The sequence below is a fragment of the Drosophila subpulchrella genome, chromosome 4, assembly GCF_014743375.2.
Source record: "Drosophila subpulchrella strain 33 F10 #4 breed RU33 chromosome 4, RU_Dsub_v1.1 Primary Assembly, whole genome shotgun sequence".
Taxonomy (NCBI): domain Eukaryota; kingdom Metazoa; phylum Arthropoda; class Insecta; order Diptera; family Drosophilidae; genus Drosophila; species Drosophila subpulchrella.
The window spans coordinates 277,532-494,252 of NC_050608.1; the positions used below are offsets into that span (position 1 = coordinate 277,532).

The 216,721-nt window shown below is 35.3% G+C and overlaps 11 protein-coding genes across 58 annotated transcripts; 5 read left to right on the forward strand and 6 right to left on the reverse strand.

The window, feature by feature from the left end:
- The first annotated feature begins 1,562 nt into the window (after nucleotides 1-1,562).
- Nucleotides 1,563-4,196, forward strand: LOC119555701 (ATP synthase subunit beta, mitochondrial). Its single transcript, XM_037867402.1, has 3 exons — nucleotides 1,563-1,718; nucleotides 2,568-2,879; nucleotides 2,933-4,196. The coding sequence occupies exons 1-3, from the start codon at nucleotides 1,655-1,657 to the stop codon at nucleotides 4,072-4,074; spliced, it is 1,518 nt and encodes a 505-aa protein (XP_037723330.1). The 5' UTR covers nucleotides 1,563-1,654; the 3' UTR covers nucleotides 4,075-4,196.
- A 4,468-nt stretch (nucleotides 4,197-8,664) lies between these two features.
- Nucleotides 8,665-26,139, reverse strand: LOC119557231 (calcium/calmodulin-dependent protein kinase type II alpha chain). 12 transcript variants are annotated; one of them, XM_037869951.1, is made up of 17 exons: nucleotides 26,034-26,052; nucleotides 25,882-25,976; nucleotides 22,816-22,970; nucleotides 22,644-22,738; nucleotides 22,395-22,454; nucleotides 21,205-21,259; nucleotides 20,565-20,890; nucleotides 20,379-20,473; nucleotides 20,197-20,319; nucleotides 20,010-20,136; nucleotides 18,743-18,835; nucleotides 17,016-17,072; nucleotides 13,763-13,828; nucleotides 10,428-10,506; nucleotides 9,778-9,872; nucleotides 9,607-9,721; nucleotides 8,665-9,546 (listed from the first exon to the last, which is right to left on the reverse strand). In XM_037869951.1, the coding sequence occupies exons 3-17, from the start codon at nucleotides 22,878-22,880 to the stop codon at nucleotides 9,402-9,404; spliced, it is 1,596 nt and encodes a 531-aa protein (XP_037725879.1). In that variant the 5' UTR covers nucleotides 22,881-22,970; nucleotides 25,882-25,976; nucleotides 26,034-26,052; the 3' UTR covers nucleotides 8,665-9,401. The 12 variants fall into 12 exon arrangements, with proteins under 12 accessions (XP_037725879.1, XP_037726191.1, XP_037726120.1 ...); XM_037870263.1 differs by having other exon boundaries at nucleotides 10,428-10,503; nucleotides 17,016-17,069; nucleotides 25,882-26,139; XM_037870192.1 differs by having other exon boundaries at nucleotides 17,016-17,069; nucleotides 25,882-26,139.
- Nucleotides 26,140-34,359: 8,220 nt separating this feature from the next.
- On the reverse strand, nucleotides 34,360-49,584 carry LOC119562898 (zyxin). Of its 6 annotated transcripts, none has more exons than XM_037876063.1 (8): nucleotides 49,209-49,584; nucleotides 39,889-40,291; nucleotides 39,582-39,826; nucleotides 38,874-38,927; nucleotides 35,666-35,954; nucleotides 35,265-35,613; nucleotides 35,085-35,205; nucleotides 34,360-35,016 (listed from the first exon to the last, which is right to left on the reverse strand). In XM_037876063.1, exons 2-8 carry the CDS (start codon nucleotides 40,202-40,204, stop codon nucleotides 34,885-34,887), a joined length of 1,506 nt encoding a protein of 501 aa, XP_037731991.1. In that variant the 5' UTR covers nucleotides 40,205-40,291; nucleotides 49,209-49,584; the 3' UTR covers nucleotides 34,360-34,884. The 6 variants fall into 6 exon arrangements, with proteins under 6 accessions (XP_037731991.1, XP_037731955.1, XP_037731983.1 ...); XM_037876027.1 differs by lacking the exon at nucleotides 49,209-49,584 and adding an exon at nucleotides 42,843-43,199; XM_037876055.1 differs by lacking the exon at nucleotides 49,209-49,584 and adding an exon at nucleotides 42,804-42,985.
- Nucleotides 49,585-49,884: 300 nt separating this feature from the next.
- LOC119562869 (apolipophorins) lies at nucleotides 49,885-63,513 on the forward strand. Its single transcript, XM_037875987.1, has 8 exons — nucleotides 49,885-50,039; nucleotides 50,107-50,206; nucleotides 53,086-53,115; nucleotides 53,176-60,356; nucleotides 60,423-60,643; nucleotides 60,713-62,831; nucleotides 62,892-63,012; nucleotides 63,072-63,513. Exons 2-8 carry the CDS (start codon nucleotides 50,131-50,133, stop codon nucleotides 63,392-63,394), a joined length of 10,071 nt encoding a protein of 3,356 aa, XP_037731915.1. The 5' UTR covers nucleotides 49,885-50,039; nucleotides 50,107-50,130; the 3' UTR covers nucleotides 63,395-63,513.
- A 373-nt stretch (nucleotides 63,514-63,886) lies between these two features.
- LOC119562880 (inhibin beta chain) lies at nucleotides 63,887-78,445 on the reverse strand. 3 transcript variants are annotated; one of them, XM_037875998.1, is made up of 6 exons: nucleotides 78,320-78,445; nucleotides 73,560-74,729; nucleotides 69,735-70,688; nucleotides 65,836-66,092; nucleotides 65,136-65,775; nucleotides 63,887-65,071 (listed from the first exon to the last, which is right to left on the reverse strand). In XM_037875998.1, the coding sequence occupies exons 2-5, from the start codon at nucleotides 74,701-74,703 to the stop codon at nucleotides 65,137-65,139; spliced, it is 2,994 nt and encodes a 997-aa protein (XP_037731926.1). In that variant the 5' UTR covers nucleotides 74,704-74,729; nucleotides 78,320-78,445; the 3' UTR covers nucleotides 63,887-65,071; nucleotide 65,136. The 3 variants fall into 3 exon arrangements, with proteins under 3 accessions (XP_037731926.1, XP_037731934.1, XP_037731942.1); XM_037876006.1 differs by lacking the exon at nucleotides 69,735-70,688 and having other exon boundaries at nucleotides 63,889-65,071; XM_037876014.1 differs by lacking the exons at nucleotides 63,887-65,071; nucleotides 65,136-65,775; nucleotides 65,836-66,092 and having other exon boundaries at nucleotides 70,252-70,372; nucleotides 70,434-70,688.
- Nucleotides 78,446-85,522: 7,077 nt separating this feature from the next.
- On the forward strand, nucleotides 85,523-131,214 carry LOC119554677 (paired box protein Pax-5). 7 transcript variants are annotated; one of them, XM_037865716.1, is made up of 13 exons: nucleotides 85,523-85,828; nucleotides 90,905-91,281; nucleotides 95,158-95,298; nucleotides 95,366-95,404; nucleotides 111,948-112,113; nucleotides 114,618-114,815; nucleotides 117,949-118,415; nucleotides 120,984-121,069; nucleotides 122,238-122,490; nucleotides 122,646-122,744; nucleotides 125,437-125,922; nucleotides 128,062-128,169; nucleotides 129,376-131,211. In XM_037865716.1, exons 2-13 carry the CDS (start codon nucleotides 90,930-90,932, stop codon nucleotides 129,540-129,542), a joined length of 2,562 nt encoding a protein of 853 aa, XP_037721644.1. In that variant the 5' UTR covers nucleotides 85,523-85,828; nucleotides 90,905-90,929; the 3' UTR covers nucleotides 129,543-131,211. The 7 variants fall into 7 exon arrangements, with proteins under 7 accessions (XP_037721644.1, XP_037721962.1, XP_037721802.1 ...); XM_037866034.1 differs by lacking the exon at nucleotides 125,437-125,922 and having other exon boundaries at nucleotides 129,376-131,213; XM_037865874.1 differs by lacking the exon at nucleotides 90,905-91,281 and having other exon boundaries at nucleotides 129,376-131,212.
- A 5,566-nt stretch (nucleotides 131,215-136,780) lies between these two features.
- On the reverse strand, nucleotides 136,781-150,395 carry LOC119549357 (calsyntenin-1). Of its 3 annotated transcripts, XM_037857563.1 has the most exons (12): nucleotides 150,248-150,394; nucleotides 148,463-148,617; nucleotides 146,384-146,526; nucleotides 145,831-146,331; nucleotides 145,654-145,761; nucleotides 143,068-144,117; nucleotides 142,950-143,004; nucleotides 140,125-140,679; nucleotides 139,969-140,052; nucleotides 138,408-138,538; nucleotides 137,626-137,749; nucleotides 136,785-137,569 (listed from the first exon to the last, which is right to left on the reverse strand). In XM_037857563.1, exons 2-12 carry the CDS (start codon nucleotides 148,602-148,604, stop codon nucleotides 137,502-137,504), a joined length of 2,961 nt encoding a protein of 986 aa, XP_037713491.1. In that variant the 5' UTR covers nucleotides 148,605-148,617; nucleotides 150,248-150,394; the 3' UTR covers nucleotides 136,785-137,501. The 3 variants fall into 3 exon arrangements, with proteins under 3 accessions (XP_037713407.1, XP_037713491.1, XP_037713320.1); XM_037857479.1 differs by having other exon boundaries at nucleotides 136,781-137,569; nucleotides 142,950-144,117; nucleotides 150,135-150,248; XM_037857392.1 differs by having other exon boundaries at nucleotides 142,950-144,117; nucleotides 150,248-150,395.
- A 5,854-nt stretch (nucleotides 150,396-156,249) lies between these two features.
- LOC119550917 (glutamate receptor ionotropic, kainate 2) lies at nucleotides 156,250-169,955 on the forward strand. Of its 6 annotated transcripts, XM_037859956.1 has the most exons (15): nucleotides 156,250-156,378; nucleotides 156,431-156,563; nucleotides 156,628-157,041; nucleotides 158,151-158,317; nucleotides 159,677-159,730; nucleotides 160,539-160,703; nucleotides 160,763-160,921; nucleotides 162,830-163,033; nucleotides 165,334-165,537; nucleotides 165,628-165,732; nucleotides 165,846-166,103; nucleotides 166,239-166,736; nucleotides 167,672-167,869; nucleotides 169,169-169,559; nucleotides 169,613-169,955. In XM_037859956.1, the coding sequence occupies exons 1-15, from the start codon at nucleotides 156,376-156,378 to the stop codon at nucleotides 169,888-169,890; spliced, it is 3,231 nt and encodes a 1,076-aa protein (XP_037715884.1). In that variant the 5' UTR covers nucleotides 156,250-156,375; the 3' UTR covers nucleotides 169,891-169,955. The 6 variants fall into 6 exon arrangements, with proteins under 6 accessions (XP_037715884.1, XP_037716050.1, XP_037715964.1 ...); XM_037860122.1 differs by lacking the exon at nucleotides 165,846-166,103; XM_037860036.1 differs by lacking the exon at nucleotides 159,677-159,730.
- A 4,258-nt stretch (nucleotides 169,956-174,213) lies between these two features.
- Nucleotides 174,214-188,102, reverse strand: LOC119551223. 6 transcript variants are annotated; one of them, XM_037860746.1, is made up of 8 exons: nucleotides 188,084-188,102; nucleotides 187,562-187,657; nucleotides 184,090-184,209; nucleotides 182,332-182,576; nucleotides 182,149-182,265; nucleotides 179,431-179,832; nucleotides 178,946-179,363; nucleotides 174,214-177,083 (listed from the first exon to the last, which is right to left on the reverse strand). In XM_037860746.1, the coding sequence occupies exons 3-8, from the start codon at nucleotides 184,108-184,110 to the stop codon at nucleotides 176,814-176,816; spliced, it is 1,473 nt and encodes a 490-aa protein (XP_037716674.1). In that variant the 5' UTR covers nucleotides 184,111-184,209; nucleotides 187,562-187,657; nucleotides 188,084-188,102; the 3' UTR covers nucleotides 174,214-176,813. The 6 variants fall into 6 exon arrangements, with proteins under 6 accessions (XP_037716674.1, XP_037716752.1, XP_037716426.1 ...); XM_037860824.1 differs by lacking the exon at nucleotides 187,562-187,657 and adding an exon at nucleotides 187,870-187,894 and having other exon boundaries at nucleotides 187,992-188,097; XM_037860498.1 differs by lacking the exon at nucleotides 188,084-188,102 and adding an exon at nucleotides 187,308-187,448 and having other exon boundaries at nucleotides 187,562-187,814.
- Nucleotides 188,103-190,914: 2,812 nt separating this feature from the next.
- Nucleotides 190,915-205,015, forward strand: LOC119561360 (osmotic avoidance abnormal protein 3). Of its 11 annotated transcripts, none has more exons than XM_037876205.1 (7): nucleotides 190,915-191,055; nucleotides 191,926-192,150; nucleotides 193,664-194,272; nucleotides 194,338-195,158; nucleotides 198,320-198,521; nucleotides 202,682-202,823; nucleotides 202,956-205,015. In XM_037876205.1, exons 1-7 carry the CDS (start codon nucleotides 190,984-190,986, stop codon nucleotides 203,156-203,158), a joined length of 2,274 nt encoding a protein of 757 aa, XP_037732133.1. In that variant the 5' UTR covers nucleotides 190,915-190,983; the 3' UTR covers nucleotides 203,159-205,015. The 11 variants fall into 11 exon arrangements, with proteins under 11 accessions (XP_037732133.1, XP_037708099.1, XP_037707269.1 ...); XM_037852171.1 differs by having other exon boundaries at nucleotides 191,926-192,156; nucleotides 202,961-203,013; XM_037851341.1 differs by lacking the exon at nucleotides 202,682-202,823 and having other exon boundaries at nucleotides 191,926-192,156; nucleotides 202,961-204,929.
- A 40-nt stretch (nucleotides 205,016-205,055) lies between these two features.
- LOC119550706 (polycomb protein PHO) lies at nucleotides 205,056-213,778 on the reverse strand. Of its 2 annotated transcripts, XM_037860823.1 has the most exons (8): nucleotides 213,623-213,773; nucleotides 213,535-213,570; nucleotides 213,100-213,345; nucleotides 208,097-208,250; nucleotides 207,256-208,034; nucleotides 206,882-207,179; nucleotides 205,409-205,528; nucleotides 205,056-205,355 (listed from the first exon to the last, which is right to left on the reverse strand). In XM_037860823.1, exons 3-8 carry the CDS (start codon nucleotides 213,269-213,271, stop codon nucleotides 205,208-205,210), a joined length of 1,671 nt encoding a protein of 556 aa, XP_037716751.1. In that variant the 5' UTR covers nucleotides 213,272-213,345; nucleotides 213,535-213,570; nucleotides 213,623-213,773; the 3' UTR covers nucleotides 205,056-205,207. The 2 variants fall into 2 exon arrangements, with proteins under 2 accessions (XP_037716751.1, XP_037715923.1); XM_037859995.1 differs by having other exon boundaries at nucleotides 213,535-213,778.
- Nucleotides 213,779-216,721: the final 2,943 nt, after the last annotated feature.

A 216,721-nucleotide genomic window follows, 5' to 3' on the forward strand; every position in this document is an offset into this window, starting at 1 on the left:
TGCAATATACAAATGTTTTCGATAAACGTATGGCTCTCGTCAATACCTGTCATTTTTCTTCCATTTTTAATTTTTAAATTCCCCACCGCTTCTGCACGAACACCGCCAAAGATTACATTTCTTATTCTTTGGGCGGCGTTCTGGTATTTCCTTAGCTCATCTGAGTACCGCCCTGAAAAACAGACCCGACGAAAAGCTTTAGCCGCCTGTTTGCCTCTCGCTCACTCCTAGGGCTAGCTCGCGGTTTTCGTCGATGTGAGGTACTAGGCTTACGCACATAAATAGCCAGAACAACGTAAATGGCGTCACAGTGAAAAGTGAAAAAAAATATAAAGTAGATACGATGTAATATGTATATTTCCTTCTAAGTTTCGTCTTCTTTAAATGGATCCAATTGATTTGTTTGTTGCTTGTCATCAAACCCAGCTGACTAACAGCTACGTGCATGCGGCTGAACTGTGTAAGCTTCGGTCACAAAGAATAAGCTTTTTCAACTAGTGAAACTGTTTTTTCGAACTGAGTACTCGACTTAACTGTTGAACTGCTTTTTTGATAAGCAAAACAATAATTTTATTTGAAAGTGTTAAGTAAAACTCAATTCACTTTCATTCATAGTAAATTTACCAAGTAGCATAATTTGAATTGCTAAATTGTTGAAAGTTCAGCAGAAAACATTAGGTAATTCATGTCATGTTCCTAAAATTCTCCAATTCAGCAATTACCCGAAGCCTGTTAAGACTAGGGCTCAGTCCGGTTTTTATCATACGATACATTTAACTTTATGGTCTTTCACATTTAGAAACAATGGATTCCGTTTATGCTTTGATTAATTGCAACAATTGCTTGCCCCCGTATTAAGTCTAGTACTCAGATCGGCTAAGAGTTACAATAGCCGAAAAAATCTTATTCTTTGTAGTGAGACCGAAGTTTTCCACGTTCACCCGCAATGCATGTAGCATGGTCTTACTGTCAAGCAATTTAAAAAAGAAGTGTCTGGAAGTGCAAAAAGAATTTGAATTTAAAAATAAATGGAATGTTAAACGAATGTTTTTTTTTTGTAAATTAGTAGTTTAAAGCTTCCATTTCGTCCCACGGATGCTTCGCCATCTTCTCCGCGCCATCTGCAGTCCAGCTCCGAGTCCCAATAGGCATATTGGACCTTGAGTAAATGGGAGCCAAATTGGGAACGGGGTTAATTCGCCAAATGCTGCAAGCTTTTGGATCCTCCAGCTGTCCCTTAGCGGGCGGATGTCTATGTTCCCACTGTAATTCTCTAATGGATCTCCTCCAGCACTTCAACTATTCTGTGCACTTGCCTTGTTGTGGTATTGCTTCCTATCGGAGAAGTTCCACAATAATATGCAACAGCTTTTCGTCGATGTGAGAATCAAAACAAACAAAAGCTGACATGACCCTATAAATAGGGTCAACCAAGTGTAAACACTTTTGGTGTACTCGGGTCATTGGCTCACTCGATAGGCAGACCGACATAGTGCGAAAAGGCTTTAAGTTTCCGTAAAATACTAATATACTAAAACCCCTTTTTGTAAGCACAAACGCATCCGATATTTTGAATTTTTGGTTAACTCAGCTCTAGCTCTTCGGCACACACTCAGTACACATACTCCCACACTTCTCAGTTAGTCCGAGAAAAATGTTCGCGTTACGTGCTGCCTCCAAAGCCGATAAGAATTTGCTTCCATTTTTGGGGCAATTGTGTAAGTAGCATAAAATAATGAAAGTTTGTAGTCAGATCAATGCAAACTTGTATTAAATGAAGAAGTTTAGTACAAGATGTTTATAGAGTTGGATTAATTGAGCAGTTGTCGAACATAACCTATACGTGCGGAAAAATGTTACGAGTGAAGAAAAATTATTACATAACGATAATGATTTAAGGTTACTTAAGTGTTATAATACATTATAAGCACATATCGTCCAACGAAACAGCCCCATTAAAACTTTGTACATTTTAATGTTAAAAAATGTGACTTTCTGTTACGTATAAGATGAGTTTTTACGCCTTAGAAAAGATTTCGGGCTTGTTCAGTGGAGCCACTTTTATATATGTATTAAAAATTTTGTAACTGTTTTGTTATTTTGTAGTTCCATGTTAAACGATTATTCTGACGTGAAGTAGGTATATGTGGGCTCTAACCTCTATACATGGGTTTGGAAGAAATGAAAATCGATTTATACATTCGGCTTGCTTTAAAATAATATTAAGGTTGATTCCGCGATCAGATAAGTTCGTATTGCACAATAATAATGGCCATGAAGGTGTTCAAAATACAACTTTTCCGGCTTAGTAGGTTTATACCGGGGTGATCAAAATGTTAAACATTCGGTTAAGGGAGATTTATGTGTGCCCGGTTTTAATTTCGTTTCATAATCTTTTCTAATCGGTGGCCGTTGTTTCTAGTCAAAGTTTTAAATAATTTGTAGAAAAATAACCTTTTGCCATCTTTAAAAAGGCTAAAAGGATTTTTCGGTTTTCAGCGTCCGCCTCTCCTACATAAAACTACGAACTAAAAAGTGTACATATTACGATTTGGAATTCATTTCAGCTCGAGGCCATGCTGCCAAGGCTGCAAAGGCTGCGGCTGCCGCCAACGGAAAGATTGTCGCCGTAATTGGTGCTGTCGTCGACGTGCAGTTCGATGATAATTTGCCGCCAATCCTGAACGCCTTGGAAGTCGACAATCGCTCTCCTCGGCTCGTGCTCGAGGTGGCCCAGCACTTGGGAGAAAACACCGTACGCACCATTGCCATGGACGGTACTGAGGGCTTGGTTCGCGGACAGAAGGTTCTCGATACTGGGTATCCAATCCGTATTCCAGTCGGTGCTGAAACCCTGGGCCGCATTATCAATGTGATTGGTACGTAATTTAATTTCTGACTATAGAATAATTTTAACAACTTCTTTGAACAGGCGAGCCCATCGATGAGCGTGGACCAATTGAAACCGACAAGACCGCTGCTATTCACGCTGAGGCTCCTGAATTCGTTGAGATGTCCGTTGAGCAGGAGATTCTTGTCACTGGAATCAAAGTCGTTGATCTTTTGGCTCCTTATGCCAAAGGCGGTAAAATTGGGTTGTTTGGCGGTGCCGGCGTGGGTAAAACTGTGTTGATCATGGAGCTGATTAACAACGTAGCTAAGGCCCATGGTGGATACTCAGTATTTGCGGGAGTCGGCGAACGCACCCGCGAGGGAAACGATTTGTACAATGAGATGATTGAGGGTGGTGTCATTTCACTGAAGGACAAGACCTCCAAGGTGGCCCTGGTCTACGGCCAGATGAACGAGCCTCCAGGTGCCCGTGCCCGTGTTGCTCTTACTGGACTGACTGTTGCCGAGTACTTCCGTGATCAAGAGGGACAGGATGTGTTGCTGTTCATCGACAACATTTTCCGGTTCACTCAAGCTGGGTCAGAGGTGTCCGCATTGTTGGGCCGTATTCCCTCCGCCGTCGGTTACCAACCAACTTTAGCCACTGACATGGGTTCTATGCAGGAACGTATTACCACCACCAAAAAGGGATCTATTACTTCTGTCCAGGCTATCTATGTGCCCGCTGATGATTTGACTGATCCTGCTCCAGCCACTACTTTCGCTCACTTGGACGCCACCACTGTGCTGTCGCGTGCGATTGCCGAACTGGGTATTTACCCTGCTGTGGATCCCCTGGATTCCACATCTCGAATTATGGACCCCAACATCATTGGACAGGAACATTACAACGTTGCTCGTGGTGTGCAGAAAATCCTACAGGATTACAAATCCCTTCAGGATATCATTGCCATTCTGGGTATGGATGAGTTGTCTGAGGAAGATAAGCTCACAGTTGCTCGCGCTCGGAAGATTCAGCGTTTCTTGTCGCAGCCATTCCAAGTTGCTGAAGTCTTCACTGGGCATGCTGGTAAACTCGTGCCCCTGGAACAAACCATTAAGGGCTTCTCATCGATTCTGGCTGGGGATTACGACCATTTGCCTGAAGTTGCTTTTTACATGGTCGGCCCAATCGAAGAGGTAGTCGAGAAGGCTGACCGTCTGGCAAAGGAAGCTGCATAAACAACTAATGGCGTAATCTTCAAAGTCGTATTACCATAATAATTGAATTATGCATTAAATTGTAATCAACTTTGTAACAACAAATTGGAATTCAATACACGTGAAGAACTCAATAAAACATATTTAATTAATTAATTAATTAACCATAAAAAAGTTAAAGACCCTATCTTAATCTTATCTTAACTTATATTTATGTATAAGTACTAAGATATATAAGGAAACGGCTTGACATAAAAATCTAAAAATAACAGAAATTCGAAAAAAATTAGGCGTTTGCTACGTATAAATTGGTACAATAAGCTGCATCAAAATTCTATTGGTTTTTTTTTCTTTTGCCATTTCTCTGCTATAAATTTTGACTTGGCTTCAAAATGTGCTCTAAAACCTCTACCTTTATGGTAATGTGGATCCTAGGAATGTTTTGAATTTAGTTTAAGTAGCAAAGGTAAAAGCAAGTTAAAAGTTTAGGATTATGTAACGATCTACTTCAAAGTTTCCGCAGGCGACGTTTCAGGCGGCCTTGCTAGTCAAATAAAAAACAAGGAAGAACGCTATAGTCGAGTACCTCGACTATCAGATACCCGTTACTCAGCTAAAAGGACCGAAGGGAAATTGAGATATGTAAGCAGCAAAGCGAGATTGAAATGCGCCACCTACCCTTGATCTCAATATATAGTTATGTGGGCGGTAGGGAGATTTAAGCGTTATAGGCGTTAGAGTGGGCGTGGCAAACTTTTGTTTGGGTCAATCGATAGGTATCAAAACTGTAGGGGCGTTGCACCCTGCTGAAACAAACTAGCGCTGCGTAAGAAGCTAAGGAATCTGCACGCCAAATCTCAATAGCCTAGCTCTCAAAGTTTCCGAGATCTCAGCGTTCATCCGGACAGACAGACGGACATTGCTAGATCGACTCGGCTAGTGATCCTGATCAAGATTATATACACTTTATGGGGTCGGAAACGCTTCCTTCTGCCTGTTACATCATTTCAGGCGAATCTAGTATACCCTTTTACTCTACGAGTAACGGGTATAAATATGAATGCGGACGGGCGTAGGACGAACCGTACCGGGAGTGCACTTCAAGCTGGTCTAATGCGCCAGAAAAGCCACTTTTCAAAACTTTCGCAAAAGTCTTCTTTTTGTTGCAGGTAGTAATAAGACGGACAACTGTATCTTACCCTCAAAATGTTACAAATCAGACCATTAGTTAATACTAGGATATCTCGGAAACCATAGAAGTAAGAAAGTTGGTATTCGGAATACAGAGTCCTAGGGAGTCCTACGCAGGGCTCGTTTGTTAGAGTCCAGTGTCACGCCTACATGGCTGGGTTTTTTTATATAATAGCAAAACCCACAGCAAGATCGCTATTTTCGAGTGCCTCTTCTATCATATACCCGATACTCGGCTATGGGGATCGCAAAGGAGATTGAGATTTGGCAGCAGCAAAGGCATTTTCGAGCGATTTCAGAGCGCTGCTAAGAAGCGGAGATCTCTTTATTCGGTCATAACTTTTAAGGTCCTATACAAAATCTCTAAAAATGGGGGCGACGGACAGTTTATGGGCGTTAAAGTAGGAGTGACAAACTTTTTTTCAGGTCAATCGTGCTTAACCCCAACTTTTTAGCTTTTTAGGCCAAACGAAAAGTAAAACCATATCGGATCATAGTGGGCACCTAGGCCCTCTATGAAATGTTGGCTATGAAATTGGCTGATCTTACGGTATGGGCTGGGCACTGACACGCTTACATTTTTCCTGCTTTTTAGTATATATCTTGAGATATAGTCTGAAACGAATCCTTCACCCTTTTACACACTTTCCGTCGAAAACAACATACCCTCTTACTCTACAAATAAAGTGTAAAATTAAGGATGTTGATGTCATTTGAGGTTTTGTCACTATTTTTATACTCGTTACTCGTAGAGTAAAAGGGTATACTAGATTCGTCGGAAAGTATGTAACAGGCAGAAGGATGCGTTTCCGACCCCATAAAGTGTATATATTCTTGATCAGGATCACTAGCCGAGTCGATCTAGCCATGTCCGTCTGTCTGTCAGTCCGTCTGTCCGTATGAACGCTGAGATCTCGGAAACTATAAGAGCTACAATACTGGGATTAGGCATGCAGATTCCTGAGATTCCTGCGCAGCGCAAGTTGGTTTTATCATAGTGCCACGCCCACTCTAACGCCCACAAGCCGCCCAAAACTGTGGCTCCTACAGTTTTGATGCTAGAATAAAAGTTTTAACTGAAAAGTATTGCTCTCATCAATACCTATCGATTGACCCAAAAAAAGTTTGCCAGGCCCACTTTAACGCCCACAAACTTCAAAAAATCGTACGTAACGTGGATATCTCGGAAACTATCAAAGATAGAGAATTTGGGAGCTCAGATTTAGATTTCGTAGCGTTGTAAGCAGCGCAAATTTGTTACGCGAATATGCCACGATCACAAGCCGCCCAAGCCTGTGGCGCCCACTATTTTCATGCTAGATAAAAAATTTTAACTGAAATGTATTGGTCTCGTCAATACCTATCGATTGACCCAAAAAAAATTTGCCACGCCCACTCTAACGCCCATAACGCTTAAGTCTGTCTACCGCCGGTAGGTGGCGCATTTCAATCTCGCTTTGCTGCTTGCGTATCTCAATATCCCTTTGGTCCCTTTAGCTGAGTAACGGGTATCTGATAGCCGAGGTACTCGACTATAGCGTTCTTCCTTGTTGCTTCTAATTTCGTTAAAAACATTCTACGATTATTTCGGAAAACAGAATCAAAAGAGGCAATTGTTTTAAAACCATTTTTGCTGTATCACGATGTTCGTACTTAAAAGTCGTCGTGTTCTATTTTTACTCTCAAACAAATAAAAACTTGAACCTTGAATTAAATTTCGTTAAAAATGAAGTCGCATTTTTAGGTGAAAGTAGTTAAGAAACGGTTATAAACGTCTCCTATTCTATTTAATACAAAGGCCACATGGTTAATGTGAATGTTTATTATCATTTTTATTAAGTATTTATTTGTATTTATTAAATCATATATATGGAATAATTTATTTTATATTTGGAATTTTTAAATTGTGTTAATGGACTTTGCATTATGGGCTAAAATTTGCATTGTTTTTTAATTTCCTTAAAGTATAAGAGACATCCACTAATGAAAATAAGTTTTAAAGGCAATTGCATTCCATGTTTCTTTTATTTTATTTTTTGGATTTGAAAAACATAATTCAGTTTATGAATTAGATATTATTCTAAGAACGTTTACTTTAAGAGCAACAGCTTTTTGATCAATTTAATGTGCCCAAATTCTTTAATATAGTTTGTTTTCATAGTATAAGTATTAAATATTATTTCAGAAGACATTTAGGTCCAAAAAAGGGAATTTTAGCAACGGCATTTGAATTGATAACCATGTGAATAAGTCCCATTCCTAGATTGACTTATAGTATTAGACAATTTGAAATAATAGTCAATACATCCCAAGCACTCATAAATATTTAAAGCTAGAGGCGTGGATTGCATTTAAAGTAAAACTTCTTTGAGGCGGACCATTAATCCAAATATTGTTGTAAACTTTTATCAGAAAATTGTTTTTGGCTTTTAAGTAAAAAAGTGTGTGCAGTTTTTGGAAATGCCTTTAAATCCAAATTTGTGTATACATACATTTATGATCAGGAAACAGTTGTAATCATTTTACAATGATACAGTCTCATAAATACAATATACATATGCTCGCATTTATGCTTATAACAACGTATTTGGAGTTATACACAAAAAGATCTATTAAGTAAAGGGACTTAACCTAATACACATTTTATTTATATTTGAATTCGAAAGTAAGGGGAATTGTTGCATGCGGGGGTTCCACAGAAATCACTTCAGCGCTAATTCGTGTAAAATTTATATTGATTAACATAAGAAAATTACGATGAATGACCGCTCTGCGAATTCTGTGCCCCCCCTGAACAAATTATTTATGGCTTTCATCGAGAGTTGATAAATATTAGATTTCTTTATAAATATTGTATAGCAAAGGAGTTTAATATTGAAATTTGATCATTAATTTTCAATAAAATAGGAAGAAAATAAAAGAATAATTTGTATTTAACTGTAATGTTGCGTTTTTTTCTTTGCACATATGTCGGTATCTAACTAGATAGGTCCCAAGGACCATTTAAAATAACGTTAAAGGTTCTTTGTAAGACAATTCAATTTATCTTTATGACAAGGTTGCACAAAAATAATTTTATATTATAACAATAACATATACATATACCAAAAGCGGCACAACAGTCCCACTCGAGCGGAAACATATTTAAAAATATTAAGTAATTATTTAATCGGCCGTAAGAGATACATAATTAAATACCTCCATAAATGTGACGTATGTAAGTCGAATTACCGGTATTTTGGGAACCAGATGTCTGCATTTCTGTATGTTGTCTGTACAGTCACTTCTATTTTTAGGACACCTTTATATTCTGTTATATGCCATGCGACCAGAAAGGCAACATAAATAAACATACATATGTAGATTTAAGTCATCTAGTGAGTTTGAAGTAATCGCATATTATTATTTAATTCGGCTTAATTTTATATTTCAGTTAGCTAATTTATTTGGTTTTTCATGTACTTATTTTTTCAAAATTTATAATGCTACATTGAGTTACCTAATGCTTTACAGTTTTATAAATCGTTAATGCTAACTTGAGTAATTTGTATTCGCCTGAATTCACACATTTTAATAAGCTATGCATGTGTGTATATATTTGAAGAACGAGAATAAGCGGACTGCACAAACAAATGATTATTTGTATCCTAGTAAGTGATACATGCGTTTTAAATTGTTTGCATTACTTTTAGAAGATTACGTAAAGTGGTTGGAATTATTTTCTTTCTTATTCCAATAGATACAAAGTTATTCATTTTATTTTAAGATTGATATCAATTTAAGTTAAATGATAAGCTTGTTTCTTTCCTTGACACCATTCAAATTTACAATCTTATGATTGGTACAGCGATATTTACTTTAAATATTCCATGTACCAATATTATGTTGAATTTTTTATATTTGTGTTGTTTGCTCTTTTAATTTATAAAGTGACCATATTTCTAGGGGATATCTGAAATGCGATACATGCTTTTAATTTTACAGTATATTTTAACATAGAATAACATGGGACACAAAACACTTGAATACAAATAAATAAAATAATAAAATTCGCACTAACAACTTTATTCGCAAATACTATTGCGTCCTCTAATTATAAATATAGCACTTTTATTCATGTGCATAATGACAGTTCATATTCCATTGACTAACGCCCACTACTTTTGGGGTATAAAATCGAATGTAGTAGCTCCGCTTATTTTGGCAGATGCACTTCGATGAAAGTGAACATTTTGCCATTTGTTGTCGCGTTTGTGCCATACGCGCGTTTCCTCAGACTGATGGGTGTGTGCATGTCCTTGCCTATATATAAAAAACCATTTTAATTTTAAGGTGTTGGGGTTATCTTTGTCAAGTACTTACTTATCAATGTACTGTGTAAGTCTGACATAGGCAATGCACGCGGCCTCTTCACCCAATAAGTGCACGTGAGGATTTAATATGGTTGTGTTTATAGCTTTGCAATTCTTACCAAGAACTAAAATGGTAATTTAATAATTTTTTGTCTTTCGAATATAATTTTATTCAACTCACCATTTTCAAAGTAAAATTTATGAAAATCAATTCCTTCGACAAGATTACCCAAAGCTTCTGGCTCGAAGGCAGTTAAATGGGGATCACATATTTTGCTGAAGAATACAAATAATTTTTTATTGAACACATTTTTAAATTAACATTTTTGATCAGATTATGTATACATTGTATGTACATTGCTTATGTTGTGTGGATAGCATTATTATTTTTTGTTTTTTATAGACATCAGCAATGTTTTGTAGCCTTTGTCTTACTTCACCACAAACTTAATTTAATTTTTTATACATCATTTAGTTTAAGCTATAGGTTAGGTTTATTTAAAAAAAATATTAAATCTTATGCGTTTTGAGGAGGCGGGGAAGAACGTAGCACTAATAAAGGCACGCCTAACATTATGTTTCTTAATCAGGATTGAACAGCTTACAAAAAAAAAGACAACCTCAATAACTTCAAAAATAACTTGAACTTTTTTTTAAACTTTAAAAATAACTGAAATGGAAGTAGCTCAAGGCCACAGTAGCTATAGCTGCAAAAAAACATAGGTTATAGGTAAATTGCAGTTGCCTTTTAACCTGAGAATAAATAAATAAGCTTAAATAGTAAAGTTTTTTGAGACAATGGGAAATGTTTATGTAATATTTTAAACTTACGTGTATCCATCAAAGTCGCCACTGTTAATCGCTTCAATTAACTGTTCAGTGATCTTTATTATTTCTTGTCGTCTAGCTGCTTTGTTGATAGACAATTTTGTATTTAGGTTATTTAGGGTTTAATTGTTTAGTTGATTGTGCTAAAACTAGGTTTATCTCCGTCTCATATTTATCTACCCATGAATGCAATAACACCCTGATTCTTTATAAGGTAATACACAGGGATTCCACAGAAATCTCTTCAGTTGTGTAAAATTTAAATTGATGTCTATACATTAGGGTGGATTTTTTAAGGCAAAATGAGCTCACCATCTTAAATAGTAGTTTTATGTACAAAAAATTTTATTTGGAAGTTTATGCGGTGCGCAAAGGCTGAAACTTTCTGTTTAAATTACTCATACAACACATACAAATGATTCTTCCTTTCCTTAATTTGTCTACTTTTTTGTTCTGATCGAGTAAGGGAAATAAAGAGTAGCTAATTTCATGAGTTAAATCAGTTCGAAGTAGACTAGTCCGTAGCTCTTATGTTTTTAAACCCATAAGGATCGTGTTCGGTCCCCGAGCAATCCTTTTTTTTTATTGTCTATTGTGGTATTCACATTGCAATAGCAAATATATCTTATAATTTTTAGGATCAAAGCATAAATCAATTTTAATGTACGAGTTGTAATCTATTGAATAATGGCATAGGTTATTACAAGAAAACTGTCAAAGTTAAGTATCAAGTCTACGGCATCTAGACGAGTATAAAATATGCCTAAAAGCTTTAAATGTCATTTCACACCGTCTAAAACTTATTTTTTTCTTTTGTATCTTATTCCTTAAGAATACCAAAGGAATATATTTACTGGGGTGACAGTATGACATTATAAATTTCATACAAAAAAAAGTCCGCCCTAATGTATGTAAGAATATTAGTACCATTCAGAGCTCTGCGATTCCTGTGACACCCCGATATTAATATATTCCTAACGTAGCATACTAAATTCTAGCCATCAAACAATAAAGATCCTTGAAACATGCGAAGTACATTTCATTAAAGACCTTAATTATTGTATTTAATCACAATTTCTATGATTCTTTTTAAAATTTTATTTATTTACCCAAAAAATAATATTTTCGATCAAAACTGAACTCGGATTTTTTGTAATGCATTATTTTAATAGATACCAATTATACCTTATTATGTTAATCAAACATTTTCAAGAGGTTTTCATATATTTTTTAAAAATATATTTCGTTACTATACGTTTTTGATCAACATATGAAGAAAGAAAGATCATTCTTGGTTTGTAAAACTGAATAAATAAATGTATGATTTGCCGTATGTATGATTTGATTTATTGTTAGTCATTTGTTACCGGTTGTTTTTGGCTTATGAGCTTTTTAGTTTATTTATTGTAAAATGTGACGCTTTCTAATTGGTTTGGAAATCCTGGTACATTTGTTACAGACAGTTTTGTAGGTTCCGGACTTTTATCTTTTTGTTTATAATTTGAATGCTTTTAAAATAAGATGTTTTCAAAAGTCTTTGGTTTTTAGACTAGACTTTTTTCTTCTTTGGGGTCTTTGTAAAATATACTTCCAGAAATGTTTGTCCTAGAATGTTTATATTTAATTGGCATATATGGTATGTTTAGATTGACTATTGTAAGAAAATATATTTTTAAAAAATTTATAAAAATCGTCTTACGAATTGAAAAGTGGTTTTCCTTGGTTTAATTTCAATCCCTTCAAATAATGCATCACCGAAAAAGCTTTCGACGTTCATACACATTTTGATCCAAGACTTATCACACAAAAAATAATCTTAAATTTTTTATCGATATGTTTTCTTTCACCTATAAATTACATTTTTTAAGTGATTAAGTAAAAATCAACAAAATAAATTTTATTTTGTCATTTTTATTTTTTTACTCAAATTGATTAATATTATTTACGGTCCCTGCATTTTCTTATTTTTATCGAGTCGAGGGATGAAGGATAAAGCTGAAAATACCCTTGCAGACCTATACATATACATATGTTTGGTATGAGAACAAAGCGGCCAGAGCTTGTTAGAAATTAAGCTTTATAGCAATTGGAGCTTATTGTAGTAAACCACATTCCAAAATTTTGTTTTACTTGTAAATCATCAACTGGTTTTGATTTCAGAATGCCAGAACATTAAATTGGAACTTTTAAGCAATAAGGATCGATTTTTTGAGTCCCTGGCAAAGTCCCTAATAGCTATCTGCCCAAACAAGATAATGACCATATAAAGTTGTCGTAAATGCAAATCGGTTTTCTCGAATTTACCTGAACGAGTAACACTGACAGAGTGCTGTTAATAACACAATTGAGCTGCTAAGCGCCTTTACAGAGCTTGCTTTGAGTGTTGCATAAGCTTTTTAGGTTTTGTTTATGTCTGAGATTATAAAATTGCATCTTTATAAGTATGATTCCCTCTCAAAGTTACCCTCACATTGGCGGTTGAAAAAACAAAATTCCTTAGCAGGGACTTTATCTGTTCGATAAATGTTAGCCGGAACTCGAGAAATTGGCACATTTAGGTACCTTCTGAAGAAGGTTGCACCTAGCACTCTCATCGGGTTTGGTAAGAAGCGTTTTCTGTAAGACCTCCGTATACCTCCGGTATTCTAATAATTGCAAGTATGTAAACATTATTTTTCACCTTCGTAGTTATTTTGTTTCTTTTGGCCATTTAAAATTTCCCTCTTTTATTTTCTATTCAATTTTTCTTTTATATCGAAAAGTTCAATGTAATTGGTATCCATACCGACAACCATTACCAATATTGACACATTTTAAGATAAACGTGCTTGCATGTCAGGCTAACTTAAAAAACGTCTGCCTTATCCTCATTTCTTATAGGACAAAACATTTAAGTACTATTTGGAGTTCGCCTTGGTTTATAATAGAAAAGTGTTAACGGAAAAGTCTGAGGGAACAAAATATATAGGACATAAGCGTCGTTTTTGCAGTAAAATTAATTGAAAATTATTGTGTTTCTAGTAATGATATTCAATACTCATCAGCAAAGTGCAAAAGGCATTATAAGTATAAAGGACATTGCATATAATTGGAACATGGTCAGCATGCACTTATACAAGCAAACGATTATGAATTTCTAATTGACAAATATATATTTTTTGTGTATTTATGGATCTGGAAAGGGCTTCTGAATTAAAATCAGCTCTAAAATTTGTGGGTTTGTTGCCTGTCTTCTATAGAAGAAGGCATACAAGTTGAGACCACCTCAAAATGTGAATTTTACATTTAAAGTCATTTTAGACTTGGAACTCGAAACATTTTTTGGTATACATACATACCTGACGAGCACTGCGAGTTTCCTGTATTTTGCTGGCAAGTTTTTGCAGGACACAGTATCCTTATATCTAAAACGCACATTTAGTTTTGTATAAAAATCAATGTTTTATACAAATTGTAAGTGTTTTTAGTAAAATCATCACAAGAGAAGAATTTTTTGTAAAGAAAATAATGAAAATTATTCCCAAGTGGTTAGGAATATGGAATGAATTGTAGTCTACGGAGTGGGCGAAAATGAGTATGCACTTTAAAACCCTGCTTAGAATAACCATGGATGTAAAAAATATGCATATAATTTTAGATCGAAATACATTCTTTAATAAGGCGTCTCTTACTAGTACTAGTTACCTTGTTAACTACTTGAAAGATAAATATGCCTCCAGTTGGCGTCACTACTGACAGTGACAGTACTGACTAAGGGTCATTCGGTCAAATGAATTTCAATTATTATCCAAACGCAAGCTAAGGGAGAGGACCCCTGAAGGGGGTTGATCTTTTCAAATCGTATTTTCAGACTTTGAAATCCAAAACGCGGTTACACCCGATAACATTTAAAACGTTGCACACTAAAAAATACAGTCCACATTAAAGATACTCTTAAAATAAGAAAAGGCTGAGTCGGTCTATACATGTTTGTTTGTTTATTCGTAAACTATAAGAGCTAGTTTGTTATTCCGATTTAATAAGTTAATAATTTACTTTGGTTAGCTGAGTAACAGTTACATGATAGTCGAGGCACACGATTGTTACGTTCCCCCTTGTTATTTTCTCAATCTCTCTAATGAGCTGCATGTGATCGCTTTTTGAAGGCTAACTGGCCTAGCGCTTAGAGTGCTTACGTTATAAGCTTGCGGTCGTGGGTTCGATCTCCGGAGAAGAATGCATGAGTTATTCGTAATTATCCTTGTGATAAAATATTCATTGTCAATCTATAAAGTTAAATAAGTTTAAAAAAATATTTAAAAAAATTTTAAATCAAGAGAGGACGCTATAGTTGGATGCCTTGACTATCAGATACCCGTTACCAAAGATAATATAGACTACAAGATGAGTAACCACCATACAACGGAATACACTGCAAGATTTTTAGTGTGGATTATCGATCTCCTTAGTGAGCGCTGTCCGTGTAAGATTCTTCGGTTGTGTTAGTGTACAATTTCGTTTGCTCTGCTGCCAAAAAGGGTCAACGTCGCATTTGACTAACGCGCAGTAACAAAACGATGTGGGCCAGTCGCTCTTTCAGATATATTTTTAATGTGTGTAAAATACATATCAAGGTTTTTGAAAAAGTTTTAATAACAATAAAAGCAAGAGCACATTATGCAATTTATAACAAATCGATGCGTAACGTGTACTCGAGAAAGCTATTTTTCATCGTGGTTTGATGAATATGATGAATGCTTTTCAAGGTTCTTCGGCTTCCTGCGCAGCGCAAGTTTGTTTCAGCAGGGTGCAACGCCCCCTCTAACGCCGCTCAGCGCCCAAATTTTTTAATATTTTGTAAAAATGTAAATGAGAGTTTGTTCTTATTATCAATACCCGTCTAAATGCCAAAAGTTAATGAAATCGGACCGTTCATTAAAAGGTTATAACCAAATAAAAATCAATATTTTACAAATAGAATCGAGATTGCTTGTAGCAAATCAGCTGTTTTCACGAATACGCCTCCAATGGCGCTAGGGGGCGCCAGCAACAAGCAAGCAAATCTCCATCCCTCTCGCACTCTCTTTAGCTAAGTAACGGGTATCTAACAGTCGAGGGCATCGACTATTGCGATTTTTCTTGTTTTGAAGTTGGTTAGCTGAGTAAGGGGTATCTGACGGTCGAGGCACTGGACTATAGCGTTCTTTTTTATTATTTTTAAGGCCATATAAAATATTTTCATATTTTTAAAAAGGTTATAAGTTAAGAATAAACGTTCTTCAATTAAGAAAAATGCTTTTAAGTCAAGACCAGTTTTTCTTGACTTAAAAACATTTTGTCCTAATTAAAAAACATTCGTTCTTAACACATTTTAATGATATTAATTTTAATGTTTTCTCAATTTCAGAATCTCAGTGTCATGTGGACACATCTACATTGGCTTTAAGTGTACGCGTTCTGTAATTATTTAAAAAATGTTCTTCCTAGTTCTTTGTTTTATAAAATTGCAAAGTTCACCCTGTTGTAAAAATTTTCTTTGTGGAAAAGGATTAGCGAAAAAACATGTTACAAACGAATCCGCTTCGAAATAGGATAAGTATACAATAAATTTTACGTTTTATTCTATAAACTTGTTTGACTGCCAAAGCCCAGGTACGGATTATATGAATGTCGCCAACAGAAGCAGCACAGGGGTGGCTCGCGGGATTGAAAAGGCCTTTTCCTCCGATGCTCTGTTCACACACGCAGTATAGAACACCAGTGGACACTCACACTTCGACACGTTTCGCCGAGAAACGCACAACACACATACGAGTTCCGACAAATTATTGTAAAATCGGTTTTTGGTCACGACTACTGACGACACACATACATATATATTGATGTTTTACTCTATCAAAAAAAAGAAATGACCACAAAATAAAAACCCTATAATGCGATGATTCCTTCAACAACGATTCCATAAATCAAAACTCAGCCATGGTGCATAATATTTTAATATATCGACAGTAAGGATTCGAGTTTAAGATAATATAATGTTCTTAAAAGAACATATTATAAACATCAGGATTTCATTAAAATGTAGTCCGTTCATCTGAATTTTTAGGATTATGTATTTAACACTTTTTTGGTACATTTTCGGTTTTGAGACTAATCGTCAATCAATACAGTTAAATAAATATTATTAAAAAGGTACTTTGTTTGCATTATAGTTTTAATCCAAATGCAGGAGATTCAAAGCTGAAATGAAAAAAAAGACTCTTGGCAATCGACAAAAATCTTTTGAACATAAAATATTTGTTTTGTGAATAACCAGAAGCGCTCGTACATGCTAACAGTTTTCAATGTCGATGCCAATGCTGGCAAGAATACACAGTACTACACATAATTTACATACGCAATGTAACCTATACTAAATTGTTCAGTGAATAAAATTTTTAAAATCATATTAACATAGCGCTGTACACTTAAGTACTTTATTATTGACTTATTGGAAAATGGACGGATGATGATGAAATGAAGGTGCGTTATATCTATTTGATGTTTCTTTTACAAATATGAAAAGATAATTGTATATGTTACAGAAACTCAAAAATGCAGAATAAGATTTACCTTCTGGCTCTTTTGATATGACTGTGGTACTGCGATCAACGATTCCTTTTTTATCTTCTAGGGAAAACAAAAAAATTTTATATTTAAAATTGCAAGTGTACCAATATGTCCCTTATGGTAATTCTGGTAAGGTAATGAGTGGTGTTTGTGTGGAGAAAGCTTTCATTTGTCCGGATTCTCTTCCAACCAACGTTGGTTAGTTCAAGTCAAGTTAAGTGTTAAGAAGTACAATTGGTATTTATAATGTGTTGCTTATTTACAGTATTTAAGATTTTTGTAAAAAAAAGTTTATGTACTTATGTTGATATAAAAGACGGAATTTAAGAAGCAGCATTGACTTATAAGGTTAAAAGTCTAGGACTCACTGCAATAAGAAAGTCTGACAAAAGAATATTTGCAATTATACAAATTGAAAATTATGTGACCGAAATGCTTATAAGGATTGTTATTATATTCAGGGTTGTACTGGGCTGAAGTTCAAAGCTTTGAAATCTAAAACAATGTTGTTACCTCTTGTAAATATATATATATATATAATGTCATAAAACACATGACATTTAAGTGTCTTAATTTTTGTCAATAACTTAAAAACACAAAATGCCTTAAGTCGGAATTTAAAAAAAAAATTGAATAATTATAAGTGCCTAACAGTAGTTTTACAAATAAGATCTAAGAAATACGTGGTTTAATTTTTAAGGTAGGATAATATTTTCAGAAGTGAGTGAACAATTTATGAATAAAATAAGGCACATTATAATGAAAAAAATGGTACCTACAAAAATGTGCTTTAGTATTTTTTTATTAAAAAATGTTTAATCGTTTTTTTCAAATTTTTTTACGAAAATTAAATAAAGTTAAATTTAGAGGATTGAGTTTAAGCGCCATTCAGTCTGCCACCATCGTATGAATCGTATGAATAAAATCGTGCAAAAATAGTTATTTAAACAAGCTTCTAACGATAGTTATATAAATAAAATAATGAATCCATCCATCTATGTAAAGCTATTTATGTAAAATTTGGCCCAGCTTTCTATAATCCTGAGCAAGTTAAATACATCTTATCAAAATGTCAGCCTGCAAGGGTAATTAAAACTTCATTCTTGGTCGATTAATAGCTAAGTTATGATGGCATTTAAATATATTCACAACATATATATTTATGAAAATATTTAAAATTAAGGGTTGACTTCTAAAAAGAATTTACAAAACATGCACTCACAAAAAACTGTATACGTCAAAAAGGACAGGGCCAGCTTCTTTGGGAACATATAAAGGCATTACGAATTTCGGAAGCCCAAAAATTACAGAATATTTTAAGTTCCATTTTGGCTAAAGATATGTACATTGTTTTTGTAGTACGTAACATTTGGAATACTTTAGGTAAACCTTCTTTGAACTTCAAATCTTGTCACTTATGATAAACTCTCTGGTAAGGTCCGATTCCTTCCTTCCGATCAAGTAAAAAATAACAATATCGTATTCAATATAAAATATGCCAAATTTAATTATGAAGTTTAGAAAAATATCTATGTGCTTTTACGGTTTTATTTGCTTTGTTTTATTTACTTATTAAAAAAGCTTCACCTAGCACTGTGTATTGGTGCAAAGCTCTAGCGGTTGATTGTGATTCCTGACATACCTAGCTAATTCACTAGTGTTCGCAACAACTTGGCATTTTTAGTTTTCTATAAATGAATGTGAAATGAATTTTTAATTATAATATTTACCTTTAATGTCATCGTCTTCAAGGGTAGTGCTAGAAGAATCGGTAGATTCCTTAACTTGAGATCCGTCACCCTTTTTGGTAATCATACTTCTGCCTGTAAAATACACGTACATTTTCATTACAATTTGTCATCACTTTAGGTGCCAGTCGTTCATACTAAATCATTTTAACATAAAAATTTCAGGCGTTCTCTCGTACTCACATTAGTTGTGCGTTTTTCAATAAAATTTAAATTTCGTTACGTGTTTTTGTTTTTAAAGTTTTGGTTATTGTTTGTCCTCGGAATGTTTTTATACCCTTGCAGAGGGTATATTGATTTCAGTCAGAAGTTTGCAACGCAGTGAAGGAGACGTTTCCGACCCCATAAAGTATATATATTCTTGATCAGCATGACTAGACGAGTCGATATAGCCATGTCCGTCTGTCCGTCTGTCCGTCCGTCCGTCCGTTTCTACGCAAACTAGTCTCTCAGTTTTAAAGCTATCGGGCTGAAACTTTCCCAAAAGTCTTATATCTTTTGCAGGTAGTATATAAGTCGGAACCAGCCGGATCGGACAACTATATCTTATAGCTCCCATAGGAATAATCGGACAAATAAATGAAAAAAAATTATATCTTTGGTGTTTTTTAGCATATAACCTCCTAAGCTTGGAAATAACCATTTTTAAATAATTTTGAATTTTGAATTAAATTTTATCGAAATCGGACGACTATATCATATAGCTGCCATAGGAACGATCGGAAAATTTGTGGAAAAATAATATGAAAAAAATTATAGCTTCGGTGTTTTTCAACATATAACCTCTAACGCTTGGAAATAACATTTTTTATTTAGTTCTGAATTTCGAATTAAATTTTATCAAAATCGGACGACTATGTCATATAGCTGCCATAGGAACGATCGGAAAATTGGTAGGAAAATAATATGAAACAAATTATAGCTTCGGTGTTTTTTGACATATTATCTTATACTATTGGGAATATCATTTTTTGTGTTTTTAAATTTAATAATTATAGCTGCAAGGGTATATAAGCTTCGGCTTGCCGAAGCTAACTTCCTTTCTTGTTTTGTCTGTGTTTCGTTTCACTACAACTCAATTTTATTTTGGCCAAATTAAAATTAAAAAAAAAAATCAAAATATTACCAAAATATACTACTACAAAAAAAATTTGTTGCCCCTTTTCCCCAAATGCCTATGAAGACAAATAAATAAGATGATGAATCTAGTATACCCTTTTACTCTCGAGTAACGGGTATAATTACTTACTGGAAAAATTTCTGGTAGCCAACATGGTCGTAAGTATGGCTCCCTTTAGCTTACGACGCGCATTAAACTTCTTGAGACAGTCTACGGTTTCTTGTCGATGCACAACGGAAGCCACGCGTTCTCGTTGCTGTAAATACCAATGTACATTTATTTGTGAATCATTTTAAGTCGTTTTGTCTGTACTTACGCAAATCCATGGGTGCTTTAAAGCCTCGGCGGCGGTTATTCGTTTATTTGGATTTACTGTGAGCATTTGATTGATAAGATTTTTTGCTTCTGGGGTCACCGTATCCCATTCTGGAGACGGATACTTAAATAAAATAACATTTAAGGAATATAAGCACAAATAATATGTTCTAGATTCCATACATCATAAGCTCCTGCTTTAATCTGCGAGTACAGTCGGTGCTGATCTTCGTCCCAGAATGGTGGGTAACCAACAAGAAGTATGTAAAGAATAACTCCTGTGAAAAACAATTAATAATTTGTTGCTGAATTATGCAATATGGCCATAGATTTTCATGCACGTGAATAAGAAGAACAATAATTGCTTACCACATGCCCATATATCTACCGATTTGCCATAGGGCTCCTTTTTCAATACCTCTGGCGACAGATATCCTGGAGTGCCAGCAAATCCAAACCAAGCCTGATGATCGCCTTGAACTTCAATGGCTAGACCAAAGTCAGCGAGTTTCACTGCTGCACCCTTTGCCTTACTAGCTAATAGTAAATTCTCTGGTTTCAGATCTCGATGCACCACACCATTTTGGTGGCAGTGATTGACCGATTCCAATATTTGTTGAATACAATGTGATGCATCAGCCTCTGAATAAAATTCGCGTGCAACAATATCTTCGAAAAGTTCACCACCAGTTACACTGCAAATGTATGTATGCATAGTCAAATTTTGTGGGTGTGTTGTCTTAATTTAAATTTAGTTTATATTTCGAGTAACAATAGCGGTAACAAACTCTTTACTATAATAAAGTGTTCATATTTCGCTGAAAAAATGTTGTTCATACATATGTATGAACGATCGGAGGGAAAAGGATGAAGTATGAATCTCAATAAACAATAGTCAAGTCATTGCAATATGTATAAGCGTTTGTTAGAAATTCATATTTTTTAAAGATTTTTGGAAGTAGACAACGGGAATATTTTGGAAAGTATTTATATGCAGTTTGTTGCTTACAGATCAAAAACAAGGTAGTGATAGTTCTCCTCCTGTATACTGTCATGCAATCGCACTGAAATAATAGAAAAGTTAAAATTAATTATTTTAAACTGTACATTTCTGCTGCATACTTAGTAGATCAAATAATAGTTCAAGAGGTAACATCGATTGCAGGTCTTTTAAGTGCGATTGTTTAATTTTCAAACATTTAAATCAATAACTTAGTGATACCATCGTGTATTTCTGTTTTCTTATGGTAGAGTTATCAGTAATAAAACAGTTTTTTTTTCTTACACAATTATGGTAGTCGGAAACCCCCGTACCCGTTCAGAGGGCTCAAAAATTACACTTTTTTAACAATTTGAAAAATTTACACAACACAATTGTTTTTGCATCAATAACACAATAACCGTGATTTCCGACTTCTTAAAGGACGATACGTTTACGCAGATCAAGTTTATAGCGCTATAATTAAGTGCCTCCCACTACTTTGTTTTAAATAAAATAAAATTCAAAATTCACCACACATGCCGGAATCTAATCTACAATCTACAAGCTTAATCCCAACTGTCTCCCAACAGGGAGACAGAGGGACATGGCTGATCTAGAATATATCTACTTTATAGGTTCGGAATCCCTTCCTTCGACCTGTTACATACTTTCCGACGAATCTAATATACCCGTTTAATCTACAAGTAGCGGGTAAAAAAATATAGAGGATGGATAAATCGGTACAAGCCACTGTCAATACAAATTTATTAAGCTTAAAAATTAAAAAAGTTACTGAACGTCCTTATGTACCTTTATACCCGCTTTTTATGTACCTTTATGACTCTAACGTTTAAACACATTTAAAAAAACCCAATTTTAAGGCCCTATTAAAACCTATATTTTTATTTTTCGTTTTACTTTTAAACTGCAAAAAATGATGCTTCGCTTTACGGAAATCGCAACTTTTTTTTTGTTTAAAATTAGTATACCTAAATTTTGAGTAATAGCTAACGGTATTATTTATTTGATTGTTCTTAACCTGCTCCGCCCAGTTTTTGTAGACATAAATGGTCTATTATTGACATCTAAGCTAAGGAGATATTAAAAATGTTAGGTGTTATATTGATGAAAATAACATACAAATTTTTGACAAGCCCCACAATCTCTGCAACTAATTATAAGAAATAATATGTATTCAAATTGTGCACTTAACATACCTATGTTGGGATGGTGTAGTTTTCTGCAGATCCTTGCTTCACGTTCCAATTTTTGAAAGTCTGAATTAAATATAATAAAAAACAAATTTTGCGTTATATATAAGTACTTTGAAAGGTAAAGGGAATAGATATTACCAAAAGCTAACAAGGAATTTAATTGTTTTGTTGTATGGATAATTCACGAGTCTTTTTTTGTTAAGAGGTGCTTTTGTTTGACAAACATAGATTGCGTCGGCCTTTGCTCCTTACCTCTTGCAGTTAACTTTTTTGTATTTATAATTTTTGCAGCAAATTCAAATCCAGTTGACTTTTGGACGCATCTTTTAACTATTGAAAATGCCCCTCTGAAATATAATATAATTATTGTAACATAATCTGTTAGTTATAACCATTTTAATTACAATGGCTTTGTTTAACTTACTTTCCCAGTTCTTCTTTGATGTCGTAGTTGTCCGAAAAACGCGTACAGGCTGCTGGTGCAGCCATCGCGATGGCACACTTAAGAAAATCTATTGCGACTATAAATCTTCAACAAGTCCCTAGAAGTGCCTTCTCAGGTGTTCTAAGGGTTGTTCTCTAAATATTTAAAAAATATAAGAATATACGTTATAATGTTTAAGAAAAACAGGTAATGGGTTTATGTTTGAAAGGTTTAGGTTGAAAAGGGTGGTCTACAGGCCCTGAACCTAGAACCATATGTTTTTAAAAGCATACGTATTTTACAGAAACGTTATAGACCAATAGATCCTATTCATATTACTTTTTCCTTAATTTTTCGAGCGTGCGATTAAAAAACCAATTAATTCTAAATTCTAAAATCTTAAAAAAATGGTATAGGGAGTATAAAATGGTATAGGGAGAAGAAAATAAAATCGAAATTTTATACAATACTAAAGTTTTGTCCCTGCCATTTATTTCATATACCATATGTTCCTATCAATCGTGGTGTTACAAAATTAAAAAGAAATATACCAGACTATAGGATATATATTTTCGATCCGGTCTGTAACGACTTTAATACTACCAACCATAAAAAAGTCTTTTCAAAATTGTTCATTCAGATAGTTTTACGACTGGGTCTAACTTGCTTAGAAACTGATAGACGTAGCTAGGTCGATTCGACTGTTGATGATGAACAAAAATCTATGTACTTTGAGACCGCAATCGTCTCCTTTACAAAGTTGCATTCTTCTGACTGAAATTATAATACACTCTGCAAGGTATATACCCTTATATTTAAATTGGTTTAACAAGAGTTTCCAACTTCTTCGGTGCTACAACTACAACTTTATTTCTACTACGTACTGGTGACCTTGCTTTTTCAGTTGCACGCTGGAGACTCCCGCCATCCAATCACGACCAAAATTTTTCTCTGGTCAACATGCCGATGTGGTGGTCGGTTCAATCCTGGCTGCGACCTTAGGTTAATCCTTAGCTCGGTGGCCGACCGGCGATCAGGTTCAGCGACCAGCTTTCTTTTAGGACTCGTCGGGCAGATCAGGAATTAGTTAATTTACTTTTCGTTGGGATACATTAAGATACAGGCAGTAGGAAGCCTTGTTGATGGCGAAACTCGTCCGAAAGCGACCTACTTTTTTGGTGGCAAGTCCCGGCCTATGAACCAAAATGTAAGCAGCACTTACAGCACTTAGCTTTCTTGAATAATTAGATAAGTAATTAGGTAAGTAACTTAACATACAAAATATAAAATAATCTCCAGTTATTGCAATGAATATATTCATTCGGTTTGGTCACACTTTGCACTAATTTTCTTCCCCAGCTCGTAGCGGCGTTTTGAGAAACGCCAAAATTGACTAACGCAATTGCAAAAATATACACCCACATAGATTACTATTGATTTACTGGTTTTTATAAGTCAAGAGAATGAAAATTATGTTTATGTTCGAGATAGGGCCGGTTTCTGGAGTACCGGCTAACATTTCTTGGACAGATAAAGTGCCTGCTAAGGACATTTGGTTTTTTCTCGTGAGAGCTAACTTTGACAGGGACCAGACTTCCTTGTTAAGTCTTTTTCGGCTCGAAACATGTTCAAGGTTCTTGTTGAGCAACACTTTCTTTAAAGTTTAGTCGTTCGATAAATTAACATTATATTGAAAGGATGAATCTCCTTGTCCAAACGATTTAAGTTCAGTATACTGTTCGCAGATAAATAAGCAACTAGAGCTTTAACAGATATCGGCCCTTAGTTGAATAAATAATAATCTCAAATTTTAAAATTGATTTCGATGAATGTTTATTTGAAAAGGGCGTGCCACAGGACATGGCAAATCAGGAGTTCACCTTGAGTTGAACAAAAACCTTACTCGAAAAATTTTTTTTTTCGTTTTTATGTTTATAAAAAATAAAGTTATTTCAAATAAAGATGTATCATTTTAGGGGGTTTTAATTTTTATGTACTTATTATTGTGGGTGCTACTTCTAAGACACCGCCTATTTAAGGTTTCTTTTGAGTTATGCAGATCTAATTACTTACTTACACACACTGATTTTTTAGTTTCAGCGGTCTTTTAATTTTATTGATCTTTTTCAACAAGTTAAAAGTATGTTAAACATAAAACTATTTTTGACATCAAATTCTACAAATTATGTTTTGTTAGAATTTTAAATCAACTTTAAATTTAAACGTTTTTGATTTAAGCACTGATTTTGAGCGACAGGTGTTTTTGGTTAATTTTGGTTCCTTCCTAAATCAGAAATTCATCCTTAAGAGAATGTATCTGGGGCACAGTACTATCATGTACTTGTACGTAAGTATGTATCCTTTGCAGGTTTCATATACTGGAGCTTTTTTGATTGAGCTTAATGGTAAAACGCCCCTTCCCGTTTAACAAGGATATTCCAGGGCATTAGGTAGAACTTGTTGCAAATAATCCAGTTGTATAAAATCGTATAAACCGTCCAAAATCTATCTGAAGGAACTTTTAAAGCTTTATTATTTTAACCGTCTTTTTGTCCGAGAGACAACGTGACTAGTGGGAGTAACACAATTAGTTACTTATAGCATTGTGATAAAATCAATACCTTTAACTTAAGTTAAATGAAATTTTAAAAAAGATGTCTTAAAGAAATATCAAACGTGTATGCAGACTTTGTAACGCATGAATACTACATACATACATATGCACAAAAATGGATACATGCAATCGTTAAAAACCCTATTCAACTTGTGGCGAGACGAATAAAATTACTTATTATCTTAAATACAACATGGTGCACCCTTTGTACGCATAAAAAATGTTTTTAAATATTTGTAAGGTTGTGCAAACTTATATATATACAGAAAATATGAACATACTTTGGATCGAAAATATGTACGTTGGTGTATATTTTTGAATCTGTGTTGACCCAGAATTGTATCAGGAGAATAATACACCGTTATAGATATGTATGTATTTATATAAATATATGTATATATAAGTATGCACAATGTACATACATATATAGAATTATTTTATCAATTGGATACCTATATACTTGATGTATACGTCAGACGTGTGCACTAAAATCAATGTTTTCAACGTCTCTGCAACTCAAGCGATGTGTCTAAATCTTTGACAGTATCTTTTGGAATGACAATACGGTAAAATAATGTTCCGAAATGCACACAGAAATATCTACATGTGTATATATATTTTTAAGCGAACTGGGAGAACACGACGCGTTAGATTCAGATACCGAAAATTTAAAAACGTCTGTTTGCTTGAAAATCGAATTCAATACTGACTAACAAGATTTTGCGGTCGCGTTTTATTCGATGAAGTGCCAAAACGAAAAGCTTTTTGCCGACTTTTCCTCAGACTGTCGTTCAATTGAAAACTTATGCCTACGAAGGCCTTATTCAGGAGTATGCGCACTATAATGAATATGTATCAGTATCCCGAACTACAGTTTGACAATAATTGTGTGCTGCTGGAAACTCGCTACTCGACATTTAAATCTCTTTCCAAAGCAATGTCTTAAAAGAAAGTAGAAACGATTTTTGTGTAAGGGGTGGAAACAGCAATTACAATTTCGAAAAACTGTTGATATGTGTCAGCCACTGATTGAAGTTATCCAATTTATTCAAAAATTCGTGTACTAAACAAAACGTTATACAATTGAATTTAATTTATAGTCTTTATTTTCCACACATTGATATCTTTCCAGATTACAATAAAAAATTTGATTTGGGTATTTCTATACAAATAAATCGAAGGATTTATTAATTTTTGATGAGCTATTTCACACAAATCCAATTTTTAGAAAATGTAGCACTGAATGGTTTAATGCCAGAGTTGCATAATTGGTTTTTAATTAAGAGTGTTAGAAATTAATTGTAAAAAAATTAAATGTAAGTAAATTATCCACGTTTTATTGACCTAACCATTTTACAAATATTAATGTTGTCTGGTTGAAAATTCAACTAATTACGGTTTGTTATATTTATAACAAATTTAAATCTAGAAGGAGGATTCCGCGTTTTAAATGCAATCTTAAAAAAAAAACGTTGTCTTTTATTAGTTGGTCTGTTTAAGCTCGGGTAGAGTTATAGAGTTCAGCCTAGAACGCACATCGACGAAAACCGCGATCTAACCATAGAAGTGAGCGAAAGGCACATAGGCAGCTATCGCTTTTCTTCGAGCTAAGGAAATTCCAGAAAAACTACCAGATTGCGCGACTACCGCGCTAAAAAACAGAACCAACGAAAAACGTTAGCCGCGTATTTGCCTTTCGCTCACTCCTATGGCTAGCTCGCGGTTTTCGCCGACGTGAGTACTAGGCTTTAATCCACAGGAAGCAATACCATAACAGGGCAAATACGATCTTAGACGAGCCCTCCATTGGGGAATCGCTGAACTCCACGATTACCAGCTACTTGACAGCTAAAGCGGAGCTGGAGGACGCGCTGGCTTCTGTAGGGAGAAGGAAAAAGGCCGCCCGCTAAGGGACAGATTGTGGAGCCATTATCAACCATTGCCAGGATTCTGGGCGACTTTCTGCAGCATCAGAGGAACAACCTCGATCACAATCCGGCTCCCACTCACTCAAGGCCCATGTTGGCATATTGCGAATCGAAGCTGGACTGCAGATGGCGCGAAGAAGATGTGCGAAGAATCCGTGACAAGAAATTGGAAATTGGAGGAAATTGGACCTTTTAGGGTTTCCAGGTGATCTTCTTAGGTGGATTTTAAGTTATTTGAATGATAGGACTCAAAGGGTCATTTTTAAAAACTCTTTGTCATCCCTAATCCGAGTTACTTCCGGTGTACCACAAGGAAGTCATCTTGGTCCGCTCCTGTTTACATTATTTATAAATGACCTTCCATTAGTCTTAAAGAAGTCACGGGTTCTTATGTACGCAGATGACGTTAAGTTGTGCCTGCAATATAATGACCCCGCACAAAGCTTAGCTTTACAATCGGATCTAAATGCATTTCAAACATGGTGCATGGATAATGAATTGAATTTAAATGGTTCTAAGTGTAAACTAATGACCTTTTTTCGTGTCAGCCCCCACTACTCAACGTATACTTTGAGTGGTTGTGCGTTAGATAGGATAACGCATGCTGACGACCTTGGAGTCTACATGGATCCTAGACTTAAATTTTCCGATCACATTACTACTATGGTAAATAAAGCCAGGGGCGTGCTTGCATTTATCAAAAGGTGGTCGAAGGAATTCGATGATCCCTATGTCACAAAGACCTTGTTTATTTCATTAGTCCGACCAATTCTTGAGTACTGCGCTCCTGTTTGGAGTCCCCAATATGGGGTGCATATAGACCGGATTGAGTCTGTGCAAAAAAACTTCTTAATATTTGCCTTACGGAGACTTAACTGGGATACAAGCCTAATACTACCATCCTACTCTAGTAGACTACTTCTAATTAACTTACCATCGTTAGCTAACCGTAGAACTATGCTTGGTATTACGTTTATTAGAAATCTTATTCATGGTGATGTAGAGAGTCCCGAGTTACTGGGTCGCCTGCATTTTAATGTGCCAAATAGATTCACTAGAAACTATATTCCTTTAGTATTAAATCACTGTATCTCTAATTACGCAATGCATGAACCTTTTAGAGTACTTTGCAATGATTATAATAGACTATATCATCTAATATCTACTACTGACTCACTTCCTATCTTTAAATCAATAATACTATCCTCCCTAGTAACTAATTAGTTTTACTTGATGTATTTTGTCTATTCGTGTATTGACCTGTATTTAGTTGTCTATTGTTACATTGTCCTTTTCTTTGTCCGCGATTATGTTTACTCGCCCAAAACGGTGATGGGCTCCGCGCGTAACAAGCTTTGCTTGGTGTCGTAGGGCCACTTGTTTGTACTGACCATAGTGCATCAACGTCCAAGAGAAAAAAAAAAAAAAAAAAAAAAAAGGGAAAAAAACTCTTTAACTATTAATTAACATAAATAAGAACATTCCATTTCTTTATGTACAGCAGATTCTACTTTTTTAAACCGTAAACAAAACAAACCAAGCTGCTTGACAATAAGACCATAGTACAAGCATTACGGGTGAACTTTGGAAACGTCGGTCAAACTGCAAACAATAAGATTTTTCAACAAGTGAAACTCTTAGCCGATCTGAGTAGTAGGCTTTTGGTATGAAATCGGTATTATAAAGGTGGGGAAAGGTAGAGTCTTAGTTGTGTTTTTTTGGTACTTGTTTGGTATATTGTATTTTGTATTTTTTCAGAAGCTTAATAGCACAAACCAAAATGCAGTCTAACGGAAAAATAGGAAAATAGTAAAACACTCATGTGAATATTTCTGTATCAAATATTGGCTCGGATAAAAACGAGTAATATCCGAATCCTATTGACATATTTCTGCACTTTTAGCCATTCGTAAGGTATTTTCAGTATATTTGGTATTATTTTTCATTTGAGTAGGGATTGGTTTTTTTAATTTAATTTAATTTATTTTTTTGTTTATTTTAAGGAAATGAAGAACAATTATGCTGTAAAAAAACCGTTTATATATGCTTTTTTGTTTAATAATTGATGGTGTTTGTTTTTATTCGTGCCAATTTTGAGCTAAACGAACACACACGCCAAGCCATTAGACTGGAGTTATGGAGCTAGCCCAGTAAAAACAGGTTTGAAATACGTATAATTTTTGTTGCGATTTTTTTAAAGTATACATACTTTGTTCTTAGGCGCATAAGGTGATGATTGTTTCCAGTTAAACTAACTACCCATCTATAGTATCTGAGTTTTTTCATTTTTAATTCCCGTTACTTGTAGAGCAAAAAGGGTATCTTAGTTTAGTCGGAAAGTATGTAACGGGTAGGAATACTAGCCGATCTAGTCATGAGAGTCTGTCTGTATGTCTGTCCGTTTGTATAAACGCTTAGATCCCTGAAACTGGAACTAGAGCTTGCAGTTCCTTCGGGTTCCGCCACAGCGCAAAGTTTGTTTCATCAGAGGGCCACGAAATCATGCTGTTAGCCTAGTACTCAGATCGGCTAAGAGTTTCACTAGTCGAAAAATCTTGTTCTTTGTAGTGTGACCGAAGTTTTCAAAGATCACCCGCCATGCATGTGGCATGGTCTTACTGTCAAGCAGCTGGGCTTGTCAAACGGAAAACAAATCAATTGGAGCAATTTAAAAAAGAAGAGTCTGCTGGTGCACAAAGAATTTAATGTAAAAATAAATGCAATTTCAACGAAAGTTGATGCTTCGCCATCTTTCCCGCGCCATCTGTAGTCCAGCTCCGAGCTGGCCAATAATGGCTAGTGATGGTTCCTCCAGTTGCCCCTTAGCGGGCGACCTTATTTCCTTCTCCTTATAGAAGCCGGCGCATCCTCTATCTACGCTCCATCACCAGCTGCCAAGTAGCTGGTGAAGGAGGAGTGCTCAATGGAGAGCTCGTCGGAGATCGAGCGATGTCCCATGTTCCTTCCCACTGGGATTCTTTAGTGGATCCCCTCCAGCGCTTCAACTATTCTGCGGATTTGCCCCGTTGTGGTATTGCTTCCTGTCGGTAAAGTCCCACAATAATGGGCAACAGCTTGGATTAGGCGTCCTTTTTTATCTGCACTGATTTTTAGACGTTTTTGGTGTTTTTCTTCCATTTTTATACCCGTTACTCGTAGAGTAAAAGGGTATACTAGATTCGTCGGAAAGTATGTAACAGGCAGAAGGAAGCGTTTCCGACCCCATAAAGTATATATATTCTTGATCAGGATCACTAGCCGAGTCGATCTAGCCATGTCCGTCTGTCTCTTAGAGTGCCACGCCCACTCTAACGCCCACAAACTGTGGCTTCTACAGTTTTGATGCTAGAGTAAAAATTTAAACTGAAATGAATTGTTCTCATCAATACCTATCGATTGACCCAAAAAAAGTTTGCCACGCCCACTTTAACGCCCACAAACTTCAAAAAATCGTTAGTATGAACGCGGATATCTCGGAAACTATCAAAGATAGAGTATTGGGATTTCAGATTTAGATTCCGTAGCCTTGCACGCAGCGCAAGTTTGTTATGCGAATATGCCACGCCCACTCTAACGCCCAAGCCTGTGGCGCCCACAATTTTTATACTAGATAAAAAATTTTAAGTGAAATGTATTGGTCTCGCCAATACCTATCGATTGATCCAAAAAAAATGTTGCCACGCCCACTCTAACGCCCACAAACCGCCCAAACCTGTGGCGCCCACAATTTTCATGCTAGATACAAAATTTTAACTGAACTTTATTGGTCTCGTCAAAACCTATCGATTGACCCGAAAAAAAAATTGCCACGCCCATAACGCTTAAATCTGTCTACCGCTGATAGGTGGCGCATTTCAATCTCGCTGCTGCTTGCATATATCCATTTCCCTTTGGTCCCTTTAGCTGAGTAAGGGGTATCTGATAGTCGAGGTACTCGACTATAGCGTTCTTCCTTGTTAATTTTTAGTCCCCCAACGCTTCTGCACGAAACACCGCCAAGATTAAATTTCTTATTCTTTGGGCCGCGGCTAACGGCGATCATCGAAAATTCAATCGCGAAATCTGGTATTTCCTTAGCTCATCTGAGTACCGCGCTGATAAACAGACCCGACGAAAAGCTTTAGCCGCCTGTTTGCCTCTCGCTCACTCCTATGGCTAGCTCGCGGTTTTCGTCGATGTGAGTACTAGGCTGTTAAGCTTAAAGATAGTACTCAGATCGACTAAAAGTTTCACTAGTCGAAAAATCTTATTCTTTTTAGTGTAAACGAAGTTTTCAAAGTTCACCAGCAGTGCTTGTACCATGGTCTTACTGTCAAGCAGCTGTGTTTGTTTTGTTGACGATTTAAAAAAGACGAATCTGATGGTGGACAAGGAAATAAAAATAAATGGAATGCTTAAAGAATGTTATTATTTATGTTATTATTAGTATAAGGCTTCCTTCTCGTGTCGCGGATTCTTCTCCATCTTCCCCGCGCCATCCGCACCCCAGCTAGTCCCACAATAATGGGCAACGGCTTGGATTAGGCATCCTGTTTCATCTGCACTAACCTCCTACTCCATTTTTGGGGTTTTCCTTCCATTTTTAATTTTTTGTTTCCACGCCGCTTCTACACAAACACAAAGTTTAAATTTTGTATTCTTTGGGCCGCGGCCACCGGCGTTCACAGGAATTCACATTTTTTCTGGTATTTCCATAGCTAATCTGAGTACTGCGGAAAAAAAAACAGACCCGACGAAAAGCGTTGGCCCCCTGTTTGCCTCCCGCTCCCTCCTACAGTTGGCTCGCGGTTTTCGACGATGTGAGTACTAGACTATAGTGAGGCGAAGTTTGTTCGGTGCGACACTGAGCTTTTCTTTTTGATAGTGAAAATTTAAACACTACGAAAACGTACACAATGATGACAGGGAACAATCGACAATGGAAGGCGCAGAAGCAAACGGCTTGGTTCGATTAGGCAGAACAGCTGTTATCAGATGGTAGATAGTGGATGTGCTCTGTGGAAATCGGAGTTTCACATTTAAAAACGGGAGGAGCAGAAGCAACAGGTTTGGTTTGATTAGCCACAGGTATTCAGATCAGCTGTTTTCGGATATTAGATGGTGGCTGTGCCCTGTGGGAATTGGAGTTTCACATTTGTCAAAAATCCCAGCCGTTTCGAACGGATGGACTCTATGGAAAGGAGGTATTAATTGCAGATTGTGGTAAAAAGAGTTTTACAAAATAAAATGGGTATAATGCTCCCAAGCGATTGATGGAAAATTATATTAGTGTTGGACCCCTCGATCTTCAATACTCAATTAACATTTTTTTGCGTGTTTTGTGCTTTTATACGCCTGAACATATCCTAAAAATATAAAAAAATTTGTTGAAAAATTATTATGGGCTCCAATTTAAAATTTACATTTACAAAAAAACAAGAACGCTATAGTCGACGTCCGGAACCTTTTGATACCCATTACTCAGCCATAGGAAGTGCGAGGGAGATGGAGATACGCATGCAGAAAATCAGCTGTTTCCGAGGTTTCACCCTTTATTTGCGTATGATAAATGGAACAATTTTTGGTATGTAGATGGTGATTATCGATACCCGTCTACCTGCTAAAAGTTAAAATTAACAAGAGAAAGCGCTATAATCGATGGCCGCGACTGTTAGAAACCCCTTACTCAGTGTAAGAGAGTGCGAGAGGGATGGAAATATGTTTAAAGCAACTCTGATTATACACTAACACACCTATCGTATAGCGCAATCCTATCTTCTCCTTCTATAGCACTACCTAGCATATAGCGCCCCCAACTGCTTGGTGGTGTATTAGTGAAAACAGCTGATTTGATGCACGAGGCGTGCAATCTCGAATAAGTTGCTTTTGCAAATTGATTATTATTTGGTTATAACTTATCAATGACTGGTCCTTTATCAATAATATTCGTGTACATGGGTGTTGATATAAAGAACAAAACCTCATTTAAATTTTTACAAAATTTGAATAATGTGGGCGCTAGACGGGTTTTAGTGTTATAGTCGTTTGTGGGCGTGGCACCATGCGCTGCGCAGGAAGCCCAAGGATCTTTTTGCCGAGTCCCAACATTCTAACTGTTACAGTTTCCGAGATCTCAACGTTTATAAGAACAGACGGACGGACGGACATGGTTAGATCGACTCAGATAGTGATCCCGATCAAAAATATATATACTGTATGGAATCGAAAACGATTCCTTCTACCTGTTACATACTTTCTGACGAATCTAGTATACCCTTTTAATTTACGACTAACGGGTATAAAAAGCTTGGTGCACTCTTGGGAACAGTCCCTTTTATGCTTGCAAAACTCTTATTTAAGAGGTTACTTGCATAAGTTTTGTGATAGTGCTATTAAAAATTTGTTTGGCTTCCTAATTCAGATATGTTTTAATTAAATTTCGTTCATTTTTTTCGCTCTATTTTTTCATTAGGGAGCACCATACTATTATTGTATTTTTACTCTTTAGCGACGCACAATGGCACCATTTAACTTTTTTGGTAGTAATAGTCGCTTTTCAACACTCTCCTGGTGCACTTCGTCATTACGTCTACTGCCGACCATATCGGCATATATATATATATATTTTCGTATACATTTTGGTATAACTTTGAACGGATTTTCTCCGATTTTAACAAATAAGGTGTCATTCGACGGGTATTTTTAGTTCGAATAAAACTAGTTTTTTACTTATACTTTACTTACTTACTTTTAAATGGCCACATTGGGATCACTAGCCGAGTCAATTTAGCTATGTCCGTCTGTCCGTAGCAAGAGTTCAGTTTTAACATGACTCCCGCGAAGCACTAGCTTGTTTTAAAATGACGCTAAGCTCTAAGTGGGACTGGATTAAATGAACCTACATGCTATTCGAGTTGGTATATTTAACTTTTTTGGTAATACAAATTTTTTGAAAATAATTATTAAACATTTTTTTTACATGTTTAAAAGTTGTTTATATCAGATTTGTATTTTTTGTTTAAATTTTTACAAGTTTTCGTTGTTGCTGTGGAGCGGTCTTTTTAACTTTTAATTTTATTTTCGATATTTTTAAATTTCTAGCGAAATATAAAGTTTAGAATAGAGTCGTAGTCGACATGTAAAGTCCTTTCAAATTTTCTATCGTTTATTTTTGACCTTTTTTTGTAGAAATGTGCAAGTTTAGACAAAAAATGAAATAAAAGTTTGTACATGTTATAAGATCCGGAAACATTGACTACTAATAACATTAGTTAGAAAATTAAAAATAAACTATTTAGCGTCATTCCCCCTATTGCTGAAATTTTTTGTTGGATTTTGAACAATTCCGCAATTTTCAGGTAATGGAACGTCCAGATTATTTGATGTGCGGTTAATAATAGGTAATTATTTAGTTATGGGTTGCATTGGTCAATACTCTACAATTGTATCTTTACGAAGTTTCCACTCTAGTAGCCTACTGCTTTTCGGAAAATATTAAATATTAAAAACGATATTTTCATCAACTCTATAGTACGATGGTAACTCTATTTAATGATCCGATGTCATGCGCTTTGTTAAAGCCTGAACACGTTGGGCATTGCAGCTCTTACAAAGAACGTGATCATCTAGGGGATAACATCCACGGCCTTCAGCTTCAGATGACAGTAATAGCCCACAGTCCTATTATATTTATAAAAAAATTAGTCACTATCCTTTTTTTTTGGTAAAAAATAATGCAGTTAAGTTACCTCGCACTTATAGCACTCGAGGTGAAAGCTTCGATCTAAGGCGACCACTCTGACAGTTTCTTCCTGTCCGGGATCTGGCATAATTGGTTGTTTGCAGACACAACAGCGGGGAGCAAATTTTCTTTGTATTTAAATTATTGAATCAAAAAGTCATATGTACCACTAAATAAAATTACTTACTTATGAAAATCTGTAATACAATAGTTTTGATTAGTAGCATCAACTGTAAATAATAACCCATCTAAGCTTATTCCACAGACAACACATGTAAAACATTGCGGATGGTATGGCTTTCCGGTAGCTCTAAGAATTCTCTCCAAAATGGGCTTCATGCAAACCGAACATTTTTCCAGTGTTTGTAAATAATCATATTCACAATATGGTTTGCCGTCTAATGCGTAGAATGGTTTTCCCTGTAAGTTTATTTGGCAGTCTGTGCAAGTAAAGCATGATATATGGTATATTTGATCCATTGCTGTGCACCCACTACTCTCTCCAAGTACACGTGAATTGCATTTAACGCATCTACCTATTAACAGAAAACATTGTTTTATTGAAAATTATGTGATATTTTAACTTACCGTAGTTTTCAAACTCTTGTATTGGATCGGGGGCTACTGAGTTACCGAGTCCCTCCTCATTATTTTTATGAATAGTATGGTCAATATAACATTTACTTCGATCGTTATCATTCGTGTATAACGACTGGCTTGCTTCAATTGAATTCGAAATATTTATGTCACAGGAACTGCTTGAAATATTGTTATCATTGACGTATGAACCATACAGGTTACATCTTTCCCGATGCAACATGTCTCCAGAAGGACGAGGGTTTATAGGCTCATATATTGAATCATAAGTAGAGGAACTCTGTAATAATTAATAAAAATTATTTTTTAATCAATCAATTGTTGTTGTAGATTTTGTAGTACATAGGATTTTAAAATACCCTTTCAGCGACAGAAGTTTCCTCTTTTCCGAATTTAGCTATTTATAACTGTTTATACTGGTATAACTGTTTTCCTCTAAGCGGGATTTTCCAAAAGTCGTAGAACTAAACTGTTTAATACTATTCAATATTTTCAAAACCTTATAACAAAGTTTAGGCACAAACTAACAAACAAAAGAATATTTATACCCGTTACTCGTAGAGTAAAAGGGTATACTAGATTCGTCGGAAAGTATGTAACAGGCAGAAGGAAGCGTTTCCGACCCCATAAAGTATATATATTCTTGATCAGGATCACTAGCCGAGTCGATCTACCCATGTCCGTCTGTCCTTATGAACGCTGAGATCTCGGAAACTATAAGAGCTACAATACTGGGATTAGGCATGCAGATTCCTGAGATTCCTGCGCAGCGCAAGTTTGTTTCAGTAGAGTGCCACGCCCACTCTAACGCCCACAAACCGCCCAAAACTGTGGCTCCTACAGTTTTGATGCTAGAATAAAATTTTTAGCTGAAATGTATTGTTCTCATCAATACCTATCGATTGCCACGACCACTTTAACGCCCACAAACTGCCCACAAACTTCGAAAAATCGTAAGTATGAACGTGGATATCTCGGAAACTATCAAAGATAGAGAATCGGGATCTCAGATTTAGATTCCGTAGCTTTGTACGCAGCAAAATGTTGTCACGCGAATATGCCACGCCCACTATAACGCCCACAAACCGCCCAAACCTGTGGCGCCCACAATTTTTATGCTAGATAAAAAATTTTAACTGACTAACTTGGTCTCGTCAATACCTATCGATTGATCCAAAAAAAATTTGCCACGCCTACCATAACGCCCACAATGCTTAAATCTGTCTACCGCCGGTAGGTGGCGCATTTTAATCTCGCTTTGCTGCTTGCATATCTCCATTTCCCTTTTGTCCCTTTAGCTGAGTAACGGGTATCTGATAGTCGAGGTACTCGACTATAGCGTTCTTCCTTGTTTTATTTTGAAAAGTCCCCCAGAATCTAGTTTTTGGTATAAGTTTTGAACGGATTTTCTCCGATTTTTACAAGTTTTTTACTTTTATACTTTCAGCGCTTTTTACACCTTTTAAATGATGTATCAGTCGCTATGATCGGAATATCACTGCAGATTTTCAATTCTGCGGCCTTATATAGTCACTTTTGCACACATCAAACAAAAATAAAAGTAACTGCAAAAAGAATATTTCAAAAACGATTTTCCTTATATTTTTTAAGATTTTTGAAGGTGACAAGTGAAAAAAGAAAAATATGGCTCAAATGCACGTTTCTAAACATTTTTAAAAATTCAGAAAAAAAAATCAAAACGATTTTTGAAAAATTCTTTTTGCAGTTACTATTATTTTTGTTTGAAGAAACTTTTTGCATCAAAAAATTTAAGTTTTCAAGTCGAGGAAAAAAGTTTAAAAAGTAGATGTTTACACAAATTCGCCCTTTTCAATTAGTACTGAACGGGTTAAGAAATGTATTGTATTACTCAACCTGAATTAAAATTACCATTCCATTGATGCCAAAGTTTACAAGAAGTAAGTTCAAACTATGAGTATATTTAACTTTTGTTTTGTCAAAATACTTATGCCGATCAGTGTCGCTTGGAAATAACATTTTTTAATTAGTTCTTAATTTTTATTTAATTTTATCTAAGTCGGACGACTATATCATATAGCTGCCATAAGAACGTTTGGAAAATTGGTGAGAAAATAATATGAAACAATTTATAGCTTCGGTGTTTCTTGACATATTTTATACTATTGGGAATATCATTTTTTGTATTTTATAATTTAATAATTATAACTGCAAGGGTATACAACTTAACTTCCTTTCTTATTGGTATAACTTTTGAACGGATTCTCTCCGATTTTAACAAACAAGGTGTCATTCGACGGGTATTTTCAGTTCAAATAAAACTAGTTTTTTACTTATACTTTTAGCGCTCCATTTAAGTCGATTTAGCTATGTCCGTCTGTCCGTAGCAAGAGTTCAGTTTTAACATGACTCCCGCGAAGCACCAGCTTTTTTTTTAAATTGTGACACGCCTACTCTAACGCCCATAACGCTAAACTCTGAGTGGGAAATGATTGAATGAACGAATCTACATGCTATTCGAATTTGTATATTTGTTTTCAAAAAAGGTTTTCGATTTTTATTAAACGTGATTCTTGTTGATCAACGTTTTGTTTTATAGCTTTGTCATCGGATTGTTTTATTGTGTTAATAATTTTCTTCCTAAACAGCCGTTTTGGTATGTGACAATCAAAGCTGCAAAGAATTAACCATTTTCGGGTACACTGGATAATTAACTTGTATCTGTTTTGATTTAGTCGTTTTGGTTGAGTGAATCGAAATAACCGGTGAGAGAATGCCGTTGTCCCATGAATGATCGTTTGTGATAGTTCTTATACGTGTATGTGATCGTTTGTGATAGTTCTTATACGTGTATGTGATCGTTCGGTCTGAAAACAGAATACGCGTTTAAGATAGTTTGTATGGTTTGAATAATCGGTTTACCACGCAGATGGAGTTCATCGTTTATGCTATCTTTTGTGCCATGGATATTTATGCGAAACTTATTAGCAATCACAATACTCGTGAACGATTCAGCGCTTCGAAACGATAATTTACTGTATCTATAATCGAAGCTAAAAATCTCATATTATCCCATACATTAAACTTTATAAGGTCGAAAATATCTATTTTAATGATACATTATACATTTATTTTGAAATTGGTCAATGGAGTAACGTGTACCTATTAGTCGAGACACTAGACTGTAGCGTCCCTCCTAGTTATATTTATATATATATACCTGTGATAGCCCACCGTAGCAATACAAGTTTGGATTCGTTTTGGGCTGCAGATTCTGAAATATCAGTTAAAAGGGATTTAGGTTTAAGATATTTCAATGGTCATAATAATGCAGAAAGATTAAGATATTTGTACTTTAATCGAGATAGTGTTATAAAAATTATAATTGTCTGTAACTAATTTAAAGTTGTTAAAAACGTTTGAATACTATTGACTTAAAAATTATTTTTTATTTCTACAATTTAATTTTTATAGAATATGGAGTATGTCGCCATAGGGTTAACTAGTTTTGACTCGATTAATAACCTTTTTTGATTTTCAAAATTAACATCGGGACATTGTCAGTACCTTAGATACTTACCTTGCTGGCGTTTTGTAGTATTTTTTCATGTCCTAGGAAAATCAAGAAATACCTATTACCTTTTCCAACACTGAAGACTATATAATCTAAACGAAAATTGGCGGTTTTTTGCTTTATACCTCGCGCGTTGATTTTGATAATAGATGTAGTATAAACCAGCTCGAACTATAAGTTTTCATTTTGTATGTGCTTATATGAGTATTAAGACAATTGTGAAAGTTTCACATCTGCAGCTTTAAACTGAGCTCACACACAATATAAAAAAAAGAGTACAACTTGCTAAAAAATAAAACAAATCGCCGACACACTGTTATATAGCTAAAATTATAAAATACAAAATTTGTTCACCTTCATTATAGCACCATGTTGCAGCTCATATTGGTTTGCGTACATTTGTAATGAAGGATTTAATTTCTGTTTATTTTGCGAAGGACCTGTTGGCTTGTTAAAAGCAGTGGAGGCTCGCCGAAGCTCGCTATATGAAGAGCTCACTGCGCTCTCTGGGCTCGGCGGTGGCGGCACATCATCCTCTACTTCGTTCTCTAATAATAAATTTGTGCAGACGGACAGCATCTTATGTGACGGGCCCAAAACTTTGAAATCAACGTCATTCAATTATTTATTAAGTACATATATTTATTTAATGATAACTTACCAGCTTCATGAACATTTGAGTAGGTATTTGCAGAAATACCTGTCTCCTTTGTTACAAGTTCATTTTTTTTTGTATTTATATTGCCATATATTAAGCTTTTGCTATACGTGTTTGACAAAGGCTCCGCGAAACTGTTGGCAGATTGTGGTGGTTTAACTTGCCCTCCTAAAAGACCTTTTTTTTCCATTTGAAGTTTGTGGTAAGCCAGGGCTTCCAATTGCTGTTCTAGTATTGCCGGATTGTCCAATGTCGTTTTTCTGTTAATTGGAATTTCGCCATTTCCGCTATCAGAATTGTTAATTTTTCTAAAAGGCATGGGTCCACTTATTGTTTTGTCGATTCCAATTAGAGGTTTAGAGTATAGCGGTTCCCGCGAACAAGAAACCTGCTTACTTGATGGAACCTGTTATAAAGACATATACATATGTATACAGCCACATTTCATAAGTAAAATAGAAAAGTACTAATAATTAAATAAAATAATATGAATTTTAAATTTTCAGATAATAAAATCTGTAAAACGGAAAGAAAAATTAACGTCTTATAAAATAAATATGTTAAGTAACCAAATCAGTTGATAATCTTTTATTAGATATCTCGTACAACACTAAAATGCCTTTCATAAATAATTTTTGTGAGTTACTTATTATAGTAACTAAATTTTAAAGAGAAACAAGAGACAAGGTTATAGTCGATGCCATCGACTATTAAATACTTAGTCAGCTATAGAAAGTGCGAGGGAGATTGAGATACGCAACAAAGCGGCTGTTCACAATTGCACACCACGCAACGGCGCCACCTAAGCAAATATTATTGATCAGGATTACTAGCCGAATTGATGTACATATCGATGTCCGTCTGCCTGTCCTTATAAATGCTGAGATCTCGGAAGCTCTAAAAGCTAGCGAGTTGGGATTAGGCAAGAAGGGTGCCACTCCACGTGTCCAGCTTTTAAGCTAGGAAAAAAAATTGATCTAAAATGTATTGCTCTCTGCATTTCCTATCGATTGAATAAAAACAAGTGTTGCCACTGCCACTCGAACGGTCACAAGCCGCACAAAATCATCCGCAGGAGCGGTTATTAAAGGTATAATGTTTGGTTTAGGCATGTAGATTCTAGAGGTTCTTATACAGCGCAAGTGTATTTCAACACTCTAACGCCCTCAGACCGCCCAAAACTGCGGCGCCTACATTTTCCAAGATTACAATTTAAATTACATTACCTATCGGCAAGCCGAAAATTGTTAGAATCGGACCATTAGTTAATAAGTAATGTTCTTATGTCCGTATGTATGAACGTTCTTGGACGTTACACATAATCGTTTTTTATGCATTTTCCCTTAGTATATCGTACTATATATAAGCTTTCACAAAAAATCATACCGGACGAACTTTTAGAGCAAAAGATTTTCCCGAAAATGGTTTTGCGGTGGGTCGATCGTTTTAAATTGTATTATAAATGTAATAATCTTGTCGCTGAACCAAGAATTTGTATATCCTTGCAGAGGGTATAATAATTTCGGAAAAAAGTTTGCAACGCAGTGAAGGAGACGTTTCCGACCCCATAAAGTATAAATATTCTTGATCAGCATCATCAATCAAGTTGATCTAGCCAACACCGGTTGTCCGTTTCTACGCAAACTAATATCTAAGTTTTAAAGCTATCTGGGTGAAACCTTTAAGTCGGAACGAGCCATAGGAATGATCAAAGAATTATTTTTTAACGGGAAAAAATTATAATTTCAGTGTTTCTTGACATATTAACTTCTACTCTTGGGAATGTCATTCTTATAATATTTCAGAACTTCAAGTAATCGAACGATCGGATAATTAATGTCAAAATAATAGCTCTGTACATACAATGCATCCACGGGAACGACCTCCAAGGGTATAGAAACTTCGGCATGCCGAAGATAGCTTCCTTTCTTGTTTTTGTGAAAATATTCATTTTTTAGAGCTAAACCGGATCCGGATTCGGCATACCAAAGATAACTTCCTTTCTTGTCTTTTATGAAAATTTTTATTTTTTAGAGCTAAGTCATAAGTTGTCTAGAACACACTGCAAGTTAAAAAATTTTTAAAAGATCGGTTAATAGACATATGCTTTTCAAATTTTGTAGCCAATTTACACTGAAGGTGCGCAGATCAATGAGGTGCTTACCGGCATTTCTAAAGAGCTGAACCAATTATTTTCAAACTTGGCACGCGTGCCAAACTTTACTGTTGACACACGTAGCATCTTAAACTTCAAGTCATTTTTACTCAGTGTTCTTAATTAAAATTAATATTTAACAAACATTATTTGGATAAAGTGAATATTTAACTCACAAGTTCGTTTGACTTCACTGATGCAAACTAATGTTTTTTAATTAAAAAACAAAAAATAAGCTGATTTTGCGCGAACCAAATTTTTTTTTTTTTTTTGCTAATTCCGCTTTGGTCAATTATCCTAAGTTCAAGATGCTAAGTGTGTCAACAGTAAAGTTCTGCACCTTACATACCTATGTACATATATATAGACTTGGCTCTTGATGGTGAACAAAAACGTACATATGTACATATGTATGTATGTATGTACATATTTTTAGGGTCGGAAATCTTTTTAATGCTTTGGTCACTTCTGACTGAAATTCAAATATCTGCAAGGAGAGATAAATGATAATCCTTATAGGCACCGCTCAGGTGTTTATAAACCAGCATGGTTCGACTTTAAGAAGAGAATAAAAGCTAAGCGGGATTTGCAAGCAACCTGTGTATAGTATACAAGTTACCTTTTAAAAAGGGTTGAGCCTAATTTTGGATCATGACATTTTCTGTCCTAAAATTACTTTGAATGACTAGGGCAACACCACAAAGCTTATTTTAAAAAGCAGATGGACAAACTTATTTTTTGTTTGCTTCCGGGTTTTTATTACCTTTGGGTCTCGTAGCTATCACATAAAGTCAAAAGGTACCTGAGGCAATTCATTATAGTTCTTCGATGGCTTGGGAGGTCCGTCCATCCTCGTACAAGTTTCTCTTTGCTTTTGGCGTATTTTGTTAACTAACTCCGCAACGTTAACATGTCCAATGGATGCAGACGAAGGGGTACTTGAAGGCTCGTCGTTTAAAAAGGACAGCTCCTTAAGTTGCTGGTCCAAGGACTCCATTGCAAATTGAGTGAAAACTGGATTATTGTGTGTATGTACTTTCCCTAAACGGGTTTTTTGGTATCAATCATTAATGAACCTAAGCAGTTTAGCTATTTTGTTATAATCGGGTTGTTTTAAACTTTATTTCTAATAGATGTATTTAACAAAGTGACATGTATTGATTTTATTTTAATAAAGACCTAAGATATCGATATATTTTTCCTTATAGCACACTCACACTATTTACATTTTAAGTTTCGCTTATTTTCGGAAAGCCTAGCTTCCACTATTTATCAGAACTGGTCTGAGAAGCAGCAATTTTGCCTTCCATATTTTAGCATAAAGCCTAGTACTCACATCGACGAAAACCGCGAGCTAACCATAGGAGTGAGCGAGAGGCAAACACGCGGCTAACGATTTTCGTCGGGTCTGTTTTTCAGCGCGGTATTCAGAGGAGCTAAGGAAATACCAGAAAAAATACCAAATTTAGCAAGAGACTTTTGATGAACGCCGTTAGCCGCGGCCTAAAGAATAAGAAATTTGATCTTTGGCGGTGCTCGTACAAAGGCGATGTGGAAACTAAAAATTAAAAATGGAAGAAAATCCCAAAAGGAGGTCAGTACAGATGAAAAGGGACGCCTAATCCAATCTGTTGCCCATTATTGTGAGACTGACAGGAAGCAATACCACAACGGGGCAAATCCGCAGAATAGTTGAAGTGCTGGAGGAGATCCACTAGAGAATCCCAGTGGGAAGGAACATGGGACATCGCTCGATCTCCGACGGGCTCCCCATTGAGGACTCCACCTCCACCAGCTACTTGACAGCTAAAGCGGAGATGGAAGACGCGCCGGCTTCTACAGGGAGGAGAAAATAAGGTCGCCCGCTAAGGAACAGCTGGAGGAGCCATCACCAGCCATTATTGGCCAGCCTATTGGGAGCTGATCTACAGATGGCGCGGGAAAGATGGCGAAGCTCCGTGTGACCAGGGGGAAGCCTTAAACTTCTAATTAACATAAATAATAACATTCGTTGAATATTTCATTTATTTTTATTTTAATTTCTTTGTGCACCAGCAGACTCTTCTTTTTTAAATTGCTCCAATTGATTTGTTTTCCGTTTGGCAACAAGCTCAGCTGCTTGACAGAAAGACCATGCCACATGCATTGCGGGTAAACTTTGAGAACTTCGGTCACTTTAAAAAGAATAAGATTTTTCGACTAGAATCACTAAAGCGAAGCAAGCCGTATGCGAAGGGGGAGGACGGGAAAATTCAGTGGCTCCGAAAAAAGTGAAAAACAACGCAAAACTAAATTTGTTTCTCTTCAGAAAGATTTGGCATTTCATCATGGAAAGATATACAATCTAAAGAAGAGTCAAAATAATTAAATTATTATTCTTGTAATGGCGCCATTGCAGAACAAATGCATTTACCTCCCAAAAAATCCCGAAACGCATGAGTCAAAAATGACCTATGCTATTACAAAACTATAATTAAAAACACTGAATCGATTTGCGTGTGCAGTGTCATTTTCTGCTGAAGCGAATTATGTCGACTTTTTCTGTCTCCATCTAGCAAGTGTATTGGATACAAAAGTCGCTGAAGCGGAATTTGGTCACCGACACAGGCCGATAAATTGGGCCAACTTAGTGTAAATACTTTTTTGGAGTAGTCGGGTTATAGGCTCATTCGCTAGATAACCAGACATAGTGTGACAAGGCTATTAGCCTTGGTATCAGAAATTAGCTAATATGGTTTTCACACATCAGCATAGTAAGGTAAGGACAAGGAGGAGATGATATGACACCCAGTGCGCACTTGCCCAGCGAACAACCTAAAATATTTTTTACTTCCAGGAAGTTGTACGCTTCTGAGCTTCGCAGCCATACACGGCTACTTCGTTACTTGTTGACCAAAAGGGTATTCAAAATTCGTCGAAAAGTATGTAACAGGCAGAAGGAAGCTTTTCCGACCCTATAAAGTATACATATGTACTCTTTTCGATCTAGCCATGGTCGTCTGTACGTATAAACTCTGTGATCTCGACAACTAGAAAAGCTACAAAGTTTGCATTAAGCACGCAGATTCCATGGATTCCTGCGCAGCGCAGTTGGTTTCAGCAAAGTGTCACGCCCACTCTGACGCTTACAAAATTCCATAGCTTTAAAGTCTGTCTGGCGCCCACATATTTGCAGATTTTTTTTCAGTGTAAACTGAAACAGATTTTGTTGATCAATACCTATCTAATCTCTGATAGGAATTTTTATCGAAATGCCCTGGAATTTTATTTTATTTGAAAGAGTAACGGGTATCTGATAGTCGAGGCACTCAACTATAGCGTTTCTTCTTGTTCTGCTTAAAGTGCATTGTTACTTTAGCACATTTACTTGTTATACCCTTGCAGAAGGTACTATAGTTTTGGTCAGAAGTTTGTATTGGAGTTAAGAAGACGTGTCCGACCCAACACCTAACACATCTTGGAATGTTAGTTTAATAATTGTGGGTGAAATTGACATTACACCTAGGATAAAGTTTGTTGGATCAACGGCCGCGTTCAGCAGAACAACATTATACGAGTAAATATGGCTTCGCAATACAGCTTTAATTTTGATTACCTAAATTAATGAAAACACAAGCAAATATTAAAACATCAAACTTAATTTTTCACGACTAAGGTACGAATAAACAACGGCAAAATTCCAGCAATCTTGATATCAAATTATATTTTTAGAAAACTAAACTAATTGTAAAAATTTTAAGATATTGTTCCACTTTTATTTACTACTGTGTATGTATACCGAAAACGAAATATAACGGTCTAAGTATTATTTTGACATAAATTATCCGATCGTGCCTATAGCAGCTATATGATGAAGTCGTCCAATTTGATTTAAATGTTATTATTTTGACATTAATTATCCGATCGTTCCTATAGCAGCTATATAATGAAGTCGTCCAATTTGATTTAAATGTTATTATTTTGACATTAATAATCCGATCGTTCCTATAGCAGCTATATGATGAAGTCGTCCGATTTGATTTAAATGTTATTCGAATTCTGAAATATTAATAGAACGATATTCTCAAGAGTATAAGTTAGTATGTCAAAAAACAACAAGATTATATATTTTTTAAATGTAAAACTATTTTTGATCATTCCTATGGGAGCTATGGGATATAGTTGTCCGATATTTCTAAAATATTCGAAATTCTGAAATATTAATAGAATGATAATCCCAAGAGTAGATCCCGATTCGGATCGTTGAAACTTCGGATTGAAATCATAATACCCTCTGCAAGGGTATAAAAATAACGAAGTTTTAGTTATTTTTCCATTAATAATAGGATCGCTATATGATATAGACGTCCGATTTAAAAAAATTTAATTAGTATATGGGCATATCCGCCAAATGGGCAACCAGGACCGAAACAAAAAAATCTTCATAAATCTTCTTTTTTTTTTTGCGTATTTTCATAAATAAATGGCTATACTTTCATAATAGTGGGAAACTATAGAATATTTCATTTGTATTGTTGAAAAAATTTTCCTGAAAACTGAAAAAATTTACTTTTTTCATTTTAAGCTACTTGTAAAGGCATTTTTATGTTTAATTATTTGGCAAGGGAAACATATGATTTGCTTGCACTTTTCCACCAAATCTTTTTATTCCAATCTATTAAAAAGATAAATATCCAAAGAGGGCGAGTAAATGTTCAATTGACAGTAATAAAACAACATGGAAAATCGTACGTTCGCGACCGGTTCTTTTTTCAATAAAATAAATACAAATGAAGATATTTCCTTGGGAACAGACTCGATAGAAAGCTACATGAATTTATTTTAAAAGTAAAGTTATTGCTTTTGAATAATCCCTTCCCAATTCGACTTCTACTTAGCGTACGTTCGCGACCGCATGTTTTTTGCCAATATTATGGAAATGATAGCTAAATAAACCCCATCATTTGCACTAATCAACGAGCTAACAAAATGCTATCGAAAAGCAAAAAAAAATTCAGAAAACGTTTATTTTCTTTTTTTTTGCACTAAATGCGTACGAACGTACGTTCGCGACCCCTGGAAATGCCCATATCTGAAATTAAAAAAAAATTCTTTATACTGGAGACGAAAATATAACATTCGTAATTCTGAAATATTAAGTAGTAGTTTAAAATTCTGAAGTATTTAAATAAAAAACAGCCGAGCTATAATTTTTTTAACAAATTCTTTTTCCGATTATTCCTATGGAAGCCATAGGATATAGTTGTCCGATATCTTTAAAATTTTATTCAAAATTCTGAAATATTTAAAGAATAATATTCCCAAGAGCAGAAGTTAATATTTCAAAATTTTTTTTTTAAATCAAAAGTTGCTCTGCCAAATTGTACTTGGAGTCTTTGGTTGGTCCAAAACTATTAGCTTATAACCGCTGCACACAATCTATGTTTGTGCAATGCCCAGTTCAAGCAATCATTTTATGAAATAGGCTCATATGGTTTTATAAATTCCAATTTCCATTCGTGAAATGGTGAGGCGCAACTCTGGTAACGTTAAAGGGGTATTTTTATTTGATCCATACTTATCTAAAAATTGGTTGTTGCTGTAACTTAAGAATTGAAGAAGATAAGTGGCAGCGAACTAACTTTAAGGATTAATGGCGGGATCACTACTATATTTTTGACCGAAGCTGTTTTTCTATGACTGTGGCCTCTTTCGTTTGTATCTCCCTTAAAAAATCAAACAAAATTTTAAGTATCGGGTTCGAAAGATAAAGAGTGGCGCTCAACAAACCAACCGGTCCGTTCGCCTGTAATTGCGGTTAAAATATAGCAAAACACCTTTATTTCCAACTTTGACCTCCATTTTCTCAGATAATTTTCGTTAACACATCTAAAAATGTGAAATTTAAAGCGATTAAGATCTATAATCATTTATCGAGGTCAATTTTGGATGTTAATTGTGTAATTTTTCGTCACAAAATTTGGGATCAGCACTTTTTGTGTTTCAGAAACAATTTTATTTACGTTTTTGGGGCACGGCTTCAAATGTATTTTTCTAATGTTTCATTTGAAATATTTTCAGATGTGTTTCAAAAGAACGATTATAACAACATTTTAAAGATATTGTGGACCAAGAGGGAAATCGAAGCACGCCCACCCGAGGTTACAAAAAAACCCTTATCAAACGCGTTCTTGGAAATTGATTCAAGATAATAAAAACAAGAAAAGAAATTAGCTTCGGCAAACCGAAAATAATATTCCTTTGCAGCTTTGACCACATCATGAAATTATAATTATAAGTACATATATAACAGAAACCGTGTATTCGGAAGACTTGTATATACATAAATATACCTATAGTTATTATAACAGCTATTTGATAAAGTTGTCCCATTTTTACATAAACAAGAAAGAATGTTAGCTTCGGCCAACCGTACCAGTACCCTTGCAGTTATAAAAAAATGGTCAATGGAAATTACATAAGGATTGTTGCTAGCTTCAGTGATTTAAAAAAAAAACGAGTTAATTACGGTAATACTAATTAAATATTATATCTCGAGTTGTATGAAGATTTCTGTGGCGGATCCTGGACTTGCTTGTTGAAGGAGGGGGGATATTCAAAATATACTTTTTGAATACCAGAATGCTATTCATTTTTCATTAGAGAGGAAAGATTTATACATCAAGTTCCCCCGTGCATCCGCGCTTAAAGGATTTCTTCCAATAAATATAATTCGCTTTTTTTTTATTTTGAAATTTGTTTTCATATCCTTCTTATGGCAGCTATATAATCGAGTAGTCAGATCAGGTCTAGTAATACTGATCAAGAATAGGGTCGACAACGTATCCTCCAACACGTTGCAAACTTCTGACTGAAATCATAACATCATATAGAAATAACCCCTGACTTAATGTCCCGTCCCTTTAAATGGAATGCTATTACTTATTTAGAGCATCCCTAGGCATATACATAAACGTGACGAGTGACATTGTTTAGATGTATGTACTTTAAGGGTCGAAGATCCCTCTAATGATGTATTTAATCTGTACAATACTAGGCGTACCAATCGAGTGGAGTATAGTTTTATTAAATCGTTAGAATCGAAAGTCGATTTGCTTGGAGTAATATTCTACGAAATATCAGACCATCTCCTACCGTTACAGATGCAGCTTTCCTGATATTTACTTACCTAGAACAAAAGACCATTATAGAAGTAACATTTTTTCGAACTGTAATTTTTTCTGCCCGGCCTTACAGCCAGTCATTTTGCGTGCTTATCGAGCAGCGTTTTGCTTTCAGGCAACTTTTAATTAGAGATTAAAGTTTCTTATCAGGCGTTAACTGCAATTCACGAACGAACATTCATATAATGATCTTTAAAAAATATCATTAATATGTATTTTTAAATAATAAACGTTATTCAACTTTGCGACCACTTCTTTTCGGTTTGTTTAAAGTTTGAGTAAAGATCTTTCTTCTGGTTCAAATGTAAATGTTTGTACATATTTACACTTCTTAATGAAATATAAAGTCTTTCCTAGCATGTTTAGGAACTCTTTATATATGTTATAAGGCAACCCGTAGAGAGATCAAATAACTAAGAGTAGGTAAAAGTTACTGAGCTGGGGTCGAGTGTGTCGAAGTCCGATTATTGTGAGATAATATAAAGTACTCGGCTTCAGCCTGAGCACCCTTCCCTAGTGATAAAGAAATGTTCTGTCGTACAAATCGCTCACTAGTATGCTCAAGTTTTCCTTTGTTAGTATGCGTGTATTTATTTAGAAGGCATACACTCATATGCATGTCTATACTTAAATAATATGTACCACAACTATGTACTACATGAGCAGATGTGGGTTCTCGATTTATTCGAGGTATTTAAAGTGAGTGTTTTCACGTAATCCGGCTTAATTTGTAGTCAGCGGTCATCGTATTCGTATCGGTTTAATTCGCGGTCGGTCTATGTATTTCTCATTTTAAGAAGTATAAACAAAGTGAAGTTATATCTGTGCTGTTTAAGGTAAAAATATATATTTTTGCTTTATAAAAAAAGTAGACTTTCAAACTGTGCTGTTTACTTTCCCCAGGCTTTCCCCAAGGGGCCAAGCGTGATGGCGAGGATAAAAAACAAATGCCTATTGGTTGGAATCCTCCTGACTGTGTTATTAACAATACCAGCAAAGGGCGGTAAGTGTTAAAAAAATAAAAAGAATGGAAAAGTTTAATCATTACGCTACAAAATTATAGAATCCTGAGCTTTCAATTTTTATTGAGCAAATATGAAGAACAAAAAAGTAAGCAGCAACAAGTGCTGGCTTATCAAGAATTTAAAAATCATTTTCTAGAATTTCTTCCTTTAGATAATATGAGAAATATTGTTGCCTTCGCCGACCCGAAGTTTTTGTACCTTCGCCAAAAAGTTTTTTGTCTTGATCAGCTGAACAAGGCAGTTATCCAGTTTTTGCAAAAATAACTTGTCTTAATGAAAGTTATTAGATATTAGCTCCAACTCTCATGCGGCTCTTATAGTGCGGTTTGAGACATTTAAGGAATACCTGAAGATATTTTTCTGGAAATTTTTGCATTTTGAATACCATTCCACAATATCTATAGCTTTCTTATTTTTGATCAAATTCTTTTCTTCGGTATATAGAAGTATTTTGTTATTTTAGAACTACTACTAAATCGTATAGCTGTTATAGGAAGTATCGCAACATTAAAGTCAAAATATTACAAAAATAGTTATTTCTCGGTTTCGACAAAACACATGCGCCAATAAATTTAAATGTAGCAGAATCTTCATATTTCGGTGATTATTTTTTAATTTTGTAAAAATCGGAAAGATATGTATTTACATTACTCCAACAGGAACGACCTGCAATGGTATACAAACTTCGGCTTACCGAATTTAGCTTCTTATCTTGCTTTCAGGTTATTTAACTGAGTTTTCATTTTAGAATTTTATGATCCGATTCGATCTACACATCTTGTCATTAGACTGGATTATAAAAGTAAATAAATAAATAAAGTAAATCAGCTATGTGTACTGGGAGCTCTCAGGCAGTGGGAGGTAGATAGAGATATACAAGTAGAAAATCGCCTGTTCCCAAAAATGCACACTTTATTTGCTTATAACTTTTTAATAAATTGCCCGAATTATAATTGCAGGATAATCAAAACAAAATCTTATTAGCATTTGTATACAACAAATTTAAAAGTGAGGGTGCTAAGCGGCCAAAACCAAACTTTCTAGCTTTTATAGTTTCCTAGATTTCAGCGTTCATACGGGCGGTCAGACAGACAGATATGGCTAGATCGAGTTGTATAGTGATGTTGATCGATAATATATTTACTTTATGGGGTCGGAAACGTCCCATCTATTGCTTTGCAAACTTTTGACTTAAATCATTATACCCTCTCAGAGCTGTACAAATGAAATAGTTTTGTTGGGACTTTAATTCTGATGCCACTATTATTATTTTTTTGTCCAAGAAACAAAACAACAAAAAATATAAAAATGTCCTAAATGGTTTTCTACTATGTTAATTGCTGAATACAATTCAATGACCGAAAAAAAAAACAAAATACTTGAAAAGGTTTTTAAAATAGTGAATTTTAATTTTGATGTGATGATTTTACTTTGCTTAAAAATTAAAATATTTAATAGTCTGCGATACGAATTCACCCTCGGCGCATTGTAATAATCCTGATAAAGTATGAAAATGAAATGATAATGGGCAATTTTTCAAAAGTTGGGGGATCTCAAGGGCTATAATGTTTAACGGGTATGTTTTACTGTCTAGTTTCTGAAAAAAAAATAATAAAAACTCTAAGAAGAAATTCTTTGTAGCTATAATTTTCTAGGGATTTTAGCACGACCTATGACAGGGTAAAGTAAATTTAAATTTCTATTGTTTTGTAAAATGTCCATTGTTCTACCAGTTTTTGAAAAATTTGTTTGATGAGAATGTTTTGGAAAGTGTATTTTTTGGTCAAATGTATATCATATAAGTTGATATCAAAACTTGTGTATGTTGAAGTACAATCGTCAACAAAGGTTTTTAACTCAAGCGACTTAATACAATATAAATTATTGCAGGGCCGAACACACAAAAAGTATGGTAAAGCAAAAAACACCTTTTTGGTTCAAATTAGAAAATGGCATAAAAACCATGTAAATTGCATACCATTTGAATGCCGCTATATATACCAACTTTTTATCAACGCGATGTTAAGAGATAAATAGAAATTCTTTTTTATTTCCGACTTAGGTAAAGAAATCAGTCATTACTAAAAAAACTCTATGTTATTTTTCTTACTTTATAAATAAACGGAAGAGCCAAGGAAGAGCTGATCAAAAGTGAAGTTTAAGTTATTTACCAGTTACTCGTAGAGTAAATGAATAAAATGTATTTTTAGGGCAATATGTTACAGGCAAAACTATGCTGTCCATGCTTATAAAGATTATCTATTCTTGATCAAGATCACTAGCCGAGTCTATCAATTTAGCCATATCTTTCCGTATTAAATATGAAAGCTACAAAGTTGAGGTAAAACAGATAATAAAGCTTTCCGCGCAGCGTTTGTTTCATCGGAGTGCTATGACTAACTCTAACGCCCAAAACGCTAAATCTACCTGTCTGGCGTCCACATTTTTCAATACTTTGTAAAAGTGAAAATGGGGTTTTGTTTTGATTACACATTGCAACGCGGAATAGTTTACAGAAATGTGGGTTTCAAAATATGAAAGAACCCGAATGCGAGGAACCTGTTATAAATGCTTAAAAGGGTCCTACTGTTCTATCTACGCTCACTACGCTTGCCTTAATTGAAATCTCATCATTGATTGATTTGCTTATAGCAGTGAAATAATTTTTTGGCGATGAAAACTTTCCACATGCTAGCGATCAAATTGAATTTTGTTTTGCATTTTTTTTCGAAGCAACGTCCTGATGCTGTGAATGCGCTCTGTGTAATCGATTATTTATTTTATTTATGTAGCCTAACCGTATATTTAAATATTTTTCAAAATTTTGAACTAATTGTATGTTTGTTTTTAATTATAGAACCCACTTGCAATATAGGATGTCCGAAATGTAAGTCACACCAACTAAAACAAATGTATTAGGATACTAACATTTCTTATCTTCTCATAGCGGATAATGAATTATTGAAATATATACCTGGAAATTCCTATGACTACTCCTTCGACAGTATTTTAACCATTGGACTGAGTAGCGGGGTTTTCAGTGAATCCGATGATACCAGTCTCAAAGTATCCGGGTCAGCAAAAATTTTTTCGAAAGGAAACTGTGGGTATACTTTACAGCTAAGTTCCGTAAAGGTGTCCAATACAAAAGAGTCCGTAGAGAAAAGGATTTTGAACAACATCCAGAAACCAGTGCAGTTCACGCTGGTTAGTGGACTCTTGGAGCCACAAATTTGTTCAGATTCCAGCGACTTGGATTACTCGCTGAATATTAAGCGGGCAGTTATATCATTATTGCAATCGGGAACAAAAGTGGAACCCGAAGTTGATGTTTTCGGTCAGTGCCCCACGCATACTTCGACATCAAAAGTAGGCAATGCGAACATAATAACGAAGGTTCGCAACTTAAACAATTGTGCACACAGGGAGCAGATAAACAGTGGTCTGGTGTCCGGGGAAGTGAACGAGAAAGCTGGTATCACGTCCAGCCTACTATTGCAGGCGAATTATATAAAGGAGTCAAAGATTGTAAACAGTCTTCTTGAAAGTGTTCAGCTGACAGAAACATACAAGTTCATTGGGTCTACCAAGGGAAATTCCGAAATCAGTGCAAAGGTAGTCACAACATTAAAACTAAAAAATCCTAGCGGGACGAAAGCTAACTCGCCATCTACTGGCTCCAATGTTAGAAGCGTGATTTTCCAACGACCAGAAACCTACACATCGAAAAATATAAACGCGTTAAAAACGATACTATCCGATCTTGTGGATTCGACTGGCGATTATGTGAAAAAAGAAAGCGCTAAAAAGTTCGTAGAGTTTATTAGGTTGCTTCGTCAATCTGATAGTGAGACTTTATTAGAACTGGCTGCATATCCACATCCGAACAAAGTCTTGGCCCGCAAGGTATACTTGGATGGATTGTTTCGCACCAGTACCGCAGAGTCTGCCAGAGTTATACTAAAACAGCTTCCTAAGTTTGATGATAAGGAAAAATTACTAGCGATACTGTCTTTAAACTTGGTTAAAAGTGTGGACAAAGAGACACTCAATCAAGCGGCTGCTCAGCTGTTACCGAATGCGCCTAAGGAATTGTATCTATCTGTGGGTAGCTTAGTTGCTAAATTTTGTTTAGGAAGAAATTGCCAAGGACCTGAAATCGAAGCAATATCTAAAAAGTTTATAGATGGCCTGAAACGATGTAAGCCAAATACTAAAAAGGAAGAAGAACGCATTGTGTATATTTTAAAGGGAATAGGAAATGCCAAAAGCTTAAGTGACAATACTGCTGCTGCCCTTAGTGAGTGCGCCTCCACGGGCCGCTCCAATCGAATTCGTGTAGCTGCTTTGAAAGCATTTTCAAGCATTGAATGCAATGGAGCGCTGCAAACTAAGGCTTTGGAACTACTCAAGAACCGCAACGAGGACTCAGAGTTACGCATTGAAGCCTATTTGTCCGCAATTTCATGTCCCAACGCAGAGGTGGCCAACCAGGTTTCAGAAATAGTCAATTCCGAAACAGTTAACCAGGTAGGAGGATTTATTTCATCAAACTTAAAAGCCATTCGCGACTCGACAGACGCCAGCCGTGAGCAGCAAAGGTACCATTTAGGAAACATTCGAGTGACTAAGAAGTTTCCTGCGGATTACAGACGATACAGTTTCAACAATGAGGTTTCCTACAAACTGGAATCCCTTGGCCTTGGAGCCAGTTCTGACTACCAATTAATTTATTCGCAACATGGATTCTTACCCCGATCATCTCGTATTAATGTTACAACAGAAATTTTTGGAACTAACTTCAACGTATTTGAAGCAAGCGTACGTCAAGAAAACTTTGAGGATGTGTTGGAATATTATCTAGGACCGAAGGGGTTGCTAAACAAAGATTTCAATGAAATTGTTAAGATCATTGAAGTTGGAAACAACGCAAATACTGGAGCTGGTGGTCGAGCCCGACGCTCAATTGCCGACGATGTTGCTAAGACATCGAAGAAGTATAAAACTTACGGCAGCAAAAATGTGCAAGATCTCAATTTGGATATATCATTGAAACTCTTTGGTTCGGAGTTGGCGTTCTTAAGCCTTGGTGACAACATACCAAGTACTTTGGATGACATCATAAATTATTTCTCAAATTCTTTTGAAAAGGCAAAGCAAGAACTATCTTCGTTTGAAAAGCAACTGTCCAGTCACCACTTGTTCCTTGATACAGATCTCGCTTATCCAACTAGCATTGGAGTACCTCTGGAAATCGTAGCTCAAGGCTTTGCAGCTACCAAAATCGATCTTGCTGTTAACCTTGACATCAATGCAGTTCTGGAACAGAACTGGCAGAAGGCAAAATATAGATTAAAGGTTGTTCCGAGTGTGGATGTAAGTGTCAACCTTCAGGTAGGTTTCAATTCCCAAGTACTATCCACTGGCCTCCGAGTGGTATCAACTGCGCATTCCGCGACCGGAAACGATATAACCGTAGCCGTTATCAAGGATGGAGAAGGTTTTAACGTTGACGTCGAACTTCCACGCGAAAAACTGGAGCTTGTTGATGTTAAAATTGACACCGAACTATATGTAGCCGAACAAGACAAACAAAAAGCGGTTGCCCTTAAGGGCAACAAGAAAAATAAAAATGCCCAACCTAGGGAGATATGCTTTAACCAAGCTGAAGTTGTCGGCCTAAACATATGCATTGAGAGTTCAACAAGCTTGAGCGACTTTCAAGCAGGAAGCGGTAATGATGCTGAAAAAGGAATTGCTATATCGGACCAATTTCATTTATCTAAGCCATTCAGTTTTGCCATTTACTTGACGGCGGAACGCAAATTTACATTCAAAGGGGTTCACACAAATGAGCCTTCCGGCCAGAAGTGGAAATTGGACTACTCCACTCCTGGTTCCAAAGTATCTCATGATGCAAGTGTAGTTTTCGAGCTTGGATCTAAGCCTAGGACTTATGGTAGATTATCCTTCGACAATTCTCAATACCACTTTGGAGTTGAAGCTGGAATAAACAACGACAACAGCGAATTGGTAATATATGGCCAGTACGAACAAGATAAGGACATTAAAAAAAGTAAAATCGGCCTTAGCAAGCACGGAAATGAATATAAGCCTTTAATTGAAATTCAAGACAATAATGGCATCTCAAACAGCATAAATGGGTATCGCGCTGACGGAAAAATCGTAGTTAAAAAAACCAGCGATAAGATAACAAGATACAATTTTGAAAACTTCCAAGTGTCGAATGCGAATAACGACCGCATAATTGTAAATGGATGGTCGGATGTTGGCCAAAGTTCATTTAACTCCGAGCTTCGTATCGCTTCAGATCAGAAGTCGTTCTTAATAAAGGGAAATTTTGAACTGGAGAACGGTCAGTATGCGGCAGGTTTATTTATAAACGATGAACGAACACCCGAACATGTTTATGGAAGTTCGGTACAATTGACAATAGCAGATCAGTCCTATGCTCTTAAAGCTATTGGCAAAGCTGCTACTTGGTCCATTAATAGCGATGCCGGCTTTGATTTCCAAAGAGATGATGAATCCAGCTCTTTACGTGCAGGTTCTCTTGTGCAAAATGTGGAAGTCCATCATAAAAATAAGCGAGTTGGAGCAGCAAAGGTAAAGTCCACTTTTGATGTAAATAAATTGGATCTCGACGTGGAAATTTCACGTGAGGAAAAAGTCGGTTCACTTAACGTCAAATACAAAAGCAATCAGCGAAACGTACAAGACTATTCTCTGGAGGTGAGTGGAAAGCTCAATAAGCATTCTATCGATGTTGTATCCAAATGCGATTTTAATGGAAACGCTTATGTTGTCGACAACAGTATTACAACCAGTTGGGGAACTTTACTATCTGCGAAGGGTGAACTAGGACAACGATACTCGGTCCAAGACATCAAAATTGACCTTCAGGGCACCGTTCAAGTAAGTGGAAAAGACAAATCTTATCAATGGGTTCTCAAAGTACTTGGCACACCTGACAAAACCAGCAGTGAGTTTAAGATTATCCGTGACACAGCAGAGCTTGTCAAACTAACCGGTGAGTCCCAACACCCTCAAGACAAAATATCCGCGGCGAAGCTTAATCTTATTGTCAAGAATCAATTAACTGCTAAGGGCGAGTTTCGCGTAGCTAAAAATGGTAAGGGTGACTTGACTGCCACATTTGAGACTCTAAAGACTGAACCGAAGCACAAACTAGAAATTGAATCCAAATTCCATATACAAGCTCCTAAGTATGATGTTGACACTACCCTATCGCTTGATGGAGAAAAGAAATTGCATTTGAAGTCTGAAAACACCATAGATAAGTTGAAGTTTTCCACTAAAAATATTGGGGAATCAAACGACAAAAAAGTTATTTTCGAGGCCAACGGTAGCGTTAAAGGAGAATTGCGAACAAATGGCGAAGTTCAAGGTGCATTTACATTGACAACTCCCGATGGGCGAGTCATTGACGGTAATATTAACCGTAAGTCTTCAACAAATGCAAAAACGGGTGTGGTGCAAGGAAACATGGATGCACAGATTAGTGATACACCATCTGGCAGCAATAAAAAACGATCAATTACACTAAAGGGAAAGCTTGATCGGCTTAATCCAAAAACAAAAGAATTTTCTGCAAGCAATACTTTAGTATACACGGCATTGGATGGAGAAAAGTCTGAGCTAAGCTTTCAAATTAAGCAGCAACCTCACGGCGAAGCTAAAGACTTGGACTTAAGCCTTAAGGCTAATGGAAATCCACTCCTCCAACCCATTGAGGTTGCCATTGTCATAGGGGAGTACAGTGCACAGCATGCTGTGATAAGTATCACAAGTAAATATGGGGAGCTCTTCTCAGTTAAAGCAAATGGAAATTACAATAACAAGCAAGGCATCTTGCCGGCTACATATGACCTTCAAGCTAACATCGAAATCCCAAAGTCCAGCTTAAAGTTCGTGGATATTAAAAGTAATGGAAAACTGTTAAGACCATCAACGGTCAATAACAATGCTGCTTATACTCTTGAATTTTTCGTGGATTCCAAAACCGGTCAGGGTCAATTCGCTCGTGTCAACACACTGTGGAACGGTACGCCAAATGGAGGAAATTTGGATTTTGAAGCTCAAACCAATAACATGGAGTCTCCATTAAAGTTCAATGGAAAATATCAGCGGGAGCAAAATGGCAGTTTGAAGGATGGTGACCTTAGCGGCAAGCAAAAGTACATAGTTAATGCACAATACGGAAATCAATACGTGAAGACGGATACATCCCTTTCTTATGGTGCCGAGGAAGTAGATATAACATATGTGCTGGATTCCAGCTTCGAATCTGCAAAGGATATTAGCCTTAATATCCGCACTCAAAAATCTGTTGATGACTCGACGTATGTAGTCACTGTACAAGCCAAACAGGCGGAAAAGTCATACATTTGGGATACTAAATTGTATCGTTCGACCCACAAAAAGGGTGTTGATATTCGTTTGAATTTGTTAAAGGAAAAGCCCATTATTATCACGAGCATCTTCGAAATATTGGGAGAGCGAAAAGGAAAGGTAGCTTTTGAAGTACAAAACTTGGCCGAATTGGACATTAAAATAAACAGTGAAGCATCTTACGTCAGCATTGACGATTTTTATGTAGTTGGTAGCTGGAGCTCTAAGAAATTAAAGCTGGATGGTTACGAACTTGAAGCACGAGCACAGGGTAAGAACATAAAAATTCAACTAAAGAATGTGAATGGCGTAATATTCCTAGGCACAGCCACATATGCTCTTAAAAAAGAACAAAATAAGGATATTATCGATGGCCAAGGCCAAGTGCAGTATCAAGGAAAATCACATAGTGGAAATTTTAAGTTGACCCATCAACTTTTTGATGTTACTACGGATAAGGAGGTTGGGTTCTCGTACACTTTTAATGGTAATTTTGGAACCAAAAACGGCCTATCCACAATTAAGATTACAAACAAGGAATTCAACACGAAGTTTTCCATTTGCGAAGAAAAGAGACAGTGCACAAACATTCAAGTGCAATCCCTAGTAAGCATAGATGAACAAAAACTGGATGCCGTGGAACACTCAACCCTTGTTTTGGTTGATCTGCGTGAACTTGGTTATCCATATGAGTTTGAGCTAAAGTCCCAAAATATACGCCAAGGATTTAAGTACCAGTACCATCTAGATAGCTTTATTATAACCGGAAATAATTTTAAATACCAACTGACTGCAAACGTTCAGCCTGCGTCAATTACTATTAAATTAACGCTTCCAAAACGACAAATTTTGTTAGAGACCGCGCAAAAAACACCTGCGGATGGAAATATTTTTGGTCACTATGAGCAATCAGTTTCATTCTTTATTGATAAGCTGCAAAGACCCGATGATGTTGTTCGTGTTCTTGCTATTCTTGACGTCTCGGGCATCGAGCACGTTGCCCTAAACGCCAATGGTCAAGTTAAGCTCGAGCATCCAACTATTCGGCCATTGAGTATTTCTGGAAGACTTAATGGTAACGTAGATCAACAAATCGCAAGTGCTGAAATAGTTTTTGATGTTTTTCGACTGCCGGAACAAAAGGTTGTTGGAAACAGCGAATGGCGCAATTCCCCATCCAAAAATGGTTTCAACATTGCATCTACTACAACTGTCAAATCTGCTGGCCTTCAGTTCTTATACCAAATAACCACCAATGCGGCAGTAGATAAGGAAGCCCAAGAGTACAATTTTGGTCTGGAAATCAATGATAACGGTTCCATCGATATTAAGGCAAAATCGATTTTAAGTAAGGAAAATCTAGAAATCTCTTTGAGTGAATCAAATAAGCAGATTGTTCGAATAGTCGGCGACTTTAATAGTCAAAAAAGATATGCAAAATTCAATACGAAAGTCCAAGTTATTGATAAGAATCCAATTGAATTTTCAAGTGAGATTCAACCTACATCTGCTAAGATTTCACTAAAGCGTCAAGACTTCATTGATGGCAATGCTGAAATCAAGTTGGGCAAGGAACTAAAATTCGATGTTTCTGGTAGCGGCAAGCAATTATTCAACGGACGCGTGGCTTTAGATGCAACCAATTTCTTGCAAACAAACTATGTTTTCAATGATGATAACGTGAATGCCTTTCTGGTAAGAAAAAATAAATAGATATTTTGTTTTCTAAATAATGTTATATATATTTTTTCATTTTGCCAGCTCGACGCTGACACGGAAGTAAATAAAGACACGGAATATATTGCTAAGAACATCAAGGCACGATTCGAAAAACTACAACAAGCCACCGATAAAAATATTAAATTAGCAAAGGAAGCCCTTCCAGATTTCTCAAAACTGCAGGGCAAATTGGTCGAAAATACAAAGAGCCTTATTCAAGAGCTTGAGGCAGATCCCTCAATCGCACCGATTATTGATGGAGTGTAAGTAATTGAATAAGTGTAACCTTTATACATAAACATAAATATGTCCTTTCCATTTAATTTTTTTAGAAGAACTTCATTTGTGAAAATATCGGCTATAATTGATGACTTAGGCAAGGTATTATTGGAAACATTCGAAAAAGCCCAAAAGACACTTGTTGAAACTTATGAGAAATTGCAAGCTCTTTGGAAGGACTCGCTCCTCAAAGCGTGGGAAGATATTATCTTAACTGTAAACAATCTAGTTGGTACACTACATAAGGAATTGATCAGGGTCTACACAAAGACAATTAAAAGCCTTCTTTCCGTGCTCGATAAGTATGGCCCAGCACTGAAAAACTATGGCAAGGCCGTCGCTGAAACTCTGAAACCAATCAACGATGCAGTTCAAGAAATAGTAAAGCTCTTGGTTCGCGCGGCTGAAGGTGCAATCGACGAACTTAAAGAGTATGCCGCAAACTTGCCGTCATTTGAAAGCATACGTAATGAGATTGATGACAAAGTTAAAAGTCTGAAGCTCATTGAAAAAGCTACAGAGCTTGTAAACAGTCTATTTGATCAGTTAAGTATTTTACCGCAAACTCCGGAGACCACTGAGTTCCTTCAAAAACTACAAGATTACTTAAGCGCAAAGCTAAAGCAACAACAAATTAATGATGAAAAGTCGCTTGAAGAGCTTGGAAAGCTTTTAATTAAGGCCGTACGCTCAATTTGGGTCTCGATTAAAAGCACTGCTCCAGGATCATCTGCTCATGCTATTGATTTCCAATCATGGTTTGGTTCCCTGACACATTCTTTAGATTCCTTGTCTACACTCCCAACCATACTTTCATTCAGATCAAGTTTTTTGAACTATTTGTTGAATGAGAATTGGGACGCTCTGTTTAACAAAAATGTACTTAAGTCGTGGATATTCTTTAATGACTTTGAGCTACGAGGCCATGTCGTCGATGGTCAGCACATATTCACTTTCGACGGTCAGAATTTCGCGTACCCTGGAAACTGCAAATATATCCTGGCTCAAGACAGTGTGGACAATAATTTCACAATTATCGGCCAGCTTGCAAATGGAAAGCTTAAGGGCATCACGCTCGTAGATCGGGATGGTAACTTTGCTGAAGTAGCCGACAATTTGGCACTGAAGATAAATGGAAACCTTGTTGAGTACCCACAACAATTGTCTGGTCTTCACGCATGGCGCCGATTCTATACCGTTCATTTGCATTCTGAGTACGGAGTAAGCATTGTTTGCACCACGGATCTAAAGGTTTGTCATTTAAATATAAATGGCTTCTACACAAGTAAAACGCGGGGACTTCTGGGCAACGGCAATGCAGAGCCATACGACGACTTTCTGCGAATTGATGGTACTTTAGCAGCAGACTCGGCCGCCTTGGGCAACGATTACGGAGTTGGTAAATGTACAGCAGTTGCACTTGACAAGGACCAAGTGGAGAGCCCGAAAAGAGAGGAAATATGTAGTGAGATATTTGGATTTGAATCACCACTTGCCTTCAACTTTATGACGGTTGACTCCAGACCTTACCGCCAGGCATGTGATAATGCCGTTGCTAAAATAGCCGAAAAGGATAAGGAGGCTGCTGCATGTACGTTTGCTCTGGCCTACGGTTCCGCTGTCAAACAGATTAACAAGTGGGTGCTATTGCCACCGCGTTGCATCAAGTGCGGTGGACCTGTGGGGCAGAGGGACCTTGGAGACGAGTTCACTGTCAAGCTGCCAAACAACAAGGCGGACGTGGTATTTGTCGTCGATATCAATGTAACACCAGTAGTCCTTTCCAATCTAATAGCGCCTGCAATCAATGAAATTCGAGAGTCGCTGAAAAGCCGTGGTTTCACAGATGTCCAAGTCGGAGTTGTTGTATTTGACGAATCCAAGCGATATCCCGCTCTACTCACAAGTGAAAATGGCAAAATTAACTACAAGGGAAACCTGGCCGATGTTAAGCTCAATGGAGTAAAGAACTTCTGTGACGATTGCGTCGAGCAAATTATCACTGAAAAACGAATCTTGGATATTTACAACTCATTAAAGGAAATAGTAAAGGGCATTGCACCTCAGGCCGATGAAAAGGCGTTCCAATTGGCATTAGACTATCCATTCCGTGCTGGTGCGGCAAAGAGCATTATCGGTGTGCGAAGCGATTCTTTGGAATATAAAAACTGGGTAAGCGCAGCTTTTCGGGCTTAATAATTTTTCGAAATCTTATGAATTCCTATTATTTAGTGGAAATTTGTTCGAGCTCAATTGACTGGATCTGTTACCAAGTTTGACGGTGCGCTTCTCCATCTTATTGCACCAGTGAAGGCGCTCACACTAGAAGGAGTGCCGGCTGAAAAACTAATTGGTAGGAATTTAAATCTATGTCAATCTATGTGAGTCATAAAATACATTTGATTTTTACAGGCTTCAACTCTCGTTTGGTGGCTACCCTTGATGGAAAGGATCAAAAGAAGCGAACCAAACTGCAATTCGATAATGACATGGGTATTGACTTCGTCCTTAATAACGGTGGTTGGGTGTTTGCAACGCAAAACTTCGACAAGCTAAAGGCAGCGGATCAAAAGAAAATGTTGAACCAGATTACGTCATCGCTGGCAGATACACTCTTTAAGACCGAAATTGTCAGTGAATGTCGCTGTCTGCCGATTCATGGATTGCACGGCCAACACAAGTGCGTCATCAAGTCCTCGACATTTGTTGCAACCAAGAAGCCCAAAGCTGCCTAAAATGATTTCAAGTTCTAGATTGAATCCTTTATTCATTAATCGAAATATCTATTACCTAAAATATAAGTGAACAAAATACATTAATAAAAACGTAACCACGAAAAATTTTAATATAAAAACAAAGCAAGGAAGAACGCTATAGTCGAGGGACTCGACTATCAGATACCCGTTAGTCAGCTAAAGGGAGATGAAGATCAAACAAAAACACCTCTTAACGAGGTAAGGGGTCGTAACGATCGCACCTTTCACATACAAAAGATTTGATACACAATTTTGTGACGAAAAATGATTGTACATCCGACTAAATAAATACACTTTCTAAATGTTTTCATTTTGCCCGCTTCATCAAAATATTAAAGCTCCTCGCATACAAAGGTATATTCTATTGTAGCGTGCCGAATGAAAGCATTTTAGAAAGTGTATTTATTTAGTCGGATGTACAATCATTTTTCGTCACAAAATTGTATATCAGAACTTTTGTATGTTGAAGGTGCGATCGTCACGACCCCTTACCTCGTTAAATGTTGTTTTTGTTAGATATCAGAAGTTTTTGTTTTAAACATAAATTATTAAATGGTGGCTCTATTAACTTTTGCTATAATACTCATACTCGTAAGAGCTATTGCACTAGCACGGTTACTGTATGCCGCACTATACTTTAGAATAGAAACCGTTTTTAGGAAATTAAATAAAATATGTGTAGTTAGACATCGGAAATTCAAAGAACATAATTTTTTTAGTTTTAATACTTTATTTAGTAAAAAGACTCGATGACAAACATCCAAATGTTTTCCTTTTAATTAAAAAGTATGTTATAATATTCTTTTCTCATCAATTTAATTTAGCATAGTTGTGGGCATTCAAGGTAAGCTTTAAATGTTTTTCATACTGAACTCAAACGGATTTCACTTATTATCGCTCAATATCTTCCAAACGGTAATTCTTATGAAAAAAAGTTGTATAGATTTAAAGTTGAGGAATCTCAAGGGCTGTATAGATTAAAACTTAAAAAAAAATCTTTCGAACCAATTTTGAGAAAATAGACAAAAAGTTGTTAGCAAATTATATTACCTTTTCAGCGACATAAAGCACGTGTCTGTAGCATTAGTTGTTTAGAAACTATAAGCCTTAAATCTAGTGTTTTTATACCCTTGCAGAGCGTATTATGATTTCAATCAGAAGTTTGCAACGCAGTGAAGGAGATGTGTTCTTGATCAGCATCACTTCTGACTGAAATCATTATACACTCTGCAAGGGTATAAAAGTGACCAATTTTTGGCATAAACAAATGACGGTTATAAGCTGAAAAAACAAATGTTTATTAGTACATGGTAGAAATATTTGGTGAATATATATTTGAGGAATTGTAAATTTATTAAAAGCGGGTTTTTACCATATTCAAAGATATTTTAGTTGTAGTTGCATGATTCTTATAGTTTTAGATTTAATTTAGGCACTTTCACAATTTAGGGTAAATATATAAATATTGTCATCATGTAAAATAAAACACAATTGAGGCTAATCTATGTCAATAACACATCATTTTCATCTCGAGTCAATAAAATGTAATTACTTATATTAAAAAACTCTCTTTTTGACATTGAAGATAACCGAGGACATTTATGACTATGTCTACCGGACGGAAAATGGAAAATGTCAAGGCATATATCGAGATAGCTGTGAAGAAAATCAATTTTAAAATTATTAATTGAAGTATGATATGAAAATTAATATTACTTACGCTAAGGGCAACCGCACTCATCAACAACCATTTTTGGTAAGTCTCTTTTTATGATTCCATCATCACCATAATATATCAATGACATACTAGAGAATTTTATTGGAGCGCAACAGGGTCTCATTCCATTTAAGAGGCCCATTTTCCGATACTCTTCTATAAAATGGGCATGGAATGTTTGGAACGTATCTGGTGTCCTGAACGACCCCGTGCAATCGCCCCTGCAATAGTTCGCAAAATATCCCCTGGGTGCAATAATCCAATCATCCCAACCAAGTGCCTTGAAGGATACATAAAAGGACTCCTTGCAGCATTGACCACTTAAGGCACCGCCACAATCCACGGCACGTCTCCTAACTCGTCTTGTCCTCGCTGATTCTGTATGAAGTACGAGAAATGGTCGATTGGGATATGGGCTTAAATTGTCTGATTCTGATGAGTTGTCTCTTAGCTTCGATGTTTGAAAAAGGTGTAATGAGTATCGACCACTGCAGCCAGTGCAATCAATCAACAGACGCAGTTTTTCGTTACTGCCAAGCCCATACCACTCTCGGATCGTTTCGGTTAAATCGAATTTTTGCCATCCCAAATGCTTGGTGTCGACTTCAAAAGAAGCCCGGAACAGAATAGCTTTGTCTATTCCCTAATAATAAAATTCGTAAGGAAATTGTAAAATCACAGAATATTATCGATTTAATATTACCTTCTCTGTAATATTTATCGCTGTTGATAATTGAAAAACCCAGATTTTTATTCTGTGGTGAGGTTTATTTGCCCGCCATTTTCGTTTAGTATTTAGCAAATGTTTTTCCTGCAAATGTTTTGCTCTTTCGATCCAGAAACTGTGTGGCTTGTCTATCCGTATATGAATCTGAGCGCTGCGAATGGAGAGTTTTTGGTTTGGAACACGGCGATTTTGGGGCGAAAATTCAAGGATTCGATATTGTCGATATTGGGTTCCTTAAAATAAAAGTGTTATGTCAATTAAATATTATTAATAGATGGAAAAATTTAAGCCTTAAGGTCGGATTACAAATAATAGTTAGGCTAAGTTCGCATAAAGTTGAATAAAAGTGAATTGGCACACACATGGTTTTGCACGTAAAGCTTGTAAAATTACCAGGTCGACAAAATCTCGACGATTTTTGTAGTAATTTTACAAGTCATATTTTTTCGAAACCGTACATTTTCTATCACGAGCCACTCTAGGGAATATCGTCATTAAGGTAATCAAATATTAAAATCTCATTCTGTAGTTTTGCAACGCAGTAACGTATAGATATTATATAATTTTTATCCGTTTCTATGCAAACTAGTCGCTTCCCTGCAGTTCCATGTCACAAATTAGGCCAATGACATTCACGTGTCATCAATATGTCGACTTCAACTTCGCCCGGTCCGACGCTCTTATTCGTCTATCGTGTCAAAACTGACCTTCCCTCTCATTCATTTTCTCTCGATGAGGTATGGAATAATCTGATCTGAGCTTAGGACTTTCCCATGTAAATTCAATTAACAATTTTAATAAAATGTATGCACCTTTCCTTAATGATGACTGATGCCTGGTACTAACCCTCCCTGCAGTTTCACCGTTTAGCCACGAACGCAAGGACGGCGGAGCCGAACGCAGCGGCGGGAAAATGCTTTATTAGTGCTTAAAAAGCGCTTACTGCAGGGCAACGGTCGGCACGGAATACAATAACATTTTGTCTTATATTTGTGTAAACAATTTTCACGGGTCAGTGACGACTACTAATGTATACTGTTTGTGTAGCGACAAAGAAAAAGCAGAGCTATGCCCTAAGCCGTCTTAGTGGGGAGTTGTCGTCCGCTGCCTTAAAGCTATTTGCTGAAACTTTCCAAAAATCATATTTTTGGGCAGGTAGTACGATTGTTGTCCGGATCGGATGATGAAAGTTTCGTATAGAGTGCTTTCGTATATAGCCGCTATAGGAATAAGCAAAAATTAATAAAAACGAAAACGGAAGGAATTACCCAGATTTGTTTCTTTTCTTTCTTTCTTTTATTTTGACAGTTTCTTTTATTTTGACAAAGGAAATCTAAAAACGATTATTTAGGACAGTTTTGTTACAGGGTTCAGAAACAACTCTTTAAGCCCTGTCTAAATTTAGGAACAAAACTCTCAATTTTAGAATGTTTTCTTCTTAAATTGTGTTCTTGAAATAAGAAGATATTTTCTTAAAGCCAAAACAAACGTTCTTAAAGATTTTAAAAGCTGTTCTTAACTTAAAATTAATTTCGAAATTTGTATTATTACTTTAGGAGAGAGACCTGCTGCAAATATAATTATTTTTACAACCTCTCTAACAAAATTTACATGCCCGCTTTTGCCTCTTTCGTATTAGAAGGCCATCTGTCCTAGCTTTTAATGAATTCGACCTTGCGGTAGTGATTTCAATATCCGCAGAAGCCAAAATGAGTTTTTCAAAATTATCCCTTTGTGTAATTATTGAAAATTTAAAGTAGAACAAAAGAAAAGGACAAATGCATTTGCATTGGGATGTGTGAAAACATATCATATATGGGCAAATCCGCCAAGTGGTCAACCAAGACCGAAACAAAAAATCTTCATAATCATCGTATTTTTGCGTATTTTCACAAATAAATGGCCATATTTTCATAATACAGTGGAACCATAGCATATTTCATTTGTTGAAGAAATATCCCTGAAAACGGAAAAACTTAAACTTTTAAAGGAATTTTTATAATTCATTATTTCGCAAGGAAAACATATGATTTTTTTTTTTCAAAATGGGTTCATGTAGCTTTCTATTGAATCTGTTCCCAAGGAAATATCTCCTTTTGTTTTTATACCCTTGCAGAGGATTATGACTTCAGTCAGAAGTATGCAACGCATAAGGTATATATATTCTTGATCAGTATCACTAGACGAGTCGATCTAGCCGTGTCCGTCCGTTTCTACACAAATAGTCTCTCAGTTTTAAGGCTATCGGTCTGAAACTTTCCCAAAAGTCAGCTTTCTTTAGCAGGTAGTATATAAGTCGGAATCAGCCGGATCGAACAACTATATCTTACAGCTCCCATAGGAATATTCGGAAAAAACATTTTTTTAAAATTATTTCTTTCGTGTTTTTTAACATATAAACTCCTACGCTTGGAAATAACATTTTTTAATTAGTTCTGAATTTCGAATTTAATTTTATCAAAATCGGACGACTATATCATATAGCTGCCATAGGAACGATCGGAAAACTGGTTTAAAAATAATATGATACAAATTAAAGGTTCGGTGCTTTTTAACATATAACCTCCTACGCTTGGAAATAACATTTTTTAATTAGTTTTCAATTTCGAATTTAATTTTATCAAAATCGGACGACTATATCATATAGCTGCCATAGGAACGATCGGAAAATTGGTGGAAAAATAATGTGAAACAAATTATAGCTTCGGTGGCTTTTGACATATTATCTTATACTATTGGGAATATAATGTTTTGTATTTTTCAGAGTTTCGAATTAAATTTAATAATTATAACTGCAAGGGTATACAAACTTCGGCTTGCCGAAGATAACTTATTTTCTTGTTTAACATATAACCTCCTACGCTTGGAAATAGTTAGTTCTGAATTTCGAATTTAATTGGAACGATCGGAAAATTGGTGGGATAATAATATGAAACATATTATAGCTTCGGTGTTCTTTGACATAATTTCTTATACTATTGGAAATATCTTTTTTTGTATTTTTAAGAATTTCGAATTAAATTTAATAATTATAACTGCAAGGGTATACAAACTTCGGCTTGCCGAAGTTAACTTCCTTTCTTGTTTTTATTTGCACTAAGTGCGTACGAACATACGTCCGCGACCCGTGCAAATGCCCATATACTACTATGGTTAGGTTGAAAGCATTTGATTTACAGACTAAAACAATAAAATCTTCTGCAAGGAAGCAGAAAGCCAATATAACCATTTTATTTTCTAGGGGAGATACCTTTCCATTTTTTATAGGTCTACAAAAAAATATTTCCAAAAATCGGGAGGTTGTGGTTTCATAATGAGTTTTATTTTTATACAAAAAATAAAATAAATTTTTTTTTTAATTTTTATCGCTCAAGAAAAATGTTATTTTTTCAATTTTTATTATAAAACTAAAAAATAACCAAATTGTTATTTTAAAAGTTATTACTACCTAATTTAAGCAGGCTTTACATGGTCAGTAGTACCGCTACCGTCCGCTAGGTCAACATTAATAGATATGCCCTGGAATTTTATTTAATTTAAAAGATTTAGCAGAAAAACGGGTCCTTCAAAACAGTTTCCATTTAAAACATTTTACTTTATCTTTTGCTAATACTATAAGTTTAATAGTTTGACGTGATTTTATACTTTAAAAGCATTTTCTTTTTAGTTTCGTAGAATAAAAAAAACCTGGGGCCTATTATAGTTTTTTTAATTCATACGATTACCGCTTAGCATATCCTGTTAATATGAAAGTCTTCAGGTCGGTTTTGAGATATCTTGGCTGTCAGTTGAAAAAAGCGTAGTTTCCAGAAAAGGGGTTTGAAATTGATTTTGATCTTTTTTCCGTAGAACCTTTCCAACAGAAATCGACTTACCTTCTTCTGCAAATGTAATTATTTCCTGAGTATTTCCAAAGAAGTCTTCACGATCAATATTTTCCTGGTCATGAACAACCGATTCGTAATGCCGCTTCGGTTTTTCTTCATCAATGTTTTGGACCATTGGGTGATATTCAATGCTTGAGCTACTTTCATCGTACTGGCTTTTCTCATCAGCCTGAACACTGTAATCGCTAAAATATTCATAAGCATTGCGCCTGATCTCACCATTTATGCCACTATTGGCGCTACTATCACTACTACGATTTATATCTATTAGATATGTAGATTTTCTGTACGCATTCGCATTTATCTGTCTGCCGTTGAAGCCATCAACATTATTGGCGTCTCCACTTTTCAACATCTGAGTAACACTGCCATGGTGGCTTTCATGTTGTGTTGTAGATTTAGACGCAACACGAGAATTTATTTTTAATTGACGTTTTTCTGTCCTTCTCTTCAAAAATAAGTTTTTCCCATCGACTTTTGGTATTTGTTGCCTTTTTCGGCCTGCAGACCGATTTCTCAAAACTTGTTTATATACATTCCCTTTACTTATGTTGAAGTTGTAATCGAACGGTGATCGAAATTGATGTTGAATACTAGGAAAGGTCCTTCCGCCCCGGCCACTGAACCTATGTATTTCGGGTAGGGTTAACGTCCGTGGTCTGGAGTTCTGTTGATTAAAATCATTACCACTGCTCTCGAATGCATTGTTGATCCGTCCACCATCTGCACGGTATAATGTTTCCCAAATAAATTGCTTAGGTAGGGGATGAGATACATTGGGTTTGTGGCTAAGACCAAGTTTCGTCAAAATTTGCCGTTTTATCGACTCCAAGCGAACTTGGTCGCTCGGTGCAATGTTGTTATGCGGTTGACTAGTTTTTTTGTTGAAGTAATTGTTGGTATGGTAATTGTTGTAGATGTTGTAGTCTGTGTGTGGATTATCTGTGTAAATGTGATAATTGTAAAGTGTTATGTAAGTTAAATTGTAATATTTGTTTTTTGTTTTCTATGGGGTGTATTCGTATTTGTAATTTAGTATAAAGAAATGTATATACACTAGTCGGCATATGATTTTCCACGAAACAAAAGTTAAACATACTCTTACTTTGAACTTACTTTGTGTACAATTTTGCACCAATGGAATGGCCATTTAAATTCCGTTCGAATGATACGAGACTTTTCTTAACCCATTTAGAATTTATTGAAAATGTCGAATTTTTGAAAGATCTCCTTTTTCATCTTTCTCTTTGATAATATTTTGTATGGTATTTGAATTATTACACCGCGCAGATCGGTGATCGAGCCCACGAAACGACATGCTGCAAATATAATTATTTTCACAACCCCTCTAAAGAAATTTATGTGCCCGCATTTGCCATTTTCTTTTTAGAAGGCTAGCTGGCCCAGCGTTAAGAAAATGTAGTTCAATCTCCGGGAAGCCAAAATTAGTTTTTATACCCGTTACTCGTAGAGTTTCAGCAGAGTGCCACGCCCACTCTAACGCCCACAAACCGGCCACAAACTTCAAAAAATCGTTTATATGAACGCGGTTATCTCGAAAACTATTAAAGATAGAGAATTGGATTTAGATTCCGTAGCCTTGTACGCAGCGCAAGTTTGTTACGCGAATATGCCACGCCCACAAACCGCCCAAGTCTTTGGCGCCCACAATTTTCACGCTAGGTAACAATTTTTAACTGAAATGTATTAGTCTCGTCAATACCTAACGATTGGCCCCAAAAAAAGTTTGCCACGCCCACTCTAACAGCCATAACGCCTAAATCTGTCTACCGCCCACATAACCATATATTGAGATCGCGGGGGAAGTGGCGCATTTCAATCTCGCTTAGCTGCTTACATGGCGTACCGCAGCACTTTCCATTTTTATACCCTAGCAGAGGGTTAATGATTTCAGTAAGAAGTTTCCATCGCAGTGAAGGAGACGTTTCCGGCCCCATAAAGTATATATATATTCTTGATCAGCATTACTAGAAGAGTCGATCTAGCCATTTCCGTTTGTCCGTCTGTCCGTTTCTACACAAATTACTCTCTTCCTCGCTATCGGGATGAAACCTTCCCAAAAGTAGTATGTAAGTCGGAACGAGACGGATCGGACAACGATATCCTATAGCTCCGATAGGAATGACCAAAAAATGATTTTTAAATAATGTCAAACAATGTCGGCACGCGGAAGTTTCTATTCCCTTGCAGGTCGTTCCCGTGGGAGCATTGTGTGTACAGAGCTTTCCGATTTTTAGAAAACTAAAAACTAATTACATAAATTTTAAGATAATGTTCCATTTTAATTTATTACTAAGTATGTTTACCAAAAACGAAATATAACGATCTATGTTTTATTTGGACATTAGTTGTCCGATCGTTCCTATGACAGCTTTATCATATAGTCGTATAGTCGCCCGATTAGTTTTAAACTTTATTCGAAATTCTGAAACAATATAAGAATGATATTCCCATGAGTAGAGGTTAATATGTCAAAAACACCAAAGTTAATATTTTATTTACATTTTTTCAAAAATAGTTTTTTGATTATTTCCATGGGTGCTAATCGATATAGTCGTTCGATCCGGCGCCCTCCGACTTATATACTACCTGCAATAGAAGTTTACGTAGAAACGGACAGACGGACATGGCTAGATCGACTTGTCTTGTGATGGTGATCAAGTATATATAATATTATATAATATTTCAGTATTTCGAATTAAACTTTATTTTAAATCGGACGACTATATCATATTTGCTTTACGGTCGGATTTACCACAGTTGTGGGAGTAGGGTGGGAGTGTCGTGGTGTGAAGCAGTTGCAGCCTCAGGAGTAGGACATTTGTTCTTCTTCGAGGGTATTATGGATCGTTTTTAATATAAGACCATATTAGAACATAACTTGAAAGCATCTTTGAATAAAGTATGCTTAGGAACGCGCTGAATCTTCCAACAGGATAATTATCTAAAGCATAAGGCGCATGTCGGGAAGGATTGGCTGCTGTATTATGCACCACCACAAAGCTGGACTTAGGGTGCACGTTTGGGAAATTACAGTGGTCGGCATAAGTATTTTGACAAAACAAAAGTTAAATATACTCATAATTTTAACTTACTTTTTGTAAACTTTGGCATCAATGGAAAGGTAATTTAAATGCCGTTTGAATGGTACAATACATTTATTAACCCATTCAGTACTTATTGAAAAAGACGAATTTGAACATTCCATTTATTTGTATTTCTGTGTGCATCAGCAGATTGGTATTTTTAAAATCCATAAATTTTTCATTGCCAATAAAACAAACCCAGTTGCTTGTACTTCGGTCACACTACAAGTACTAGGTTTATGGAATAAATGGTATGTACAATTTTGTCAGGACCGTTTTTAAGTTTTTTGTTTATAACTTAAACGTTTTAAGTTAAATAAAAATGGTATTTGGGTTGTTGTATAATAATAACATTTGAAATAAGACTGAATAGAAGTTGGTAAAGTCCCAAAAAAGGGGTTCGTATGTAGACCTTAGTCCGTCACTGTAAGAAATTCGAATTCAATCGAAGGATCGAACAATTAAAGTCATAATAATACATAAATCGTTTTCGCTATACATATTCTCTAGTAAATTGAAATGGAATATTATCTTAATATTTCTAAAATTATTTTTTAGTTGTCTAAAAATCTGAAAACTCCTTACATACATTGATCCCATAGGAAGAACCAGAAATGGTATATAAACTTTAGTTAGAAGATAGCTTCCCCTCTTGTTTTAGGTCAATTGGATCAATTCAAACATGCGTTTTAAGAAAAATGTTTACCTTTATCGTTGTAAATGTTGAGTTTGCCTTCTTCATGACACAATGTGCATCCCTTATGAGTCTCCAGATTAGAAGCAAAGTAGTTCCCGCTGCTGATCCCATTGCAGTTTATTAGTTTGACTTCAAACCAAACGAGTCCAATAAGAAGCCAAATAAGATTGGCCTTGTTTCGTTTAATCTTTGAGCAGTTCCGAATTGAACTTTGTGTTAGCGACCAAGGTGATATTATTTCCTTCAGAGGTGACACTAAAACGCTTTTTTCTGACCGACCTAGCAGCCTTACTTCTGGCACTGTGTCATAATCTACTCTATAATTTGTCTCTGAAGCTTGGCATGTAGCGTCGCTAAGGCCTTGTTGAAAGACGCTCTCTTTAGTTTGCATCCGTTGATCAGTCCGAAGGTGTTTTTGTGGATTGCGTTGCACTTGTTGCCGTTTATCTCTAACCGCATTTCTGTTCCTGCGTCGCCTGCGCCTGCGTCGACGACGTCTTCTTCGTTGCCGTTTGCGATTGCGACTGCTGCAAAGCATTCTACACAGGTTGTTGGACTTCACCTGCTGATCATTATTTATCTCGTACGAAGTGTAGCCATAAAGTAGCTTCAGCTTTAAGTCCGAATTGCTGCTGGGAGTTTCGTTTGGCGTCGTAGGAATCGAGACGTGGACTGCTCTACTGCTGGTCCTGTTTACATCTGAGACACCAGGCTGGCCAAGTACCGAGAAGATGTCCAGGAGAATGCAGCTTGTTAGGAGAGTGGTTGCCCAGCGCGCAAGCACTAAAATGGCGCCCACAAGCTTCGACACGCCTGAAATTTCGGGGTCAGGAACTTTCTTGCGCGTTACAGCCGGTTGGAGAAATGATTTTCCGGAGCCATTGCTTATGCAGCAGTTAAAGCTAAAGCAGCAGCAACACTTAACGACGACAACACAGCAACCCTGACGACAGCAGAGGCATTGGCAATTGAAAAAGCATCTGTTGCTTTTAAAAGGCGTCTCCGACTGCGCTTGATGGGGGTCGAAAGCAAACCTCATCTTTGATATTTGGCAAGGGGTATTACTGGCAGTGGCCCTCAGAGTAGATGTAAGAGTAATGGCAGTTTTATAGTCTTGGTATCCAACTTCCGATCCATTGCAAATCTTGTTCATTGGGGCTGTGTATATTCATTTTATTCCTGTAAAAAAATAAACATAAATTTAGTGGTTTCAAAGTTAAGTTTCGCATTCATTATGATGAAGTTTTACTTAAGACATGCGTCCCTTAATAGATTGAATTTTATTTATCAAATTCTTATAAGTTGTTTGAAAAAAAAACAGTTTTATATTATTCGTGTGATTTTCCGTTTACCATTGATTTGGATCTTATTACGGTCTTATTTGGTCCTTATTACGAAAAAATAGTCAAGGCTGGCGCAAATACCGTTTTCATGGGAAATATTCAATATTTATACCATGCAAAAAAATAATGAGTATCGCTCAGTTAGGAGGTCGAACGGGAAAATCCGATGGCCAAAGCGCTTACGGGACTCTGTTCCATTAACTGCAAAGGTATGTGAACTTAAACATGCCGAAGCTAGCTTCCTTTCTTGTTGCTAGGTAATATAATGGTTTTAATATTAACATAAAATAAAACACTATGGTCAAGTGCCTCGACTATCACATTCCCGTTACTCAGCTATCGAATTAAACTTATTTATTAATGCTAACCTTTATGGACGTCGATGGAAATTAAAAAAATGTTTTAAAATAGCATTAACATTCGGAAGAAAAAGAAGCTAACTTCGGCAAGCCGAAGTTTATATACCCTTGCAGGACGTTCCCGTGGGAGCATTGTATGTAAAGAGCTTTCCGATTTTTAGAAAAATAAAAATTAATTACAGAAATATTAACACAATGTTCCATTTTAATTTACTGCTGTATATGTTTACCGAAAACGAAATATAGCGGACCGACTTTGTATTACTTTAACATTAATTATCCGATCGTTCCTATGGCAGCTATTTAATAAAGTCGAAAATTTTATTCGAAATTCTGATCTATTATAAGAATGATATCCCCAAGAGTAGAAGATAGTGTGTCAAAAACACCAAAAATATATTTATAATTTATTTATTTATTTATACAGCTGTCCGATCCATCTCGTTCCGACTTATATACTACCTGCAATAGCAATAAGACTTTTGGGAAGGTTTCATTCCGATGGCTTTACAACTGAGAGTTTGCGTAGAAAGGAACAGACAGACGGACGGACGGACAGACGGACAGATGGACATGGCTGAATCGATTCGTCTAGAGATGCTAATCAACAATTTATATATACACTTCATGGGATCGAAACGTCTCCTTCATTGCGTTACAAACTTCTGACTGAAATGACATTATACCCTCATGGGAATATCATTTTTTGTATTTTTTAGAATTTTAAATTAAGTTTAATAATTTAACTGCAAGGGTAGACAAACTTCGGCTTGCCGAAGGTAACTTTCTTTCTTGTTAGTCAGAAGTTTTCAACGCAGTGAAGGAAACGTTTCCGACCCCATAAAGTATATATATTCTTGATCAGCATCACTAGACGAGTCGATCTAGCCATGTCCGTCTGTCCGTCCGTTTATACGCAAACTGGTCTCTGAGTTTCGGAGCTATCGGGCTGAAACTTTCCCAAAAGTCTTCTTTCTTTTGCAGGTAGTATATAAGTCGGAACTAGCCGGGTCGGACAACTATATATTACAGCTCCTATAGGAATAATCGGAAAAAAATTTTTTAAATGATTTCTATAATATAGCTATATCATATAGCTGCTATAGGAACGATCCGAAAATTGGTGGAAATATAACATGTAACAAGTTATAGCTTCGTTGTTTTTTGACATATCTTATACTATTGGGAATATCATTTTTTGTACTTTTTAGAATTTCGAATTGAATTTAATAATTATAACTACAAGGGTATACAAACTTCGGCTTGCCGAAGTTATTTTCCTTTCTTGTTATACTCTTGCAGAGGGTACATTGATTTCAGTCAGAAGTTTGCAACGCAGTGAAGGAGACGTTTCCGACCCCATAAAGTATATCTATTCTTGAGCAGCATGACTAGACGAGTCGATCTGGCCATGTCCGTGTGTCCGTCTGGCCGTCTGTCCGTCTGTCCGTCCGTTTCTACGCAAATTAGTCTCTCAGTTTTAAAGCTATCGGGCTGAAACTTTCCCAAAAGTCTTATATCTTTTGCAGGTAGTATATAAGTCGGAACCAGCCGGATCGGACTACTATATCTTATAGCTCCCATAGGAATAATCGGAAAAAAAATTTTAAAAAATTATATCTTTGGTGCTTTTTGGCATAACACCTCCTATGCTTGGAAATAACATTTTTTAATTAGTTTTGAATTTTGAATTAAATTTGATCGAAATCGGACGACTATGTCATATAGCTGCCATAGGAACGATCGGAAAATTGGTGGAAAAATTATATGAAACAAATTATAGCTTCGGTGTTTTTCAACATATAACCCCCAACGCTTGGAAATAACATTTTTTAATTAGTTCTGAATTTCGAATTTAATTTTATCAAAATCGGAAGACTATATAATATAGCTGCCATAGGAACGATCGGAAAATTGGTAGGAAAATAATATGTTACAAATTATAGCTTCGGTGTTTTTTAACATGTAACCTCCTACGCTTGGAAATAACATTTTTTAATTAGTTCTGAATTTCGAATTTAATTTTATCAAAATCGGACGACTATATCATATAGCTGCCATAGGAACGATCGGAAAATTGGTAGGAAAATAATATGAAACAAATTATAGATTCGCTGTTTTTTGACATATTATCTTATACTATTGGGAATATCATTTTTTGTGTTTTTAAATTTAATAATTATAGCTTCAAGGGTATATAAGCTTCGGCTTGCCGAAGCTAACTTCTTTTCTTGTTTTTTGGTTGTCTTTGACAAAGCATGTAAAACAAGGCATCCTCTTTGTTATTTAAAGTTTTTAAAAGAAACTATTCCCAAAATCATTGTTGTTTTCTATATGATATACTGCCTGCAATAGAAAGACTATTTTTGGAAAAGTTACGGTTTGATGCTACTCTTTTAATGTTGACCAAGAATATAATTAAAGTCAGGAATGTTTCATCCGACTTGTAATGTATTTTTACACACTCTTTGAACACTACGGAACCTGGTTTAAAAACAGGTTGAGTTTCTATATTATTCTACGATTTTCTTAGCACCAGTTACTAACTGTTAAGCGTATAGTCAAATAAAACATCATTTTACGTCTAGGATGCGCTGAAAATATTCTTTTTACAAACACGATTGTGTGGGAAAGCCCTATGTAACTTAAAGCTTATCAAGAATAAGACAGCTAAAAGTCTAAATTAAAATTATTTGCTTTCAATTTTATGGCGTACATCGCTACCAATCGTCATATGGCAGAGGGCGTACTTAGGCTGACAGACCACACTCTAAGGATCCCGAAAACACCCACACTTATGCAGACATGTCTGCCCCAACTAAAGAACGCAAGGCGACACTCAGTCAGCCGCAGTCGAGACGAGACGACGCCAGACTGGTCACATACAAGTACGGCAACGGAAGGGGGAGATATCAAATATCATGTGTTGTACTGCAAAACTAATACGTATGAACTACATAGTTACATGCCCACTTTGATTATGTGTTTAGTATGTTTTACAAAATGTATCATTTTTGTATTTTTTAAATATCTTTAAAATTATTGAAAATTGTCATTATTTAATTACTGTTAAATTCTTCGAGACGACTATTAATAAACACTGTCTATTACAACTTGAGGATTGTTCACATTTTTAAAAATGTATTTTGATTTTGATTTAGCAAGGAAAGAACTGACGGACGACGGTCTGAATGACATTGCATACTTTATGAGACATGCCATACCACTTGAAGCTTTTGAAAGCTTTTTTAGTAGCGTTGCCCCCTTTCTAAAAAGTGTAAAGTTGGGTACGACGAGGAAATATCGATGCTTTTGACACCATCGATAGGAATGGTCACGACAATGAAATAAGTTCAAAGCGAGGCGCGAAAATATATATATTCATCGGGATTTTGCTTATATTATTTTATTGTTTTTACGTCAATCTAGTAGTTCTGAAAAAAACCGTAAAAAGACTAGTAAAGAAATACTTTCTATAAACTCGGCGAGATATGGGATAAAAGTAGTTAAAAATGGCAACCGGCTTCTTTCGTCCTTTTGTGCTCAATTCCTCAACCTTAAAGCCTTGTACTCACATCGACGAAAACCGGGAGCTAACCTTAGGAGAGGCAAATAGGGGGCTAACGCTTTCTGTCGGGTCCGCTTTATGAGCTAAGGAAATACCAGAAAAAATACCAGCTTTCTTGAGTGAATTCCGATAAACGTCATTATCCGACGCGCAAAGAATAAGACATTTAAAATATCGGTGCGTTCGGTCTGGAAACAAAAAGTTAAAATTATAAGGGAAAAAGCAAAGCGCCTGCACGAGGTAGAAAAGGACGGCTTATCCAAGCTGTGGCCCAGTATTGTGGGACTTGACCCACAGGAAGCAATACCACAAAAAAATAAATCCGCAGCTAACCATAGGACTGAACGAGAGGACGCTTTTCACCGGGTCTGTTTTTCAGCGCGGTACTCAGATGAGCTAAGGAAATACCAGAAAAAATACCGGATTTAGCGAGAGAATTCCGATGAGCGCCGTTAGCTGCGGCCCAAAGAATAGGAAACATAATCTTTGGCGGTGTTCGTGCAAAGGCGATGTGGAAACTAAAAATTAAAAATGGAAGGAAACCCCTAAGATCGACTGCAGGAGGTCATTACAGATGAAATAGGACGCCCAATTCAAGCTGTTGCCCTTTTTTGTGGGATATCACCGACAGGAAGCAATACCACAACAGGGGCAAATCCGCAGAATAGTTGAAGTGCTGGAGGAGATCCACAAGAGAATCCCAGTGGGAAGGAACATGCCGAGTGGGACTTCGCTCTCTACATGGACATCCAGCCGGGCGTGTCCTTGCAAAGAAAGTAAGTTCTGGCCAAAAGAATTTGGTTGCGTTGTACTAATAGAAGTATCTTTTTAGCAGAACCACCGGTAATACGATCTCCGACGACCTCTCCATTAAGACTCCGTACACCACCACCACCAGCTACTTGGCAGCTTAAGCGGAGCTTACTGTACGACTTTGATATATGTATCCTTTTTTCTTAATAGCTAGTTATAGAAGCGACCTATAAACCGACCCTATAAAGTATACATATTCTTGATCAGGATCCCGAGCCGATCTAGCCATGTCCGTCTGTCTCCCCGTCCGTATGAACGCTGATCTCTGAAACTTCAAAAGCTAGAGCGTTGGGACTTGACATGCATATTCTTGGGTTTCCTGTGCAGCGCAAGGCTAAGTGGCGCTATAGGAAAAAAAGATAGGTGGCGCTACTGGCTAGGTATGCTAGTGAAAAAAGCAGAGTTGCTTTAAGCATATCTCCATCCCTTTCGCATTCTTCTTAAGTTAAGTAAGGGTATCTAATAGTGGCCATCGACTATAGCGTTTTCTTTTGCTTTTCAACAACTTCAAAAATAGTTGTTCGATTTTTTCGTTGTAACATGAAAATTTACTTACCATTAGCACCCAACACCGAGCCTCTACAATTTTTCTACAGAATTCAAATATTGATTTACGGGCGTCGGAGTGGGCGTGCCCAAACTTGCGCTGTGCAGGAATCCCAAGAATCTGCATGCTTTCCCAACTTTCAAGCTTTTATAAATAAATTCCTACAACATAAAAAACACCGCTTAACTCTAACGGGTATAAAAACGAACTCACTTCCGGCATGTCATATATCTCTTTTGTTAAAAGTTTATTCACCAAAGATTGGTAGTTGACTGTCCCTACACTCAGGGAAAAACACCGTGCTAAAAACAAGTACAAACAGCCTTGATTTAAGAAAAATTGCATGCTTAACATTTAAGAACGTTCGTGCTCAGAAAATTCTCATATTGAGCACTTTTTGGATTTTTAATGTCTGCCAACTCTAAAAATTCCCAACTGTTTATTCTGAAAGTACTCGGTATAAATACATAAATACATAAATTAGACAGTGTTAATGCCCGTGAGCGACAAGTCGTGAGTAAACTTATAATATTAATATTATTTATATATATCTCGTTTATTTCGTTTCAGTTTCCTTAAATCATCAGTTTCGTCCTTAAATCATGCCTGCAACTTTCTTACTTTATTATTAAATCGATCTTGTTTTTAGTCCAAATATGACTTAATTTAAGAATTATTCATACTTGATTGAAGACCGAAAGGTTCTTAAATCTAGTATTTTCGGTCTTGAAAATTCGTGCTCGAAAGTAGTATTTTGTTCTCGCGTTCTGTATTTTCCATGCTTGGCGAAGTTTTGACACCGAAAATACTAGGTTCAAGCACGAAATACTTGATTTTTTTTCTTAGTGTATATACGGATAGTCCACATCTGCAGATCTCTCCCCAGTTTTGGGAGAGAAACAAGAAAGGAAGTAAGCATCGGCCAGCTAAAATGTATATGCTATATACTCATATATCGTGCAACTAAAATAATAGGTATATAACCAAATCCAAAGAGACTTTTGCGTAGAAACGGACACTCGGCCAAAGTGACGCTGATCCAAAATACATAAACTTTATAGGCTTAGAAATATTATCTTTCCTGCGTTGCATTATTTGAAAGGGTATTAAAAGTTAAGAAAAAGTCGTAAGAACATGTCGTATTTTGACTACATGCGTATATTCTGGATCAGGAAGACTTGCTGTCTGTCCGCATAAGCGTCTAAATCTCCAAACTTTCTTAACAGAATTGTAATACTCTCTGCAAGAGTATACCAGTAAATATAGTTAGTAGTATAAATGAGCAGTACATAACATAACAGAAACAACAATGGCAGTTCCAGTACCTAAAGTTAGCAGTCAACAACAACCAAAAGAAACGGCGGAAAAGCTGTCTCGGTTGGCTTGCAGACCGTGAAAAGCCACGAGCCACGATTGAAATACCGAATTTCATACCAAAAACATATGAATACCGATTGTTCATATCAAGAGCTATCAAGCGCAGTTCTACAAATACATACTTATGTACACATAACTATGTGCTCAAATAATACATACATTCAGACATGCATATGTACGTACAAACTTTTGCTTCCAGTTTCTTATGTCTACTAAACGACAACCTCGTATAGGGAAAGCTAGTAAATAAAAGAATAAAGATAATATATCTAGATTTTTAAATTTGTATTTAAATTTATGAATGTGCATTCGAATCATAGCTTTTGAGATCATTGAACTTTTTGCGAGTGTGTTCATGTCAGTTTTAGTATTTACATTAACGCACATTTTAACCACATTACATACAAAAGACGAACGGAAAAATTAACAAAGAACCTGATCGGAGGGTAGGTTTTTATTTCCAGCACGACCACCACGGTCTAACAGGTGTTCCATTTATTAAGCGCGGGCATCGTCAGTGTCACGGAATTTCCTTCGTTCAGGGAAAAGGTAAGGGATGAACATTATAAAATGTACATACGTTTGTGCACTACCTAATTATAAAACAGTTCTCTGATCAAAATAGATTTACTTTTTATATATTTTTTTCGATTGCATATATCTAAATAACTATATATCTAACTTATTTGGTAATACTCTAGTTTACGGTCCACACGCCCAAATTTCGAAAAAAAATTACCCAGACGGACCGCGAATTCTTAAGAATTTACATGAAGAAATAAAGGCGCATTCTGCCATGGTTCTCTTATGTTCCGTGTTTTGCTATAAAAATAATGTATCCTTTTCTACGATTATGAGTGTTTTTCTTGTCAAAATAATAAGCATTCTAAAAAATTGGACAAATAGTTGTCTTTATAGCAGGACAGTCCTCACACTTCGAGATCGATGACCATAAACTAGAGTATTGCCATTTATATACACTGGTCGGCATAAGTGTTTTGACAAAACAAAAGTTAAATATAATCATAATTTGAACTTACTTCTTGTAAGCTTTGGCATCAATGGAAAGGTAATTTAAATGCCTTTTGAATGATACAATACTTTTCTTAACCCATACTTATTAAAAAGGACGAAATTGTGTAAACATCTACTTTTAAATCTGTTTTCCTCGAAAAAAAATTTGTATGAAAAAAAGGAAAATATGGCTCTAATCATTTTTAAAAAGTCGTATTATTTCTTTATAAAAACAACCGTATTTGAAAAATACGTCAGTGCAAACCTTTATCAAAATTCTGAAACCTGAAAATTGCTATACCCCAGAGTTATTTTCTTGTTAACAACCATTTTTTTTGAGACACCTGCGTAGAAACGAACAGACAAACGTACATGGCTAGATCTATTCGTCTAATAATTCTGATCTAAAATATTTTTACTTTATAGGGTCGGTAATGCCTGCTATCCAAAATTCTGCCTGAAATCACAAACCCCCTGCAAGGTTACAAAAATAGCCCAGATACAATTTGAAATTTAATTAAAAAAGCTTATGATGGGTATTTTGAGTTCTTATTATGTTATGCACAAAACAATAAAAAAGAAGAAGGCCTTCTTGCCAGTTTTCCAAGTTTCTAGTTTATTAGACTAGCAGCAGCAAGCTCTTGATTTTGAGACGGTCGAGTGAATTCTCTTCTCCCTTCCGTGTAGCTTGCAACGGTAGTCGAAGATTGCTCGGCACGCGCCGTTTTCGCTTTAATAGCTGTATACCAGCAACCGGAGTTAGATCGACTAATAGTGATACCAACATAGCTTTTTCTTAGTCTTTTCTATGCCTGCCAAATCTGAAAAATTCGTGCATGCGGTATTACCAAAGAAAGTACAAAACATTGTATATTTTATAGAAGGTTCGACTGTACTTCTAATAATGACGACCTTCATATGGTTTTACTACAAACGTGCATTCGTGTATATATACTTATAATTTTCTACATATGTACTTGGTCGCTGTTGTCAACCTGTAGAATGCCGGTCACTCAATGTTAAAACCAAACTCGATCGAATAAGCAAAAAGGGGGTTGATTATTCTCGTAAACAGACTTAGCTTCCGTTCAACACAATTTACTCAAATGTTACACATAATTTTGTATGGAATATTTGGAGTTCTTTATTATTTTTGCGAACCTTTATCTTTTAAGCCTTGCGTTCTTATTTTATACACTTATTGTTACAACTTATTGTTACAAAACAACATTTTAAAAATATCTTTTAAATATTTATATTTGTGTACAATGTGTGCGCCAAGCTTGGAAATTGGTAAGGGCGTTTGGAAATACCGAAAGGACGAGATCTTGAAACGTGCTTTGGCGATCGAGCTAGGCCTTACAGCCAAAAAGATCTCTACTTGCCAAACATATGTATATCTTAACAAGAAAGGAAGTTAACTTCGGCAAGCCGAAGTTTGTATACCCTTGCAGTTGTAATTATTAAATTTAAAAATACGAAAAAATTATATTCCCAATAGTATAAGATAATATGTCAAAAAACACCGAAGCTATATTTTGTTTCATATTATTTTCCCACCAATTTTCCGATTGTTCCTATGGCAGCTATATGATAAAGTCGTCCGATTTTGATAAAATTAAATTCGAAATTCAGAACTAATTAAAAAATGTTATTTTCACGCTTAGGAGGTTATATTTTAAGAAACACCAAAGATATAATTTGTATACCCTGGCCGAGGGTATATTGATTTGAGTCAGAAGTTTGCAACGCAGTGAAGGAGCCGTTTCCGACCCTATAAAGTATATATATTCTTGATCAGCATGACTAGACGAGTCGATCTAGCCATGTCCGTCTGTCCGTCCGTTTCTTCGCAAACTAGTCTCTTAGTTTTGAATAAACCACAATACTATTTACCCTTGTACAAAATCCGAGGATTGACTTCATGTATAGACTTTTTAGTTAGAGAGAAGTTTTGGCAAGATCAAGGCCATTATGTCTTAGAAAACCTTAAACACGAGGGCGCCAGACGGGTTTTAGCAGAATGGGCGTCACATCAGGATAAATACTTGCGCTGCGCATGAAGACTCTGTATGCTTAATCCCAACTTTCGTACAGTTTCCGAGATCAACACTGACAGACGAACATGTTTAGATCGAATCGGCTAGTAATCCTTATCAATAATAAATCTAGTTTATAAGGTCGGATATGCTTCCTTCTACCGGTTATATATTTTTCAACGAATACAATACACACCGAACGGCTGTAAGAACATCAAAGTACAAGTATTTTTGATAAAAATCGAGAACATAAGCTAGCTTACTTTTGCAAGCCAAAGTTTATATAAGTTGACTAAAATAGTGTTGTAATTTAAAGTTTAAACGTTTAGGTTTTTCCAGTTTGCGCCATCGAGGCTAGATTTTTGTTTTTGGCTACTTATGTACATTGTACATACGTGAAAAGGAGAAAGGTTTGCCTGGTTTTTAAGTTGCTTATTTACTCAAGAGTACACAAGCATTATATTGGTTGTCGGAGTGCGCTCATAATCATTAATACATTGACACGTACACATATGTTTAAAACAAAGCGTAAATTACTATTAAAAACACTCTAACATTTTGAGCATGAAGACCGTACAAAGCGAAAACGGGAATAGTCTCTCATACCTTCTATTTCACTGACCCAACGCTGAATCATTTCTTTTCTCTCTCCATCACACATTCGGTGCGGTGATCATATTTCAAGCCCAGCTTTTGCGTCCGACCAAAACGCTAGGTCCCCCGATTAGTCGAATGCCAGTTTGAGCGCAAATGGAACCGACCAACCGTATAGCCGTCTTGGGCCAAGTTTTGAGCGCGACTCAAACAATATATAACCATAAACACACTCAAAAAAGTGGTCGCTTGAGTTTGAGCGATGTAAAAACGGCTTCCGCCGTCCATTGCCGTTCAACAATTTAGTTTCGCTCGAGATCTCTTGGCGTACGCTTCAAGATCCACCTGAAACTCGCGGTGTTTCGTGGACTCATAGCCAACAGGTGGAACACGCTGTCTTTTTAACCTGCCAAGAATCGTTAGAACGTTAAACTTATATAGACGTGACGATTATTTATAATTTAAGTGATACTAAGTGTGTACCTATCAAAACTAAAAGTGTGATTTTAAATTCGAATTTCACAGAGTTTAATACCTACAAAGTGTCGTTCTATAGATTAGATTATAACACATTACATGCTTTAAGACGTTTAAAAATACGAAGCACCAACATAAAAAGATTTAGTAAGTTTACTTGCTTATAGTTTAAGCTTAAACTTCTTATGGTTTGAATTATCATTAAAGAAAAGTTGTTTGAATAATATTTTACATATCACTTTATTCGTCCGGTTTTTGCTCTTACCCGTTTTCCATGGTTTCTATGCTGGATCGAACTCAAATATCTTATTTTTACCCACGCTCCTGACCTTGAGCTGCTTATTTTCTCTGTTTTCATAGACTGCCTTAGCTAAGTTTTCTGACTCGCCATTATTCGGCTGGAGTGTGTGAAAATGCGGCTATTTTTCCCACTTTTAATTTTGTTGAATTGAATGTAGTATGAAAGTGAGTTGGTATTGAAAAGAACAAAGTGTATAAACCCGAATGACCTCGAAGCAGGATCGCTATGCCCGGCCGTGACTTTTGTTTTATGGTACCAAAGATATCACGATTTCTAGTACTTAAAAATTTATAGTTCATCTATCTGCTTAACACTTAAGCACTTTATGCGCCGATTATTTAAAAATAATTTAATCGTATTTTTATAAAAACATTTTGATTCTATGAATAAAAGTTAATATTTATATATATACAAGTATTTATATATATATATGTAATTCGAAATCCTTTTCATCTAAACTAATACAACATAAAGAAGAAAATGTTCTTACGAGACTTTTTTCGTATCTTATATTAGTGCAGAAGATTTATACAAAACTCAGGGGTATAACTTTCATTCTTTCATCCCTGTGCCAACACTTCCACTTTATTTTCCCGCGCTTCTGTAAACCCACCAGCAAAAAACATAAGAAATGAAATAAAAAGGGTCGACTGTGGTGGTAAGATGTGAACAGTTGAGCCAAAACCTTCGTTTTAAAAGACAAGTTCATTGTGTTAGCAACATGGGAAGAATTAACCGATAAATATATGAAGAAGTCGGACTTAAAGACGAATGCTTTTCCTCCTACAATATGTGTGCGTATTGAAAATTTGTTTATGAGTACTTACGTATGCAAAGTACAAGAAAAGAATTGATGGCACACTTGCAAAAAATAAACCGAAGATGAAGAGACATATTCGGCTATGGGGTCCCAATTTCTATTAAACGAATAAAAGTGTAAAGAAAAAACAGATGGCCTAGACAATGCACCATACCCTTAGCTGGCTCCTTCGACTACAGTGACCCTTAGGGGAGTGATAGTCCCAAAAAGGTCAATTAACAACAGGTGAATGAGTGCTAGCAAACACGTTTGCGCGGGTTCAGCCTTCATCTGGCGTGTAGCCAGTGCACCTTGCAGGGCAGGCGACTGGCTACGACGACGAACCACAATTAAATGAGCGGGAAAAGCAATTGCCTTCTGTTGCGCATTTTAAAGCCTTACAGAAATGTATGTTGATTGCCTGTAGATAACTAAAGGAAACAAATATAATAAGGGAGCCCGGCATGACAAATTTAGTTCTTTAGACCACATCTAAAATTCTCACTCTTAAGCCCAAGATGTTTTATCCCCGATATACATCTTAAGCCAATACGATCTGTGTGTTTGTATGAAACCTACTGACAAGTTTGCACAAGACTTGTTAAACCCTTGCAGAGGATAAGTTTGCAACGTAGTGAAGGAGACTTTTCCGACCATCAACATACAAAAGTTCTGATATCAATTTTTGTGACAAAAATGTATTAGGCGATCAACCAAATAAATTCACTTGCTGAATTTTTCTCATGATTGATATTTAGTATATCTGCCCTTTTATACCCTTGCAGAGGGTATTATTATTTCAGTCAGAATTTTGCAACGCAGTGAAGGAGACGTTTCCGACCCCATAAAGTATATATATTCTTGATCAGCATGACTAGGCGAGTCGATCTAGCCATGTCCGTCTGTCCGTCCGTTTCTAAGCAAACTAGTCTCTCAGTTTTAAAGCTATCTGGCTGAATCTTTCCCAAAAGTCTTATTTCTTTTGCAGGTAGTATAGTATATAAGTCGGAACCGGATAGGACATCAATCAAAAAAAAAATTTTTTTAAATGATATCTTTGGTGTTTTTAACATATAACCTCCTACGCTTGGAAATAACATTTTAAAATTAGTTTTGAATTTCGTTTTTAATTTCATCAAAATCGAACGACTATATCATATAGCTGCCATAGGAACATCGGAAAATTGGGGGAAAAATAATATGAAACAAATCATAGTTTCGGTGTTTTTTGACATATTATCTTATACTATTGGGAATTTTTGTATTTTTTAGAATTTCGGACGACTCTAACATATATGTTAGCTATGACTCTAGCTGCCAAAGAAACAGCCAGAGAATTAATGAAATAATTCTTTTTGAAAAAATTGTGCCTTGTTGATTTTGATCGTATTATCTTTTACTCTGGGATACAGAATATTTTAACTTTTCAGCATTACGAATTTAATTTTACACAAATATCACTGAAGCTAGCAACAATCCTTAATAATTTAACATGGTGTTACTAACATTCATTATTTCTTATAACTGCAAGGGTATACAAACTTCGGCTTGCCGAAGTTAACTTCCTTTCTTGTTTTTCATATATTGCCTATGTACCTTAAATTGATCTAAAAGCTTTAAATTTGTATGCCATTGTAAATTTGTTCATGAATTGTTCCAGTACTAGAAGACTAGTTCATGTTGAGGATACTCGAGGCATAGCCATCTAAAGAAAAAATGCTTTTCGATTTTTTGAGCCCTAGATTAACTTTTTCAAAATTTTTTTGGCATTTTAGTTTCTTTTGTCTATACCTACATAAACGCAAAATAACAAGAAAGGAAGTTAACTTCGGCAAGCCGATGTTTGTATACCCTTGCAGTTATAATCATTAAATTTTAAAATACAAAAAATGATATTCCCAATAGTATAAGATAAAATGTCAAAAAAACACCGAAGCTAGAATTTGTTTCATATTATTTTCCCACCAATTTTCCGATTGTTCCTATGGCAGCTATATGATTAAGTCGTCCAATTTTGATAAAATTAAATTCGAAATTCAGAACTAATTAAAAAATGTTATTTCCAAGCGTAGGAGGTTACATGTTAAAAAACACCGAAGCTATAATTTGTAACATATTATTTTCCTACCAATTTTCCGATCGTTCCTATGGCAGCTATATTATATAGTCTTCCGATTTTGATAAAATTTAATTCGAAATTCAGAACTAATTAAAAAATGTTATTTCCAAGCGTTGGAGGTTATATGTTGAAAAACACCGAAGCTATAATTTTTTTCATATTATTTTTCCACAAATTTTCCGATCGTTCCTATGGCAGCTATATGATAAAGTCGTCCGATTTCGATAAAATTTAATTCGAAATTCAAAACTACTTAATGTTAATGTTAAAAAATGTTATCTCCACGCTTAGGAGGTTATATGTTAAAAAACACCAAAGATATAATTAAAACAAATTTTTTTCCCGATTATTCCTATGGGAGCTATAAGATATAGTTTTCCGTTCCGGCTGGTTCCGACTTATATACGACCTGCAAAAGAAATACGACTTTTGGGAAAGTTTCAGCCCGATAGCTTAAATAAGCTGCCATAGGAACGATCGGAAAATTGGTAGAAAATAATATGAAACAAATTATAGCTTCGGTGTTTTTTAACATATAACCTCCTACGCTTGGAAATAACATTTTTTAATTAGTTCAGAATTTCGAATTTAATTTTATCAAAATCGGACGACTATATCATATAGCTGCCATAGGAACGATCGGAAAATTGGTTGGAAAATAATATGAAACAAATTATAGCTTCGGTGTTTTTGACATATTATCTTATACTATTGGGAATATCATTTTTTGTATTTTTAAATTTAATAGTTATAGCTGCAAGGGTATTCAAACTTCGGCTTGCCGAAGTTAACTTCCTTTCTTGTTTTTATACCCGTTACTCGTAGAGTAAAAGGGTATACTAGATTCGTCGGAAAGTATGTAACAGGCAGAAGGAAGCGTTTCCGACCCCATAAAGTATATATATTCTTGATCAGGATCACCAGCCGAGTCGATCTAGCCATGTCCGTCTGTCCGTCTGTCCGTCTGTCCGTCTGTCTGTCCGGATGAACGCTGAGATCTTGGAAACTATGAGAGCTAGGCTATTGAGATTTGGCGAGCAGATTCCTGAGCTTCTTACGCAGCGCAAGTTTGTTTCAGTAGAGTGCCACGCCCACTCTAACGCCCACAAGCCGCCCAAAACTGTGGCTTCTACAGTTTTGATGCTAGAGTAAAAATTTAAACTGAAATGAATTGTTCTTAGCAATACCTATCGATTGACCCAAAAAAAAGTTTGCCACGCCCACTTGGACGCCCACAAACCGCCCACAAACTTCAAAAAATCGTAAATATGAACGCGGATATCTCGGAAACTATCAAAGATAGAGTATTGGGATTTCAGATTTAGATTCCATAGCTTTGTACGCAGCGCAGGTTTGTTATGCGAATATGCCACGCCCACTCTACCGCCCACAAACCGCCCAAGCCTGTGGCGCTCAAAATTTTTATGCTAGATAAAAAATTTTAACTGAAATGTATTGGTCTCGTCAATACCTATCGATTGATCCAAAAAAAATTTGCCACGCCTACCCTAACGCCCACAATGCTTAAATCTGTCTTCCGCCGGTAGGTGGCGCATTTAAATCTCGCTTTGCTGCTTGCATATCTCCATTTACCTTTGGTCCCTTTAGCTGAGTAACGGGTATCTGATAGTCGAGGTACTCGACTATAGCGTTCTTCCTTGTTTTTTATATATTGCCTATGTACCTTTTTGGCAAATATAAGCCATATTTATTTTATAACTTTAAGTCGTCCAAAACGGGATCTAAGCCAGAGAAACCTAAATGTACTTTGTCTTATTTCCAAACCAAAAAAATGTTTCTCAGTGTGATTTATGGTCATTTCAATTCTAAACTGTCTTCTCTTGTACTAAACAAGTTATTATATTCCACAATTCGGGATCGCATAGTTTTACGCGCATTCGAATGAACGAGAAGAGTTAATTAGTACACTTTAGATTAACGAATTTAACTTCTAACCCCATATATTTAAAAATTAAAAAACTTTAAATTGTTTTTGATTTCCAGTTCCTTTAATATTTTTTGAAGCCTGATGCTCATAATGGATATGCAGACATCATCACATCTTAGCCATGGGCTCGGGACACTCTCACATCAGCTTCAACACCGTAATATACACCAGCCGCAGATTCTTCACAGTACCCAAGAACAAACACTGAATACAAGTACAGGCCAGCATGAGCACGATCACCAGCATTTGCAACACCATCACCTATCACATCAACAGCATCAGGCCGTTTCACCGACATTACACACTTTGCAGAGCACGCCGACAGGTGATAGCCTGAGCACTGCTATCAACCCTAATCAAAATCAGCATGATCATCAACATCATGCCGGTAGTAACGTCTTTACCTCATCACATATGGAAGATAAGTCAAAAGGTAACCAGAGTGTTAATACATTTTATTGACATTATTATGAAAAAAAAATATTAGCTTATGTAAACGACACAAACACCAACTTTGACATTTATTGACATTTTCATGCTTAGAACTGACCTTAAATAAAGTTTTTTTTTAGATAATGACAAATAAAATAAGTCAATTGATATATTCACGTTTACATTAACGAGTAATGGAGTTAAACAAAAGATTACATTTTCATTCTATTAAAATTTTCTTGAGAAAAATGTTGACCGTCGGAGAAGAGGATGTTAATCCAAGTTACAAACGTCCGAATCTAAAGAACAATAGCATTTGCTGACAGAAGAGATGGGGAATAGTTAAGCAAGCTCACAAGAGCAATGCACTTGGGACGCGATTGCAAACCTTTATTTCCCCTACCAGGATTTTGGCAGAAATCGATTCTTCTTGTATTCATGTTCGAGTTGTACGAATGCTTTAGAAACCAGAAATTAAATGAAAGGTGTTTGCTCCAAGTCACGGAATTTTAGGTATAAGGAAATTTTATATGTCTTCACATTGGAATGTTCCACGATCTTTATCATAGAATTCCTAAATAGGCATCATTTATACTGTTGGTCCATGCACTACAAAAAAATGCAAGAATTTATAACACATAGGTATGTTTGAGTATACAAGAAAATCAATATTATTGCTAAGACCCAAAGTAATTTAGTTAGACAGAAAACATAGTTTGAAAAATATACCTTAGCTATTAAAACAGATATTTTTTGCAAAATGTTATATTATTTTTTGTTATGGTGCTTGGTGCCCACAGCTTTGAGTTTCAATTTGAAATTAGATTTATTTGTCATTATCAATACCTACTATTAAACCTACCTACTACTACTACCTACCTACTATTTAAACCTTAAAAAATCGGACCGCAATAAAAATGAAACTAGTAATGATCTGAAATTCGCAGCTATCTGAAGATTGGTAATTTCTGCTCAAGAATAAGGTTTAATTTATCCGATAATTCTATTTAATAAAAGAATCATGTTTCTTTGGTCAGTAAAATCTGAATTGTGATCCCCATCAATTGAACAATGTAAACTTGAACAATGAAGTAGTTACTGTCACAACAACAAAATACTTATACACAACTTACTATTAGTATTGTACTCGTAGTACAAGGGGGTATTAGTCGGAAATATAATAGGCAGAAGGAACCGTTACCGGCCCTATAAAGAATATATATTCTTGATCAGCCATGTCCTTCTGTTTGGCTGTCCATATAAACGCTGAGCTTTCGGAAACTATAATATAGTTTATAAGTTATAGTTCGATTCATCGGAGTGCCTCTGTCTGAGTGAATCTGTCTGACTGGCGACCGCATTTTTCAATATTTTGAAAAAACGTGCAAACATGCTAAGAATATATCTAATTGGACCGTTCCTTGAAAAGTCATAAGTAAATAAACTCGGGATCAGTCGCTTGTTGCTTAAATATCTTCTTAGACTCCTGCATAAATACATTTATAAGGCCTTTTGAATCATTCGGCCTAAAAAGGTTTACACGTTTTGCTGTACACCTAATGCTGTAAGGTGCTATGATTTTTATTGAACACCTTTTTGTTAGTATTCCTAGTGTACTCAGTGTGTTAAATAAAATAACGACACTTTATACCCTTGCAGAGGGTATATTGATTTCAGTCAGAAGTTTGCAACGCAGTGAAGGAGACGTTTCCGACCCCATAAAGTGTATATATTCTTGATCAGCATGACTAGACGAGTCGATCTAGCCATGTCCGTCTGTCCGTCTGTCCGTCCGTTTCTACGCAAACTAGTCTCTCAGTTTTAAAGCTATCGGGCTGAAACTTTCCCAAAAGTCTTATATCTTTTGCAGGTAGCATATAAGTCGGGACCAGCCGGATCGGACAACTATATCTTATAGCTCCCATAGGAATAATCGGACAAAAAAATGAAAAAAAATTATACCTTTGGTGTTTTTTAGCATATAACCTCCTTAGCTTGGAAATAACATTTTTTAATTAATTCTGAATTTCGAATTTAATTTTATCAAAATCGGACGACTATGTCATATAGCTGCCATAGGAACGCTCGGAAAATTGGTAGGCAAATAATATGAAACAAATTATAGCTTCGGTGTTTTTTAACATATAACCTTCTTCGCTTGGAAATAACATTTTTTAATTAGTTCTGAATTTCGAATTTAATTTTATCAAAATCGGAAGACTATATCATATAGCTGCCATAGGAACGATCGGAAAATTGGTAGGAAAATAATATGAAACAAATTATAGCTTCTGTGTTTTTTGACATATTATCTTATACTATTAAAAATATAATTTTTTGTGTTTTTAAATTAAATAACTATAGCTGCAAGGGTATATAAACATCGGCTTGCCGAAGCTAACTTTTTTTCTTGTTTGATGTATAAAAATGCTTGTGGATAAAGATCTCCCAAAAATCCTGCGTCTAATAATGACCGCCATGATTTTTTTGACTGTAACCCAGAAGGTACATCCTATATAAATGGAATGTCCATATTCTGACATACAGGCTAAGCTAAGCTTAGAATTTTCGGTGCCATTTTGAGATTAACAAGACAGAACGCCATCGACTACCAAATACCCGTTAATCAGCTAAAAAGAGTGCGAGAGGGATAGAGATATGGTTGCCTGAAGCTAACGCCACCTAGCGCTACCTAGCGCCAACTAGCCCATAACACCAATTAGCCCTTAGTGCCTCTAGCAGCTTGGTGTCTTATTAAAATTAAATTATTATTAAAACAGCTGATTTACTGCATGAGGTGTACAATTTCGATTGAATTTGAAAAATATTGACTATTACTTTTAATAAATTTTTGGATTGTAGATGCGTATTGATAATAAGAACAAAACCTCATTTAAATTATTCAAAAATATTAAGAAATGTGGATTCTTCCGATTTTAAATGACCCTTGTGGTTTTAGAATCTCTTTAGTCCTATGTCTGCTAATAGTTAGTATCGATAATGGCTCTTCAAAAAAGAAGCTAATAGTTAAGATACTTCAACTTGTATCCATCTATGTCACAATGCATATAACACGGTAAATAATCATTAATTAAATTAACTAAATTCATTTTTACTGCCCAAAGATAAATGCTATACTCGATGGCCTCGACCATCAGATATTCGTTACTCAGCTAAAGGGAGCGCGAGAGGGATAGAGATATGCATGAAGCAAATCGGCTGTTTCACAAACACGCCACCTAGTGCGTATATTCTGCACCTGATAATGTGCATGCCAAATTTCATATTTATCCGATCGACCCTTTGGCAGCTGTATGGTTAAGCTGTCCGATTTGTTTTTAATTTTATTCGAAATTCTGAAATATCAAAAGAGAGGTATTCCCATAAGTAGAAGTTAATATGTCAAGAAACATTAAAGGTCTTATATTTGTACATTGTTTCAAATAATATTTTTGATCATTCCTATGGAAGCAATAGGATATATTTCTCTGATCCGGCTCGTTCCGACTTATGTATATGCTACATGCAATAAAGACTTTTGGAAAGGTTTCATCCCAATAGTTTTAAAACTGAGAGACTAGTAGAAACGGACAGACGCACGGATAGACGGTCATGGCTAGATCGACTCGTCTAGTGATTAATCAATGATCGAGAATATAATTACTTTAATTACTCTTCACATTTTCACATTATCTTAACATTTCTGTAATTATTTTTTAGTTTTTTTAAAATCGAAGAGCTTTGTATAGTATATGCAATGCTCCCATGGTAACGGCCTGCAAGGGTATAGAAACTTCGGCTTGCCGAATTTCGCTAAAACAATGTTATTGGTTATTTTTGTAAATAAATTTTATATATATTTTTTTTTGCACTGTAGTGAACAAATTTGACGAATATTCTAACAGAATATTGGGCACCATTTCGGATACCAATACGCCACCATCTGCTAACAATTTCATGTCACAGGCCCAAGGCGTCGAATGGATGTCAGCAATGAATGATGTTCAAAACGGGGCAGGTACCATATTTATATGCGTATTACATTGAGTCTATATTTAAGTGCGAAATATTTTAAACTTTTTCAGAAGACTCACACAGTTCTCAGGGCAGTATTTCTGGTGATGGTAAGTGAAATAAGCGATTTTATAGTTTTTCATATTTAATTTGTAGTAACGAGTATCGTGAGACCGACTAGTACACATACCCATCTCCCACGTAAACGTAGCTATCCACACCGATTATTGCTTCAGTAATATTCTCTCACAAAGCTAAGTGACCGCCATCCGATCAATTTTCTGTGGCTTTGTTGGAATTGTCTCAAATATCTTCGTGCCTAATTGAAAAAATGTACGTTGACCACAATGCTGTTTCCTGACTATGACAGAGTTCTTTTTGTTTCTTGTATTTATTCGGTTTGGTCAATGGAGATAGTCATTGGACACTGGACGCTGTTCCACTCACTCAGGTGACGATCGAACAACCTCAAGTTCTGATTCACATTGAGATTGAGGCTCCACCATACACAATGCGGTGTAAAATTACATAGTCGCACCAGACTTTTTAAGAAGTTGTCGGGATAGCAACTCAGTTCCGATTCCATAACCACATTTATAAGGGAATACCAATTACATCGTCATTATAAATTAAACCAAATAAAGACAGAAACTACGAATCAAATCATTTTCCGGTTTCATAGGTACTTACTTCCGGTTTTTAAATGACATTTTACTATTATTTCGGTCAGAAATTCGCTACGTTGTGAAGGAGATATATAAATTCTTGGTTCTAATGGTTGATTTGAACAGACGTTCCCATCTGTTCCTCTGTCCACTTCTACACAAACAAGTCTGTAAGCTTTAAAGCCATTACAACATTTGTAAAAGTCTTCTTCCTATTGTAGTCAGCAATAAAGTAAAATCAAACCAATTGCACGACGATGTTAAATAGATGTCATAGGAATAATAAGAAAAGCAAGAAAGAAGGCTATAGTCGAATACCTCGACTATTAGATACCCGTTACTCAGCTAAATTGACCAAAGGGAAATATGCAAGCAGCAAAGCGAGATTGAAATGCGCCACCTACCGGAGGTAGACAGATTTAAGCGTTATGGGCGTTAGAGTGGGCGTGGCGAAATTTTTTTTGACCAATCGATAGGTATTGACAGACCAATACATTTCAGTTAAAATTTTTTATTTAGCATGTAAATTGTGGGCGCCATAGGCTTGGGCGGTTTGTGGGCGTTAGAGTGGGCGTGGCATATTTGCGTAACAAACTTGCCCTGCGTACAAGGCTACGGAATCTAAATCTGAGATCCCAATTCTCTATCCTTGATAGTTTCCGAGATATCCACGTTCATATTTACGATTTTTTTATGTTTGTGGGCGGTTTGTGGGCTAAAGTGGGCGTGGAAAAATTGTTTTTGGATCAATCGATAGGTATTGCCGAGAGCAATACATTTCAGTTACAACTTTTTCTCTAGCATCAAAACTGTAGGAGCCACAGTTTTGTGCGGTTTGTGGGCGTTAGAGTAGGCGTGGCACTCTGCTGAAACAAACTTGCGCTGCGTAAGAAGCTCAGGAATCTGCACGCCAAATCTCAATAGCCTAGCTCTTATAGTTTCCAAGATCTCAGCGTTCATCCGGACAGACGGACAAACGGACATGGCTAGATCGACTCGGCTAGTGATCCTAATCAAGAATATATATTCCTTATGGTTCCTTCTGCCTGATACATACTTTCCGACGAATCTAGTATACCCTTTTACTCTACGAGAAACGGGTATAACAAGGAAGAACGCTTTAGTCGAGTACCTCGACTATCAGATACCCATTACTCAGCTAAAGGGACAAAATGGAAATGGAGATTTGCAAGCAGCAAAGCGAGACTGAAATGCGCCACCTACCCCTGATCTCAATATATGGTTATGTGAACGGTAGACAGATTTAAGCGTTATGGGCGTTAGAGTGGGCGTGGTAAACTTTTTTTTTGGGTCAATCGATAGGTATTGACGAGACTAATACATTTCAGTTAAAATTTTTTTTCTGGCATACAATTTGTGGGCGCCACAGGTTTGGGCGGTTTGTGGGCGTTAGAGTGGGCGTGGCATATTCGCGTTGTAAACTTGCGCTACGCTTAAGGCTACGGAATCTAAATCTGAAATAGTTTCCAAGATCACAGCGCTCACACGGACAGACAGACAATGGACATGGCTAGATCGATTTTAGTGAGAAATGTGTCACTCAATAAAGTAGACATTCCTATAATGTTTATATATTCTTTATCAGCATCGCCCGTCTCTTCTCTCTCAGAAATAAGATTTCCCTAAAAGTCCTCTTTTGCAGGTACACCCAGAAAAAAAGACGGGAAAAGCAAGAACACTTTTCACGATTTGAAATTTTGATACCCTTTACTCATGGAGAAAGAGGATATATTGTTTTCTGGGAAAAGTATGTAACATGTATGTTTCTACCCTGCTTAGTACATGTGTTCATGATCAGGATTGCTAGCCGAGTCGATATAGCCATATTCGTCTGTCCGTGTGAACGCTGTGATCTCGGAAACTAAAGAGCTAGAGGGTTTAGACCTTGTATTTAGATTCCTTATTATGAAGCTAGAATAAAAATTTGTTCAGAAATGCATTGGTTTCGTAAACACAAATTCTTTGACCTAAAAGTTTGCGACGCATACTCTAACGCCCACAAACCGTTGCTGGCTTCGGGTTACCGAACTTATATTTCTTTCCTGTTCTTGCTAGATTACTTAAATGTTATAATCCTACTTGTACTTGTACTTGGGACTTATATATAGAAAAATAAATATTCGTAAATGTAATTATACAATTCCCAAAACATAAGTTAAAATTTGCTTGAATGTGAGTGGTCGGGAGGGTTGGTTTAATGTACCCAAACAAAAGACAAAGAAAAGCTTCCATACAAGCCAGTTGAATACACAACTGGGAATTAAATGTGACCCAATCTGATAGAAGATGCCCTTTTTCATAAAAGTAACAGCTGTGTTTCTTTTTCGGTTAGTCAAATGATGACTGCTGATGGGAAGACTTTTTTTTGCTTTCGTCTTATATAATATCATTTATATACAGATATTTATATGTTTAGAATTTCTTCTAAATAAACCGATTATCTACATTCGCTTTCCCAAGTTAATTTACTTTAATTTTTAATCACTTAATTAATTTAGAAAGTATTTCATTAATGTAATAGTTATTTCAAATATTTGTAATTTAATTAATTAATAGTGTTTAATTTTACTTATAAACATGAAATCAAGTAAATTTTGACCACCCAGAGTTGAGATACCCTTGCAGTAACTTTGGTAACTTTGGCTTGCCTTGCAGGTCGTATAAAGAGCTGTCCGATTTTAAGAAAAAGAAAAGATAATAACAGAAATATATAGATAACGCTCCATTTTTATTTACTATATGTGCATGTTTACCGATAACAAAATATAAAAGTCTTTGTGTTATTTTTTACATTAATTTTCAGAATCTTCCGATGGCAGTTATATGATATTGTAGTCCGATTTTTATTAAATTGATTTCATAATATATATAATATTAATAATATTATTTTTAATATAAACAAGGAAGATCGCTTTAGTCGCACCTATATATTGTAGTCCACCAAATTTTTAGAATTTTTTTTTAAATTCTGAAATATTAATAAAATGATATTCCCAAGAGTAGAAGTTAATATGTCAAAAAACACCGAAGTGATAATTTATTTTACATGTTTAAAAAAATATTTCTTTCCTACGAGAGGTATTGGATATAGTTGGCTCGTTCCGACTCACATACTACCGGCAACAGAAATATGACTTTTGGGAAGGCTTCATCTCGAAAGATTTAGAACTCAGGGACTAGTTCGCGTAAAAGCTGTCAGGCGGACATGCCAAAATCAACTCGTTTAGTGATGCAGATCAAGAATACTGTATACGTACTTTATGAGGTCGGTAGGGTCTCCTTTACTGCGTAACAAACTTGTGACTGAAATCATTATACTCCTGCAAGCGCATAAAAAACTTTTTCTCGAATGAAGTTAAGAAATATTTCTTTACAGTCTATGTTTATGTTTATATGTTTAAATATGCATATTGACGCATTTAATGAGCTACTTCTGCTATAACAAGAAAGAACTCTATAGTCGATGCCATCGACTGTCAGATACCCGTTACTCAGCTAAATGTACTGGGAGAAGCTCAGGAATCTACATGCCAAATCCCACTTATCAAAATCATACAGCTCAAAACAGGCATATTGAATTTCGGCCTACCGAATGTACAAAACTTAAAAAGTGCATTTATTTAGTAGATTGTATAAGACATTTTCGTCACAAAAGTTGATATCAGAACTTTTGTTTGTTGAAGGTGCGATCGTCACCTGATTTTTACCTCGTTAAGAGGTGTTTTTGTTTGATATCAAGAGTTTTTGTTTTAAACATCAATTATTGAATTACATCGTCTACTTCCCAAAAGCCGTAGAATTAAAGTTTCTTATATGGAACCGTTTATAACAATTAAAATACAAATACACATACAAAATTCAATGTTGTCCAAATTTCAACCGAAATCATTTTTCAGAAAAAAAAGCTAACAGTTCGAAATAATAAAAAGTTTCAAAAAATTTTTAAACAATCGTATTAATACAAATCATTTTACCAACGACTTATGGCACAAGCAAGTAGCTTTAGAAATTCACAAGTTATGGGCGTACGAAACTGAGCTATTTATAGCTGTTTTCCCGCCAAGCTAGCGAGTTTTTCCAAAAGGACTTAATATTCCTACATATATTAAGCTGTTTAACATCATCTTCAATTTTCGGGATCCTAAAATAAGGTATAAATTTTGAACGGAACATCGACTTTTAGCAAATGAGGTGTCGTTCGACGCGTATTTAAAGTGAGAATACAACTAGACTAATGAACTTGTGGACTTATTACTAACGTCCCCAACAGATTAAAATTTCTAAATTTTTACATATACACTTTCAACGCTCTATCTCCCAAACCAATTGATTTTTTATAGTATTGGTATGCAATCCTTTTAGTCTTTGTAATACTTTTCTATTAAAGTATTACTCGATACGATCGGACTATCACAGAAGATTTTCATTTATTCGTGTATGGCGACTACTATGCCTTCGCACACTCTTTTAAAATCCGTTTAAATGATACAAGACATTCCTTTTTTTTTGAATTTTTTTCATATTTTAAATCTTATAAAAGATTGCGGTTGCTGCAACGGCAAAAAGTATGCAATCTCTTTTTAAAAGAACATTTTACAATTTCTTGTTTGTTGAATGCCGACCTGTCTGTAAAGAAATCGTATAGATGGCGCAAACGCTTGAATAAAGAAGTCGACTGACCCATTGTATTGGCAGCAACTGTTAAAAAGTTGTGTATATTTGTTAATTAGTTAATTCTGTTACAACCAAATTGTTACATGAACTTATAAATGTAATGTCTTCCTATTTTCAAAAAATTGCCCGTCTGGCATCTCTATAAGCCTAGAATTATTAAATCAAATCAAATTCAATAAATAAAAATTCAAGAAATCATTCAACTTTTTAGTAACATTTCGGATTTTATAGACGGATATTCTATACAGATTCGAGAAAAAGATCCCAAAACGTTTCCAAACATATCTAAGTACGTTTTTTTTCATATACACTTTTTGATTTAAAAATACTTTTAAGAAGAGAGGACGCCACTGCTCCAACTAGTGTCGAATCCTTTATTTCCAAATAACTTTTAAGTGGACCATTCAATTGCAACATCGTTTAATATGTCGATGTAGAACAAAACACTAAAACAAACACTTTTCTAAACTTTCACAAAATTTTCAAAAATGTGGGCGCTAGACAGGCTTTAGCGTTGTGGGCGTTTGCGGGCTTTAGAGTGGGCGTGGTACCCTACTCAGAATCGCTTCCATGTACCTGTTACACACTTTCCGACGAATCTAGTAGACCCTTTTACTCTGCGAGTAATGGGTATGGCCCATTTCTAGCATATTTGTTGTACCCATTACTCATAGAGTAACAAATCTTAAGCTTTAACAAGGCTACAACCGAGTGCCTCGACTATCAAATTACCAATTTTTTGTATATGTTTGAGCACCCATCACTGCTCAAAATCATCACGGAGATAATATGCAAACGATTTTTTATGTCCAAATAGCCAGCTTTTTTTTTTAACAAAATCGCTGATGTTAAAACATTTTATGATTCACCGTCAAATACCCGGTAAACCGTACTGCAGTGTAATCCGTACGGCAGCCTATCCCAGTTTGTGTGCCAGCAAAGCACGATTGGAGTGGGCTAGAGGCAACAATTTTTGAGGCCTAATAACCTTAACTTCTTAATGAATTCTTGAAAAACTGTCCGAATAATATGTACAAGGCATTTAAATTATCATTAAAAATCATACATACAAGTGTGTGGGCACATTGTGACTTTTTCGACTTGCTTACGAAGGGAGTCGATACTAGAATTTGCAGCTTTAATACTTACTTAGATCTTAACGTTCATACGGACATACGGACATGCCTAGGTGGACTAGACTACTAGGCCTGATCAAGAATATATTCATATACTTCGTAGGGTCGGAAACGCTTCTGTGTACTGTTAAATACTTTTAAAGAAATTGAACAAGCATTGTTGTTAAAACTTATATGGACTTCATTGGTACTGCATGTCAAATTTTAATTTAGATTACGGCGTTTACACGGACAGAAATGCTTTCTTCTACTTGGTTTAACCTTTTCAACGAATACAATACACCCTCTTACTCTTCGACTAACGGATATTACATATTCTTGGCTATGATCGATAAATTTTGGTACATAAAGTGTATTACTTTACTGAATGTAGAGGACCATGAATTGTTTTCATGTGCGAGAATATATTAAATAGTAGTTTAGTAGTAGATAGATAACGTCCGCTCTTTACCTACAGTCACGCTGTATAAAATAGTAGACTTAATTGTACCCGTTACTCGTAGAGTAAAAGGGTATACTAGATTCGTCGGCAAGTATGTAACAGGTAGAAGGAAGCGTTTCCGTATATACATATATTATTTAACAGGATTACTAGCCGAGTCGATCTGGCCATGTCCGTCTGTCCGTGTGAACGCTGAGATCTCAGAAACTATGAGAGCAAGAATGTTGGGACTTGGCATGCAGATTCATGGTCCTCCTGTGCAGCGCAAGTTTGTTTGGTAATACTCTAGTTCACAGTCCTCACCCCCAAAATTCGCGAAAAAATTATCCTCGACGGACCGCGAATTCTTAAGAATTTACATGAAGAAATAAAGGCGCGGTCTGCCATGGTTCTCTTGTAATAGAATTTCAAAGTTACGTGTTTTGCTATAAAAATAAAGTAGCCTTTTTTTATGATTTTGAGTATTTTGCTATAAAAAAAACATGGGGGCTTTTTATCCCTTGTCAAAATAATAAGCATTCTATATAATGTGACAAAAATCTGTAATTGTTTTTGTAGGAGGCCTCACAGCCGCGAATTAAATATCCTCGATAGACCGCGATTCCTTAAGAATTCGATGACCAACTTTTTAAAGCGAGTTTGAAGAAATCGCGGTTGTTGACTTACAGGAGCCAACATAGTAGTCCACGGACCGCGACATATGAAACAGTCGTGGTTGCAGACAAATTTAATCTAAATCTGTAAAGCATTAAATAATACACTATTTAATTTGTATTGTTTTTTTTTTATTTAATCATTACAATTTTTCCGCACCTCCGTATCATATCGGGAATCAAAGAATTGAACTAATTACTTGCTGGATCCTAAATAAATAAATATTTATGAGAATATATTTGATGTATGTTTTAAAGACAACAAAAAATTCGTAAAAGTAAAAATTAATAAAAATCGTCCATACAAATTAGGCATAAATTTAAAAAAAAATCGCTGCGTTTTTTTTAAAATTTTATGCCTAATTTTTACATACATCAAATCATTTTATCTTTGGATTTTATAAATTTGCCATCTCTGTCAAGATGCCGTAAATTAATGTGGTGTGGGAATTGTGTTTCTTCAGTAAGGAAACTCCCGAAAGTAACGTTGCACGACTCGCACAGAGACATTTTGTGGTTGCAGTACAAAAATTGAAAAGCCTACATGATTTTTATAAAAAATCATTTAAAGGCCAATAAATTTTTTATAGCAAGTCGAAATTCGATTACAAGAGAACCATTGAAGACCGCGCCTTATTTCTTCATGTAAATTCTTAAGAATTCGCGAGGATAATTTTTTCGCGAATTTTGGGGGTGAGGACCGTAAACTAGAGTATTACCGTTTGTTTCAGCAGGGTGCCACGCCTCCTTTAACGCCCACAAACAAGCATGACAATAGAACCCGTCTAATTTAAAAATGTTTGCGTTTTTAATGTTTTGTTAAAATTTAAATGAGATATTGTTCTTATTATCAATAACCTTCTGCATGCCAAATATTTAAAACTGGACCAGTCTTAAAAAAGTTATAACCAAATATTAATCAATATCTTGCCACTCATAGAGATGGCACACCACATGCAGTGAATCAGCTAATACGCCATGAAGACGCTAGGGGCGCTATAGGCAAGGCGTGTTAGTGAAAAAAGCAGAGTTGCCTTAAGCATGTCTCCATCCCTCTCGCACTCCTTTTAGCTGACTAACGGGTATCTAATAGTCGAGGCCATAGCGTTCTCTTGTTTTATAATACTTTCGAACATGAAATCATTTATTAAATTTCAATGGGCAAGTGCCGACGTGCTTGTGCGAAGCGACGGCAGCCGAGTCATTCAAGTGTGTGAAAGAGATGTCGAAATATGCAGAGGCAACACTTAGTGTGGTGGGCAGGAAGGCGTGCTGTGATTGGTGCCTGGCTTTCTTTGTGGCTATTGGTGGATCGCGAGGCCGCCCGCCTACTCCACTCCATTCTGAAATGCGTGAACTTTGAAGGCCCTTTTTAGAATAGTCCAAGACGAACTCGCAGCACATGTACAAGTTAAAATATGCTTTGAATGTTGTTCAAAATTTGAAGCGGTATATTATTTAATGTTTAAAAAGTCTGACCATGAATCATGTTTCTAACCATGGAAGCCAAGATGGTTTAAAGCTGTGCACGGCACACATGGCGATAAGTCTGCTGATTCGGTTGCTTGGCCCCTTGCTGGCTGCCATTAGCTGCAAAAACCAAACAAAAACCAAACAACTGCCTAAAAATAAACACCTTTGGCAATCCATCCACCCAAATACTGTCGCAGGGCTGAGCAATCGGATTGGCCACCACAAGAGCAGCCTCCCAATATTGTCGTTTGCGGCGATGCTATGCCTTTGCCTGTCCCTCGGCTTCGGGCTGTCTTTATTGGCTGGTTGCAGTAAGATGGGAACGGCTGCCCGGAGTCAACGCCAACCGTTACGGGTGGGCGGTGCGGTGGCGTTGTAAGCGTAAAAAGGACCAAGTATTTCCAAGGACATGCAAACGCCCGCGCCATCCCACACTGAGTAGAGATAGGGATAAGCAAAAATAGTAGAAGTAGATAAGAATAAGGAAACCGTGCGCAGAATCTCTGCGGCTGGCAGCAAACAGTCCGGAAAAAATGGTTAGCAATATTTTACGGTACACAAAACGAAAGAGAAAACACACTTTTAAATAAAAGAAGAAAAAGTAATGTCAACGGTTGAAAAGGAATCCCGGGCCAACTGAACAAGCCACAGCAACGCGAGTGTTCGGTCTACTTTACTTATGCAAAGGAGTACCCAACGAAAACCAAACTTCATCTCCAGCTGCCAGCCGATGGCCAGTGCTTTCCCAAACCGTCAATCAGAACTTCGTTGTTGCAATCGGAGGACTTCTAGAGCTGTATCGGCATCGATTACAGGTTCGGTTTACCGTTACGGTTTGCGGTTGCGGTGCGATACGTATGTCACGCTTACAGTTAAAGCTTTTCCGGTATCCAAATTTTGATAAAATGGTGATCAAAGTGAAAATAATATAGTGATTGTGTCCAAATTCTGATTTTGTTTCAACAAAAGGAAATATAATACAACTACTTCATCGATACCTAAACTGCTGTAAAATGGACCTATCTACAGCCTATCGCTACAACCAGAATATGATGGAATATTATACATGTAATACTCTATTCTTTATGCATTTTATGCATTTATTTTATAAACTACACGTGCTTATGCTTTTACCTTTGAGTCAAAGCCTTTGACAGCACATAATAGTTGATTATAAATAACAAGCGACAACAACAAATATCCTAATAATAACTCTTTAAACTGAAATAAAACCGTATAAAAAACAGTAGACGATTATTTGATACCCGTTACACACCTAAAGAGAGTGCGAGGAAGATGGAAATATGCATGCAACAAATCGGCTGTTTCCGAGATCGCACACAATATTTGCTTATAACTTTTTGATGAATGTTTCGATTTCAACAATTTTTGGAATGTAGATAGATATAGATCAACATTACAAGATATTACAAAATGTGGGAGCTAAACAGGTTTTGGCATTATGGGCGCTTGTGAGCGTTTGAGTGGGCGTGGTATCCTGAACAAATAAAGTTGCGCTGCGCAATTGTGATTTGATTATAAATACTCATCTACACTCGTGGAAAACCACCATCCTAAAATCAAGTACAAGCAACCTTGATTTAAGAACTATTTCATGCTGGAAAAGTTCTCACATTGAGCGAACTCTAGATTTAAATATCTAATAATTCCCATTTGTTTACTCTGAAAGGGCTCGGTATATAAGGCGCATAAATTACACAGTGTTAATGCCCGTGAGCGGCAAGTCGTAAGTTAACTTAAAATATTAATATTATTTAGACATATTTCGTTTATTTCACTTTCAAATATTTATTTCTCTTACTACTTACTAATTAAAGCCCAACTTAAATTTACAGTAAACGTATACTGATGTAAGAATTATTCGTCCTGAAATCATGCCTGTAACTTTCTTACTATATATTAAAATCGTTCTTGTTATACCCGTTACTCGTAGAGTAAAAGGGTATACTAGATTCGTCGGTATACTAGTACGTTACAGGCAGAAGGAAGCGTTTCCGACCCCATAAAGTATATATATTCTTGATCAGGATCACTAGCCGAGTCGATCTAGCCATGTCCGTCTGTCCGTCTGTTCGGATGAACGCTGAGATCTCGGAAACTATAAGGAGCTAGGCTATTGAGATTAGGCGTGCAGATTCCTGAGCTTTTTACGCAGCGCAAGTTTGTTTCAACAGAGTGCCACGCCCACTCTAACGCCCACTGTGGCTCCTACAGTTTTGATGCTAGAATAAAAATTTTAACTGAAATGTATTGTCCTTATCAATACCCAAAAAAAAGTTTGCCACGCCCACTTGAACGCCCACAAACCGCTCACAAACTTCAAAAAATCGTAAATATGAACGCGGATATCTCGGAAACTATAAAAGATAGAGAATTGAGATTTCAGATTTAGATTCCGTAGTCTTAAGCGCAGCGCAACGCGAATATGCCTCGCCTACTCTAGCGCCCACAAGCCGCCCAAACCTGTGACGCCCACAATTTTCATGCTAGATAAAAAAATTTAGCTGAAATGTATTGGTCTCGTAAATACCTATAGATTGATCCAAAAAAAATTTCACACGCCCACTCTAACGCCCATAATTAAATCTGTCTACCGCCGGTAGGTGGCGCATTTCAATCTCACTTTGCTGCTTGCATACCTCCATTTCCCTTTGGTCCCTTTAGCTGAGTAACGGGTATCTGATAGTCGAGGTACTCGACTATAGCGTTCTTCCTTATTTTTAGTACAAATATGACTAGATTTAAGAAGCTTGGAGAAGTTTTGACACCGAAAATATTTGATTCAAGCACGAAACACTGGATTTTTTTCTGAGTGTACATGCCAACAATTTAAATCAGACCATTTATTAAAAAGTTAAAGCCTAATAAACTGCCATTTCGAAAGCAGCCAATTTGCTGCATGCATATCTCCATCTCCCTAGCACTACGTGAAGCTAAGTAAAGGGTATCTAGTAGTCCAGGCCCTCGACTATAGCGTTCCTTCCAGAATCGGACCATCACAACACATTTTCAATTTTATGGTTACATATAGTAGTCGTCTTTGCACGCTCTTTTTGTGCACTTCGTCACCTCGTGTTCTACGGTCCACAGTGATATTGCTTAGGACCTTGATTTATCGGGCTTCTCTATATTACCGAGTAAGTTGATACAATAACGTTTTACACATTCTTCTGATATTGAGAATAATAGGTTCATTATTAAATGACAATTGAGGCACCAACAATGGTCCTTTGTTCATAGTTTTACTGCAGCAGATATCCTGCTGAGTGCTTCCAGAAGCATGGGTCAAAGCCAAGTAAATGTGTAAAAACACTTCAACATTTTCAGCTGCTATTTTTTCTACCTAACTTAAATTGTAAATATATTTCCTTTGATACAATGAATTACCAAGAGTTAATGCTAAGATCGAGTGCCTTGACTATCATGAATCCGGTACTCAGCTGAAAGGAGTTCAAGGAGATAGGGTTGTGCAAGTGACCGTGTAACTTTTTAATTTGAACAACTTTGGACATTAATGTACATGTCATGGTGCACTTTTTTATTTTTTATTAAATGCGAAAACAAAAAACTTTTATTTTAAAGCTTAGGTATTTTTTGTTCTGATCGAATAAGGTAAATAAAGAGTACAATATTTGAAGAGATAAATCAGTTAGAAGTTGCCTATTCCGTAGAGCGTCTGTCTCTGAACCCAAAAGGACCAAGTACGGTCCCGGAGCAATCGATTTTATTGTCTACTCCTTTAATATAAGGTGTACAGGATTCTTAAATGAATTTTGTGGTACTCGCTTTGAAAAAGTAGTTGTATTTTATAGCCTAAACAACTCGCATATAAAAGTTATAGTCCATTATATAATAGTTTCGGCTATTACAAGCAAACTGTCAAAAAGTAAAATCATGTCAAGGCATCTAGACATCTATAAAATATACCTAAAAGTGAGAGTATGACCCTAACAATTTCATAGAAAAATGTCCGGCTTAATGTACTTAGATTGGTAATGATCATCAAAAAAGAACATTTAGAGTGATCGTGGCACTTCGATATGGAGATCTCAGCGTTCATGTGGACAGACGGACGAACATTGCCAAATCGAGTCTGCTAGTGATCAAGAATTTGTATACTTTATAGGGTTGGATAAGCTTCCCTTCACCAGTTACAATTAGGAGTTTGGTCATCACTGTGAACGGAAGTCCTCGTGGTGATGAAGCACATCAGGAGAGTGTACGAATGCGACTACTATATATAGACGAATAAATGAAAATCTACTGTGATTGTCCGTTACGAGTGATACTCGAAAGGTATCGCAAAAACTAAACGGATTGCATACAAAGATCAATTGGTTTGGGAAAAAGGGCGGTGAAAGTGTAAAAGTGAAATTTAGAAAATTGGATCTGTTGGGTCCGTTGGAGATAAATTCACAAGTAAGTCATAAGTCTAGTTATATTCTTACGTTAAATACGCGTCAAGTGACACCTCATTTGTTAAAATCCGATGTTCCGTTCAAAAGCTATACGCATAACAAGATTTTGGCGCATTTTTTGCATGATTATATACACTGGTCGGCATATGTATTTTGACAAAACAAAAGTTAAATATTCTCATAATTTGAATTTACTTCTTGTAAACTTTTGGCATCAATGGAAAGGTAATTTAAATGCCGTTTGAATGATACAATACATTTCTTAACCCATTCAGTATTTATTGAAAGGGATGAATTTGTGTAAATCTACTTTAAAATTTTTTTTTTTAAACTTTTTTCCTCGACTTGAAAACTTAAATGTTTTAATGCAAAAAGTTTCTTCAAACATAAATAATAGTAACTGCAAAAAGAATTTTTCAAAAATCATTTTGCTTATATTTTTTATGATTTTTAGAAAATGTTTAAATACATGAATTTTTTTGACGACATTATCACCTTCAAAAAATCATAAAAAATATAAGCAAAATGATTTTTGAAAAATTATTTTTGCAGTAACTATTATTTTTGTTTGAAGAAACTTTTTGCATCAAAAAATTTAAGTTTTTAAGTCGATTCGTCCTTTTCAATAAGTACTGAATGGGTTAAGAAATGTATTGTATCATTCAAACGGCATTTAAATTACCTTTACCTTTACAAGAAGTAAGTTCATATTATGAATATATTTAACTTTTGTTTTGTCAAAATACTTGTGCCGACCACTGTATGTATACACTGATAAGAAACTGATTAAATTGTGTATTAATCATAACCTTAAACGCTCCCAAGCGATTAATGGCAAATTCTGTTAGTGTTGGACCCCTGGATCATGAAAATGTCACTTACATTTTTTTGATGACACAGTTTTTCAAAGATTTATCAAAGTTCAAATGTTAAATTCCTGTATTTTTAAGTTGTTTACATTAAGTATACAAATACATCTTTGTTGATTTTTTTTACCAATTTTTACGGTGAATATCTCAATACATGTGACCATAAAAACCATCATATGACATATAGAAAATTATGAAATACGTATGACGTATATATAAATTGTGCCAGATAATGTATCATGGATATATGCGTAACAAAACAGCAGTGGACCGTGTGAGTATTTCAAGAGGAGCCAAATCTAACGGACAATTGTCCTGTTTCTTTGGCCGAATAGGTTATGTGGCTACTATTCCTCTTGAGGAACATAGGCGAGTCAATTTTGAATGGTACACAACCATACGGCAATGCGAGCTCTCACACTTCTTGTGAATTTAAAAAATTGTATTATGACTAAATTTAATCCCACTCTTTTTTAAAGTAATGTTTTTATAAATATCTATGTTGGTTTTCATATACCTACTGTTTTTAGCTTTTTGTACTCATTAAAATCAGAAATGATACATTCGGAGTAAAAGCGAGCAATTAGCACAGCAAATTCAAATTAGTGAAATAATTGAGAATACCGATGTGATGTATGCAAATGAAGTGTGGCAAGTGTTCTTTCCTCTTTCGCAGCATGTTTGTCATTAGTTATTTTGTCTTCAATGTGTATACGATGCGCGGTCTCTTTGTGGTTGATTAGTATCAACAGACGAATGAATAAAATAGTATGCCAATTGTATGCATGTTTAATAAAAGAAGAAACAAAAAATTCTACGGCGTGTCCCCTTCCAAAATATGTACCCGCAAAATTAAGAGTCTGATACGATTGTTTATCCAGAATCTTAACATTTTATACCCTATATTCGTAAAGTTAAAGGGTGTATTGTATAAGTCGGAACAGGTAGAAGAAAGTGTTTAGGACCCTATAAAGTATCAAATAAAAACACCACTTAATGGGTAAGGGGTCGTGACGATGTCACCTTCAACTAACAAGAGTTCTAAATTATTTCTTTCACTTTCTTAAACGTTTTTATTCGGCCCGCTTTAGCAAAGTATTTATCAATCAATATATATATTTTCATTGGGAAGGCAAAGACGATTTGGTTACTGTCTGCCTTTCTTAATTATATACAAAATTTTTCTAGAAATTTAAAAAAAATATGTGTAGTTATACATTGGAAATTCAACACACATTTTTTATGGGACAAACATTTTTAATTTGGGAATGCCTTCAAAATCTTTTGGAAATACTTTTGAATGGAGCATCGGATTTTAACTAATGAGTACTCTTTCGATGTGTATTTTCATTAAAAAAATCTATGCTAATTACTTTGGACATTTATTACCACCAGCTTCAACAGCTTAAATTTTCTTAAGCTTCGCTTTTACATTTTCAAGACCTTTCTGCGCGACGCAGGGTGCCACGCCCAATCTAACCCCCACTCTAACGCCCATAACTCTGCAACCTGTCTAGCGCAAACATTTTTGAAGATTTTGTAAAAATGTAAGTTAGAACAAGAAAAACGCTATAGTCGATGGCCTCGACAATAAGACACCCGTTACTCAGGTTACGGGAGTGCGAGAAGATTGGATATATGCTTAAAGCAACTCTGCTTTTTTTTAACTAACACACCTAGCCAGACCCCACCCGGCGGCACCTATCTTCTTCTTTTATAGCGCCCCAGCGGCTTTGTGGCGTATTAGTGAAAGCAGCTATTTTGCTTGTGTGTTGTGCAATTTTGATTGAATTGCAAAATATTAATTATTATTTGAATAAAATTTGTTTATGACTGGCCAATAATTTTTGGCATGTAGATGGGCATTGATAATAAGAACAAACTTTCATTTAAATTTATACAAAATATTAAAAAAAGTGGGCGCTAGACGGTTTTTAGTGTTCTAGTTGTTTCTAAGCGTTAGAGTAGGCGTGGCACTGCTGAATCAAACTTGCGCTGCGCAAGAAGCCCAAGAACCCGCGTGTCAAGTCCCAACATTCTAGTTCTTATAGTTTCCGAGATCCTGATCAAGAATATATATACTTTATGGGGTCGGAAACGCCCACGTTATTTAACAATTTGTAAAAATTTAAATAAGAGTTATATACATGCCAAGGGAGGAGAAAATCTGAGGAGAAAAAATTGACTCAAGATTTGTCCCAACACACCCATCTTCCCTAATTTCAAATAAATCTAAATTTTTAAGTTAAAATAATGATATATAATTATATTTCTTAAATAGGTCATGGAGGCGTTAATCAACTAGGAGGCGTATTTGTTAACGGGCGGCCACTACCCGATGTCGTTCGTCAGCGTATTGTGGAGCTCGCGCACAATGGTGTCCGCCCATGTGACATATCACGTCAGTTACGCGTGAGCCATGGTTGTGTGTCTAAGATACTATCAAGGTAATTAAGCAATAAAAAGAACCGATTTTTAATAGCATATAACTTATAGAGGCATCAAAATATAGGGGAGCCTTAGGCATTGTGGCGAGAAAGATATTTGCCCCCAGATATGTCATAAAAGGGTATACTAGATTCGTCGGAAAAAATGTAACGGGTACAATAGGTATTAGGTTTGACCCCATAAAGTTTATCTATTCTTGATAACCAACACTAGCCGAGTCGATCTAGCCATGTCCGTCTGTCAATAAAAGCTACACTATTGGTATTAAACATTCATATACAAGAGATTCCAGCGCACTTTGTCTCAGCAAAGTGCGGACTTGACTAGATCGACTCGGCTAGCAATGCTGATCCAGAATACATATACTTTATGTCAGTCGGAGATGCTTCCTTCTACTTGTTACATACTTTTCCCCGAATATTGTATTCTTTTAATCTACGAGTAACGTGTATAACAAAGAAGAGAGCTATATTCGAGTGCCTAGACTATCAGAAGATACCAGTTACTCAGTTATAGGGAGAAAAAGAGAGATGAAGACGTACAAGCAGCAAAGCGAGATTGTAATTTAAGCGTTATGGGCGTTTGTTGGCGTCAGATCGGGCTTGCCAAACTTTTTTTAAGCCAATCGATGGGTATTGACGAGAAAAATACAGAGTGGGCGTGGTAAACTTTTTTTATTGACGAGACAAATGCATTTCAGTTAAAATGTTTTTTCTAGCATGCAAATTGTGGGCGCCAAAGTTTCGAGCGGTATGTGGCCGTTTGAGTGGGCGCGGCATATTCGCGTAACAAACTTGCCTACCGTACAAAGCTAAGGAATCTAAATCTGAAGTCCCTTTGTTCTATCTTTGATAGTTTCCGAGATATCAGTGCTTAAACTTTTTTTAAGTTTGTGGGCATTAGAGTGGGTGTGGCAACATTTTTCTTAGGTTGATCCATTGGTATTGACGGGAGAAATACCTTTCTGTTAAAATGCTGATCAAAAATATATGTACTTTATGGGGTCGGAGACGATTCCTTCTACCCGTTACACACTTTTCCCCTACAAGTTACGGGTATAATAACGTTGTTCCATATTCTTTAAACTATCGTATTTAGACAAAATCCGTGTAAAAAACCGTGCAGAGTATTATAAAATATCTTTTCAACGACTTGTAGCACAGTCCTGTAGCTTTGGTGGTTCAAAAGCTACAGCCTTTTAAAATTTATGCAGCTGTTTTCGCGCTTACTAATGGGTTTTTCCAAAAGTGGTAAAACTAAAGTTTCTTATATGCAGCTATCTGACACCATATAAAATTTCCAGGACGCTAAAACAAAGTTTTGGCACAAACACACAAACTGAAGAGCAATAACATTCTCGCACACTCTCTTGGTGCGCTTAGTCACTACGTGGACTGTCGTGCAGAGTGGTAGTAGTCCGATTTGTATCAAATTTTATTCGCAATTCTGAAGTATTAAAAAAACAGCTATATACCGGAGTAGAAGAGAAGAAAAATAACAAAGCTTTAAATATATACCCATTAATTATCCGATTGTTCCTATGGCAGCTATATAGACTATATGATATAGCTCGATTTTTTATTTTAACTCGAAGTTCTGAAAAAGTACAAATAATAAAATTTCTAAGAGTAGAAGATAATATGTCCAAAAACACAGAAGTCGAAGGCCTCAACTATCAGATACCCCTTACTCAGCTAAAGGATGCAAATCGAGATTTTAAAGCGCCACCTAACCGCGATTTCAATGTATGGTAATATGGGCAGCAATCAGATTGAAGGGTTGTGGGCGTTTTGGGCGGTTTGTGGGCGTGGCATATTCGCCTAACAAACTTGCGCTGCGTACGATAAGAAATCTGTATCTGAAATTTAAACCCTCTAGCTCTAGTTTCCGAGATGTCAGCGTTCACACGGACAAACGGACATGGCTAGATCGACTCGGCTAGTTATTCTAATCTAGAATATATTTACGACTCCTTCTCCCTGTAACATAATTTTCCCCCAACACAATATTCTTTTTTACTCTACGAGTATCGACTACAAAAACTGTTTTTCATTAATTTTCCGGTTGTTTCTTGGGGAGCTATATATAGTTAATATGGTTGTCCGATCGGGCTCGTTCCGACTTATATACTACCTGCAATAAAAACGACTTTTGGGAAGTATTCATTCCGATAGTTGTATACAACTGAGGGACTAGTTCGCGTACAAACGGATAGACAAACATGAATAGATCGACTCGTCTAGTGATGCTGATCCAGAAGTTATACACATTATGGGATCGGAAACGTCTCCTTCACTGCGTTGCAAATTTCTGAAAGAAATTATTAGGTACAAGTGTATATACATATAACCCCGTAAGGTTAAGAGGCCAGTGCTAGAAGAAGTGTTCAGTAATGTTTGTGGCGTCAATAAAATTACGGCATCCGGAAAATTATTTATTTAAAATTTAAACCATATCGTTTGATTTTGTTTAGTTAATAAAATATCCCATGCTTTATTTTCAGATATTACGAGACTGGTAGTTTTAAGGCCGGTGTTATTGGTGGCTCCAAGCCAAAAGTGGCCACCCCGCCGGTAGTAGATGCAATTGCCAACTATAAGCGTGAAAACCCCACGATGTTTGCTTGGGAGATACGAGATCGGCTTTTGGCAGAAGCTATATGCTCCCAGGATAATGTTCCCAGTGTTTCTTCGATAAACCGGTAAGAGCGACATTTCAAAAATTGTAGTCACCATTACGCTTGAAACGTAAGCGCGGATTAGAACGGATATACGCACATCCGTTATGCGCTACGTTAGTATTCCGAAGTTTGTTTGCTGTCATGCTGTTAACATCCGTGTCCGTTTCCTTCAAGCGAAATTCGGATAGAACCCAACATCATGCTGTACTCTGACTTCATATTTTGCCGAACCTTTCATCTAATAAAAATATCTAAGTAGTTTTTAGCGTTCATAATTGTGGCACAATGCTTGACACACGACCACAACAAAAGCCACTTTCCTCTCGAGCATCCGGTGTGGCTTTATTGCCGACAACATCATCGTAGAGTCTTGGCCATGCCACGTGGCACTTCCGACGTCAACACTGCCCCACATTGCTTTTATATACGCACTTCCTTTTTGACCATAATTTATGTTGGTACCGCTCAAAGATGCCGCCGAAAAGAAACTGCAAAAACCTCAAAATTATCGTCTAGTAAATATTAGCTGTACCCTGTAATATACATATTTTCCGTTTGCACAACACATGTAATGTTTAAGTACTAAAGGCTTGTCAAAAACTTTAATCATTATGTTTATACCCGTTATGTCCGTCTGTCTGCCTGTCTGTCCGTTCGTATGAACGCTGAGATCTCGGGACCTAAAAAATACTAGAAAATTTGGATTTGTCATGCAGGTCCTTGAGGTTCTGAGACAACGCTAGTTGGCTTCAGCAGGGTGCCACGCCCACTCCAATGCCCACAAACGGCCATACGCCCACGGTAAAACCTGTCTAGCGCCAACATTTTTGAAGATTTTGTAAAAGTGCTAATGGAATTTTGTTTTGGTTATGAATATCTAAATGTCGGAAAGTATGTTACAGGTAGAAGGAAGCCTTTCCGACCCCATAAAGTATTTATATTCTTGTTCAGAATCGCTAGCCTAGTCGATCTAGCCGTGTCCGTCTGTCCGTATGAACGCTGATTCTCGGAAACTAAAAGAGCTATAATGTTGGGACCTGGCATGCAGGTTCTTGGGCTTCTTGCGCAGCGCATGTTTGCTTCAGCAGTGCCCACTCTAACCCCCGCAAACGACTATAACACTAAAACCCGTCTAGCGCTCATATGTTTAAGTATTTAGTAAAAATTAGATCTTGTTCTTATTATAATAACTAAAGTTACTTAAATTGATCTGTTTAACGTCATTTTTATATTTGCAAGACCTTAACATTGAGTGTGGATACGCGCAAAAAAGATCAATGCTCGGGCAACGTTAGTTGTACTGATAAATGTGTCCCTTTTTGTTGATTAATAACTTTCAAATGTGAAATTTTACAACAATGTGTTGTATGTTAAAAGTTTAAGAATCTCAATGGCTAAACAGTCTAAAGCTTAAACTAAAATTGTAAGAGCCGGTTTGAAGAATTAAATAAAGCTTTAAAAAATTGGAATAAAAACTTTTGCGCATAATTTTTAAATTATGGTATTTAGACAAATCATGTTAGGAAGGCGTACACAGTTTTTCAAAATTCCTTTCCAACGACATATAGCACAAGACTTTTGAGCGGAACATCGAATTTTAATTTTTAACGAGGTGCCATCCGACGCGCATTGTCAGCAGGAACCCAAAAAGTCTAATGAAATGGCCCACGCACCGTTTTTGCTCAAGTTTTTTTATAAAAACTTCTTTTAGTTAAACACGCGGACGAGAAAATGGTTCTTAATGTTCTTTCTTGAAACTCTATCAACTAATCAAATGTCATGTCAGAAAATGAGTTGAACGCAAAGGAGTTTAGATAAAAATAGTGTGATTGAAGTAAGCAAATGACAAGGGCATTATGAAAATAGTAATCGTCTCGCTGGCAGATATATGTTTGCATGCAAATTATCAATAGTTAATGGCGTGTATAACCATCAGAAAGGTTCAAATGTCGTACCGCACTTGTTTGGTACTCTTAACTATACCGATCACAGCGTGGTTGCAGCTAAAAAAATTAAATTAGAATTGGAGTTCTCAACCGCACCCGACACGTGCTACCATTCTTAATCAATTCGATTCGTGTTTCTACTAGGTCCCGGAATACTTTACGAATGCCAAAACTGACATGTGACCGATGATAATGCAAAAGTCGCGGCGAGCAGGGTAATTCATGGTATAATCAGCAAGAACATTTCATAATGCGACAATGTGTGATGTGATGGCACTTGAGCGATGATTAGGGTGGTGGTGATTCAATCGGATCAAAATCGCCCGTACGAGGGCGGTAGGAATCCCCATGTACTGATTCCCAGGAGACTGACACTTAATAAAGTGACTTTCATAGCACTCAACCAATTTTAGTTTTCAGCCCTCGCCTGAAACACATTCAAATGTATCTACACATTTATACAAAAGAACATGCAGCGGGTAGTACTTGCCTCGCATCCCAAACATATGTCTCAATTGTGTGCACTGTCCAAATATCCAATTGCTCATCCCGTCTCCAAACTGGTACTCAAAAAAATCAGAGACTGTTGTCATCAGGGCATGATTTGGGGGGAATTGACTTCTGGCCCTGCAACCCTCTGAAGCATATGGTGTTCCTACCAATCTTAAAAGCAACCTGTCAAATGTACTTACATAATGCATTTGGGGACTCCAGGTAGTTAAATAATTCCTCAAAGGCGCATTAGGTCGCCTCAATGTGTAATTTGTAATGTAAATGATATAGCATTGCAGCTAAAACGAAATGCAATTTTAAGTCAATCTACTTGATATAGCTTTCAGGACTCGGTAAAATTGTGTTACTAAATCTCCGACTGTCTCAGGGACGGTTACATTGAAAACCAATCAAAAGATAGTTCGGTGTTACATAATCTACAGATTTTTGTATGTGTTTGATTGGTTTCACGTCGTCTACTTATTTTTAGAACGGTTTCAGTGAGTCCTCTGAATATTTCTTATGTATGTCGATTAAATGTACTACAATTTTGACGACTTTCAATTAGTTAATTCGCTTAAAATAATTACTATCAAGCTTATAAGTTTCCGTCAATCTGTAAAGATTTTAAAGTAGTTAATTCGATTAAAATAATTACGAACGAGCATATAAGTTCCCGTCAACTTGTAATGATTTTTCACATTTTTAAATTTCAGCATTGTAAGGAACAAGGCCGCCGAGAAGGCGAAACACGTACATCATCACCAACAGCATCATGTGCCACAGGGCCTCGGTGGCGGCCACATGGCCACAGAAAGTCTCGATAGCAGCACAGGAACGAACGGCGAACCGCAGCCCCCGGGTGGTGGAACCAGCAATAGCAGCGCTAATTCGGCAAACACAAACGCTTCTGCGGCGGCGATTGCGACGCACGCATCAATACCGACGTCAGGCCCTGATACTGTCCAAGTTTCAGTCGGCCAAATCAATGCGAACAGCAGTGACACGAGCAATGGGAATATCAACTCAACGACTGAACAACGAACGACTGGATATAGCATTAATGGAATTTTAGGAATACAGCATGGACACCATTCTCACAACAATAATAACAACAGTAGCGTCAACAACAACAATAATACAGATCCCACCAATTGTAAACGTAAAAGAATCGAAGCTCATGGTAAGTTTCCTTCGAATCATCGCACTTTTCAAACACAAACTTAATAAGGACACAGGCCAAAATAAATATGTTGCTTATTAGGTCTAAGACTGGTTTTTGATCGCCGTTGCGAATTTTCGCAAAAATGAATTTTTAAAATGCTTTATACATGGACACTGTGAAGCTGTGCGCCTGTTGAAAACGGAGAATTTACATAACTTACTCCTTACTTATTTATTATTCGTCAAGTCCCAGTCGGTTCATTTACATATCAGAACGCAAGGCCAGGCACAGAATATTTTGCTTGGACGCAAACATTATTGCGTGCAAAGGCGAAAAGTCTTGTGGTATCATTAATTCAGATGTCTGGTACCGCATGTCGGGCAGAGCAATTAGATACTATCTTAATTGATTGTGGGGGATGCTGATGTACAGCTTCACCAATATCTTAGATGGATTTTTGATAATAATGCCAAGCTGTCCAAATTATCTATTTCTCAGGAAGTCCCTGTCGGTTTCAATAAATATTCGTTAATGCATAACATTAGCAAGCAATCGCACCCTAGATGAAGAGATTATGAGTCAATGGTACTACACCCAACTGTCTGAGTTTTTACTTTATTTTTTAGAGTTAGATACAATTACCCATGCTATCAGATCATAACAGGACTCCAAAGTCGTGTCATTGAAAGGGTAATAAAAAGTCACATAAAAATCACATTCCACTCATTGCCGATTTTTCTAAAGCGCTCTAAAATTGCTATTTCGGTCGCTTTGGGAATTAACTGCTGTTCACTTGTGGCCAATTTGTTCACATAAAGCAGATCGATGCAGGAAAAGTACCATGAAGTGTGACAAAGGGTTGGTTTCCAAGTGACCTATGTGTGGCCATATGTCAAATTTGATTCAGCATCAACTTCTAAAAGAGCAAAAATAATTTAATTTAAATTTATGATACAAATATAATAATATATTTAATTTACAGTTTTAGCCGATCCTAACACGAAAAATAGAAAATACCGTATGCGGTAAAAAAAAGTAAAATAGAAAATTCCTTATGGGGTCAAAAACGCTTCCTTAAAGTTTGATTCACGTTAAGATGACCGCTTTAGAATTGGAAGACACCTGGAAAACTCGCAAAAAATCACATTATGCTCACATTAGAAACTTAGTCGTAGACAAATGAGAACAAATAAAGGTTTTGAGTGCATGGATTTTCGGTCTTTTTACTGCCTTCTAGTGCTTTTCAGCATGTGAATAAGGGTTAGTAGTTCGACTCCCCCACGTGACAAATTTATCTTTTTTTTTTAAATCTAAAATTTTTTTAAATACAACTTTGGTCTTACAAATTATTTAGAAAAGTTAGAAAAATATTCTTAAAAATGATTCTTCAAAATAATTTAATTTGCCAAACACTACATATACTGAAATTGTCTGAATATAACGGATTTTTAGTTATAGCAAAGAGTTTTTTTTAAAACCACTTTTTGACTATTTTCTCAAAATTGGTTCAAATGATTTTTTTTAAATTTTAATCTCATAGCCCTTGATATTCCTCTATTTTTGATGTATAACACTTTTTGTCATAAAAGTTACGGAGTAGAGAATATTGAGCGATAAAAAATACAACCCCTTTCATTGGGGGTAAGATTGTACATTCGACTAAATAAATCCACTTTCTAAAATGTTCTCATTCGGCACGATGCAATAAAATATACCTTTGATGCGAAAAGCTTAAATATTTTGTAGAAGCGGGCAGAATGAGAACATTTATGTATTTATTTAGTCAAATGTACAAGCATTATTAGTCACAAAAGCCGATATCAGAACTTTTGTATGTTGATGGTGCGTGATCGCCACGACCCCTAACCTCGTTAAGTGGTGTTTTTGGTTGATTTATTATAATTTGGTTAAAACTTTTTTAAGACTGGTCAATAATTTTTTAAATGATATTAAGAACAAACTCTCATTTAAATTTTTTCAAAATAGTAAAAATAGTGGGCGCTAGACAGGTTTTAGTGTTACAGTCGTTTGTGGGCGTTAGAGTGGGCGTGGCGTGCTGAATCAAACTTGCGCCGCGCAGGAAGCACAAGAATCTGTATGCGAAGTCGCAAAATTCTAAGTCTTAAGTTTCCGAGATCTCAGCGTTCATACGGACAGACGGACATGGCAAGTGATGCTGATCAATAACATATATACTTTATGGGGTCGGAAACGCTTCCTTCTACCTGTTACATACTTTCCAAAGAACATGGTATATCCTCTTACTCTACGAGTATCGGGTATAAAAATAAATGGCCGTCTTTACTTAAAAGTTATGAAGTTTATTAGAAATGCCTATTAAACTTGAAGGTCAGATTAAAAACCTATTATAATAATAGAAAAGAATGAAACGTCAAAAATAAGTTAAAAGGGTGTCGGTCTACTTATATTTACATTACCACCAACGCCAAAGTGACTACTAACTCACAAACGCACTTAGGCGGCACGTGACAAACTTGAACGTTACAAAATGCAATGGAAATATTTTGTACAAGCAGGAATATAAATATAATTAGCTGATTAATGTTTAACCAATTTACTTTTTAGATGAGAACCGTGACACAAATATACATTCCGAAGACGACGGCAAACGGCAGCGTATGGGATACAGTGGCGAACAACTTTATCCAAATGTAAGTGTGTAATTTAATTTATGATAGTGGCTCTGAACTACGTGCCTGGCGTTTTTTGTGGCACCCCGTTAAGCTGCTATTTTATTATTACAAAATGTGTTAGATTTTGTTATAAGTCTGTTAAGGACATCGATACTTTATTTTTCTATACGAAGAAGAAAGGATTGCGTCGTTTTGCCTTATTACTACGTCGACTTACATAGTTGCACAATCGCTTCATCGCGTTTTAGGGTTTTGATTAGCTTGATACTATCTATTGTACTGTAATTGATATATATATCGAGTTTATTACCAGATTTCGATTTGAAGAAAAGCTTATAGTTAGGGTTTTTTTGTTGGAAACAAGTGTTTATCTTACTTTTATAATGGATTAGATAGGATTTCAGCACTAATTAAAATTTTTTCGTGTTGTACAAATCTGCAGTGATGGTCCGATCATACCGAGTAATACACCTTTTAAAAGGTATTGCAAAAACAAAAGACAGCTTATCAAGAATTTAATTATTTAAATTATAAGTCAAAATTTATAAAATTTGAGCTATTGGGCCCGGTTGGGACAAATGGCCCAGGGTATTAGCCAAGTTTAATTCTTACTGAGAATACGCGTCAAATGACACCTCATTTGTTAAAATCCAGTGCTATGTTCAAAAGTTTTTCCAAGAACAAGACTTTGGGGACTGCATTTAATCACTGTAAACGTACAGCGGCGCCATTCAATTTTTCGTTTGGTTATAAATCGTATGTGGTAATCCAACATTTAATAGATGATTTTTAAGCCTCCAAAATGAGAAACACGGAAAACGCCTCACAGAATCATAAGCATCAAATCGATTTTAACCAAACGAAACAATGAATTTTTAACAATACTATTTTTTTATGTTTTAATTCAATGTATTTTTCATAAAATTTCTTTCGGTACTCCTGAGGTTCTTCGAAAAGTCCTTCAATTGGCAAATATTTGTATTGGATCTTGCTTAATCCCAACGTTTTAGCTTTTATAGTTTTATAGGGGCATGGTTGATCGTCTCGTCTAGTGATGCTGACTAAAAATATAAGGTCGGATACGTACCCTTCACTGTGTTAAAAGCCGACTTAAATCATGCCTGATTCTTTATATAATTAAAGTACCAAAATAAAGTCAAAAATATATAACTTCTTGTTTTCCAAGATATGGTCAGGGAAGTGGTGTATCAAGGATGAGCACAAGCTGCTTGCCGAGCTAGGCAATTTGACAACAGGCACCGGAAACTGCGCAGCATCATATTATGAGGCTCCAAACGGATTTACTTCAAACTCGATATCTGGATCTGGCCCGGGCCCGACACCGTCTAGCAGTGATACGTCTATGTTGTACGATAGTATTTCAACGATTTCGCAAACTCAAAGCTCACTTTATACACCGACAATAGGGCCATCAATTGGTAAGTCACCCGTCCAATTATAAAATAAGGTGTTTGTATTCTTAATTTTTTTTTGTAACTTTTATTTGTTATAATTTAATAACCTTCCTTTAAATATAGTATATCTATTTATTTTCCTTTAAATTTATTTTCCTTTGTAAACTTAACCGATGTAGGAGGCAGTTCGCTTACACCTCTAGTCCCTATAAGCATGCATGAAATGAAGCTTAGTGCGAATTCAGTGCAGGAACAGACAATCGCTCCTTTTTACACAGGTAAGGAAAGACAGATAGTTATACCGACTATTTAAGGATAAGCACACAACCCCAATTTTTTTCTAAAGATTCGAAAATTGTTAATTGTTTTAATTTATTTTCTTTGGAAACTTTGATTATTTGTCGCCGATATCTTATACTCCCTTATGTTCAAATAAACTGTTATTGTCTTTCAAGAAGCGGTTTAGTATTGGGTGTACTTAAAAAAATTAAAGCCATTAACCTAATTATGGCCACTTTAAATTTGTAATAATACCCGTTACTTGTAGAGTAAAAGTTTACGAGTACACTACATTTGTCAAAAAGTATGTAAAAGATAGATGGAAGCTTCTCAGACCCTATAGGATAGCCGAGTCAAACTAGCCATGTCCGTCCGTCCGTATGAACGCCAAGATCTCGAAAACTACAAAAACTAGAATGTTGGGACTTGGCATCAAGATTCTTGAGGCTCTTGCGCAGCGCAAGTAACACTAAACCTTTTTCTCGAGCACCCACATTTTTGAAGATGTTGTAAAAGTGTAAATTTGATTTTGTCTAGCTTATCAATATCCATCGTCACGCCAAAAATTTGTCAAATTTAGAAGTCTACTATCGTCCCGAGCGACTCCTTGGAACTGCCCTTATATTCTTGATCAGGATCACTAGCCAAGCCGAACCAGCCATATCCGTCCGTATGATAGCTGAGATCTTAAAAACTATAAGAGCTAGAAAGTTGGGATTAGCCACAAAGATTAAAGAGTCTTTGAATGACTGGACCGATTTTAATAACTTTTGACATGTAGATGGGTATTGGTAATAAAAACAAAATTTTATTTAAATTTTTTCAAAATTCAGAAGGGTTAGACGGGTAGTGTTATGGTCGTTAGAGTGGGCGTGGCACCCTGCTGAAATTAACTTGCGCTGCTCAGGAAGTCCTAAAATCTGCATGCCAAGTCCCAACATTCTAGTTCTTGTAGTTTCCGAGATCTCAGCGTTCATACGGACAGACGGACATGACTAGATCCAATCGGCTAGTGATCCTGATTAGGAATATATATACTTTATGGGGTCAGAAACGCTTTCTTCTACCTGTTACATACTTTCCGACGAATCTAGTATAACCTTTTACTCTACGAGTAATGGGTACGCAATACAAATTGCGGTGATATGTATGTTTTAATATAAGTTTAAAGCTTTTTGGCTTGGTTGACTTTATAGGGTCGGAAACGTTTTTTTCTACCTGTTACATACTTGCCGATATAAAATTTTACCACACCTGTGGTTCTGAAATTGTTGTTTACATATTCCATAAACGAATCAATAAGTAGCAATTTTTTACTCTTAGAGTAAAGGGTATCGTGTGTTCGTTGAAAAGTATTAAACAGGTAGAAGAATATTTTGTATTGATGCGTGCCCGACGGAATTTCCTTCTTCTGGCGGTATTAACGGTATGATTAATTTAAGAAAATCACTATTTTTATTCGCCAATTTGTTATTTATTTTCATACTGGTCAAACAACTATAACACGCTTTACACAAATATTTTGTAACAAGTTCATTTACAGGGGTGGTCAAAAGTATTTTCACAAAACAAAAGTTAAATATACTCATAATTTGAACTTACTTTTTGTTAACTTTGGCCTCAATGGAAAGGTAACTTAAATGATACAATACATTTCTTAACTCATTCAGTACTTATTGAAAAGGACGATTTTGTGTAAACATCTACTTTTTAAACTTTTTTCCTCGATTTGAAAACTTATATTTTTTGATGCAAAAAGTTTCTTTAAAAAAAAAAAATAATAGTAACTGCAAAAAGAATTTTTCAAAAATCATTTTGCTTATATTTTTTTTGATTTTTTGAAAATGTTTAGAAACATGAATTTTAGCCATATGTTTCTTTTTTTCATAAAAATTTTTTTCAACATTGTCACCTTAAAAAAGTCATAAAAAATATAAGCAAAATGATTTTTGAATGTATTGTATCATTCAAACGGCATTTAAATTACCTTTCCATTGATGCCAAAGTTAACAAGAAGTAAGTTCAAATTATGAGTATATTTAACTTTTGTTTTGTGAAAATACTTTTGACCACCCCTGTATGTAAAAAAATAACAAAAATATTTAAAGTCACACTAAAGATAAAAAATCTTATCTGTGGGAACACCGTTCAAAAATCAGGAATATTTTGTATCCTTTATGCTTACGCGATTGTTTTTTAAAATTTGTATCCCACTTTGTGTCAGGCTGTGTTATAAATATTCATAAACATATCAAAAAATTTTGAATTCATCATCATGTTCACTCCTTCATAAAGGAATTGACCCTAGGTAGCGGCAGGGTGCAATCTCAAAAACAATAGTGTGGTTGCTTGAAAATCTACCTTGTACTTTCTTTAACAGAGTAATGGATATCTGATCGCTTTTCTATACCGTTCTAACGTGTATGATTTAAATTGTTAAAGCTAAAAAATAAAAAGCATCAACATTTCCTAGCAATAATATGTTTACTGCAAATAATAAAAAAATTACAAATGAAACAAAAGGGGTACCTGATTACCACGAAAACTTAATACCCTTTAATCGCAGTTATTTTGAATTCCTCGGATGACACCATATTTTTAAACCAATTAATTGGTGGTAGTGGGAGTTTAATAAATGAGCATATAGAAATTAGCGATATCTTTTAATTTTTTTGCATATATATGTATTAGCTCTAGCATTTGACGGGAACTACTCATCAATCTCTAGCCTGGAAAATGGCACCTCATCAGTCGGACAAGTAAACATTGATGTTCCAGAAAGCTCCGATCCGGCTAACCCTTGCACGATGAGTACAAGGATTGTGCAAGACCACTCGGAAGGTAATAGTAACCATGTTAAGGAGCCGCAGACGAACAGTGATGGGGGCAGAGAGGAAAACAATAAGGAGTCTGACAAACACAATCCCAATTCGGAATCCAGTGATCATATTTCTTTGCCACACCTACATCATATGGCAGAAGATCAATTGATCAGAGGAAACAGACGCCCTCATTTAGGCACCATCACGCACCCTTCTTCTCTAATACTCCTGCAGCCGTCAACCTCATCACTTAGTGGCCACGACGATCGGTTAGACATTGAACCAAATCTACGTAATAATGTAGGCCTTTATTCAACACCTACAGTGCTACCAAGTTTTAATCACTACTCCGCAGGCAAGTTGAAAATATTTGTGAGCAACGCAAATGAGAAAAGTATTCCATGACTTTCTAATACCTGCACTATTATCTTTTGCACTAAGCCGGTGATGGGTACTAAAATCAATATAATCGAAAAAGATAAAAATTACATTGCCGTAAATACATGTATGATATTTACGTCCCCGGTTGAGACTGAACCAATAAGAATCATGTTCGGCGTCGAAAGCCCAGTACCTAAAGTTAAGCTTCAGAACGGGCCCAAAGTCGATTGTCACAAAAGTTTTTTTCGAGCCGAATGTGGTTGGTGTTCTAAAGTACATCTATATAAATTCCAAGCAACTTTGGTTGGCAGAGACTAGTGTGAAATACCAATGCTTTACTTTTCGAGTTGATGAAACAAATGAATTAATTTGTAACACAGATATGATAATAACTCACTGCTGTTCAAAAAAAGATTAAATGATTCAAATATTTAAAAATAAATAAATTCAAAAGAATTGCGAGGGGACATATTTGAAAAAGGCAGTAAACAACAAGAGAAAACACTATAGTCGACGCCATCGCCTATCAGATAACCGTTACTCAGCTAAAGTTAGCTCGAATGCTCAACACACAGAAGCGCACCCTAGCGTTTATTCCTACTTCATTAACACGCCACCTAGCTTTCATTCCTATATAGGAGGCGTGTTAATAAAATGTCTTAAATAGCTGATTTGCTGCATGAATATATCTCCATTCCTGTCGCACTCTACTGCTTATTATTTTTTATTGTTTATTGTTAATAAATGGTCCGATTTTAAAAATGGAGTGTAGCTATTGATAATACCCATTAAAATTAATATTATTATTAATAATTTGCGAGCGTTAGAGTGCCTCCTGAAATTTACTTGCGGTGCAGTTCTCAACATTCATACGGACGGACAGACTGTCATCGTGATCAAGAATATATATGCTTTATGGGGTCAGAAACGCTTTCTTCTACCTGTTTTACACGTACCGACGAATATAATTTACCTTTTTACTCTACGGTGATGGGTATACAAATTTTGATAACACCTTTCTGAATAAATTTTGCTTACGCCACTGCGTCATGAGAAATTATATCGAAATTAGTTTAAAGTCAGTTTTGTTAATAGTCAATTGTTTTCCCTCCGTATTATAATCAAAGCAAACAACAATGGGGTCAATCCAGTTTAATCAGTTTTTTGGCTATTAGTGGCTATAAAAATGGCAACGTTTTTGCAGGAACAGCTAATGTTTCGTGTTTACTTGAATTATGCAAAAACCATGCAACCTCAATCTTTAAAAAAAATAATATGATTAGTAATTTAATTTCATAGGACCATTTACAGACTATCGGGAGTGCCACAGAAATCGCAGATCGCTAAATGGGGGTAGTTTCTAATGTGCATCAATACAAAATGTACACAACGTAGCGTTGAAGTTTTTGTGGCACCATTGTTTATGTAAGTCTATACAAGTCTTCCCTATATATAAATAGATGACTTTTGCAGTTGTGTCATTTGACTTCTTTCGAGGTGAATCAAATCTTTGGAATCGCTTAGGACAATGAGTCTCCATCACAAAAGCAAAGACCAAAAAATAGTTGCCTTCGTTTCTTAATATTGCTAGTTAAACCAGGAATAATAGTTTTGTATCCAAAAGAATTCAAATTTCTTCAAGCTATAATAACTATTTAAAACCTAATTAATAACTAAAAATTAGTTACAAATTACATTTTGTGACTAGAGCTTCGACTTAATTTATATTGTTAGCATCAGCACTAGGAAGGTAATTGATAATTTGTTCACAAATATGTTTACTTACTCGAATGTATTTTAATTTTTCTCCGGAACATTTAATACTAAATGTTTTGTGTGTTGAGTTTCGCTAGCTATTTTACATAGTTCAGAGGTTAAGTCGTTAAATTAGACCAGATTATCTAGTTACAATTATTTGTATATTTTTATAATTCTTATTAAATTATTATTTTTGGTGCCTACGAATAGTAAATATGTATGCATAAGTTTGTATTTTACATGGATATATTTTTTATTTTATTTACCTACGGTACTTTACATTTTTTAATCTATTCTCGTATTTAGCTTGACTTACAGTTAACAGTAACATTTTAACATTTTTCTTCAATTGCAGGCTGTAGCTCAGTTGTGCCCAGTACAGATTACGCCTACAACCCCGCCTATACACAATATGGTGGCGCATACGGATCCTATGGCTATGGGGCTGGCGGCGGCTTGATAAGTAAGTAGCAAATATTAACTTGTTAAGTAAGTAATACAAATTGTTTTTTCTTAAATAAAGTACAATATGCAACTCCCTTGCTTTTATAATTGTTAGATTCCTAAAATCCAGCCACGTGTTTTGTGGTAAACATTATTTGCGTTAACAAAGATATCTGAAAACAAAAGAAACGCTATAGTCGACGGCTCCGACTATCAGACACCCGTTACTTAGCTAGCAAAAAGCGCAACCTATCGTTCATTCCTATCGGCTTTATACGATTTTTCACTAACACGACACATAACGTGAAACGTAGGAAGCCCAGTGAAATTTCGTAAGCCCCCGATTTTCTGTAAGAATATATATATGTATATATATCTCGCATTTTGAGCCGGCTAACTATTTATTACTTTTTGGTTATAACTTGCAAATGCATGGTCCGATTTGAATAATTGTTGGCATGTGGATGGGTATTGATAATAGTAACCAAATCGCATTTAGACTGGTTTTAGTGTTATGGTCGTTTGTAGGCGTTAGAGTGGGGGTGACACCCTAGTGAAACAAACTTGCCCTGCGCAGGAAGCCCAAGAATCTGCATGCCAAGTCCCAACATTCTAGCTCTTATAGTTTATACGGGCAGAGGGTCATACCTAGATCGACTCGGCTAGTGATCCTGATCAAGAATATATATACCTTATTGGGTCGAAAACGTCGAAAAAAAAACGGTACCTGTAACATACTTTCCGACGAATCTCGTATACCATCTTGCTCTACAAGTAACGTGTATAAATATAAACGATACTACGCATTTTTAAGTAAAAGAAATCCGCTGGTAACGTAGAAATGTTCAAAATGTTGCAGAATTATATTCCTTTTAAACGCAGTATCGTTTGTATTTGTCAGTAGGAATTTGTTGGCTTTAAACCAATCTCATGATTATCTTAAAAGTTATGACTAACTAAGCTAAACAGTTTTTGGCATAGTTCATGGTAAAGCTACTTTCCGGTAGGTGGCTTGGCGCTGGCATCGGTACGTGTGTGCCGCGTAAATAGAAATGCCCTGAAATGCCTCCCTGGCAATTATTAAAAAGCCTGTATAACCGAATGTATCTGAACAAATTGCTTGTGAAAATCTTGCTCTCTTTGAAACTAAACACTCCACTACTAGTTTTACCTGAAATTTCCCGAGTTTCCTAAAGTTGGCTTTAAATGTGCATAATTATTTCAGATTCATCATACTACTACGAGAGCGGACAACCTCAGTCGACATTAACGCCAGACCTGGTCAGGTCCCCTTTAGCTGCAACTCGGGCAAACTCCCTAGCATCCGCTGCTTCGCCAGGAAGTGGAAGTGCGTGCACAAAATCAGAATCCTCAGACATTTTTCTTGTTTAATGCTGGTTCTTAGGCACTAGGAGCATAATTTACTGACTAAATTAAATTATATCAACATTTGAAGTACTATGATTTCTTGTTTAAGAGGTATACTTCTTTTTGTTATTGCATTTAAAGTCTGTTTATGTAAATATCCACCTTATACCACCAACTTAAAAACAAAGAAAATCAATTAATGCAAGTCAAAAACAAACCAGTTTTATGCATGTAAGCAAGTTTAAGTGGGAAGAATCTCTCATTTTTCCCAACAATTTGCAATTATATTTAAAAATGTAACTAGAAAATTTTCAAAACTAATTATCCTGCGTTCTTTGCTCTCCGTGTAATAAAGGGATTTTGCAATAAGTACATAAGTACATTTAAACATGCTTACGTACGTATGTAGAACAAAATCTCGAACAGCTAGAATGATATAAAGTGTTTATTTATCGGGGGGGTGACAGATACCGCGGAGCTCTGAATGGGGGTGGGTTTCTTATGTGCATCAATACAAATTCTACGCCGAGCGATTTCTGTGGCACCCCCGCATTAAAGGATTTTGTATATAACAAAAATTTTTATACAAACATGCATTTATGGATCAATTTAAGTTAAAACTTTAGGAGGCTTACAAAAATATCGAAAGAAGTGAAGTATTTGAAATATTACAAAAATAGTATACTACTCTCATACATACGAAACCAAAATGTCCATTAAGGCGATATTCAACCAAAAACATTGAAACAAAAGTTTTTAAAACTTTTAAAATATTTATTTCCATTAACTTTTCATTATTCATAATTTTTCAATAATAATTAATGTAAAAATGTATATAATTAAATGATTCTTATAAAATATTATCAGGCTACATAATGCACTAAGATTTTAAGTTCAAAAGAATGTGCACAACAATAAAATGTTGCACATTTCTTAAAATGTTGTGTAGAGTTAATAAATACCACAAAATTTATACAGCGCGCACTAAGCCACGGACTGTATTAAATTAGTTTACAAATAATTTATAACCTAGCCCGAGTTGAAACTAATCACAACTTGTTGGCAAACCCATATTTTATTTGTAGGCAAATTTGAGTAAGAATATTATATAATTTGTGTTAGTATTAGTATTGCAATGTTTTATCGACTTAGCGAACTTCATGAAATACTTTTCCCTTCAAATAGATAAATAAATTACACAGGCCAACAGAAATTTTCGTGCATCCCTAATCGGACTAAAATTATTACAAGCAATTATAAATTTTGTGGGAAAACAAAATGTAATTTTAATATGAACCATAATATAAAAAAGTTTGGACTCAAACTTCTTCAACATTTACAAATTAATTTTTGAAGGAAAATAAAATTGCCTTGTGGCCTACATAGCATACCAAAGTGCGAGTGTAATCCAAGCACAAAGCCTAATTCTCTTGGCCTTTGTAATATACATATCTAACATTAAATATTTTTAATATTTTTGTGTAACAGAATGCCCAAAAATTAATGATAATATGAAGTGTTATTTTTATTTGATACTGGTATTAAAATGCATATATTCTGATCTAAAATACTCTAGTAGATTTCGAAACCAAAATTTCAATTGAATCGTTGAGCTATGTATTTAGGCTAAAACTAGTTTTAAGTTACCGCTTAGTATAAGAAAGCACAAACCAAATTTAAATATATATAGAAATAAATATCTGTGTATCTAAATAAATGATAAAAAACAAGTTTTACTTTAATTTAAAATGTTGTGTTGTTTTTTTTTATCTAAAAGCCAATCTTGCTGCCACAGAAATCTTTTGTGGTTGGTTCCAAATCTTCGAAAAAAACGCATAAGCATCTAATAAGAGTGAGCGAGATGCATTACTGGCTGTAACGTCCGTTTGTAGAATAATTTTATATCTTAAAAACAAACCAGAGATATCGCTATAGTCGACGTCCACGACTACCAGATACGCGTTACTTAACTAAAAGAGGAGATTTGCAAGCAGCAAAGCAGCACACCCCGCAATTGCGCTAAAATGCGAAGAGTTCGTCATTTGACAATAACTTCCTAATGAATGGTCCGATTTAAACAATTTTGGCCACGAAGATAATGCCTAGTACTCACATCGACGAAAACCGCGAGCTAACCATAGGAGTGAGCGAGAGGCAAACTGGCGGCTAAAGCTTTTCGTCGGGTCTGTTTTTCAGCGCGGTACTCAGATAAGCTAAGGAAATACCTGAAAAAATACCAGATTTCGCGAGTGAATTTGCGATGAACGCCGTTAGCCGCGGCCCAAAGAATAAGAAATTTAATCTTTGACGGTGTTCGTGCAGAAGCAGTGGGGGATTTAAAAATTAAAAATGGAAGAAAAACACCAAAAACGGCTAAAGGAGGTCAGTGCAGATGAAAAAGGACGCCTAATCCAAGCTGTTGCCCATTATTGTGGGACTTGACCGAGAGGAAGCAATACCACAACAGGAGCAAATCCGCAGAATAGTTGAAGTGCTGGAGGAGATCCACTAGAGAATCCCAGTGGGAAGGAACATGGTGAGTTGGACTTCGCTATCTACATGGACATCCTGCCGGGTGTGTCCTCGCAAAGAAACAAAGATCTGGCTAAAAAAATTTGGTTGCATTGCACAAATAGAAGTATCTTTTTAGCAAAACCACCAGTAATGTGATCTCCGACGACCTCTCCATTAGGACTCCGTACACCACCACCACCAGCTACTTGGCAGCTTAAGCGGAGCTGGAGGACCCGCTGGCTTCTATAGGGGGGAGGAAAATAGGGCGCCCGCTAAGTAACAGTTTGAGAAGCCATAAGCAACAACCACTGCCAGGATGCTAGGCGACTTCCTGCAGCATCAGCGGATCAACCCCGTTCCCAATTCGGCTCCCACTTTCTCATGGTCCAATATGCCTATTGGGACTCGGAGCTGGACTCCGGTGGCGCGGGAAGGATGGCGAAGCACCCGTGGAACGAGAAAGATGCTTTAAACTACTAATTTACATAAATAAAAACTTTCGTTGAACATTCCATTTATTTTAATTTTAATTTCTTTGTGTACCAGCAGATTCCTCCTTTTTCTCCCATTGATTTGATTTCAGTTTGGCAACAAACCCAGCTGCTTGACAGTAAGACCATGCCACATGCATCGCGGGTGAACTTTGAAAACTTCGGTCACACTACAAAGAATACGATTTTTCGACTACTGAAACTCTTCCTGTCGGTCAAGTTTCACAAAAATGGGCAACAGCTTGGATTAGGCGTCCTTTTTCATCTGCACTGACCACCTCTAGCCGTGTTTGGTGTTTTTTTTTCCATTTTTAATATTTAAAGCCCCCACCGCTTCTGAACGAACACCGTCAAAGATTAAATTTCTTTTTCTTTGGGCCGCAGCTAACGGTGTTCATCGAAAATTCACTCCCGAAATCTGGTATTTTTTCTGGTATTTCCTAAGCTTATCTGAGTACCGCGCTGAAAAACGGACCTCACTCCTATGGCTAGCTCGCGGTTTTCGTCGATGTGAGTACTAGGCTTAAACGGAAAACAAATCAATTGGAGCAATTTAAAAAAGACGAGTCTGCTGGTGCACAAAGAAATTAAAATAAAAATAAATTACATTTTCAACGAATGTTTTATTTATGTAAATTAGAAGTTTAAGGCTTCCTTCTCGTCCCACGGATGCTTCGTAATCTTTCCGCGCCATCTGTAGTCCAGCTCCTAGCTGGCCAATAATGGCTGGTGATGGCTCCTCCAGCTGACCCTTAGCGGGCGACCTTATTTTCTCCTTCCTATAGAAGCCGGCGCGTCCTCCATCTCCAAGTAGCTGGTGGAGGTGGAGTCCTTAATGGAGAGCCTGTCGGAGATCGAGCGAAGTCCCATGTTCCTTCCCACTGGGATTCTCTAGTGGATCTCCTCCAGCGCTTCAACTATTCTGCGTATTTGACCCGTTGTGGTATTGCTTCCAGTCGGTCAAGTCCCACAATAATGGGCAACAGCTTGGATTAGGCGTCCTATTTCATCTGCACTGACATCCTGCTTTTACAAAGAATAAGATTTTTCGACTAGTGAAACTCTTAGCCGATCTGAGTACTAGGCCTTAGTCCTTTCCGTTCTTACTTTAAGAACATTTTATTTATTCCGCCAACGGAATACCTTTACTGGCTACTTATGCAATTCAAAAAACTTATCTTACCTACTAAAATTTAGAAAATAATTGACTAACCTATGCTTACAAATTGATTTTTTTGAGAAGTAGTCAGTGCATATCAATTGAAAGTGCGTTAGACTCATATAAAGCCCTATAGAGGGGCTTATTTTGGGAATAATTTGTCCGCCGCAGCTCGAGAAAAAAGGGATAAAAATTCCGAAGTTGTCCAGACGGAGAGTGAAATCCAACTTTCGGGAGTAGTTCCGGACAGTCGATACTACCATTCACCGAATCAGAGATGGAGCAAATGGCGAGGATACTTCTACGATGCGCAAGGGATGGTAGGTGAACAAGCCTAGATTCCTGGTGATATGAAGGGACAGGGTTTAACAACGTTAGGGGCAACAAAGCGAATTTCAGAAATTGTTTCTGTAGTCGTTCTATTCTATTTACATGAGTGGTAGTGAAGGGATTCCAAATAAGAGCTGCATATTCTAGTTTAGATCGGACAAATGCAAAATAAGCCGCAAGTCTGGTGTTTTGAAATTATTGGGTTTTCGAATTGAACTGATTTAAGAACCACGTGCTAAATATAAACTATTTTGTTCTTGTTTTGAGAACAATTTTGATTTAACCAAAATTTATTAACAGACTCAACTGGATTACATCACAATCGTTCTCATTTTAAGAACATTTCAACTCAAATAAAAACGTTAGAATTCTCTCTGTGTATGACAGAAAGGTGTTACAATTGCTTCAAAGCGTAAAAATGGTTAAACATTTTGAAAATTCCCGTGGCGTCACTGTTGATCCATAAACGTCCCTATTATTGTGCAGAGGGTATAAGTTAAATTTTCACTTTTAAGAGCACTTTGTAGATACCTTTCGTTTCATAAAAGTGTTTTTACACTTTATCGAATTGGCAAACAATTCGATTACTCTAAAATAGCATTTAGCTTCAGCAAGCCGAATTTATTATACCCTCGCAGGACTAAAAAATAATTACAGAAATATTAAAAAATTGTTTCATTTTAATGTTTACCGAAAACTAAATATAACGGTTTTGTATTATTTTGACATTAATTATCCGAACGTTCCTATTACAGCTATCTGATAAAGTAGTCTGATTTGTATACCCTTGCAGAGGGTAAGCTGAGATGGACTTGGCGCAGAGTCCACCTCAAAATCAGCCCCAGGCAATTGCAGAAGTCAGGACAACTGTTTAAAATTCTGATACCACTGTGGCGCAAAAGGCCACCAAGCGAGGAGCAGCAAAGCAATGGCTTGCTGCCTGCTCTGTAAGCACAAAAAATAGAAAGACTGCGACCACCCAACAAAGCCTACACAACTGAAGGCCTATACAAGGGTTCAAAGGTATATGAAGTTACTTTAAATAAACCTGAGCCACTGTGAGATTGCCCAAAATGTCATTGAGCAAAACGCATCATAGACGAGCAATACAGGAATAACATTTACCGGGACTTGGCATACAGATTCTTGGGATTCCTGCGCAGAGCAAGTTTGTTTCAGCAGGGTGCCACGCCCACACTAACGCCCTCAAACGACTGTAACTTGAAAAAAAAACTCAAGGACTTAAGTGAGGTTTTATTCTTATTATCAATGCCCATCTAAATGAAGAAAATTATTTAAATGTAACACTAAAACCCTTCTAGCGCTCACCTTTTTTAATATTTTGTACAAATTTAAATGAGGTTTTATTCTTATTATCAATGCCCATCTAAGTGACGAAAATTATTGAAATCGGACCTGTCATTAAAAGGTTGTAGCCAAATAATTATTATTTTTAAATTCAATCGAGATTGCACACCACATCTAGCAAATCCGCTGTTTTCACTACGGAGCTATTTGCTAGGTGTGTTAGTAAAAAAAAAACATGAACTGCTTGAGGCAAATCTCCATCCCTCTCGCACTCCCTTAACTTCGGTAACGGGTATCAAATAGTCGAGGCCATCGACTATAGCGATTTCTTTTGTTTTAGTTTCATAACTTAATGACAAAATGGCAGGAGAAAAGCAAAGAAATTTATTTGCGTTATTTTCATTCAGCTGTATTCACTATTACACTATTCATCTCTACAACAAAACGTTTTTGCTGAAGAATTATCTTCCCGCTTAAAAAGTTTTCTTCTTTTAAAGTATATTTGGATCCTTATATTTTAGGATTCAAATGCATTATTCAACTGTAATATAAAAGAAATGATTAGGCTCTTCGATATTAGCTATATGATATAGTCGTCCGAATTTTTAAAAATTGAATTTGAAAGACGGACAGAGAAGGACGGACTGACAGAAGGACAAGGACAAGGCTAGATAGACTCGTATAGTGATGTTGATCAAGAATGTGTATTCTTTGTTTTGTTTTTACTTACGCATTTTTCAGTAAAAACCAAAAAAGGAAGTTTGAGCTTAACAGACGTTTGGCATCCTTTTCAAGATGTGTTAACACTAATTGCTACATTACCCACTACATTTGAAATTCCAAGTTCAAAATTTTATTTAACTTATAACAACACACAAAAAACGAATAGGGCTTTGGGTAAAGAGATACAGAATATAAGGCAAGAATACAAGTAGAAAGTAACAAAAGGTCATTGCTAGATCGACTCGTCTAGTCGCGTTGATCAAGAATAATTAATTTTATGAGTCGCCAAAAAGACAAGAAAAATATTTAAAAATAACCATAATTAAAATATTTAGGTGTATATTTTAACACCTTTGCCCAGAGCGTTTAAATGCTGTTCAGATGTTCGTACAGAAGGAAACGCATCCTTAGCATCACCAATAACGTGACCCTTTCGCTCCGTATGTATCGGAAAAAATCTATTTAAATCGAAACGAAAATTGGTTGTATTTATGAGAAAAATGACAAATATAACGTTTTGCCTATTTTCAATGTGAATCATATCATTTTTAAGTATTTTATAAAGTTTCGTAGACAATACATCCTTCCATTGAAAACAACGACAAAAAAGCACATTTTTTGTGTTTGTACGGATAACGAACAATTAGTAAATCCAAATTATCCTTTCCTGTTACTAAATTTTAAATTCGCCCGCAACCGTCTTTACTAAAGCGTATACAGGTTAATAAAATGTTAAATTAATTTAAATGAACAAAAAAAGAGAATGTTTAATAGTACATTTTCAAGTTCACAAATTTAGAGCTTATATGGTCGATTTAAAAATAAAATGTTTACATATTTCGATATGTCTCTTAATCTAAGTTTTAATTTTATTAAATAATAAATCAACAACAACTTCTGCTTTATTAAATAACTCAAATGATTTGGCTATTTCGATTCCGTTTGGAACATTCCGTAATTAATTTGTAAGCTTAAAATATGGGGACGGAGAAACCTCCTTCTATGCATTAGCGACAGAATGCTGTTGAAGTTTGTTAGACAATGTGCATGTTACATTCTTAAGTGAAGGTTGACAAACAATAAATTACGGTAGGTCTTATTTGTATATATATGTATGTCTATATGCTTTTATTATGGATCTAGCGACGCTGGTTATATAATAATTGTACTATACCTTAGCTATAACTTGTGTCCGCGCTAATTTTACATGTTCATGCAAATGTGTATTGCGCACGTCCACTGACTTAGTTTTTACAATCATAAAATTGCAACATAAACATTTTTCGCAAAATCATATATAAATGCGCGTCCTTACAATTATGTGTGCATGCATATATGCCGACTGTCATTTGAACTGATTTAACTGTTGGATAATTCTTGGTTTAGTAGTTTATATTTTAAAAGCACATTTACATATTTTAGTTCCAGTTTTGAGAAAAATTCATGGCATTACGCGATTCATTGTTGGAATATATTGGTGTTATCCCATTCAAGTTGATTGATGTGAGCAAAACCGTCTTTTAAAGCTGAATAAAATAAAGTATTACAAAAAATAACTATAAATTATGAATAAGTACTTTACCATCTTCGTCTTCAGAGTCCGAGTTTTCTGATTCGGAACTATCCTCTGATACAGCATCTGTTTGCATTGGATTTATAGTTATAGTCAAAGCTGAGTCATCCCAAACTAAGCCATCATCAACAATCTACAAATTAAAAATGAATATTGATCGTTAATTGCGTTTTAGATAAAACCTTTTAATATAATGGCGATCCCCATAAACAAGTTGGGATCAATTAAAATAATGTATTCGTTGGAAATAGTTTTTACGGTTCAAATATTCGCCAGCTATATGACATACAGTTTATGCGTGTTTTTACATTTTAAATAATACTTTGCTTAACCTTGTCAGATTGGTGACGCTAGCACTGTGACTCTGAGATACCCGCTATCGCCTTAACAAAGAAACATCGATGTTTACAATTTTATCTATTTCAAATTTTTCATTTTAATTTTTATCTATTGGATGTGACTTTGGGTGCCAATAGTTTATGACAAATTAAGTAAAATTAAATTTACTTGGACGGTATGTGGGCGTGATACAAAATAAACATGCGATGCGCAGAATTCTCTAGAATCAACTAACTTCTACAGTTTCCGAAATCTGAGCGTTCATACGGACGGACAGACGGACATGGCTGCAGCTAGATATTCCCTTAAAAATAAATCATTACCACATACCAAACAGGACCCTCTACATTGCTAAATAATTTTTAATTAATTTTAATTATAAGAGAGCGTATCTATTAAACGTTATTAAAGAAGCTAAATGTATTAATTATATTGTTTATATATATACTTACTTTTGGACATGGTTGGTGGCGATCAGTATACTTTTGGTTATTCTTTAAACGTGCAATCGAAACCCCACAAAGCAAAACGGCCAAAAAAACACTTACAAGAATTATAAGCATTGTAAGGTGTGAGCCTTCAGCTGAAAAATATTTCAGTACAGTCAAACAAACGTTAATTTGATCATTATTTTCATTCCATATATGAGTGATTCTTTGTGAAACGTATCGAGATTTTCTATATGATCTCAAAAAGATTTCATATTTTTATCACGGTAAATTAACATTTATATAGGATTTTAAAAAATAAAAAAAATTATTCCATTTGACAGAAGCAAAGATATGGCGATGCCTTTTTTGTTAAGTTGATATAAATATTTAAATTACATGGTGTAAAAAAAAAATCTCCCTTACTATTATTTTTGCCAACTTTTCAGATAAAAATAACTCCTATAACAGTTTCCGAGCAACTTAAGTCCAAACATAAAATAAAAAATCGCGGTTTTCTGCAAATCGGCATTTTTAATTTTTCTATTTTTTTTATATTTTTATAAAAAACAAGGAAGAACGCTATAGTCGAGTACCTCGACTATCAGATACCCGTTACTCAGCTAAAGGGACCAAAGGAAAATGGAGATATGCAAGCAGCAAATGCGCCACCTACCGGCGGTAGACAGATTTAAGCGTTGTGGGCGTTAGAGTGGGCGTGGCAAAGTTTTTTTTTAAATCAATCGATAGGTATTGACGAGACCAATACATTTCAGTTTAAATTTTTTATCTACCATGAAAATTGTGGGCGCCACAGACTTGGGCGGTTTGTGGGCGTTGGAGTGGGCGTGGCATATTCGCATAATAAACTTGCGCTGCGCTCAAGCCTACGGAATCTAAATCTGAAATCTCGTTTCTCTTTCTTTGATATTTTCCGAGATATCCGCGTTCATATTTACGATTTTTTGAAGTTTGTGGGCGGTTTGTGGGCGGTTTGTGGGCGGTTTGTGGGCGTTAAAGTGGGCGTGGCAAACTTTTTTTAGGTCAGTCGGTAGGTATTGATGAGAACAATACATTTCAGTTAAAATTTTTGTTCTAGCATCAAAACTGTAGGAGCCACAGTTTTGGGCGGTTTGTGGGCGTTAGAGTGGGCGTGGCACTCTTTTGAAACAAACTTGCGCTGCGCAGGAATCTCAGGAATCTGCATGCCTAATCCCAGTATTGTAGCTCTTATAGTTTCCAAGATCTCAGCGTTCATACGGACAGACGGACAGACGGACAGACGGACATGGCTAGATCGACTCGGCTAGTGATCCTGATCAAGAATATATATACTTTATGGGGTCGGAAACGCTTCCTTCTGCCTGTTACATACTTTCCGACGAATCTTGTATACCCTTTTACTCTACGAGTAACGGGTATAAAAAGCATCGCCATATCTTTGCTTCTGTCAAATGGATTAATTTTTAAGTCCTATATAAATGGCATAATATCGTGATAAAAATATGAAATCGTTTTGAGACCATAAAGAAAAGAATCACTCATTTAATGGTATATAATATATTTCACTATCATTTCAGTTTACCTTTGTGTACGAAAGAATGAATGTGAGACTTCGGTTCTTGCACTTCATTTGTGTGTAACTGGGAGTATGAATACACCTTAGAATCTGAATTTGAAACAAATGAATATTAAATATAACTTTTGTATTTTTCATATCCTGTACGTATTGAAAACTCACCAGTTGCCTGATTGTCATTGTCACTCATCGATCCAGTATTTAGATGATAAGTTGTTTCAGTGTTGGTATTGCCAATAACATTTATGTTGGATAAAGAAGACGAAGGTGGTAGATTGGTAGATTTAAACAATGTCTGTTTAGGATGCAGTACAGTAAGTGTGAGTGTATATTCAGCGCTTTTGTACTGAGAGCTTAGCTGAGCACAAGAAAGCTTAAATACTCGATTTAGATAATAAGCAGGTTTCTTATTACTGTAGACAAGGGATCGTAACACATTCAAATAATTGTAAATGGTATCCTTTCCAATCATTTCGACTCCATCCTTATTTATATTTGTCTTTATATCCATGCTAGATGATAATGACTCATCTCCATCTATTTGAATGTCTTCATGATCTGGGTTCAAAGAGGGAAACACAACAACGCTGCAGGAGTCGAGAAAATTTTTTCCTTCCATTTTTCCACTTTTTTTAGACAGCGAGTCAATGTATATTTTGTCCAAAATGTGTACTCCTAATTTGATTTCCTGATATGATACTAACTTATTTGACGTACCTGGAGAAAATACATTTGAAAATATTTTAACTATTATTATATTATTATAATTATTGTATTTTAACTTAATAACTAGTATATTGCACAGAAAAAATAATTCAATATGTGACCATTTGGATTCAAAAAATAAAAAGATTTAATTCAAGCTTAAAAAAGGTCTCTAAGTATGGACACTTTAAGAAGTCAATAAAACTCACCCCAAAAGTACTCCAAACTTGTTAACTTGGGAGTCGGACTCAGAACTTACACAAAGTGGGTATTTTAATGAACAGATTTATACAATTTTTTTTAACTTTTTTATTTGGACATTTTTTTAAAACTTAGAAACCTACGTGGGTTTCCCCTTTCCAAATAATTTTTGGCACAATATTAATTTTTTATTAAAATAAAAAAAAAACATAAGATAGAGCGCAGTAGTCGAGTGCCTTGACTATAGATTTGTGGGCGTGGCACTCCGATAAAACCAACATGCGCTGCGAATCTTGTAGTTTCCGAGATCTCAGCATGAACAGACGGACATGGCTAGGTCGACTCGACTAGTGATCCTGATCAAGAATACGGAAACGCTTCCTTCTAACTGTTACATACTGTTCGAAGAATCTAATATACCCATTTACTCTATAAAAACCAAAAAAAAACTTATATGGTGAAAAATCGTACACGGCTGTCACAGCTTAAGTTGTCAATTAAATAACATTAAAAGGAAAAAAATTTTAAATTTGGTTCAGTGGCAAAAATCTTAGAAAGTCGACTGTTGTAACTTACAGACCGTCTTAAACTCAAAAATTATTTTAAAATTCAATCCGTGGAATACTATAAATTTTATTTTATATATTAATTGCGACATGTTTATTGCAGCGGCCGGCAGCGCCCTATTAAGTGAGCATAGGGACATTGTTCTGCCCATCCGCTGCTCGCTCACGTATAACGTAGATGTTCGTGTGATTTCGGGATGGGTCTTCGGGTCTTTTTATACCCTTGCAGAGGGTATATTGATTTCAGTCAGAAGTTTGCAACGCAGTGAAGGAGACGTTTCCGACCCCATAAAGTATATATATTCTTGATCAGCATAACTAGACGAGTCGATCTAGCCATGTCCGTCTGTCCGTCTGTCCGTCCGTTTCTACACAAACTAGTCTCTCAGTTTTAAAGCTATCGGGCTGAAACTTTCCCAAAAGTCGTATATCTTTTGCAGGTAGTATATAAGTCGGAACCAGCCGGATCGGACAACTATATCTTATAGCTCCCATAGGAATAATCGGACAAAAAAATGAAAAAAAAATTATATCTTTGGTGTTTTTTAGCATATAACCTCCTAAGCTTGGAAATAACATTTTTTAATTAATTTTGAATTAAATTTTGTCGAAATCGGACGACTATGTCATATAGCTGCTATAGGAACGATCGGAAAATTGGTAGGAAAATAATATGAAACAAATTATAGCTTCGGTGTTTTTTAACATATAACCTCCTACGCTTGGAAATAACATTTTTTAATTAGTTCTGAATTTCGAATTTAATTTTATCAAAATCGGCCGACTATATCATATAGCTGCCAAGGAAGGATCGGAAAATAATATGAAACAAATTATAGCTTCGGTGTTTTTTGACATATTATCTTATACTATTGGGAATATCATTTTTTGTGTTTTTAAATTTAATAATTATAGCTGCAAGGGTATATAAGCTTCGGCTTTCCGAAGCTAACTTCCTTTCTTGTTTTTTCTCAGATTCAGTGCAAAGCAGAGAAACGTCACGCTTCAGCGCGCTGCTCGCCAACTTCGAGTTTTTTACACTCACACTAATACAAGGCAAGCTTGTGATGGTATGTGTGTGCCGACCGCTGGTTTATAGCTATATTTATAGAGGTATTCACAATTACCCATAAAAGCAAAAAAAAATTCATTAATCTTAATAAAAACCCATATAATTAACTAATACCATTTTATATTTTTCTTATCCTTACCTTTTTATAATGATTATAGTCTATAGGATATAGCAGTAAAACTCTTAGTATTTTCATAAACTTATGCATTTGTAAATATTTAAAAACACCTTGATTGTTTTTTTTAAATACGATTGGGAAAGTTTACGTTGATAGTTCTTAGAATCGATTAAAATACCAATATTTACTAAGTCTTCTAATTTTCAATGGGCAAATTGTGCTCCAGTTCTTACTCAAAAACATTCAAATCCAATTTTGGGAGCTTACCAACTCCAATTAAATTTTTTCTGCGAGGAGTTTTATATGACAATTGCGATAAACTTACCAGATATTGTTATTTTTATGGAATCCGACTGTAGATCTTGATCAGAGGGCTCGAGCTGTAAGATTGATTTGAATTTTTTAATGGTGTCTGTCAAAGAGGCATTTATGTTTTCATTTACCGATGCCGATCCGACATCAATATCGATGCCGAGTGGAGCTATCGGTTCGTTAACCATAATATAAGTCTCAATTGGCGGCAAACGAACGGAACTTTCATTTCTACATGCCAGAGCTGTACGCACTTCAATGTTACGACGCCCAAATGTAGGGTTTTGTTTAATATTGATATACTGTATCTTACGCATCAATTGTTCAATATCGTGTTTAGTCTTTGCTTCAATATATATTTCGTTCATTTGAGTGTTTGCTTGAATCTGAGCGCTTAGGGAGTCCGTTTTTTTATTTTTTATTGACAATTGCTTAGGGGATAATAAGTGCTCAGCACACGTGGTTCCACATTTAATGTCTTCAGTTGTCAATACCCCATTGAGAGTGACTTTAACTTCAGAAATATCTCCATTAAAGCCATGTTTCAACCTATTTTCCAAACTTTGATAACAGGCACCGATAGCTAAAGATGTATTTACTCCATGAGCAGCGTGTAAAGGCCAATCGTCAATTACCTCCGGGTTGCTATGACGATCCTCAATAGAATTTTCGAAACGTACGCCATCGATGAATAAATCAACCTTGGCGGGGTCTTCAACATTAAGAACATAGTGATGCCATTCGTTGTCGCAAACCTCAGGTATTTTCCAACGCCATTCAGCAGGACTAAAGATATTAAGATCACCTTCGTTAAAGTTTTTTCTTAATAAAAGAATAAGACGACAATTGCGAACAAACAATGCCATATGATGGCGGTTCATTTTGTGGTCGTCAGCACTGCAGACAATATGTTCCTTAACATGTTTATTAGCCACACCTTGACTATTATGTCTAAACATGCTAAGAATGCTAAAAGGACGCGTTGAGAAATCGTAATGGTCGATAACAGTGTCAGGAACCACTACTCCAGTGGACCCATCGAAGTGAAATATAGGTTCTACACCTTCGTCGTAGCTCAATTCTTTGGTCCATTCTGCCCCATGCGGCAAAAGGTCTTTCATTTTTTGGCTTGAAGTGCAATTTGATATGTCCCGATCGCATCCAAATGAGATGTGTTTTGTCTAAAAATATATAATACATATATGTATCTATAAAGGTCGAACAGATAAATATAAATACAGAATCAAATATTTAAAAAAAAGACAAAAGTAGTGTAGACTCGGAAGGGTTAAACGCTCTAAAAATTATTGTATTATAATTAATTACGTTTAACTGAATCTTTTTTAACCTCCAATTTTTCACGTTAGTTAGTAAACCGATCGAAATTATTATTTCCGATCGAAACCAGTTATGCACCGATCGAAAGGTGCTGTGATTTTTATACCCTTGCAGAGGGTATATTGATTTCAGTCAGAAGTTTGCAACGCAATGAAGGAGACGTTTCCGACCCTATAAAGTATATATATTCTTGATCAGCATGACAAGACGAGTCGATCTAGCCATGTCCGTCTGTCCGTCCGATTCTACGCAAACTAGTCTCAGTTTTAAAGCTATCGGGCTGAAACTAAGTCGGAACCAGCCGGATCGGACTATATCTTATAGCTTCCATAGGAATAATCGGAAAAAAAAATTTTAAAAAATTATATCTTTGGTGTTTTTTAGCATATAACCTCCTAAGCTTGGAAATAACATTTTTTAATTAGTTTTGAATTAAATTTTATCGAAATCGGACGACTATATCATATAGCTGCCATAGGAACGATCGGAAAATTGGTGGAAAAATAATATGAAACAAGTTATAGCTTCGGTGTTTTTCAACATAAAACCTCCAACGCTTGGAAATAACATTTTTTAATTAGTTCTGAATTTCGAATTTAATTTTATCAAAATCGGACGACTATATCATATAGCTGCCATAGGAACGATCGGAAAATTGGTAGGAAAATAATATGAAACAAATTATAGCTTCGGTGTCTTTTAACATATAACCTCCTACGCTTGGAAATAACATTTTTTAATTAGTTCTGAATTTCGAATTTAATTTTATCAAAATCGGCCGACTATATCATATAGCTGCCATAAGAACGATCGGAAAAATGGTAGGAAAATAATATGAAACAAATTATAGCTTCGCTGTTTTTTGACATATTATCTTATACTATTGGGAATATCATTTTTTGTGTTTTTAAATTTAATAATTATAGCTGCAAGAGTATATAAGCTTCGGCTTGCCGAAGCTAACTTCCTTTCTTGTTTTAATTTCTTTCCGATTATTCCGAAACTTCTGACTGAAATCATAATACCCTCTGCAAGGGTATAAAAATATATAACATATATGTTATTTTATATATAATTTATATAATAATATATATATATAATATATATATTTTTATACACGTTACATATAGAATAACATACTACCTGCAGTACAAATTTGACTTAGGGGAAAGTTAAGTATATCCCGACAGCTTTAAAACTGAGAGACAAGTTTATATATTCTTTATAGAGTCGGAAACGTTTCCTTCACAGCGTTGCAAACATATGAATCTAATCAAAGGGCACTCTGCAAGTGTATAGAAATGTATAAATGTATCCCTGAAGACATTAGTTAAATTTTTCGCAAGGAAAACTATTGTAAAAAATATAGTTAGGCTTACCTTAAGAGCTATTGACGCATGAATACTCAGGTCTTCATTCTTGCAAGAAATATCACACAAGTCCAAGCGGGCATTGGGAAACAATTGAAGGCTCTCAGTGCTACCGGACTGAACACGACGATTACATAAAAACAATAACTTTTATTTTATAATTTATTACGTTTCTGATATACATACCGTATAATCAATTCGTTCTGGCATGCCTAAAAACTTCGTCTCACACACGCGTCGAACTTTGATGCTAACCATTATTGCGGCAGATTCTTTCATTGCACAATCGTAGGCAACAACAGATAGTATGTGGTTATGTGATGCTTTATGGGAAAGTGGTTCAGTGTTTTTGATTGAGCCCTCGTTATCTATTGAGAATGGTTCGTCATTGTTAAGTATCTCATATTTGCAAACATCCCCAAAAAGTGGAGTACAGTCCTTATCAGAAGCTTCGACTCTTAAGATCTCGTTGTAAAGTCGACCTTCGTCTACTTCTGTTACGTAAGACGGTTCCAAAAATGTTGGTGCATATTCATTTATGTCGATAACAGTAATATGAACATTAGCTGTATTTGAAGGTGTTCCATCGCAATATACTGCAACAATTTCAAAATGATAGCTCTTGCGTTTTTCGCAATTCAACGTCCGGCGTGCTTTTAAAATTCCCAGGTTATTAGCCAGTTCAATCTAAAATATTACTTGTTAGTTATTTAGACAGTATGCAAAAACGAAAACTTACCTCAAATGGAATCTCATGATATGGCTTTTTGAGTATATGAAAGTTACAAATTTTTTCTTCATCCACTTTAATTAATGGAGTTATTTCCACTAGGGTTTCGTTTTCTCGAATCAACCCATGATAAGACTTTTCTAATATGACCTCTATAATAGAAAAACAGGAAATTAAATACAGTCCTATATAACTTAATAATAAAACAAGAGAAATCGTTATTGTCGAGTGCCTCGACTATTATATACCTGTTACTCAGCTAACCCATTTAACAAATTTACTCATAATTATATACAGACTTTGTTGAAACAAACTTGCGCTGCGCAAGGATCTCAAGAACCCTCATGCTAAATCCTGTTTTTTTGGCGTGCCCAATTTTTTTAATCGATATATATTGCCGAAACCAATAAAATCAAGTTTAAGAACTGTTTTTGATTCTTACTACAAGAGATCTTTAATCAGATTTATTTGTGATTTTTGTTCAAAAAGTCAAAGAAAAAATTTATTAATTTTTATTTGAATGTGTACTTGTGTACAGTATATGAACAGTTTATTTTTAGTTAAACATTATTTAAATTTAGTCTCAAACACGGAAGATCACTATCAGATACCCGTTACTCCGCTAAAGGGAGCAAAAGGGAGATTGTTATGCGTCACCTACCCGTGATCTGAATGTGCGGGCGTTTGTTGGCGTTAGCTCAATTGATAGGTATTGACAACACAGATACATTCCACTTAAAATAACAAAAAATAAAAACTGTGGACGCCACAAAATAAGGAACCTTAATCTGAAATCTCAACCCTCTAGATCTTCTAGTTTTCGAGATCACAGAGTTCACACGGACAGACGGACTCGGCTAGTGATGCTGATCAAGAATATGTATATATACACCATGGGGTCGGCGACGCTTCCCTACCTCGACGAGTAACGGGTAGAAAAATGCCTCCCTTGCCGCACAATAAGGCGCCTCCCATATTGTGAAAAATATTTTTGTTTAGAGAAAAGGCAGAAATAAATGTACGTATGAAAATAGCATGGTAAAGGAAATATGATAGAGTCTAGTGACCTTCAAGCCGAAGTGTTCTTATAATGGTTAAATATAAAATGTTTTTACCAAAAGATACATAAAATCATAAAAATCTGTTGTGTTTGTATATATATTGTATTATTTTCTATCCGGCTGATTAAAATAGCTCAATTGACTATTATACAGGGGTCTAAACTTAAAACGATTAAGCTGGACTCTTGTAGAATTAACATTGATGCAAATAAGAAACCTACCCCAAATCAGAGCTAAGCGATTTATACGACTCCCAAGACAGATAAGAAACCAACGGGTTCATAATAATTACATTGTCACTATTCCGTCTAGAAGATGGCTTCATCCGGATGACGAAGAGCCCAAATAAATCTCTGACTTGCTTTGGGTTGACTGTAACTTAGTACCAAAAAAAACTATTTATACAGGAGTGCTCCGGATTTCACTTTACTTTTCTGTTGTCAGAAAAAACTGTAGTTCTTGAAAAGTTTTGGTTATCATTTCGTCATTGAAATGTTTCTTTTCCCATTGTATCTTCCTACTCAGACAGCTGTTTGCGTATGTGACGAAATGCCACTAATGGCTACTGTGATGGTGGAAAATTAATGTTAATGAACCAAAGAGCTTTCCATATTTTTTATACTACTAAGAACGCTTTAAGCTTCTTACTTTTCATAACGCAAAGAAAATGTTGTCGTTTTCAAAACGAAGCACCAATTTTTGCGTAAGAGGGCCGTTGTCCAGTCGATTTAACCATGTCCGTCGGTCCGTGCGATCGCTGTGATCCTAAAAACTAACGAGGCACCTGATTTAGCGCAAGGTTGCTATCCCTATTTATCCCAGCCACTCTAACGCCCACAAATTTCGATAGGAACTTTATAAGTATTTTTTGAGGAAATTTAGTTTGCTTTTCTTAATGAAACATTATTTATATTTGTTATCTTACAATAAAAGTGTAAATTATGGAAAACAAATATTGTCCCACAACACTAATATTGCTCAAACCGTTTAGGCGCTTAGTTATTATAAGGTATTCGTTTTACAATACCTTTTTGTGTTAAATATTCATCATCACTTTCACTTGACGTTACAACTCCAGCAGCCAAATGTGCAGACAATATCACTGCAAGGTAAATGCAGCCTAGGTATTTGTGTACAGTCATGATTATAGGTGAAAAACAAAGGCCCATTACTTAGGATTTTCTGAAAAAGAAAATGGTTTTTAAAATTGCAGTTTAAAACAAGTATGAAATTAGTTTCTAAGGAAACAGATTCCCAACCCAGCAACGCAATTTAATATAATTTGATTAATTTTAAAATCAAATCCTTTCAATATACTTAAAAAGTATTTTTGTAAAGTAAAGGCGAAGAAAACCACTTACCAAAACGCTAAGAAAAAATGTTCCGAACGACATGTCCTGAACAAAAAAGTTTTAAACAAAATTTTTAAAAATATTTCCCTTTTTAAGATATTGTAAAAAATAAAAATGGTGCAAAATTAAGGTTAAAATACATTATAGAGCTTAGGAACAGTAAAGCCCATTATCAAAATCCAATTTTTTTTTTTTTTTTTTTTTAATTTTTAAAAGTGTACGAACGTTTCGACGACTCCCTGGAATTGCCCATATGTATTCTTGATCAGCAAGAGAAAAATATAAAACAAATTAAAGCTTCATTCTTTTTATCATATTCTCTTCTACTCTGGGGCATCATTCTTCCTTAATGTTTCTGAGCTTCGAATAAAAAAATTATCTGCCCTAGACAAAATCAAAAAATTAATAAGAAATTACATGACAACATTACAAAAATTATAATTATTAATAATAATTAATAATTATAATTATACACTCTGGTGACTAGAATTTTTTAAGATTTATGTATTTCTAATTTAAATTTAAAAAAATGAGAAATACATCACATCTTTGAAATTATTATTTTATTTATACACAAATTTTCCGTATGCGTATAATATAAGTATGATTTTAAAAGTGTGATATGGTTTTAGCTGCAAGGATATATACACTTTAGCTTTCTTTCTCGATAAGTATTGAATGAAAATTATGAATTTCGTCGGCAGAAATTTCTTAACTTCATATTTTAGGAAATCGCGCTACATCAAGGATAGTTTTTTGACATTTGTACCCAACAATCGTTACTTTGACTGCACACTACACATGTTAGGCGTTAAAAATAAAGTACTGTACATACATATGTACATGTATTTAGAAAAAGTCAAGTGCTTTTGTAGCTATGTCCTGAACTAAATAAAATTTGTGTTCTTTAAATTAATGATAAATTTAATTATCTATCAAAACGGTAATTGTGTTATCAACGCTTTATTTATTGAAAATAAGTTTGATGTAGATTAAACTGCGAATAGTTAAAGGGTTGGTAAAATAATCTGTGATCGATTCTTAAAGCCCTAATGGGTTCAATTGTCATCATTATTGGAAAATATAAATAATTATAATGCTCTTATAAACTCTGAGCCTTACAATTTTAGTTAAACTGCTTGCTGGGTTACAAAAATGTGTTCATACGTACATATTTGCATATGTATGTATGTGTTTGTAAAAATCTTTCTTGTATGTGCTTGTATCTATGAGATACACATTCTGTAATGGATTTACACAATTTTTCAATTCCTATGATTGTGAATAGTGAATCGCGGATTGTTTGGTCTGTGTAATATAATATCTAAAACTATAAAGAACATTTACATCAGCGGATAAACTATTTTTTTTAACCGTCAAGTCCTTCATTAAATTCGATTGGTACACTGAACCCGCCGTACATTCAAATCGATATTTTGTTTCATTGTGTAGATTCTTACTTCTTGTCAGTAAAAGGGAACTTCACAAACCAATTTTTAGTTTAAATAGAGTTTTTCTGAATATATTGGTAATGTTTATCCGACATTTTAAGATACTTGTGTAGAAAAGACTAACACTTTAAATGGACTAAAAAATACCAAATACAGGGCTGCAAAATCAAACTTTAACATTTCGGACTTCTGTATGAGCTAAGGTAGTTGATAAAAATGCCACATAAGAATTAAACTGTTTTAAAATACCGTACACCCAAAAAAATCAAATTAATAAATTAAGAATTATTTTCGGAATTAAAATTCCACTCCGATATATCCGTATTCAGACTATACCACCTCACGTAAGTGTTCGTAGGACAGACGCATGGCAATTCCTATGAGCAAAAATGCATCGCATCTGGTACTCACATCGAAGAAAACCGCGAGCTAACTGGAGTGAGCTAACGCTTTTGGTCAGGTCTGTTTTTCAGCGCGGTACATAGATATGCTAAGGAAATACCAGAAAAAATACCATATTTTGTGAGAGAATTCCGATGAACTCCGTTAGCCGCGGCGCAGAGAATAAGAAATTTAAACTTCCGGTGTGTTCGTGTAGAAGCGGTGTGGAAACAAAAAATAAAAAATGGAAGGAAAGCCCCAAGAACGTGTGCAGGAGGTCAGTGCAGATAAACAAAACACGCCTGCTGTTGCCCATTATTGTGGGACTTGACCTACAGAAAGCATAACCGGAACAGAACAGGCCAAATCCGCAGAATAGTGGATGTGCTGGAGATAATCCAATCGTGAAGACAATTGAGAAGAAAAGTAAGTTCCGGTCAAAAGAATTTTTTTACATTGAACTAATATAAGTATCTTTTACGCAGAACCACTAGTAATACGATCTCTGACGAGCTGTCCGTTGGGTAATCGCTGGATTCCATCATCACCAGCTTCTTGGTAGCTAAAGGGAAGCTGGGGGACACGTTGGCTTCTATGGAAAGGAGGTAAAAAGGACGCTAGGAAAACTTACCAGCCATTGCCAGAATGCTGGGCGACTTTTTGCAGCATCAGCGGAACAACCAGGTTTCCAATCTGGCTCCCACTCCCTCAAGGCCCAAGTTGGCATATTGTGAATCGGAGCTGGACAGCAGATGGGGAGGGGAAGATTGCGAAGCTTCCGCGATACGAGAAGCCTTAACTAACTAATAATATAAATAAAAGCATTCTTTGAATTTATTTCCATTTCTTTGTGCACCAATAGATTCGTCTTTTTTAAATTGCTAACATTTTCGCTTGTCAACAAAGCAAACCTAGCTGCATGACAGTAAGACCATGCTACATGCATTGCGGGTGAACTTTTCAAATTTTGCTCATTCATTAAAGCTGCTTAATTTTTAATTTAATTTTTTGACATTTACTGTGGTTAGTTAATGATTTAAACGTTAATTTGAAAGTAACTTTAAGCTATACGTTTCTCCTTCCGTGCTCTAATTAATAAGACGAACCATGTGATGTCATAACAGTATGAGCCAGTCCCTCGCACAAACAAAGTTACTACTTGTTTGGTATGATTTGCATCTGAGGCCTAAAAATAAGAACCTTTCATTTCGTTACTTTGGCGAAAATCGTGCGACAGATATAGTTAAGAGCGAGAGGCAAATAGGCGGCTCTCCGCCAAGGCCTTTTTTACCGCTGTACTTAAGGTAGCTAAGGAAATACCAAAAAAAATACCATATTTCCTCAGTGAACTTCGATAAGCACTCGTTAGCTGCTTAAATAATAAAACACGTAATATTTCACTATTGGTGCAGAAGATGTATCAGAAAAAATAATATAAATGGAGGGAAAACTCAAAGACCACGCAAAAAAACCTTTGGGAGTTCAGGGCGATGTTAAAGTACGCCTAATCCAAGGAGCCAGTATTGTGGGACCTGACCCACAAACATCATTTTGAAACCAAGTACAAGTATCACAACAGGGCAAAGCAGCAGAAAAGTTAAGTAGTAGGAGATCCACTGAAGAAGCCCGTTGGAAAGGAGCATGCCGGGTGGGACTTCGTTTCCTACATGGATTTCCTACCAGACGTGCCGTTGCAAAGAAAGTATTACCCTCTCAACCCAGAGAACCATCCACCATATACATAGAGTAAGAAACTATGTAAAGCAACCGTTTTCTCTGCCCGAACCTCTGCGCAACCTCTGCTGAGAGGCTATTAGAAGTCAAATTCGAAGCTAACTTCGATTTCTCAACACACCCAACAAGTGCGAAGCAACAGCAATAGTGGTGAGGTTACAAAAACAAAACAGTGAGTGAGAGCGGTGAAGATATATAATTTCTCATAAAACTCACAGCGGGATAGAAGTACAAGGTGACATCGAAGATTTTAGATACTAGGGAAATTATTCTTACTCTATGGCATCTACCAACAGTTGATCGGATGGTCCATAAGGTTTTGCCGTCCCTAAAATTTCCCAGTTAGTCCACTATCTAAAATTTTAATTTTAAGGACTTAAACGGGCACGTTTGTGCGATACGTAGCGATGTTTGCTGCAACTCTGAATTTTCCTTCTTGACAGTAAAATTGAAACATTCACTACGAAAGCAACATTGACAGGGAACATTTGAAAATGGAAGGCGCAAAAGCAACAGGTCTTTAGATCAGCTGTTATCGGATGTTAGATGGTGGATGTGCTCTGTGGGAATCGGAGTTTCACATTTGTCAAAAATACCAACCGTTTCCAATGAAGGGACTCTATGAAAAGAGGGTATAAGCGAATTTGGTTACGTTCTTGTAATAAAAGTATATTTTTAGCAGAACTGCTAATAATGTGTAACACTTGCCAGCTAAAGATAAGGTAATGGTTGCGCTGACAGAAGGTGTACATGTATTACTACGGAAGTTGATCCCCACTGAAGGAACCATCACCAGCCTTTGTCAGGTTGCTGGGCGAGTTCCTGCAGCACTAGCAGAACAACTTCCGTTTTTTTACCCTCATGATCCATGTTGGCAGATTGGAAATCAGCGAACAGCTAATCGGCAGAAGCAAGCCGTATTCGTGCAAATTCAGTTGCTCTGAAAAAATTCAAAACAACTCAAAACTAAATTAAATTGGAACGTCAGCATGTGGAATGTTTTCAGCACCAAATAAATACATATTTCATTGCTATTTGTAAATTGATCAAGGATGATATTTCCACGCAGGCAAGCGTAGCGAAAATTAAATAGGGAGTATTGTGGACCAGTAGTGACGCATATGGTTGCTCTATATAGTTTATTACTCTATGGCGCCGGCAGGCCTTCTCGTATAACTGCCGCTGCAATTTGTAGGGAGTTATTCAATCCCTCACACCCCTTCAGCGACTTTTTCTTTCATAAGAAATACACGGAAACAAGAGGGGAAAAGTCCCTTCATCACGTTTCAGCGGAAAATGAAACCACACATTCAAATCGATTCAGTAATTCAGTATTTTTTACGAGTCTAGCTGATCTTGCTACTTGGCGATTCGCGATTTCTCGAGAAGGAAATGCAAAAGCGATTTTAAGCATCTGTGTACAGCGCCTATAACGGTCTTCTTCGGGTTCGTTATTCACCGCGGTACTCAGATGAGCTGATGAAATACCAGAAATATACCAGATTTAGTGAGTGAATTCCGATGACCGCCGTTAGCGGTGTTCCAAAAACCACGAGACAAACGCATGCAGGAGTTTAGTGCAAAATAAAAAGTACGCCTATTTTAAGATATTGAGGGTCCCCCAGTTTTATGGGGCTTGACCCACAGGAAACTTTACCACAGCAGGGCAAATAAGCAGAAGTGCTGGAGGTGATCCAATGGAGAGCACATTGAAAAGAAATATATCGTGTGAGACTTAGCTCCCTACATGGATTTCCTGCCGGACGTGTCCTCGCAAAGACAATAGGTTGTCCAAAAGTATTTTCCTAGACTATACTACTATACTATACTACTACTGTAAGTCAACAAACCCAGCTGACTGACAGTAAGCCCATGCTACAAGGAATACGATTTTCCGACTAGTGGAACTCTTATATGATATTCACACAGATGAGGTTTTCGCTTCAGCGACCAAATGGGTGTTCCTGACCTAGTGGCTTATCTTCGTTAATTTAGGTCCTGCAGTTTGTAATCAGTAATAGCTATATCCTTCAACTAATTTGTTCAAAATTTTGGTTTTCGATTTGCCGAATAATTTGACCATTAAAGGACAATAGCAATCCGCCTATCCAATGGAATGGCTTGCGTCTCTTTCTCTACCGAGTTATAGTCTGTTCAGACAACAACGCTTCTGCAACGCCTCTTCCGTAGGTACACGTGTTAGAAAGGGACGGAAAATGTATCTACAAAAAAGTTTATGTGTGTCTCACTATACAAAGAAACATGTCGGTTCTTATAATTTTTTTATGATCTCAGGTGATCTCTTAAATTGGTGTTTTTTAAATTCCTTGGGGGTCTCACAAATATAATTCAGTTCTATAATGCAACGATTGTCTTTGTGTATGTATAATACATTTTTGTCACAAAAGTTGATATCAGAACTATTGTTGGTTGAAGGTGACATCGTTAATAGATTTTTACTTCGCTAAGAGGTGTTATTGCTTTTTATACCCTTGCAGAGGGTATGTTGATTTCAGTCAGAAGTTTGCAACGCAGTGAAGGAGACGTTTCCGACCCCATAAAGTATATAAATTCTTGATCAGCATGACTAGACGAGTCGATCTAGCCATGTCCGTCCGTTTCTACGCAAACTAGTCTCTCAGTTTTAAAGATATCGGGCTGAAACTTTCCCAAAAGTCTTATGTCTTTTGCAGGTAGTATATAAGTCGGAACCAGCCGAATCGGACAACTATATCTTACAGCTCCAATAGGAATAATCGGAAAAAAAATTTAAAATAATTATATCTTTGGTGTTTTTTGGCATACAACCTCCTAAGCTTGGAAATAACATTTTTTAATTAGTTTTGAATTTCGAATTAAATTTTATCGAAATCGGACGACTTATCATATAGCTGCCATAGGAACGATCGGAAAATTGGTAGGAAAATAATATGAAACAAATTATAGCTTCGGTGTTTTTTGACATATTATCTTATACTATTGGGAATATCTTTTTTTGTGTTTTTAAATTTAATAATTATAGCTGCAAGGGTATATAAGCTTCGGCTTGCCGAAGCTAACTCCCTTTCTTGTTTAATTTGACATTAATTATCCGATCGTTCCTATGACAGCTATATGATTAACTCGTCGGAATTGTTTTAAATTTTATTCAAATTTCTGAAACTTAAGAGAATGATATCGCCAAGAGTTGAAGTTAATATGTAAAAATCGACTGAACTTAACATTTTAATAGGTTAAAAAAAATGGGAGCTATAGGATTTAGTTGTTTGATCCGGCTCGTTCCGACTACCTGCAATAGAAATAAGACTTTTGGGAAGGTTTTATCCTGACAGCTTTAAAACTGAGAGACTAGTTTGTGTGTTTTAGTGATGCTGATCAAGAATATATATGTATACTTTATGGGGTCGGAAACGTCTCCTTCACTGCGCTGCAAGTCTCTGACTGAAATCATTATACCCTCTGCAAGGGTATAAAAATATCGGCAAACAACATAAGCATATCAGTGCATGTATAACTTAATTTAAAATTTATAAATAATAATGTTTAATAATATTTTGTTTTTAAATGAAACGAAAGCGTTTGGAATATTTTTTTAGTATGGTTTCTATATCTTATCAAAATCCTAAACATTTTACTGCGGGAAATAACAGGTATTTGGCCAAAATTGAGCTTTCTGTCCCAGAATGTGTTGTGTAAAAGTAATCTTTGACACTTTCATGACTGGCACAATAAATCCAGTCAGCTTGCCAGTAGTAACATAATTAAAAATTTGACTAAATAAAGTTTTCGTTTATAAGTGTATACACATAATTATACACATATAAGAGTACGCACTTTTTTGGCTTCTTAAAGCTTTAAGCTCAAAATGTTGGGGTTGGTTTTTGCTGTTTTTTCAGTGGTGGTTTTGCCTTTACCTGTAAATGTTTACATTTCTTGTGTTAGACACTAATGTTTTTTTCCAAACATTAAGAATTTATGACTAAGATTTACGGAATGATAGCTAGCAAATTTCATATTGAATAATGGTAAGTCATTCCACAAACCCTTTATTTTAATATAATATTTGTACACTATTAGATACGAAAAAAACGGGATACTATAGTAAAGAAAAACATAATAGACCGAAGCAGCCTTAACAGGATATGTTTCTCATACATGATATTTTCAATGCTTATAATTGCGAACGCCCTCCCTCCCGTGATACGCGTAGGTAAGCATAATGTAATTTTGAAATCATCGAGAAATACTTTTATTTACTATTGATGTTTATATAGGTGCCATATTTACCGAAGATGAACGTGAAAGCAGTATCGAATCGGCGTTTAAATACGCCATTTACCGGATCAACAAGGAAAAAAACCTTCTGCCCAATACACAACTTGTATACGATATTGAGTATGTGCCCCGAGATGACTCGTTTCGCACCACTAAAAAGGTTTGCCGCCAGTTGGAAGCAGGTGTTCAAGCAATCTTTGGTCCAACAGATGCTCTTCTTGCTGGTCATGTTCAATCCATATGCGAAGCTTATGATATACCCCACATTGAAGTTCGAATTGATCTTGAATATAGTTCAAAAGAATTTTCAATCAATTTGTATCCGTCACACACTCTCTTAACTCTAGCATACAGAGATATCATGATGTACTTGAACTGGACGAAGGTGGCAATTATTTATGAAGAAGATTATGGTAATTATCATTTACATACATTTTTAAAGGCCTTGTAATTCTCTGTCTGAAAACAGTATGAACGATTCAATAATTAAAATAATATTTTAAGTATAATGTAATTACACTACAATTACAAATAGTTTAACACTGTGGACGCCAATTTAAGTACTGACGAAGCGCAACAAGATAGTGTGCGAGGCGACTGCTATATATTTGACTCGATCATAACGAGTAATACACGAATCGAAAATTGTTGCCAAAACTAGAGGATTCATTTTTAAGTCCTTATTGTTTTGGGAGAAAGAGCGGTGAAAATGTAATAGTAAAATTTCAAATGTATGCTGTTGGGGCTTGTTGGGATAAATGCCCCAGGCTATTAGCCTAGATTTATATTTACTAAAAAATCGCTTCGCTTTGTTAAAATCCGATGCTCCGTTCAAAAGTTAGGACAAAAACAAGATTTTGAGGGTCTTTTCAAAATTTAGTAGTGACGAAGCGCACCAGGAGAGTGAGCGTTTGCTTGTTTTCTTCAGCCGAGTGCCACGCACAAGACTTCCTTGTCCCTTAATTGAACATCTGAATAATGCGATCTAATTAAAATGAATTTAAATGTAATTAAAAATGTATGTATTTTAAATTCTATATTTTCATAAGCTAAAACTCATTGGAAAAGTTATGAATTTCACAAGTGATTTCACTTGGGACGTGTCACTCGCCAGTGATTTCATAAGTGAAAACTCATTGGAAATATTCGAGATTCATAAGTGATTTCACGTGGGACGTGTCGTCGGCACGTGACAGGCCATACGACAAATGAGTATAAGGAACAAGTGAAATCCCGTGGGACTTCGAAAAATTTTCATTTGAATTTTCACTTGTGAAAAAGTGATTTCACAAGTGAAACTTTTTTTTGGAACGGAAGGGAAAAGACAAAATGTAATTGTATTTCGTGCTGACCGCTGCTTTAAGGGGAATGGTGAAATAAGTATATTGACTTGTTGGTAAATTTGATTAGGTGCTCAATCTGATCTTTTTGCATGGGTTATCGATTATCTCATTATTTTGTACACTTAGATTAGACTGAATCTAAATCACTAAAAAATTAATTTTTTTACTTTCCCTTTTAGGACTATTTAATTTGATGCACTCATCTACTGAGACGAAAGCGGAAATGTATATAAGGCAAGCAAGTCCCGACTCTTATCGTCAAGTCTTACGCGCTATTCGCCAAAAGGAAATTTACAAAATAATAGTGGATACAAATCCATCCAACATTAAAACGTTTTTTAGATCCGTAAGAAGACTTTTTCACTTAAATTATCATATAAACATTGTAATTACTCTTTTATATCAAAAACACTTAACGAAAATATTTTTAAATTTCGATAAATCGTCACTTTGTAATTGTTCTTAGTGTACAGAAAAACAATAAGATAGTTTTTATACTCGTTACTCGTAGAGTAAACAGGCTGAAGGAGGCGTTTCCGACCCCATAAAGTATATATATTCTTGATCAGGATCACTAGCCGAGTCGATCTAGCCATGTCCGTCTGTCCGTCTGTCTGTCTGGATGAACGCTGAGATCTGGGAAACTATGAGAGCTAGGCTATTGAGACTTGGAGTGCAGATTCCTGAGCTCTTACGCAGCGCAAGTTTGTTTCAGTAGAGTGATACGCCCACTCTAACGCCCACAAACCGCCCAAACCTGTGGCGCCCACAATTTTCATGATAAACTGAAATGTGTTAGTCTCGTCAATACCTATCGATTGATCCAAAAAAAAGTTGCCACGCCCACTCTAACGCCCATAACGCTTAAGTCTGTCTACCGCCGGTAGGTGGCGCATTTCAATCTCGCTTTGCTGCTTGCATATCTCCATTTCCCTTTGGTCCCTTTAGCTGAGTAACGGGTATCTGAAGTCGACGTACTCGACTATAGCGTTCTTCCTTGTTTTAATATAATTTGTATACCCTTTCAGAGGATATTACGGTTTTAGTCAGAAGTATGCAACGTAATGAACGATGATTCCGACTCTTTAAAGTATATATATTCCTGATCAGCATTGCTAGACGACTGGTGAATCTAGCCATGTTCCTCTCTCTAGCTATCCGACCGTCTGTCTGCTTTAACGCAAGCTAGTCTCTTAGTTTAATTTTTTTTTTAGTTTATTTTTTTTATTGCAGGTAATATATATGTCAGAACGGGCCGGATTGAACAACTATATCCTATATATCCCATAGGATCGGGAAAAAAAGATTTCGAATTTTTAATAAAATTGTTTTTAATCGGAACACTAATACTATATTCCGCCATAGGAACGGTCGAAAAAATAACAAGAAAATGATACGATAAAAATATAGCTTTGCTGTTTTTAATCATATTCTATTCTACTCTGGAACTTATAATTATTTTACGATTTCAGAATTATGTATTAATCGGAATTATGTATTAATCACATAACTGTTCTAGGAACTATTATTATATTTATATGGTAATATTTCGAATGCACGACTCTGTTATATACATATAAATTTAATTGCACGTATATTAACTTTGGCTTGCCGAAGTTAGCTTTGCTTCTTGTTTTAATAGGGCAGAAACGACAACTTAAAAAAAATATAGTTCTACAAATTTATTTAAACAATATATTTTTAGATTTTACAACTGCAAATGAATGATCACCGATACCACTATATGTTTACGACATTCGTAAGTATATAATATAAATATAACAGTGGTCACCATAGTTCCAAAATTACTTCGAATAGTTATTTGTCTTCATACCCTTGCAGAGGGTACTATGATTTCAGACAGAAGTTTGCAACGCAGAAGGAGACGTTTCCGACCCCATATTTTCTTGATTAGCATCACGAGTCGATCTAGCCATGTCCGTCAGGCCGTCTGTCCGTCCGTTTCTACGCAAACTATTCTCTCAGTTTTAAAGCTATCGGCTTGAAACTTTCCCTTCTTTCCTTTCCTTTCTTTTGCAGGTAGTATATAAGTCGGAACCAACCTGATCGGACAACTATATCTTATAGCTCCCATAGGAATAATCGGAAAAAAAATTTTAAAAAATTATATCTTTGGTGTTTTTTAACATATAACCTCCTACGCTTGGAAATTTAGTTCTGAATTTTGAATTTAATTTTATAAAAATCGGACGACTATATCATATAGCTGCCATAGAAACGATCGGAAAATTGGTGGGAATTCGGTGTCTTTTGACATATTATCTTATACTGTTGGGAATATCATTTTTAAAATTTTTAAGAATTTCGAATTTAATTTAAAAATTATAACTTCAGGGGGATACAAACTTGGGCTTGCCGAAGATAACTTCCTTTCTTGTTTTATGTTTATTTATTCTCTCTTAACAATTGTGTTAAACATAGAAATCTCATTCCGTATTCTTATTGTTTCATACTGGACAGCCATTTCGTATATGTTGTACAAAAATTATAATTAGAAGGTTTAATTTTAGTTTAATTTTGTAATAATAATTTTATAATTCCAACAGGACTTGGAAACATATGATTTAGAGGATTTTAGATATAACAGCGTAAATATAACTGCATTTCGATTGGTGGATGTTAATAGCAAAAGATATCTAGAAGTAATAGATCAAATGCAGAAATTACAACACAATGGATTACAAAGTATAAATGGAATTCCTTACATACAGGTAAAATAAAAAAGACAGTTCCTGAATCAATTTGTATAATATTTTTCTATCAATTTTAGACAGAGTCCGCTTTAATGTTTGATTCGGTATACGCTTTTGCCTCTGGGTTACACTTTTTAAATTTAGATAGTCGTCCAAATTTTTCTGTCAAAAACCTCTCTTGCACCTCCGACCAAACCTGGGATGATGGGATTTCATTGTATAACCAAATAAATGCTGTAAGTATTCAAGTATTATTTGTTTTAAGTTAAAAAAATGTAATATAGTTATAAGTAAAAGCTGAACATAATTAAAAACCAGGTCGCTGCCTATTAAAGTCTAATTTTTACGAAGGCGGCCTCATTATATGTATATGTTATAAACTATCTTACCGCGTCGCCACTTTGTGCGGGCTTAAGAAACTGCTAAACAGGTTTTAAAAAGGGGAACACTATAATAAATTCTGTTGATGCTGGCCCTGTTATCCCTTGCCCCGTTTCTTCACTGCCCTTGCCTTTGCTCCTTTCCGTAGAAGCCCCTGGGTGCATTATTATTTTTTTATAGCAAATCGTTATTAAAGTGTTATATTATATTACGCAAGGCGGCACAATTCTGTATTTTTCTTGTCTCACGAGTAATCACTTCAAAATTTGAAATCACATCTGAGTTTAGAGAAAACCGTGGTTAAAAATCGACCTTTAACCATTTTTAAGGCTTAATTACAAATAGTCCCTCCATAGCCTTCCTTGGTCAAATTGACTTGAGCAGAAAGATTTGTAGCTATAAAAAATATGACTTTACTATTTGTATATCTATTTGTTTTAGCAGCAATCCTGTCGGCTTTTGCCCAATCGTATAAGAAGGCTACACTCAGAAAAATAAATTACCTAAAATGGCCTACAATTTAAGTCCATGAATGGCCTAAAATGTAGGTTTTCAAGGCCTAAAAATTTTAGGTCCCTATAGCCTAAAATTTGACCAATTTTTGGCCTAGATTTTAGGCAATCGGATGCCTAAAACTAGTATATATACTACAAAAATAACTTGTTGCATTTGCATTTTGCCACGAAACAAAATCATATGGACTTGGCTCAGGGGGACAAGTGGTGCGTCCCGACAACTTCTTATTCTCGGGATTCGAAGTTCGATTCCTGACAAAAACACATTTTATTAAAGTAAATCTGACATATGATTCAAAACCATATTAGATTTAAAATCGCTAAATACATATTTAATTTATTTATATACTTTTATTTAATATGTTTCCTAAAAACTTTTGGCTTACTTTTGCCCTAACGAGTATCCGAACCGGTGTCCTCTTATATCAGAGGCACACGCCTTACGCATTGGACCATCGCACCATGTAACGCATGAGAGTGTAAGTTCAAGTTACAAGTAACGCATCGGACTCTCGCGCGAAATATACAATATTATAATGGTGATAAATTAAAATAAATAAATGTTATTAATATTATGAGTAAACATTTAACTTTTTTTTTAATATCCCATTTTTAGGGCATATATGGCCTAAAATGTTCAATTTTTTAATAATACGGCTCAGTTCATTTTTCTTAAAATAGTACCTTAAATAATTGATTAAATAATTATAAGCAATACAATTAATTTTTGGTTAGGTCCAATATCAATATATAACAGACATATTAAGTATAAAAGGATTTCCACTGTCAAATATTTTTCGGCATAATGCAATAATTATAACGCCCACGACGAGCTAAAATATTAGGCCATTTGTTACCAAAAAAGTAGGACAAAAAGTCAAAAAATATAAATTTTTGGGTAGTACATGACCTAAAAATGAACTTTTAGTCCATTTTCGGCGGCTTGTGTGCGTTACAGTGGGCGTGGCACATTAGCGTAACAAACGTGGAATGTAAAGTCCCAACTAGATATCAGCGGCCATATGGACGATATTTTTAAAAAACCCACATTGTTTGGCGGTTCTTTTTTTATTTTGCTGCGTAAAACTTTGGAAGCTGTATAGGGACACTGGGCATATCCGTTGTTAGATTTAGATCCCTTATGGACTGTTGCGTAAAAATTTGGGTCTGGGCGTATCCCCCTTAATTTTTCGTCCCAAATTATAAAATCTTTACATATTACTACAAATTTTAAATTTCGTTTTTCAGGCTATTACAGACGGGTTAACTGGAAATATAAATTTTGTGGAAGGTCGCCGGGACAAATTTAAACTTGATATTCTAAAATTGAAGCAAGAAAAAATTCAAAAGGTGGGATACTGGCAGCCCGAGAGCGGTGTTAACATCTCGGACCCAACGGCTTTCTACGATTCCAATATCGCAAATATAACATTGGTCGTTATGACAAGACAGGTGGGTTGAAAAATATAATTAGTTGTTAAAAATGCATTTGAGACTAACCTTATTTTAGGTATTTTTTGAAAATCGATTAGTTCAAAGATAAATTGTCGACAGAAGCGCCTTTGATTTGGAATTCACAAGATCCAAGCAAATTGAATTCCTATATATTTGTACATATATATACATATATATGTATATGTACAGGTTTTGACTAGAACTTGATTTCAACGAAACCGTTCGATTTAGATTTAGGTGTTTCGGTAATCAATCGAATTACTTTTTCCAATAATTCCATGAAATAGTAATAAAAGTATGTGCATAAAAATTATTTAAAAAAGAGTAGTGAGTAGTAGTGTGTAGTACAGTCAGGTGCTATTTATACCCGTTACTCGAGGAGTATAAGGGCAGGTAGGAGGAAGTGTTTTCGACCACATAAAGATTCTTGGGCTTCCTACGCAAGTTCGTTTCAGCAGGGTGCTAAGCACTAAAACCCATCCGACTGAATACACACACTTTCTAATATGTTTTCGTATTTAAGCTTCTTGCATACAAAGGTATATTCTATTGTAGCGTGCCGAATAAAAACTTTTTTTTTTTTATTTAGTCGGATGTACAATCATTTTTCGTCACAAAATTGTATATCAGAAGTTTTGTATGTTGAAGGTGCGATCGTCACGACCCCTTACCTCGTTAAGAGGTGCTTTTGTGTGACATCAGAAGTTTTTGCTTTAAACATCAATTATAAAATCAGAGTTTTATTCACTTTTTCTGTAATACGCATACTCGTATGAGCTATAATAATAGCATTAAAATTAATTATATATTTCCGTTGGTAAGGCCAAGTCGTTACTTGGTTACTTAGTAACTTTGTAACTGTATGCCGTACTAGGGCATACTACTTAAGCTTAGAAAACGTTTTTCTAGGAACTTAAATAAAGTCGGTGTAGTTAGACATCGGAAATTCAACGTATTACATTTTTTATAGTATTCATAATTAATTTATTTTAACTATTTGTTGTTTTTCATTTTCGATAGCAAACTTCTAAATATCTAATAATATTTTTTTATACCCTTGCAGAGGGTATATTGATTTCAGTCAGAAGTTTGCAACGCAGTGGAGGAGACGTTTCCGACCCCATAAAGTGTATATATTCTTGATCATCATGACTAGACGAGTCGATCTAGCCATGTCCGTCTGTCCGTCTGTCCGTCTGTCCGTCCGTTTCTACGCAAACTAGTCTCTCAGTTTTAAAGCTATCGGGCTGAAACTTTCCCAAAAGTCTTATATCTTTTGCAGGTAGTATATAAGTCGGAACCAGCCGAATCGGACAACTATATCTTATAGCTCCCATAGGAATAATCGGGCGAAAAAATTAAAAAAAATTATATCTTTGGTGTTTTTTAGCATATAACCTCCTAAGCTTGGAAATAACATTTTTTAATTAGTTTTGAGTTTTGAATTAAATTTTATCGAAATCGGACGACTATATCATATAGCTGCCATAGGAACGATCGGAAAATTTGTGGAAAAATAATATGAAACAAATTGTAGCTTCGGTGTTTTTCAACATTTAACCTCCAACGCTTGGAAATAACATTTTTTAATTAGTTCTGAATTTCGAATTTAATTTTATCAAAATCGGACGACTATATCATATAGCTGCCATAGGAACGACCGGAAAATTGGTAGGAAAATAATATGAAACAAACTATAGCTTCGGTGTTTTTTAACATATAACCTCCTACGCTTGGAAATAACATTTTTTAATTAGTTCTGAATTTCGAATTTAATTTTATCAAAATCGGACGACTATATCATATAGCTGCTATAGGAACGATCGGAAAATTGGTAGGAAAATAATATGAAACAAATTATAGCTTCGGTGTTTTTTGACATATTATCTTATACTATTGGGAATATCATTTTTTGTGTTTTTAAATTTAATAATTATAGCTGCAAGGGTATATAAGCTTCGGCTTGCCGAAGCTAACTTCCTTTCTTGTTTTTTCATAAAGTTTAATGTTTTGACGTAGGCGTTGTAGGCGTTAGAGTGGACGTATGTAGCCAGGTTTGGGCGGTTTGTGTGCGTTAGACGGGACTTTGCGGATACAAATTTGTGCTGTGCAGGAAACTCGAAATCTGCATGTTTAATCCCAACATTTCAGCTTTTGTAGTTCAAGCAGATGAACGGGAGTTTTTAAAGCACATTTTTATTATAACGGTTCAAAGAGGGTCAAAACAGACAATTTTTGAATGATGAAATATTTTATCTGTTCAAATTTTGTAAGTCTTTACTGTTGTATTTTTTTAGGAGCGCCCATATGTTATGGTTAAAGAAGACACAAATCTTACCGGAAATATAAGGTTTGAAGGATTTTGTATTGATCTTCTTAAAGCGATCGCTCAACAAGTTGGGTTTCAATACAAAATTGAATTAGTTCCCGATAATATGTATGGAGTTTACATACCAGAGACTAATTCATGGAATGGAATTGTGCAAGAGTTAATGGAACGGGCAAGTATATACCTTAAAATTCAAATCTTCTTACACTGCTCTTAATAAGGGCCTTAATTATTTTTTATTGTCAATAAATAAATACTTCAGCGCGCTGATCTTGCTGTAGCCTCAATGACAATTAACTATGCTCGGGAGAGTGTTATTGACTTTACAAAACCATTTATGAATTTGGGCATTGGTATACTTTTTAAGGTAAACCTATAAACTTTTCAATACAACTAATTAAGTTTTTTATATGTGTAGTTGAGCAAAACAGTAGATTACAATTTTTAAATTCCCTTCACATATGTGGCCAAATTTAATAGGTACCAACAAGTCAACCCACACGACTGTTCTCCTTTATGAATCCTTTGGCAATCGAGATATGGCTTTATGTGCTAGCTGCTTATATATTAGTATCTTTCGCGCTCTTTGTGATGGCTCGATTTTCTCCATATGAGTGGAAAAACCCCCACCCATGCTACAAGGAAACGGATATAGTGGAAAATCAGTTTTCCATATCAAACAGTTTTTGGTTTATAACAGGAACATTCCTACGCCAAGGATCTGGACTTAATCCAAAGGTATACATAAACCCAATCATATATTATAGGTTTTAAAATATTAAGGTTAATTTATATGTATGTATATTTTTTGCGAGTATTCTAGCTTGATCGAAATTTGAAATGATAATTGTATTAATTGTTGGTGTATTTCAGATTTCAGATCGAGCTCAAACGAAATTTTTTTCGTTTCTTTCTCCTCTTGCTTTTGAAATTTGGTTTTATATTGCATTTGGATATGTTTTTGTATCAATCTGCATATGGATTGTCGCTCGATTATCACCGATAGAATGGGTAAATTCAAAGCCACCATGTTCTATGGCTTGTGACCATATACTGCGCGAAATTCAAAAAGAAAATTGCTACGACGAACAATTGGAATTAACACAGAAAAAAAGATTATCAGAACATGACGAAGAAGTATATTTAAATTCAGCACACAAAATAAGCAAACCCAATGAATTTGTTGAACGTGATGATACTTTATGTGGACGTGGAACATTACCGTTACCACTATCTAATGAAGCTGATGAAGATGTCCCGGATGAAAATACAGTGGATTTAGTTCGAATACAAAACAATTTCACCTTAAAAAATAGTTTTTGGTTTGCCATTGGCGCTCTTATGCAGCAAGGCTCTGACTTATATCCTAGGGTACGACAAACGATATATTCTTAAAAATGAGTGCGAAAAAATTATGAAATCCAAAATTTTAAGGAAATAACAAGAAAATATTATAGCCTGGATATTATAGTCTTAGAAATGTACATTTGGATTTGTAACTTACTCTAGTGGTATATGTTTTTATTACCCATGCAAGTTTGACTGTATATAAGTATACAGGTAAATGTTTTGGAATTAAGCTGTTATAATCCAAAGTAAAGTGAGGTGTGGTGCTCCCAGTGGCCATTGCCCGTCATGAACTTATTTGTGTTATTGTCAATTTGTTAGTATTTTTTTTTAGAAATTATACAGCAGTTAGCTATTTTGCTCATATCATAACTTAGATATTTTGGTTTACAATAAGTATAAAAATTATATAAGCAACTTACCAAAATTGATAGGTAAATTTTATAGTGCAAATCATATAGTGTCCTCGACACCAACACGTTTCTGGCGTTATTTGTTATTATTTTTTATGTTGTAAACCAATTTTTAAATTATAAATGTATATCCCATTTATTAAAAAAGGGAAATAAGTCAAAAATAATCTCGATTTTGAGTTAAAGACGCAGAAATGATCTATGTGGAATAATCTATGTAGTTCAAAATGTATTCCGACTTTGACCGCTTTGGTGGCAGCTTAAGCTGAAACAACAGCGACTCGAGATGAAAACACTTATGCTTTCATCTCGAATCGCTGTTGTTTCAGATATGTCACTTTTCAAGTAAATGAGCGATAGGTCGATTCTAAAGCAGCTTCATAATATAGTCTATAATATTATTAAGCCCCAAGTTTTTTTAATTTTCAGAAAATAATATTACATCTCTTCCTTAAATGTGGTTCGAATATCTAAAAATTATTTTTCTTGAATATTTTACGTAGTGGTTACATTTAATTCCAAAACCAATTTTGCTTTTCCTTTTAGGCTACCTCGACTCGGATTGTTGGTGGATGCTGGTTCTTTTTTTGCCTTATAATTATATCCTCGTACACTGCCAACTTAGCTGCATTTTTAACAGTTGAACGGATGATTTCACCTATAGAAAGCGCTTCTGACTTGGCAGAGCAAACAGAAATATCATATGGAACTTTAGAAGGTGGATCAACAATGACATTTTTTAGGGTAATTATTTTGAAGAGCATTTTAAGTATAAACAGCTTCAACCGCTTTAATAGTGCCTTGACTATCTTACTTGTGAACTCTGCCAATCAATTAATAATCAAGAGAGAAAGCTGTGGTCGGTGCCCTCGACTATCATATATACTCATCATTATCGTTATATATTGCGTAGCTAAAGTTAGTGCGAGGGTTCCTAAGATTGTACACCACACCAAACACGCCACCTACCGTCGATTTCTTTATTTGCCTATAATGGTCCGATTTCAAAAATTTTTGGCATGTACGTTGTACTTATAATCAAAACAAAATCCCTTTTTCAAAATCTTTAAAAATGTGCGCGCTAGAGAGGTTTTTGTGTTATGTGACTTGGTAAAGTAATAGTATAGGAAACCTGCTGAGTCTCGACGGACGGACAGATGGAAATGGCTAGTTCGATTCGGCTAGTGATCCTGATTAAGAATATAAAGACACCGCAGCGCACACCATCGCCAGAAAAAATACTTAGGAGCGACGAATAAATATTGCTGAAGCTAGCAAAAGTCTTTAAAAACTTCAAAATTGTTGTACTCAGGTGTGCCCCAGAGAATTCGGAAAGTAACTTTCAAAAACAACAACAACACATAACTATATATTGAGATCACGGGAAGGTGGCGCATTTCAATCTCGCTTTGCTGCTTGCATATCTCCATTTCCCTTTGGTCCCTTTAGCTGAGTGACGGGTATCTGATAGTCGAGGTACTCAACTATAGCGTTCTTCCTTGTTTCAAAAATAGTTTGTTGATAATTTCCATGGGAGCTATACGGTAGCTGTCCGAGCAGGCTCGTCCCGACTTATATACTGCATATACCTGCAATAGAAATAAGACCTTTGGGAAGGTTTTATCCCGGTAACTTAAAAACTGAGACTAGTTTACGTAGAAGCGGACAGACGGATATGGCTAGATCGACTCGTCTAGTGATGCTGATCAAGAATATATATACATTATGGTGTCGGAAACGTCTTTTTCTACACGTTAAATACTTTCAGATGAATCTAGTATAAAAAGTTTTTTTGGTACCAGAACATATATTTAGCTCACACGCAGACATAGTTTTTCGCGTTCGGTTCACACGTTTTTTGAACAATGCGAACTGTTTAGAAACAAATAAAATCGGTTTTTTTGTTGAGCAAATACCTATGTATGTGTACCCTTCGGAAACCAAGTAAACAGTTCATATATGACTATTAGCTCAATGGGTCTTAAAGGGCCTTTCAAGGTCTGCTAGCACACCTATATTTTTATAACTTTATTTTTATTTTAGGATTCTAAAATTGGTATATATCAAAAAATGTGGCGTTATATGGAGAATCGGAAAGCAGCCGTATTTGTTAAAACGTACGAAGATGGAATTAAGCGTGTAATGGAAGGAAGCTACGCATTTTTAATGGAATCTACCATGCTCGACTATGCAGTTCAACGTGATTGTAATCTAACCCAAATAGGTGGCTTGCTGGATTCCAAGGGTTACGGCATCGCCACACCCAAAGGATCTCCTTGGAGAGATAAAATTTCACTTGCCATTTTGGAGCTACAAGAAAAAGGTATTATTCAAATATTATATGATAAATGGTGGAAAAATACGGGTGACGTTTGCAACAGAGATGATAAGAGCAAGGAGTCCAAGGCCAATGCACTGGGAGTAGAAAATATTGGTAAGATTTGTTAAGATTTTTAATATAAAAGTGTGTTCAATGTGGTATTTTAGGTGGAGTATTTGTTGTCCTTCTCTGTGGACTTGCTCTTGCCGTTGTCGTGGCTATATTTGAGTTTTGCTGGAACTCCAGAAAAAATTTGAATACCGAAAATCAATCTCTGTGCTCAGAAATGGCACAAGAACTTCGTTTTGCAATGCACTGCCACGGATCAAAATCAAAGCATAGACCACGAAAACGGAATTGCTTAAAATGCTCATCTGGACCAACATACGTACCGAGTAATATGAGTATGCCAAATGTCGGCGTTCACTATAATTATTTTAATTAATTTGGATTCTGCTGACACATGTTAATTGAAATAAATAGTGAAATTGAATTATTTTTTTATTTGTACATTTTAAAATAAAATTAAACTTAAGTATTAAATCGTAATTTGATACATTTTAAAACTTCCTTACGAGTTTGAGATTCGTCATATTTCTCTTTCAGAATTTTGTTCTAGTGACTGTTAGGGGCTGTCCAAATATAACGGTACTACGATACTACATATTTGTTACTACGTATTTGTACTCCTGTGGAAAATAATTTTTTTGGATTACAAGGTATGCGTTAAACATCAGAAAAACTATAATTACGTAATACATATATAGACAGCCCCTTATGGATCTGTACAGTCATGCTGTAAACAGCTCCAGCAAACGTTTTTCGGCAGCGGCAGCTTTTGCGATTTCCGACCCAATAACGACGAGGCGACCTTATTTCCTCCTCCCTATAGAAGCCGGCGCATCCTCTATCTCCGCTACTTAGCAGCTGGTGAAGGAGGAGTCCTCAATGGAGAGCTCGTCGGAGATCGAGCGATGTCCCATGTTCCTTTCCACTGAGATTCTCTTCAACTATTCTGCGAACTTGCCCGTTGTGGTATTGCTTTCTGTCGGTCAAGTCCCACAATAATGGGCAACACTATGGATTAGGCGTCCTTTTTCATCTGCACTGACCTCCTTAAGCCGTTTTGGGTTTTTTTCTTCCATTTTTATACCCGTTACTCGTAGAGTAAAAGGGTATACTAGATTCGTCGGAAAGTATGTAACAGGCAGAAGGAAGCGTTTCCGACCCCATAAAGTATATATATTCTTGATCAGGATCACTAGCCGAGTCGATCTAGCCATGTCCGTCTGTCCGTCTGTCCGTCTGTCCGTCTGTCCGTCTGTCTGTCCGTCCGGATGAACGCTGAGATCTCGGAAACTATAAGAGCTAGGCTATTGAGATTAGGCCTGCAGATTCCTGAGCTTCTTACGCAGCGCAAGTTTGTTTCAGCAGAGTGCCACGCCCACTATAACGCCCACAAACCGCCCAAAACTGTGGCTCCTACAGTTTTCATGCTAGAATAAAAATTTTAACTGAAATGTCTTGTTCTCATCAATACCTATCGATTGACCCAAAAAAAAGTTTGCCACGCCCACTTGAACGCCCACAAACCGCCCACAAACTTCAAAAAATCGTAAATATGAACGCGGATATCTTGGAAAATATCAAAGATTGAGAAATGGGATTTCAGATTTAGATTCCTTAGGCTTAAGCGCAGCGCAATTTTGTCACGCGAATATGCCACGCCCACTAGAACGCCTACAAACCGCCCAAACCTGTGGCGCCCACAATTTTCACGCTAGATCAAAAATTTTAACTGAAATGTATTGGTCTTGTCAATACCCATCGATTAATCCAAAAAAAACTTTGCCACGCCCACTCTAACGCCCACAACGCTTAAATCTGTCTACCGCCGGTAGGTGGCGCATTTCAATCTCGCTTTGCTGCTTGCATATCTCCATTTTCCTTTGGTCCCTTTAGCTGAGTAACGGGTATCTGATAGTCGAGGTACTCGACTATAGCGTTCTTCCTTGTTAATATTTAATTTCATCACCGCTTCTACACAAACACCGCCAAACATTAAATTTCTTATTCTTTGGGCCGCGGCTAACGGCGTTCATCAAAAATTCACTCGCGAAATCTAGTATTTTTTCTGGCATTTCCTTAGCTCATCTGAGTACCGCGCTGAAAAAGCAGATCCGACGAAAAGCTTTAGCCGCCTGTTTTCCTCTCGCTCACTCCTATGGTTAGCTCGCGGTTTTCGTCGATGTGAGTACTAGGCTTGGGTTTCGATGAACGTCGTAAGCCGCCGCGCGAATTTAAACTTTGTGGGGGGTTCGTTTAGAAGCGTTGTTGAAAGGAAAAATTAAATATTAAAGGCACAACTAAAAACACCTGGAGGAGATCAGTGCAGATGGAAACAGACATCTAATCCAAGCCTTATTCAAGTTAACCATTATTGTGGGACTTGACCACAGGGATCAATACTGTGGTATTGTGGGTAAATTCGCAGAATAATGGAAATGCTGGAGATAATCCAATCGAGAAGCCCATTGGGAAGGAGCAATCCGAGTGTGAATTCGCTCCCTACATAGATTTGCTGCCGGACGGGTCAACGCAAAGAAAGTAGGTTCTGGCCAAAAGAATTTTGTTTCGTTGTACTAATAACCACCTGTAACACGATCTCCGAAGAGCTCTCCATTAAGGAATCGTTGGAATCCACCACCAACAGACACTTGGCAGCTAAAGTGAAGATTAAGGACGCGATGGCTTGTATAGGGAGCCATTACCAGCCATTGCCAGCATGCTGGGCGGCATCCTACAGCAGCGGATCTGAATACTAGGCTAAAAGAAATAAACGTTCTAGAAAGAGACGGAAAAAGTCGATACACCCGCAAATCGATTCAGCATTCCAGTGTTTTTATTCAGTATTTTCAACGAATTTAGGTGATTTTTGAACTTGGCGTTTCGGAATTTCTTGAAAAGGAGTACATTTGAACTGCAATGGCACCGTCATAAGGAAATTGTTGTTGGTGCAGGCCCAATAAGCCTTCCAACGGCTCGGGACCCAGCAACTGTTCTCATCTTGATAATAAATATTGCTGGTCTCTTTTTGTACCCTTGCAGAGGGTATAACGATATAAAGCTATCGGCTTGAAACCTTCCCTTCTTTCCTTTCCTTTCTTTTGCAGGTAGTATATAAGTCGGAACCAGCCTGATCGGATAACTATATATTATAGCTCCCATAGGAATAATCGGAAAAAATTTTTTTTTTATTATATCTTTGGTGTTTTTTAACATATAACCTCCTAAGCTTGGAAATAACATTTTTTAATTAGTTTTGAATTTCGAACTAAATTTTATCAAAAGCGGACGACTATATAACATAGCTGCCGTAGGAACGATCTGAAAATTGGTGGGAAAATAATATGAAACAAATTATAGCTTCGGTGTTTTTTAACATATAACCTCCTAAGCTTGGAAATAACATTTTTTAATTAGTTTTGAATTTCGAATTAAATTTTATCAAAAGCGGACGACTATATAACATAGCTGCCGTAGAAACGATCGGAAAATTGGTGGGAAAATAATATGAAACAAATTATAGCTTCGGTGTTTTTTGACATATTATCTTATTCTATTGGGAATATCATTTTTTGTTTTTTTTAAATTTAGTATTTATAGCTGCAAGGGTATACAAACTTCGGTATGCCGAAGTTAACTTCCTTTCTTGTTTAAGGATATGACCAACCTCCAGTTTAAGTCCTTCATGCCAAGAAATGTCACCGTATACAACGTTCATTGTTTATATAAAGAAAATGATATTTAAAGGCGCATCCACCTCCCAAAATTGTTGCATAAAAACGGATACTCGTACAGTCAGAAACGTTTAAGAAAGTTTTTACAAATGCTTAAAAACGTAAAAATGGTTCAATCTTGTGAAAATTCTCGTGGCCTCACTGTTGACCCAAAATAGTCCCTATTCTTTTTTCACTATGCTGGCCTAAATGGTAATGTCATTATTGATTAGTTTGCTAATAGCAATAAAATAATCATTGGACGCTGAAAACATTCCACATCCTAGCTTTCAAATTGTATTTAGTTTTGCGATGTTTTGCATTTTTTCGAAGCAACTGATTTTGTACGTCGTTTCCCTTCAAATTCGGGTTTGTTATGCCGATCAGCTTAAAATTGCAACAGGATTAATTTTGAGATCTTGAAAAATGGTAGTGTTTCTTGTATAGTATGGAGCGTTTATCAAATGTCTTAAAACTTTGGCTTGGCAGGATTTATATACCCGACTTAATAAGTTGCTAAAAGCAGCAGTCCACTTTAGTGGACACAAATGGTAAGAAAATCAAGCAAAATGAATAAATCTAGTTTTCATACTCCATCCAATTTTTACTGCAGCTCTAGTAAATTAACAAAAGTGTAATTTTTATATAGACCTATTGGTCCAGGCATTAAATTATCGGGGGATCTTAAGTACCAGAGAAATACCAAAGTGCCTATCGGCTGAGTCATTTTTTCTCTGTAGAGCTGAGATAAAAAGCTTGTTCTAATGCATGGTACAACTACACAAAGTAGTCCATTAACGATACTTGCAATACGCACCAGTTAAAGGGATATCATTATGTATAGTTATACCTGGTTCTAGCGAATAAGCCAAACAATGTCGTGAAGTAACACCTTTACAAGTATTGATACAAAATTCAAACTTTTTATGACTTATGTGACTTATATCAACACCGTTTTTTAAGTCAAGCTTAGTGAAACCAAAATTACCTAGTATTACAATATAATATTTTTATCGTTTTATTTTGTTACAATTTAATGTACAGCATATTTTACAATAAAAGTTTTTCCTGAATGAATTATTTATTTCATTTTTGATTTATTAAACACCAACCATGCGTAGACAACTTTAAGATATTTGAAATGATATTAATTACTGATTTGAGCATATCGTTCGTACATTTTTTTGTTTTGAAAAGTATTCTATTGTCTGTTTATAAAATTCTAAATTATTGTCGCGGAACTTACACTTACATTTTGTATGTATTTAATACAAGCACTACATGTAGACGTGTAATATCAATTTTGCATGCGTTTACCAGCACACATATACACAATATCTTACATCTTTTACTTTATTTCAGGTGTTGGTAACCCAATGTACCTTTCAATATATATATTTTTTAATTTTTTTATCAGTTCATGAGTTCATTCTTTTATATTATATGTCGAGTTCTGCTAAGACCGTTGTAACTAGGCTGGCAATTTTTCTAGTAACAGCACTCATTTTAATTTTGGAAAACATACTTCATTAAAAGATTAGCTAAGAAATTCAGATTTTAAAATAATGTTGAATTATCATTTCCTAATTCAGGGGGTCAAACTGCATCAGAAAATAATACTAATCCCATTAGCGGCACCTTACAAACCAGTATATGTAATAGAATGATTATCAGAGAAGTTTTTTACTTGCGAAATTAAAATAAAAAACTCCAAATCGTACATTTCTTTAAAATGTAGTAGTTTGTTGGGAAATGGTAAAATAAAATGTATTTATTAAGATTAATGCCCAAAAAGGTTTGGCCTTTAGGTATAACTTGCCTTTGATATGTTGTGCTGGTGAACGCGGGCATTCTGTACGATTATTAATAAGTTATTACTATGAATAAGGTGAGTATAATAAAGGTTTTGGACTTGAACACCAGGTGATTTTAGATTGATCAAAGCTTTCAGTGGTACGCAGTTTTGATCTAGGTAACGTCTCACCAAGTATTATCATATTACACAAGTTATTTTCTATTATACTCTTTATATACATATGCAAAAGTTTATAATAGGCCAATACAGTGCATTTTTTTAAAATAAAAGTTTGTATAATAGTTCGATATGTTAAATTTTACATGCATTTTTGCATAGATCATTTCTAGTAAGCTAGCTTAAACCACTCAGCTAAACTGAAATCGAAAATTGAAAAACTTTGATTGAATAAATATAGGGATTAGCATATATTTGCAGCGATCTCCAAGTTACAGACATTGGAGTTACATAAGTTTTACTCTAAATTATTTTTAACGATTGTTGGCACGAGTTTAAAAAGGATATTTATGTAAAAATGGATATCTATATTATGGGCACAAAGCCGAACCAACGATCCAAAACTGAATATTTTTGTGAATGTATGTATTTGGTTTCAATAGTTTAGTGCTGATTGTATTGCATTCGTCGGTTAACGTACTTTAAGTAAATAAGTACAAAAGTCTAAATAAGATTAATTTCATTGACATCCCGTTTTGGTTTCAGGCTGAAAATATGTTTTAATTATTTCTTTATGTATCTGGAAAGTAATGTCTACTTATAGATCGTGATATGTTTTCAGTTAATGATTAGTAAACTTTAACTTTTAAGTAGGTACTTCCGTGAAAGTGGAATTGATTAGCATTTAAATGTTAAATATGGCTTCCGAAATTCGGAATTGATATTGACTGAGTAGCACATAATATCTTATTTGCAATTGATTGTTATTGGTTGGAAGCATTTTGTTAGTTGAATTCCAAACGTAACATTATCTAGGTACGTAAACATGTTATCTCTCGAAAAATATATGTATGCTATCTGACAAGAGTTTTTACACTGTGCTATTTTGCACTTTTCATAAAAACCTATCAGATATCGGTAGGTCTGCTCGAAATATGTTGTGCATCCTTATGACTTGTTGTATTAACTGAAAATATAAAAAAAAAATGGCTGACAATACTTAAAGCCTGGTGTATTTAAAAATCTGGGCTAAACAGTGCAAAAATTGAAACTTTAACATCCGAAACGCACGTCAGGCTTTATAATTTAAAGGGCTATATTTATATAAAAAACATCATATGAACTTAAAAATGCATTAAATTATTAAGCCTTCGGTTTTCTGAAATAGATAGTTCAAAGTATTTAGTTGTGTTATAATTATAATTCTTTTGCAGGTATATAGAAAACGATAATGGCGCACGAACTAAATTCTTGACCAAGCCTTCTACTTTTTGATATGTGAAAAGTTTTTTAAGACTTCTCTACACTTTTTGCTTAGTATTGACAATGAGGTTTAAATACTAACTAATTTACTGATTTACATTGACATCCAGTAGATACTGGACTTTTTATATTACAATAAAACCAATTTGGATAGCTTCAATTTAAATTCCTCGTAAATTAAAAAATGTTCGAAAATGCCTTTATGAATGTGGTAATAATGTCATGTTATATTGATTAACAATCAAATGTATTTACAACTTGGATTAAATTTTATTTTGATGAATATCAATTAAAAATAAAAAGACTAAATTTTTCCACAAACATTTTGAGGTCTCATTAGGTACCACAGATTCTTTAATAATAATCGTAATCGTATAATCCCAACTCAAATTCATCAGTTTCTGGTTTTTGTTCATTCAACATTTTTAGTTTATCATTATTCTCTAAAGATGTAAAATAATTGTTATCCTTCGGCTTACTGGAATGTCCGAGTATGTCAAGTTGGCGGCCTAACGCATTTTCAATAGATGTAAATTTACTTTGGTCTATTTCCTGTGAAGACTTTTTAAAAGGCCATGCCGTTAGTCCTCTAAGAATCCGATGGAAGTGGTCGTTAGGTTGCGGCTTTAATGTAGAACAATTAAAGAGATTAGCTATGTACAAATTGCATCTTTCCGGTTAGCAACTTAAAGATAAAAAGCAACTTGAAAATTTGATTTAAAATAATTTATAATCTATTTAACTCGCAAGCCGATTACAATTTTAGTCGGCATAAGTATTTTGACAAAACAAAAGTTTAATATACTTATAATTTGAACTTACTACTTGTAAACTTTGGCATCAACGGAAAGGTAATTTAAATGCCGTTTGAATGATACAATGCATTTCTTAACCCATTCAGTACTTATTGAAAAAGACGAATTTGTGTAAACATCTACTTTTCAAACTTTTTTCCTCGACTTGAAAACTTAAATTTTTTGATGCAAAAACTTCCTTCTAACATAAATAATAGTAACTGCAAAACGAATTTTTCAAAAATCATTTTGCTTATATTTTTTATGATATTTTAAAGGTGACAATGTCGAAAAAAAATTTCTATGAAAAAAGAAAAATATGGCTTAAATGCATGTTTCTAAACATTTTCAAAAAATTATACAAAATATGAGCAAAACGATTTTTGAAAAATTCTTTTTGCTTTAAAAAACTTTTTGCATCATAAAATGTAAGTTTTCAACTCGAGGAAAAAAGTTTAAAAAGTAGATGCTTACACAAATTCGTCCTTTTTATTAAGTACTGAATGGGTTAAGAAATGTATTGTAGCATTCAAACGGCATTTAAACTACCTTTCCATTATGGCCAAGGCTTACAAGAAGTAAGTTAAAATTATGAGTATATTTAACTTTTGTTTTGTCAAAATACTTATGCCGACTAGTGTATGTTCTTCAGCGTTATTGCGGGCATAGACTTAAATAAATAAAAGGCATAACAAACTTTTTGAAAAAGTGCATATAGGAATTCGAATTAATTAATAAATTTATTTTATATTCATTTATCCCCAATGGCCCTGACAGCTCAACCTTTCTTAATGTTTGCTTTTACACTTTCTTAAACTTCTGTACAAAAATGTAGATTCGTTACCTAGTTTGCTGCAAGTGTGAGTAGTACGTGCTATCTCAAAATCCTTACGTTTTGGTAACCCTTCAGGCCTAATCATAAATTAAGTTAGAAATAACTGATAATATAACGAAAATAAATATATATTCGATAACATTTCACAACTTTCTTTTTGTTTACATTCTGTGATTCCTGGTGTTTACACACCTGCATAAAACTGGGTAACAAGTCTAAAACCCAATTTAGTACACAATTTTCATTTTGTGTATTTTTAATTAACTTATTACTGAAGTTCACGTAATGACGAAGCGCACCGAAGAAATGAAAAGGCTATGCCATTACCTACAGTGATGGTCCGATCCTACCTTGTAATATAGTATTGCAACAACAAAAAGGATTGCATAACAAGACCTAAAAATATTAATTGGTTTGGAAAAAAAAGCAGTGCAAATTTAACCTGTTGGGCCCGTTGAAGATAAATGTCTCATCTTACAAGTCCTGTTGTATTCTTACTAAAACTACACGTAAAATGTCTCCTTATTTTCGATGCTCCGTTCAAAAGTTTTTCGTAAAACAGGATTTGGGAAGACTTTTTAAACTAAAATGATGGTGTTGAACAGTTTACAACAAGAAACTTTAGTTCTACCATTTTTGGAAAAACCTGCTAGTTTGGCGGGAAAACAACTCTAAATAGCATACTGCATGTTTATGAAAGTCATCTAGGCCTACTAAAATGAAACCCGCATAACTTGAACCTGATAAAACAACTTTAACGACCCAACCAAACGCTGTGCTAGCGCACTGGCCCGAATCCGGATCAATTTTAATTTAAAGAGTCAAGAATTTTAAAATTGTTTTTTTTAATTATTTACCTCATTTAGAAGGGATCGATTTCGCTCTCTGAAGTGTGATTTTCGTATTGGGTATGTCCTCGGAATACCAATGACTGAATGATCTCTTTCGGTGGAATCACTTGAAAAAAGCTCAGTTGATGGAATTTTAATGCGGGCTGCTCGATTATTTCCAGGAAATAATGTTTTATGTTCCTTATTAGCTAGACTTTCTTTTTTATTGTAAGAAGCGGAATTGCCAATGCGTCGTGTGGTTGCTCTGGCGCCAGTCCTATGTCTATTTTTATTACTTTTGTCGCTCCGAAAATTTTGCTCATTTAGAATTGACATGCGATTAACGTCACTATATTGGTAACTATTTCCATCAGGGCTTCTATTTTCATCCATTAATATGGAATCAGATGGGCTAGCGGCTTGAGGATTATAATTCGATAGAACGCTGTTGATTGGAATTATTTAAATTAAGAATGTTTAATTGTTTAATTTAACTTTAAAATTATAGTTACTTTTTCCCGTTAGCAATTTCTTTAAGGGCTGCAGCACGTGCAGCCAACTCCTCATCTCTTCGTTGCTCTGTTAATTCCTTAGCTCTCTCAGTCCATATTAACTCTTTGAGCTTTTGAAAACTGCCTTGTATAGCAACTGAGTTTTGACTTTCTTTTGCATTATTGCCGGTACCATTTGGGACTCCCATATATCGATTTTTACTTGATCTGCGTGATGAGGAAGAAGCACCGTTTTGTGGTCGCGATTCAGCTCCGTAATACCGAGATTGACTTGAACCTGGTCCAAATTCAACCAATCTTTGATGATGTTCAAATGGAACGCGTTGTGGTGTATTTGGCTCTCGGTTGACAACACGGCCAAATACGGGCGACCTGGCTCTTTCTCTCGCGCTCATTCTCAGTCTAACAGCATTTAAAGGAAAAGAAAGAAAGGCTATATACATATTCAGATAAGTAAAAGTATGAAATAGGTAACAAAAAACAAGCGTTTGCCTTTCTGAGTTCGCAGATCAAAAATACATACGTTTCATTAGTTTGGAAGGAGAGTATTTTAGTTAGTTAGCTTTAATGTAATTTTATTTCGAATGTAAAACCGCTACTTGTTATTATCACTCTAACGCCCACAAACGACTATAACACTAAAATCCCTGTAGCGCTCACATTTTTTAATATTTTGTATAAATTTAAATGAGGTTTTGTTTTTATCAATACCCATTTACAATATTGAAACCGGAACAGTGGAACACTGACGAAACAAACTTGCGCTGCGCAGGAATCTCTAAAATCGGCATGCATAATTCCAGTATTGCAGCTTTTATAGTTTCTGAAATCACGGCGTTCATACGGACAGTGATCCTGATCGCGAATATATATACTTTATGTGGTCGGAAAAGCTTTCTTCTACCTGTCACATACTTTCCGAAGAACCTAGTATAGCCTTTTACTTTTACATCGGGTATAATAAGAGAAAACGCTATAGTCGATGGTCTCGACTATTAGATACGGGTATGGAATTGGGGGAATTTAAATATGGTAGATCAACGCCAAGAGGTTTCTTCCATAAACGTACAAAATATTGAGTAAATTATTTCATTTTGGCATTTTACAAGACATTTTTACATGTTGCTTGCGTTTTTTTGCTGTTATCAGTAAAACACACTTGCTCGACAAAAAAAATAAAAACACTTCGCGAAACTTTTCCTTCTAATTATATATCAATCACATTTCTTGATGTTTAGCGTTCATTATCAGGATTATCCGGTTCAAACCTTTAAAAATTTTTTCAAAAAATTGTTTTTTGCTTTTGTAAATATGATTATCAGCAGGTACTTGCTTTATTTAATCACGGTACTCATAGAGTAAAAGGGTATATTGTATTCGTCGGAAAGTATGTAACAGGTGAAAGGAAGCGTTTGCCCTTGAACAGGGTCACTAGCCATGTCCTTCCGTCCATCCGTATAAAAGTTAAAAACTCGGAAACTATAAAAACTAAAAGCTTGGATTAAGCATGCAAAATCGACAAGTTCTTGGGCAGCGCAACTTCACTTTAGCAAGGTGCAGCGCGAACTCTAACGCCCACAAACCACCAAAAACGTAGGCACCCTCAGTTATGCCGCTAGAATAAAAATGTTAACTAACATTAACTTCGATTGACCCAAAAATAATGTTTGCCACGCCCACTCTAGAAAACTAACATAATGCTAAAATATTTCTTCCGCCCACATTTTTTAAAGATTCTGTACAGTTAATTTTATTTTACTTGTCAATACTTATCGACATGCCAAAAGTCGAACAAATAACGGGTATATGGTGGTCGAGGCACATTAAATTAACTTTCTGGCCAACATTAGTAATTAACCCTTTTTATTTGGTTGTCTTCAAGTGACAACGATTTATCACTTTTTTTTCGTCTATGCAAATTGACCCAGTCCAACGCCCATGTTTAAATGTATACTTTAAGCAGTGACAGGTATAGGATAGCTTTGTAAATCGGTTCTAATAATATGGGAAGAAACTAATTTAATTTATTTAATTTAAATATATTCAGGGTATTCCCTAAACTGTTGAATTGTTGAAAGTCAACTTTCAGAAATTTCAGCAATTCAACAGCTTCGGGGCTGTTGAACATTTTGTTGAATTGCTGAAAACCAGAGTTCGCTGTTCTCGACTAAAAGTAAGAGGGTAACTCTGGTCACTTGTAAACATGGAGGAATTTCAATCGTATAAAATATGCAAATAAAGGATTAAGTCGCCTGTTAGCAGTTCTAATAATTCAGTTTTTGGCTTATTTTCGGCATTTTCCTTAATTTAATCTTTAGTAAACACCGCCTGTCAATTTGACAATCTGACAAACAGCTGACATCTTAAAATTGAAAATTCAACAGGGAACTTTTAGTATCGTTCCCTTAGTTGCTGAATTTTTTTGTTGAATTTTCAACAATTTAGCAATTTAACAGTTTAGGGAATACCCTGATTTATATTAAAAAAATAAAATCACCTATTTTGAAATGAGTGAAAATGAATTGAGTGAATTATAAATAAAATAAAATTATTGCTTTGCTTATAAAAAAACACCTATTTACCTAGTTACAAAACCTATAAACAGCTATTAGTTTTAAATTAGCCATTTTCATGGGAAATTTGTTTAGAATCACTAACGTTTAATCATAGACCTTTTTAGTTAACCAGGGTCAAGTCAAGTTCTTAAAAAACACTTACGATCCGAGCATTCGTGAGTTCAATAAAAGCGGTTCCCAAACATTATAAGTAAAGGGGTCCCGGTACGTTGGTATTTCATTCGTGATTTCTGCAGCTCGGGATTGCCTTTTTGAAAATCTATGATTCACAAGAAAAGTTTAAACTTATTATATTTTCTTGAAAACTCCTTTTTTTACAACTTACATCCACATGGCACGAAGCTGTTCGCATGTTGGCTCCTGTGAGTTGAGGGAAAATGTTTTTGGCACAAATACTTCCCCAACTGTCCTTACACCGCCGGAATTTACGATATGTGCTGATTCTTCAGATTTAACTCCGTTGTTATTGTTGTTTAAATTTCTTTCTCGACTGCGAGCACCTAGATAGTTGGCATTTCCAAGCCTAATAGTTGCCAGAATTACCAACACATCAAATTGTATATATTTGACCTGCAAAGATTTTTTTTTTAATTATATATTTTACTTTGAAACTACTACAACTTTAGTTGCACATCTAAGCATTTTGTATTGTATTTTTATTACCGAAACTTAATTTATTACCACATTTTAATGCATAATAATTTAATAAGAAAAAGGCCAGATGCTCTTATAATTACAATACCTTCTCCATATTTTTGTTACCCAGCTATTAAAGAGACAGACGGACAAACGGAAATTTGTTCCTTCTACCTGTTACATACTTTCTGACAAATACAATATACCCTTTTACTTACAGCGCAAGTTTGATTAAAAGCAAAAAGCCACTCCCACAACTGTGGCTCCAACAGTTTTATCGCTAGAATAAAAAATTTAACTAAAATGAATTGGTTTCATCGATCTACGGATCGTCCTAAAAAAATATTGCCACGCCACTCACCTAACGCTGATATCTCTGAAACTATAAGAGCTAAAAAGTTGCGACTAAGCATCCAGATTCTACTGATGCCTACGCAGCTCAAGTTTATTTCAAAAGTTATTTAAAAGAAAAGTCGATTTTCACGAAAATTCTGAATTTTTAATAAGTACTGAATGGGTTAAGAAAAGTCATGTATCATTCAAGCGGAATTTAAGTGACCTTTCCATTGATGCCAAAATGTACATGAAGTAAGTTCAAATTATGAGTATATTTAACTTTTGTTTTGTGTAAATACTTTTGACCACCCCTGTACTTTCCGATGAATCTAATATACCCCCTTTCTCTACGTGTAACGGGTAGTAAGCATTTTTAGTACGCTAAACCATTGCCCTAATCAAGAGGCAGGCCGAAATAACAAACGCAAGTGGGCATTAGAAAAACTCATACTTTTAAGAGAGGATCTTCTGTAAGGTACCTTATACTCTTAAGGTATAAAATGTGATATCTCACTTGTTGTTGGGGTCAGGGGAAATCTATGAAGATGCCTGGTCTTTATCAGCTTCAAAAGTTAAAGGCGACGAGGAGGATCATTTGAGCACGTACAATAATAAGAAAAACAAGAGAAAACGCTATAGTCAACGGCCTCGACTATCAGATATCCGTTACTCAGCTAACAAAAAAGCGCCACCTATCGTTCATTCCAATCAGATGTTTACGAGATTTCACTAATACTTCACATAACGTAAGACCTAGGTGGCGCTTGTTAAATTTCGTAAGATGCCCATTTTCTGAATGATTTGCTAGTAATTCATTATTGTTTGGTTATAACATCTTAATGAATGGTCCGATTTGAATTATTGTTGGCATGTAGATGGTCATTAAGAGCAAAATACGGACAGACGGACGAACGGACATGGCTAGATCGACGTAAAACTCCAGTTCATAAAACAATATGTAAGCATATTGGTAATACGTTATACGGCCAGTACTCTGAATAAAGGGCCCTGATAATGATAACACATTTCATGGGCAATAGGAATTTGTATATGAAAAATGTACATACAATACTTAAGTATCCACTTAACACCTATTGATTTGAATACGTACCAATATGCGTCTGCAATGCATTTTCGTGTTGTTATATTAGAATTCCAGAATGGTCACCAAATGTATTATCGCTTCTCTTATTTGCATTGGAGTGTAATTTATTTTAATGCGTGGTAGTCTCTGTCATTTAAAAATCAAATGTTGATACAATATAATAATATTTCATAGAAATATAGTTAATTAAACATAAATCATGCAAACACAGGAAAATTACAATATAAACTAATCCAAATAGATTGATAATTTCTATTAAGTATTCGATAATTTTTATGCTGCCTGTTAAAAGTTCACTCTCTAGCTATAGTTTGCTAATTAACTTAAAAATGATTACACAACTAATTAAACTTCTTTATACTAACTAAATCCCTAAGGCATTGAGACTTATTTGGGTACACTTTAAATTAATTGTGGCTTTAAAAATATTCCCAGTTTCTCCGCAATGACTAAATTCACATGTACCCTTAAGTTTAAACACTTAATTTACATTTTCTGACATCTTTGACTAACATTTAAATACAGTTCATACAAACATTTGATTAATGATTAAGTGATTAATTTAAAATAAACAGATTGTACTACACGTTTATAGCTACTACCAACTTCCCAATTAAAAATAAATTATACTTTTGAATGGGAAAACTTTTTATATCAGTGAAAAATCAACATCTGGTAAGCGATGTGCGTGTCCTACCAGAATACGCTAACTTTTAAGAACACATTTTTTTTAGATAAAAAGATATTTTTTATCGTGATTGGTTAAAACGTAACAATTCTACGAAACCAGCATTACAACTATATTAGAGCAAGTTACGAACATTTTCTGACTCTTCTATAAAAACTTCGAGTAACAGGGAAGAGGTCTGTAAGTTGGGAAAGTCCACTTTCTGAGATCTTTTCAAATAAAAACACGGAAAACGCCTTTTTAGATCAATCGATAGGAATTGACGAGACCAATACAATAAAGATACTTTTTTTCTTTAATAGTTTCCGAAATATCAGTATTTATATTTACGATTTGTCGAAGTTTGTGTGCGGTTTGTGGGCGTTAGACTGGGCAGGGCAACATTTTTTTTAAGTCAATCGACAGGTAGTGACGAGAACAATTCATTTTAGTTTAAAATTGTCTAGCACTTAAACTTTGGGAGCAATAGTTTTGGGCGGTTTGTGACAAACTTGAGCTGCGAACGTCTTAGTTTTCGAGATCACAACGTTCACACGGACATACGGAAATGGCTAGATCGACTCGACTCGTGATGCTGATCAGAGAGACTTCCTTCTACCTGTTACATACTTTTACTCTACGAGTAACGGGTACAAATATATTTTTTTATATGTATAACGGGGCTATAAGTATAATTCTTACAAATATATTTACAATTTAGAAATTCTATAAAAAAACAATATCGTGCTTAAATGAAATCGGACATAAGTTACAAACATTAATTAATGGTTAAGCGCCTAGCTTGGAATACAACCTTTTTCCTTAAAAAACACATTACGTCTAAGTAGGGACAGTCAACAAAAGTTTCGTTCGGAAAAATGCATTTATTTGAAATTAGCGGAAATGTGACTCGTTCAAAGAGCCTAATAGCTTTTATGTAATTTGCTTAAAATTCTTTAAAAACTTCTCGCCCGTTTAGTGCACAAGTTAAAACTAATGTGTATCAAAAAGAAAAGTGTCCCAGCTTACAGATCTCTCTCCAAATTTACAAAAATTATACAGCAAATTGTTAAAAAAAAGTATTTAAATTACTTTTTTTTAACGATTTGCAAAATTTTTGGAAGGCAGATGAACGTTTAGATATTTTAATATTTAGATATGAATAAAATTTCTTCTTAAATGCTAAATCAAATGCCATATGGGCAAATCCGCCAAATGGTCAACCAGGACCGAAACAAAAAAATCTTCATAATCATCAAGGAAGGTAGAAGAATCAAGCAAGGAAAATAAATGATTTCTTCGCACGTTTTCTACCAAATCTCTTAATTGCAATCTAATAAGAAGATACAAATCCGAAGAGGGGGAAAAAATGGTCAATTAACTGTTAAAAAAATAACGTGGAAAAATTGTACGTTCGCGACCGGTACTTAATTTAATAAAAAAAAACCAATGGGGATAATTCCTTGGGAACAGACTCGATAGAAATCTACATGAATCCATTTTGAAAGTAAGGTTATTGCTTTAGAATATTCCGTCCCAATTCGCAGAATTTAGCATTCTAATAGTTTAAAGTCGACTTCCATTTGGCGTACGTTCCCGACCGCATGTTTTTTGCCTTTATTATGAAAATGATAGCTCAATTTACCATATCATTTACACTAAGCAAAGAACTAACAAAATGCTATCGAATAGCAAAAAAAAAATCAGAAAACGTTTTTCTTTTTTTATTTGCACAAATTGCGTACGAACGTACGTTTGCGACCCGTGAAAATGCCCATATTTTATTCTAAAAGAAATTAGTATTGACTTTAAAGAAATATACACATAGTTAAAATTGCACACCGAAATAGCAACTAATAACCAATGTTGGATATTGCAAATTTTTACATTACAACTGTTGACTTTAGGGTCGAAAACTAAATCCTTCCTTTTTGATAATCAATATTTACCTTGTAGTGTTAGATTAAAGTCTTTTAAAAAAAAATTTGCTGCCACACAGATTAGATTCTTAGCTCTTATACAGGGGTTCCACAGAAATTACTTCAGCGCAAAGTCGTGTAAAATGTACATAGGAAACTTACGATGAATAGGCCTCAACATTTATACAGGAGGACGAACAGACAAATTAACATGTCTTGATCGACTCGGATAGCGACCTTATCAAGAATTTATTTTCTGTGTAAGGTCAGAAATGATTAATTTTGCCTGTTTTCAACGAATACCATATACAGTTTTATTCTATGAGTAACGGGAGTAAAAACAGCAATCAGCTTAAAATATTTAACAAATAGTCAATAAATGTCGTTGATTTTTGTCCTTTCTGTTTTCTAAACAATCTATATATTTCTGACAGCTACCTTGTGGGATAAAATCAAATTTAGGGCTTACAAAATTTTAGCATTTATATACATTTAATTGCATAGTAATTTCTTTTGAAATTAAATTTATTTTTGTGCATTTTAAAGTGCAGGTGCGGTGCTCAGAAAAGAATTGTTAATGGTGCAATTAGCTTGAAAATTGTGCAAATGCTCGTATTTAGGCTTAAATGTTCATTTACTTTTTCCGGATTTTTTTGTATACTCCAATTATGCAATTACGCATTTTAAAAAAGATGCGTTTCTTCGGCCAAGAACAAAAAAAACGAAAGCACTTTTGATGCCAAGTTTTATAGAAGATCCATGTGTCAGATCTCATCCTGCTGAAAAATACCGTTTTTTAAAAATAACTTAAGTGGATACATACAAAATATTAGGTGTTGGTCTGTAAACGAAGGGGACTTTTACACGATTGAATGATAACGAATTTATTTACCTGTACTTTTAATTCCTTTTAACTCCGCGCCAACTAATACTTTAACTTTGATGAGTGTACTTGTGTACGAGTGAATGACATTGATTGTTTATGATGCTAAAACAATTAATTTTTGAAATAATTTGTACAAGCTTTTTAATATTTGAGAACTTTGCGAAGACTGTATAAGTATTTTATGAATGAAATGAATAGCGTATGCTTTTGTACTTATATATACCGTTTTCTTAAGAAAATAACATATTAAGTCATGCGCAGAAAAATATTTACGACACTGTTAAAGCTCCATTGAAGCTGAAAAAAGCACTTACAAATTGTTATTTGAAAATTGTACTGCTGTAAATTGTATTTGGAACAATAAAGTAAATATAAATTTAAAATTGGTTTTAATATGATTGAAAAATTAAAAGATATTAATTAAAATGTAACTCACTTAGTCCTCGGAATATTAAATACAAATTAAACTTAAACATTCGCTGTAACACTCAACGAGCGCGTTTTAATGAAAGAAATGGTGTTGTGTACCTGTAGTCAACAATTTTTACTACGACGTCTCCAACACTCAGCGGAAATTAAACTGAATAAAAGTTGACTTGTACCGTATGCAGCTTGCATTCTAAATTCACGCATGCGCGAGTGAGAAGCTGTTAAACTCGTAACTCTCTTTTAAGTTCATTATTTCCGATTATAAGGTTTAGCCTAAGGAACTAAAAGCTTAAAGCTTCGATTTCGTTGCAATAAATGAAAATTTCTTTATTTACAAAAGTCGTGGCCAAAAAGCTTTTTTTTACTGGGATCTACCACATAAATGGTAACGTGCATACACATGTACATACTTCTTCTTTAACCTCATACTAACTAAAATATTAAATAATGGATAAAAAATTAGGACGGTCCACATTTGTATAGAAATTTTAAAAGGAGTGCAATAAGGCATTTAAGGCATACCAATATTTTTTTAAAATGTTTTGCTTTAAAATGTATTTCTCATGCGCACTCATGCCTGTTATTAAATATATAATTTTCATATAAGTAGCTGATTTGATTTTATTTCTTAAATTCGTTTTTTACTTTTATGTTCGAGAACGGAATGTTGACAGAGTAGAGGGGAGTGATTGAGTATTGATTGAGGAAACTTGTAGAACGTGGAGCAAGTTCTTAAACTCAAAACGTTACGTTTTTGAAAACATTTTTGAACAAAATAGTATTTTTTTTTATTCTTCCCAAAGAAAGAAGAACATCTTTTATATTTGGGTAGTTTTTATAATGTTCACGCTTTCAAATTCCAAAGTCCCAGTATTTTCATACTCTCTCATCTTCTTTTCAGAAGAGAGAGTTAGCTATATTCTAAAAGTAATCTTAAAAGTAATCAACAACAAAATCACAAACCTGCGTATTCGTATTTCTAAGAAGCCTACAATAAGAGAAACCAACAACAAAATCACAGGCTTGTTTATTCGTAATTCTGCGAAAGCCTGCTTTACAATTGAACAAATATTGAACAATTTTTACAAGACTTATAAAATTCTGATTTCAGAATGAAAATTTTCAAATTCTATCGGGGAACAATTAGAGTAGTTATAAGTAGTTGTTGTACTTACTACAAAAGCTTCCAAATAAATAATATTTACATAAAAAAATGTACACTACCATAAATCGCAGTTCTGTGACGCCTATAATTTTGAGGTTATACTGGTTTAAATTGACAGGCTCCATATACATAGCAGCAATCTTTTTATACCCTTGCAGAGGGTCAGAAGCTTACAAGAAATAAAGGAGACGTTTCCGACCCCACCAATAGACATGTCGATCTAGCCCTATCCGTTCGTCTGTCCATTTCTACGCAAAATACACTCTCAGTTTTAAAGCTATCGTGATAAAACCTTCCCAAAACTCTTATTTTTTATTGCAGGTAGTATATATGTAAGTTGGATCGAGCCGGATCGGCAACTATATCCTATAGGTCCGATAGGAACAATTCGAAACGATCGGATAATTAATGGGAAAATAATTATAATTATATATTTTTAATCATATTGTCTTCTACTCTGGTATACATTTTTTAATACGAATTTAATTTAATAAAAATAGGACTATTATTATTATTATACTGTGGTCCACGTTATGGCGAGCACGCACCTGTAGCCGCAGCATTGAAAACATGTAGTGATCATTAATACATCAATCGAAAGGTTATTAGCCAAGTCTTATTCTTACTGAGAATACGCGTCATACATTCCTCAGTCAAAAGTTAAACAAAAATAAATATTTCTTCTTTGCTTGTGAGTTTGTATGAATCACTTTACTTGAGATAGAAAACATTTATTTTACGACTTTTGGAAAACCCCGATAGTTAAGCGCCACATTTTGTCTATTTTCTCAAAAATGCTTTTTAAATTTTAAACAATAAAGCCCTTGAGATTGCTCAACTATTGATATAGAACACTTTTTGCCATACAAATTATTGTTATTGTTATTATTATTGAGCGATAAACAGTGCAACCCGATTCGGTTCAGTATGAAAAACATTTCATGCTTACCTCGAATGCCCAAAACTATTCACAATTAATTTGATGACACAATATTCTATAAGATATTTTAAAAAAAAATTCTTGTAATAAATAAATTAATTTAAGCCCGAAAAATGTTGTAGGTTGAATTTCCCATGTCTAAATACACATACTTTCTTAAAATTTCTAGAAACAATGTTTCTATAATTAAGTACGGGATACAGTAACAAGGTGAAAGTGGCCTTGCCAACGGAAACATATATATTAATTTTAATGCTATTACAATAGCTCGTGTATGAGTATTACAGCAAAAGTGAACATAACTCCTATTTTATAATTGAGTTTTAAAACAAAAACTTTTGATAGTAGGGTAGTGACGATCGCACCTCCAACTTACAAAAGTTCTAATACCAATTTAGTGACAAAAAATGCTTGGAAATTCGAATAAATAAATAAACTTTCTTAATGTTCTTATTCAGTACGCTGCAATAAATAAATAAATATTTTGCTGAATCGGGCAGAATAAAAACATTTTAAAAGACATTTATAGAAAAAATTAAAATTTTCCCAGTCGAAAAAAAAAATATGTGTACGCAGATCAAGTTTGAAAACAACCATATCTATATCCTATGTCCTATAGAAACAATGGGGTAAAAATATGAAAACTTCTCAGTTTCTGAATAAATTTAGACCGTAAAAGCTAGCCTCATAAGCCGCTGTCTTAAACGTAATTAAAACTATTACTTTTTGGTTGCGTGAATTTCAGGGTTCAAGCACAATCTATAAATAATATATGAAATTCAAAGCTTTACCATTGGTTTACAAGGGTTTAAGAAGCTTTCCGTAGCTTTCACAAATGTTAAGTTCCCATTATTTTGTACACACAATTAGAAATGTTTTGAATTACGTAGAAAAATGAGTGAAAATATTAAAGTTGTAGTTCGCTGTCGTCCTATGAACAGAAGTGAAAATGAAAACAAGTGTGAAGTAAGAGCAATAACTGAAGTTACAATAACTATGTAGTTGGTTGGATTTTAAATATAACCATATTTGAGCACACATATTCTTAGCTATCGATTTTTATAGATAATTATTCATAAGAATAGCATGCAGCTTATAGATTAAAGCCTTCTACTCAGATTGAAGAAATCTGTCCATCAGCTTTTTTCAATACCGAAGTTTATATACCCATGACTATCAGATACCCGTTACTTAGCTAAGGGGGTTGCGAGGGAGATGGAGATATGCTATCAACAAAGCGACTGTTCACAATATTGCACAACCCGCAACAGCGCCACTTAGCGTAGACTCCTTTATTTTCTTATACATGTTTAATGGATGCTCCGATTTGGACAATTTTTGGCATGCAGATATTGATAGTCAAAACAATATCGCAACTACACTTTTACAAAGTCTTTTAAAGACGGCAGACAGGTTTTAGCGTGGGTGTATAGGCGGTAGTGGACGTGGCACGCGCTTTCTCAGAATCTCAAGAATCTGCATGCCAAATCCCACCATTCTAGCTTTTATGGTTTCCGAGATCTCAGCGTTCATACGGACGGACAAACACACAGACATTCGGACAGACGGGCATGGCTATATCGGCTCGGCTAGTGATCCTGCTCAAGAATATATATGATTATGTAATAACTTCAAAACGTAAACCTTACAACAAAGTTACCATTTATAAATATAATTCCCCCAAACATAATTAGAGGGATACTTCATTGTTTTTTAAAAAGAAACGAAAAAAAACTCTACAAGTGCAAAATAGACCCAAATTGTATAAATTAAATTTTTGTAAAATAACGTGTAAAATACCTACAATAATTTATAAAATATTTTATTTAACTTCAGAACATTGTTGAAATAAATGAGTATGCAGTTTCCGTGACAAATCCTTCGGCTCGCCTCGCTCCAAAAAAAATGTTCATATTTGATAGTGCTTATGATATGATTACGAAAACTGATGTGATTTATAACGAAATGTGCTATTCATTAGTAGAGAGCACTATCGAGGGATATAATGGAACCATTTTTGCTTACGGCCAGACAGGATGTGGAAAAACACACACAATGCAGGTACTAGTGTTATGTTATAAAGCTGTGATACGTAATTAATGTGTAAAATCAAGGTTGGCAAGTTATTATTACATTAAAATAGCTAAATTGTGACCAGTACATTTTCCCACCAATTTTCCGATCGTTCCTATGGCAGCTATATGATATAGTCGTCCGATTTCGATAAAATTTAATTCGAAATTCAAAACTAATTAAAAAATGTTATTTCCAAGCTTAGGAGGTTATTAGCTAAAAAAACACCAAAGATTTTTTTACATTTTTTTCCGATTATTCCTATGGGAGCTATAAGATATAGTTGTCCGATCCAGCTGGTTCCGACTTATATACTACCTGCTAAAGATATAAGATTTTTGGGAAAGTTTCAGCCCAATATTTTCAAAACTGAGAGACTAGTTTGCGTAGAAACGGACGGAGAGTCGGACATGGCTAGATCGACTCGTCTAGTAATGCTGATCAAGAATGTATATACTTTATGGGGTCTGCAAGGGTGTACAAAATTGTCTATTCAAAAGCAGAAACATGTGTCGGATGCAAATAATATTCTTTGTTCTTGTAGATCTGGAGAATTGTAATTTATTTTATTTATTTATTTTATTATTGTAATTTAATTTTACACCCACATTCGGCTATATGTATGGATGGGAAACAGTATTTCACAACGTTACGCAAAACAAAGCTATTTCACAAGCTAACTAAAATTTCACTGATCTAAATATATTAGGCGTAGCCTGGGCCCATAACCTGTTGGGACTCCAAGTTTAGATAAACAAATCACCGTATTTAGTATTCAATTAAAGTTTCGTTTATTTAGCACATCACAATCAACCACAGCTTACGAGAGAAGATTTAAACGCGTGGTTGACGTTTTAGTGTTACCAAAGATCGATAATATTGTATTGCTGTTTTTGGTATAATATAAAACATAATGGGGTTATTCCTAGACATACATATTCATCCCGATAGCTTTAAAACGGATGGACAGGCGGGCATGGCTAGATCGATTAGGATTAAAACATATAAACAAACCTTAATTGGTAGGACGCAACTGGATATGTAAATAAAAACACGGGGATACCAACAAAACTTTCATAAAAAGTCTTTAAAAACCTATGCATAATCATTACTTTTATAACCTTGTTAGTTATTTTTTTGATAAAGGGCGTAAATCTTCCAGGAACTACCATAATCATTTTTGGCGTATTTTGGCTGTAAGCTAGTGTTATCATTCATTATATGCTGTCATTACTAATACGGGTCTTATCAAATAGGTAGGGGCACCGAAATAAGAAACAATCCGAAAATTAGGACAATTATTACAAAAAAGAGAAATTTATTAGTAAAAGTATTATTTTGTGCGCCTTACGGTGTTTGAAAAGTATGGAAATTGTAAAATAATTTATTGTTTGCTCAATGGCATAACAAGTTGCTATTGGTATTTCTTACATTTAAATGATTGTCATTACCTTTAACGGCAATTAAATTATTTTGTTAACCTCTTTCCTTCTAACATAAGGGCAACGAAAATTTAAGCAGCGGCAGTGGAATAATTCCTAAGTGTTTTGATCACATATTCGAGACAATATCAATGGCAAATAATGTCAGATATTTGGCCCTCGTAAGCTATTTGGAAATTTACAATGAAAATATTCGAGACTTGCTCAATACAAATGAAAGTACGAGCATGATAAATCATTCTCTTAAAGAAATTCCAGGTATTGGTGTTTCAGTTCCCACGCTGACCACGCATCCCGTTATTAGTGCAAACCAATGTTACGATTGGTTAAACTTGGGAAATAAAAACCGTGTTACAGCAGCGACGTTAATGAATGAAAAAAGCTCCCGTTCGCACACTATATTTACTATTACTTTGGAACAATCTCCATTTTTTAATAGTATTGCGACAGAGAATGACTTAGGAGGAATACGCCGAGGAAAATTAAGCTTAGTTGACCTAGCAGGTTCAGAGAGACAGCGTAAAACTGGAGCTCAAGGAGATCGACTTAAGGAAGCGTCTAAAATTAATTTATCACTTTCTGCCTTGGGAAACGTAATTTCATCTTTGGTTGATGGTAAAGCAAAGCATGTACCGTTCAGAGACTCAAAACTTACACGTCTGCTCCAGGTAACTGTATATAAATAATGTACAAATATGTTTATAAGTATATACTTTATTGTTTTTTAATCCAGGATTCCTTAGGAGGCAATACAAAAACTTTAATGATATCCTGTATTTCACCATCAGACATAAGTTATGACGAAACTATATCTACACTCAGATATGCAAGCAGAGCAAAGAATATTTCAAACAGACCCATAATCAATGAAGATCCTAAAGATGCAAAGCTTCGTCAGTACCAAAATGAAATATTAAATTTGAAAAGAATGCTTGAAGAGACTCAACAAAAAATGCTTTACAGAAATGATGAAAAAATAAAATTAGTTGAGTTACCTATGGCAATTTTAAATGTTCCAAATCTTAATTCAAGGAAAGAGGATCAAATATCTGAATCAGGTGAAGATCACGATGTACCGCTAAAAACCATAAACTCAATATCAATAAAGCCAAGTCACTCCTCTATTCAATCAAAGGAAGAAATGCAATTGCAAGCCCGAAGTCGCATCGACTTCATTAAACGCACTTTAGTTGGAGGTGAACGTGTTGATGACTTCAAACTAAAAGAACAGCACAAAGCTAGAAAATTTGCAGCACAACGTCACTTAAGTGCTATCGCCTATGCATTAAGCAGAGTTAAATGTGAGGATCGTGACCTCTTGCAGGGACATTATGCTACTATTACCCAAGAAATAAATATAAAAAATAATCACATTAAAAACTGTAAAGAAAAAATAAAAATGCTTGAAATGGAAGTTTCCGATTTAAGTTCAGAGTTTCAGCTGGATAGAGAGGATTATTTAGACGAAATTCGAAATCTCGGCCGTCATATAAAGTTTTATCAACAATTGGTTTATAAATTGAATCCGAGTTTTCCCAAAAATGGCAAAAACTGGTAAGAGCTTATCCTGTATATTACATCACCATTGGTCAATAAAACGTTTAACATTTCCCGCAGGGGTGATATATTATAAAAAAGTTTGCAACTCAGTTAAAAAGTCTATGAGTTGGATTTGTGGTATTATTTTAAAAGCAATTAATTTAAAAATTATACTTTTATACATTCAAAAAAGAGTTATAGGTTCGGCGTCATGTAAACGTGAAAATTTAAAAAATTGGAGCTGGTGATGATAAATGTCCAAGGTTATTAGCCCAGATTTATTATTAATGCAAATACGCATTGATCGAGACCTCGTTTGTTAATATCCGATCCGATAAAAAGTTATTCCAAAAACAAGATTTCTAGGGACCTTCCAAAATGAAAATGTTTGTCCCTTTGCTCGTTGGTTTGTATGAATCACTTTTTAGTTTTATGGCCTTGGAGCTTTATAAATGTACTTAGAAGCTCGAGATAAAATACTTTTGGGAAACCCCGTTAGTTTAGCAGGAAATCCAAAAAAGCTAGATTTTAAAAGATTATATTTTCGAAACAACTAATGCTACAGATACGTACTATATGTTACTGAAAAGGTAATTAGATATGCTAATCACGTGATTGCATAACTTGTCTAAATACAATAGATTTAACAAGAAAGGAAGTTAGCTTCGGCAAGCCGAAGCTTATATACCCTTGCAGCTATAATTATTAAATTTAAAAACACAAAAAATGATATTCCCAATAGTATAAGATAATATGTCAAAAAACACCGAAGCTATAATTTGTTTCATATTATTTTCCTACCAATTTTCCGATCGTTCCTATGGCAGCTATATGATATAGTCGTCCGATTTGATAAAATTAAATTCGAAACTCAGAACTAATTAAAAAATGTCATTTCCAAGCGTAGGAGGTTATATGTTAAAAAACACCGAAGCTATAATTTGTTTCATATTATTTTCCTACCAATTTTGCGATCGTTCCTATGGCAGCTATATGACATAGTCGTCCGATTTTGATAAAATTTAATTCGAAATTCAGAACTAATTAAAAAATGTTATTTCCAAGCGTTGGAGGTTATATGTTGAAAAACACCGAAGCTATAATTTTTTTCATATTATTTTTCCACAAATTTTCCGATCGTTCCTATGGCAGCTATATGATATAGTCGTCCGATTTCGATAAAATTTAATTCAAAATTCAAAATTATTTAAAAATTGTTATTTCCAAGCTTAGGAGTTTATATGCTAAAAAACACCAAAGATATAATTTTTTTTCATTTTGTTGTCCGATTATTCCTATGGGAGCTATAAGATATAGTTGTCCGATCCGGCTGGTTCCGACTTATATACTACCTGCAAAAGATATAAGACTTTTGGGAAAGTTTCAGCCCGATAGCTTTAAAACTGAGAGACTAGTTTGCGTAGAAACGGACGGACAGACGGACAGACGGACAGACGGACATGGCTAGATCGACTCGTCTAGTCATGCTGATCAAGAGTATATATACTTTATGGGGTCGGAAACGTCTCCTTCACTGCGTTGCAAACTTCTGACTGAAATCAATATACCCTCTGCAAGGGTATAAAGATAGAGATACACGTTTTTTAACCACTTTTAGTTTGTTTGTTTTTTTAAATTGTTTAAAACGATTTCTTTTCTTTCTATATAGCCCTTTAGAAAAAAATAAAAAAAATTATGTAGAATTTCCGATTTCTAACTACACATACTTTATTCAATTTCCTATAAAAAATGTTTCTATAATTAAGGACGGCATGCAGTTGTCTTTGCATTGTCGACGGAAATATATATATTGATTTTTAATATTTACCTAGTTATTTGATCTTAAAAAAGCACTCCAGTTTTATTTCTGAATGATATCATATAGTTTTGTGTTTATTTATAAATATCAGGGTTATTTTTTGGTCGCAACGGACAAATAAAACGCTAAAATATTACTTTTGTTGTTTTTATTTGTTCACAGCACTAAATTAGCAGGAAGGAGCTGAAAAAATCAAGCGAAATGCATACATTGAGTTTTTATACTCGATCCCATTTTTACTGCAGCTCAATAAATGAGCAAAATTTTACTTTCTGAATAGAATTTTGCTCATTAACCTATTGGTTCAGGTATTAAATTATATAGACATTTTTTAGTACAAGTAGTTAGAGCTGACATATGTCTGTCTTGCTCGCACCAGTTTTAAACCGTATAATCTGAGAAAAAATTCTTCTAATGAATGAACAATGTCGTGGAATAACACCATAATAAAAATGCCTTAGAATTTTATTTCATTTAAAACTTTAAACAGAGTACCTGATAGTCGAAGCACTTGATTATATCGTTCCTTATAGATTAAATTTATTTAATATTATTTTATATTTACGGATAAAGATATAAGTGATAGTTAGAATAACTCCTACCCCGATCTTAGATTGAATCTACGACCGCTTGCACTGTAGACAGACTCGCAAACCAACTCGACCTCGCCCGGATCTAATGACTAAACTGGTTACATGTACTCTTGGCCACAGGGATGGGATTTTTTTTTAGGTTTTATGCCGTAAAGTACTAAAGAAGACTATTTCCATCTTAGACAAAAAAAACGTTGCAAAAATGTTTAAGCAAGGCAAGGCCTCGAGCTCAGGACCTTTATGTACAAATAGTCAATGTTTCGACGCCTCTAACAATTTAACAACCCTGAAAATACTTTTTTTATTGCATTTTTAATTTAAGTACCAATGCTTCAAAAACAATATGGAACATTTTAAAAAGCATACGTTCTCAATTTTTTGTTTTAAATTTGTTGCTTTAAATTCGGATGTCACCTTTCCAAACTACTTTATTTTAAAAAAAAATAAAAGTTTTCAGAGTTGACAAAGTTGGAAATCAATTTTGTTTAAAGGACTGGCTGGTCGTATGTTCTATAAATACATTTAAACAAAACTTTAATAAAACGTCAAGGTCTAAGTCTCGAAAAAAAAGTAATGGATACAGTTTTTGGACACTTTACCCTACCATTTGAGGGCGTGAGAATAAGATTTAATTTTTTTGGACCGTCCTATTGTGCATTTATATTCTTATATTCATGTCCATCTGTCTATATGCAGCTCGTCCATTTCTGCGATTCTTCTTCTTCTTAGTTTAAAAGCTTCTTAATAATTATAATTTTAACCAGGACCCCGGATATTTTATTGCGAAATTCTTCATGGAATGATGAACTTAAGATTTGGAGGATTCCAGAGATAGATTCATTTAAACTTCCCCCGGCTACTCCAAAATCAGGATTTCATCGTATTCATAGTTCAACTATCGATAGTAATAATGTAAAACATATAAACTTTAAAATCAACAGAGATGCTAAGGTAACGGAAAAATATGTAAGTAATAATTAAAAATATTAATTTAGTAGCACCACGTTTACTACTTTACCAAAGCTTTACTATTTTATGTTTGCCCCCTCTGTAAGTACTCTACTATCTATAACATACCCGTTATTCTTTACAAAATTTAAAAATAAATATGCCTGCAGATAGCGGTCGGTTTCTCCTCCGAATGTTAAGTAAATGTAGGAAGCGCCGACAATTTTGAGATTGCAATTTATATTTTAATTGAAGTGTAATTACCTTGTCATTCGGGTGTGTCGCAAAAAATTTCTTTAGTCAACATTTTGAAAATTATTCTAAATACAATAAATTTAAAATTATAAATAAATTTTTTTTACAACTTTTTACCTATTTTTTAAAATTGGTTCGAAAGATTTATTTTTAACTTTTGATTTATAACATATTTTGTAATACAAAAAACTCCAACCCAGATCATATTGATATTTTCAAACGTATCAAATTGATATTTTCTAACATATCAATATGGTATTTTTCATACCAGATTGATATCAAATTAGATCATATCAAATTTGTGACCATACTATGGTGTTTTTTATACCAGTATGGTATTTTTCATATCATGCTGATATTCTTTCATATCAGTATGGTATTTTTATACCCTTGCAGAGGGTATATTGATTTCAGTCAGAAGTTTGCAACGCAGTGAAGGAGACGTTTCCGACCCCATAAAGTATACAAGGGTGGTGAAAGTATTTTCACAAAAAAAAAGTTAAATATACTCATAATTTGAACTTACATCTTGTTAACTTTGGCATTAATGGAAAGGTAATTTAAATGCCGTTTGAATGATACAATACATTTCTTAACACATTCAGTACTTATTGAAAAAGACGAATTTGTGAGAAAATGTCCTTTTTGAACTTTTTTCCTCGACTTGAAAACTTACATTTTTTGATGCAAAAAGTTTCTTCAAACAAAAATAATAGTAACTGCAAAAAGAATTTTTCAAAAATCATTTTGCTTAAATTTTTTATGAATTTTGAATTAAATTTTATCGAAATCGGACGACTATATCATATAGCTGCCATAGGAACGATCGGAAAATTGGTGGAAAAATAATATGAAACAAATTATAGCTTCGGTGTTTTTCAACCTCCATTCATATAACCTCCAACGCTTGGAAATAACATTTTTATCAAAATCGGAAGACTATATCATATAGCTGCCATAGGAACGATCGGAAAATAATATGTTACAAATTATAACTTCGGTGTTTTTTAACATGTAACCTCCTACGCTTGAAAATAACATTTTTTAGTTAGTTCTGAATTTCGAATTTAATTTTATCAAAAGCGGACGACTATATCATATAGCTGTCATAGGAACGATCGGAAAATTGGTAGGAAAATAATATGAAACATATTATAGCTTCGCCTTTTTTTGACATATTATCTTATACTATTGGAAATATCATTTTTTGTGTTTTTAAATTTAATAATTATAGCTGCAAGGGTATATAAGCTTCGGCTTGCCGAAGCTAACTTCCTTTCTTGTTGAATATCAAACTGATATTCTTTCATATCAAACTGGAATTCTTTCATATCAAACTGATATTTTTCATATCAGATTAATATGTTTGTAACTTCAATATTAACCTGTTTTGATTTTACATTTTTGACTCTTGTATACAAATAAATATTAAAGTTCCATATTTATTTTATACATGTATTAGATCAATTATAAAAATAATTTGAGGAGCAATAAATGACCAATCACGCTGTACTCGGATGCCACCTGTAGCTTTGCACCAGCGCAAGGAAGTCCATTTTCTGTCCTCGATAGATGCGAACTTGCCTAGCTCGGCATCCTGGTCAGCCGTTTGACTTTGTGTAGTTCAGTGTGTGTAGTCCAGCCACCGAAAGGCACTTTACAGTGTTCAAGAAGTAAATAAATGAGAATTAGACAAACATCAAGTAAATACAAATGAACATGACCTACTACCATTTGGAAAACAAAATAAACAACAAATGTTTCACTTTTGTATAAAAACTTTTCGTTGAATGTTAGAGTGACCGCTGCAATTCAGTCAAAAACTATCTTTAAGACCATACTAAATAATATTAATACACAAAAAATACGAAGGCACAGTCATACTTTTTTTTCGAAGACTTTTCAATGTTACGTTTGGTATGAAAAACATATCAAATTTATTCGAATTCATATCAATATGATATATAATCATACCAATTGATATGATTTCGTATCTATTTGAAATGTGAAACACAAAAATAACGATTATATTAACGGTAATATATTATAAATTATAAAAATCACAAATTTTAAAATTATGATGAAAATGGATAGGCAATCCAAAGAGAATCACAATGGTATTTTCCTTTTCCGCGTGTGTCTGGTTGATTTTTTGATTAAAAAAACAGATCAATAATCATTATTTACAGTCCCTGGAAAAAATGTTTCTATATTTAAGTACAGGATACAGGATACAGTAACCAAGTGGTCTTGGCATTGCTAACGGATATATATATATATATATTGATTTCAATGATATTACAATTTCTCATATTATTTTAATATCATAATAATTGATATTTAATACAAAAATGTCTGATATCGTCGCAAATTTTGAAATCAGATCAATATGAATATCGACTTACAATTAATCTAAGTTTAAAAAAAGGGATGCTTAAAATGAACAACGTAACTATTACAAAATATTATATATAGCGTTATTGAGGATTTCAGTGGCGGATCCTGGATTTGCAAACTTGCAAACTTTTTGAAGATGTATCCTCCCAAACAGATTTACTTTCCGGTTGGCTTATTGTATTTTTTCTTCCTATCCTTCCTATGTTAGCTATATGACGGACTTTTATCAAATTTAACATGTAATTCTGAAATGTTAAAAAGTGACATATACCGGAGTAAAAGAGAATATGATCAAAAATACTGAAGCTGTAGTTATATTGCTATTATTTCGTTATATTTCGCTTTCAGTAAACATAACATATACGGTAGTAAATTAAAATGGAACATTAACTTAAGATTTCTTCAATTATTTTTATTTTTCTAAAATTCGGAAAGCTTTGTATATACAATGCTCCCATGGGAACGACCTGGGAGCGACATGGGTGTAGAAACATCGGCTTACCGAAGTTGGCTTCCTTTCTCGTTATTTTTTTTTTGCTTCCTTTCGGGAAGCCTTATTTATAATATAGAATTTAAAGAATTTCGAAGGGCAATTCAAAGTGAATCTCACACACTAACTTGGAAAACCTATATTTTTTAAAGTATTAATCCGATCGATTTGACATTTTATGCAGACATAAAGAAATACAACAAACACTTTATTTTAAAAGTGAAAGCCCTTACTTTCCCATTAAATGTTTTCAAGTTCCCTAAACTTTAAAATCAGGGTGTAAAGTAAAAACTTGATTACAAAACTTGATTACTACTTAATTCTATGACAACTGAAAGTGAGAAAAGTCCAGCCTTTCTAGAAGAAATTACTCATCGCAAATCTAGAAAAACCAAGAAACAACCATCAATAAATTTTGTCCAGCTATACGCTCCCCGTCTTCTGGTTAATGAATTGTGAGAAAGACCGGTACTTAAAAAACCTTGGCATGGTGAAATGTACATGTTTATGATAAAAATTGTGAGTATGCTCGGCTTTAATAGCAGTGCAGAGAAGGTTGGAGTTTATGGATATTTGAGAGTGCAGAATTTGCTGTTTTATATGTATAGCCACGCCGTTTTGCCGAAGTATTATGAGGAAAGTTCTTAAAGTACCCTTTACTTATTTTAAGTTTGACAACATATAGGAAAAGATAATAAACCAAAAAAAGGTTTTATTGCTGTAACAAAGCAAATAAAATATAAATATAACCGAAATTAAAACTTACAGAGGACATGAGAGAGTTCGAGAATGAGTCGGTGACTTGATCAAGAATAATTATACTTTTTACTCTACGAGTAGCGGGTATTAAAACGACAAGTGTGCCATTAAGGCGTATTTGTTTTAAATATGGTAAACAGAGTAACGGGTTTCTTCCTTGTTTTTCGTTAGCTATATAATTTTAATTTTGCCTTTTTGTTTAAATATTTTTTTTTTAATAAACTAAATTTTAAATACGATATATATTATAAATAAAATACTTACTCTTTCCTTTAAGGAGAAAAATGAAAACACTTCTAAAGAAAAATTCAACATCGATGTACAAAAGAACTATTTTAGAACCAGTCGACAAAAATATAAAGAGTTTGGAGAATTTGGTAACACATTACAGCGATTTAAAGGCGTATATGATACAACTGGTAGCTAAAGAATTAATTTAATATGCATATATATATGTATATAATATGGTTAATAAACGTATTAAAATGTTTAAGAATGCACTTATTACTTTTCATGCTAAACCTGTAGTAACCACATGCCTATTGTTTCAGCACAGAATCGAAACAGGTCTCTTCAGCGGATAGTGAGTCTTGAGGTGCCCAGCAGGACGCCGAAGGGTGGGCCACATAAAGTCTCATACACCCGAATTCAGAAAAGGTGGCACGGATCCGTCCCTTGCAGGGTTTCAAAATCTCAAAATGCTATTGCCAAGATAATTGATTTAGTTTTCCTGTGTACCAAACATATTTCATAAAAAGTTAAGTTAAGTTAATTTTACAAAACATATGCAAATACTCTTGTAAATATTGCCGTTCTTGTCAACTTTGTAATCCGTACCGACGAGTGCCACAGAACTGGCTTAAGGTGACGCAGAACCGCCCCCAACCGGCTTTCTAAATCCCAAAATTCCATTCCAAAATATTTTATAAAATTATTCTGTATATACATATATTTCATGAAAATTGGGTACCCTAAGTTGGCAAGTTTTTTAAATTCCTGATCTATATGTTTTAACGACAATACGTATTGTAGGTATTTTTAATTATTCTTTATTTATTTAATAAAAGAGCTGAACTAATTGGTTTATTTTTCTATCAATTCTGCCCCCGATAGTTTCTGAGAATGTGGCAGAGTAGCCAATATAAGGTCCAGTATAGTAACAATGTTGAGAACAGCATAAATTCGTCGAAACGATTTTAATCAACACAATAGTTAACGCGAAATCAATTAGTATTGGCTAAACAATGATTTAGTTTGATCCGCGCAGAAATATGATCGAAAACACGGTAGATCTTTGCGTGTTTATTGTGACAATCCTTGTAAAATATGAACTGCTTATGCCTAGCTTAACTAATGCGCTCCAAATCGGAGCGGAGACTAAAGGGAGAGATAAAGTCAGTCAGAAAGGAATCTAGTTCGAGCCACGTTGGAATTTCGGCTTTATTTTGGATGTATTTGAATAATTTTTCAACGGACGTTAGACTCGGATTGTTTATGTACATTGCCGTGAAAAGGTTCCGAAAAATCGGCAAGCGAAAATCGGCGAAATGCCACGCCCAATCTAACGCCCATAACGCTTAAATCTGTCTACCGCCGGTAGGTGGCGCATTTCAATCTCGCTTTGCTGCTTGCATATCTCCATTTCCCTTTGGTCCCTTTAGCTGAGTAACGGGTATCTAACAATCGGGGTACTCGACTATAGAGTTCTTCCTTGTTTTAAGTGTGCAATTGTGGGCAAAAGAAACTGGGACATATATAAAATGCCGTTGCGCTGGATTAATCACTTTTTGATTTAGACAAAATACCATGGGCGTGGCACCCTGCTGAAATAAACAAAAACATGGTAGCTAAGCTACACCTATATATACCCAACATGATACAACCCTCAAATGACAATTTTCAGATATTAGATACCCACTACTCAGCTAAGGGGAGGGTGAGGGAGAGAGATGAAAAAATATACTTTTTCCGAAATTAGCCTCTTAACAAGTGGTCCGATTTGAACAATTTGAAGATAGATTTGTTTTTATAACCAATACCCATCTACATGACAAACATTATTTGATTGGGACCATTCATTAAAACTTTATAACCAAAAAAACAATCAATAATTAGCACATTTAATTAGGCGCGAGAGGAATGGAGATATGCACGCAGAAAATCGGTTGTTTCCGCGATTCGATTACTATTAAACGCTAGGTGGCGTGTTAGTGTAAACTGACGATTTGCTGCATGCATATCTCCATCCTTCTTGCACTCCTTTTAGCTGAGTAACGGACTATATAGCGTTTTCTCTTGTTTTTGTGTGTACGAGCATCGCGCCAATAGGAACAATTTATTTTGTAGAATAGTGGAGTTTACTAATTTATGAATAAAAACTTAAACCTGTATCCAAACATTGTTTTATTTTTTTTAATTTATTCTGACTTTAATGATATTTAGATGTAATCATTCCGCGCTTAACTTATTGCAGAGCGGCAAAGGTCTTTTACCAAATAAATCGACATAGAATTCATGACTTTAAAGAACACTTAGGAGTGTCAAATTTTTATTAAAGGGACATGCTACGTACAAAGTTTTTTTTAATTATAAATGTAATATACACCCCATTATACTGAATTTCAATCTTAATTAAATTTGACGAAATCAAAAATTGTCATTTGACTTTTATTTCATTTGTACAAAATCAACTCTGAGATTTATTAGAGGAAACTAAAAAATAAAATTATGAAAAAGAAATAAGATTTCAGTATGCATTTAAATTTTGACCGAAATGGAGTTTTAAATTGGTCGATATATAGTCTTAGTCTGCATACACCACAAAGGGAACGTGGTTTTCTGAAACACTATCTCGTAACTCAACCTTAACATAACTTGTAGAATTATCTTCACTTTGGCTGTTTGACTCAAGGTTTGAACAACCACTTTTCCGCGAAATGCTGGTATTCCTCCTTAAATGAAATTGAGCTAAAAATATTTAATTTAATTTTAGTTAAGAACTTACTTAGCTTTCGCATGAGTCAATATATGAGATTTTAAATTTGTGGATTGAGCGAACTTTTTATTGCAGGCATCAAACGGACAAACAAATGGCCTATCTCCAGTATGTATTCTTACATGTGTTCTGTAAATAAAAGTAATTAATGGTAAATACATTTATATGTCAGGAACTTATATGCTTACTTGTAGAACATGTATGCTTAATCTTAACGTTCTAGCTTCTAAAGATTCCGAATATCAAAGCAAAAGGCGCGCCCAGCGTTTGATGTTATAGCAATAAAGTTGCACACACAGTTCCACATTTTTGTGAATAACTTTGAAAGGCTATCTAAAATACGTTTCTTCCTAATGGTTTCAAGCTAAGAAGCGCTCAGCGTTTAAAGTTGCATTGTAAAGATAATGTTACATAAAAGCACGCTGTTTTTTTTATCAAGAAATAAATATAATATAAAACAAACACCTTTTTTGGAGCAACGAAGCAAAGTTTTAAAATCAAATTTTAAGACGAAAAATGATTATATATTTGAATAAATCAGCAGTCTCTGCCATCACACGTTCAGTGTAGGGCAGCTGTCGGAACATATACTTAAAAACTTATAATGTGCTTGCTTTGCAATCAAGTGAGAACGTAGGAAGCTACTTAGAGTGGTTTGATGTATTGCAAGGTAACAACACAAGAAAACTAAATCCGAGCGTTGTCCATAATAATGAAAACGAAAAATTATATTTTGGCTCTTATTGTGAATACTACCACACAAACGGAAGCCCAGGGCCCCTACAATTTTTAGGTGTTTTTTCTAATTTAATAGGCAGTGTTGAAGCGGAGTGGCTTTGATGAAGTCCCAAGAACGAAAGGTACGCAAAAACTCGGGGGTACTTTGAAGTTTTTATGCTTATTTGGACACTTTGAAAATAAAACTGACTAAGCCTAGCTTAACTTAAGCGCTCCAGAGCGGAGCGGAGACATAGGTCAGAGATGGAGAGGAAGAGCAGAGGGCAGTGCGAGCGCGTGCGAGTACTTGAAAAGTTTTTTTGGTTTAAACATTTTAACCTTCTCAGTAACCTAATGTGCTACAAAAGTGAGTTCAAAAAGTGCTTGCTTGGTAACGTTATGTCCTTAGTAGGCCAGTAGATACAAATTTGAAGTGTTAAATGTAAAAAAGTTAAAAATGTACACCTCAATGTTTCTTTACGAGTCGAAGTTTAGTTAAGAGAGTATCTCAAATATCATAATCGAGGCATTCAACTACAGCAGTTCTTGTTTTTATGCAGTTACGCCAATGCCAGAATATAAATATGTAAGATAGAAGCTCGCATAATTTGTGTTTGCGACGCCGATAGAATTGCGCCTGTCTCCATTACCATTTAAAGGCATATTAGTTTTGAAATTGGTCAGCGAACTAACAAGTGTCTGTTCGTAAAACGCCCATTAGATATGCAAACTTTTATTAGAGCTAGAACCTTTTTTGTACTGTACCTTAAGTTAAAATCCAGAGAAAATCGTTTTCCACATCCCTCGAACGTACACTGAAATGGTTTTTCTCCTGTGTGAACCAACTGATGTCTTTTAAGCTTAGAACTTTCTACGAAAGCTTTCCCACATTCTGCACAAACATGAACACGAGGACCGTGAGTGTGCAAATGCTTGCGCATCGCAGACGAGTCTCTGAAATTTTTATGGCAACCTTTATGGGGGCAAGCTATTTTCTTATCATTTGGATAGGACACTATGACTTCGGAAAGATTAAAACTTAAATCAGTGCTTCCGCTTGGTCCTAAATTTATAAACAAAAATTATTATTAAACCAAAAATTCTATATTTTGTAATTATATTTTAGTTACAGTTCTTACCTATATTTCCGTGGTATGATGGTTGTGAAGATGTTGATAAGCAATCAGTTTGTTGTCTTTCCTGTAAGCCATTCCCAAATGGCACTGAGCTAGTCAATGTACGCAGATCGCCAGTATTGTCAGTAGCTATTATTTTAGGATTATCAATTGTCATGGCGGCAGTTTCATTGACCAGCTGTATACTTGTGGAGTCCGAAATCAAGATGGGATCTTCGAAACTTAATGTTGATTTACTTAGAACCTTTGTGGAAATATTATTTTCACGAGATAAAAGTCCCTTCTCTTTCGTTAACTGTTCTATGATTGGAACTGAGCTTAAGTGTGGCTGCATTTCAAGTGCCTGAGGTTCTTGAATAAATACATCATGCTGTATTATAGATTCGACCTGATCCAGGTCTTTGGTTCGTTGGGACGTGCCCTGATCAAAATCAATGTCTTTTCCTTTTAAAAAATCGGAATCGCCAACATTTTGGTCTGACCCGGAGTATTCATCATCGGATATTCCGGATGCCCACATTGTAACACTAAACTCTCCTTCCATAGTTTTAATTTGAACCAGCTTTTGCTCCCACCGTCTTGATTTTCCAGTTGATGTTAGTATTGTTGTATCTGAGACCAGAAAAGGCGAATTTCTGCCGACAGTACAAGACTCTTCTGTAGCGTTCCTATTGCTTGGCAGGTTATGTGTCACGTCCTTTGAAATTTCTTGATTTTCCGCATAACCAATATTTTTATAACAATTGATATTCATTTGATATCCAATGTTGGTATTCTTCCTTCTGTAAATGAACACATATTAAGTCTTGTTCATATGCTTAAATATTTAAATAAATTTACTTACATTTTAGAGGAAAATATATTTTCTGATGCTCTTAATGCCATTTCATGTACATTAGAATTACTTGCGTTATCACTATCTTTTGGTACTGACTGAATAACTGATTCAAATACTTTATTTTTGTGCAAGTTGATGTGATTGCTGAGGTGTATACCATCTGAAAGAAAAATTTTTTTTATAAATTACTTTAAGGACCATAAATTTAAGATTGTTGTCCTGACAAATTTTGTTCTGCTACTTTATTCACCGTTTAAATATTTGTGGATGTAGAGTCTACATTGTAGACAATTGGAAAATTATTCAAATAGGGCCTAGTAGGTAGAAAGCTAACAAAACGACGCCTAAAACAAAAATCAATATATGAAATCAAGAAGGGACGCTATAATCGAATAGCCGTTAATTTCTTAACTTACTTTAAAATACATTCCCTTCGAAAAACATCGGCAGGTCATTTCACATTAATTATTTTATCGTTCCTATGGCAGCAATATAAAGTACTAGCCATGTCCGCCTGTCCGTCAGTCCGTCTGTCCGTATGAACGCTGAGATCTCGAAAACTATAAGAGCTACAATACTGGGATAAGGCATGCAGATTCCTGAGATTCCTGCGCAGCGCAAGTTTGTTTCAGCAGAGTGCCACGCCCACTCTAACGCCCACAAACCACCCAAAACTGTGGCTCCTACAGGTTTGATGCTAGAATAAAAATTTTAACTGAAATGTATTCTTCTCATCAATACCTATCGACTGACCCACAACAACTTTAACGCCTACAAACTTCAAAAAATCGTAAATATGAACGCGGATATCTCAGAAAATATCCAAGATAGAAAAATGGGATTTCAGATTTAGATTCCGTAGCCTTGAGCGCAGCGCAAGTTTGTTACGCGAATATGCCACGCCCACTCTAACGCCTACAAACCGCCGAAACCTGTGGCGCCCACAATTTTCATGCTAGATACAAAATTTTAACTGAAATGTATTGGTGCCGCCGGTAGGTGGCGCATTTCAATCTCACTTTGCTGCTTGCATATCTCCATTTTCCTTTGGTCCCTTTAGCTGAGTAACGGGTATCTGATAGTCGAGGTACTCTACTATAGCGTTCTTCCTTGTTAGTTAGATCAGGATCACTAGCCGAGTCGATCTAGCCATGTCCGTCTGTCCGTCTGTCTGTCCGGATGAACGCTGAGATCTTGGAAACTATGAGAGCTAGGCTATTAAGATTTGGCGAGCAGATTCCTGAGCTTCTTACGCAGCGCAAGTTTGTTTCAGTAGAGTGCCACGCCCACTCTAACGCCCACAAACCGCCCAAAACTGTGGTTTCTACAGTTTTGATGCTAGAGTGAAAATTTAAACTGAAATGAATTGTTCTTATCAATACCTATCGATTGACCCAAAAAGTTTGCCACGCCCACTTTAACGCCCACAAACCGCCCATAAACTTCAAAAAATCGTAAATATGAACGCGGATATCTCGGAAACTATCAAAGATAGAGTATTGGGATTTCAGATTTAGATTCCGTAGCCTTGTACGCAGCGCAGGTTTGTTATGCGAATATGCCACGCCCACTCTACCGCCCATAAACCGCCCAAGCCTGTGGCGCCCACAATTTTTATGCTAGATAAAAAATTTTAACTGAAATGTATTGGTCTCGTCAATACCTATCGATTGATCAAAAAACGGGTATCTGATAGTCGAGGTACTCGACTATAGCGTTCTTCCTTGTTTTTTTTTAAATTTTATTAGAAGTTCTGAAGTCTTAAAAGATTGATATAATGTAAAAAACAGGCAATACTATAATTTTTTACATTTTTTAAAAAATATTTTTTTGATCACTCCTATGGGAGATATAGGATAAAGCTTTTACCGACTTATATACTATCTGCAATAGAAATAAGACTTTTGGGAAGGTTTCATCCCTATTCCTTTAAAACTGAGAATAGTTTGCGTAGAAACGGACAGACGGACGTACATAGCTAGATCGACTCGTCTATTGATGCTGATCAATAATATATATACTTTATGGGGTCGGAAACGTCTCCTTCACTGCGTTGCCAACTTCTGACTTAAATCATTTGACCCTCTGCAAGGGTATAAAAGCCCACCCAGAAGAAGGGGTGCATACTGGTGGAACCAAAGTATAGCGAAAACCAGGAAATACGCTCAAAAGGAAGACCTGCATTTCAGTCATTACACTGCCGACACCAAGGGCTATCTACCATCGATGCCGTCGGTAAACTGTGTGAAATCGCAGACAATGCCACTGAGGGGCTATACGGAACTAATTAATCAAGTTTTGACACGTCGACAGATACAAATAAAGTCACAGACAAAATAATCATACCATTAAATACACCACTAAAAATATTTATATCCAATCTTCGATGAATCTCCAAAATCATTTTTACAAAGTAGCCTTTCATTGACCTATAAAACAAAATAGAATTTACCCTGTAACGAAAACGAAGCCAGTTTTCGGTAAGTCGAAGAAATAGTAACCTTGCAAATTCTATGAATTAAAATGTGACAAAATGGGATAAATCTAAAATATTAAACATTTAACAACGAAAGATCTTGAAAAACCACAATTTTGTAACTATTTCACCCCAAAACAGGGTTTTATGTCGCTAGCTTTTAAACTGTTAAAATTATTGAAAAACTGCAAAAATCCGGATACCAACTGTTGAAATTGGAGCTATGGAATATATTCGTCCAGTCGACACGCGCCACTACCCCGACCAAGAGTTGCATGAAAAAACACGATTTGAAAAGTTGCATATCAATAGATCTTACACTGTAAAAAACTCCCCTTAAACACAGAAAAGAAATCAGTATAAGCCGATCGTCCATGATACACTCATCATACCGGCTTTCAAACTTGGGCGCATACTTGATGACGTTTGCGAAAGATTCAAATCGTTGGCTCTTAAAGGGGGAAATACAATTGAAAATTTAAGCCGAAGGCCTTGTTGCAAGCGCTTTACCAACTAAGTTAGTCTAGTTTTGTAAACTTCTCTATCTGTAATAATAATAATAATAATAATAAACAATTGAAAATTTATTTTTTTCGAAAAAATTTTTTTTGTCTTAATGTACTCTAAATATGTCTGGGAATAAGCCTTTAAAAGCATAAAGGATTTTTCATATTTGTTTGTTATAACATGTTTTTTTTACGAACAAAGTCGAAAAAAAAGTGTGTTTTTTGAAATTTTTTTTTCCAACTTCACATTTTTTCATGGAAAAACCATTTTTTTACATATGAAATAATTCATGTTGTGCGCTGTACCTCTAAGATTAATGCCCAGTTGCTGTTTTTTGTTTTAGACGTGATCCTGGGCCTGGAGACTGCACGGCGCAAAGTTCATCCCTCAAAACACGACTCCACATTATTGATCATAAATGGGCTTAATTACAATATTTTTTAAAAAACTTGACTGATTTTCATTGCCCAATGATTTTCTAATAACATGCAAAAAGAATCGCTAAGATTCATTTAATTCCCTACTTGCAATCCACTCCCAAAGATAGGCCTCACTTTATGCCTTTTAATTGTATTTCCCCCCTTAAACGGAGACGGACATGGCTATATCTACTCGTCTAGTGACGATTATCCAGAATAGTCCACGTAGTGACGAATAGTAAGCAAAGGGACTACTATATACATATAGCCGCAAAATTGAAACGGTACTCTCATGGTCTGACCGAAACAATTAGTGCACCGATGGAAGGTATTGAGATTTTGTTCAAATAAGCCGATTGGTACAGAAAAAATTATTGTAAAAGTAAAAATATTTAAAATTGAAAAATTTAAGCACAAAAGCACCTGACGCTAGTTTCTGCTCAGCGCTTACATTTTTGAAGCTAGAGAGTTTGACATTTCACATTTAGATTTCTCTAGATCCTATAAAGCCTTTATTTGCTTTGGCCACGACCACTATATGTAACACCCATAAATTGAAGCAAACAGCTGATCTGCAACTCGCTACAACTCTCTGCGGCAGATAATCGTGAGATAACTGAAAAAAAACCGTAAAAAGGCTGAATCAAACACTGGGCGTGTGCGGTCCCATTTTCCGCTGCAGAGAGTTGTTGCGACTTTATCCCGTCTCATTTCTACGCGTGGATGAAAAAGTCGCTGAAGCGGAATTTGGTCGCTGACGGGAAAACCCCTCTGTGTAAAAGGGTTATTTCTACGGAAACTAGTCCCTCAGTTCTAAAGTTATAGCTATTCAACTTTCCCAAACATGTCTCTATTGCAGGTATCGGTAAGCCGAATTTTCTATAATCTTGCAGGTTGTTTCCGAGCATTGTATGTACAGAGCTTTCCGAGCTTTAAGATATAGTTGTCCGATCCGGCTGGTTCTGACTTTTATACTACCTGCACAAGAAAGAAGACTTTTGGGAAAGTTTCAGCCCGATAGCTTTAAAACTGAGAGACTAGCTTGCGTAGAAACTGACGGACATGGCTAGATCGTCTCGTCTAGCGATGCTAACCAAGAATATATGTACTTTATGGAGTCGAAATCGTCTCACTGCGTTGCTCTGACTGAAATCATTATACCCTCTGCAAGGGTACACTCGACAAAATGTGTAATTCTTTTCGTTTACAACCGGAAATTCACAAGTGAAACCTCTTGGAAATGAAAACTTGTACAGGGCCGTATACCTATGTATGTTTGTATTTTTATAGCAAGTACCATCTTTGTACATACATATGTATACATACACGGCCAAAACGCCTGAGTCGTTTGTCCCGATCAAAAACCTCATCCGGGTGACACTGCTTCGGGCGCAATTCTTACGATCATCAATATATATTCGGTTTCCACCCCGTATATGATCCTTTATATTATCTATTGTTAACAATGTACACATATGTAATGGCTCCCTTTTCGGAATATGTATATAAAGTAACTTTATAAATATACATACATTTATTATGTTACAATGTCCTGTATTTGTTGCCGATTTGATTAATATTCGACTCCTGGTAAAGGGCAAACTCACCATTGCTGTTATTATGGACGTTTATTTTGTGAATGCCTTTTGCGTTGATTTTATCTTCGTCGTATTGCTCATTTTGAAGAAGTATGCCATAACGTTCGTATGCCATATTTACAATGTTTTGATCCAATAAAAGGTTCCGTTTACAGGTAGTATAAAAGCATCTCATCAGCATGCATAAATGCAGGCACTTGTTGTTATATTTATTTATTTCCCGAGCGTTGTACTCCCTGAGTATATTAATTGAATCTGAAAGGACATACATTTGTGTTTCATATAAACAACGCAGACTTTTACTGTAGGTGAGGAGTTTGTGGTCGTATGTACAAATGCAAGGGCTTAAACTAAACTATGTATGTAAGTACACGTATGTATATATGCATATGGTAGCATGTTTTTAAAGTTAATCAATTTAAAAATAATTTATATTTAACTTACCTAGCAGTAATATTTTTCATCATAAACTAGAGAACACTACAACCAGCACTAAAGATAAGAGCCGAACAAAAAGTTAAGGTATATTCACCTTTTAGACACATATGTAACTTATGTTTTGTTTAAATTTCACGAGTAGTAGGTAAATTGTTCAATTCATTAAATGTTTATATAGTTTTTGTACTAAAAACAAAATAAAACCAAAAAAAAGGTAAGCAATTTTTATGAAACCGATAACAGATGCCGTAAAATATTGATAATGGTAGTCAGGCTGTTTGGTATTTCATTCACAAAAATCACGGTTTGTATAAAATACTAAGCTACAGTATTTTATAAAAGAAATGATATGTCAAGTTCGCACATTCAATCAATAACCAAACTAATAGCCTATTCCCACAGAGGTCCATTCAGTATCCGCCATCCGTTTAGTGGGTGGTCTATAAGGCTTTCTCAACCAATATATATGCCAGTCAGGCCGCCATCCAAATTTAATATGTCGTTTAAAATCACTGTTGCAAATTTAAGCGGATTCTCGCGTAAGTATTGAATGTTTTGGTGAAAAAGTTGCCAGGCCCTGTCACTACGGACATAAGCTAGAGGTTAGTTATTTTCTTCAAAAAGCGTAGCAATATTTCTATAAACGATGAGGTCATTTGCATTGATCCGAGCCGTTGCAAGACTGTTGTTTTGCCCTGCTCCTAGTATATAAATATCTTGGGACCGTAGTTTAAGTCCTATCAGTTCTGACATTTTCGTAGCAAACGCTAAGAACATTACTGTCAAGAAAAACTGTAAGGATCGGCAAAGCTGCAACAGTGATTAAGTTTTAGCAGGCTGTTCACATCGGCCACCGCTGTTGCATGAGTTGCTATTGCCATTGAAAGAGATCAACTGCAGTGCATCCTCTAATGAGCAAACATCGGAGCTGAGCAGCATGCTTAAAAAGTATAGATGAAGAGATGTTGGACGATTTAAACAATTAATGTGTAGCCTATTAACACAGAGGGGGTTTCCGATTCTGCCACCAAGTTCCGCTTCAGACACTTTTTTTACGGGCTTTTACGGGCTTAGGTGATTTCAGTACATGGCGTTCCGGGATTTTAATAAATGACCAAACAGTTTGCTAATAGCAATGAAGAAATCATTTAGCGCACATGCTAGCGTTAAAATTGCATTTAGTTTTGCGTTGTAATCCTGCCGTGCGTGTCTTGGCAGCTTAAGCGGAGATGAAGACGAATTGGCTTCTGTAGGGAGGTGGGAAAAAGGGCGCCCGCTAAGGGACAGGTGGAGGAGCCATTACCATCCATTGCCAGGTTGCTGGGCGACTTAATGCAGCATCAGGCGGAACAACCCCGTTTCGAATCCGGCTCCCGCTTCCTCAAGGTACAGAATGCCTGAGATTCGGAGCTGGACTACAGATGGCGCGGGGAAGATGGCGAAGCATCCGTGGGACGAGAAGGAAGCTTTAAATTACTAATTTACGTGTATAAAAACATTCGTTAAACATTCTATTTATTTTTATTTTAATGCCTTCGTGCACCAGCAGACTCTTCTTTTTTAAATTGCTCCGATTGATTTGTTTTCCGTTTGGCAACAAGCCCAGCTGCTTGACAGTATGTAAGCATTGCGGGTGAACTTTGAAAACTTTGGTCACACTACATAAAATAAGATTTTTCGACTAGTGAAAATTTTAGCCGATCTGAATACTAGGCTTAACGTAAGACCATGCTACATGCATTGCGGGTGAACTTTAAAATTTTCGTTTTTTCGTTCCTTCGTTTTTTTATTATCTATACCTGTACGTTGTAAAATTAAAAAATAAAAGCCTATTTAAACTAGGGTTGACTTATGGAGATATAAGGTTATTGTGTTAACCTTGTTGTTTGTTACTCAGGTTTTGCGTAGGCAATTAGAGGTGGGGAAAAGATTGGTATTTTTTCAGTATATCGAATTTTTAAGTATTTTTGCGTATTGTTAGCCTAGTACTCAGATCGGCTTAGAGTTTCACTAGTCGAAAAATCTTATTCTATGTAGTGTGACCGACGTTTTCGCGTTACCCTCCAGAGAAATAAACAAAAACAAACATAGGCACACAAACGTAATATGTCATGACACGGGTGTGACAGGGGGTTCGTGGTCTAACCATCCAATGACTCCTTTGGTTAAAGCCTAATACTCAGATCGGCTAAGAGTTTCACTACTCGAAAAATCTTATTCTTTGTAGTGTAAGCGAGGTTTTTAAAGCTTACCCGCAATGTATGTAGCATGGTCTATAACAAATCAACTGGAGCAATTTAAATACGAAATGTCTGCTAGCTCACAAAAAAATTAACATAAAAATTAAATGGAATGTTCAACAAATGTTTTATTTATGTAAATTAGTAGTTTAAAGCTTTTTTCTCGTCCCACGGATGCTTCGCCATCTTTCCCGGGCCATCTGCAGGCCAGCTTGGAATCTGGCAATCTGGACCTTGAGGAAGTGGAAACCGGATTGGGAACGGGGTTGTTCCGCCTGATGCTGCACGAAGACGCCCAGCATCCTGGTAATGGCTGCTGATGGCACATCCATCTGTTCCTTAGCGGGCGACCCTAATTCCTCCTCCCTATAGAAGCCGGCGCGTCCTCCATCTCCGGAAAGATGACGAGAAGGAAGCTTTTAACTACTAATTTACTTTAAAAGCAAGAAAGGAAGTTAACTTCGGCATGCCGAAGTTTGTATACCCTTGTAGTTATAAATATCAAATTTAAAAGTACAAAAAATGATATTCCCAATGGTATAAGATAATATGTTAAAAAACACCGATGCTATAATTTATTTCATATTATTTTCCCACCAATTTTCCGATCGTTCCTTTGGCAGCTATATGATATAGTCGTCCGACTTCGATAAAATTTAATTCGAAATTCATAACTAATTGAAAACTGTTATTTCCAAGCTTAGGAGGTTATATGTTTAAAAACACCAAAGATATAATTAAAAAAAATTAATTTTCCGATTATTCCTATGGGAGCTATAAGATCCGGCCACTTCCGACTTATATACTACCTGCAAAAGATATAAGACTTTTGGGAAAGTTTCAGGCCGATAGCTTTAAAACTGAGAGACTAGTTTGCGTAGAAACGGACGGACAGACGGACATGGCTAGATCGACTCGTCTAGGGATGCTGATCAAGAATATATATACTTTAT

What these genes read in the sequence shown, in the direction of transcription:
- LOC119555701 (XM_037867402.1), top strand. Translation starts at nt 1,655, where the DNA reads ATGTTCGCGTTACGTGCTGCCTCCAAAGCCGATAAGAATTTGCTTCCA. An exon ending in TCCATTTTTGGGGCAATTGT is followed by an intron (nt 1,719 to 2,567) that starts GTAAGTAGCATA and finishes AATTCATTTCAG; the next exon opens with CTCGAGGCCATGCTGCCAAG. An exon ending in CCGCATTATCAATGTGATTG is followed by an intron (nt 2,880 to 2,932) that starts GTACGTAATTTA and finishes TTCTTTGAACAG; the next exon opens with GCGAGCCCATCGATGAGCGT.
- LOC119557231 (XM_037869951.1), bottom strand. Translation starts at nt 22,880, where the DNA reads ATGGCTGCACCAGCAGCCTGTACGCGTTTTTCGGACAACTACGACATC. An exon ending in TTAAAGCAGGAGCTTATGAT is followed by an intron (nt 20,320 to 20,378) that starts GTATGGAATCTA and finishes ATTTTATTTAAG; the next exon opens with TATCCGTCTCCAGAATGGGA. An exon ending in GGCTACCAGAAATTTTTCCA is followed by an intron (nt 18,836 to 20,009) that starts GTAAGTAATTAT and finishes TGTATTTTACAG; the next exon opens with GCAGAAGTATGATTACCAAA.
- LOC119562898 (XM_037876027.1), bottom strand. Translation starts at nt 43,037, where the DNA reads ATGGAGTCCTTGGACCAGCAACTTAAGGAGCTGTCCTTTTTAAACGAC. An exon ending in GCTACGGTGGGCTATCACAG is followed by an intron (nt 35,955 to 38,873) that starts GTATATATATAT and finishes TAATTATTACAG; the next exon opens with AGTTCCTCTACTTATGATTC. An exon ending in TGTATTACAGATTTTCATAA is followed by an intron (nt 35,206 to 35,264) that starts GTAAGTAATTTT and finishes TTAAATACAAAG; the next exon opens with AAAATTTGCTCCCCGCTGTT.
- LOC119562869 (XM_037875987.1), top strand. Translation starts at nt 50,131, where the DNA reads ATGGCGAGGATAAAAAACAAATGCCTATTGGTTGGAATCCTCCTGACT. An exon ending in CTTTGGAATATAAAAACTGG is followed by an intron (nt 62,832 to 62,891) that starts GTAAGCGCAGCT and finishes CCTATTATTTAG; the next exon opens with TGGAAATTTGTTCGAGCTCA. An exon ending in GCCGGCTGAAAAACTAATTG is followed by an intron (nt 63,013 to 63,071) that starts GTAGGAATTTAA and finishes TGATTTTTACAG; the next exon opens with GCTTCAACTCTCGTTTGGTG.
- LOC119562880 (XM_037875998.1), bottom strand. Translation starts at nt 74,703, where the DNA reads ATGAACAAGATTTGCAATGGATCGGAAGTTGGATACCAAGACTATAAA. An exon ending in AATTACATTTGCAGAAGAAG is followed by an intron (nt 66,093 to 69,734) that starts GTAAGTCGATTT and finishes TTTTATTTTAAG; the next exon opens with GAACCCAATATCGACAATAT. An exon ending in CGATAAATATTACAGAGAAG is followed by an intron (nt 65,776 to 65,835) that starts GTAATATTAAAT and finishes TTTTATTATTAG; the next exon opens with GGAATAGACAAAGCTATTCT.
- LOC119554677 (XM_037865716.1), top strand. Translation starts at nt 90,930, where the DNA reads ATGCTCATAATGGATATGCAGACATCATCACATCTTAGCCATGGGCTC. An exon ending in TAAAAGAATCGAAGCTCATG is followed by an intron (nt 118,416 to 120,983) that starts GTAAGTTTCCTT and finishes TTTACTTTTTAG; the next exon opens with ATGAGAACCGTGACACAAAT. An exon ending in GACAATAGGGCCATCAATTG is followed by an intron (nt 122,491 to 122,645) that starts GTAAGTCACCCG and finishes TAACCGATGTAG; the next exon opens with GAGGCAGTTCGCTTACACCT.
- LOC119549357 (XM_037857479.1), bottom strand. Translation starts at nt 148,604, where the DNA reads ATGGGCCTTTGTTTTTCACCTATAATCATGACTGTACACAAATACCTA. An exon ending in CATAAAAATAACAATATCTG is followed by an intron (nt 140,680 to 142,949) that starts GTAAGTTTATCG and finishes TATTTTCTCCAG; the next exon opens with GTACGTCAAATAAGTTAGTA. An exon ending in TCATTCTTTCGTACACAAAG is followed by an intron (nt 138,539 to 139,968) that starts GTAAACTGAAAT and finishes AATATTTTTCAG; the next exon opens with CTGAAGGCTCACACCTTACA.
- LOC119550917 (XM_037859956.1), top strand. An exon ending in ACTATATGTTTACGACATTC is followed by an intron (nt 159,731 to 160,538) that starts GTAAGTATATAA and finishes TAATTCCAACAG; the next exon opens with GACTTGGAAACATATGATTT. An exon ending in TGCAAGAGTTAATGGAACGG is followed by an intron (nt 165,538 to 165,627) that starts GCAAGTATATAC and finishes TAAATACTTCAG; the next exon opens with CGCGCTGATCTTGCTGTAGC.
- LOC119551223 (XM_037860906.1), bottom strand. Translation starts at nt 184,110, where the DNA reads ATGCATTGCAGACGCATATTG. An exon ending in CAGCTTCGTGCCATGTGGAT is followed by an intron (nt 182,266 to 182,331) that starts GTAAGTTGTAAA and finishes TGTGAATCATAG; the next exon opens with ATTTTCAAAAAGGCAATCCC. An exon ending in AACTCACGAATGCTCGGATC is followed by an intron (nt 179,833 to 182,148) that starts GTAAGTGTTTTT and finishes AAATGCTGTTAG; the next exon opens with ACTGAGAATGAGCGCGAGAG.
- LOC119561360 (XM_037876205.1), top strand. Translation starts at nt 190,984, where the DNA reads ATGAGTGAAAATATTAAAGTTGTAGTTCGCTGTCGTCCTATGAACAGA. An exon ending in GAAAAACACACACAATGCAG is followed by an intron (nt 192,151 to 193,663) that starts GTACTAGTGTTA and finishes TTCTAACATAAG; the next exon opens with GGCAACGAAAATTTAAGCAG. An exon ending in CTAAGGTAACGGAAAAATAT is followed by an intron (nt 198,522 to 202,681) that starts GTAAGTAATAAT and finishes CTTTCCTTTAAG; the next exon opens with GAGAAAAATGAAAACACTTC.
- LOC119550706 (XM_037859995.1), bottom strand. Translation starts at nt 213,271, where the DNA reads ATGCTGATGAGATGCTTTTATACTACCTGTAAACGGAACCTTTTATTG. An exon ending in AATATATTTTCCTCTAAAAT is followed by an intron (nt 208,035 to 208,096) that starts GTAAGTAAATTT and finishes GTTCATTTACAG; the next exon opens with AAGGAAGAATACCAACATTG. An exon ending in ATCATACCACGGAAATATAG is followed by an intron (nt 207,180 to 207,255) that starts GTAAGAACTGTA and finishes TTATAAATTTAG; the next exon opens with GACCAAGCGGAAGCACTGAT.